Below are 272,665 nucleotides of genomic sequence, written 5' to 3'. Positions count from 1 at the left end.
AAAAAGTCTTTTTTTTGCCTCTCTCAACTTTGGCCTGAATATGATTTTCCTCCTTGGACAACAAAGCCGTCCATCCAGCCTCCTCAGACTCACAAAACCGTTGGCATAACCTCCCTGAGCGGTTTGAGGGTGACGTGGTAGCGGTTTTTCTCTTTTTCATTTTTTATTTTGACTAAATCTTTGAAAAAACACAGTAAATCACAAAAAATTATAAAAGGGAAAATTCAATTTTATTGAACTCCACGTAAGTAGATCTACGCATTGAATATATTATATGATATACTTTAGTATAGATTTTTTTTGTAGTTTGAGATATATGCTTTTCTGTAATTAATTTATATCTACAATTTTTGTTGTCCAATTATGGTGAAATTTTTCTGATGATATAATCATTATATAATTGATCTATAGTAAAAATTCTATAATTATTGGATCATGTTTGGCTGAGCTATAGATTTATCTATATAAACCTAGATAAATTTAGACCAATCTATAGATAAACATAGATAAATCAATAACTCAATCATACATGATCCGATAATCATAAAATTTTCACTACATCTCAATCATACAATGATTAGACCACCATAAAAATTTCATCATAATTGGACGACGGAGACTATAACTATAAATTAATTATAGAAAAATATATATATAAATCTACGGCAAAACATTTGTACTAAATTATACCATATAATATGTTCAATGTGTAGATCTGCTTATGTTGAGTTTAAAAAAATTGGATTTTCCATTTTATAATTTTTTATGATTTATTGTGATTTTTCAAAGATTTAGTCAAAATAAAAAATAAAAGAAAAGGAGGAAAACTGCTGTCACGTCATCCTCAAACGGCTCAGGGATGTTATGTGAACGGTTTTGTGAGTCCGAAAAGGCTGGACTTACGGTTTTATTGTCCAAGGAGGAAAAGCAAATTTGGCTCAAAGTTGAGGAAGGCAAAAAGAACTTTTTCCTTCTGATTTCAGTCGCCGCCTCCTGCCTCATTCCGTGGCCCAATCTCTCATCAGCTCGCCGGCTCTCTCCACCCCTTCTCCCTCTCGCCACTCCCGGCTGGTGCCTCACGCCACCTAGGGGTGGAGCTCGCCGGTGGCACGATCGGTTACGGCCGCTTCCCCACACCGGCCCACGGAGGAGCTCTGAGTGGCGTCCATGGTGGGCAACAGGTAGGTTTTGGTGCATGTTCCGAATGTATGTTCAACGTCTTTAAGATGTTTCATAAAAATGTTACAAGTGTTTCATGTGGATGTTGCATTTTTATTGAGATTTGGATTTTACATGTTGCATGAAACATGAAATAGATGTTGCTGTGGGTTTTTTTTCTCACCATGAACGGATGGCTAATAATAAATTTTCAACATTTTTTGATGTTGCGAAAATTGATTTCCGATGTTACAAATATTAATTTATATGTTGCGGATGCTATTTTCAAATGTTATGATGGACTATCGGAGCGTCCGTTGGAAAACATTCTCATCGGGCGTCCGGAAGCTAGCAACTCCGAATATAATTAGCCATACCTACCTGGAAAATCGGCTCGGCCGTGTCGTAAGAACAACTCTAACAGTTTAGCTAAATATATTTAGTTAGGTAAAAATAAAAAAAGCAGCAAAAAAACTCCATCCAACATACTACTCTCCATCTAGCTCGGTTAGCTATCCACTTCTTGATGCGAAATCCCGGATCTCCCGCTAGCCATGTTTCTCGAGCTGCTACGCTAGCCATTCGTGGCCCCGCCAAGGTTAACAAAACCGGTGGGAACCGGTCCAGTTTGACCGGTTACCGGTCAAACCGGTCCGGCCCGGTTACGGTTTGGGCCGGTATCAAACCGGCCCCAATTCAAAATTTAAATTTAAATTCAAAAAAATAAAAATTCCCAAACCGGTCATACCGGCCGGTAAACCGGTCAAACCGGTCTACCGGCCCCAATTCAAAATTCAAATTTGAATTCAAAAAAATAAAAAAAATTCCCAAACTGGTCATACCAGACGATAAATGTAACACCCTAATTTAAATTTCAGTATTTATTAATAAATTTAATTGGCCTTATTTAATTTCCTAAGGTTTATTGTGTTTAGTTGGCATTTAATCTAATTTTTGTTCCTTAATTAATTAAAAATTTATCATAGGTTTAAATTTTTGTTGCATTCATGCTGGTGCATAATTTTATTTGAGTGTGGTTTGAATTCAAATTCAAATTTGAATTCAAACTTTGTTTGAATTAGATTAAGAAATGAGAAGAATAGGAAATAGGAAAGGAAAATAGAAAGCCCAAAACCCAGCCCAACTCCAAGGTCTGGCCCAACCCACTCCCCTCCTTTCCCCCCCCGCTCGGCCCAGTCCGGCCCGCGGCCCATCCCTCCGCAAGCCTGCTTCCCGCGGCCTGCCTCCGCTCCACGCGCCTCGCGCCCGGCCCGCCCGCGCTCCCCGCTCCGCTGCCCCTGCCACCGGGCCCCGCTCGCAGCAGACCAGCGCTCCGCTCGCCCGACCCCGTCTCGCTGCAGCCCGGGCCCGCCTGCCAGCTCCCTCTCCCCCGTTCCTTCCTCCCCGCCGCGAAACAGAGCCCGAGATCACCGGCGAGGACGCCGGGATCCTTATCCCGCTGCGCCCCGCCGCGATCTCCGCCCGGCCCCTCTTTTTAGCCCGCAGCCGCACCCCTGCGACCTGCCTCCAACCCTAGCCGCCGCCTCCGCGCCGCTCTGCCCCGTCTCGCCAAGCTCCGCCGCGCAGAGCTCTGCGCCGCCGTAAATCCATCACCCCGCTGCATCCCAGCCACAGCCAACCCCCCCGCAGGAGCTCCGCCCCGTGCTCAAGATCCGCCCCGACCTCGCTTGCCCCGGTCCGAGCCACGTCCGCGCCAGATTTTCAACCCGCGACCGCCGCCGGTGAGTTGCTCCGCCGTGGCAATTTCACGCCGTCGGAGCACCCCGGACCACCCTGACCGTCGTGGCTTCCTTGTAGGCACCCCTGGAGCCGAACCGAGGAGCCTAGGAGCCCGGAGACGCCCCCCTTCGACCCATCCGCGCGCTCCGCCCGAGCGCCGCCCGCGACCCTCGCCGCCGTCGCCCCGCCGACGCGACCTCGACCACCCCGCGCCCTCGGTGAGCCCCCAGCGCCTCCCTTGTTGTTTTCACTAGATATCTTGGCCCGTAGACCGCTTTAGCGCCTAGGACGCCGCACGCCGGCGATGCGCCGCCGCGCCTTCCGCCCCTCGCCGTGGCGAGCCCCGCTCAAGCCCGGCCGAGCCATGCTTTCGCCTCCAGTGGCTTGCGCATGCCACGTGGATGCCAACCGACCCAAGCCCGGGTCAGATTGACCCCCGGAGCGCCGGTTTGGGCGTCTCCGGCGAGCCCTCCGCCGCGGGAGCCCCCTCGCCGGCGACCAATCGCCGCCGCACCACGCCCAACCTCCCTGGGCCGCTCGATCCCAGAAGCACGGCTCAGATTAGATCGGCGCCGCATTAGATCTCGGCCGCCAGATCCAGATCCAGCGGTCTGGATCCACGCGTACCGGTCAACGTCAGTAGGTTTTGCAAAAGAGACCCTGGATTTCCTAGAAATAAACCCGCCGTCCTTGGTAGTTGAAAAATAATTCCAAAACCACCCCTGTTTTTTACGTTTTAGACCCTGAACTTCTTTTAAATGGAACCCGCAGTCCACCCGGCCATTGCCCTTGGTCTTTTTGCACGCTACCCCCCCTGTGTTTAATGTTATTTACGTTTTAGTCCTCGGTTTTAGCAGAAAAGACCCTGGAATCCTGTTTTTCTTACAAATCAGCCCCTGAACCTTGTTTTTAGCCTAGAAAATGCGTTTTAGCTCCGTTTTTAGCGTTCTTTATATCCACGCGATCGTTGTAACGCGTAGAACAGTATCAGAGTAGTTTAGTGTGCTGTTTTTATGTATTGATGTATTGTTTCTTAGTTTTTGTTAGTGTTTGCTTGTATGCTTATTCCTGTGCATTGTTTTGGCCATGTGTTCGTGAGTAGACGCTGATCCAGTTGAGGAGCCCCAGTACCAGTACCAGGAGCAGCCTTCTTCCGAGCAGTTCGAGCAGCAGCAGGAGCAGTACGAGGAAGGCAAGTATAACATGAACAACCTATCACTTTAAATACAATTTCATACTGCATTTTAATACTGTATGCCTATAAGGATTTCCTAGCCACTTTATATCCTTTATATATACCTTTGGGTTGCATTTTGGTTAGTTGTGCTAGGTTGCTGCGCTATAACACACTCTGGTCCTTTTTAATTAATTTGATTAATGTTTTACTTGAACTTAATTCTGAGAGTGGCACTCTGTGTGGCTTGAGTGGCTCACTTCTCGCTAAAAGATGTTTTTTTTAGAAACATGGTTTAGGGTGCCAGCACGGTGCTTAGTGCTTGTTTGGCCACTCTCCATAAGGACCGGTTCATAGAGCGACAACCTGGGACAACAGCGCTACCACAAGACTGGAATGGGACGGTCTTGGCTTACTAATTAGGCCATTTTGGTTCGGGAGTAACTTACCGACGGGGCATGGGGGGTGGTGAGCTTCAATGGTGGCCAGGCTACGAGGCTGGTCTGTGTGTCTTGTACCCCCTCGAGGTGGTTACCATCGTTGCGGAGCCTGATTCCTTAGCGGTTACACCTTACCAACGTGTCCTTTGTAACGGCCTCGTAGTGAGTCGCTAGTCATCTCACCTAAGGAAGTGTGATGAACAACTGGCGTAGCTCATGACTTGTGGGTAAAGTTGTGCAACCTCTGCAGAGTGTAAAACTGGTATACTAGCCGTGCTCACGGTTATGAGCGGCCCAGATCCTCCTTTTGATTAGTGAAGTTATCTCCTTCCGACGAGGGAGGTGCTTCTCGGGGTTTTCCTTGGTGGCTTGGTCTTGGTTTTGGTTCTCAGTAGTAACATGAATAAACTTGATTAATTACTATGTAACTGGGTTAATGGTAATTCATCAACTCGTAGTAAATAGCTTTAATAAAACTTTGCCAACATTTAAAAGCTAATGCAGTTGAGTCAGCCAGCCTAGAGCCTCATAGTTTGTGTTATACTTGTTGAGTACAAGTTGTGTACTCACCCTTGCCTCTTCTCTACTTTTTCCTCTTGGCTACGCTACTGCTGCTCAGTTCCTGCCGACGCGAGGGAGTTCGCTCAGCGCTTCCAGGACTACGAGGACTTCTAGGTGCTTCGTCTCCCAGTCGACGTCCCTGTGGCGCCCTGCTTCAGCTTCGGAGAGCTTTTACCGTATTTTGTACTTCGCTTCCGCTGTATCAGACATTTTGTCATTAATGTAATAAATAACATTCGTATTCGCTTTATTATATCTTTTTACGTGATATGTGCTATGATATACTGTTCATTCTGTTGTATATACGTGTGACCTGATCCTGGCACGTATATGATTGCTCGGTTTATGTTCTTTTATAAACCGGGTGTTACAGAGTGGTATCAGAGCCATATCGACTGTAGGACGAAGCCTAGATAGAACTGGTCAAGTTTTAGGACTCTTTCTCTCCAATCCTTGACTGCTGAAACTATTTTACTATTATACCCCTTGACTTCTTTGACTTTTTACCCTTCTTGCCTTGATTTCTCTCTCTGAGGAATAGTTTCGTAGATTTTGGCCTGAATCAGTCATCTGACCACCATGAGCATAGCTAGGTGACCTTTTTAATAATAATACGATAGCACGTTCTGCGACGCGTTGTGTTAGTCGAGTCTTTTGCTAAACTCGGCTAAGTTGTGAAAATTGTCTGCTTGTTATTATGCTACATGTTTGATTTGGATTTTTGACTGATTGCATAGCTTAGTAGTTTAAATTTGTTTAAAGAAAATCACTCAGATGTTAAAGTTAACTAATTAATAAAATGAGTTAGATCGTTGGGGGTAAAACAGTCAACTCTATCCTGTCTACTTTATCATGGCTGAGTCTTTTTCCGCAAAGAGTTATCATATCCATCTGAGTTTATTCCTGCAATATCCTTACTCGTGAAATCTTTTGTTCAAATCAGATGGTGAACACTAGGAGCACCGGTTCAGGTTCTGGCCAGCAGCAGGGTCAGAACAACCAGGGTACTGGGATCCCGATGCCTCCACCCTTGACTCCGGAGCAGTACTTCCAGCTCCAGATGCAGATGATGGCTACCCTGAACAACACTGTTCAGGCTCTTCAGCACGCTCACACTCAGCCTCCGCCTCCTCCACCGCCGCAGCCTCGCGACAGGCGTGCTGAGTTCCTGAGGGGTCACCCGCCGACGTTCTCTCACACGTCCGACCCTCTTCAGGCTGACGACTGGCTCCGTGCAGTGGAGCGTCAGCTGGACATCGCCCAGTGCGATGATCGTGAGCGCGTCTTGTACGCAGCAGGACAGCTGCGAGGGGCAGCTCTGGACTGGTGGGAGTCCCACCCAGTTCACGACCGCGAGTCTCTCACCTGGCTCCAGTTCAGGGAGCGCTTCCGCAGCCACAACGTCCCCGCGGGCGTTATGAAGATGAAACAGAAGGAGTTCCTTGCACTGAAGCAGGTAATCTTAAATATAATCATTCCGCGGTTTCTTTTGAGCTAATGCCCCTTGTTCTATCCTTATGAGTCTTGAGTTAATCTTCCGATATCTATCTGTCTTTGTGAATTCAGGGGACTATGTCGGTCACGGAGTATCGTGATCGCTTTCTTCAGCTGGCACGCTACGCCCCTGCCGAGGTTGCGGATGACCGCAAGAAGCAGGAGCACTTCATGGAGGGTCTTGAGGACTACCTCCAGTACGCGCTGCTCAACCTCCGCTTCGACGACTTCAACCATCTGGTTGACAGTGCGCTCAACACTGAGCGTAAGCACTTGGAGATGGAGGACAAGAAGAGGAAGGTTGTCCCCGTTGCTTCCGGCAGCAACACTCGTCCTCGACTCCAGCCGCCCCAGCATTACCAGCAGCAGTACCGGCCTCCTCAGCAGTACCAGCAGAGGCCACCGCAGCAGTACCCGCCTCGACAGCAGCAGGCAGGTCAGGGCCCGAGGTTACCGGCACCTCCAGCTCGTGCTGCTCTACCAGCTCCACCGGCACCGCAGGCTCCACGTCCGACAGCTCCTACCGGACAGCAGGCTCCAGCACCTCGCGTCTGCTATCACTGCGGCCAGCCGGGGCACTACGCCAACACTTGCCCCCGGAAGGCGCAGGCGGGACAGCAGGGGCGCCCAGCTCAGCCCAGGGCGCCAGCACAGGGCAGGGTGAACCACGTGACGGCCGAGTCAGCGGCCGAGGCTCCCAACGTGGTTATTGGTACGTTCATGGTCAACTCCCATCCAGCTTCAGTGCTTTTCGATACTGGTGCTACTCATTCTTTCATCACCAAGTCATTTGTTGAGGAGCATAGTTTCTTTACCACTGCATTAAAGAACTGTCTGCTAGTTTCTTCACCGGGAGGGGAGTTGAGATCCCATATTGTTTGCCCCCGAGTCAGTGTAGCCATAAGGGGGGCAATGTTCAGTGCTGATCTGAGGGTGCTGGACACCAAGGGTATCGATGTGATTCTGGGAATGGATACTCTTGCCAAGTGGGGAGTCAGAATTGATTGTGCTCATCGAGCAGTTCACCTGACAGCATCTGATGGCCAAGAGGTGACAGTTAGTGCTTCAGAGCCTTCTGGATTTCTTCACCATCTGGAGGCTAGACCCACGGACGGTATTCGCGTGGTGTCTGAATTCCCGGATGTCTTTCCGGATGATCTGCCAGGTATGCCGCCCGAACGCGCCATTGAGTTTTGTATTGATCTCTTGCCTGGCACAGCTCCTATTGCAAAGCGGCCCTACCGCATGGCACCTATAGAGCATGAAGAGGTCAAGAAAACTATTGATGAGTTGCTAGCCAAGGGCTATATCCGTCGCAGCTTCTCTCCTTGGGCTTTTCCATTGTTGCTGGTAGATAAGAAGGATGGCTCGAAGAGGATGTGTGTGGATTATCGTGAGCTGAATGCAGTCACTATCAAGAACAAGCATCCACTGCCCCGTATTGAGGATCTCTTCGATCTGCTTCGAGGTGCTCGTATATTCTCGAAGATTGATCTTCGTTCGGGATATTTTCAGCTGAGGATCCGTCCTGGGGATATTCCGAAGACGGCATTCACCTGCAAGTACGGGCTATATGAGTATACAGTCATGTCCTTCGGCCTGACTAATGCCCCGGCTTTCTTCATGCATCTGATGAACATGGTCTTCATGGATTATCTGGATGTCTTTGTGGTGATTTTCATTGATGATATTCTGATCTTCTCCAAGACAGAAGAAGAGCATGAGGAGCATTTGAGGCTCGTATTGCAGAGATTGAGGGAGCATCAGTTGTATGCCAAGTTCAGCAAGTGCGAGTTCTGGATTGACGAGGTTCCATTCCTCGGTCATGTTATCTCTCAGGGAGGCATTGCTGTTGATCCGAGTAAGGTGAAGGATGTGCTCGAGTGGGAGACACCGCAGACAGTGAAGGAAGTCAGATCTTTCTTGGGCTTAGCTGGATATTATCGGAGGTTCATCGAGAATTTCTCCAAGATCGCGAAGCCTTTGACTTCTTTGCTGGAGAAGAATGTGGCTTTTGTGTGGACTGATGAGCGTCAGATGGCCTTTGATGAGCTGAAGAAAAGGTTGACTACGGTGCCAGTCCTGACTCTGCCAGACCAGACGAAGAGGTTCACGGTATATTGTGATGCTTCGAAGGATGGTCTTGGGTGTGTTCTGATGCAGGAGGGCAGAGTGATTGCTTATGCTTCACGGCAGCTACGCCGGCATGAGCTGAATTATCCTACTCATGATCTCGAGTTAGCCGCAGTTGTGCATGCTCTGAAGATTTGGAGGCATTACTTGTATGGGCAGCGGTGTGATATCTACACTGATCACAAGAGCCTCAAGTATATTTTCACGCAGAATGAGCTGAACATGCGGCAGAGAAGATGGCTAGAGTTGGTCAAGGACTATGATCTGGAGATTCACTATCATCCGGGCAAGGCCAATGTTGTAGCAGATGCTTTGAGCAGAAGAAGTTATGTCAACATGGCTGTGGCTTTCCAGATGCCTCCAGAGTTATGCGAGGAGTTCGAGCAGTTGAGTCTGGGCTTCTTGCATCATACCTCCAGTGCGGCATTTGAGGCAGTACCGACTCTAGAGGCAGAGATCCGGCAGCATCAGAAAGATGATGAGAAGCTGCAGGAGATTCGTGAGTTGCTTAAGAAGGGCAAGGCTCCTCATTTCAGAGAGGATGATCAGGGTACCTTGTGGTACAAGAACCGGATCTGCGTGCCTGATGTGCATAATCTCCGGAAGTTGATTCTGAGTGAGGCCCATGATACAGCATACTCTATTCATCCGGGCAGCACGAAGATGTACTATGATCTGAAGGAACGTTTCTGGTGGTATGGAATGAAGCGTTCAGTGGCAGAGTACGTGGCTATTTGTGACACCTGTCAGCGTGTCAAGGCTGAGCATCAGAGGCCAGCAGGTCTATTGCAGCCTTTGAAGATTCCAGAGTGGAAATGGGAAGAAATCACTATGGACTTCATTGTTGGATTGCCTCGTACTCAGAAAGGGTACAACTCTATTTGGGTAGTAGTGGATCGTCTGACGAAGGTTGCTCACTTCATTCCAGTGAACACTACTTACTCCGGAGCTAGACTTGCCGAGTTGTACATCTCTCGGATTGTCTGTTTGCATGGTGTGCCGAAGAAGATCATATCTGACAGAGGGTCTCAGTTCACTTCTCGGTTCTGGGAGCAGCTCCATGATTCTCTGGATACGAAGCTGCGTTTCAGTACGGCTTATCACCCTCAGACAGATGGGCAGACAGAGAGAACCAACCAGGTGTTGGAGGATATGCTGAGAGCTTGTGCTATTCAGTACGGTACCAGCTGGGATAAGTGCCTGTCATTTGCTGAGTTCTCATATAACAACAGCTATCAGGCCAGTCTGAAGAAGTCTCCCTTTGAGGCATTGTATGGCAGAAAGTGCAGGACTCCTCTCTATTGGGATCAGATCGGTGAGAAGCAGCTCTTTGGCCCTGAGATCATAGATGATGCAGAGCAGATGGTTCAGGCTGTGCGAGAAAATCTGAGGATTGCACAGAGCAGGCAGAAGAGCTATGCTGATGGCAAACGGAGAGACCTGACTTTCAGTGTCGGTGATTATGTGTACCTGAAGGTGTCTCCGATGAGAGGGATCCGCAGATTTAATGTCAAAGGGAAGCTAGCACCTCGGTATGTGGGGCCATTCAAGGTGCTAGAGCGGAAAGGCGAAGTTGCTTATCGCCTGGAGTTACCTCTCAGTCTCTCAGGAGTTCATGATGTTTTCCATATATCTCAGCTGAAGAGATGTCTGCGAGTACCCGAGGAGCAGGCACCCCTGGATGGAGTCGATGTCCAGGAAGATCTGACTTATACTGAGCATCCGGTGAAGATTCTGGAGACATCAGAGAGGGTTACTCGGAACAAGCGCATCAAGATGTGCAGAGTTCAGTGGAGTCATCACAGTGAAGCTGAGGCTACTTGGGAGCGAGAAGATGAGTTGAAGAAGACATATCCAGATCTCTTTGCTAGCCAGCCCAGCTAAATCTCGGGGACGAGATTTCTTTAAGGGGGTAGGGTATGTAACACCCTAATTTAAATTTCAGTATTTATTAATAAATTTAATTGGCCTTATTTAATTTCCTAAGGTTTATTGTGTTTAGTTGGCATTTAATCTAATTTTTGTTCCTTAATTAATTAAAAATTTATCATAGGTTTAAATTTTTGTTGCATTCATGCTGGTGCATAATTTTATTTGAGTGTGGTTTGAATTCAAATTCAAATTTGAATTCAAACTTTGTTTGAATTAGATTAAGAAATGAGAAGAATAGGAAATAGGAAAGGAAAATAGAAAGCCCAAAACCCAGCCCAACTCCAAGGTCTGGCCCAACCCACTCCCCTCCTTTCCCCCCCCCCCCGCTCGGCCCAGTCCGGCCCGCGGCCCATCCCTCCGCAAGCCTGCTTCCCGCGGCCTGCCTCCGCTCCACGCGCCTCGCGCCCGGCCCGCCCGCGCTCCCCGCTCCGCTGCCCCTGCCACCGGGCCCCGCTCGCAGCAGACCAGCGCTCCGCTCGCCCGACCCCGTCTCGCTGCAGCCCGGGCCCGCCTGCCAGCTCCCTCTCCCCCGTTCCTTCCTCCCCGCCGCGAAACAGAGCCCGAGATCACCGGCGAGGACGCCGGGATCCTTATCCCGCTGCGCCCCGCCGCGATCTCCGCCCGGCCCCTCTTTTTAGCCCGCAGCCGCACCCCTGCGACCTGCCTCCAACCCTAGCCGCCGCCTCCGCGCCGCTCTGCCCCGTCTCGCCAAGCTCCGCCGCGCAGAGCTCTGCGCCGCCGTAAATCCATCACCCCGCTGCATCCCAGCCACAGCCAACCCCCCCGCAGGAGCTCCGCCCCGTGCTCAAGATCCGCCCCGACCTCGCTTGCCCCGGTCCGAGCCACGTCCGCGCCAGATTTTCAACCCGCGACCGCCGCCGGTGAGTTGCTCCGCCGTGGCAATTTCACGCCGTCGGAGCACCCCGGACCACCCTGACCGTCGTGGCTTCCTTGTAGGCACCCCTGGAGCCGAACCGAGGAGCCTAGGAGCCCGGAGACGCCCCCCTTCGACCCATCCGCGCGCTCCGCCCGAGCGCCGCCCGCGACCCTCGCCGCCGTCGCCCCGCCGACGCGACCTCGACCACCCCGCGCCCTCGGTGAGCCCCCAGCGCCTCCCTTGTTGTTTTCACTAGATATCTTGGCCCGTAGACCGCTTTAGCGCCTAGGACGCCGCACGCCGGCGATGCGCCGCCGCGCCTTCCGCCCCTCGCCGTGGCGAGCCCCGCTCAAGCCCGGCCGAGCCATGCTTTCGCCTCCAGTGGCTTGCGCATGCCACGTGGATGCCAACCGACCCAAGCCCGGGTCAGATTGACCCCCGGAGCGCCGGTTTGGGCGTCTCCGGCGAGCCCTCCGCCGCGGGAGCCCCCTCGCCGGCGACCAATCGCCGCCGCACCACGCCCAACCTCCCTGGGCCGCTCGATCCCAGAAGCACGGCTCAGATTAGATCGGCGCCGCATTAGATCTCGGCCGCCAGATCCAGATCCAGCGGTCTGGATCCACGCGTACCGGTCAACGTCAGTAGGTTTTGCAAAAGAGACCCTGGATTTCCTAGAAATAAACCCGCCGTCCTTGGTAGTTGAAAAATAATTCCAAAACCACCCCTGTTTTTTACGTTTTAGACCCTGAACTTCTTTTAAATGGAACCCGCAGTCCACCCGGCCATTGCCCTTGGTCTTTTTGCACGCTACCCCCCCTGTGTTTAATGTTATTTACGTTTTAGTCCTCGGTTTTAGCAGAAAAGACCCTGGAATCCTGTTTTTCTTACAAATCAGCCCCTGAACCTTGTTTTTAGCCTAGAAAATGCGTTTTAGCTCCGTTTTTAGCGTTCTTTATATCCACGCGATCGTTGTAACGCGTAGAACAGTATCAGAGTAGTTTAGTGTGCTGTTTTTATGTATTGATGTATTGTTTCTTAGTTTTTGTTAGTGTTTGCTTGTATGCTTATTCCTGTGCATTGTTTTGGCCATGTGTTCGTGAGTAGACGCTGATCCAGTTGAGGAGCCCCAGTACCAGTACCAGGAGCAGCCTTCTTCCGAGCAGTTCGAGCAGCAGCAGGAGCAGTACGAGGAAGGCAAGTATAACATGAACAACCTATCACTTTAAATACAATTTCATACTGCATTTTAATACTGTATGCCTATAAGGATTTCCTAGCCACTTTATATCCTTTATATATACCTTTGGGTTGCATTTTGGTTAGTTGTGCTAGGTTGCTGCGCTATAACACACTCTGGTCCTTTTTAATTAATTTGATTAATGTTTTACTTGAACTTAATTCTGAGAGTGGCACTCTGTGTGGCTTGAGTGGCTCACTTCTCGCTAAAAGATGTTTTTTTAGAAACATGGTTTAGGGTGCCAGCACGGTGCTTAGTGCTTGTTTGGCCACTCTCCATAAGGACCGGTTCATAGAGCGACAACCTGGGACAACAGCGCTACCACAAGACTGGAATGGGACGGTCTTGGCTTACTAATTAGGCCATTTTGGTTCGGGAGTAACTTACCGACGGGGCATGGGGGGTGGTGAGCTTCAATGGTGGCCAGGCTACGAGGCTGGTCTGTGTGTCTTGTACCCCCTCGAGGTGGTTACCATCGTTGCGGAGCCTGATTCCTTAGCGGTTACACCTTACCAACGTGTCCTTTGTAACGGCCTCGTAGTGAGTCGCTAGTCATCTCACCTAAGGAAGTGTGATGAACAACTGGCGTAGCTCACGACTTGTGGGTAAAGTTGTGCAACCTCTGCAGAGTGTAAAACTGGTATACTAGCCGTGCTCACGGTTATGAGCGGCCCAGATCCTCCTTTTGATTAGTGAAGTTATCTCCTTCCGACGAGGGAGGTGCTTCTCGGGGTTTTCCTTGGTGGCTTGGTCTTGGTTTTGGTTCTCAGTAGTAACATGAATAAACTTGATTAATTACTATGTAACTGGGTTAATGGTAATTCATCAACTCGTAGTAAATAGCTTTAATAAAACTTTGCCAACATTTAAAAGCTAATGCAGTTGAGTCAGCCAGCCTAGAGCCTCATAGTTTGTGTTATACTTGTTGAGTACAAGTTGTGTACTCACCCTTGCCTCTTCTCTACTTTTTCCTCTTGGCTACGCTACTGCTGCTCAGTTCCTGCCGACGCGAGGGAGTTCGCTCAGCGCTTCCAGGACTACGAGGACTTCTAGGTGCTTCGTCTCCCAGTCGACGTCCCTGTGGCGCCCTGCTTCAGCTTCGGAGAGCTTTTACCGTATTTTGTACTTCGCTTCCGCTGTATCAGACATTTTGTCATTAATGTAATAAATAACATTCGTATTCGCTTTATTATATCTTTTTACGTGATATGTGCTATGATATACTGTTCATTCTGTTGTATATACGTGTGACCTGATCCTGGCACGTATATGATTGCTCGGTTTATGTTCTTTTATAAACCGGGTGTTACAATAAATCGGTCATCCCGGCCGGTAAACCAGTCAAACCGGCCGGTAAACCGGTCGGAACCGGTTGCACATGCAATTTTGAATTTGGATTTGAATTCAACCGATTTCTGCCGGTTTCCGGTCAAACCAGTCCGGTAAACCGCTACCGGAGGGCGGCGGTTTGACCGGACCGGTCGGATTTGGAAACCCTGGGCCCCACGCGCCCACCTCCCGCCTTGCTGTCGCCCCCTCGCGCTCCCACCGTCCCCGCCCCCGCCGTCGTCTTCGTCCGCGGCGGAGGACGGCGTGAGCTCCCGGTCTCAGTCTGCGCTGCCTCGCCCAGTCGCCGTTGGCCGCCCGACACGATGTGCTTTCGGATCCGGAAAGAGAGCGATGGGGGAGGGAGAAGCGCCCGGTGGCCGGTGCTGATGGGGATCCGCATCCTCGTCGACGATGGCTCCGGGCTGTAGGCCACGGAGGCCAACATCCGGCAGGAGCTCCAGCGCCTCGTCAGGGATGCGGGGCCCTGGGACCTACTCTTCTTCCACTACAGCGGGCACTGCACACTGCTAGAAAAAGAGTCATTCGTCCACCTCCAATTAGTACCGTTTGCTTTAAATCCGGTACTAATGCCAATTTAGTACCGGTTCTATAACACAGTGCCTTCCGGAACCATTTAGTACCGGGCCATAACACCACCCGGTACTAAATGCTATCATTTAGTACCGGTTGCTGTTATGACCCGGTATTAAATGGCTCCCGGGGCCTCCCAACCATTTAGTACCGGGATGTAACACCACCCAGTACAAAATGCCACCATTTTAGTACCGGGTGGTGTTACGCCCCGGTACTAAATGGTCATGGCCCGGTACTAAATGGTTCGTCCTAGTTACATCAAAAGGATAGCATCTTCTATCCACTCACATGTGCTGTGTGGGTGGGATGGTAGAGGAGACTACACGCGAGACCACATATCACAAGTTCGAACCCCGGTGCACGCACAGTTATCCCGATGTATTTTTTCTAAAGATTGGTACATTTAGTACCGGACGCTGCAACCGGTACTAAACGGTTGTCCATTTAGTACCGGCCAGCCGGTACTAACGGCGGCATGCGCCCGGTACTAATGGAGCTTTTTCTTGTAGTGGCAGTATGCAGATACAGCTGCCCGCCAAGACCGGCCAGGACGACGACACCGAGGCCGTGTTTGGTTGTAGGGTGAAAAAAATTTCACCCTACTTTGACCACTGATTACGAGTATTAAATAAAGTCTAATTACAAAACCACCTCCACAACCCCCCGTGTAAATCGCGAGACGAATCTAATGAGGCCTTTGACCGCGTGATTAGAGGATGATTACTGTAGTATCAATGTAGCAAATCATCAATTAATTACCGTCATTAGATTCATCGCGAAAAGTTACACCCATCCCTGAAAAGGTTTTGCAAATAGACTTTATTTAGTACTCCATGCATACGAGATTCTCTTCTCGAAAAACGTGCGCGAATTTAACCAAACACGAGTACGACAAGCGCACCTGCCCTGCGCGAACCTTATCACAGGTGAACTCGGGAGGAGGCCGGGTAAAAGGAAAAAAAATGAAAAGTGAGATTTGACTAGTTTATTATCATAAAATTTTTACTACAGCTCAATCATATAATGATTAGCTCACCATAAAAATTTCACCATAATAGGACGACGAAAACTGTAGCTATAAATTAATTACAGAAAAGTATATATCTAAAGCTACAGTAAAAAAATTGTACTAAAGTATACCATATAATATATTCACTGCGTATATCTACTCATGTGGAGTCCAACAAAATTGGATTTTCTATTTTATGATTTTTTTTGATTTACTATGATTTTTCAAAGATTCAACTGAAATTTTTTTAAAAAAGAAAAAGATAAAACTACGGTTACTGTAGCAAACAGTCTTCAAAACCGCTCGAGGGAGGTAAAATGGACGGTTTAAAAAGTTGAGGGAGGTGAAATACCCGGTTTTATAGTTGTAGGAGGAAAACCAAACTTTGGTGATAGTTGGAGGAGGTAAAATAAACTTTTGCCTTTATTATTAGGGTGTAGTGAAATATGAAGAGGGAATCTTAATCAAATAGATAGCTAAATAGAGATATAAAGTGAGATTTAGCTAGCTTTTAGAGATACTCTAATATGCTCACAACTTTTCACATTATTCTGTCCTCCATATTTGCGTGTTAAGATTACGTCTTGTTTTGTTTAGTTCGTGAAAATGTTTGGGATTCGGTACTGTAGCACTTTCATTGTTATTTGACGAGTAATATCTAATTATGAACTAATTAAATTTAAAAGATTCGTCTTGTTGTTTATAGTTAAATTGTGTAATTAGTTAAAAGATTGATCTTTTGTATATGTGTCCAAAGATTCGATGTGATGGATATTGTACCTTGCCTGCCTCTACTTTCATTTTCTGTACACGTGACCGGACAGTAACTTATATTAGGCGTTCGTTGTTAGCAAGTGGCCTGGCCCGGATCACTGTGTCAAGGTTTGGCCCGAATCAAAACCTTATGAGAGATAAGTGAGTCATAATTAATGATGAAGGACTATTGGCTAAGAGATAGCTAGTCTGCAAGGATTCTTACAGCTAGCCAGTTGTATTATTAATCTTGTTCTGAACGAACTCTGTATTAATGCCCACTGGCGGCGATCAGCTGCCGCCACCGATCGATGATCGATCCATCTGCCGCGCCATTTCAATTCGATCGTACTCGCCTTCCAATCCCCGATCGGCGATCGCCGTCTTTCTCGCCGCCGGCCTGCCTGGATTATAACCGTCCATCCATGATGGTGCTGGGAGCCTAGCAGCTAGCCATGCCTCTTGCCCTGCCTCGCCTGCGCCCAGTGCATGCATGCATGCGTTTCCGTTGCAGCTGCTGCGGCACGCAGGCGGCGACACCGTACCGCGCGCTGCGCACTCAAAGGCCGCCCCGACCACTTCTCGCTCATTCATTTCCCCCACTGCTCGCCTCTGCCTGCCTGCAAGAACGCTAGTGCCCAGCTGCTCTGCGCTAGCTATCTCGCTTGGCTGCCTGCCTACCCTGTGCCTGCCTCCATATATATCCCTGATCATCCCCCTCCCAAAACACTGGACCACCTGCATGCCTCCCCTCCCCTCTCTCATTTTTCAGCTCAGCTCTCTGAGGCATGCAGCGGTGGCCACCCGGCATTGCAGCGCGTCATGGCGGCGTGGAGCATGCATGCGAATTACTGGGCGCGCGGTCACCGACGATACTAGTCCCACCGTCCCAGAAAATGCAGCTTTAGCTCCCCAAGTAGTGAAACAATTTTATATTTGATCAATTTTTTTACAAAATAGCATTATTGTTTATTATATTACAAAATAAATAATATTAAATTAATTATGTCAATATATTTTATACTAAGTCTATTTGCAGATGTGAATACTAGTAATATTTATATAAATTTAGTCAAATTTGAAATTGTTTGACTTATTGAAATACTTGAGTTTAGGGGTGCAAATAGAATGGAAACAGGAAAATGCCAAAGTATCCAAATCCATTTCTGTACGAATCCGGTCTATTTCTATCCTAGAAATGGAAACAGGATGAAAACAAGAAAACAATAAATATCCGAAATATCTAAATCTATTTCCATACAAAACAATCTGCTTTCATCCTTAGAGAGTTGGTTTCTTTTTGGGACGGAGGGATTAGTTTGGACAGCCTCAAAAGGAAAGGCCCGGGCGCCGGCCGTGAAATCATGGAACTGGGGACGAGAAGCGAGGCGGGGACAACCACTACCGGCTGGATCTGACTGCCGTGCATGCATGCTGAATTGCTGATGCCCACATGCGCCGCAGCGCTCTGCCCCTGGCCTCTGCTCCCATGTCTCGTATAGCCGGTCTGTCTCCGTGGATCAGCAGATGATGGCGACCTGGTGAGCGAGGGAAATGTTACTTGGGAGAGAGAAATATCCTAGAAATGGGTGGGGACGACGACCGGCCAGCGGCCACCACCGGCCGGCTCCAACATGTCTAAATTATATGATCCTGCAGGAAAAAGTTTGTGTGCATGCATGCCCGGCTCCAGCTGAATAGCTGATGATATGAATGGTATGGCATCCTGCCGCAGGCACAAGTATTTCCGACCGCTTACTGCAGGTCAATAATCCATGTCCAATTGATGCTTTGCCTACATTTACAGCAGGTGTGCACACATGTGTCCGCCCTTTGCCGGTCTGCTGCCGTCTTGGGGGACCTCTGATGACTGATGAGTTGTCCCAAAGGAAACCAGCCCATCATGCTGCTCTGATGACCAATGGGAGCTGTGTCAGTCACTTGATGTGTCTGTCTGTCTCTCTCACTCTACTACCACTAGCAGTATAGATTAGATGGAACATTATACTATCCATCTACAGTAGCTTGCAACAACCTTAGCTAGACGCTGCAATCTCTGCATGAAAAGGTGAGAGTGCTTATTAGCTAGTAGTTTCGCCGGTCACGGGCGAAATAGGATGCCAAGTCACTTCGAGCCTTCTAAAAAGTCGGCGTATATAATGGAGCTGGCGTAGACATTGACTAGGAGAATAAATACATGCATGTCCAGTGAGCCAATGGGAGAGGAGGGACGTCCTGGTTGAGTCACATGCAATGGGGGTGAGAGTGAGCTCTGTCTCGGTTCTGATGCTTGCGGCGCGAATAAACCATTTTGTACCGCACCACTGCGGTCCGTTCTATGCTATGGTGCACGCTGATTGTGTACCGAGATTTATGAAAGATTTGTGAAACTTTGTCCTTAGTGGATGTATTCACATGTATTGATTTTTTTTCCACTAGTATATCTGCTCTTTGCCTGGCGCATGTCAGATGCTGTCTTATCCACACATTCAAATTTTAAATGTTTTGATATTTAACATTTTTTTCAAATGTTCTGATATTTAACGCTTTTTTCATTTGACTGTATGAGGCATACGAGGCATGCGTCAGTTATTAAACGTTCTGATATTTCAAATGGGTACCATATATATTTCCCAGCCGTTGAGTCTGAACATCTAATAAGTATTAATACCATATTTAATTGCATATGCCTAGTACAATCTGTTACATGATCTCACATGTAATATGGAGAGAATCCCCTACAGAACCAACTCTATTTTAAAATGTTTTAATTAATATTTAAATTATACTAGTTTGTACAAGCATAAAATTTGTTACATATTCTCGTTTGTACATCCTTGTACAGACAAACTCTTTAAGAATCGAGTTTATAATACTTCAATTAATATCTAAATTATTTACTACATACATTCCTCTTCCGCCGTACTAATACTCCATACAACCTCCTACCCAGTACACCCTAGTACCCCTTCACCACCGAGTCTTGTAAGTGGCGCGAACCGGGTAACTGGTACCAGGAGATACCGCCTTAAGCTGAAGTTCTAGGTGCTGAACCTTGAGCATTTGAGCATTTTACCTTGTACCATCTAACACTAGGTGGATGATGGAGAAAAAATTTTAAATACTTTTGGTGCCTCCAGTCCAGCGGTACATTCTGGCACCACATCCACATAGGTAACCCTGGTAGTACCGTCTCATCCCTCGTAGCACACCTAAGCAGCGATATAAACATTAAATTACTAACAAAATAATAAAATTTCATCTCAAGTGAGCAGATTAACTAGTTAAACAAGGACATGCCTTAATCATAGTACCACGTCAGTTAGGAATGCAAAAAAAACCATGTGACAATCATATGTTTAGTCTTTCAAAAAAAGATAATGGACTGCTAAATTCTTTTTTTTTTGCAGTTGATTGACATGTATTCAACTTGAATTAGAAAATTATATCATTTTCTTATTGTTGTAGACATATACATGAAGCAATGCGTTAATGAAAGAGATGTTCAATAGTTAGAGGAGTGCATTTAGACAATATACACAGGAAGAGATGTTGAATATGAAGCAAAGAACTGAATTAGCAGCTACACTTATGCATCCAATTAACCAACCAAAACAGTAGGACAGTCAAGCATAAACATCATCCATAAATGAAGCGCATACCTGCTACCACCAAGTATTGGAAAACTGACGTGTTTTTTATATTGATTAATCTACACGATCCAGAATTTCACACATGTTTCTTCATACATGCAAATACACATTTTCTCATTGATTACACTACACAATCCAGAACTTTATACATACCAATACAAGCACACTCAATTTGGACACAACCACACTCCGACAGTGCTGCATTGCTACACCAGAGAAGAAATCGCAGCTTAACCTATCATAAGTCATGAGACCTAATTTTTAATATCAGATGCGCAACACATACATGGAGAGAGAGAGAGAGATCTCACTGACTCACCGTGGCTGGATGTGGCAGTCATGAGGTTGCTGTCGGGATGGGGCAAGCTTGAGCTTGCTGTTGTGGCTGAGGCTGGAGCTTGTCAGCGGCATCTTCAGACATAAAGAACAATTACATTTCTTGTTCAGTTATTTTATCAGTACCAGTAGCAGAAGGAACAAAGTTTGCATACCTCATTGCATCTGGTACAGTCGAGCTCTGATGAGACCTAGGAGTTTCACAGTTCTGAACCTTCAGGGCTTCCATAAAATGCACATCATCAGAAATGGCAGGAAGAAATCCTGAATGTGTTTCCATCTGATGGACTGAATCTTCATTCTTGGGCATCCTTTGGATTTCATTTGTTGTTTCCAGCAATGCATCATTGTGTTCTTGGATAATAGCCTGTTATCATGGTGATAAGTTAGTATGCAGCTAAGAACCCAAGATGTATGTGCTAATAAAAGATAACTGATAGAATTCATCATTATGAAGCTGCTATTCTTTAACAACATCACACATGACAATATATGAGATAAAGTAGCATAAATAGGTTATCTACAATAAACAACTGGATTAAATAAAAGAAGTGTATTATGTCTATACAACCTAATTGGCTGCTGCGTTGTCATGAACACATTACCAATTACCAGCTTGATACTATCCCTAGCTTGATACAAGAAGAGTGCTCGTAACTACAAGGAGTAATCTTGATATCAAATAAATGAAGGCAATCAGGAATTCACGTTACTATAGTAAAAAAGAAACATTTCCTGGAATCCATGATATGAACAATCACAACCATGCGCTCTACCACTAGCCATAAGAGAAAAACAGAACATGATGCATTTGTTTCTGTGAAGTTTATAGCTATTAATGACAGCACAAGCGCATCAAGTCATCAACACAGAACTTGCTACTCTAGGCAATCATCAAACCTCTCAGGTCTCTCGAGATAATGATTATGCCGACATGCAACTCATTTAAAAGCAAAATGCGAACACTTGATTTGAAAGTAAAAATGCAGACCCGCACAGCCAAACACACTGGCGGATACCAAATTATGCAAACAAGCGAATCTGAAGCAAATATATGAGAACCCACGCGCACTTAGGAACAGATAAATAAATCACCTTCAAAAGGGCGACGTGGATGCGAGCTAGGTTGCGGTTGTTCGACGCGAGCGCCATCTCGATCTCCTCCGCTGAGAGCCCCAGGTCCGCCTTGATCACCGGCTCAAACACCTGCAACCCACGAAAGAGAACCCGAATCCCATGAATTGCGCACGGAAAAGCCGAAACGCCCCACGCAATCCGCGGATCGCGAGTGCGGGAAGAAACCCTAGGCTCACCCTGAGGAAGTGGAGCACGGAGGCGAGCTCCCAGCGGCGGCGGCGGAGGACGATGGGGTCCTCGGAGGCGGCGGAGGCCTCGTCGGGAACCGGTGCCCTCGGCGGCTTCGCGCGGCGACGGAACGGGACGAGCGGCGACCACGCGTCGGGATGGGCGGCCGAGGTGCCTCCTCTGTCGCCACGCGCTGGGAAGGGGGTGGACGGCACAGCCTCCGGCCTGCTCCGCAACCGCGTGCGTGGAGGAGGGACCGCGCGCAGGGGGGCAGCACCAGCTCCTGCCCGCCTGGTAGCGGGAGGGGCGGCCGCGACCACCGGCCCGACCGGCACCGGCAAGGGCCTCCTTCGTCGCCGGCGGGGAGGGGCAGCCGCGATGCGTCTATGTCGGCGCAGGAGAGCCCTACGTATACTGGATCTGGGAGAACACCGTGCAGACCGGATTTGGCCTCCTCAAAGACCGCCGTCGGCATCCGTCCCCCACCCGACGCAGCGGCGAGGGCGATGGCATCGGGGGGTGGGTTGCGTGCGGGTGGCGGAGGTGGCGGGCGAGGAGCTGGCGAATCTGGAGGCGGCGCACCCGGGCGTCTCGTCGCGGACCTCGGCCTGGACGCGGCCGCCTTCTCTTCGCTCGTCCCGCCGCCGCGGTCACCACCGCCGGTCGTGGTCCCTCCTGGCCGCCGCGCGCAGCACCGCTAGCCGCGATCGCGACCCCCCCTGTCGCGTGCTTCCTCGCGGACCCCATGCAGCACCGCCGGATCTGAGCCCGCCAACGCCGGATCGGGACACACCATCGCCGGATCCGGGCGCGCCGCCGCCGGTGTCGCTCGGTGGCCTCGGGAGCACCGACCGTGAGTTTAGACGGAGAGGATGAGAGAGAAAGCAAATGGTTATTTTGAAATGTGGCGACGGAGAGGGTATCTTTTTATTCTATATAACAGCTGTACATATACGCGTATAAAGTACACAATTTGATGTAAATCTGTTCCGTTCTGACGCCGCTCGGATCTCGAGGTGCAAATAGAGGTACAGGATAACACCTACCGGGGTACTCGGGTACTAGAAATCTTCATTCCCTTGCGGCGAGCGAGTAGCGAGTCGCCCGCTTGCGTCTCTCTCCTGTTTTCTCTCTCGTCCACATGTCCACGTGTTGATTTATTTCGCCTGCTGACTGGGACTTAGTATACTTGCTCTTAGACACATGATGATTATATTCCATGGATACCGAGGAGGATATATGCATCCTAATAACAGGCCGGGGATCAGGGCCGGGTGTGTGCTAGCTAGCTAGACAGACGGGCAGCCTCCTGAAAGCTAGGCATCAAGATATGGTAAAAAGATGCTCTCGCTGCAACATTTGCTTGTTATCATGCATGCATGTAAAGCTAAGCAAGTGTGATGTCAGAGAGATCGAGGCATGCATTGCTTCTGGGTATTATGTTGCAGTGACCCAGTGATGCAGCCTGAATGTCCCAGCAGTGAACGAAAAAAGCAAGATAGAGATTGCTGCAGAGCATGCACTCTTGCATGGTCGTCGTCTCTCGACATATATGTAATCAAAAGAAAGCTGGCATGCAGCTCCTTGTTGGGAAGGAAAAGCCAAATCACAATGCATGCAGTGTGTGGCAATCATCACCCTCTTGGCGAGAACGCGAGAGATGTTGCAAAAATGAGCGGCCACTACTGGCCAGCTAGCTAGCTTATGAAAAAGTGTGTGCTGAACTGCCGGTGCACGGAAGAGTTTATGTGAACTTGATACGTATGATCAACTCTTCAACCCCTATTTATATGCTGATTCAAGCGGGCAGCAGGTATTAGTGGGTGCTTGCTGACTGTACAGAGCACATTATTATATATCTTCAGACCATAAAAGCAGCAGTGGCACTATTGTGATTTGATACACGCATGCATGCATATGGAACACTAGCTAGACCTATATAGGTTGAGCCCTATACGTACCTTGCACTTCATATAACATTCATTCATATCCACATCGGAAAAAACGATAAAACCAAAGGAAAATAATAGGGCACGACAAACAGAAGCAATAATGTAGCTAAGATACATATATACTCCCTCCGTATTGGTAAAGGAAGTCGTTTTGGATAAGATTTAGGTCAAACATTAAATAGATTTGTCGTGAGTTTACAAATGTGAAAATTATATGAATAGATTTGTCTTGAAAAATACTTTCATAAAAATTTATGTATATCACTTTTCTATAAATATTTTTTAAAAAACAAGAGGTCAAAGTTGTGTTTTGAAGACCGTGTCGCTGTCCTAAACGACTTCCTTTACCAATACGGAGGGAGTACAGTAGTTGAGTGTGGAAAGTGCAAGATATTTGTCATATTCGCATTTTTTTGATATTGTATCTATAAAGAAAGTTGAGGCAATGGCCATTTTTAGTGTATTTATATGTATACTTTTATACGTTTATTTATATCTTTATTGACGTAACTGCATATTTTGATTAACTATCTATTACATTTTTTTAGTATGGGGAAACGGTAATGGGATATGATCCAGATTATTTTCACTTTTGGACGAAAATGATTACTTCCAAATTAGTGTCTTTTACTGACATGAGGATTTATAAAATTTTAGAGAGTGGTCCTGCAAGTTGGTGCCTGAAAGAAGGATGGTCCCAAGGCTAAACTAGCCTCCTAGATTTTTATGTTGAAAGATTTGTAAAAGTTACGTATTTGGGTCCAATATGGAATGAGCACATTATGTAAAGAACTCAACGTTGCCCAGATTTTTTTTTATCTCATCACAATTCTGCAAACTATAATATTAATGTGCCAACAAAAAACCTTTGAAAATAAATAGCTTAGTTCAATTAACTTTCTTTTATGGAAGCTTAATTAACCAAAACTTTGAAATTGCAACAAGTTCTCATCAGGTCAGTTAATTACTTTTTTTCAAAATAGGAAAGTCTCAAATTTAAAAAAATATGCATCCACTACATGCACATACCAGAAATTAGTGTCATTTTGTTGAGCATTTAAAGAAGTATACACATAATATGTACATATATCTTTATCTATTCATTTGTATATGTCGTCGGTCACAAATAAAAGTAGTTTTAAGTTTGTTCTAAGTCAAACCTTTTGTAGCTTTAACTATCAATTAGCTACGTATATATTACAAATAGTTTTGTAACATAAGCTTCGGTGCCACTAGGTTTATTATTAAAAAATGACAATATATAATTTTTATTTTTGCGATTATATATCTCCTAGAAATTATTGTTGACAATAGTTTAACCTTGTAGTTCGTGTCAATATCCTAAAAGCAGGCTTATATTTGTGATCAGGGTGCATAATACACTAATAATATACATATCTTAAGCTTTATTTCTGCCAAAGGTAAAAGTTAGGTATGAAGCATGCATATTTTATGTTATGCGTAAGACCCTGCAAAAATTCTCTGCGTACTTCCTAGTCCCTACAAACGTGCATACGTACTACGCATAGATACTCCTCTCTGTGCGCCTACTCTTCTAGCTACTTGTACATGACTTTTATTTATGCCTTGGAGGCTTGGAGCTTAGCTTTTATTATCAGCTCGGCTGCAGGGTCCAGGTCAGCGTCAGCCGCTGCCACTACCGCGACGGAGAGTGAAGGGAGCCGGGGAGCAGCAGCAGCAGCGCATGGTGGTGGTGGTAAAAGGACGTGGGGATTGGACAGCGACGCTGATCATTTATGCCGCCGTGTAAATACCCACCACAAGCAGCTAGCTTCGCAGGTCGTCTTCCACATCCTTCTCATTCATCTCTCCCCACTCCTAGCTTCTGCAGCTCTCAAGCTGTGGCTGCTAGCTAGGGTTTACACCGGTCGGGATCCGGGAGCTGGCGGCCGGGGGAGGGCAGTCCAGTTCGGCGGCGGCGAGATCTGCTTGCTGGTGGTCGCCGGCACAGAGGAAATTCAGTTGATTTAGAGGGATTATTATATTGCAGGCCATTTCTTGAGATCCTGTAAGTCCTCCGTCCTAATTTTCAGTCGGTCTTGTTGCTCTTGATTTCTTAATTCTTGATGGTTTCTCTTCTGCGGATTTGAAGATTGCAAAAGTTTTAGGCCTTTTGTCTTGGAGTTCTTAATTTTTGAAACCTTTTGATGGTCATCTATTAGAATATCCCAGATCCAAGCGCAGATTTGTTCACTCTTCTTTCTTGCTGCGTACTTATCAGTTATCTGGAATTTTTAACTGCTACTTGAAATTCTTTCATGCTCCCAGAGCTAAAAAAAGCTTTCCGGCCGTAAAACAAGTTGCAGATGATCATCGTTGTTTCTCTTTTCTCTTCTTTTTGGAACAACCTGCGACGGTCTGGATCTGACCGAACCTTATGATTTCAAGAAGCCAGCTAGCTAGTATGCTTTGTGTTTGCTACCCATGATTATTGCGAAAATACATACCCAAACCATAATACTAAATTAGCCATCATGTCCAGCGGTTTCTTCCTCATCCAAAACTATGTTCTTCCTTTGTATAATTCCACAAATAAATCAGTATTTTCTCGGCCTCTCCATCGATCTTAACTACCATCTTCTCATTTCCAAGAGCAAAAGAAACAATCCATGTGCGAGTACGATGTATTCATAGTCTTTGCCTGCAAAAGCTAGCAAAGATGTGGAGGCAGCAGGCCGTTCAATCATGGAATCATCCCCTTGCCCAGCGCATCATGTGTGCATATAGTGCCGCTGCCACTGCCGCGCACCGATCCACGGCTCATCACCTGCACTGTTTCATATACCGCTATCTTGCTGTTCCTTGGAGCGAATAAAGCTGCAGCGCTTTCCCCATTCCCCAATGGAACAGTAGTGGCACACATGAGCCTGTAGACGACCCTGCCGTGCATGCACAGTGCTCAATCATGGCGCGCCATTTCATGCTGATTTGTTGCTTGCATACGGCGAGCTGTTTGAGACTAGCTAACGCCGGTTGCGTGTGTGGTGGATGCATGATACATACATCGACACTGCAGGGAGATTATTCCGGTGTCTGGCGCCGCGCGCGACGATGATGACGACGAGCGCCGCCGCGCAAAGATGATACGCGGCAGCAACCTGCAGCAGGCGGCGGACGAGGAGCTAGCCCGGAAGAACGCCGCCGTGGCGACGTCGCGGCAATGGTCGGCGCAGACGGAGTCGCGCATCGTGCGCGTCTCCCGGGTCTTCGGCGGGAAGGACCGCCACAGCAAGGTGAAGACCGTCAAGGGGCTGCGCGACCGGCGGGTGCGCCTCTCCGTGCCGACGGCGATCCAGCTCTACGACTTGCAGGACCGCCTCGGCCTTAACCAGCCCAGCAAGGTCGTCGACTGGCTCCTCAACGCCGCGCGCCACGAGGTCGACAAGCTGCCGCCGCTCCAGTTCCCGCCGCAGGACCTCATGGTACGCCACCTGGCGCCCCCCATGCCGCTGGTGCACGAGGAGAAGCTCGCCCACATCGCCGCGGCCGCGGCGCTCGCGAGCGACGGCGCCAAGGACGGCCAGGGCGACGTCGACATGGACGGGAGCGGAGCCGGCGGCCACCACTTGGTGGGGAGGTTCCCCGGCGGCTACCACCGGTTCATGGGGCTGAACAACGCGTTCGGCATGGTAAGTAGCGCAATGGCGCCGTATAACAGCTACACCGGAGAGGCATGGAATAACAGCAGCGTGCATGACAGCGGCGCCGGCTCGCCGCAGATGGCAGCCGCTGCGGCGGCTCACCACTCGCCGTTCCCGTCGTTGCTCTCCCTGGCTCCAGGGCCGCATCAGCTGGTATTCTACTCCTCGGAAGCTGATCAGCAGTTCCAGGTGGATAACAACCTTGGCTCGCAAAGCCTGTCCCTGAGCTCGGCAAGGGCTTACCATGATCAGGCTAGCTAGACAACCGACGAAGCTTCGATCAAGATTAAGGTAGGAATGATCCCCAAAGTCCCCAAGTACAATCTAGCTTCTGATATAAGTGTGACATTGGTTTCTAAGTGCCTTTTACGCCGCAATTATATAAGCTTGTAATCATTTCGTAATTAGTAAGATGCTAGACATGAAACAGAATAAATTAAATCTGAGGAGCTTGCTGCGTACGTGTGTGTGCGAATTGCGATACGAATTTGTTACTTCTTTTAATACAGACAAAGGAGTAATAATATAGTAGATGTTTGCTGGCTTGTACAATAACAATATGGATTTTTTTTATATTGTGTTTTTAATTAGAACTTTGTTTGGCTATATGTTGGTTTTAGTTGCTATTTTTTTTGTTTCATGTTGTTAAATTATATTCGCGTGCCATACTTCATATAGTAGTCCCATTTATGGCGCTAATAATGCGCATGCATAGCGGATAGGATTTTTCTAAAAAAAGAATAGTGGACAAGATATTTGGGGTTTAAGGACATGTTTGGGTGAGGAGACCCCACCTCCCTTGAAGTCTTAGAAGTTCTGAAAATATAGTTTCCACTTGATTCATCCATATTCAGTTTGAGCTTAAAAGGTCAAAGTTGATCTATCATGTATTTATCCCATACTCCAATTACCATATGTAAATTTTAGCTGCAAATTCTAAATCTACTGAGTGTGACATTTGTCAAGGTCAAGGAAAATAGTGGAAAATATATAAACTATCAACAATAAAATTTGTTAACATGCGAACTCTTCTTTCATGGCTCACATTTTATACATATACTTTAAGTGGGAATATTGGTGGATATATATATATCTCACGCACCATCCCATTCTTCATTAACAAAACAAAGATATTTGCCCTCTCTATTATCACAAGTTTTAAAGTTTCCTCTTTGTTTCTTGTCCTAATCATATATGCAAAGATGTTCCAAATAAATGTGTCAGATTTCTTAAAAAAAGTGTGTCAGATGATGTACCATCCCTTTGAGAGCACTAATCACCCAGGGTTGGTGTATTAAGGCAGATTTGTATTTTGAAGCGGAATCATGATAAAGTTTTTTTTTAAATCATTGATGATAGGGTGATCTTTCCTATGCATCCATGGCATATAAAAATCATTTCAAATATATAAAAAACAATTGACTTATGTTTCATATTTCTTCACATGATTGATCAAGGGAGAGTTACCGTCATGAAATGAAATCGTTACATCTACCACGAACCAATGGTGAACATTAGCACGTTATGTAGTACTAATAAACCTCTTTAATTAGAGCACCAATAGCCAATTCTATGCTAGTTTGTAGGCAAGTATTCTAGCAATTAAAACGTTTACATTCAGCCAGGATAATATATATGATAAAAGTGTGCTAAATCATACATACATCAGCAACTTGACCAATTTAACCTGTTAAGGGGGCAGTGAAGAAATAGGGTACTGATATTAATGTCACGCGCATAGTGTATTTGATTTGTTCATCTAAAATCATTTCACAACTATTTTATCTTCACATCAATAACTGATCAAAATGTTAACATAGAGATATTAAACTCAGCCTTTTATTTAATTATATCAGCAACAAAATAATATCACCAACTTTGTGCTTTTCTCCGTGTGCAGGCCATATTGTGATCATGCGAGACATTGACTGTTTGGGATCCGGTTGATTTATTTGAGTTTCGTTTGTGATTCTGATTGATTTGTCTAGGTTCCAATTAGGATTCTGATTGATGAAAGGCTAGTCCGACTCGCATATGAGATGGATTAAGGCCCACATGTCAATAATACAAGATGGACCAAACCAAAAATTTAAGTGGAAACCTTACTTGCTTTAGATATAGATATAGATATAGATATAGATATAGATATAGATATAGATATAGATATAGATATAGATATAGATATAGATATAGATATAGATATAGATATAGATATAGATTTGTGCGTCCTGTGGCAAGTATATGTCACATATGTATATGCTCTGACACAATGTATAGATTAATTTCTTAAGTCTAGTCGTTTACTCTCATTCATGTTTTGCAGCGATTCATATATGTTATTAGGGGGATAGCCGGGCCTTCCATTATAATATATTGCTCGTAGAGATCACTATAAAGGGTCAAGACAACCATACCATTATTGTCAGACGTGTGTGATGCATGTATCAAGTTTAATTTTTGGATTTTTCGATCATTTGGCAAAAGAAACAGCATCTCTATTACTCTATAAACACCTAGCTATCTAGTCCCTGAATTAATCATGAAGACTTCACACATGAATCGCCGAAAATATGGCAAAAAAATGGCAATTAGGCCAATATTGATAATTTCATTACAGCCCAAAATGGTAAAATGATACGAAATCAATAATATTCTGTGAGAGAATAAATCGGAATAAACCGAAATCACACAAACACAATGGAGGGATGCGATCTAGTATCATCCTGCGTCAGCTCGGCCACCAGCAGCACTGGCACCGCCAAATAAAACAAGAGGATGCGACATGATGGCTCATTTGTTGGCGCAGACCCACCAACTAATGCGCATACAACTAGCTGCCTAGCTAGGTAGCTACTCGTACCTAGCATGGCTCTAGCTCGACAGCATGCGTTCATGCCCTTTTGCGAAATGCACGGTACATGCTCCTACTACTCGCACATGAGACCGATAGGCCTGTCTGTGATTTAAGCATGGTGCCCCGTACGGCCGGTTTAATCACTCGTCGTTCATTTAGTCCTGAACCCAATGCAAATCTATCATACCATCAACAGCACAATCAGTGCTGGGATAGATCAGGAGGTACTGTGCCCCATCCTGTTTGTTTTGACCCGGAGGAAGGAAAGAAGGGGGAAAGCCTAACGGGAGTCGCTATCCCTCGTCTTTTTTCCATCACCTTTGCTAAAGCTGGACCTACTAAATCTCAAAGCTAGCGGCCTTTCTTTTTCCGCGCTCGATCTGGCATGCGCACACACTAGCGATCCAGTAGTGCTAGCTACCCTCTACCAGCAAAAGATACCAGCCAGCATGCAGTACATGCTAGATGCTCACAAGATGGGGAGATGATGGCGGATCGGAGGAAAAAACGTTTCCTGCAAAGAGATCGATCGAGACGATGGGCTTTAGCTAGCTAAGAAACCTTAGCTTCCAAACATTTGCCCCTGCTGTCTCCATGGACAAGACAGTCAGGCCAGGCATGCATGGGCATCTATCTGATCTGCAAAGACAAAGCATACGCATGGAGGGAGCCACCCGGACAGGGAGTGCCTTGGCCTGGACCATCGCATTGGGGGCCGGATTAACCATGGCCCCGGCCCACGGGGTACAGGAGATCCGGGCGATCGAGGGGTGGGTGTGGGTGGTGAGGCGAGAGGACGTACGTGGGGTTGATGAGTAGTAAAAGACCAGGCCTGCCGGCCGGCCGGGGAGCTGCGGTGGGGCTGGGCGCTGGCGCGGGAAGGCCGCCCTTTGGTAAATAAGTGTAAAGCGACCCGTCATGCGTAGGTATGTAGCTAGGGTTTTGCATGCATGCAGAGCAGAGCTAGCGGAGCGGATCCATCCATCATATACTGACTGTGTGTGCCGTCCATATCTTTGGCCATGGACCAATATATATGCCCTCGTTCACGGAAGGGAGAATGGTCCCCGGCCGGTCTGCAGAGAGAGACATGCATGGTGATAGATGCCGATCGATGTTCCTGCTGGCTGCTGTGTGCAAGCCTCCAATTAAGCTCTATATGATCCATGCCTCTCGCCATCATTCCATCCCCTTTGCTTTTGCTTAAGTTAACAGCAGCAGCTTGGCGTAGCGGCTACTAGCTAGCTGCTAGCAAGTAGCAGCAATTTGTCGATCACTAGGCCCCGGCTTGCTACGACCTCTCTTGCACAGTCTTACTCGTGCTGCGAAAAGCTGTGTCTAAACTCATGCATGCATGATACCACACTTTGCTCAAGCGTAGCAGCAGCTAGCTGGCGTGCCCGATAATTGCATCGCATGCTACTCCTAGTATGTAGTAGATGGTTATGAGGAGCTGTAGCGCCTAGGTTAGGTTGTTTATGCCGGCGCAGACAGCGAATAGTGTGGCGTTTGGCCGTGTCTTTGGGCGGCCGCCGGCTGGTAGGTTAGGTAGGTACTGATACAAGGGACCAACGCCTTGTTTGGATTTTAGGGGTAAAGATTTACCCAAAGGTTACACCTCACATTTGACTCTAACTAATTTACCCCATGGGATGTTTGGATTTAGGGGTAAAATGAGGATAAAAGTAGTTGAAAATAGCAATTAATGCCTCTCATGTACCTAATTTTACCCCAATTTAACATCCTCTAAGGGGTAAAGGGGTAAAGAGGGGCAAATGAGTAAATGGGCATATTTACCCTACATGTTTGGATTTTTAGGGGTAAATGGAAGGCAAATTTATCCATTTTACTCTTTTACCCCACCATCCAAACATGGCCCAAAGTTGCATCGGCCGAGCAGGCTATCTTTCACGCGCTCGCTGGATTCCTTTTGGGCAGGGATAAGTGTAGGGAAGTGGCCTACACTGCAGATGGGCGCCTAGGTAGGTTGTACTGTACTGTGTATATACCATGTATGTGCTGCTTCGTCGTGCAATAGATTTGCGTCGCCTTGCATCATTCTTCATTTAATTTACTGTGCCCTGTGCTGCAATGCTGTGCCCTGTGCATGGCAACGTCTAGGCCGCATGTGCATGCACTACTGTAGGCTCTCTAGCTCGCCTGTACCGCGGAAGGCGGTACTCCTCGGTAGGAGTACTGAGGTCTGAGGGTGGCAAAAATATCTGTAGCAGGGACAACGAACGTCGTATATCTACAAGATACGTATGTCGTACAACATTCTGCATGCGTGCCGGCGGCGGCGGCGCCGGCCATTGTCCGGACTGATCAGTTGTGTCCATTGGCAGGGGCGGGCCCCTCTCTTGCACTACAACGTTAGGTTACCCAGGCAAAGAGCCAAAGACACAGCCCTTGGCCCCCTCTATTGGAATTCCGCCCGAACTCCGATCGCCGCCGCTCTGCTCGAACAGAGCTCCGCCGCGGGGGTCGATGGTGAAGTAACCCCTTCGGCCACCGCCGGCTTTGGTTCTTGCGCGTAACGGACGCGCCTCACGACCATCAAGCTCACCGCACAGCTCACTCCACGAAACAGCGCACGGACGCGACGGAATTCGAGCGGCGGGAGGTTGAAGATGAACAGTAACGCGAGGAGAGTTTGCGCCCAAACGCACGATGACGCACACCGCTCTTCAATTCACCTCGCAGGAGTACAATTGGAGTTACAGCGGAGCTTTATAGCCCGTTAGTCGCACCCACGACGCACCCACTGCCCTGGAACTCCGCCATGCACCCGCCAGCTTCGCCGTGCCGCGTACGACGCGCTTCAACGCACAGCTTCCACGGATCGAAGATGCCGCGCCAAATGCGGCTTGTTCAACAGCTTTAACGGCCACCATCCCCCGCTTGATCAGCTCCACTTCCTCCCTCCTGATCGCCCGCATGACCAGGTCTTTAACGATCGCCCGACGATCATTTCTGCGTGCACGGACACACTCGGCTGGACCACGCCATGTCCTCGCGCGCACACACACACACGCTTGGCTCTTGCTGGCGCACCCAGTTCACGCGCGCATCACGGTCTGGCTCGTGCACAGCCCTCCATGCTCGACGCACACACACGCAGCGCACACACACTGAACACGACACGACGCCTGCGCGCACAATCCACGCGCTCGGCGCACACACACCACGCCCTGGCGCGCACACACGCTGCCAGGCACGAACACACGCACACCCCCGTCGCCATGATCAAGTCACGGCGATGGGTTTATTCCCAACATTCACCCCCTAAACCCAGCGATGTCTACGCCGGGCACTTTAGAGCAGAGTCGGCTCGTCATCGACGTCCGCCGTGGCCACCATGACTTGCTCCTTCTTCGGTTTGCGGCAGTCGCGCGCGAAGTGGCCACGGACGCCGCAGTTGAAGCATTTTCCAATGCTGGACTTCGCCTTGCGCCGCGCCCGCCATTCCTCCTCCGTGAGCAGGAGCCGCCCGCCGTCGATTTGGCCGCCCGATGTCGCCTGACCGCTCGTCAGCTGAGCCCACCGCTGCGATCGCTCGTCGAACGCCTTGAGCCGCCCGAGTGCCTCCTCGAACGGCATGGACGCCACGTCGCAAAACTGCTCGATGCCAGCCACCGCCGGATACAACCGGTCGGGCACGGTGTCGACCAGCTTCTTGACCAGCGCTGCGTCATCGAGCGTCGATCCGAGGCTCGCGAAGCTCGCCTTCATCCCGCTGATCTTGCCGGCGTAGACGTCCAGCGCGTCGCCGTCCGCCATAATCAGGGAGTCGAATTCCCCTCTCAACGTAGCAAGGCGCGCCGTCCGCACATGATCCGCGCCCACGAATCGCGTCTTCAATGCCTCCCACACCTCCTGCGCCGTGGGCTTGGTCGATACCTGCATCAAGATATCCTCGGGCAACGCTTGAAGAAGATTAGCCCGAGCCATCTTGTTCTTCCACCCGTCGACCTCCGCGTCTGCCGTCGGCGCCACTGCCTCCCACAGACCTTGAGCGTCGAGGATGGCTTCCATCTTGATCGACCATGCCTTGTAGCCCTCCGGCGTTAGCACCGGATAGCTCACGGATCCGGACATCGCCACCCGCTCGACCACCTGCTCGACGATGACCTCGCGCGTTCGCCTCCTCGGTGGAGATCAACCTCGCGAACATTGACGTGGTGGAGTCGCCGAGCGCGCCGGGGGTGATGACATCGCTGCAGAACCTCACCGGCTCTGATACCAATTGTTGGAATTCTGCCCGAACTCCAATCGCCGCCGCTCTGCTCGAACAGAGCTCCGCGGCCGGGGGTCGACGGTGAAGTCACCCCTCCGGCTCTGGTTCTTGCGCGTAGCGGACTAGCCTCACGACCCTCAAGCTCACCGTGCAGCTCACTCCACGAAACAGCGCACGGACGCGACGGAATTCGAGCGGCGGGAGGTTGAAGATGAACAGTAACACGAGGAGAGTTTGCGCCCAAACGCACGGTGACGCACACCGCTCTTCAATTCACCTCGCAGGAGTACAATTGGAGTCACAGCGGAGCTTTATAGCCCGTTAGTCGCACCCACGACGCACCCACTACCCTGGAACTCCGCCATGCACCCGCCAGCTTCGCCATGCCACGTACGACGCGCTCCGACGTGAAGCTTCCACGGATCGAAGATGTCGCGCCCAATGCGGCTTGTTCAACAGCTTCAACGGCCACCATCCTCCGCTTGATCAGCTCCACTTCCTCCCTCCTGATCGCCCGCACGACCAGGTCTTCAACGATCGCCCGACGATCATTTCTACGTGCACGGACACGCTCGGCTCGACCACGCCATGTCCTCGCGCGCGCGCACACACACACACGCTTGGCTCTTGCTGGCGCACTGTAAGGATCACCGGGGTGTCCGACCCTAGAGGGGGAGGGGGTGAATAGGGTCGCTAATCGCTTTTTAACCTAGGGCTCAATCTAATTGCATAAGATAAACCTAACACGCCCTACACATGCTAGTTATGACTAAGGTTTATCTATACTACCCTCTACTTACCCCAAAAGACTTGCAACCTATAGCCAATCCTAATCAAACTAACTAGGAAAGTAAAGGTAAGCAAGAAAGAGTAAATGCGGAAATGTAATGCGGTAAGTAAAGCGGTAAGGGAGAGGATATGCAAACTCCCATGAAGACACCAATACACACGATTTAACGTGGTTCGGTTAGGACACCAAAGTCCCTCCCTACGTCCACGGCCACTTGTCCAACACGAACAAGTGTGATGCCGAGTCTCTTCACTCGATCACTGTCTTGCCACGCCTCCAAGGCTCCCGACAAGTAAAGGCTAAGTGACGCCAAGTCACAAAGACGAGGTCACCGCCACCGTCTATCTCGAAGCGTCACCACGGCACCGTCTTCACTATCGGAGCTTCTCACCAAGAGGGGTCTCCTTCCCCGCACAAAGTGTCGTTGCCTCTCCACACCAAGTAGGAGGGTCACACGACGAGTACAAGTGTTTGCTTGCCGCAGCAAGACTTCTCTCAAGGGAGCTCTCGCAAGAACTAATCCCTAATCAAGCACTAAGCACTCTAACAAGTGTGCTTAAGCCTATATGATGTACAATGAAGCTCTATGGTGGTTGGAGATGATCTTTAGCTCTTGTATACTTCCTTGAACTCCAGCACTCTCAAATGACCCGGCCTTGGGGGTATATATAGGCACCATAAGCAAATATAGCCGTTGGAGAAAAGCTGCCAGAAAACTGCGTAATGCCGGTTAATCCGACGTACCCCAAAAGCCATCATCGGTTCAACCAATGTATGTAAACTGCTAATTGAAAAACTAGCCGTTAGCAATCAACCGGTGTATCGCCGGTTTAACCGATGTAATCAACCGGTGTATGTAATATTAGCGTCGGTTTAACCGGTGAGTGTAACTTCTTCACGTTCCTCCAAAAACCACCTCTCTGGACAACTGAACCGATGCAATTGACCGATGCATCGTCGGTTCAACCGGTGTAGGTATTTTCCTCGGTCTTCATCTGCCAATGCACCGACGTATATAACTTCTGTAGCGTCAGTTCATCCGGTGTAAAACCCTAGCCCGCAGACCTTCTCTGTGATTGCACCGGTGAGTTCATTTTGCCCTACGTCGGTTTAACCGATGATAGCAAAATGCCTCAATTCTTGTCCCTTGGACCGAAGAGCTTTCAGGGCGCTGCCCTGAGACCCGCGAGGGGCGGCTCCCCCTCGACCCCCGTCCGCGGAACCCCCGTAGGGGTGGCCCTTCGGGCCTTGCTACGCCTCTCTTCTCTTTGTCATCACTTGAACCTAAAAGCCTGAGAATAGTCATCTTTACAATCACATTAGTCCAAAGTGTTGTGTGTGTCATCAATTGCCAAAATATTATATTGAAATATGGCATGAGAGGCCATTTTCGCTACACGCACCCAGTTCACGCGCGCATCACGGTCTGGCTCGTGCACAGCCCTCCGTGCTCGACGCACGCACACACAGCGCACACACGCTGAACACGACACGACGCCTGCGCGCACAATCCACATGCTCGGTGCACACACACCACGCCCTGGCGCCCACACACGCTGCCAGGCACGAACACACGCACACCCCGTCGCCATGATCAAGTCACGGCGATGGGTTTATTCCCAACTGTAAGGATCTTAAGATGCCTAGAGGGGGGTGAATAGGCAATCTGTAATTTAAAACACTCAATAATAATGTCAGACACAGACTAGCCCGGATACTCCGGGTATGAGCCCGGATACTCCGAGTATGAACCCGGATACTCCGGGTTTGGTGGTCCAGAGTATCCGGACTTATATCCGGAGTCTCCGGGTAAGAACAACCTGAAAAGAAACTGCAGAAATCTGAGTAAGAAAAGTAGATCGAGCTAAAGTAAGAGTACCAGGGGTTCCTTAAGGTTGATATCCAACAAAAAGAATTCACTAGAAACTCGTGAGTGAGTAGATCGAGCTCAAACCCTAGAAATGAAGTCTCCCAAGCAAATAGCAATGAAATCAAGTAAACTAACACAAAGGAGACAAGGATTTGTTTCCCAAAGTTCACACCCGAAGGTGCACGTCTCCGTTGAGGAAGGATTCAAGAGACGGTGCTCAAGAACCTCTATGCTCCTCTTCCAAGGGCGAGATCACCTCTCAAGCCCAAGGTTACTTACTATGGATTCCTCGGCGAGGAATGGAGCTTACAAACTTCTTGTGCAGCTCACAATCTTGATTGAGCAATCACAAGCACGCCTAGCCGCCTAGGAGCACGTGGCTCTAAGAGTAACAAACTTGAATCCGCGGGCTTGACCAAAACCAAGTGCTCAAGAGATGGAAATGAGGCTCACTAGCACTAATCCTTGCTCTTGCTTGCTTCTCACTCAAATCCCTCAAGGGAATCACTCAAGAATGGAGAAAGGGGAGTGAGAGAGCTCTTTCTTGGCTTAGGTTTGAGTTCAGTTCGTCAAAATGGCAAGAGAGGGGGCTGAAAGGGGTATGGAGGGGGTATTTATAGTCTTCAGCCCAAAAACAGTCGTTGGGCGAAAGGGTACCCGGAGACTCCGGGTATATGCCCGGAGACTCTGGGAAACCCTGACTTTTCAGCCCGGAAACAGCACCCGGACACTCCGGGCAATGGGGTCCGGAGTATCCGGCCCTATACCCGGAGTATCCGGGTAAGGCAGGGAAAAACTTCGGTTTTTGCTCTTTTGAGTTGTTTTGTGGCTCACAAGTGTTTGTATAGGTTCTCTTGAGCACAAGATTTAAATCGAAGCCCTTGAACCAGGTCCCTCTTGATAGTACGGCGTTCCTATACTCAAATTTCAAATTTAAAATCTAATTTCTTGAGTAAACTTGAACTCCGCTTTTTCATTTTCTGTTTGAGGGTCGTATATCATCACTTGATCCATTTATACTAATTCACCTCCTGCACACATGCTCAATTACACGATTAAATGCACATGTGTTTTGTCATTAACCATCAAAACCCACTTAGGGGCCTAGATCACTTTCACCAACACCCTCTTGGCCCTTGCACGTTGCACTGCAACGTGACTGCATGGGTAGGCTCCAACCGCTTGCAGCCTTGGGCTAGCCAAGCCAAGCAACGCATTTCTGCTTCCTGTTATATTGTGATCCATATTTTGTACAAGAAAAAAGACCAACTTCCGATGGAACAGAGCGGAGGCCCGTCGCCGGGAGGCTTGGGCCAGAGCGCAGTGGATTAGGGTTTGCTCCATAGTTCATTATTCCTTTTGTAAGCTGCCGCTAGCCGTCGTACACAAACACCTGATATAGTGAAGTTCTTGCTGGCTTGCGCCCGTGGTTTTTACCCTTCGCATTGGAGGGGTTTTCCACATTAAATCCTCGTGTCTCCTGTGGTTTGATCTTTCTGTTCTTCGTTGTTTGTCTCACCGTCGCTTCCAACAAGTGGTACCAGAGCTGTGGTTTCAGTTAGGGTTTCTTGATGGCGTCGATGAAGTATGATCTACTGTTGTTGGATTACAAGACGAGGTTCTCGCTGTGGCAAGTCAAGATGAGAGCTATTCTGGTGCAAACCAATGATCTCGATGAGGCGCTGGAAGATTTTGGGAAGAAGAAGAAGGATGAGTGGACCGATGAGGAAAAGCACAAAGAACCGTAAGGCTCTATCTCTTATTCAGTTTCATCTATCTAATAATATTCTGTAAGAAGTGCTGCAGGAAAAGACTGCTGTAGAATTATGGCTGAAACTGGAATCAATCTGCATGTCGAAGGATCTTACCAGTAAGTTGCATATGAAGTTGAAACTGTACACGCTTAAAATGCAGGAGGGTGATTCGGTGTTGGGTCACCTATCTGTCTTCAAGGAGATCGTTGCTTACCTAGGGTCGATGGAGATTAACTATGAAGATGAGGACTTAGATCTTCTCTTATTATGCTCTTTGCCAAGTTCTTATGCAAGTTTTCATGACACCATACTATTAAGCCGTGATGAACTAACCCTTGCGGAAGTTTGTGAGGCACTCCAGTCTAAGGAGAAGATGAAAGGCATGGTGCAGAATGATGGATCGTCCTCAAGGGGAGATACTTTGCATGTGAGAGGCAGATCAGAGCAAAGATCATCCAGCGACAACAACGATCGTAACAAGAGCAATGACGGTAGAGGTCGCTCCCAGTCCAAAGGTCCCAAGAAGAAATTTTATAAGTACTGCAAGAAGAAATCTCATATGATTGAAGATTGTTGGAAATTACAGAATAAGGAGAAGAAGAAAAATAAATCTGATGGTAAGGCTAGTGTTGCTTCCGCTGGTGATAACTCTGAGTAAGATTGTCTGGTTGTGTTTGCTGGTTGTGTTGCTGGTCATGATGAGTGGATAATTGATTATGCATGTTCCTTTCATATCTGCACTAACAGAGATTGGTTCAGTTCCTATGAGTCTTTGCAGAACGGTGATTTTGTGCGCATGGGAGATGATAACCCGTGTGAGATTGTTGGCATCGGCTCTGTTCAGATCAAGACCCATGATGGCATGATTCGCACACTGAAGAACGTGAGGCACATACGAGGGATGAAAAGCAATCTGATCTCGTTGAGCACACTTGATAAAGAAGGACTCAAATACACCGGTTCAGGTGGAGTTGTGAAGGTATCTAAATGTTCTCTTGTATGTTTGCTGGGTGATCTCAATCCTTCAAATTTATATGTTCTCAGAGGTTGTACTTTACATGGTTCTGTTTCTACTGCTACTGCTGTTACTAATGCTGAACCTAGTAAGACTGACATTTGGCATATGCGTCTTGGACATATGAGTGAACTCGGTATGGCAGAATTGATGAAGAGAAACCTGCTAGATGGCTGCATTCTGAGTGGCAAGAAGTTATGTGAGCATTGTGTATTTGGTAAGCACAAAAAGGTCAAATTCAATACCTCTGTTCATACCACAAAAGGTACACTTGATTATGTTCATGCTGATTTATGGGGTCCTTCTCGTAAGCCTTCATATGGCGGTGCTCGTTATATGCTTACCATTATTGATGATTACTCTAGAAGAGTCTGGCCTTATTTTCTGAAAAACAAATATGATACTTTTGTTACTTTTACAGAGTGAAAAGTCATGATAGAAAGGCAAACTGAGAAGAAGGTCGAAGTGCTTCGGACTGATAATGATGGAGAGTTCTGTTCGGATGCTTTTGATGATTATTGCAGAAAAGAAGGTATTGTTAAGCATCACACCATCCCATACACTCCGCAGCAGAATGGTGTGGCCGAGCGCATGAACAGGACTATCATCTCGAAGGCTTGTTGCATGCTGTCCAATGCCCATATGAACAAGCGTTTTTGGGCTGAGACTGCTAATACAACATGTTATTTGATCAACAGATCGCCTTCTATTCCACACAACAAGAGGATTCCTATTGAGATATGGTCTGGTACACCTGCAGATTATTCACACTTGAGAGTTTTTGGCTGCACTGCTTATGCTCCTGTTGATAATGGAAAATTAGAGCCTAGAGCTATTAAATATCTGTTTATTGGTTATGGTTCGGGAGTCAAAGGATATAAATTGTGGAATCCTGAAACTAGAAAAACTTTCATGAGCAGAAGTATTGTTTTCAATGAGTCTATGATGTTTACTGACAGTCTGTCCACAGATGATGCTTTAGTTGAGAAATTGCAGATACAAGTTAGTGTGCAGGTGGAGTTTATGGATGACCAGGAAAATGAAGTTGTTGGTAATGATGTCCCAGATAATGTTTCTGATATTGTTCAGCACTCACCTCCAGTTTCGCAGTCTGTTTTGCAGTAAGAAGAGGATCTAGATTTACCTATTGCTCTTCGCAGATCAAAAAGGAGTTGTGGACCTCCAAACCGTTTAATTGAGGAGTGTAATATGACTTATTATGCTTTGAGTTATACTGAACAGGTGGAGGATGCTAGTGAGCCAGCAACATATTCTGAAGCCATTGATTCTGTTGATAAGGAGAAGTGGATCTCAGCTATGCAGGAGGAGATGCAGTCTCTTGAGAAGAATGGCACATGGGAAATTGTGAGCTTGCCTGAGAAAAAGAAGCTTGTTCGCTGCAAATGGGTCTTCAAAAGAAAGGAGAGTTTATGTCCTAGTGAGCCTCCAAGATTTAAGGCAAGGTTAGTTGCTAAAGGCTTCAGTCAAATTTCTGGCATTGATTATAATGATGTGTTCTCTCCAATTGTGAAGCATAGTTCAATTCGGACATTCTTTAGTATTGTTGCTATGCATGATCTTGAGCTTGAGCAGTTAGATGTGAAGACTGCATTTTTACATGGAGAGCTTGAGGAGGAAATATACATGGATTAGCCAGAAGGATTCATAGTGCCAGGCAAGGAGAATTATGTTTGCACATTGAAGAAGTCCTTGTATGGTTTGAAACAGTCTCCTCATCAGTAGTATAAAAGGTTTGATTCATTTATGTTGTTACATGGCTTTAAAAGATCTGAATATGATAGCTGTGTTTATATTAAGATTGTTGATGGACCACTTATATACTTGCTGTTATATGTTGATGGCATGCTTATTGCTGCCAAGAGCAGAGTAGAAATCACTACATTGAAGAAATTGTTGAGTAGTGAATTTGATATGAAGGATCTTGGTGCTGCTAGGAAAATTCTAGGTATGGAGATTACTAAAGACAGAAAATCTGGTTTATTATTTCTTAGTCAGCATAATTATATTAAAAAGGTTCTTCATCGTTTCAATATGCATGATTCAAATCCTGTTAGTACTCCTATTGCACCTCATTTTAAATTGTCAGCCGCTCAGTGTTGATGAGGATGATGAATACATGTCAAAATTCCCATATTCTAGTGTTGTTGGTTCTTTGATGTATGTCATAGTTTGCTCTCGTCCAGATTTATCGTATGCTATGAGTTTGGTTAGCAGATACATGTCTAATCCTGGTAAAGAACATTGGAAGGCAGTTCAGTGGATTTTTAGGTACCTAGAGGGACAACAGATTCTTGTTTGAAGTTTGGGAGAACTGATCAGGGACTCATTGGTTATGTGGATTCAGATTATGCTGCTCATTTGGATAGGCGTAGGTCACTCACAGGATGTATGTTCACTGTTGGCAGTTGTGCTGTGAGTTGGAAGGCTACTTTGCAGCCTGTCGTTGCTATGTCTACCGCAGAAGCAGAATATATGGTTATTGCTGAAGCGTGCAAGGAATCAGTTTGGCTGGAAGGTTTGTTTGATGAGCCGTGTGGAGTTGATTCTTGCATTGATCTATTCTGAGACAGTCAAAGTGCTATTTGCCTCACCAAAGATCAGATGTTCAATGAGAGAACAAAGCATATTGATGTCAAGTACCATTCTGTGCATGATGTGATTTCACAAGGCAAATTGCAGGTATGCAAGATTAGTACTCATGATAATCCAGCTGATATGATGACTAAACCAGTTTCTGTAGCTAAGTTTGAGCTTTGCTCAAGCTTAGTTTGTTTTGAGAGCTTAGCCCAAGAGGCCATTTGGCGCCAGAAGTTTTGTTCTTTGTTGTGTTTAGGTGATGATTTGATATATGCTACAAGAAGAAATTTGTCTCAAGATGGAGTATGTTGTATTGTGATCCGCCTGGGGGTGCGGAGAGGTGGGGGAGCCCCCCGTGGTAAGCCGCTGCTAGACGTTGTACACAAACACCCGATATAATGAAGTTCTTGCTGGCTAGCGTCCGTGGTTTTTACCCTTCGCATTGGAGGAGTTTTCCACATTAAAATCTCATGTCTCCTACAATTTTATCTTTGTGTTCTTCATCATTTTTCTCATCGTCGCTTCCAACACTTCCGCCACCACCACTCCTGACCCTGAGTTGACTAATCCACGGCTGCTCCGTCAGCGGCCACCCGATTCCTTTTTACCGCACCGGCGTCATGTATTGTAGCATTACTGTAGCCAATCATCGATTAATTACTGTCATTAGATTCGTAAAAGTTACACCCATCCTGTTATCACCATAAATTAATAGGATTAATTTATGGGCCGAAAGCAAGATGGGCTTAAAGCAGAAGATTGAAGAGGACTTGTAAATCGACTCCTGCGTGAGCATCTGGGCCACATGGGCCATGTATCTTAGATTTAGTTTAAGATTAGAGATAGAGTCCAATCGGGACAAGGTTAGTTTAGATTGTTTCCCAAGTCTCCGGACTATAAATATGTACCCTTTGTTATTCATGAAGGAGAGCGTCATCACATCTCGCAAACAACAATCTCGGCGCATCGCCACCCCTAAACCTAGGGTTTCATCCAAGTAAGCGCCATGCTGCCTTGATCGCAAGAAGCGATCAGGGCAGCGTTGTTCTTACTTTTATCTTGGTATTACTCGTACTGAAGCATTTTTGATGGCGAGTAATGCTAGTTATCTTGATGTTCGTAGCATGGCTTTTAGTAGATCCGTTGTGCTTCGTTGCTTATCATCTACGAATATCATGTTGCCTCTGTGCTATCACGTTTCAATCTCATACTAGTTCTTGTCGCATAGAATTAGTTGCACAGAGGCAACACCCTGCTTCTTTTAAGTTTAGTAGATCCGATCTGTTACGGTTTGCTCTTGTTCTTAAGAGTTGGCGTAATATCTGCTAGGTTAGGCCTTGCAAACGGGTTGGACGATCCGGTGGCGTATTAGATGCTTTGCTTTAGTCTTAACAGGGAATTGATCCGGGAATCGGCTCTTCCTAGTTCTTAGGCCTCTGTTTTGGTTATGGTTTAGTTATCTGTTACGTTTATTAGGCCTAGTCACGTGTAGGATGTTCCGATCAAGCAGTGAAGCCTTTACCGTCGTGGATTAGATTAATTAGATTTAATTGAAGCAGTCTTTTAATTATTTGCTTTAATCATCAATATCCGGATGCAAACAGATCCCATCTGACACCGGGACTCGATCGGCTCTTTAAAGCCAATGCAAGAGTCGTCCCGGGGAGCCGACCACGACTCGGACTTACGTTTCCACGTGTTTGTGTGTGCAGGTCAATCATCGCAAGCACGTCCGCACCTTCCTGATCGGGTATAGGTCAGGTGGCATGCCCTGCGTCTTCACGAGCCGCGGCGCGTTGCTGGAATTGCGGGCCGTCGACGAGGGAGCAGTGCCTACCAGCGCCCCGGCGACCTCCCGGCTCTTCGTGTTGCCTGTCGCTGCTCGCCGGTGGGTTTCGACCGACAACACATTCTGGCACGCCTGGAGGGACCCTTCTCGGCAACAACGTCCACTGCAACGATGACTGGAGCTCAAGATCAAGAACCCGCTCTCAAGCCCGTCACGTATGAAGAGCTCCCTCCTGAACACAAGAAGAAGTATGATGAGATCAAAGCTCTGCTGGAAGCCGATCTCATCGGCTCTTTTGAGAAGACCCACAACCATGGCATCAGGTGGAAGGGGTTCTCACCAGAAGGCGCTCTTGACAATGTAGATCTGTCTGTACCATCTGAAGAGCGCACCAGAGCCCTGCGTCAGGAGATGAACTACATGGTGGCACATGCGCTTCATCGGCACTCTCAGAGCCTGATGAACGAACTCGAGCGCATGGCGCATCGCGTCATCCAGGAGATAATCAAGAACCAGTACTCTCCATCGGGGCCAACTCTGGGGAGTCACACAGAGGAAGCTGCATTGCATTCTAGACCAGTATTGCCGTTCTCATTTGCAGCTCCAAGACCACAAAATTCGCCGATCTACGTCGTCCACAAGATCGGTGGCGATCCTGGAGAAGTCCAGTTCCTCACCGAGCCACCCAAGGAGATTCCGCACGGCTACACGTGCGCTTACATCCCTGACAGCATCAATCCAACACGCGCGGTGCAGATGGTAAACCCAGGAGCTTCTGGAGCAGACGCAGAAAAACAAGCGTGGCTGGCAAAGTACGCTACTGGGCCGAGTGCTGAGCCATCGGCCCCAGGAGTTCTCAGTGTGGAGCAGGTCAGTGCAATACTGAGAGACCAGTTCGGCATCCTGCCCAAGAGAAAAGCGAACGGCTATTCCAAGCCGTATCCAAGTGACTATGACTTGATCCCACTGCTACCCAAGTATCGGCTTCCTGAGTTCACCAAGTTCAACGGGTCAGAAGGAGCCAGCTCCATCGAGCATGTGAGCCGATACTTAACGCAGCTTGGGATGATCTCAGTGTCGGATCCGTTGAGGGTCCGGTTCTTCGGCCAATCCCTTACAGGCCCAGCTTTTGGATGGTATGCATCACTGGCTCCGGATTCGATTCGAACTTGGAGGCAGCTTGAAGACCAATTCCATACCCAGTACCATTCGGAGGCTGCTGAAGCTGGAATTGCCGACCTCGCCCAAGTCAGGCAGAAGTGAGGAGAGACTGTGTCAGAATACATACAGTGCTTCAGGGAGGTCAAGAACCGATGCTACTCGTCGCGCATCACAAAGAAGGAGGCAGTCGATTTGGCTGTCCTGGGACTCGCTAAGCCGATCAAGGATGCAGCTTATCAGTTGGAGTTCACATCTCTGGCGCACCTGGTGCAGAAGCTTACAATATGCGAACATTACCATCCGTTTTTGGAGATTCAAAGCTGGTGATTTCTCAGCTCACGGAAGAATATAGATGTGAGAGCGAGGCTCTATTTCCAATATGGATGCAGTGCCGTGAGTTGATGTCACAATTCAGGTACATCAATTTTCACTGGATACGCAGGACTCTGAATAATGAAGCCAATGATTTGGCACAGATGGCTTCCGGGTATAGGGAAACAGCCGATGGAGTTGACGTGGAGGTTCAGTTTCTAGAACCCGGAGATTGGAGAGCCGATATCTTCAATTACTTGAAGGATTCGGCTCGGGGGGCACCCAGAAGGATAAGACTCAAGGCCATGAAGTATGTTCTGATAGGGGATGACATATTCTACAGGACCTTGGAAGGACTACTTCTTAAATGTCTGGGACCTTCAGAGTCAAATCGGCTCTTGCATGAGGATCATGAAGGAGCTTGCGGTACTCACCAATCGACTCATAAGATGAAGTGGCTGATTAGGCGATCGGGATATTATTGGCCTACCATGCTTGAAGATTGTTTCAAATATTATAAAGGATGTCAGGCATGTCAGAGGTTTGGCAAAATTCAGATAGTGCCAGCATCAGTAATAAATCCTATCATCAAACCGTGGCCATTCAGAGATTGGGCCATGGACATGATTGGTCAGATCAACCCGTTGTCTAGCAAGGGTCACCAATGGGTCTTAGCTGCCACAGATTATTTCACAAAGTGGGTGGAGGCAGTACCTATGAGGTCAGTAGCATCGAAAGATGTGATCGGCTTTGTCAAAGAGCATATCATTCACAGATTTGGTATTCCTCAAACCATTACGACCGATGGAGGGTCGGTTTTTATATCAGAGGAATTCAGGAAGTTTGCCGATGACATGGGAATTAAGCTGACCAGATCATCTCCATATTATACCCAAGCTAATGGACAGGCTGAAGCATCCAACCAGAGCCTCATCAAGCTCATAAAGAGAAAGATCGATGAATATCCTAGGCGCTGGCATGAGGTGTTATCAGAAGCTTTGTGGGCATATCGTATTTCATGTCATGGATCCACCAAGACGTCGCCGTACCATCTAGTCTATGGCTAAGACGCTGTGTTACCATGGGAGATCACGGCCAGATCAAGGCGTGTCGAGTTTCAGAATGATTTATCCGCTGAACAGTATGTAGCCTTGATAAACGATAATGTGGAGGACCTGACAGAACTAAGGCTTTGGTCGCTGGAGAAGATCAAAGAAAATAAGGCTAAAGTTGCTCGTGCGTACAACAAGAAGGTCAGGCCTAAGGATTTCCAGGTTGGAGACTTGGTTTGGGAGGCAGTATTGCCATTGGGAACTAAAGATAAAAAGTTTGGTAAATGGTCTCCAACTTGGCATGGGTCGTATAAGATTGATCAGGTCTTGCCTGGGAATGCATACATGCTCGAGGAATTGGACGGTGTCAAGTTTCCTGTTGCTGTCAATGGCCAATATCTCAAGAAGTATTTCCCGAGCATGTGGGAAGGCGAGTAACGAAAAGCCGATGAGATCCATCTGGCTACAGTGTAATAGGCCAACACGTTGAGTTGGCCAGAGAAAAAAAATCATGACAGGCCAACACGCTGAGTTGGCCAATAAAAAAAATCATGACAGGCCAACACGTTGAGTTGGCCAGTAAAAAAAAGAGAAAAGAAAAGAGATAGGCCAACACGTTGAGTTGGCCGGTAAAAAAGGGGAAAATAGTAAAATACATATGAGGAACGAAACAGCCGATGTGTAACCATCGACTTAAGATGTTTTTAAACAAGTACAAGTTTCAGGTTAACAGGCAGTACTAATTGTCTCTCGAGCCTATCTACTGGTTCAGGAATTCTTCTATGGCGTGGATGGCTTCTGTGCGGACGGTGTCTGCTCGTGCTATGATTACTTCGTCATCCTTGTCATCGTCTGTTACTATCTGCCGACTCAAGGTGCTTATCTCTGTAAACTCTGCTTGTATCTGCTCGGTTATTTCCTGGGTCTCTTGTTCGGAGTTTGCAATGGAAGTTTCTTCAGCCTGGATGAGCTTCTTGGTGGTACGGACCTTTTCTTCGAGTTCTTCCAGTTCTTTCTTCAGGAGGTCGAGTCGCTTCTTGTTGGCAGACACGTCAGTTTTGGTATCTAGAGTTGCCTTCTTCTGGTTGAGGGCCTTGCACTTTTGGGTAATGTCAGCTTTCAGAGAAGTTTGAGAGCGACGTGCTTCCATCCGTTGTTGTGCTTTATTCACTTCTATCCGAAAGAATGGAAGGTTGCTGGCTGGCCAGAGCTTGATTTGCAAAGGCTCCGGAAGTTGGGTTTCTATTTGCTCGAAGATGTTCTTTATCTTGCTGGAATCATCAACCAGAGCAGTGATCGGAGCAGATAGTAGATCCTTGATGAGTTGAAGCTGATGTGCCAAGTTAGCCGATTGCTGCAAAGATGATGTCTCTGCTCCAGGGACAGTCAGACCCATTGATGCCGGGTCAAAGGAAAGCAAAGCTGAAATGTCAAAGCCCTATGGACATATATGGAGTTAGGGCAAGATGCATTTATAAAGCTATCGGCTGATTCAGAATTGGTTTTGTAATGTTACCTGTTCTGAAGAGGTGTTGGGCGATTCAGGAGCAATCGTCCTGTTAGAGCTTGTGTTGACATCGAGAACATCGACCGTATCGGTTTGTTCTTCGTTTGCATCCATCAATGCATCAGGAGTTGCAGCCATCTCATGTTGATCCATGTTTTCTGCATTGGGGATTTCTTCAGCTGCGTCCTAAAAATAGAATTACAGTCAACCAGAGTACACATGTATGAGATAAAGAAGAAGTTTCAGAAAAATGAGTTACCTGGTTGGTGTTAGACTCTGATGGATTTGGGGAAGCTGGTGCTGGTTTCTTGATCACTCGCCTCGTGATCATCTTCCTTTTCTTGGTCAAGACTCGGGGGGGCAACGCTTGCAGAAGTTTGTCTTCGCTTGGAAGCCGACTGAAGTAAGTCTGGCTGAACAGACATTATCACTTTCTTCATTGGTGGTGATTCTTTGCAGAAGAGTACATCAGGAGCAGTTGGAAGAAAGTGGAATGGTTCCTCAGTGCTGGTTGTAGGTTCTGGACCGTCTTGTTGCTGCTAACAGGGTGAGCAGGATTAGCCAAGAGAAAGGGATAGAGGACTTAGAAGGAATAAAGTGCATAAATTCAGTACCTCTTCCTCGGGGATTACATATTCAAGATCGATTTGCTACAGTCGATGACCTAAAGCTTTTCTGAAGACATGAGTTTTCCACATGTTCCACCAAGTATCAAAGCCGATTGATGAAGAGGAAGGAGAGGAATCTCTAAAGGAGTTGGAGCCGGAGGAAGAAGAGATGGCCATGGCTAGTGAAGGATTGGGGTTTCTGCGCTACTGGCTCTGGGAGGAAGAAGGAGTTTGCTGTGGAGAAGAGCCGATTCGGGTGAGATTAAATAGTGAAAAGATGGAAAACGGATCGACAATTTTCACATTCTACGAGGAGCCAGTTGCAGAGACATTGCGTCTTCCTTGGTGGTGCAGTGTGTTTAATGAGTATTAACGGGAAGATGAAGCGACGGATTGGTTTTGGAACTATCATTGCTAAAACCAGGGGGGCATGTGTTATCGCCATAAATTAACAAGATTAATTTATGGGCCGAAAGCAAGATGGGCTTAAAACAGAAGACTGAAGAGGACTTGTAAATCGGCTCCTGCGTGAGCATCTGGGCCACATGGGCCATGTATCTTAGATTTAGTTTAAGATTAGAGATAGAGTCCAATCGGGACAAAGTTAGTTTAGATTGTTTCCCAAGTCTCCGGACTATAAATATGTACCCTTTGTTATTCATGAAGGAGAGCGCCATCACGTCTCGCAAACAACAATCTTGGCGCATCGCCACCCCTAAACCTAGGGTTTCATCCAAGTAAGCGCCATGCTGCCCTGATCGCAAGAAGTGATCAGGGCAGCGTTGTTCTTACTTTTATCTTGGTATTACTCGTACTGAAGCGTTTTTTATGGCGAGTAATGCTAGTTATCTTGATGTTCGTAGCATGGCTTTTAGTAGATCCGTTGTGCTTCGTTGCTTATCATCTACGAATATCATGTTGCCTCTGTGCTATCACGTTTCAATCTCATACTAGTTCTTGTCGCATAGAATTAGTTGCACAGAGGCAACACCCTACTTCTTTTAAGTTTAGTAGATCCGATCTGTTACGGTTTGCTCTTGTTCTTAAGAGTTGGCGTAATATCTGCTAGGTTAGGCCTTGCAAACGGGTTGGACGATCCGGTGGCGTATTAGATGCTTTGCTTTAGTCTTAACAGGGAATTGATCCGGGAATCGGCTCTTCCTAGTTCTTAGGCCTCTGTTTTGGTTATGGTTTAGTTATCTGTTACGTTTATTAGGCCTAGTCACGTGTAGGATGTTCCGATCTAGCAGTGAAGCCTTTACCGTCGTGGATTAGATTAATTAGATTTAATTGAAGCAGTCTTTTAATTATTTGCTTTAATCATCAATATCCGGATGCAAACAGATCCCATCTGACACCGGGACTCGATCGGCTCTTTAAAGCCAATGCAAGAGTCGTCCCGGGGAGCCGACCACGGCTCGGACTTACGTTTCCACGTGTTTGTGTGTGCAGGTCAATCATCGCAAGCACGTCCGCACCTTCCTAATCGGGTATAGGTCAGGTGGCATGCCCTGCGTCTTCACGAGCCGCGGCGCGTTGCTGGAATTGCGGGCCGTCGACGAGGGAGCAGTGCCTACCAGCGCCCCGGCGACCTCCTGGCTCTTCGTGTTGCCTGTCACTGCTCGCCGGTGGGTTTCGACCGACAACACATTCTGGCACGCCTGGAGGGACCCTTCTCGGCAACAACGTCCACTGCAACGATGACTGGAGCTCAAGATCAAGAACCCGCTCTCAAGCCCGTCACGTATGAAGAGCTCCCTCCTGAACACAAGAAGAAGTATGATGAGATCAAAGCTCTGCTGGAAGCCGATCTCATCGGCTCTTTTGAGAAGACCCACAACCATGGCATCAGGTGGAAGGGGTTCTCACCAGAAGGCGCTCTTGACAATGTAGATCTGTCTGTACCATCTGAAGAGCGCACCAGAGCCCTGCGTCAGGAGATGAACTACATGGTGGCACATGCGCTTCATCGGCACTCTCAGAGCCTGATGAACGAACTCGAGCGCATGGCGCATCGCGTCATCCAGGAGATAATCAAGAACCAGTACTCTCCATCGGGGCCAACTCTGGGGAGTCACACAGAGGAAGCTGCATTGCATTCTAGACCAGTATTGCCGTTCTCATTTGCAGCTCCAAGACCACAAAATTCGCCGATCTACGTCGTCCACAAGATCGGTGGCGATCCTGGAGAAGTCCAGTTCCTCACCGAGCCACCCAAGGAGATTCCGCACGGCTACACGTGCGCTTACATCCCTGACAGCATCAATCCAACACGCGCGGTGCAGATGGTAAACCCAGGAGCTTCTGGAGCAGACGCAGAAAAACAAGCGTGGCTGGCAAAGTACGCTACTGGGCCGAGTGCTGAGCCATCGGCCCCAGGAGTTCTCAGTGTGGAGCAGGTCAGTGCAATACTGAGAGACCAGTTCGGCATCCTGCCCAAGAGAAAAGCGAACGGCTATTCCAAGCCGTATCCAAGTGACTATGACTTGATCCCACTGCTACCCAAGTATCGGCTTCCTGAGTTCACCAAGTTCAACGGGTCAGAAGGAGCCAGCTCCATCGAGCATGTGAGCCGATACTTAACGCAGCTTGGGATGATCTCAGTGTCGGATCCGTTGAGGGTCTGGTTCTTCGGCCAATCCCTTACAGGCCCAGCTTTTGGATGGTATGCATCACTGGCTCCGGATTCGATTCGAACTTGGAGGCAGCTTGAAGACCAATTCCATACCCAGTACCATTCGGAGGCTGCTGAAGCTGGAATTGCCGACCTCGCCCAAGTCAGGCAGAAGCGAGGAGAGACTGTGTCAGAATACATACAGTGCTTCAAGGAGGTCAAGAACCGATGCTACTCGTCGCGCATCACAAAGAAGGAGGCAGTCGATTTGGCTGTCCTGGGACTCGCTAAGCCGATCAAGGATGCAGCTTATCAGTTGGAGTTCACATCTCTGGCGCACCTGGTGCAGAAGCTTACAATATGCGAACATTACCATCCTGAGCTGTACCAGGACAAGTTCAAGCGCCATGTAAACATGGCCCAGGCGGAAGAATCTGATGAATCTGGCGAGGAGCAAGAAGTAGCAGTGGCAGAGTGGACTCGGGGGGGCAAACCCTGTCCCGTGCAAGTGGGTCAAACAGCAGGGGCTTCTGAAGGGCTTCGACTTCGACGTGACCAAGGCGGAGCAGATATTTGATCTGCTCCTCAAAGAAAAACAGCTGAAGCTCCTAGAGAATCACAAGTTGCCGACGGCACAAGAGCTGCAGGGAAGACTGTACTGCAAATGGCACCACTCGTTCACTCATTCCACGGGTGGATGCAAGGAGCTACGTCGTCAGATACAATCGGCTATCGAGCAAGGCCGATTAATCCTGGCTCAACACACGATGAAGGTTGACACAAAGCCTTTCCCGCAAGCTAACATGGTGGAGCTGTCAGATCTCGGGTCCAAGGGCTAGGATTTGGCATTCCAGATCAACATGGTGGGGCCCGTGCGCCGCCATGACAGGCAGAGGAGATAGGCCGCTTTTGGTAAACGGCCGCAGGATAGACGCGAACTGGAACAACAGTATGTGACCGAAGAGCAGGTGCGTCACATCTGCAATCAGCTTCCAGCTTCTAATCGGCTTCTGGAAAAATACCAGTACCAGTACAAGTTGCGCCGCCGATACGAATCGGAAGAAGACGAGTACGAGCACCGCTCAGGAAGGACACTGGGGAGACGCCAGGCTGTACGCGACCACTGGCATTGCCCGTTCTTCAGGTACTGTTGGAACTCCGGCATGAGCCGATTGACTACCATAGATGATTGCTTGGAGTGCAGGCCTCGAGGACACCAGTAGGACGAGACATCAGTGTTCCGGCGCTTAGGGCCCGGAACACGTCATGATGACTATGTGAGAAGGCCGACCAGGGGTAATTCCGAGCAAGAAGAAGAAGAAGACAGGTACCATCGTCCACGGTGGTGTCCTGACGGGCTTAATCAGTCGCAGAAGCGCAGAGTACAGCGCTTGCGCAATCTGGAAGAGGCAGAAGCAAAGTACCTCGACGTGCTGAGGAAAGCGTGTCCGGATCTCGCGGAGCAAATCAGGCGACCGCGAAGTGAGGAGGGACGCCTTCCGAGTAAAGAGTGGCGCCCCAAGCAGACAAAAGCCGATGAGAAGCCATCGGCTGATGTGAACATGGTATTCGTGCTCCCATCGGAGTTTCGGGCACCCCAACTGGAAGAATCGGCTGTCGCACAGCTGGATCTGGGTCCACAGCCGATCATCTTCGAGAAGCCCAAGGAGAAAAGCTACAAGCACCTGAAGGGATTGTATCTCAAGGGCTTCATCAATGGCAAGCATGTGAACAGGATGTTGGTCGACACTGGTGCCGCAGTCAACCTGATGCCATACTCTGTGCTGCGCCGATTGGGTCGTTCTTCTACCGATCTGATCAAGACCAATGTGATGCTTAATGACTTCAATGGACAGCCATCAGAGGCGATGGGGGTCCTAAACGTGGAGCTGAAAGTGGGTCGCAAGACTGTGCCAACATCGTTCTTCATCGTCAACAGTAAGAGTACATACACAGTACTGCTTGGGAGGGATTGGATTCATGCCAACTGTTGCATCCCTTCCACAATGCATCAGTATCTGGTCCAATGGGATGGCGATGAAGTAGAAGTGGTCCCTGCAGACGATTCCAGCGAAGTCTCGCTTGCAGATATGAATGCCTGGGACGTAGATGGACAAGAGCAGATCTCAGGGATCGCCCTGGAAGACTGTGATCGGATCGAGGCGACAAAAAATGGGCTGAGGCTGGTCTTATCCACTGGCCTCACAGAGTAGACGCATCCTGGCATGCCACGGGATGTAATAGAGATAGAGAGGCCGGTCCCAGCGACCGGCCCCAAAAAATAGAAAAATCTTGTTTGGGTTCGGAATTGTCACATCATGTACACACGATGGCCTGCTCTAGCAGTTGGCCACTCATCGACTATTTGGTTTCGAATGATAATGGAAGTGTAGAAGTGGCCAGCCCATGCGGTTGGCCAAATAATTTTTCTTGTCATATCCCTGTGTTTGCCGCTGATCTTGTGGATAACAAGGACTCGCTTGCGTTCGCAGCTGGTTTCTCAGATGACGGCAACCTCGGATACGGGTTCACGTCAGCTGATGATTTGGAAGAGGTTGACATCGGTCCTGGGGATAAGCCACGGCCAACATTTATCAGCAAGAAGTTGGATCCGGCCTTGCGAGAGGAGATGATTGCACTACTGAAAGAGTACCAGGACTGTTTTGCATGGGATTACACTGAGATGCCCGGTCTGGATAGAAGCATCGTCGAGCATCGGCTCCCGCTTAAGAAAGGGTTTCGGCCGTTTCAGCAACGAGCACGTCAGATGAAGGCCGAAGTCCTAGAAGAAGTCAAGAAAGAGGTGGAGAAGATGTTGGATGCTAGGTTCATCAGGCCGTGCCGGTATGCAGAATGGATCTCTAGCGTGGTACCGGTACAAAAGAAGGATGGCCGATGGCGTGTCTGCGTCGATTTTAGAGATCTCAATAGAGCGACGCCAAAAGACGAATACCCGATGCCTGTTGCAGAGACATTGATCAACGCAGCTGCCGGCCACAAGATGATGAGTTTTATGGACGGTAATGCCGGCTACAACCAGATCTTCATGGCCCCAGAAGACGTGAACAAGACTGCATTCAGAGTACCAGGCGCAGTCGGTTTGTTCGAATATTTGGTTATGACCTTTGGACTGAAAAATACCGGTGCAACGTACCAACGTGCCATAAATTATATTTTTCATGATCTCATCGGCAAACTGGTAGAAATTTATATTGGTGATGTTGTGGTCAAGTCCAAATCAGCTGGGGGGCATCTAGAAGATCTACGTCAAGTTCTGGAGCGAACTCGGAGATTTGGGCTCAAAATGAACCCAAAGAAGTGCGCTTTTGGAGTATCGGCCGGTCAATTTTTGGGATTCCTGGTGCATGAACGGGGAATTGAGATCGGCCTGAAGAGTCAAGAAGCTGTGAAGATGATGAAGCCACCGACTACGAAGAAAGAGTTGCAGAAGCTCATCGGTAAAATTAACTTTGTCAGGCGATTTATTTCTAATCTGTCTGGATGCATTGAGCCGTTCATGGGTTTAGTGCAGATCAAATCCGATGATGAGTTTCGCTGGGGGGCAGAACAGCAGCAAGCTTTCGATGAAATCAAGGAATATTTGTCAAAGCCTCCAGTGTTGGTTCCTCCTCAGCAAGATAGGTCGTTCTACGTGTACCTATCTGTGGGTGACACTTCCATTGCTTCGGTGTTAGTCCAGAAGCACGACGGCCAGGAGAGGGTGGTTTTCTACCTCAGCAGGCGCATGTTAGATGCCGAGACCAGGTATCCTGAAATTGAGAAGCTTTGTCTTTGCTTATACTTTACATGTACAAAGCTTCGCCATATTTTGCTCTCGGCGAAAACAATTGTCATATGCAAATCGGATGTCATAAAGCACATGCTGTCGGCTCCTGTCCTGAAAGGCCGGCTGGGAAAATGAATGTTTGCATTGTCAGAGTTCGATATTCGGTATCAGCCTGCAAAAGCAGTCAAAGGACAGGCACTGGCGGATCTTGTTGCAGACAGGATCAGCACGGATATTGCTGCACTATTTATTCGTGCTTGGGCTATGTTCTTCGACGGATTGGCTTGTGATGATGGATGCGGTGTGGGAATTCTGTTGGTGTCGCCTCGAGGGGCGACTTACTCCTTTTCCATCAGGATGACTGCCCCGTGCACTAATAATTTGGTGGAATATGAAGCCGTTCGCAAGGGGATGGAACTGCTCCTTGAAGCTGGTGCAGAAGCGGTGGAAATTTTTGGAGATTCAAAGCTGGTGATTTCTTAGCTCACGGAAGAATATAGATGTGAGAGCGAGGCTCTATTTCCAATATGGATGCAGTGCCGTGAGTTGATGTCACAATTCAGGTACATCAATTTTCACTGGATACGCAGGACTCTGAATAATGAAGCCAATGATTTGGCACAGATGGCTTCCGGGTATAGGGAAACAGCCGATGGAGTTGACGTGGAGGTTCAGTTTCTAGAACCCGGAGATTGGAGAGCCGATATCTTCAATTACTTGAAGGATTCGGCTCGGGGGGCACCCAGAAGGATAAGACTCAAGGCCATGAAGTATGTTCTGATAGGGGATGACATATTCTACAGGACCTTGGAAGGACTACTTCTTAAATGTCTGGGACCTTCAGAGTCAAATCGGCTCTTGCATGAGGATCATGAAGGAGCTTGCGGTACTCACCAATCGACTCATAAGATGAAGTGGCTGATTAGGCGATCGGGATATTATTGGCCTACCATGCTTGAAGATTGTTTCAAATATTATAAAGGATGTCAGGCATGTCAGAGGTTTGGCAAAATTCAGATAGTGCCAGCATCAGTAATAAATCCTATCATCAAACCGTGGCCATTCAGAGATTGGGCCATGGACATGATTGGTCAGATCAACCCGTTGTCTAGCAAGGGTCACCAATGGGTCTTAGCTGCCACAGATTATTTCACAAAGTGGGTGGAGGCAGTACCTATGAGGTCAGTAGCATCGAAAGATGTGATCGGCTTTGTCAAAGAGCATATCATTCACAGATTTGGTATTCCTCAAACCATTACGACCGATGGAGGGTCGGTTTTTATATCAGAGGAATTCAGGAAGTTTGCCGATGACATGGGAATTAAGCTGACCAGATCATCTCCATATTATACCCAAGCTAATGGACAGGCTGAAGCATCCAACCAGAGCCTCATCAAGCTCATAAAGAGAAAGATCGATGAATATCCTAGGCGCTGGCATGAGGTGTTATCAGAAGCTTTGTGGGCATATCGTATTTCATGTCATGGATCCACCAAGACGTCGCCGTACCATCTAGTCTATGGCTAAGACGCTGTGTTACCATGGGAGATCACGGCCAGATCAAGGCGTGTCGAGTTTCAGAATGATTTATCCGCTGAACAGTATGTAGCCTTGATAAACGATAATGTGGAGGACCTGACAGAACTAAGGCTTTGGTCGCTGGAGAAGATCAAAGAAAATAAGGCTAAAGTTGCTCGTGCGTACAACAAGAAGGTCAGGCCTAAGGATTTCCAGGTTGGAGACTTGGTTTGGGAGGCAGTATTGCCATTGGGAACTAAAGATAAAAAGTTTGGTAAATGGTCTCCAACTTGGCATGGGTCGTATAAGATTGATCAGGTCTTGCCTGGGAATGCATACATGCTCGAGGAATTGGACGGTGTCAAGTTTCCTGTTGCTGTCAATGGCCAATATCTCAAGAAGTATTTCCCGAGCATGTGGGAAGGCGAGTAACGAAAAGCCGATGAGATCCATCTGGCTGCAGTGTAATAGGCCAACACGTTGAGTTGGCCAGAGAAAAAAAAATCATGACAGGCCAACACGCTGAGTTGGCCAATAAAAAAAATCATGACAGGCCAACACGTTGAGTTGGCCAGTAAAAAAAAGAGAAAAGAAAAGAGATAGGCCAACACGTTGAGTTGGCCGGTAAAAAAGGGGAAAATAGTAAAATACATATGAGGAACGAAACAGCCGATGTGTAACCATCGACTTAAGATGTTTTTAAACAAGTACAAGTTTCAGGTTAACAGGCAGTACTAATTGTCTCTCGAGCCTATCTACTGGTTCAGGAATTCTTCTATGGCGTGGATGGCTTCTGTGCGGACGGTGTCTGCTCGTGCTATGATTACTTCGTCATCCTTGTCATCGCCTGTTACTATCTGCCGACTCAAGGTGCTTATCTCTGCAAACTCTGCTTGTATCTGCTCGGTTATTTCCTGGGTCTCTTGTTCGGAGTTTGCAATGGAAGTTTCTTCAGCCTGGATGAGCTTCTTGGTGGTACGGACCTTTTCTTCGAGTTCTTCCAGTTCTTTCTTCAGGAGGTCGAGTCGCTTCTTGTTGGCAGACACGTCAGTTTTGGTATCTAGAGTTGCCTTCTTCTGGTTGAGGGCCTTGCACTTTTGGGTAATGTCAGCTTTCAGAGAAGTTTGAGAGCGACGTGCTTCCATCCGTTGTTGTGCTTTATTCACTTCTATCCGAAAGAATGGAAGGTTGCTGGCTGGCCAGAGCTTGATTTGCAAAGGCTCCGGAAGTTGGGTTTCTATTTGCTCGAAGATGTTCTTTATCTTGCTGGAATCATCAACCAGAGCAGTGATCGGAGCAGATAGTAGATCCTTGATGAGTTGAAGCTGATGTGCCAAGTTAGCCGATTGCTGCAAAGATGATGTCTCTGCTCCAGGGACAGTCAGACCCATTGATGCCGGGTCAAAGGAAAGCAAAGCTGAAATGTCAAAGCCCTATGGACATATATGGAGTTAGAGCAAGATGCATTTATAAAGCTATCGGCTGATTCAGAATTGGTTTTGTAATGTTACCTGTTCTGAAGAGGTGTTGGGCGATTCAGGAGCAATCGTCCTGTTAGAGCTTGTGTTGACATCGAGAACATCGACCGTATCGGTTTGTTCTTCGTTTGCATCCATCAATGCATCAGGAGTTGCAGCCATCTCATGTTGATCCATGTTTTCTGCATTGGGGATTTCTTCAGCTGCGTCCTGAAAATAGAATTACAGTCAACCAGAGTACACATGTATGAGATAAAGAAGAAGTTTCAGAAAAATGAGTTACCTGGTTGGTGTTAGACTCTGATGGATTTGGGGAAGCTGGTGCTGGTTTCTTGATCACTCGCCTCGTGATCATCTTCCTTTTCTTGGTCAAGACTCGGGGGGGCAACGCTTGCAGAAGTTTGTCTTCGCTTGGAAGCCGACTGAAGTAAGTCTGGCTGAACAGACATTATCACTTTCTTCATTGGTGGTGATTCTTTGCAGAAGAGTACATCAGGAGCAGTTGGAAGAAAGTGGAATGGTTCCTCAGTGCTGGTTGTAGGTTCTGGACCGTCTTGTTGCTGCTAACAGGGTGAGCAGGATTAGCCAAGAGAAAGGGATAGAGGACTTAGAAGGAATAAAGTGCATAAATTCAGTACCTCTTCCTCGGGGATTACATATTCAAGATCGATTTTCTACAGTCGATGACCTAAAGCTTTTCTGAAGACATGAGTTTTCCACATGTTCCACCAAGTATCAAAGCCGATTGATGAAGAGGAAGGAGAGGAATCTCTAAAGGAGTTGGAGCCGGAGGAAGAAGAGATGGCCATGGCTAGTGAAGGATTGGGGTTTCTGCGCTACTGGCTCTGGGAGGAAGAAGGAGTTTGCTGTGGAGAAGAGCCGATTCGGGTGAGATTAAATAGTGAAAAGATGGAAAACGGATCGACAATTTTCACATTCTACGAGGAGCCAGTTGCAGAGACATTGCGTCTTCCTTGGTGGTGCAGTGTGTTTAATGAGTATTAACGGGAAGATGAAGCGACGGATTGGTTTTGGAACTATCATTGCTAAAACCAGGGGGGCATGTGTTATCGCCATAAATTAACAAGATTAATTTATGGGCCGAAAGCAAGATGGGCTTAAAGCAGAAGACTGAAGAGGACTTGTAAATCGGCTCCTGCGTGAGCATCTGGGCCACATGGGCCATGTATCTTAGATTTAGTTTAAGATTAGAGATAGAGTCCAATCGGGACAAGGTTAGTTTAGATTGTTTCCCAAGTCTCCGGACTATAAATATGTACCCTTTGTTATTCATGAAGGAGAGCGCCATCACGTCTCGCAAACAACAATCTCGGCGCATCGCCACCCCTAAACCTAGGGTTTCATCCAAGTAAGCGCCATGCTGCCCTGATCGCAAGAAGTGATCAGGGCAGCGTTGTTCTTACTTTTATCTTGGTATTACTCGTACTGAAGCGTTTTTTATGGCGAGTAATGCTAGTTATCTTGATGTTCGTAGCATGGCTTTTAGTAGATCCGTTGTGCTTCGTTGCTTATCATCTACGAATATCATGTTGCCTCTGTGCTATCACGTTTCAATCTCATACTAGTTCTTGTCGCATAGAATTAGTTGCACAGAGGCAACACACTGCTTCTTTTAAGTTTAGTAGATCCGATCTGTTATGGTTTGCTCTTGTTCTTAAGAGTTGGCGTAATATCTGCTAGGTTAGGCCTTGCAAACGGGTTGGACGATCCGGTGGCGTATTAGATGCTTTGCTTTAGACTTAACAGGGAATTGATCCGGGAATCGGCTCTTCCTAGTTCTTAGGCCTCTGTTTTGGTTATGGTTTAGTTATCTGTTACGTTTATTAGGCCTAGTCACGTGTAGGATGTTCCGATCTAGCAGTGAAGCCTTTACCATCGTGGATTAGATTAATTAGATTTAATTGAAGCAGTCTTTTAATTATTTGCTTTAATCATCAATATCCGGATGCAAACAGATCCCATCTGACACCGGGACTCGATCGGCTCTTTTAAAGCTGATGCAAGAGTCGTCCCGGGGAGCCGACCACGGCTCGGACTTACGTTTCCACGTGTTTGTGTGTGTGCAGGTCAATCATCGCAAGCACGTCCGCACCTTCCTGATCGGGTATAGGTCAGGTGGCACGCCCTGCGTCTTCACGAGCCGCGGCGCGTTGCTGGAATTGTGGGCCGTCGACGAGGGAGCAGTGCCTGCCAGCGCCCCGGCGACCTCCCGGCTCTTCGTGTTGCCTGTCGCTGCTCGCCGGTGGGTTTCGACCGACAACACATCCGTGAAAAGGTTTAGCAAATAAACTTCGTTTAGTACTCCATGCATGTGAGATTCTTTTCTCGAGAATTGTGTGTTATGCTATGATAGGGAAAATCAAACAGGGCCGAGGCAAGCCTGCCAGGCCCCCCTCTCCCTCTCCTGCTTGCTGGCACTGCACTATCGTCACGTTCCATCCGCGCCGGCTCCCTCCGGCGCGCCCGCGCTCGCGGCCGCCGGAGGCAGGACTGCACCACCACGGCTCCGTTTGGTTTGAAGTAGAACAAGTAGTACAAAAATTTTGACCAATAATTAGGGGTACTAAACAAAGTCAATTTACAAAACTAACTCCATAACCCTGCGCTATTTCGCGAGACGAACCTAATGAGGTCTTTGACCGCACGTTTGGAGGATGGTTACTGTAGCATCACTGTAGCCAATCATAGATTAATTACTGCCATTAGATTCATCGTGAAAAATTACCCCATCCGTGAAAAAATTTTATAAATAAATTTCGTTTAGTACTTCATACATGTAAAATTCTTTTCTCGAAAATTGTGTGTGATAGTTGTGATACAGAACCAAACAGGGCTCGCCTCTGGCCCCTCCGGACCGGGGCCAGGGCGGGCGCCGGACGGCAGGGCCACCCTAGCACGCTCTGACTCCGAGGAAGGCTAGAAGCTTCAGCAGGCGAACGTACGGGCCGACGTGTCGCCCGAGGCGCGGCGGGCGCCGTGCCGTACGCACGCGGGCGCGCCATCTCGTCAGATGATGGCGACTAGACACGGCTCGTGCCGCGGAATCATTTGAGCACGCAGCGTACGGACCTGTACGGACCTTATGCGACAAGTGGATCCCACGAACACGGGCGCGCGCGCGCGGTTCACGAACAACGGACGCTAGAAGCGAGGGAGAAACAAGTAACATCACCGCTCCTGCTCCGAGGTCGCTCTCGAACCTCATCATTTCAGGAACTCATTTGACATCGGCACATCACATACAGTTTGCGGCCGCGCGTGGCCTCATGCTTAGATGATCTTCGAACATCAGTTATGACTTATGACAAGTAGCATGGACAAGAGAGGGAAGCTTTTGCCTACAGTAGCAGTTGCGGTTGCAGAGATAAGTACCTAGTACATGAATCTTTCAACACGCTTTCTTGAACCATTCATACAGGTCTTTGCCATTCTCTTCCCACTTTCTATCAGCAAGACAGCAACCATAGGCCAGCCGTAGCCTCTTGTACTCGAATTCGAAACATGCCAACTGGGATCGGATTCTTCCGTTTTAGGGGCAGTCATTGCCAGAAAAATCAGTCAATGTTGACGATACTCGCTATCGCTACCACATTATCCGGGGCATAAGTAGCATGCATGTTCTAGGAGCCATCCCTCAATGTCAGTGACTCAGCAGAGCCCACCCAAGAGCAGCAACAAGGGCACCACCTAAATGAGCTGAACCTGATATACGGCCCCGCCCCTGAAAAATGAATGAGGTCAGTTAGCCCCACTTTGGAACAGAAAATGGTGACCAACATATAATTCATGAATGCTAGATAATCAATTATTGTATAAATAAATAGTATGGCCCAAGTCGACCTTTTTTTTAAAAAAAAGAGAGATGCAGATTATTTAAGGTTACAAGAAATGTATCAGACATACATAAGTTGATTGCATAGCAGATCACACTAGTGACAATCAAAAGTATACAGAGTGAAGAAAGGTATACATATTCATTTCAAAATCCAGTTGAGCAGAAAGGTGCAAAAGATGTACACCAAAAAGGAAACATAAATATTATATACCTATATGTGAAGAATAGTATTTTTCTAAAGATCAGAACATTCCCACGCCTAATGTTGTATGGCCAACCACACAAAACAAGCACCTCACAAACAATCCCTGCACTCGAAGCCTTATCCCACACCAAAATTAACAAACGGGTGAAGGGGAGGCCCTCCCACAAACAAGCCCCCACGAGGATCCTCCATGATGAGGAAAATGTTGGGATTACTTCTCTTCCCAAATAAAGTAAATGCGATTTTTCACTAATCTTCAGTTCTGCACATGTTTATTTTTTTTTCCAATGCTTCAATTCTAATGTGTATGCAGGTATTAATCCAAATGTATAAAGATAATTCATACTTCTACTAAAAGCTGTATAACATGTGTTTTAAATTTTGGTGGGACAAAGCCCCAGGATACTTGGAAGACGCTTTGTGAGGTAAAATTGACACCCCTGAGTTTGTCAAAACGCTAAAAAAACAAGACGGGAAGGAGGCCCACCTGCTTTGGGTTAAGCAGAGCTAAAAGCCAGCTCTATCAATACTCTTGAATGATGTGCACAAGCAACAAAGGCACAGGCAACATAGTGGCACCCAAAACATTCACTTACTAGACAAGAAAACCAACTGAAAGGCATAGAGCCATAACACATACCTTCTTGACCCTATACAAATCAGAAGCGATCAAAGCAGCCCCCTGAAATGGAAAAGAAATTTTGTTCTGAGCAAATAAATGCTTAGCATATTTTTTTAAAAAAATGAAAAGAACCTCACCAAAAATGCAGCTGGGACAGGAATTAGGAAGTAAAGATAGACCAGTCCTTTGGGATTCAGAAAAATCTGAAGGAGGATAATTGCATTGACTGCAGCACTGGCACCCTGAGTAACATGACATGAACAAAATAGAGCAAATCAGAGTTAGAACACAGTGATTTATGTGCAATGCCACCAATAACGCCCAACAGTCGTCAAACACAAAACTGGATTAAACTGCTGTATCGTATTACATGGGCCCACTTACTCCTAGGTAAATGACGAATAATCTTATTCCTATTTACTTTACAGGTATATTGGGCAAAACTTGTTGACTAAAAAGTTCCATTATCCATATAAAGTTTAAGACAGTGTGTCTTGCTTTGGAGTACGAACTGATAAATGATGCTTATTCCTACTACCTCCGGTTCACAGTACTTGTTGATTTAGGTTTGGGCATAGGAATTGACAAACATAAAATGACCCTCTTACCATCAATTGTAAATACATTATTTAATGGCGCAATTAAAGATGGGTAATACTAGAAAAAGTAGGCCAAATTTGCTTAGAAGTTGTAGCGCAACAAGTATTTTGAAGATTGAAATGAAGCTAAAGTACCGTGAATGGGAGGGAGTACCTACATTCCTATATATTTGGCAAATTTTGTAGCTTAAAAAACCCATTGTCCATGTAAAATTTTAGATAATTAAGCTTGGTGTATGAACTAAAATAAGATTATATCGTTGGAAAGGAAACCACATACAAGTGCAGGAGCTCTTGAAGTATCCGGCCCAACAGAAACCTGCAGGATGACCAACACATATATCAAAAGAGCTCATGAATTTTCAAATCGCTAGCAAGGAACTTCCTAGTTTACTTCAGAGGTGATTATCAAAATGGATAGCTTGTGAGCCTGACCTAATCATTTTATAGGAATTTAATTCAGTATTGACTGTAAATGCACGATTTGGAACCGTATTGCTTGATTTATATATACACTATGTATTCTTACCTGTTTCCGTTGAGCTAGAAAAGTCATCTCTAGCAAGAAGAATGCTGATCCAGTAAGTGCTCCAGCTACATACAATTCCAACAGAAAAGCCGGACCAAACGTCCTCGCAATCTGATGCAGAAAAATAAATAACGAAAAGGCGATTCAACATTTGAAGTAAAAGGCAACGAATCATTAAAACAAATACCAGAGTACGAGATGGATAAGTCTGTGTTATTGGAAGGAAACTAAACAATACATATCCAACTGCACAGTACACAACATATCCAATTCCACGATTTAGATGCTTAATATACTATATTTAGTTTTTAAAGCACATCTCTTCTGATATAGATGTTGAGAAAATGTAAGACATAAATACCACGAAAAATTGTTGCTGCACAACTCAAAAGGGAATATTGAATACAGGTGAACTGCTACACAGGAGTACAAGTACAGGATCTGCATCCGCCTGCATCTGTAAATGTTCCTGCATTGAGCCCTAACTGGCACACATAACCCTGGATCGGTGGTAAGGACATAAAGGCCCTTCAAATATTGAAGCTAAGTTATTATGCATAACAACAGGATACATTTGAATATTTGATGGAAGACTCTCAATTCAAACCAATCAAACAGTTATTTTGAATGATGAACTGCTAGCTTAGTTGTTAGGTATATTTGCCCTTCATAACATAAGCATATCCTCCTAATTTCAATTCATGGAAGGCTAGTCCTGTCTCCTAACAGAGTAAAGGACCTAGCTAAAGTTGGAAAGGGCAAGCTAGCTGGGGTATCCTTTAAGCCAGCATCACTACAGAAGGCCAAGTTTCCTGCTTCCATGCAAGAAACTTGATCTTTGATTTCCTGGAGAAAAGAGGCTGAAAGAATAAAACAAGGCCAAATGCAATGCTATTTGTACTTGGGAACATATCTGGTACAGAAGGCCAAGTTTCCTGCTTCCATGCAAGAAACTTGATCTTTGATTTCCTGGAGAAAAGAGGCTGAAAGAATAAAACAAGGCCAAATGCAATGCTATTTGTACTTGGGAACATATCTGGTGGAAACCGCAACCTTCGTGAAAACCTGTGCAAACCACGGCAAAAAAGTCATCTAAATTCACCAAAAAATCACACATGTAGATGATATGATGATACACAACCTTGTAAAATATCTTGTCCAAACTCGACTTCGTTTGTGAGATATAAAAATAACAAATTTCTAACAAATGAAGTCGAGTTTGGACAAGATATTTTATAAGGTTGTGTATCATCATATCATCTACATGTGTGATTTTTTTTGTGAATTTAGACGACTTTTTTGCCGTGGTTTGCACGGGTTTTCACAAAAGTTGTGGTTTCCACCAGATATGTTCCCTTTGTATTTTCATATGACAACATCCATCCATCATTTCCTTTGAAAATAGGAGGCCTGGACATACCTTAAAGTTTAAATTAGGATAATATAACGCAAGAGAAATAGCATGAATCCATGGTGAATTGTATTATTGCGATTGGTCCTAAATCATGTTCTAGATTCTGCATTCTTATATTTGGTACCTATTTTCTGCATTGCACATTCATATATGAGTAATATATTTTCACAACCCATGACTGACAATATTCCATCAAACAGTGCTGCACACAAGTGAAGCTAGGCTCCTGGGATTGAAGAGTCTTAGCATGCCATCTTATACTTTCCGTTTTCTCTTCTAGGGTTTAAGAACGTCAAAAGTAGCATGTTCTAAACAACTAAACCTCAGGTTATGCACACGAGTCGCGCATTGATTTCCAATTCACTGCATACTCTTTTCACATTGATTCCCCTTTGGGGCCTCCCAACCGAATTATATATATCTACCAGTAACATAAAGGAAGAGTGTGTAACTTACACTTGTCCCAAAGAAGTAGAGGCCAATCATATTGGAAATCAGGTGACCAGAGTCGAAGTGGCTGAAAGCATTCGTGAGCAAGGTGTGGAACCGTCTGCTTTCGAAATTGTCCAGCGAAATCTGCTCCATTGCAACAACGATCAAGTAACCACTATTATAATCTAAGAACAAGTCCTTATTGATCACTTCACTAACCATGAAATGCCTCCACATGAACCCCAGATCAGCCACACGCCAGAGCATGAAGACGCCCACATTCACGCTGACGAGTGTCAACACCATCCCTTCGGGGGACTGCGTCCAGTACGCCCTTCGGTAGACACCAGAACCCCAAAATCACGAAACAACCAAAACAATTCCCGAGTAACATCACGCCAACCTTAACCTCACCAGGGCGCGACTTGGAGAAAGGTGGTCGACGCGAATTGCCACCCCGATCCCTGGTCCTCCTGTCGCCGCTGCAGCGAGAAGAGGTCGAGGGAGCCGGCGCTGCGGGCGGCGGCCAACCACCGGGAAGCGGCGGTCCGCGCTGACGCATCGACGGCGGCCGCGCTCCTCGGGAGGAGGGAGGAAGCGGTGCCCCCGGAGAGGCGATTCCATAGGAGGTGAGCCGACGGGGAGGGGGGTGCGAGTGACGGAGCCGAGGAGGAGTGGAGGATGCGGTGGTGGTGGGGTTGGAGTTGGGGTCTGGGTTTTGGGTTTTGGGATCCCGCGGAGGGCGTGCTGCGCGAGAAGGGACTGGAACTGCAGCAGCTTCCTCCTCATGGCGAACTCGGCTGGCTACGCGACGCCTACAAGGCTCTCTTCGGCGGGGCGTCTATTCATCGCGATTCGCCGCGATTGACTCGCAGAAGCTTCTAAGGCGTCGCTCTCCCGCCAACCCCCACCTCCCTCTCCCTCGACTCCGGCGTCGCCTCGTCACCTCCGCCCTCCGCCGCCGCCAACCCTAATCAAGCTCGCCGTTGTGCCGCCGCCGCCTTCTCACCCCGCCGCCACCACCGCCCACCAGGGCTCTAGCCCTGCCCGACCGGCGGCACTCCCGCGCCGCCTCGCCTTCCGCCGGCCGAACCATCGCCGCCGCTGGTCCTCCGCCGCCCCCGGCCCCCTCTTCTACGGCCGTCGGCCATTGGAAGCCCCGGCAACCCGAAACCCTAAAGGTTCGCCCCCGCGCCTCCACCACCCTGGCCGCCGGCGACCTCGCCGGCGGCCGTTCCCCCCACCTCCCACCCTCGGCCGACCTCCCCCACCTCCCACCCCTCACCGGCGTGCTCGTCTCCGCGAGGAAGATGAATAGTGGCAGCGCTTCTTCTCCCTCATCCTCTTTCTACGACGGCATCGCTCGCACTCGCGCGCGCGATGAATAGATTCCCCTCCCCCGCCACCACCGCCCACCGGGGCTCCTGCCCTGCCCGGCCGGCGGCACTCCGCGCCGCCTCGCCTTCCGCCGGCCGAACCATCGCCGGCCATTGGAAGCCCCGACAACCCGAAACCCTAAAGGTTCGCCCCCGCCCTCCACCACCCCGGCCGCCGCGCCGCTCCCCCCCCACCTCCCACCCTTCACCGGCGTGCTCGTCTCCGCGAGGAAGATGAATAGTAGCGGCGTTTCTTCTTCCTTATCTTCCTTCTACGACGGCATCGCTCGCACTCGCGCGCGATGAATAGATTCCCCCCTCTTCGGCTGCTCCGGCCGCCGTCTCCTCCTCGTTTCCTTTCCGACCTCCAAGTGCCAACTCCGGGATGGGGAAGTTTCGAACTGAACTTTCGATCGGGAAATGCCGGATTCGCCACTTGTTTCCGGAAGAAGGTTAGAACTGGGCCCCCTAGGTATGCTTCAGTGGGCCGGTTAGGGTTGCTGCTGGGTTCTACTAAGAAGCCCAGCCAATGGGGAATTTGGGGGCCATGACCTTGTGGGCCTCGGCCTGTTGTAAGTCGAATACATGTTTCCTGATCCAACGGGTGAGATAGAGCCACGTCGTGCGGCTGCAGCGAGGGAGGTTGCAATAAGGGCAGGGGGGACTCGGGGCGGGACTGGGGGAAGAAGAGAAACCCCCGGCGGCGCGAAGCGGCGGAGGGAGAGTTCATCGGAATTCAGCGATGTCGAAGCGGCAGGGACCCCCCAAGCACCAGAACCGCTACGCGTGGAAGCCGAACCTCAACCAGAAGATCAACGAGACCGTAAGCCCACTGCCTCCCCTCGTCCCCCGCCCTTCCCCGAACTTGTCGATCGCCTAAATCTCACCGTTAGAAACCCTCGCCGCTGCAGGAGCCTGGGGGCAGGTTCCGTCCTTTGTCGGAGATCACCGGCGTCTGCCAGCGCTGCCGGGACCAAATCGACTGGAAGCGCAGGTGGGCCTCATCGGTTCTATGGACTCGTTGGTGTAGTTTCGACTTTTTTTTTTTTGCTTCTAGGTCCGATTCGTTCATCTCCTTTTGCAGATACGGCAAGTACAAGCCAATTGTTGAGCCTGCAAAGTGGTAACTCTCTTTCCCTCTGATTGTTTACTGTTTGGCACGTATACTGAGCATTAGCAGAGGTGGAACTGATGGTTTTTCTTTTGGTTTGGCAGCCAGAAGTGCGGGAAGCGAGCCGTTCGTCAGGCTTACCATAATGTCTGCAGAGGTGAATTTCGACTTCTCGACCTGTCATGTTATTACTAATTAGGTCTGGTTGTGAACTAGTGATATGTTGGATTGTTACTGATTTTAGTTGCCTCTGTTCAATGCAGATTGCTCCAAGGACCTCGGCATATGTGCCAAGTGCTGCACTCGTGTGAACGAGCTTGTTGGAAGGTGATCCCTGCTGTTAATTATATTGTATTGGCATATCCGCATGATCTATGTAGTTTGATTAATTTGCAATTTGCAATTGTAATTTAGAGATGCGAATGAAGAGGATAGTGAACGCAAGGCACTAGAAGAGGTTTGATTCTGTTATATTTGAATCTGGCTTGCTGTGAACCTAGAGGAATATTGATTTGTGCTGATGACACAGTTATTTTTCAGGCTATCAGAGGTGCTAGGGAAAGAGAAAGACGCACCCTTCTTCGCATTGTGAGTACTTCTGTTCAACTCTTCACACAGTATAATTTTTTTGTACTTATGCGTTTGCCTCTACTATTAGTAAATTAATTAACACTGGATTAGGGAGCCATGAATCTGTAAAGGGGATTCCTGTTCTTGTATTGTTATTATTTGACAATGTTAGGATCCTTATCCTTAAGCCTGTCTTAGTAGAAAAAAGAACTCTGGTTCCTTTATTTATATGCTTGTGTCTTTTATTTCATAGATATGATTTACTTACAATTTGTGTCTTCCCATTCTTCATCTCTATGTTATCCTATTTGAACATTCTGCAAGCATTTTCGTTCTGTGGAAGGTTCGAACAAGAAAATCAGTCATCTTGGTTCTACAAAATACAAACCAGCTTTCCAGAGCTACCCCTTTGAACCAAGGGGGCTGTTTTGGCAAGGTTCCATTCAATAAATATTAAGTTACAACTAAAATCCAATGCAGCATTTCTAGGATTGGCATGGAGCCGAGGACGCATTCATATTGGATGTTGATGCTAGTCTCTTGATGGAAAATTAAATAGCTATTCTGTTTGATGATTTCATCTATGAGTTGTTAGTCTGTTACTCATTTCTCCCTTTGCATAGTACCAGTTAAAATTTCAAATCTTTGTCTCATCGTGTTTTTTTCAAATTAATCATTTTTCTTAAAGTGTGTGATGTGCAATCCATTTCGTTATTGGGAAAATTAGTCTATACTATTCTTAGTGGAATCTGTATGTTGTACGGGGTGTTGCTGGATAGATACTACCAAATTCTACCTTACATTACATTGAAAAGTAGTATGCATATCTTTATAAAGAAGCATTGAAACGGCAGAGAAATACCTTTTGTGGTTGAAAACAATGGGACTTATTATATATAACACTATACATGGGATCTGTACAGTTGCTTTGAAACAAATGCTTAAGCAAGCTGCTCATACATGTAAATGCAAGACACCAACATTTCTACTAGAGGTTATTGAGATGCAGGTGGATTACGATTATTGTTCCCTATTGTATACTGATGAAACTCTAGTTCCGATTATTGGAGTCGACTTGAAGCTTGAGACATTTTTTGTTTTAAACAATGTCAGTTGTTTATCTATGTATTTATTTTAGCAAAAACCCTCTCTGATATTATTAACATTTCCCATGGCAGATGAACAAAGGCAAGGGTGGGGACAGTGGCTCGTCAGTCCCAAAGATTGCTGACAGAAGTCGAGAAGGTGACATTTTTCCTGCCGCGTCACTTGATGCATACGCAGAACAAGCTAGAGAGCAAGACGATTCTGATGAAGAGGCCGGGGACTTCGTAGAAGATTAGGTTCTGAATGCTATATTTTGTAGAAGTACTTCCTTTGTGTAATGAGGTGATGCTTTTCCGGTCCATGTTAGGCGCTGATGAAATACTATCGTGCTTTGTCAGAGATTTGATGTTCGTTTGATGGGGGTAGCTACTAGCTGTTGTTTTCTTCCAAAGCTTCGGATTGGAAGATGTTTAAAATTTCTGAGTTACTGCTCTACTGCATCATTTTAAAAATGTTGGAACTGCAAGTCTCTTCTATAGTTTTGCGCATGCTATCAGGTGATCGACCATTTTTGTTTTCGTTTTCAAATTGTTCTGTCGGGATCGGCGCTCTGGAGGGGTCGTGGGCGGCCCACGGGCCACGGGTGAAACTGTTGTCAAAGCGGTTGCCTGGCACGTGAGCAAGGAGCGCACCACTGGATGTAGCCACGTATACACTGTTGTACCACGTTGCGTTGCGACTTTGTACAGTTGTACTGCTATGCGGGCCACAAAAGCCATGGAGCTCAGAAAAACCTTCCCGAAGTGCCCTTTATACAATTGAACTATGAAATCTGGTAATTGATAATGTTGAATATTTATACTAAAGCTAGTCTTCTCATAAATAGAGTTTAAATTCAGAATAAGCTTAAAGATCTTCAAAATGTGTACATCAAAAACTAACGACAAAGGGAACTATACTATAAAAAAACGACAAAGAGACAGGTGAGGCTAGATGAAGAAAGAGAGAGCTAAAGTAAAACAAAAAGTGCGTGCGACAAAATTATTTGCGATTGATTTACACATTGCAAAATCTTAATATTCTCATGCATGCAAGTCGTAACGCTTGGACACGCCTATTCTCATGCAGTCAAGTCATAACTCTTAGATACACATATTCTCATGCATGTAACACTTAAACAAGATTCACATGCACGGAAAAAGCTCATATGAAATTCTACCTAGTTACATTGAAGATTTATCTATACAGATCAGCATGTTATAAATTTTTGCCGCATAAAGTACATAGACATATTGTCCCTGCCTACAAATTACCAAAACAGCCAATTTTACCCGGGAACCAAAACCCGGCCACAAATGCCAGAGCAGCCGGCGGGGCATTTTGGTAAATGAACCTAAAGAAACGGTAGTCCCTCCGGCCACGGTCCGCACTTCGCACGGCACCACCGCCGGTGCTGCAAGGAAAAACATCCCCCCAATCCCAAGCCCAACGAACGAGCACACAACGGCTGTGTTCACTTTCAAAATTTCTCAATTCAAATTTCACTATTTACCTATCACATCAAATCTTTTACCTCATGTATAGAGCATTAAATGTAGATAAATAAAAAATTAATTACATAGTTTTGATGTACATGACGAGACGAATCTTTTAAGCCTTATTAGGTGATAGTAAGACAACAATTAACATAAACAAACGAAAAAAATAACAATTAATATAAACAAACGAAAAGTACTACCGTGTGTCTCATTGTCCGATGTAACTTTTTTTTAACCACTATTTTACTAATCTAAACACAACCTTATTTTACTAATCTAAACACAACCTTGGCTGGAGGCGGCGGCAGGGCGAATCTCCGCAGTCTGAGATAACTCCACGCTTCCCACCATCCCTTTCTCCACTCGCCGTCCTACCTCGCCTCCCATTTTCCTCCCCCCAGCGAATCCAACCCCCCACCCTGTCTCTCCCCTGTTACGCCAGGAGCCAAACCCCTAGCTAGCCACTACCCCCGCTCCAGAAGCTCCCTCCCCTAGATCTCCCATTCCCCCTCCCGGCCGCGCCGCCGATCCGGCGATGGCGTCCAAGGCGAAGCTCGGCGAGCTAATGTGGGAGCACCGGGTCCAGACCGCGGCCCTGGTGGCGCTCGTGGCCGCGACCGCCGTCTCGATCTCTGCGCTCGGGCCGAGGCTGGGCGCCGTGCTGTCCTTCTTCTGGCCGCTGCTCGTCTCCACGGGGTTCTTCCTCGTGGCCGTCGCCGTGCTGCTCCGGATCTCGCCCCCGCCCGCGGGCGCCGACGAGTCCGGCAAGGAGCTCATCGATTTCGTCGCCGGGTGCCGCCCGGAGCACGTCGTCCCGGACGCCGCCGCCGTGGAGGCGCCGCCGGAGCCGGAGATCTAACGCCCGCCCGCCCGGCTGGAGGAGGAGGAGGAGCTGACGAGGAGGCTGGCTGGGGGTTGGCGCCATTCGAGCTTGCGGTGCGCGGCGTGCTCCGTCGCCGGAGCGACTCCAGCAGTTGCACGGTGGCTTGCCCCGCGGCCGTGGCTCGGTACTCGGTAGCGTAGGACTTCTCCATGTCTCCCTGCTGGTCCGGTGTAACATACTCCCGGGGAATTCAATAATGAATCATGGCATAAAAATAAGAACCGCCCTCGCCGGAGCGATTTGTGTGTGGTGTGCGGTCTGCGGTCTGCGGCGCGCCTTCCCTACCGTCTTTCGCTGTCAAGGTGGCACCCCCTTCGTTATCCCCGGCCAGGCGGCCACGGTACGCGAGGCTTTAGCTCAGCATTATGAGTGATGATTCGTGCCGGGGAAAGCGAAAGGTGAAGGAGACCGGCTTTTCTTTATGGTCATGATCTAGTTCTATTAAGTCTAGTCTAGTTTAGTCTAACAAAATTCCCTATCCGCATCTGCCATCTAGCTTTCCAAGGCCTTGCGGTGACAGCGGAAAGCGAGGTTCAGCTGGAGGTCAGGTCTTGGATTCCATTCTCGCAGTCCTTCACTAGCCGTAGATCTCATCCCAGTTCGTCGAATCCGAGCACCACTACTTTGCATCCTTTCGGCGTCAGCCGTTGTTGGGACATGGGAGTCAAATTGCAGGTGGGGACTTGGGAGCCGTTTGTACCGTGTTCTGCTGCAGGCTGGTGCTTCTACAGTATTCTTCTCTCACATTCCTCCAGCACTAGTTTCTAGCCACCAATCAAATAACAGTGTTTCAGCTCCAGCCTGCTGAACACGGTGGCATGCGTATCCCCAAGTTGGGACGCAGGGAGCCTGCGGCCATCCATAGTTTCTCCTCCTCCGCCAGGTCACGCGTCACCAGATGACCACTTGTCCAGAACTAGTTTGAACGACGCCTCCCGTCGCTGTCCTCGGGAGGCCCCACCAGTCATACTAAACTCGGTACTCGGGTCTGTTCAGGAAGGGCCGTCAGGGTCGTCACTGGCCTCATACTAAATTTCGATATACGGAGTATGTTTTTCAATCTGAAGGAACGGCGCTAGCTTGATACGGTCACCCCGCAGTGGTCAATGAACGTGAGATAAAAAAATGAGGTCATGGTGATCCATGCGTGTATTTGATTGGCATCCACACAGGGGCGGAGTCAGAAATTTGTTTTTTCATTATTATGGGAGTCAACTATACTAATTTATATAAAAATTTAATCAAAATTCAAATTTTCAATGTAAATTTGGGAGCCAGGGGGGCCAGGCCTCTGACCGTCCCCCCTGCCTACGCCCCTGCATCCACATCAATGTATCTGACGTAGGACATATTTGATAAAAAGACAAGCAATAGTACGCTTTTTTAGCAGTGTCGCCAAAATTTGCAGATTAAAAACGATATAGAGCCCGTTTACTTCAAAAAATTTTGGGGATTTTTACAACACTAATTAGGAGTATTAGACATAAACTGATTATAAAACTAATTACATGGATGGACGGGAAATAGAGAGGCCAATCTATGTCTAATTAGTCCGTCATTAGAGATTGTTTACTATAGCACGACATTGTCTAATCATTGCATAATTAGGTTTATTATATTCGTCTCGCGATTTTACCCGGGGGTTATGGAATGAGTTTTGTCAGTAATCCACATTTAACACTTCTAATTAGTGGTCAAACGTTTGAAGTTACTGTAGCATGTGAAATTTTTGGGAACTAAACAGGGCCATAATCATGGGATACCAATACAAGATTACGCATGGAACTACAAGACTAGGTTTATAGCTCTTTCGAACGAAACAGTAAGTAGTTTCTCTGGATGGACCAAAGTCTTGTGCTATCAGCCTAAAATAGTTTTTCACGTGAAACGTGAATATATAGAAATTTGTTTTGCTAGCCGGCCCGAAAAGCATTCTATTTGTAATTTTGTATAGGGTTTGTTTGGATTGCAACTGCGACTCACCGTGCAAAATTATTGCCGTCTGCACGCATGCACAATTGTATGATCCAACGCGAATATGATTTTTTTTGGCGTCTTAAAACTAAACCCAGTCGCACTATTCATAAAATCACACCACTTTCGTGTACAAAAGATATGATGTTTTGTCGCCACTTATTTGAGTGGACGGTGGACTAACCTACTGATCGTCCAAATAACGATTCCTAAATTTCTTTTTAGCATAGGTTAATATCAACCGTGCAATTCTATACATTTAAAAGATTGTATACAACATTTAGGGCAGGCATTTCACTTTCAAGTTTATTGGGCTGGATAATTACTTGTTTATATGGACTAATTACTTGCAATGGCTGATTTAGGGGAAGGGACCCCCTACCTACCTAAGATCAATGAATACCACTAAGTTCCCCTCTATTTTTAGGAAGAAAGAATGAAGAAGGGTAAGAAGAAGCGAATGAGAGGAAGAAAAAAGAAAGGGAGATGAGACTTATCTTCATATGTTGGCTAGATTTGTCCCTAATTATTTGATGTACTACTTCTACGGGTTAAATTTGTTCTAAGCCAGATTTGTTCATATTTGTATTTGACATGGCTATAACCCCCTTTGGGCATCTGCTCAAAACGCACCCATCCAAAAGCATATGCCAGCCCGTCTGACGACTTGACGAGTGCGGCCGCACGGGACTCTTCCAGGCTTCCAGCCCAGCCGCCCTCTCCTGTCTTCCACTCTCCACTCGGCCTTCTTCTCCATCGGCCAGCTCGAAATCGTCCGCCCGTCCTCCGGCTATCCGCCTCACCATTCTCGGCCGCCTCGTAAACCCTCCGCTCTCCGCCCCGCACGAACCGGGGCGGAACCAATCCAAAACCCTACCTACGTGACCCCGCATCCCGTACCCCTCGCGCAAGCCGCGCCATGTTCCGCGTCGCGAGGTCGCGCCTCCTCCCCAGGATCTCCGCGCTCTCCTTCTGCACTGCCTCCCCTGCAGCCGCCGCCGCCTCCTCCTCCTCCACTCCTCCGGTGGCTGCTGCTGCCGCCGCCGCCGCCTCCGCCTCCGAGGCTTCGTCCACCTCTGGAGACCCATCATCCCAGCAGCCCCCGGTGGCCCGAAAGCCATGGGGCACGCTCAAGGTCGCAGCCTTCGCGGCCGTGTTCGCCGCGGTCGGTGCCACAGGCTACGCCAGCTACGGTACGGCTCCCGTCCCGATCCCTGCGCCGCGCTGCGTCTGGCGGTTCAGATTCTCAGCTTCGCGGTTTCGCTCCCCCCTTGTAGATTCAATGCGTCTTGGGTTCTGTTTAGCGTCCTGTGTCTGTGTGTCTGCGTGTGATTCGTTGTCTCTTTTTTATTGTGCGTTTTCTGTGTAGCTTATTCTCTAGAGGAATTGGATCAGATGACACGGGAGTTCCGGAAGAAATCGAAGCATCCCATTCCTGAAGACTCGTCCGGCTTCGAGGTAAATCCGCAACATGTCAAGTTTGGGTACCTGTCGCTAGAGATATTTCGTTAGTCGTACAAAGTCACAAGCAGCAGTGCCTTATGAAATTATTTAGAGGGAATTAGGAAATGTGATCTCTGATTATGGGAGATCTCATTAGCCGTGTATAAAGGACTTTCCAATATCATGGTACTATTCAGGTTGTTGAGGTGACTATTTAGTAGCAAGCTTTGCATTTTTGTGCTAGAAATTGCATATGGAGCGCTTTGGTTTAGTGCATTTCCTGCTTCACCGCCTGAGATATCACCTGCCATTTTGTCCCACTTATTGTTCCTTCCAAAACTAGTATTACATGATTCCTCCCTTTCGACGACTTGAACATATAAATATATAATTGGATGATAAAATGTTTGAAGGATGCTCTATGGTATGCTTGCTTTCCGGGTATATAGAACACCTGAACTGGAGTAGTGCGGGACCAATAGTTTTCACTGTATTTCAACCATATAATGAATGAATTATTTTTCTTCTCTGCAGAAGTTTCAGGCTGTGGCTTATTCAGCAGCTATGAAAGGTAGGGACTACTATATACTTCTTTACTGCCTCTGGATTCCAAGTTGCTCCTGACCTGCCACTAGTTAGACCTTCAATTTAACTGCCTGTTTAGATTGTGTACTGGATGCCTTAGATCTTTTTCCCTGGCCCCTTAGTACTCAGAATTGTATGCTTTGTTCTTGTAGCTCCTGTTGCCGCTATTGAGCTATACCTGGATGTCAGGAGCCAAATTGAAGATCAAATTCGGGTCAGTAATAAATGGTATAACTTTTTTTCCCTCAGTGGATCCATGTTGAATATCATGAAGAAATGTCCATAATCATACTGATATATATTTACCATAGGGCTTTAGTGAACCAGTATCAGACAAACTCCTTCCAGATCGTCCTCCTCAAGAACAGCATGTATTGACCCTAGTTCTGGATCTCAACGAGACTCTTGTATACTCAGATTGGAAGGTGAATTTTTGTGTTTCGTACAAACTTTTTTAGTTTTGCTACATGACCTCTTGTATATGCAATATGAGACAATCTATTTTTGTTCTTTTTGAAAAAAAACATATGGTTAATTTTTCCTATGGTTTTCTATCGTGTTCATTTCATATGTTTGCCCGCCTGATTGGGAGGCTTGGAGACTGCTTGATCGAACTTTTTCTTAAAAAACATGCATACAGCGTGAGAGAGGATGGAGGACTTTTAAGAGGCCAGGAGTGGACGCCTTTTTGGAACATCTTGGGAAGTTTTATGAAATTGTTGTGTATTCTGATCAGCTTAGTATGGTAAGTTTATTAGAAATTTCAGTTGTTCTCTTGTATCAAATGTGACCTGGATGAAACTTTGTTACATGTGCAGTATGTTGATCCTGTCGTTGATAGGCTGGATCCGAAGGGAAATATTCGGCACAGGCTATCAAGAGTTGCAACTAAATACGAAAATGGAAAACATTATCGGGTATGTGGGATCTTACCTGCTATTCTGGTAGCAAAGTAAATTGCTGTATATTGATCCTTTTGCAGTACTTAAATATTTTATATCCTTTTGCATGGATTTTAGGATGCCAAGTAAAAGAAAATGGAGGGAATAGTAACATCACAAGTTCCAAAATCTTTGAATCTTCTTGTATATATAACTACTTCAAGTCCTATGTTGATAGTTGAATCTTTTCCATGTGCAATACTGCCGTCATGCTTAAGATTTGACTGTTTTTCGAACACATTCCGTTGCAAGCCATGAAATTATTTCCAACTAAGATGCTATGTCCTGTTTCAGTGGCTAAAACTTATTTTAATTATGTTGCTTAAACTTATGCAAGTGTGTGTGCCCAAAGGGTAAACGAAGAGCTTCCATTTCTGGAAGGGATAGGGTTGTCAGAACTCAGAATTCCTGTGTGCTTTTATAATGGCTATTTAAAGTAAAAGTCTGATAATCATAGGTGGTCAAGTAATTTCATTAATTATGATACGATCTCCAATCCCATTTTCATTAGTTGCTCGTTGTTGATAATCCCCCATTGAGTGCTCTTTCCAGTGGTTATTCTTGTTCTTAGTCGATAAATTTTTCTCCAGAAAACTGGTAGTTATTGTACTTACTACATTGTATGAGGCACTATGTACTCTGCCATGATTCAAGACCAAACCTTACTTTATGGTGTAACTACTAGGATTTATCGAAGCTGAACAGAAATCCTGCTCAAGTTATTTATGTCAGTGCTCATGCTTTGGAGTCAAGTCTGCAGCCTGAAAATTCTGTGCAAATTAAACCTTGGAAGCTTGAAAATGATGACACTCAACTGCTTGATCTCATTCCATTTCTAGAATGTAAGCCTTGTAAACTTTGACCTTTTGATCCTGTGAGGCTTGGTGTTTCCATCTTTTTAGTTTGCTAACCTCTCTCTTTCTCTCCAATCTTTATAAACCTATGAAATTCTGTAGATGTTGCTATGGCAAGACCTCCTGACATCAGGGCTGTTCTTGCATCCTATCAAGGTAGTGACATTGCTGCTGAGTTTATTGAGCGCTCTAAGGAACACCAAAGGTAAGTGATTATTTACCTATATGAGTTCTATCCCCTTTTTTATATTTAACGGATGACATTATGAGTATTTGTACCGAGCAGTTGCAGCTCCTGTGAAAATAAATTGTTGTCATGAGTCATGACTATGACTATCGTCAGTTGATCCCAGTTCCTATGGAAGTAGTTTGTGGAAAATATGCCATTGTATTGGGTCTCGTGCTTTTCTTACCTTTGTGCAAACTTTTCCCGATGGAGTATAGAATCACCTGATTTCCTTATTTGAATATAATCACCTCATTCAGTTTTGAGATAACTGTTCAGCAAACATGTTTGCTGATGCATGAGACTAAAAATTGCTGTATTGTCATTTGTGTCTTCAGAAACCATGTTAGATCTACCAATTTCATAAGACCATCGATAATATTGAGATACAAATTTCATAAGCTCGCTCATTCTGGTTTTAGGTTTGAGGGCACCTTTTTGTTACACATTTTAATTGACCAATCATTCTGGTTTTAGTTTCAAGGCACCTTTTTGTCATCTCCCAACATGGCAGGGGCCTATTTCTGGTTGATATTTGTAGTCTTTATTTTACAATAAGTACGGGGCAAATTGCAACTTAGCGTGGTTGGTTGTTTGACTGTTCATTTCTGCTAAGCTTTCCTTTTTGAAAAGCTTACTAGATGGGTCATGGGTGTAAGAGCAATACAGCTTTTTTTACTTTTGTGGGTCGTGTGCTGATTTTTAAGGTATTTTAACATAGTTATACAACATATGTTCCCCACAAGGATTGTAACATGCTGGGTAAATGATATACAAATAGATCATACCGTGAAGTTTGAACTGTGAGGTGGTGATATAGAAAAAAATTTGCTGTAACAGGATTGCCATATTTTCTAATTCACTTAGTAGTTACATGGTTCCTTTAGTTCATTTAGAACTTGTATTAAGCTTTTAACAAGTACTGACAATGTAATTTTGCAGGCGCATGCAAGAACAAAAGCATTCAGGACGCATATGGCGGCGATGATGACTAAATAGTCTACATACTTCTATAGACACATCAAACTTTTGGCGCTTCAATCCAAATGAAGAGAATGAATCCATCGTCCATGGATTAATATTTGTCAACTTTTGGAGATATCACCCTTGAACATTTTTAATAAATGTTTACATTTTGATGGGTGTCTTACAGAGATCAAACGTTACCTTTTCAGTTTTTTTTTTGGCTAGAACCTTTCCAGAATTCTTGGCCAACGTTTTGAAAGTATCTTTATGGCAGATTCACTTGAATTAGTTTTAGATTAGTAGAAGCTAGTATTATCTGTTCAACAAATCTACTGCACGCATTCTATGCTGGCCTTCTTTGACTGGTGAGATTGCAAATATTCCTGTGGATTGTTGCAATCTTGTGAAACGTACTAGCTGAACTGCAAAAATAATGACTGGTGGATGAGTTGAAACCGTTTTGTGGGTAATTACTTGTTCTTTCTGGGCCTTATTACATGGTAAATGTGGGTCAGATCCCTTATTGCAAACTTTTCGTAAGTCGACAGGTTCTGTTTTCTAGCTTCGTAGGTTCTAGGTTGGCACGCAATCAAGATTTAAGTTGCTCTATTTCGACAGGGTAGCTACTATCTAGTTACTGTTTTCAGCTGAACTCGCATTATTTATGCGAAATGTTTCATAACTTGGTCTGCACTAGGTTGAATGATTTCTGACAGACAAGTAGGCAAGACATAACCAAGCCTTTGTTGTGTATTTTGAAAATGACGTATTTCATGCTATGCTAGAATTTCTAGAAATTCGGACAAAATTCGAAACTTGGTGTTGTGTTGGTTCATTCCTTCCTATATAGAGTATATTCAGTTATTGCTAAACACCTCCGGTTGTTGTGTGTGGAATAGGTATGATATCTGATAGTATTCTGCGCCCATCTTTTGGTCAAAACTGAGGATGAATTTTTCAGGAAACAAGCACTAGGCTAGGAAAGCACATCAGATCCGAATTCCGTTTTCTATGGACATCCATCTTTTTCTCACTTGATAATACATTTACGTTGATCCAGGACAGAAGTGGTTGGCGCTTGGGTGGGGTGGTGAGCACATCAACTGAAGCAATGCTGTTGCTTGTAAACAAAGACACAAAGTTAACAAGCAGGAGTGAGTAAAGTAGACCAATCGCGAATTACAACCCGGATGAAATTGATAAGTGTCACAGATGCTTGTTGACGCAGTGCCCGGTCTGGAACCGGGGACGGAAACGGTGACGAGTTAAACCTTGGTATTTATCGTGGACGTGAGCGCGTCGCGTGGCAGACTCCGCGTCGCTCGTCCGCCGCAAAATCCCGGTGGGAAATGGCAATGGACGTTCGCGCGACCCACCATCTCACACAGGTTGTGGCGTAGCGTACCAGAGGGTGGCGCTCGCGGCCGACCGTGCGGCGCAGCACGGCAGCAGCACCAGCTAAGCTCGTGGCGATGCAGGCGCGCCCTTACCCCGCGTGCCTGCCGGGTCTGGCGGTGGCGGGCGCCGCCGGGTGCGGGAGCAGGCGCAGCGGCCTTCCCCCCTCGACAGGCCGCATCAGCAGGCGGACTCCCGTCGGCCGAGGGGTTGCCACCAGCGTTCGCGCCGTCGACGGGGCTTCCGCCGCGGCCGCTGTCGCCGCGGCCGCCGACGCCCCGCTCCCGCCCCCGCAGGTCACCTGGCAGATCGTCGTCGGCGCCGTAGGTGAGTCCACGCACATGTTGCCTCGCTTCCCTTATCGAGTTAGTCGCCTGTTAGCAGTTAGCTCCTCCAGTTCGTGTCTGATGACCCTGACGCAACCTGCTCTCGGCTGCCCTCTTTTGCAGCTGGAGTGACGCCTTTCGTCGTTGCAGGGATCGAGTTCAGCAAAAGAATCGTATGCGCTGGGCCTGTTTTACCTTGATCACAAACTGAATTTCTGCCAATCTATCGCTGATTATGTATGAGCGGATCATTTTGATTACCGTCCTTCATTTGACGATTGTTTTTTTTTTCCTTTTCCTTTCCGGATCATTCAGTTCGCGCAAAAGAAGTGTGAGGTCTGTGGAGGTTCTGGCCTGGTAATGAAGAAAGACTATTACGTTCGGTGCCAGGGGTGTGGTGCGTACAATGCTTCAGTGCCACTTTATTAGCTTCAGTGTCGAAGAAAATGTGACTAAGATGGTTGCGCTGTTTCTTCCGCAGGTGGTTTTCTTCCATGGCAGTCTTGGAGAAGATTCTTCACGGGCTGAACGCGGTCATCTAGCCCCCTGATCATCAGTACTTTTACTAGCGCTGTTGCTAAAGATGGATATGGGGATATAGGGAAATTTGTGAGATACAAGTTGAGCTACTTTGTGTTTCAAGTGTCTTGTCGCTAAACCAAGAAGCAGTACAGGCATGGAATTGCTCGTATATCCTCTTGTTAGTTGCAAAATTTAAAATTCTAAAACTATCACGTCGAAGAGGAATTTTACATACATGGAGTATCAAATATAAATGAAATAAAAAACTAATTTTATAGTTTGCTTGTAAATTACGAGACGAATATAATGAGACTAATTATGTCATAATTAGACACTAAATTGCTACAGTAATCATGTACTAATAATAGATTAATTAGGCTTATTAGATTCGTCTCGTAGTTTACAGACGAGTTTTGTAAATAGTTTTATAATTAATCTAGATTTAACATTTAAAATATAAAAAAATTCCATTTCAAAAACTTTACATGTGCAACTAAAGGAGGCCTATACCTTCGACTTGCGCACAGCCAAATCGGTGCCGTTTGGGATATCTCACTCACATCCGAGTGGTGCTTAATTTTGCGTTCCGTGCCCGGTCAAAGCTTCACCGCGTGTATGTGATTTTTTTTTTTGTCTTCTTGAGTGGTTGTTCACCAAGCCTGCCACGTGTGTATGCAATCACACTTACTTCCTCCGTCCCGTAAAAACCGTTCATTTAGCTCTAAATTTTGTTCCATAAAAACTATTTATTTAGATTGTAATGAGATTCACCTAATCCAAAAAATATCAAGTACCAAGAAACTATTATCAGCCTATTCATTGGTGAGAAATGGCTGGGCTGGGCTGCTTCTGGTGGAGGAAGGGCAGGCGTTGGCGGAGCCCGCCGAGTGCTGCCGCTAGCTGCTGGAGGAGGGGCAACGCGCTGGGGCTGGGTGGAGCTGGCCAGCGCAGCCAGCCGAACAGACTATGGGCGCCTTTGGGAGGGCTTCACGCGGACGGTTCCGGCTCCGTGCTACAGTGCCGCAGCACTGTGCGGCACTGTAGCACGGAGCTGAAACGAAGCAGATTTGCCTGTGGGAGGAGTGAAGCCGCTGAAGCTGCGGGAGGGTGGCTTCACCGGCTCCGTGCTACAGTGCGCTACAGTGGACGAAGCTGGAGCCGGTGAAGCCGTGCCAAAGAGGCCCTATATATAGAGAAAGGTACGGAGCAATCAAATATTTAATTTGAAGTTTTTAGGATAAATTTAGCTTTGTGAAGACTCTTTTATTTCTAATTATTAAGCCTTGGAACTAAAGTCAAACTTCGCGAGACACTGCCCATTGCACGTGTGGTCCCTTGCTCGGCTTCCCAGATCGGCGAGTCTCGTGCGGGCCCGCCCGCCGTCTCCCTCATACGGAGAGGGATTATTGAAAGGATTACTGGTTCATTTGTACTCCCTCCATATTGGTAAAGGAAGTCGTTTAGGACAGCGACATGGTCTCCAAAACACAATTTTGACCTCTTATTTTTTTTAAAAAAATATTTATAAAAAAGTGATATACGTAAACTTTTTTGAAAGTATTTTTCAAGACAAATCTATTCATATAATTTTTACATTTATAAACTCAACAACTTAAAAGTTGTTGATGATTTGTATTCCCAATGTTTGATCCAAATCTTGTCCAAAACGACTTTCTTTACCAATACGGAGGGAGTATATGGGCCAAAGGGCCAGCCGTGCAAAAGGGAGCCTGGTTTTTATCGTGGTTTTATACCCTTTTCAAGTTTTGCTCCCTTGAAGATGATGGAGATCCCATCTATCAAGAACTGAAGCCAAGTAGACAAAGCCCTAGCCGACTCGTCCTTATCCCCTCTCTACAGTGAATAGAGGGAAAAAGGGCGACTCCGAGGCGGACGCCGCTTCCGGCGGGGATTCCGCCGGTCTTTTTCCTCTCCGATGGCCGGCCGGCCGGCGGCGAGGGGGAAGGACTGCGGGATCACCGTCCGGCTGTAGATAGGTTAGATATTTACTTATCTAGGCCTAGTTGTTGCTCGTCGCCGTCGGGCAAAAGAGCTAGGGTTTGCCGGCGGCCTCAATTCGTCCATTCCTTTTGCAACGGGTTGGAAGGGATGGAGTTTGAGCCGCTGCGGCTTGTCTTCCTCTTGCTGATGGTTGGAGTCGCCGCTTCGGCAAGGTGGATTTTGCTTCTCCAGGGATTTTCTGGTGAGATTTCTCGCTTGAAATCTTCTGAGAGATTGGGTCGGGTCTTTTCGCTTCCGTGCGATTGGATCTCGTCTTTGGGGATGGCCTCCATGGCGGTGCAAGTGCGGGTTGTTCTTTGCGTTCTTCTGCGGTGCTCCGGAGCTTCTCGGGTTGAGGCGGAAGATGGCGGATGGAGGGTCAAATCGATGAGGTCGACAGCTAATGTCCTCTTCTCGCGGATCTCTTGCAGTTTACCTCTAGGTGTCCACCTCTCGATTTGCTTCAGTTTGATCGGTGGTTTCAAGCTCTTGGGCGACGCTTGGAGTCCGCGGAGGCGGTCACGCTTCCCTGCCTGGTGGTGGAAGACGATGTGCAGGGACCTGGTTGTAATTTGTGCTTTCCTTAGGGTTGTCTTTGCAAAACTAGGATGTACTGTGTTTCTCACTGTTTTAATATAATCTACATCTTGGTTCGCAAAAAAAAAAAAGCCAAGTAGACAACCCTGCTATTGTTTGAAACGAGGCGCGATCAAGTCAACTCGACTTGGGTGTGCCTTGGATTCCGGGACAACAGCCCACCTTCGTGCCTATATAAAAGCAAGACTTATGGTTGCGGCGGCAGCGGGCGAAATGGAAGCTGGCGTGGCCCGTAGTTAATGCTGCAGCGGCAGCCGCGGCAAGTGGTGCATGGCCAGCAGCCAATAAATGGCGAGCGCGTGACCAGTGTAGCCAATAGGAGATCGTTGCGCCCGTTCCTAGCCGGCGTACCGCGAAACGCCCGTTTCTGTCTCTCTCATGATTTCTCTCTCTCCCACGTCGGATTCAGCCGGCTCCATGTCATTCATAATACTTGCTCTAATATATGCATAGGCAGAGGCACAAGCATAAACACGCTCATCACAAATCATATGCATACACACACGCATCGATTAATCTTGATCAACCCAGCCAACCAAGAGAGTGCCATGGCTGCATCTTCCCGCTCGGCGGCCCCTGTCATGGTGATGGCTCTCCTCGCCGCATGCTGCCTCTCAGCCGTCGACATGGTCCCTGTCGCAGCTATTTACAGCAATGAGGACGCCGTTTTCTCAGCTGATACTGGTGGTGCTGAGGTTACAGTTACAGCCAATCCTGATGCCATTGTCTTTTCGGAGACATCCGAACCCTGATGCCATTACTAGTATCGTGTATCGAACCTGCATGCTCCTTCTGCAGGTAGGCGTTAGCCTCTTCTGCCCATGAGAAGTGAATCCTTCGCCCACATCTATATTCAACGGTGGTGCTCCCCTCCATGTTCCTATGTTCCTGCATCTTTGTTCCTTCTGCATGTGGTTTATCGCCCCCCCCCCCCCCCCCCCCAATCCAGTACCATGTAATCTTTTGTTTCTTTCCAAGGCGCGTGTTCTATCTCTGCACTGTTGTCAAAGTTATCTCGCTAATTGTAGCTCTGCCTTCTTGTATGGATGATATCCTTATTGTGCGAATAAATTGGTCAGAGTTTGTGAGCTAATACTATTTGCATGAACTTCAGGTATACTGCCAATATAATATGTGCAAGTCCAAGATTGATCTTTAAAAATGAATATATGATCAACAACATATAAAAACCACAGCCTACGTACTATCCGAATATATCATCTAGCACCTCGTTTCCAATCATCTCAAGTACTCCAAACTTTCCAAATCAAATTTTCAAAATTAGGGTATCAAATCTTCGACTGGAACACGATCACACATAAACAAAATTAATCAGAAAACTTGAGAACAAAACCAACTCAGCTGGACAAGTTCTCATGTATTCAGCAATCAGCATACCTTCCCGAGTAAGATCAGCGAAAGGGGAGTCCCTTTGGCAGGAGGACTAATTAAAGCATGCAGATCATTGACAAACTGTAAATAAGGACAGGCTGAGTCATAAAATCATACCATGATGATGATGCAAATGTGAAGCCGCCCTTCGATATGAGATCAGTACTGTCGGCGTTCCGTATCACCAACGAGTAAATTTGTATGCACGTCGGGCTCGAATGGTAATGCAAATATGCGACACAAGATTTATACTGGTTCGGACGGAATGTCCCTACGTCCAGTTCGAGCTCTCGTGCTCTTGCACTCAATTTGTAGTAGAGGTTACAAATGGCCGGTTACAAATTGTGGTCTTGTCCTTCGTCTGGATGGTCATCACGTTCTCGACGTTGACTTTCCGACGGAGTGGTTGAGCAGTGCTCTCCCCCAGAGCAGTCCTGTCGCGTCACCGCTCATCCCGTTTCGTACCGAGGTATGGGCAAATGGTCACGATCATGCGCGTGGGTCTCCCTTTGACCCGTTGGTCGTCTCCCGTACTATGGAGTTGGTAGGCCGCCATGTGGCGGTACGGGTCCGTCCCGCGAGGGTCGGGCGAGGCGGAGCCCCCCCCTCCCCCACCCGTCGCGAGGGTCGGGCGAGACGATACTCTCTCGCGAGGGTCGGACGAGGCAGAGCCTTAAGCGGGTCATGGGCTGCTCCCGGCAGTGTGGGCTGGCCATCAGGACGTGTGCCAGTGCTCGTTGATCCGTGACGCATGAACGACTAACCTCCGGTGGTTTAGTTTTGACGGGCAATTAGGGGTACCTGTTATTTTTACCTCCATTAAATACCAAATAAAACGACAGTAATATATCTATCTATAAAAAGTTGAAACAATTGAAATCTTTTCTCACCAAGATTAGGCCCACTGTATCAATCACGAAGGCCCCATGTCAGGCCAAAAGGTTTGACAAAAGGGAGGGGAAATTTGGTTTCCTTAATATTTTCCACCAAAATCTAATACTTTTTACACCAGCAATTTTATATACCCACCTCTTGTACCCGCGATTACTTTCCTTCAGCACACACTTTATTTTTCTTTGCACATACATTCATTCATAATTCACATTATTATTTATTTTGGAAGGATAACAATTGATATTATTATTTACTCCATTCGACCCAAATTATTAATTATTTTGGTTTGTTTAGATACTTTGATTTTACTATGCATCTAGACATGACATATATCTAGATGCATTGAAAAAATTATGCATCTAGAAAATCCAAAATGACTACTAATCTGGGACGGAGGGGGTACTTAATTAGATGCTATTTTTTTTATTTCCAATGTATTTGCATTTATTAAGATTTCCATCATAAATAGCGCGGTTTTCAATTGATTAATTAGAGGTAACAAGATCATTTTTCACTGTCACTACTACTATTATGTTTGAAATTTTCTAAACGGTGCACGTCTATTGCGTCACCTGATCTTTCATCGAGTTTTGATCGGACGGTACACAAGACGCTCCAATGTCCAAGCCGTGACTCGACCAAAGTCAACATCGCGAGCCACCGCCCATGGCACGTGTGGACGTGTGGTCCTTGCTCGGCTTCCCAGATCGGCGCGTCTCGCGCGGCCGTTCTCCCCATGCTCCCCGCCGTCTCCCTACGGCGGCCGGCCCCGGCCCGGAGATAACGCGACGCAATCGAGGCCGCGCGCGGCGCGGCGCCCATCCTTGAAATCGCGGAGCGGAGCTGGGGATCTGCAACAGTTCGGGCCGGGGGCGGTGTGCCGTGGCCGCGGGTAGGGTAAGCTGTTGTTGTTCGTTACGTCGCGCAACCTCTCCCGCTCCACCTTATCTGCTCGCCCGTTTCTCTGACTCGGACGCCGACGCCGGCCTTCCCCCCTTGCCCCCCACGCGTGACGCGCCCACGACGCCTCGTCGTCCTCTTGTGATCCCCCATCTCGCTGGTCGCTGCCGCCTTGCCAAACTCCAACACGCCATGCGCCCATGCCCCCCGTGCGTAGATAGCTGTTAGCCAAGCAACCGTCGCCCTCCCCGACCTTCCAGCTCCAGCGCCGATCCGAGATTCCGAGCCGATTCTGCGATCCAGAGCGCGGGGCCTCCGCGGGCGGGGTGACCGGGCGACTCTCGGCGTGCCTGTGCCGTTGCCCGGCAGGCATGGATGACATCGCCAGCGAGGCGCCGGTGGGGGCGTTCGCCATCGGCCCGTCCACGGCGCTGGGCCGCGCCGTCGCGCTGCGCGTGCTGCTCTGCGGCTCCGCGGCGCGCCTGCGGCACCGCCTGGCAGCGGCGCTGCGCGCCGCGCTGCACCTGGCGGCGGCGTGGCTGCACCCGCGGGACAACACGCGCGGGATCCTGCTCGCCGTCTGCGCCGTCGCGCTCCTGCTGCGGGGGCGGCGCGGCAGGGCCGGGCTCAGGGCGCGGGTGCAGTCCGCCTACCGCCGCAAGTTCTGGCGGAACATGATGCGCGCCGCGCTCACCTACGAGGAGTGGGCGCACGCCGCGCGGATGCTGGAGCGCGAGGCCGCGCCGCGACGCGCCACCGACGCCGACCTCTACGACGAGGAGCTCGTCCGCAACAAGCTCCGCGAGCTCAGGCACAGGCGCCAGGAGGGATCGCTCAGGGACATCGTCTTCTGCATGCGCGCAGACCTGCTCAGGAACCTCGGCAATATGTGCAATCCCGAACTGCACAAAGGGAGGCTGCAGGTACGTAATGCTCTGCCATCACGTGGATCGAACCAAACTCCTCTGAGACAATTTACATCTGTTTATCAAGGTTATAGCAGTTTATTTATCTGAACAAACCACAATCCGAATTTAACTAGAGGAAGCGGCACATTGATTTAGCTAATTTTAGTGTAGTTTGAATATTGGACTGCTCATTTTGGCATATCGGAACAGATCTGTGACTGTAATTTTGGGATGGACAGTTCCCATTTGTACATGTGAAATATGATCACTGGACTTGACTAATCAGATTCTGCTCCTAACCATATGAAGGGAGATGCTTCGTTGCTGAATAGGTAACTGGCTCAAAAGGTTGAATAAGTAGTAGTTATCTATCCTGTTCCTCTGAGTTTCAAAAGCTAATCAAATGCTACCTCCATCCTTAAATATACGACTTTAAGGACAAGCTAATTAGTTAAAAAATGAACTAATTTGCTTGTCCTAAATGTCAAATATGTAAGAACTGAGGGATTGTGGCATTAAGGTGTGCAAATGATTCAGCCTATAGTTATCACTATCAATCTACAAGTGACAATGAAATTGCAATATAAACATATTGCGTCTTTTGGACATTTTTGGTCACCAAGTTGTGTTTGTACTTTGTAGTTGCTTGTTTACCCATTCGAACTTGGTCATTAATGTGTTTTAATTGTAATGTTCTTACTGGGTAGGTGCCTAGGCTTATAAAGGAGTACATAGAGGAGGTATCGACTCAACTGAAAATGGTCTGTGATTCGGATTCAGATGAGTTGCCGCTCGAAGAGAAGCTCGCATTTATGCATGAGACAAGACATGCCTTTGGTAGAACAGCCTTGCTGCTAAGCGGAGGTGCTTCATTAGGATCATTTCACGTGGGTGTTGTCAAAACCCTGGTAGAACATAAACTTCTGCCTAGGATAATTTCAGGATCAAGTGTTGGCTCAATAATGTGTTCTATTGTAGCAACGAGGTCGTGGCCTGAGCTAGAGAGCTTTTTTGAGGAGTGGCATTCCCTGAAATTTTTTGACCAGATGGGTGGGATCTTTCCTGTGGTTAAAAGAATTTTGACACATGGAGCTGTTCATGACATTAGGCACTTGCAGGTGCTTTTGAGAAATCTTACCAGCAATTTGACATTTCAAGAAGCTTATGACATGACTGGCAGGATTCTTGTTGTCACTGTGTGTTCTCCAAGGAAGCATGAGCCGCCTCGATGCTTGAACTATTTAACATCACCTCATGTTCTTATCTGGAGTGCAGTAACTGCTTCATGTGCTTTTCCTGGACTTTTTGAGGCCCAAGAATTGATGGCAAAGGATAGATTCGGTCAAACTATTCCTTTCCATGCTCCGTTCTTATTGGGGATAGAGGAACGTAATGGTGCTACAACCAGGCGCTGGAGAGATGGGAGTTTAGAAAGTGATTTGCCCATCAAGCAGTTGAAGGAACTATTCAATGTAAATCATTTCATAGTAAGCCAAGCTAATCCTCACATAGCTCCACTGTTGAGACTAAAGGAAATCGTCAGGGCTTATGGAGGCAGCTTTGCTGCCAAGGTATGTCAATTGTCAAATAGTTACTCCATATTACACTATGTTTTATTTATTTATTTATTACTGTCTTATTTTCCGTTGCAGTGCAGAGATAACCCTTTTTTACAGCCTTTTAGCTCATCTTATAATTAAAGATGATTCTTCTTTTCCCTTTGATTGCTGTATGGCATTTATTCACATTAGAAACGGCAATATGTAAATGGCTCAGTAGCATAAGATACCACTAGACCCAGTAAGGGGAAGCTAGAACTATTTGCTTCAAATATGAGATGGATTGTAGTTCATTATACTAAAGTAGCTGTCAGGATGCTATGATGTACTAATATGCGCGTTTATTGTTTTCTTGTATTTAGCTTGCTGAACTTGCTGAGATGGAAGTTAAGCATAGGTGTAATCAAGTTCTGGAACTTGGATTTCCACTAGGAGGATTAGCCAAATTATTTGCTCAAGATTGGGAAGGTGATGTGACAGTCGTTATGCCAGCCACTCTTGCACAGGTCTGCAATGTTTCTATTCCCTCTCTCCTTTCATGTAAATTTTCTTTCAATATTACATGCAAATGTCAATTTTTGACATAATATTTAATAAACTTACACATGATTCCTTTCGCTCTGTCACCAGTATTCCAAGATGATACAGAACCCATCTTATGCTGAGCTTCAGAAGGCTGCAAACCAAGGTAGGAGATGCACTTGGGAAAAGCTATCGGCCATCAGGGCGAATTGTGCTATTGAGCTTGCATTGGATGAATGTGTTGCCCTCCTGAACCATTTGCGTAGGCTAAAGAGGAGTGCAGAAAGAGCATCTGCCTCACAAGGACATGGTCCTACAATCAGGCTCTGCCCATCTAGGAGGATTCCATCCTGGAATCTCATAGCAAGAGAAAATTCAACTGGTTCTCTTGAAGAAGAAATTCTTACATCTCCTACACGTACAAATCATCAAGGACCTGGAGGAGTTGCTGCGTTATCTAACAGAAACCAGTATCTCCAGAGAATTGCACATGACAGTAGCGACAGTGAGTCTGAGAGTATAGATTTACACTCTTGGACGAGAAGTGGTGGCCCTCTCATGAGGACAGCCTCAGCCAATAAGTTCATCAGCTTTGTTCAGAATCTTGAGATTGACACAGAATTCAGAACAGTTCCATCAAGGGAAGACGAGCCTGAGCTTGTGACACCAAATGCTAGTAGCTTGGCAGCTCAGGCAGTCAGTAGAGAAGCAAATGACAGGAATTTGGAAAACTCAGGTTTAGATTTTCATGATACTATTACTCCTAGAGCGGCATTTGGCCCTTCAACGAGTATTGTGGTTTCTGAAGGCGACTTGTTGCAGCCTGAAAAGGTTGAGAATGGTATTTTGTTTAATGTTGTAAGGAGGGATACTCTCCTAGGGTCTAGTAGTGGTGCTGAGTCTCAAGGATCTCCTCGGGAACCAGATGTTGAAACAGTACAGACGGAGTGTCTTGATGGTGTATCAGCTTCTGATGATGATGACATGGAACTAAATGTGGTTAATGATGAAGCAACTGATCCTAAGAGAAGAAGTAATCTACAGCATCCGGGGTCCTCACTGGAAGAAAATGTATTTCGTCCCTCTTCCTTAAGTTGTGAAGATGAAACAAACACCAACAAACCAGAAGCTGCATCAATTTTTGATATATGTACAGAGATCCATCCGGCCACCGCCAGCACAGGAAATAGCCAGCGGGAAGGGTCTTCAGAGAACACAGAACTGGAAGAAGCAAAAGAAGAAATGTCCTGATGGCAATTCAGCTGGTAGGAAGGGTGGAGTTGTCCAAGGTGCTGCTAATTAGGAGACTTCCTCTCATTCTAAGACATTAGATGCCGTTTTGTGTTTGGTAACTTCCTAGCTATCATGAAGTGGATGCAGAAGCTGTATGCTTTTCAAGTTCTAGAATAGGGAAGATCCAATGGCTTTGGTCGATTAAGGAACCAAATATATTACTTGAACATCTAGGAGTAATGATACTAAGACTGGAAAAAATACATACAATTAGTACAATCTGGGCATCAAATTTAAATTCGGCGAAAAACTAATTTCGGTGGCAGCAATTGTCATCTCAATTGGTATTGCAGATGTCCTGATAACCAATTGTTAGCTCAGAACCGTTAAGCAGGGGAGACAACAGACAAGAGGTACCAGGACCTTCAATGTATATTGATGCTGATACAAAAAGGTTAAGCATCTAATCAATGCCCTGCTGGCAGTTTGTTTCATGAACTCACTGAATTTTGTGCAAATAAGTAGCTAACAGGCACCACCCTAGGGCACTATGTGATTGCCAGTTTTCATCCGCTCTGTTCGTTCCTTCACTTCAAGAACTGCATCAACAATCTTTTTTTTTTGCTCCATTACTTATTTGTCCCCTCTGGATTGTAATGGTGAATTTTCAGCTGCTCTGTCCGTATGATTTCTGAAGATGCATTGTCATTTGTTTTTTGAAAGAACACTGTCATTTGTTAAATATGTTTTTTAATCATCTATAGTAGCATTTCTGTCCTTGCACAACCCAGAGATAGCTTTTCCCCACAAGAATGAGTTGCAGGCCAACAAGTGTCCTTGTGCAGCATTTCAGTAGCAGTAGCAGTCTTCTTTTTTCCTGATGAGTAGTGTTCGTGTCATCACTGCATGCCTAGCTCGGTTTCAAGTGTGCATTCCCGTAGATCTTGGTATTCAAATTCTGACTTCAATGCAATCAAGGCCACTCAGCTTCCATCTACGATTGCAACGGGATCTGCGTTCTTGGCTGAACTGCTTGGAACAATTCATTGAGGAGATGCAGATCAGAGAGGACGAAAAGGCAATCCGGAGAAACCGTTTCATCTAAACAAAGAAGTTTATGGCTCCATACTGAAGTTAATCGACGTCCTTCTGCAGCTGATGGATTTGTGTGCCTGAATAGTACACACAGAATAAACTCGGTAACTCGAAACCTCGCCCTGTTGACCTGGTCGCACATTGCAAGCTTATGTAGTTATGTAGTACATGTGAATCTGGCAGGGCAACCGGTTTGTCAGTTTCCAGCTCCTGTCACTTTTATAGATTTTTACTGGGTGTATGTTGGCTGACTGACTACAGTCCTGTGTTTCCTGAGTGCAACTTACATGATGGTGCTTGATAGAAGTCTTGATCAATGACAGAGGGCTTTGCCGCTTTGGCACAGGTAAGAAAGAAGTATGGTGGCCTGCAGTGAGAAACTGACGGTGGCTGATGTTTTGGTGGGTGGCTGAAGGAGAATTATATCTAGTGGAACTCCATTATTAGATGAGAATCTGCAGGCCTTGGAAGCTTTGCAACAGGATTGTGCAACTGCAACGAATTCTCTAACCACTATGAGAATTTCCAGTACAGTTTATGCGGACTGGACTCAGTGCCTACATACAGGGACATGGTCTAATCAGTGACTAAATCATAAACCCTAAACCCTATATATATTTTGTGATAGAATATGTTGGTCGTATCCCTCCCGTCTTTTGTTGAACCTAGTTTGAAACTTACATAACGTTCTATTGCCTTACGTTTGATTTGATATCGTGTTCTAGTTGCTTCATTCATTATGCAGGTGCATGTTTGATTCCGCCGTGACCGGTTGTTCAGGAGGGCTGGTGTGGGGCTGGTCGAGATCCTCCTATCATGCGAGACATGGTCTTAGGGTTTAGGGTTTCGGGGATGAGACTCCTCTACAGTAGTTCAGAGTAGGTTCATCAAGCATTACCAATTAAACTTGCCTCTGTTCTGGACAACCATGTTCCATAGTCCATACAACCGGCTTCTGCAAGATGCTTCCTCATCTTCCCGAGATATCTCTCTAAAAGGCATATCTCGTGCAACCTGGATGAGTTTATTTCAGGAATATTTGGGCTGGGTTTGCTCTGCTCAAGTGATCCACTGAATGTAGATGAGAGATTATAGTGGACTGGACCGAGGGCACTGTATTCTTGGATCGCCAAAGCCCACTAGTGATCACTTAATGAGAAGTTAAATTTATTTTCGGCCCATTTAGGAAAGAAGACGGCACTGACCGAGCGCGGTTCTGGATGAGGGCACGGCGTGAAGCTGCTGCCACGCGCCAGCCGCGAGCAGCTAGCTCCAGGGTCGTCGGACCGGTCTGTCCATACAAGCCCTCCCCTGTGGCGACCGACGGACCGAGCCATCGGAAAACCGGCCGTTCCGTGCTGCGCGACCGCCCCCCCCGGCCGGCAACACGACGCGCGTTCGGATCGCACGGCGGCCTCGATATCTCTTGCTACGCGAGCGGATCTTTCTTCAGGTTCATCAGAGCCTGCGTGGCATGGCTCATGGGAGAGATTTTTTGTTCCCTTTCACACGTCCGTCCGCGCCTTCACCATACGTCCATACCATACCTCTGCTGCGTGCCTTTTCAGCTTTGTGTCGTTGTGCGCTAGCTGATCGGTCGGTGGATCGTAAGACGACGGCCCCGGTCGCTGCCTGATTTTGACCCGGCTCGGCTGGAGACAAACCATGCTTTTCCAGTGGGTCTCGTCCCTTTGGGGGCTACGCGCCTCCTCCGTGGAATCCACCGCGGGGCGCCAAAGCGAGATGCTCTCACGTACCTTGTCTTTCCTCCTTCCTGTACAGCAACGTCGTCCGGCGAAAAGAAAGAGTACGAGGCCGAGAAGGGGCCGGGACTCGGAATGAATGTAGGCTAGCTAGCCACGTGGCGCTCTGCCGGTATGTGGCCCCGGATGGCTCTCTGCGTGTGACAACCAGACGTACAATGATGGACATGCCTTGAAAGCGAAATTAGCCATGTAGAGATATCTCATCGTAGCAGCTACTCGACTACTCGAACTCGATGGCTAGTTCGTGAAATTTGGTGACGCCAAATGCACACCGAGAATACTCCTAGCTAGTTCTCCTACCCAAACTACTCCTACGCGTAGAGAAGAAAACAGCAACCTCTGATAGGCATGGCAGCTTGGCAGGTATGTATCGATCGGACGGAGCGTTATTCATATGCACCCGTGGCGTCTGTACCAGTCTATTCATATCCATAGTTGGTACTGGTCGTCTGGTCGTACCAACTACCAAGAAGGTTTTGGGCTGGGCTGGGCTCTGAGTGGGGCCTCGGGCTAGGTTTTGGGCTGAACCCTGGGGGACCCAATCAGAACCAGACCCTGATGAGGCTCGGCTGTGCTCCGGGGATCTCGTGGCCGCCGCCCGATCCGATATGCGCGCGACCACGCCCGGCAAACGGCAGCAACAATATACTGCGGCGCCCGCGCGGTTGTGCTCCACTTCACGCGCGTCACCCTGGCTAGCTCGACGGCATCCATGACGCGTGCGTGTCGAACTACCCCGCCAGCATGCCTACGTACACGCCCAGGGGTTCGGTTCCGCGAGCTGATGCCAACGGAGGCGTCGCCTATCCCCAGAAGCTCGCGGCACGCGCCCCGCCCGCCCGGTCACCGCTCACGCCTTTGGCGCGGGAGCTCGCGCGCGGGCGTGGTGGCCTGGTGGGTACGTGGATGCCGCGTCGTCGGCCAACAAACTTTGGCCGCGACGAGGACGCAGCGCGCCACGTCGATCGATCGGCCGGGGACTGCGATGGCTGCTGGTCATGAGGAGGGCTCGATCCCCCCGGATACCTATCGGATCGAGACCGCCAATGTTCTGCTGTCCTATCATCATGCATGTCGCAACTGCCACGGCGCGGCGGGCGTGGCGGGCGTGGCATTATGGGGCCGTGACGCCGCCGCCGGGCGCGGGGGACGTGTCCCCTTGCCTGGCGCGACCCAGTCCAATCCAAGGAGTACGTCGTCGTCACCGCCGTCGGCCGCCGCAGCAATCATACGCCTGCCGAACTTCGGCCCGCTTCCGGGGTTCGATATGCACGGCTGCGCGCTGGTGATGATTTCGATCGATCTCTGCGTGCCGATCGTGAACGGCCTGATCGGAGCTGGGGATCGACAAACGCGCTTTCGACGGTGTCCCTTCGCTTTTGGGCTACGCCGGTCCTCGGCGTGCCTCGGTGGAATCCACCGCCGGCCGGGGCGCCAAAGCGAGAGATGCTCTCGACCTCTCGCTCATGGCGCCAGCATACATGCCTCTCACATCTTTCCTGTACAGCAACGTGCTGCAGCCTGCGAGATTAAAGAAGCTACTGCTAGCTACTCTACCTCTGAATGAAAGGAGGGGTCTCGGGCTGCAAGGATCGGTGACCCGCCTCGTGGCGCCCTTTCGGCGACCGGCCGGACCCGCGCGATCGATGCGTCCAATCAAAAACGGTCGACGCGACATCGATGCACCCAATGCTGCGACGCCTCCCGCGCGCATGTGACAGAACCGCCAAGTTAAACGGCTTAATTAAGCGTAATGGCCATCATTTGAACGCATCAGGCGCATTAGCTTAATTAAGTGTAACCTGACAGCCTGTTTCCAACCCACAGGCCGATCGAAACACACCAGAAGTCTCGCGCGACGGCGAGCACAGACGGTACCAGCATAATATAATTTCACAAAAATAGAAATAGCATAAATATTTACAAAACAGCTTTAAATTTGGAATTTATATAAAATAAATGACAGCAGCGGAAGAGAATATGACCTGAGGAAGATTTTCATTAGAAATCAGCTGAAATAAATTGATAAAAAAAACGATAACTACGGAGACGTGAGGACGTCACATCGAGCCCACCGATGTTAATCCTGGTTAGCTTTTATACCTGAAACAGGGTAAACAACAAACCCTGAGTATACTAATACTCAGCAAGACTTACCCGACCAGTGGGTATAACTTAGCCCACATATCTAGACATGCAAGGCATTTGGCTGGTGGTTATTTTGCAGAAAAAGCTTCTAAAAGTGGATCCTTAATTTCAATATTTTAGCTCCAAGTTTCCATATGCTTAAACCATCAACTAGCATTTGCACCTTCTAAGCAACCATAGCAAACATTGAAATATTAAAACAAGATAATTAATTCCTAACCATCATTTAAATTCCATATAGCATCACTACGATGTGGTGCTGTGATCAAGGTGCTCATATCCGAGATGCGACGTACGGCGGATCGATCCGATTTAACCTTGCAAGGTGGACCTAACCAACACGGCACGTATTTGCCCCGTCGGACTATACATGCCAACCATTCCCCTCCCCGCCTCGAACTACAGGAACCAGCCCAACGACATATGGTCAGCCGAGCTCAACGTGAGACCACCAAAAGTAAACATCTGCATCCCAATTCTCCGCGACTACTCGACTCGCCCCAGGAGTTGGGTGCGGGTTCCTGTACTTTCGAAGCAAGGCAGTACTCGGCTTACCGGTTTCGACTACCTCCTACTCCCGGCATGCAGTTAGTACAATTCAAACTCGATCACAGGGCCAGGCAACGAACGGTCCTTAACCGACACAGGCGGGCTAGCCTTTCCCCGCCCGGTCTCCATTTTCTTTTCCTTATCCAATCTATTCCAATATTCCATATACTCAAAATAACGAGAAATCCTATATCTCGCGAGTGACCCGAAATCACTCGTCTTCTACCGAGTTGTATTAAGCATAGCATTTCTATCGTCCTCTACATACTAATATAACTCGAGGAGACCTAGGGATCATGCAACTAGGGTTTCAAATAATTCCTGAACCTAATGCACAAATAATAGAAATATGATATAGGTGTCATAGTTTGAATTAAAAGGATGTGCACCGGGGCTTGCCTGGGATGAACACTGAGTCAGTGTTAGTTAGATGATACTCGCTTGGCGAGCACCTGCCTTCGGTCATGCACATCGGAATCCATCCATCCATCTTCTAGATGGGTCCACCATTCACCGTCTTCTGGCTCGGCTTCAATGTCACATCCCTCACGAGGTTCATCTATCGTACCTAAATGAAATGCAGCAATGCATATGTATGAATGCACAGTTCTGAGTTGCTCAACAATATAGATGCTATTATTTTTCCTTCACGATAAAGTTGTAGTCTAACAAGTAGCAAACAATCATATCACATGGGCAATCATTTATAGAGTAGTTAACTACATTTCTAACTACCCATGGCATTATGATCAACGGCACAAAAGAAGTTCACTAACTGCACAAACAAGCAGTAGTTGATTTCTATAACATGCAGGTCATGGCTTATTAATAATTAACTAACTCAGTACATAAACAACCAAAAATTTCAGAAAAAATTATTATAAACAGAAGGTACAAAGACCAATCTACTCTGTAAAAATCATGTCATTTCATGCATCCATTTAATCCGAACAATTCATTCATTCAGACAACTCCTAGAACAAGATTGAATTATATAGGTCAGACCAGAGCAAAACAGAAGCTGAAAATTTAACAGGAGGTCGACACAGGGATAAATTAGCTACTGTGAATTTTTCATAATTTTATCTACACATAATTAATTCTGAGAAAATAAACAAAATAGACATCAATCTAAAAAGATTCATTTTTAACTTCTGTTCTAGTCATGAACTGATGCTCAAACTTCATGTACAAGCTAAGATATTCAAAAAGAACACTCAGAAATATTTTCATGATTTAAAAACAACATAAATTATTTCTCATAATTAAAGCCTACTAAACAAGGATTAAATAAAAGAAATAGCTAAACAAATCTATAATTAACGAGATTTGGATAGTGGTGTTCATTTAGTATTGGAAATACACAGAAAAAGTTTCATCAATATATCTAAATAATAACATCCAGAAATAAAAGAATACATTATTCTACTAGATCTAGCCTAGACTAGAGTTTCACCTAGTTAAAAGTATTAACTGGTACTCAAATTTTTACACAAATCTAAGCATAGCATGAAGTAGCTACCCACCAAAAATAACCCATAGATAGTGAGTAGAACTCCTAGAATAATTATAACCTATGTAATCTAATCTTTTTCCTAGATTAAAATAGAAGCATAATATGAACAGGTGGCTGTAACAAAAGTTGTAGGTTTTGATCTAAGGATTCCAAAACATTTTAGTTTGCATTTTTCAGATTTTTCTACGATTTTATATGGAATTTACAAGTTTGCTGTTTTTGAAAACAAAAGAAAAAGGAAAGGAAATCTTGCATCTAGACCCCTGAACTTCTATTTCTTCTCACCGTGGGTCCCTGGTCGGGGTTTGAAACAGGGGAGGCAGTGGTGGCCGGATTCCGGCACCTACGGCGGCCGGCGGCGAGGGGGAATAGGGGGAGGAGCAAGAGGACGTCGAGAGGGACCTGTAGATGGTCTTGGACGGGGTTGGGGAGGCCGGCTTGGGGTTTCCCCGCGGAGCAGGACTCCGGCGGCGGCTGTAGGCGGCGGCGGCGGCGGTGCAGCAGGCCTGGGCGGCGGCGAGCGGGTCGGGGAGCACCAACAGATGTCAAGGAAGCTCTTTGCGGGGTTTGTTGGGCGCGAGGAAGGGTGGAGGAGAGAGCTCCACGGGAGACCGGCGAGCGGCGGCGCTAATGGCGGGCGGCGCTGACTGTTCTCGGCAAAGGGGCGCGCGGGGCTCGGCTCTCGGGCTCAGGAGCGACGAAGAGAAGGTCAAGGACGGCTCTGAGCTTGCGGGAATGGTCTAGGCGGTCAAGAACGCGAGAACGGGCGAGGTGCAGTCGTTCGGGTCGTCACGGCATCGCCGTGGCGGTTCGGCGGCCATCCTCGTCGAGCGTGCAGGGGATGACGACGCGTGGCGGCACTGGCGCGGACGCGTGGCGCGCGCGCGCGGCGCCGTGGTCAATTTGGCCTTGGCGACCCCGGCAAATATCGGGGTGTTACAGCGCATGTGCGCCGCCGCAGCGCCCTCCGTGCAAAAATGTCCAGTAGTTCGTACGTCGTGAGCACTCGAGCTGTGATTATGCGCGAATATTCTTCCATGGCCCATGGGTACCCAAATCCATAGATACGCCCTAGCTAGCGGTTTCCTCCTCCCGGCCGGCAGGCGCGGCAGCTCTGTATTCTCATTATCTCACGGCGAAATACGTGAGAAAACACGGCAAATAGTGATAGGTCGGTCGGTACTTGGTGCACATCAATCAGCCGGGGGCCGGGGACATGATGCCCTCCATGGCTCTCACCTAAATATGGGAAATGGTGCTGTCCATCCATTGTTGCCACTTGCTATGTTCTAGGGTATGGGTATCCCTGTCACGCTCTCCATCTAAGAGAGGGTACGCTGACTCATCCAAACCACCCAACTTACTATTCAACTACCTAGTTTATAGAAAGCTACATGCTCACTTCCTAGCTACCCGTAATAAGTTAGGAGGATCCAAACCGGACCTACTGTTTGGATACAACGGAATGCCCCTAATCAGCTCTTAGCTTTGGTCGCATCTATCTATTATACTAGGTGATTCCCCATTTCCCCGCGTGTTGCTGCGGGACTTAAAACATAGAAGGAATATTTTTAGTTAAATAAAAGATTAACGACAAAATAGCACTCATAAAGTATAAGACAATTTTTTCTTTTTATTTCTTTATACTTTTCTCTTTTTCTCTCTCATTTTATTTTTTCCTATTTATTTTCTCTACCTTTTCCTTTTATCCTTTCTTTTCTTCTTCTTCTTCTTTTTCTCCCTTTAATCCATATCCTTGTATTCTTATTATTATATTATTCTTTGCCCACCTCTTCCCCCCATCATAAAACCATAAAAAAGGAGATTGAAAACCAAACACCTTGAAGATGAGCGTAAACACCACCAAAGACCTTTCATCTTCTTTTTTTCTAGATGTTGCTCTGGTTGGGGAGCGGACTGCGGGCATGAAGGTTGCAGCCCTATAGCACGGCGGCGGCGTTACCGAAGATGAAGTCGACAGTGCCCTTAGCTACAGCCGTGCCGAGTAGGGCAGGGCATGTCGGAGGTGGAGTGGAGTTATTTAAACTCGATTGCAGGGACGATTTTTGGGTTTCTTCGTATTGCAGTGACAGCCTTTGGTTTTCTTCAGCTCCTTTCAGGTGTGATTGTTATGGTGGAGGAATTATTTGCACTAGAATTGATGTCTTACAATAGTGACTTGTGGTTGTGCACAGAAAACCGCTAGAAGATATAAATAGAAAGTCCTAGTGGATGATGACGTGGATAGCTTGCATGTTGAGAGAAATAGAATTAATGACTCTTGGTCCTAGTGGATGATGACGTGGATAGCTTGCATGTTGAAAGAAATAGAGTTAATGACTTTTAGTGGGGACTAACTTAATAGGTATTATAGATTAACTAGGCTATGATACCCTGCGTTACTACAGATAAAGTTGGTATAAGTATTAGATACATATAGTTGCCCGTGTATTAATTTGTCGAGATCTATGTGATGAAGTCGTGGATGGTGTGACTCGCATACGGGATGGACTAATGCCCACATGTCAATAACACAAGAAATACCAAATAAAAGACTTAGGTAAAAATCTTACTCGCTTTAGAAATAATTATAGACAAGGGAGTGTTAAACAAAGCCACAATGTGTGGAGTGTTAAACAAAGCCACAATGTGTGCCGAGAGGACCTAGAAATTTCTTCACTAATCGAAGAAAGAGAAGGATTTGCACATGGATTTTATGAAGATATAACGATCTAATCTAACTCAAGAGTCCATGTGAAATATGATCATTAAACAACTAATTTCGAAACTAAAAAATTAAGAAAAAACAGGATATGAACAGAGTTTATGCCGAATATGATTAGTAAATAGATAAATTTAGAATTAGAAATAATAAAACTCAATCAAGAGTCCATATCAAATAAGATTAATAAATAGTTAATTTTAGAATTGATTTTTCTAAATAGAATAGGACATGACCCAAAGTGTCCGAGCCGAATATGATTAGTAAATAGATAAATTTGAAATTAATAAAATGAGAAAATTAGGATTTAGTCAAAGTGTCTATGTTGAATATGATTAGTAAATAGCTAAATTCAGGATTTTGAAAATAAGAAAAGTAGCATTTGTTAAAAAAAGTTACTATTAGTAGATAGCTAATTAAATTCAAAACCAAAAATATAAAACAATTAGTAATTGACCAAAAAATCCATATCGAATATGAGTAATAAATAGATAAGTTTAACAAAATAGCGATTAAAAACAAATTATGAAGAAAAGTAACTAAATAAATAGTATAGGACAAATATAAATAACATATAACCAAACATATTAGAAAGAAGCATGCTTTTGTTTTCGGTTGAGTTACAAATAAATAAAGATTAAATGTTACATATCAATCATAATTGATCGAAAGATAAGTATTGGCTTGACTGTGACATTTGTTTAGTCTTGACATGCGGTCTATCATATTATCAATATCTCAAACACCAGTTGTTCGACAATGATATCCGTCCCTATTTGAGTTCTGATTCATTTAGAGGGGTAAATATTTGTTGATATCTAACTCTGAATATTCAGCGTCTAACACCATATCTGAATCTGAATATCAAAACTCGGATTTTTATGATGTCAACATCTATTTTTATCTTATCCGACGCATTCCATCTGTACCCGACCTGGATCCTAGTAGAAAAAATAACGATCAATATGCTTATCCGTAGATATCGGACTGTATTCAATTCGTTTACATCCATATTTGGTGATGCGGTTTTTAAAATTAAAAATGTGAGAATAACAAATAAACTAGCAACCCGCCCTATTTGCGCAGATCATCTTGCTAGTTTGTAATGTACTAGTGCCCAAACTAGATGCTAAGCTAGCTAAGACTCATCTAGTACACAAGAATAACAGCTTTTGCTTGAGTTGTCGTCCCCACCTCTCCTAGGTCCAGAAAACGTACCTAATGGCTCCATAAATAGCAAACTGGGGAAAGAGCCATGTCTTTATGCTGACATGTTTTAAGCCCTAAATTAAAATAGGATAAAGCTATAGTTTGCTCGAGTGTTTCTAGTGCCTCTGTCACTCGATTTTGCCACCGTCAGATATCTGATGTGGTTGCCTATGCTCGTCGGATCTGCCTAGTGGGCGATTTATTTTGGTCGGCTGCCATGTTTGTGGGCCTAGTTTGGCAGCATCTTTATTTGATTTTGGGAACCGAGCCCATTTTCTTTTTGAGCCTGTTCGGCTGATCTGATGAATAGTGTTCGGCTGGTAGAATAAATAGTATTATGTGAGAGAAAATAACCCGAACCAAGTCGAGACAACCCGAGACCGATCAGCCGAACAGGCTTACACTGGGTTGGGCGGCGTCGGGAGTTGAGTTCGTTCAGACCCAGCTCATTTCACTTTCCCCATTTCTTCTTCTCGTCTGCTCCACGCGGAGGCGATTCAAATCGACCTGGCGAGGTGCATCGATTTCCCTCTCGCGTTTGGTTTGCTTGTTGCTTCTTCGCGTTACTTGCCTGTGTTGTGCTTTTGGTTGGGGATCAGAGTTGTTTCGGGGAGGGGGTTGTTTTGGACGCTGATTTGTCGATGTTTTTGAGGATTTTTTTCTGCCTTGCTTTGATCCCCCGCGTCGCCTCCCCATTCAGCATATGCTCCGGTCGCGTAGCTGTGTCCTAGTGTTGATTCCGGTCTTGTTTAGGTGGGTATCAGTGTTGTTGGCGGCTTACAGGGTTCCGGGTTTCTCTACCCGGATAATCCGGTTAGGCTTCCTCTTAATGAAAAAACGGTGGGGCCGTTTCACACGGCCGGTAGAGTTTTTTATTTATTTTCGGCGCTTATTTTTGTTGGTGGTTTCTGAGAATTTTTTTTGACCTTGTTTTGATTCGCGTGCGTCGCCCTCCTTTACTAATCTGACATGTTGGCCAATCTCATGTTCTAGTATTTGGTTTCCGCGCTTCTTCATGTTTCCGCGCTCCATTTTACTTATAGATTTGTATGTATATTTTTCAGGTCTGCTAGATCATTCCACTTTTTTTTTGCTCATTTTCATTTCTAATTTTTTTGCATAATTCATTTAGTCACCTATATGTTGTGCTGTAGATGGCAACAAGAAGACGAAGAGGATTTCTAGATTATCGTAGATCCAAAATAGAAGTTGAAGATAATGACATCATTCATTCTTCACCTCAGTCTGCTGTACATGGTCACCTTCATTTCCAATAATTCATTCGGTTAGTATTATTTGTTTTTTAATTAAAATAATTTATTTTATCTATACTAACCTCATGTTCTTCATGTGCTGAATCAGTTAGTCCACATCCAGCACCATAGTTTTATGTAGGATTGCAGTGTTCAGCAAAAATTTCTTGCAACAAATATTTCAAAACATTACCTTCTTTTTATTGGACGAAAGCTTCAAGTAGTTTTTGCATTATGGTTTTCTGTGGACCTCATAACCATATGCTGTAGTCACTAGTCACCATGTCCATGAAACCTGCAGGATGTCCTTGCTGAAGTCTTTTTGTGTTGTCCTGTTCTTGCGAATTTCTTATTTGCTTCTTCATAAGGCCTATGTATGTACCCTGCATAGAGTTCTTGTTCTGTGTTTATATTTTTATGTTAGCTAATCACTTTTGTTCATATTTTATAGAAATGGATAAAGCACGTACTGGTTGACTGCTGGGAAAAACTGAATTTAGATAATCATTCAACTCTGATAGCGCAACTGTTTGTTGCCCTTCATAAGTCATCATCTGCATATTTGACCTCAACTATTGAGCATTTGCGCACCAAAGTATTAATAAATATTGTACACAAACTTTTTTACCTGTATATTTTGGTTTCCAAGTGGTTGTACATCAGTATGTGTCTCCAAGTTTTTTAGCTGAAAGGGTACTTTATCTGTATGTTGTGTCAAGCCCTTCTGTAAAATTATATTTTTAGAAATCACCACAGTCATGTCAGGAGCTCATTTGTGTATGAATCATTCAGTAAATAAAATGTATGACTAGAGTACTATATTGAGCTGTACTAAAATGTTGTGTCCTGCCCCCTATGTCTTTTTATTTATAGCTTTTTTGTACTATATTTATATGCCTATGGAAACTGTAATTTGTACAATATTGAGCTGTAATTTCTATATAATTGAACTGTAAAGTATGCCATTTTCAAGATGGTTTTTGTGCAATCTATAAACTACCCATCCTATGATATGTGCATCTCCTAGAATTAATATATAGTCTCTCTCTCTCACTCACTCCAAAATTTTGTTTTCAATGTATCTGAATCAGCACTAGGTTTTTTGTGCAGTTTCAGATGATACAAGGATTTCAAGTTTTAGTTCGGGCAGCTAGGGGGGTGTCTACTTATCACCCAATTATTCTTTCAGATGATCCAATCATTTCTGCTCGGTAATGTGAGTAAGTGTTTACTGAAAGTCAGCAAATCAGCATCCTCAAAACATCATTTTTTGTTGTGTGCCCTGCAAATTTGCCGATGCATATCAATCTTGTTCATTATTGGTGTGCAAGTTCATGTATGTTTAACTAAACTGTAATTATAGTTTCTTTGTATTATATTTTACACGTCTGCTCAACTGTAATTTGTGCTAAAGTGAACTATAATTTCAATATATTTGTACTGTAAAGTATGCAATTTAAACACTTCCACCAATCTAACAAATTGTCCATCCTATGATGCGTGGTTCTAGCCCAATTAATAGGCTATCTCTCTCTCACTCTAGAATTTGTTTTCACAATATATGAATTAGTACTAGTTCTTTTTTCTGTGTCTTTTAGATGACCCAAGGATTCCAAGTTTTTTATTCATGTAGCTAGGTGTGTCTACTGATTCAATCATTTTGCACACTAATCTGAATAACTATTTTTACTGCTAGTGAGGAAATCAGCATCTCAAAACACCAATTTTTGCTTGCTGGCCTGCATTTTTGGTGATGCATGCCAAATCCTGTTGATCGTTGGTGTGGAAGTTAATGCAAGTTTAATTGAACTGTAATTACAGTGTATTTCTACTATATTTACATGATCTGATCAATCGTAATTTGTGCTAGACTCAACTATAATTTTAGTATAATTGTATTGTAAAGTATACAATTTGTAAGTTGGTATTTTGTGCACTAATCTGCAGTGATCCTTGCAGGACATCCAGAAATCACCATCTCAAAACGAGCAAATTAGTGACCCACCTGGAAATATGTTGATGCACATTGATACTGTTGATTATTGGTACGTACCCCCTCTCAGCCATCTATCATTCGAGTTTTCTCCATGGATTTTGTTCTGCCGCCTCCTTTTTGCTGAGGTTTAGTTCCCGATCCATTCCATTGGGTTGGAATGTCTTCAATCTGACCTGAGCTTCTTGGATGCAAGTATAGTATTTTTCACTCTGTTTTGTTAAATATATTCAATACCCCAAGAAGTAGTTTTTTTTGTACATTTTGATCTAACTGATTATATTTGCATATGTAGGGTTTTAGTACGCTGACTATAGAAAATTTTTGCTATATCTGTTTTCTTCTATCTGGTTGGTTATATTTGCATATGTAGGGTTTATGTAGAGTCGAAAGGAAAATTTGCTATTTGACTGACTATAGTAAATATCTGTTTATTTTTATATGCTTTTTCTTCTTTTGAACCTGTTGGTTATATGTTTGTCAGTTTTTTGCAGTCTAGAACCCTTCTAGTTAGTGGGATGAACTATTCTTGGTAATTTCATTTTTCTTTTGGTTATTATAGTTGCTTCATGATAAATTTACATGGGATTGCAACTGTAATTTGATTGTAGGTGAAGTGTAATTTTAGATTGTTTATATTGTAATTTTCTTCTCTTCTATTTTTTGGAATAAGTTAAGCCTGTGTAGAGACCTGTAGGAAGTTTATAGTTCACTGAAATGACTAGTATATATGGGATTCTGCATTTTTTTTTGTAAAAGATGATTCTTCAATTTTTGTGTTTTTGATTACGTATGATCTTAGTCTGATCTAGTTTTAACTGTGTAGGTTTTCTGCAATTAGTACATAGATGCCCTATTTTGTTTTTTTTTGTCAAATCATTTTTTGTCTATCTACGCTAATGTCTCGTAACCTTTCAGAAACTGCTTTCAAAAGAGATTTTGTGTTGTTGCCCTGAGATATTTTCATCTATCTTGGAATCAAAGAAGGCCCCCAAGATTTGCCTTATTCTTGCTTGGTCTGTTTCGAGTCAAGAGAGTAATTGTTTCATGTTGACTGTTAGAGCTTTGGAGAGTCCTGTTGGTCAAAATGAGATTGCATTGTATCGTATTGCTGTTGATCCTTCAAGGGATTTTGGATTCATTCTATGACCAGATGCAGAGAAAGCAAATTTTTGTCGTGCTCATTATGTCGGAGTTGGATCTGAGAAGATTTTCTTTGACCAGGTATGCAGTGTAGGATATTTGCCGTTTTGTGATGATGTTAACCAATAACCATCACCCCAGGGTTATGAGAATGATATGACAAAATCTGCTCAGAAGAAATGACCAGTGTGTTTTGAGCATCCTTTTTCTGAACATATCATCTTTTTGGGCAAACGAGAATATGAGGTGGTCCAAATATGCTAGTTATCATTGTTTGCTTATAATACTTTTTATGTGTTTTGTTCAAGTTGAATGTACCCTTTTCTAAATATGTATGAACCAGGAGATTATAAAGTCGTCATCTCTCTATTTTTCTTTTTGTATTTGTGTGGTACTTTATGTTCAGTTATTTGTTATTTTATTTTTTCTCCAACCGTTGATAAGTATTCCTGTGGTTACTATATTCGAGTGACAGATTCTGCCGCAACACTCGATTATCAGAATCGGGTGTTGTGCCAAGCCAAATCACTCGAGCAATTGCAGATGCTAAAATGCACGAGTCACAGGTAGACAGATCCTTAAAATAACACAGTACTAAATGTACTTTACACAAGATTTTTTTTATGGAAACTTTACGCAAGATTTTAATAGGTGTTGTGATGATGTTTGGACTTTGGAGTATCCAACTATCAGGCAACCTGCACACGCGGACAAAAAGACCCATCTCCCTACGCTCCATGTTGGAAAGTTCCTTGTATCTACACCTCCCAACGTCTGGTGATAATCTTTGCGCGGCCTCCAAATTGAACCCCCCGTCCATCAGGTTGTCCGGCACGGGCGCCGAAAGCCACGCCCGCGCCGAGCCCAGTGCAACCTCCGCTGGAATCCGGGCAAGCAACGACCAGCCCACACACCAACTACTGCAAGCCTCAGCGCAGTTACTGCCGCGGTGGAGCCAGCAGTTCCCGTGTCCGTCTCTGTCCATGCCCATCATCCATTGCGTCTGCTTCATCCCTAGCACGAATCGAACTACTGGAACGCAGGAACTTGCCAGGAGTTGATCACCAATTTATTTGTCGTCGACGGCAGCCGTCAGGGATTAGATTAGGAGACCCTGTCAGGCGCTGGGGAGAAGGCCGGGTTTGATTTGGGGAACTGGCCGGGAGTGAGCACTGAGCACCGAGAGATCAGACTGAGATCACAAGTGACGGCCGCCTGCAGTGGACACGGCTTGCGTATAAATAGTCGACAGCCCGTCTTGTTGGTTGCGCAGTGTTGTAGCCCGCCTCGCTCCCTCCGTCCTCAGCGAGCATGGAGGTCTCAGCCATGGAGGAAGCCCTCCCCAAGGCGAGGAGGAAGGGAGGCCTCAGAACCATCCCCTTCATCATCTGTAAGAGCATGCATCGAGCGGCCATGCCTGGTGCAGGCGCTTAATTGTGTTTTTAACATCTGATGGGGATTTTGATTTCCGTTGGCGGCAGCGAACGAGATCTTCGAGAAGGTGGCCACGTTCGGGCTGACGGCCAACATGGTCCTCTACCTCACCGAGCGGTACCTCATGTCGAGCGCCTTCGCCGCCGTCGTGATCTACAACTGGCACGCCGTCTCCAATTTCCTCCCCATCTTCGGCGCCGTGCTCGCCGACGCCTGCATCGGCCGCTTCCGGGTCATCGCCCTCGGCTCCTTCGTCAGCCTCTCTGTAAGCGCCGGCGACGGTGAACTCATCAGAACCACCCCCGCGTCTCGTTCCCGCACAATCATACATGCTGATGATCCTTGCATGCTCTTGGTGCGGCGTGTCGGCGCGGCTCATCATCGATCAGGGGATGTGTCTGCTGTGGCTGACGGCTATCCTGCCGGTGTACCAGAGGACCCCGGAGTGCGCGGCGCGGCTGGCGGACTGCGTGGTGGTGCCGTGGCAGGTGCCGCTGCTGTTCACGTCGTTCGCGCTCATGTCCCTCGGCTCAGGCGGCATCCGGCCGTGCGCGCTGGCGTTCGGGGCGGACCAGCTGGACAAGCGGGACAACAGCACCAGGAACGTGCGGACGCTGCAGACCTTCTTCAACTGGTACTACACGGTGCTGGGCCTCTCGATCGTGTTCGCGGCCACCGTCGTCGTCTACATCCAGCAGGCCAGGGGCTGGGTCGTCGGCTTCTCCGTGCCCATGGTGCTCATGGTCACCGCGCTCGCGCTGTTCCTCCTCGGCTCGCCCTTCTACCTCAAGGCGGCGGCCGACAGGAGCGCCATCGTCGGATTCGTGCAGGTGCTCGTCGCCAGCTACAAGAACCGCCACGAGCCCATGCCGCCGGAGGCGGCCGACGCCTCGAGCTTCTACAACAAAGCCGGCTCCAAGCCCAGGACTCCCACCGACAAGCTAAGGTACTTGAACCAGGCCTGCGTGCTTAGGAACCCCGGCAAGGAGCTGAGCGCCGACGGGGCGGCGTGCGACCCGTGGAGGCTGTGCACGGTGCAGCAGGTGGAGGACACCAAGGCCGTCATCCGCGTGCTGCCGATATGGTCGACGGGGATCTTGCCCGGCTTGATCGTCGGGCAGCAGATGTTCCCGACGCTTCAGGCGAAGACGATGCAGCGGAAGGTGGGCGGCCTGGAGATCCCCGCGGCCACCTTCGGCGTCTTCAGCATCCTGACGCTCACCGTCTGGGTGGCCGTGTACGACCGCGCGCTGGTGCGGCCCCTGTCCCGGCTCACGGGCCACGCGCGCGGGCTCAGCCTGCGGCAGCGGATGGGCGCCGGCCTGGTGCTCTTCGCCGTGGCCATGGCCATGGCCGCGCGCACCGAGAGCGTCCGCCGCGCCGCCGCGATCACCGAGGGGCTCCGCGACTCCGACCCGCGCACGGGGCCCCCGATGCACATGTCGGCCATGCGGCTGGTGCCGCAGCACTGCCTGACGGGGCTCGCCGAGGCGCTGAACCTGATCGGGCAGATCGAGTTCTACTACTCCGAGTTCCCCAAGACCATGTCCAGCATCGGGATGTCGCTGCTGGCGCTCGGCCTCGGGTTCGGCGCCCTGCTGGGCAGCGCCGTCGTCGCGATCATCGGCGCCGCGACCCGGAGCGGCGGCCACGACGGGTGGCTGCCGAGCAACCTGAACAGGGGCCGCTACGACTACTACTACCTGGTCCTGGCGGTGCTGGGCACGGCCAACGTGGTGTACTTCGTGGTGTGCGCCTGGGCGTACGGCGAGGAGAGCCAGAACCGGGTGGCGGCGGCCGACGCCGCTGCGGTGGAGGAGGACGGCAAAGGAGGAGAGGAGCAGCACAAGGCGGTGATCATTTAGGCTTTTGAGCTAGTATGAACAAGCGTTGATCTGGGATGGTATCGTTCAGCGGTGTAAATCGACGTGGTAATATGCGAACATATATATGCTAATGTTTAAGATTAACTAATCCTCAAATGTTAATATGGTAACGGCTGTTGCAAGTCTGCAATGTCGCATGCATTTTACGTGCATTCTTCAGAGTTCAGAGATAGAACTTTTCAGTGTTCAGGTTCCCTTACCTACCTGCGCCACCCACTTTCCCCTTCCCCACATCACGGTCTCCTTTTCCGTAGCTGCCGGTGCCACTACCAACACCTCTAATGTGTCATGTGTGATGGTCCCTGGAGTCTCAAGGGGACCAAACTCATCTGATGGAGTTTGATATCAAGCAGATGATTCCAGTTCAAGTTCACAAATTGTGCAACTCTTTTGTTCCAACAGTTAAGTTCTATTTGGTGAAATTGGCGGAGGAGGAGGCAGGATAGGCGCGGAGGAGGAGGAGGAGGAGCAAGGGCGGAAGTAGAGGCGAGGAGGAGGCAGGGACGACGGCGTCGGGAAGGAGAGGAGAGGCAGGGGCATCGGGAAGGGGAACGAAGGAGAGGAGGGAGGAGACATGGTGGTTGTTGGGCTATTGGGCTGCTTTGATGAGCATATTTTTCAACTCAGGGTTTAGTGGGCCTCTATTTTCCTTTTCTTTTAGAAGTATATGATGTATATGACAAGGTATACATATGTATATGGCACCGCCTAGCAAATCACCTTGAAACGCCTAGGCTCTAGGCGGTGGATCACCACTTAGAACCGCCTAGCGCCTTTTTGAACATTGTTAGGTGAACACTCTAGAAAAATAGAAAACTTTTGGAAATTCTCAAAAAATCAGAAACATCTGACCATCAATTTGACCACTCCAATCGTAATACTAATTAGATATGTTATATATTTTCCAATAAATTAGCCACCTCTACCATTATAAAAAATATTCTAAAAGTAACCTCCTAATCTTCGTGTAAATAGACATATGCCATTATAAAAATAATACAAATAACCCTCTAAATTTGTATATAAATTATCTAATTATATTATTATTAAATTTAAAGTAATCCATAAATCTGAATCTAAATTATGTAATTATAACAAATATTAAAGTATACCAATATACAATTAATTATAACAAATATTAAAGTATACCAATATACAATTATAAATTAACATTTCTATTATTATTAATATATATTTATGCTATTATAAATATAAAAATACTATTGTGCGCATGTATTCATGTATGATTAAAGAAATAAAAAACCCTGTAAAGGGATCTCTTATGGTCAAATGAGGAACGGGTATGCAAAGATCGGTCTAGTAGGGCTGCTAGGTTTAGGGCTAGGAAGGTATAGGGGTGGGATGAAAAAGAACATAAGATTGATAATTATAATTATTAGTTGTAAGTTTTATTTTATATTATTAATTCTAATTAATATAAAATAATGGTAGGCTCGTAGTTCAAAGTACCATGGATCATGAATGATGAACCAGAAAATGTTTATATCCTTGAACTATCTCAAAAGTTTGATTTCAATTTTCAACAACAAAACCGGATAACGAGGAACATCCGACTATCGAAAGCGGACAAGTTTTAGCCCTTAGAGTGGTTTCAAAGGTAGCTTTGTATTTAAAAAAAATAAAAGAAATCTAATTAGATCTGAAAAACATAAGTAATTCATTTTAAATAAAAAATGAAACTGCTAGCCCACTTGATAATAAATGTATCTAGTCTGTCTTTGTGACACGCATCTTAAAACAAAATTGAAAGACATAAACATGAAGAAAGGTTGAATTTAAAGAAGAAAAGATACTAGAACCGATCATACATAATCCCTCCGTCCCAAAATAAGTGTTGTTAAGAAATAACTTTGGTACCCCTAATTACTTCTAAAATTTATGATTGAAAATTATTTATTTGATTTTTTGGATCCTTAATGAATACCTATGCATTGGAAATAGAAAAGTAACATGTGCTAAATATTTGATTGGCTCTATATGTTTTTTTTTGTACAATGTTTTTTTGGTACTTGGTATTGCTTTAATTAGATAGATCTCATTACAAGCTAAAATAATATTTTTTGTGGGACAAAATTTGAATGCTAAAACAACATTTGTTTCAGGATGGAGGGAAGAATATGTCATATTTACATTGATACGTTTATCCCAATGTTCATGAAGAGATACTTCTGGATTTATTATGCAGAAGTACTCGTCACATCGAATCTTCGAACACATGCATGAAGCATTAAATGTAATTAAAAAAATAACTAATTATACAATCTAACTGATTAGCACGAGCTGGATCTTTTAAGTCTAATTAGTCCATAATTGAATATTATTTGTCAAATAACAACGAAATGTGCTACAGTATCAAAATTCAAACTTTTTCACCAACTAAACACACCCTTAGTATGACCGCGCATGTCAGAGGGCGCCCATAAACCCAACTGCATCTAGGAAACTTGAACTGGATCTCTTCCAATTAAATGGAAAAGAGAGCACCTGATATTTGTCCTCACAAAGTCTCTTCCAATCAATGCGTGAACATCTCACAAAAAGAAAACAACCACAACAAGAAGAAAAACCCGATACGCACAACATTCACCGTAATCTTCAATTACTCCAGTACTGCATTTGCACACATGTGACCTCACGGCGTGAGCTCATGCTCAATGCAGAAATGGCTCCTTCTGTTGACGGCCAAACAACAGACAAATTGGCCCGCGTTGCCGGTGGCACCTGCAGTAATGGAGTTGCTTGAGGTTACAGCTGCCCAAAAAAAAAACACTGGCTTCGTGGTCAACACAAACACACTGCAGTCCATGTGCTGTCGTCGTATTGCCGTTACCAGTCCCAACAGTCAGCTGCCACTTACCACACATTGAAGTCTTACTGGACCTCTCTGCATGGCGCCTTGTCATCACTCCTGATGATTTCCCGTCTTGTAGCATCCTTTTTTTTTTTGAAAGGTAAAGGCAGGAGTGCTGCCATATCATTTATAAGAGAAGCCAAGTCAGGAGATTGGAGCATCACAGAGAGGACTGAGGACATACATCTCAAATGTCCATCCATGTGCAGCTGCAACTCACTTCTCCCATGTCGTGAGCTCTCAGAAAACTGGCAAGAAGAAACACGCAGGAGCGTCTGACAGTGGGATCACCAACAAAGCAAAGGTATCTGATGCCTGCTCTATCTCTCTTGTTTTCTGCTTCTCTATCCATCCCCCGAAGGACAAGCCCCCGGTGATCCGGGCGTTCTCCGGGGGGCCCTTTGCGCCGGTTTCCTGGCGAAACCGCGCGCCCCCCACGAAACGGCCGTCCGTTCCCGCGCTGATCTCAGAGCGACCGGCCGGCGTCGCCGCGGCGCACGCAAGCGTAGCCGCCGGGCCAAAGCCAAACGGTGGCGAGGGGAAAGGGCACGGAACCGAGTGCAAATCCACATCACCGTGGCCGTGGGCGACGCATGCGTGTGTGTCTGTCAGTGCGTGCCAGTGTCGGCGTGTGGGAACAGTTAACGCCAGGCACTTTCACTGCTGAAACTTTTGCCTTGCAGTTGCAGGTATGCAGGAGCCGGAGGAGATTCGGATGGAGTTGGAGGCCCAGGACGGCGACGGAGATGATGGGACGAACGGGGTCAAAGGAGGGCGAGGTGGGATCAGAGCGTTGCCGTGCATCTTCGGTATGTTTTGTTTTTTTGTTTTTGCTTTTTTTTAGAGAGGACGGTATGTGGTTTGTTGGGTGTTCAGTCTCTTCTCGTGTCGAATTTGGATGGGCCTGGACCAGACAGGGCCCCCCGGCCCAATTTTCGTTGCTTTGTTCTTGTGCTGTTGATGCTGAACGCGTGACACTGACACCGCTTTAGTATGCCAATCATCCCCCCCCCCCCCCCCTCTCTCTCTCTACAAAAGTAGAGTGGGCGAACTGAACTTGGCCAAATGGTGATGCAAGTACATCAGCAGCAGCTTGTTCACTTTGCTGCCTCTGCATCACTCATCCAGCCAGAGAAGAGACTGGATGCAGCTTGTACACGGTTGCACTTGCAAAAAGGAGTAGTGGGGGTACACAGCTACACATACCTTTCTCTTAGGTGCGGCACTGCTGTATCATCAGGTAGGGTGCAAAACTGAGATGCTATCTTTTCAAAAAAAAAAGAAGAAAAAAAGAGAGAAGAGGATGCTCACTCATCAGTGACGAAACAGGGACGAATAATGAGGCGCGTATGCAAATGGCGCGATAGAGAAATGTAACTTCCTCTCGCAAAACCCGCAAAAAGCTCGCGGATGAGCTCCACCGTTACTCCGCTATCATTCACAAAATAGCAGCCTGCTTTGTTGAATTTCGGCAGAACTTGTCAATCTCAGAATCCAAAGGGGAAAAAGTTCAGAGGAGCCACCGCCGTCTTAGATGTGCAAGCAAACGGAAACGATGGCGAAGTGCGTGCACATGCCGCTGCGTTCGTTCCAGACGAAAAGAAAAACTCGCATGCGAGGGTTTCCTTCCTAGCTAGCTATTCACCTACACGGGAGCTACTAGTAGCTGTCGGCCTTGTGACCTACCTACCGTCTACCGATGAAGCTATTTAGCGCCTGATCCCGGCGCCCTGCTGCCAAGATCATATCCAGCGGCGCTCCTCCGGCCAAATCTTTCAGTGGCATTGGCCGGCTTGCGTTTAATTTGGTCTCGCCATGGAGCCCTCTCTTGCTGCTGAGACTGAGCCAGCAGCAGGAGGGTGCTTCAAAGGGAAGAAGGGCGGGTACAGAGCCCTCCCGTTCATCTTCTGTGAGTTCCTCTTCCGAAACTGACTGCAAGTGAATTTCAGAAGAAAACTGATGCTGAGGCAATAGTGTTCTTCCTTCGATTTTTTTTTCTTTTTTCTTTTTGGGTTTTCTGCAACCCTTTACTTGCCCTCAAGTTTGCACTGAATCTTGTCATCTTACCATCTTTACTTCCATTAGCCCCCTTCGGTTTTGATGGTGAATTTCTTTCGTGTTTTTGGATGCCTAGTGAATGAGATGCTGGAGAAAGTTGCTGGATTCGGGCTCAACACCAACATGATCACGTACCTGACCAACAAGTACCACCTGAGCACCGTCGCCTCCCAAACGATGCTGTTCGTGTGGAGCGCGATATCGAACTTCGCGCCCATCCCCGGCGCCGTCGTCGCCGACATGTACCTCGGCCGGTTCGTGGCCGTCGCGCTTGGCTCCGTCGCCTGCCTGATTGTAAGTGCGCAGCAGAGATCGAAGGTTCACCGCCTTTCTTCTTCACTCGAAAGAAGCAAGGGAGTTTCTTAACGCCATGAAGCGATCGGTTCCGTTTCTGCGCTCGCTTCGCAGGGGATGGTCTTCCTGTGGCTGAGCGCCACGATCCCCGGAGCGCATCCGCCCCCGTGCAGCGACGGCGAGCAGTGCGCGCCGCCGGGGGCGAGGCACCTCGCGTGGCTGCTCTCCGGCTTCGCGTTCCTGTCGCTGGGCGCCGGCGGCGTCCGGCCGTGCTCCATGGCGTTCGGCGCGGACCAGTTCTCGAGGCACCCCAAGGAGCAGCGGTCCAGGATCCTGCAGGCCTACTTCAACGCCTACTACGCGTCGATCGGCGTGGCCTTCACCATCGCCGTCACGGCCATCGTCTACCTGCAGGACAACGTCGGGTGGAGCGTCGGGTTCGCCGTCTCCATGGGCCTCATGCTGCTCTCCACGGCGAGCTTCTTGCTGGGATCGGGCCTCTACATCAAGGAAAAGGGCAAGAGGCAGATGTTCTCCGGGATAGGCGCCGCCGTCGGCGCGGCGATCAGGAACCACAGGGCGCGCTTGCCGGCCAAGACCGGCGACGGCGTGTACCACCACCTCAAGGACTCCAAGCTCACTGTCCCCACAGACCAGCTGAGGTACGTACGTCACGTGCTGAAGAATCGATGCGTCATGCTGGTTTCACTGATTTGACTCTCACGCTGGACGTTCAGGTTCTTGAACAAGGCGTGCATGGTCTGCGCCACCAAGGAGGACACGGACTCGCCCAGCAACAGCGCGGCCTCCGCTGCCGCCCCGGAGCGGCGCGGCCGCAGCGGGAAGAGGCTGTGCACGGTGGACCAGGTGGAGCAGCTCAAGTCGGCGATCCGCGTCCTGCCCATCTGGTCGTCCACCATCTTCCTCGCCCTGGCCATGAACCAGAGCTTCGCGGTGAAGCAGGCCGACACCATGGACCGGCGCGTCGGCAGGGGCCGGTACTTCGAGGTGCCCAGCGGCTCCCTGGCCCTGTTCAACATGGCCACCATGTCGCTGTGGTCGGCCAGCTACGACAGGTGGGTGGCGCCGGCGCTGCGGCGGCACACGGGCAACCCGCGCGGGCTCACCATGAAGCAGCGCATCGGCGGGGGCCTGCTCCTCGCCACTGCGTCGACGGCCGTGTCCGCCGCCGTGGAGGGCGCGCGGCGGCGGCGGGCGCTGCGCGGGGCCACCATCTCGGCGTTCTGGCTGGTGCCGCAGTTCGCGCTCGTGGGGCTCGCCGAGGCGTTCGGCGTGATCGGGGAGATCGAGTTCTTCTACACCGAGCTGCCCAAGAGCATGGCCAGCTTCAGCATGTCGCTGCTGTACATGGCCTTCGGCGTGGGCAACCTGGCCGGCGCCCTTATCGTGAAGGTGGTCCAGGCGGCGAGCAGGCGCGGGGGGAAAACGAGCTGGCTCGTCGACGACCTCAACGCCGGGCACTACGACTACTACTACTGGCTGCTCACGGGCTACGGCGTGGTGAACTTCGTCTACTTCGCCTGGTGCTGCTGGGTGTATGGCGAGGAGGGGAAGAACGTGGAGTGGGAAGAGGACGACGACAGGGAGCAGCCTATGCTCTAGTCTTGTCATCTTTTGCCGAAGCCTTAGCTCGGACGCCTCTGTGTTACTACCATGTATAAGAAGCAGCTTGTAAGGTTAAGCATTGAACTGGAACCTGACGCCTCTGTGGTCTTACCATGTAAGAAGTTGCAGGGATGGGCATTGAACTTCTGGAACCTGAATGTGCGGTGGTTCTCTTCATATAAGTCACTACTGTCCGCTGCACAGTGGTTAGAAACTTTTCTGACAAAGAAAGAATTGAAGAAATGTGTGTGCAGTGCAGCTCAGGCCGTTTGCGAATTTCCTAGAGTTGGTGTTTTTTCCCGACAGATTATCGTTGGCTATACATATACTGAAGAAAAAATACAATAAAATATGAATGGGGGAAAGTTTTGGAAAATTATTGTTACATTGTGAGGTAATAACTTATTTGCTAATCGCTATGACGAGTCCACCTTACTAAACTTTAATGAAACGAATAAATAAATACCTATAAACTCAGTAGCTAAGCTCCTAACAATTTCTTCAGCTCCTTCTTGTTAACCTGAAATAAGCAACGGCTAATTCAGCTGCAAGCTTAATACGAGAGTATAATCCAAAAGAGATCATATCCGCACCTTTCCCATGGCATTGCGAGGAAGAGAATCCCACAAGTACAATCTTGTTGGAATCTGGCATCCACAGGAAAAAAAAAAGAAAAGAATCAGCTCCGATGTCAAATGAGACTAGTATTTGAACTTGGGAGTGATAAGATAGTACGGCACTGTCTATGTAAATGTATGTCTAACAAGATCATAATTGTCGTAAATGGTTTATGAACATCTTTCTGTTAATATAACACTTTCTGTTGACAAGTTGAAAATTTTATAATGTCAGGCAACAGAGAGCACTTTGGGAAAAGGCACCAGGCGAAGGAAAAATTCTGTGAAGAGTGTGAGAGACCCTAAAAAGCAGCTAGGAAAAGGGGGAAATGGTTTAAACTGCAAACCTTGTATGGAGCAAGCTTATCTTTCGACCAACTTGTCAATGTTTCCAAGGTTAGTGCTGGCTTTGAGTCCTGCTCCGCCATTTTCTTCGCATCCTCCTTAGGCACAATTATTGCACATACAACCTCCCCATAGGCTTCATCAGGCAAGCCAAGGACAGCGCATTCCAATACAGCGTCATGCTGAAGCCAAAAATAGACCAGATGAGGTAACATACGTAAGATATGCAAGTTAACATCGTCTAGTGACTACACTTCAAAAGTAGTTTCCAGCGTATGTAAGTTACCTCTAGCAGCACGGCCTCAATTTCTAGTGCTGACAACTTATAGCCACCAACTTTCATAATGTCAGCATTTGTGCCTGCATAAGTTAGTACAAAACTATAAATGAGGCTGGAAGCAATCCAAAACTCACCCCAGGCAGTGGCCAGTAACACCATCACCTGATGAAAATAGCAAGCAGAAAAAAATAAGTGTGCATGCGAGTAAAGTGGTACTTACGTCCTAAAATTATGAAGTATCCTTCCTCATCTAAAGTTACTGTATCACCTGTCTTGAAGAATCCACCATCGATGAAGGATTCTGATGTCACCTGAAAACAAAAGTTCACCAATTTCAATGATGAATTCACTTATATTAATATCTCAGAATGCATCCTTCACTAGTTTCATTATGGGTAAAATATTCTAGTAATTTTTTCACTTATGTAGTACGCTTGGCAAATCATAGCATTGCATTTATATAAAATACACATCACTGCGTTTAAATAACAAGATGTATACTTTATAGCCATGGTTAGTAAGAAACAGGAACTTCCTAAGTCGTATGGACTGTTCCCTCCAAAACTGTACAATCATACCTCTGGTCTTTTCCAGTACTCCTTGAAAAGGGATGGACTTCTAATGCAGAGCTCACCAACTCCAGTTGTAGTTTCAGTCCCATCATCCATAATAATCTTAGCCTGATTCAGAGTTCAGAAAGATGCCTTATAATGCATAATACACAGAATAAATGTTATATTAATGATGTTTCTAACTCCTGTGAATTGTTCGTCATACCTCAACACGTGGAAGAGGTTTACCAACTGTACCTTCTTTCCGGATACCATGCAATGGATTAGACAGTGCCATGACAAACTGTAACCAATAAGTCTGTCAAGAGCCATAACATATACAGACTAGATGAGGAAAAGTTGATGTTTTTCTTTTAAAAGATTTACCTCAGTCATGCCATAACGTTCCAAAAGACGGTGACCTGTCACTTCCTCCCACCGCTTCATAAGTGGGGAAGGGAGAGCTGATGACCCACACATCTGCAGTGATTCAATGAGTATTAAAAAAACCTTTTATAATTCATTTGCATCAGTCCAGTGGTCTACAGGAAAACCCACCAGTAAGCATCTATTACCCACAGATGTGAGAGTCGTAACAAACCAGGAATCATTTTGCTATAATGCACGGCAAGAAGACATAAAAAATGTAAAAAAAGGGAAACACAAGCATATCTGGGCTCACACACGCACGCAAAAACTTTTAGGTTCTTGCGGTATTAGAGTCCTCGAAACATATTTAAGATCCCTTCGTCCTTGAATTTATTGAGTGTAGTATATACCTCAAGGCTCAAGGTCCTTAATTAAGTGTTTCTACACTACAGTTGATTGAAAAAGCATAGCCACAGAGACCATTCGACCTTGCAGATTCAATAACAGGATCCAAGGGTCCATGCCCATCGGTCTTTCTTTAAATCATACAGCATACATTGAGCTTTTAAGCAATTTTGTACATAGCAGGTAACTGTGAGGCTTTAAGAACAAAGGGAGATACAGCCGAACTGAAGACTCAATTTCAATGAACATGAAGAACTTACCATTAACCTCAACTGCTTTGCAGCATAAGAACAGGCGGATTGTTGATCAGGATCCATATTATCATACCCTTGCAGCAGACGTGTATACATGGTTGGAACCTGCCACAGCAGAAGTATCGAAATACCTTTACTTATCAAACAATACGAAGACACATAGGTATATCTCAGTTTGGCATGAATCTGGAGATAGATTGCTATATTATCATAGAGAATCATACTCCAGTAAATACTGTAATGGCATCATCATTTTTACTGGCATCACTGGGATATGATTCCCTCCATCTCTGCCATATCCCGCTTACGCTAAATTTCGGAATAAACTCAACCTGCAATCACAAAGAATATATATTACCATGAAAGGAACTTTGCAGATGTGCTGCTGAAATAAGTTTCATTGTTTACATCTCCTAGATCAAATGTAAATGTATCTATTAGTTGCACATAAAAAAAATGTATCGAAGACTAGTTCACCTAAACTAAAATTTGATCAAATAGCATTATCTTTTAAATAGATCACTTAGAGATTAAATAAAAGTTAGGGAGGGCAATTACCACCGATCCGGAATAGAGGGGTGCAAATAGAGCATTGAAAAGGCCATGCACATGTACACTTGAAGTTAAGGACTTCAACAATAAAGACAAACGAAATGGATACCCCAAAAGCAATCATAAGAAGGGCGCTATCAATGTTCAAATTAAAAACTGCAACAGACCAAACTCTACTTCTAACTCCTATCCTGGTACATGAGTTCAATTTCGTTTTTGAATTGAGGGGAGTGGTACATGTATTTTATATTTCAAACCTGAAGGATCATATAACAAGTAACAGTATGTGCAAGAAGAGTAAAGAACTAATGGTACCAAACATTTTCCTATGGAGAGAGAGAAGATGCCATGTACTACACTGCACCTAAAACCACTCTATGCCGACCCAAGTGGAGCTGGCGAATGCATGCATAGCACTCAGCTAACACTTTCTTCTTCTCTTCAAGTACAAGCATTAATATAGAGGTGCTATGTTAGGAACATTCGGATTCATATTTCATGTGCTGTTCTAACCCATCACAACTCTTCATGCAGGAACAATGCCAAGGCATTACTATGCCTAGACAGCTACTAACCAGTGTTGCTAAATAGTGAATTCTTCAAACAAATTAAAGGTGTGGGCTTGAAAAAAATGCAATTTGAAATATTAGTATATGATGGACTGCTAAATATTTAAATAGCAATAGCATTAATTGTGGATATGATGCAGCGGGAGACAGTGCAGAAATTGATCTTCACTTCGATATCCCCATGCTTCTGATAGAATTTGGACCTGCCAAATCAGGTAGAATAAATGTTATGTGCACCATATCATCAATTTATCATGCCAGCTAAAATGGTCATACAGCAACTAAAAATGTCACACAAACCATAAAAACTCTTAGATAAATCAATTGCGATAACAAAACCATGGAGATGTGGCAAATATACAGAAATAGAATCAGCAAGGTAAGCAAAAATATTAGCTTATCTTCATTGTTCAACAGTTTCTAGAGCCATGTATATATACATTTAAAGATGAAAATTGCACCTGAGAAAGGATGCCCTTGTGGGTGTGAACGACTCCTTTTGGTTTCCCAGTTGTGCCACTTGTGTAAAGGATAAGAGCAGGATCATCTCCTGTGCAATCAAACTCCAGGAAAATTAGGTTAATAGGTGCTATCAGAAGAATATTTGGAATTATTAGTGAATAGTGAGTAAATGCTCATAGTGGAAACAGAAAAGGAGAGTATCGAATTGATACTGTAAACACAAAAGGAGACTACAAAAACAGAAAGAAATACCAGCCACTAAGTTCAAGTTTCAATAAGAAAAAGGAATGAGCAATTCACCTTTGATTTTGTTTGAACTGTTGGCCTCAGTGATTAAACTAGAGACTGATGAAGTCACCTCATTGCTTGAAGGTTCTTGGGGATTTATTTCTGAAGGTATGCTAGTGATAGATGGAAGGAGAGAACAATAAGCAGAACATTTGATAGAAAGGTTCTCCATCATTTCATGATGTTCCTTGGTGCTTAAAATCATTGAAATATCCTATAAATCACAGCAATTAGAAACCAAATAACGAATTTATTTCGCTGGTTTTTACACTTCAAAAATCCATAGATTGCAGTACATGTTAGGACATGTGTAACACTTGCAAAAGAATGTAAAACGTTATGATCATGTGCGACTGCAGACAAAAAGTTTTACCAACATCTTTTGTAATTAAGTTCATTTCTTTTTCTTTTTTGCACAGTACAGTTACCATCGTATTTTTGCACAAATTTGTGCAGCACGCATCTTCTGCGTCTTTGTATGTTACTTTCTTTGTGAATATTTTAAGTGAACAAGTGTACAGACCAAAATAGGTGCAGAAATCCACTTTAACTGCAAAATGCATTGATTTGTACACAATGTTAATGCATATGTGTAAGCTAGAAGATGTCCAATTATCCTATGTGACCAACTTAAGAGTTAATAAACACTGCTAGCTACATCTGTGGTGCTTTTGCAGTTCTTTTTTAAATAAAATTCTACTTGCAACACAAAGATGAAAAGGAACCATAGTATGGCAGCAAAAAATGGAGGCATTTCATTTTCATGTTGATATGTTGCAAAATGCCAAAATGAAATGATGCTATAAGCTTGGAACAAACCGAATCATTCATGACGTGAAGAAGCTCAGCTTCTGGATAGCTAAGTGCAAGGGGAACTGCAACTCCACCGGAAAGCCAGGTTCCAAATACCCCAGCAACAAATTCAGGAGAGGGTTTAGCCACAATGCCAACACGAGCTCCATGAAGGAATCCTTTTCCATTTATTCCTTCCAAAGAAGAACTTTGTATTCCATTCCGAGTCATCTAAAAGAACAGAAGTAAGGTTTTGCTTGTGTATTATCAACCGCCATTAAAACAGATGAACTGAAAACAGTAAAATTTATGTTTAACAGAAATCTGTAAGGTAGACTTATGCATTGACCATTTGGTCGTAATAGAAGTGACTACAGAAGCAAACTCCTGCAGATATGTTTAACAAGTTCCTTGCAGTTAACATATGCATTGAGCTACTAAGCCAAAACGAAAATGTCTAGGGAAGCAAAGTACAAAGTGCGGAGGATCCAGTAGATGAGCGTATTATCAGAAGGTAACTTGGAGCATGAAGAGGATATGACTGCATATGCTCATCATTATGTAACTTGAGAGGAGAGCAATGAACTTTGTAAACAGATTAGGAGACATGCTTACTGGTTTTTTGTGCAATTAAGACATTGATGAGGCCTTGTAGCAAACATGCATGGACAATGACAGGACAGACTAACTGCCTGAATGCAAATATCTGATTCCCCTAATCAAGATGTTCCAATCAATTTGGAGAGAATCCCTGGGAACCACACACACCAAAAGTACCCTCCCAGGAACTAATTAATACATTTTGTCAATCGGACTTTGGTTACAACATTTATGAGTGGAAGTTATGTCATATTGCACAGAGTCCCAGACAAAGGAAAACAAAAGCTAAGAGGAAAATCATATGAGAACATGGAAGGAAGTCAGGAATCAACATTCTAACCAGTGACTGAGTGAGCAATCTAAAATGAATATGCAGAACATAAAAGGAGCTGTGGTACATTTTTGCTGCACAAAATTTTGTGGACATCCAGGGAAGCTGCAATAAGCTGGACAAGGCTGTAACTCTTTTTGTCAGCTCTTATAGCTGCACGGACGCCATTTGCTGAGCCATGCTTAAGGACTTCTTGAACCACCTCCATGAATGTATGGGTGTTCTGTCTGGCGATGTATGCTAAAGAACAAACAAAGAAAAGGAAACATTAGAGAACAAAAATGAAATAGATTGCACAGTAATCTAATCAGATTCTTCAAACCATAGCATGCGAAATTGACGACTAACAAAGTAACAAACTAAGAGTCATGTTCTGAGAAAACAGACAGAGGCATTCCTCTATGATACCAATCAGATGACCATTAACCTAGAACCCTGCTTCTTGGATAACAAAATAACCCACGAAGCTCATTCTCAGTCATGCAAGAGTTGTGGTAATTGAGATTTTTTTTAAAAAAAAGGTTGTGAATGTGATTGGAGGCAGTGCAGCAAATCAACGATAATTACTTCACAAACAAATAACAGAAACGGGGTCAATCCTGCCCGAGCACCATGATCGTGTAACACTCTTGAGACACAAAAAGGGCGATCCAAACCCACTAGGAGCATAGGACAACTGCTCCTTGGTAAAATCGCTAGTGCTCCACGGGTCCACAATTAGGCCGATATCATGATCCGTTGAACCGTTTATGCATGAAAAATCCGCTCATGGGCTTCGTTGATCCGCAACCACTACCACACCTAAAACCTTCTACGCAGGGCATCCGCTGAGCGTCTGTGGCAAAACGGCGAACACCTTCCATTCTGCCAAGCCGAGACATCATAATTGAGTCCCGCGTGGTCCAGCTTCGGCGAGGAGTTACCGAAACTTGCCAGCTCAAGCTGGTGATGCCGTTGTGGCAAAACGACGATCACCTGGCGCTGAACCGAAACCAAAGCTAACAAAAAGAAAAAACAGAGGGAGGGGAGGAGGTGGAGGTGCTGACCTGGGGAGGAGGAAGAGGCGAAGTGGCGTCGGAGGCGAAGGAGGACGGTGGAATAAGGGGAGCAGCAGCAGTGGCGGAGCAGGTGGGAGGAGGAGGCGTGGGCCGCGCGGCGATTGAATGGCGTCATCAAGCGCGCCACCGCCCCGAGCCCCCACCCCTGCGTCCGCATTTACGGGCGGTTCCGGGCTGGTAGGTGGGTGTGCGGCTGCGGCGCGCCTGCCTCGCGGTCTCGTGTGTCAAGATGTCAACGGGCAGAAAAAATCCGCGTACCCGCGGGCACGATACCCGATGGCCGCGGATACGGACATGAACCTGTGCCCTGCGGGTATGAAGTTGTACCCAACGGGTAAAAGTAAACGGGTAAGAAAATAACATGCACGTACCCGCAAACCCGCCAAACCCGCACTGACACGTGGGACCATCGCAGGAGAGGTATATTTCATATCCTAGAGTTTCGTCCATCCCAAATTCCCAATCCCACCAGCCGAGCGGCGGCCGCCCACGACCCACGCGAACCCCGTCTCCGCATGTGACTCACGCTTCCCCCCGTCACCCAGCAGTCGCGACCCCGCCTCCCCCGTCATCCAGCGGACGCCTGCGGCTCCTGCTCCTCCACTCGCGGCGGCGACGGCGGCGGCGCGCCTCCCGCAACTCGCGGCGTCGTGCGTTCGGCCTCCCCCACTCGGTGGCGCGTGGACCTCCCCGGCTGCCGTCGGCCTACAGCAAGAAGAGCGGTCATAGCTGCTTATCCTCGTCCTCATCGAGCCACCCCACCCCGCTGTCGTCCATCGAGCCAGCCCACCCCGCTGCCGTCCGTCAAGCCGCCTGGCAGCCGCCGTCGCCACGCGTTGTCCTTCTCCAGATCTGGCGGGCACACGGGCATGCCCGCGGGCAAGGGATGCCCGCGGATAACGGGCGCGGGCAGAGGATGCCGCCCGTGGCGGGCGGCGGGCGCGGGCACGGGCACGGAATTTTGGTCGCTGGTGCGGGCACGAGACACTGGTATCCGCGGGCATTCTACCCGTTGCCATCTTGACTCGTGTGGCGCGGGGTGTCTCCCGCGATTTTTTTATTTTAATCATTTTTAATCTAATATTTTAATAATAGCCCGTTCATATTTAAATTTTTAAGAACTAGCCTTTTTGGTCGTATCGAGTCCCGTGGCGTGACTCTCTGAAGGGTCACGTCATATGCTTCGGCGCAATCGAGCTGCCACGCTGGCACACGCGTGCCAGTGGGTCTGACATGGCAAGACTGAGTCGCGTCACATGCTTTGGCGGGACTGAGTCGCGCCATGCGGCGTGGCGCGACTCAGTCTAATACAGGCCCACCCGGCCAGCCTCCTCTTCCTTCTCGTCCCATTCTCTTTTCCTCCACTCCCCACTCGACCCGACCTCCATGGCGCCGCCCCTCCCTCTCCCCTAGATCCACTCCATCCTCCACCCGATTCGAAGGGGAAACGAAGGGAAACCGATCCTTGAAGGTAATTCCTTCATTCTAACTAATTGGTTTTCCTTCATTTCGCGGATTTTTTTAGGATTTGAGTTGGTTAGAATTTTTTGTAGAGTTTGAGTTGAAATCCCCGGCGGTGCGCTTCGACTCGCTCTCGGCCTCTCGCCGGCCGCGCTGCTGGACGGGTGCTGCATCTACCTAGGCGACTTCCACGGCGGCCGCTCAAGTGGTTAATCGTGCGGCTGGAGCTCACGCGCTGCGGCTACCCAGTCTGCTGCACCGAGCTCGCCGTCGACCCCGCGTGCCTCCGCCGGTACCTCCTGCCCGCCGCCGTGGCACCGCTCGTGCCGGTCTCGCTGCCGCTGGTCTTCCAGGCCCTGGAGGTATGCGCGCACGCCTCTCGTTCCTACCGCCCCGTGCTTCATGCTTTCTCCTCCCCGCATTTGCACTTGCTATCACGTCCAAATAAAATCGGTAATCTTAGATTGTTGGTCTGTAGCCTTCGCACTGCTAATTTTATGGTAGTCCGTGTAAATTGTGCTACTCTGTGGAAAATCAAAAACGTAGGAGCAGCTCCTGCGTTTATGCTGCTCAGAAATTGGGCGAAGAAATGCACAAATCAACCTAGCCTGCTATCTCCTGTTGAGATACTAGGGGCGTAGGGGAATGTAGTATCACCAATAGTCAAAGTTTTTTTTTAAGGTACTTTGCATTTCGTAATAAGAACCTTAGAGTGTCTCAGAGGCGCAATCGGTCATTTTCTGGAGATGCAATTAGCAATGAGTAACGGTAAGTAACATTTATTAGGAGCATTTCAGCTGGACTTGTTTTTTTTACTATTTCTAATACAATGACCTAAGATAGTAAGGCTGCATGCTTTTTTATTCTTGAGGTGACAAAATAATATCTGATAAATTTGAGTAGGTCTACGACATATTTATGAAAATTACCTGCTGTTAAACGTTGCTTAACATCTATAATCAGTATAGCTGCAATGTTACTCTCTAATACTACTTTTTTTATTTTGTCTTTGGCAGTGACGATGAGTCTCTTCTCTTGAAGATGCACAAGGCAGTGCTTACACTTCTTTTGGCTTCTCGACTTCTGGATCAAACTATATGATGGTCCCGTAATTAGTATTCGCCAGCATGGCTCAAAGTGACAAGTCGAGATTTAGTTCTCATAGAATGCCATTAGGATCACCTTATGTACTAGTTCAGATGGGTGGCTTTAGGAAAAGCTAAAAATAAGGTAGAAGATTAGAGGAGCCACTGTAATGTATGTATGAGCATAGATGTATGAACATATGTATATGTGATTAGAGGAGGAACTATGATGCATATATGGCCCTTTTTTTTGTCAATTTTGGTCACCTATTTTTCTTTTTTTTGTTGTTTTTTCATTTCTAATACTTAATGGCTAATTGTTTTATTCTGTCTACATTTAAATTATAGAATTATGTAACTCAGTGCCCATGTACACTTGTTGTATGTCTGTGTGTATCTATTCAAGATTATCAGTGTGGTGTTATTTCAAAATTATCACTTGTTTTACTCTGTCTACTACTAACTATGTTTGCTTTTCAAGTTGTTGTTATGTTTTATTTTAATACTCTTTTCAGTTATCTGGAGTCGCACCATTTATATTGGCGTGACCAGTTAGCAAAAATTTGACCTGAGCCAAATCTGGTCGGGGTCAAAGGTTGGCGCGACTCCTCACTGAGCCGCGCCGCTAGAAATGGCGTGACTCTTTGAAGAGTCGCGCCAAGCCACTCGGCGCGACTCGTAAAGGAGTCACGCCACGCGATAGCACTGACCAGATACTTTGGTGCCAAGAGAAATGGCCCGACTCCTTGCAAGACAAGATACTTGATTGCCTATCACAAAATTGTAGATATCACATTACCCGTTTGATAGGACATTACAATATACTCAATTGCACAAAGTGTTGTCCATCACACGTCTAATAATAGTAGTAACAATACATGACCACAAAATGCACATTACAAGTCCACTACAAGAATAATTCAATTTACAGTTGTGCATGATAGATAAACAAGATCCATGTGCACCAAAAGACGCTCTCTTCTACCACTTCCTGACGCCGTTGGGGGCTTGGAGCTGCTTTGTCCACCGCTGGTGTTGTCCGAGGATGTGTTCGTCGCGAGAGGGCTATGCGACGGACCTCCACCACCTGCGTCAAGAACAGATCAAGGCACAAGCTTTCAGATTCAATTCAACTGAGATAAAACCTGCATTGTCTGTGACGACCGACGAGAAGAACTCTGACATGTGCCAGTGTTTGAATATATACGAATGTGATGCTCCATCATACTGAACTTTACTGTATTCCAATGGACAATGCATAAAGGTAGTAGTAGGTAGTAGATCATACACACCAGCCCAGACAATGATTAACCCCATAATCTCACTTTTGGCTACCTAATGACTCTACTTGCCTAACATTGCAGATGCTGATTAACTGTATGTGGTCTAGCGTCTAGCCATAGTGTAGCACCTCTTTAAAACTACCGTGCACATCAGAGAATTCTGTAAAAGACAGCAATCGAAGCAAACTCTAGCTACCAGCCGAAAACATGAGAGCTGATGTCTCAAGGCATGAGAGTAAACGTCAACAATCTTCCCAAACCGATGAAACCAGATAACTTGGACATGACATGGAAAAATCCTACGACCTAAAGCTCATGCCATCCATCCCTGACACCACTTCTTTCAGTCACGCTACGCGTGTCCGTATCACAAATTCAGCATCAATAACAAAATGTCTACTCCTAAATAGGGGGGAGACGACCTGCTGAGAGAGAAGGGGGCGTCGGGGAGGGGCGGGCCGCACGACCGTCGGAGAGGCCTGGCGTCGGCGGCGGGGCGTGACCGGACTAGAGGTCGGTGTTGGAGGCGGGGCGGCATCGGCAGGAGGGGCGCGGTCGGCGCACGCCCAGCAGGGCCACGACACCCAGCGCCGGCGGGAGGGGCGCTCTCCGCGCACGCACAGCAGGACAGCGGCACCTGGCGCAGGCGGGAGAGGTGGCCTTAGCGAATTGTTGGGCCCATTTCAACTCAAGCCCTACAAAAACCCTAACCAACTCAAACCCTAAAAAATCCGCGAAATGGAGGAAAACCAATTGGTTAGAATGGAAGAGTTACCTTCAAGGATCAGTTTCCCTTCGTTTCCCCTTCGAATCGGGTGGAGGATGGAGTGGATCTAGAGGGGGAGAGGGAAGGGCGGTGCCATAGAGGCCGGGTCGAGTGGGGAGTGGAGGAAAAAAGAATGGGAGGAGAAGGAAGAGGAGGCTGGCCGGGTGGGCCTGTATTAGGCTGAGTCGCGCCACGCCGCATGGCGCGACTCAGTCGTGCCAAAGCATGTGGCGCGACTCAGTCTTGCCACGTCAAGCCCACTGGTACGCGTGTGCCAGCCTGGCAGCTCAGTCGCGCCGAAGCATATGGCATGACCTTTCAGGGAGTTGCACCACGGGACTTGGCACGATTAAAAGGGCTAGTTCTTAGAAATTTAGATCTGGACGGGCTATTATTAAAATATTAGATTAAAAAGGATTAAAATAAAAAAATCGTCTCCCGCCAGTCACTGCTACTGCTGTCTCGGGCTCGTAGTACGAGTACGTGTCCCCCGCCCCAAGGTTGGTTGGCCAGCGATGGAACCGGGGCGGGCGGGCGCCGGGGCTGACCCGCGGCGGAATGGGGGTTCCTGACTTCCTGTTGTCTTTTGCTACTACTCCGTTGTTCGCATCCTCTTCCAGCGACTGCACTGGCGCGGCCGTGTTCACTTGTTCCTCCTCCGTAAGCCATCATGCCGAGCCATGAGCTGCTCAATCGACACCTTGCGGTATGCTAGTGAGGTGTGTGTATGGCTCGTCGAGATTATTTACTTTATATGTGTTTGGAAGCACTCCACTCTAAAAAAATTTTGTTCCACTCCACAAACTTCACTCCACTTACTAGCTCCACTCCACCAAAAATATTTGGCTATTATATAGCTCCACTCCATTAGCTGTAGTAGACCAGCCCAATACACAAGCCAACGCCCCAGCTCCTCCACCCCGCAAGCCCATGTGCAAGATATAAGCCCAACTCAGTCCATCTTTCATCAGGGCACTTCCATACGGGGCCCACCTATAAGGGGAGTCTTCTACCATGGTGATACTGGCGGCGCCGGTCTCTTCATCCCATTCTTCATCATCGTGCGGGAGCGGCGACGGCCTCGGCCTGCTGGAGCTGCGGTGGCGGCGGCGGTTCGAAGGAGCGGCGGCAGGGGCCTGCGACGGCGACCAGGCAGCGGCGGCGGCGTCCTACGATGGCGGTCGGCAAGAGCGGCGACGGCTTCCCGCAGGAACGACAGCGGACCGCAAGAGTGGCTTGTGGCGGCCTGGGGAAGCGGCGGCGGCAGATGCGGCCTGTGCTGGCTGCAGCAGCATGCGGCAGCGGCATGCGATGGCAGCCCGCGGCAGCAACCAACGGCGGTGGCATTCGGCTGCAGCATGCAGAGCTAGCGTGCGCTGGGCGGCGGTCTGCGATGGCGGCGGAGGCGGCCTGTGCAGGCTGCGGCGCCATGCGGCAGCGGCTTGCGACGGCGGCCCGCGGCAGCGGCCAACGGCGGCGGCATGCGGCTGCAGCCTGCAAAGCTAGCGCGCGATGGGCGGCGCTGCGGCGGCGGCCTGCGGGAGCGGCGGCGGCGGCTCGCCGTTGTGGCGGCGGTGGCGGTCGGCAGGAGCCACGGGAGGTGGGAGGAAAGAGAAGAAAGATCGAACCATTATGTGTGTAACCAGTGGCATGGTGGGTAATTTTGCCTAGCTCCATCAGCTCCAAAAATAGGTGGAGCACCTCTTGAGGAACCCCATAAAAAATAGGTGGAGTGGATCTGTTTTTGCTGGAGTGGAGTGGAGCACCTTGATATGTTTGGACATTTTTTCTTAGAGTGGAGCTATTTTTGGTGGAGTGGAGCGCTCCCAAACAGACCCTTAGGGCGTGTTTGGCAGAGCTCAACTCCAGAAACTCCAGCAACTCCATCAATTTTTCGTGCCAAACGTGTCCAGCTCCAGAAACTCCAACTCCGGAAAAAAACGTGGAGTTGGAGGCTAACTCCATGCCGTTTCCTGTAGCTCCTAAAGGGGTGCTCCAAAAACACTTGTTATGTATATCCTAATGGAGTTGGGGTGAAATTACCCATCTTTGCCACTGGTTACACATAACGGTTCACAGGGAAAAAAAAGAATTGATAGTTTCTCCCCCACTGCGCCTGTCGCCCCCCCCCCCCCACCCTACGCCTAGCTCTTCTTTTCCCCTGCCACCTAGGGGCGGAAACCCTAGCGCCGCCCACCCCTCCCCTCCCCGCAGACCTCGCCGGCGGCCATCGATTTGGAGCGGAATGGAACACACTGAAGATGAGCTCCATCCCCACATAGGTATTGATGTCTAATCCCTCGTGAATTCTCTGTAATTTGTCTCTCTTGTCACTCAATTTTTCTTCTCTATCCATAGCGTCATGGTTCTTCTTCAGGGGGGTCGAACCCCTTTCATCCCGCCAAGCATGGCTGATCCTAGCGCCACCATGGGCAGCGACCTTACCGAGCTCAGCTGTGGCCATGCCACATCGGTTGGCCGTGGAACCAGCCAGGGCCGGGGCGCTAGCGCTGGCCAGCCAGCCTGGGCGCTGGCGCAACCGGCAGGGGCCGTGGCGCGGCGGGCAGGGGTGCAGGCGCGGCCGGAAGGTGGGCTGGTCGGGGAACTGCCCAAAAAAACCATGGAGTGTCATCTGCCGGTGAAGGTTTCGTTCAGGCAAACAAAGCTGCGGGAAAGAAAGCAAGAGATGTGGTATGTACAAAATTTTTGGTTTTACCTTGTTTCAATGTCTTGCAAATTGAGAATGCTTGCAATTTCATTACCATTGTTTCAATGATACAAAACTGAAAAATAATGTTGTGAATGTTTAAAATGTATTGTACTATCATGATCAGGGTGATGCAGTAGAGTGGAATGACACGAATACTTCAATATACTATAATCATACTTATTATATTTTATATCTCAGACAATATATTCTAATCATCAATATTTTCTACTCAAATATATTACGATAAAGAAGTAGTAACAATGAACCAATTTGATCCCTCATCTTGTGATGGCCATTGAGGAAAACATCCACCAACAGATATACAACAGAATAGTAAGAATCACATACACAAGAGACACATCGATTTACATAAAAAACCTCCTCGAGTTGAGGAGTAAAATCCCACGGGACTAATCAGTCCACTCCAAGCTTCCACTATAATCAATAAATGATTAAAAGGAGTCTTCTTTACGACCTTTAGAGGATACACCAGTAACAACACATTCACCATGATGCACTTGGCACAAGAATGGCAACAACCACAACTATCTAAAAAGAGGTATGATCCCTGTCAAACGGAGAAGCCATAGATTTTGTCAACTTCGGTAATCAATTCATATCTCACAAATCATAGCTCCACTATGCACAAATTTTGGTAGGCAACTATATCTACGATTCCTCTGACTACTGACAAAATTTCAGCTCAATCGGACACCGTTTCACCACCCAAACTGCTCATCTACCAAAATTGCTCTATGCTGAAACTGCAGCCACCCTAATAGACAAAATTCCTATCAAATATGATGCTCTGCTCAACCAATGCTCAAACCAACTGACCAAACTGAAGTAATCTAAGTGTAGAACGAGCTCACCAAGTTTGGCGCAAATCCAAGCACGTTTGATCCTCCAATCATTGACTTGAAGTAGATCGGTTCACAACCACCAAATCTGGGCAAACCTCCTTCTCCTTCTTCTTCCTCGCTTCTCTCTAGTTGTGTTGTGCGTGTTCTGCTCCTCCCCCGCTCACAAGTGACGGTTAGCACCTGGGAAAGATGATGCATAGGGTTTTTTTGCTTGCCACTCCCTTTCAAGGAGAAATCTCAACAATTGATTCAAACACCAAATCAACGGTGCACAAAGCACTCGACTTTGTGGGCTGTCTTGATGATTTTTGCTGGGCTTCATCAAATCATCCTCCATATAGAGGAATAGCCCAACAAAATATACTCTGCCCACTCCTCCTATGTGGCCTGATGAGTAGGACTCACTCCAATCTTATCTCTCACCTTATCCACTCTTCATCCATGTTGCCTTTCTCCACCCTCTCCATTTCCTCACCTCCAAGCCGGCGAGTCGCGGGGCGCGGGCCCCTCCCCTTTCTTTCCTTCGACGGCGAGTCGTGGGGGCGTGCAGCCTCTCCCCTTTCTCTCCTCCTCTGGCGAGTCGTGGGGGCACGTGCCCCTCCCCTGTCTCTCCTTCGCTGGCGAGCCACGAGGCACGCAGCCCTGGCCGGCTCCGGCCAACAGACGTCCATCCTCGTGGCGTCAAAGGAGAGCTCAGCTTGGCTAGTGGTGATGCGGACACAATGAAGGCGAGGCGAGGCAGAACGAGTGGGCTAGCAGCATCGTAAGGCGGGCCTCATACGACGTCAGCGGATAACGAACGCCCGCTCCACTCCGAATACTAGACTGGTAGCCATCCGTTTCCTTAGAGCAGCTCCAGCTTGCGGTTTTGGGGGGCTGCTAAGTGCTGTCAGAGAAAGATTTCCTACTGCCACACGCTGGGGGAGGCGGCGCTCCGCAGCACCACCCTAGCACCACCACTCTATTTTGCACCCGGTGCTAAGGGTTGTTAGAGAGAGATGGGGATGACTTTTTTATTGGATAGAGCTCCACCGCTTGGACTAAACACTGGACTGCATATGACTCTGGAGCTCCTACGTGACGTGTCCATGCGCTTAGATTTTTTTCCTCACCATACGCTGGCCCTGCTCTTAGAGGAAGAGATAGCATCCCGTTCCATACTATTTTACGCTATCTGCGGACAGTCTGATGCTGATGCACTCTGATGCAGTGGGGTTGAGAGTTGTTGCCAAACGCGCAACGATGGGATACGTTGGAATTCGAAACGGTGTGCGTGTTCTTTATCACGAAAAGAATGGTGTTATGTTTTTTCCCGACCAACTTGAATGGCATTGTCCGGAACGTATGTACAAATCCTAAACTCGGCGCATGTATGGTACTATTTTCTTAGTTGACAATATTACACACACATAATAAAAAAAATTAAAACTTATTATATATGTTTTGTAAAAAAAACATTTAGTGACCTCTTAGCGTGTGTTTGGTTCTCCGCCTTCATTCGCCAAGCCTAACTTGCGCCCTTGCCGCAAAATAACTGATATATTTTGACAGCTGACATAACTATATGCAATTCAATTTATCGCCACGTGTAGCGTTAAATTTTTGGAGGCATTGTAGCCTCGCCGGTAGGTGCCCGAACAGACTTTAATATTATCGGTTCTAAATAAAAAAACTAGTGTGATGAGCGACACTGATATAAAATCAATTCTTTGTAGACAACTTAAATTGTAGCTGTTTTAGCATAGCAAATATTTTTTTTAAAACATTATTTTGCATTGTCAATCTTGGGCAGGTTTTAGAATTTAGATTTATTTTCTTCGTAATTTTACTGTAAACATAGGAGGGTTGAAATGCACCAACAAAATTAGGAGTAGCGGAGACAAATATGCCACGAGTAGTCTTTTCAATGTTAGAAACCCACATATAATTTTTTGTTTAAAAATATTAAAATCACTTACAAGTTACATATGCAGTACTACGTTGACCGTCCAAATGGCTCAAGATTTCCGAAAAGATACTTTCTTTCTGTATTTGAAATGGCAAAAAGCACATGCCACTTACCTTTAATTTTCCAAGTATTGGAACAACCGAATTGTGACATGAAATTCGTATGATTAGATCTAATTTGAATGCAATTCAGAGAACCTCGAAAGAAATCCACCGAAAACCGTTTCGTCTCAGAAGAATTTTGCGCGCTTCAAACCCGGACACGTAGAAATGGGGCGGACCTCGAGCCCGCCAAAAGAAAATGGCGAATTCATCTATCCAATTGGAGCCCTCCAGTCCCAGTATGAACCCCCACCACCGCTCGCCGGAGTATAATGCCCTCCTCCTTGCCGGTCCGCGCCTCGGCCCTCTGAAGCAAGCCCATGCGCGCCTCGTCGTCGCCGGCCACGGGAGCTCCCTACCCCTCACCACCAAGCTAGCCACCCTCGCAGTCGCGGCCGGCGCCGCCTCCTACGCCCACCTCCTCGCCATCTCCCACCCCGCACCGGACTCCTTCCTCTTCTGCACCCTCACGCGTGCCGCTGCGCACCGCGGTTTCCCCGCCGCCGCTCTCACCTTCTACCGCAGCCTCCTCACCGCTGCCCTCCCCTTCTCCAGCTTCGCCTTCACCGCCGTTGCCAAGGCGTGCGCCGATCTGTCTGCGCTCCGCGTCGGCATGGCCGTCCACGCTCACGCTATCCTCCTCGGGTTTGGCTCCGATCGGTTCGTGCAGACGGCGCTTGTTGTGCTGTACTCCAAGTGCGGCCAACTGCCCGTTGCACGCAAGTTGTTCGATGCAATTCGTGACAGAAGCGTGGTCGCTTGGAACGCTATGATTTCTGGGTATGAGCAGAACGGTCTTGCTGAGCGGGCGATTGAGGTGTATAAGAAGATGCAGATGGCTGGGGAGGTGCCTGATTCTGCGACATTTGTAGCCACACTATCTGCTTGTGCACAGGCTGGTGCTCTGGACTTGGGACGTGAAGTGGAGAGACGCATTGGTTCTGAAAGGATGGACATGAGTGTGTTTCTTGGTGCCGCCCTTGTGAACATGTATGTAAGGTGTGGGCTTGTGAACAAGGCTCGCGAGTGGTTTGACAAGCTCCAGGAACGAAATGTGGTTACATGGACTTCCATGATCGCAGGATATGGCATGCACGGACATGGCCATGAGGCGATCAAACTATTCCATCTCATGAGGCGCGAAGGGCCACCACCCAACGATGTCACTTTTGTTGCAGTCCTATCTGCTTGTGCGCATGCTGGTTTGGTTAGTGAGGGCCGTGGTGCTTTTGCTACAATGAAGAGTGTCTATGGATTGGTCCCTCGTGCTGAGCACTATTGTTGTATGGTTGATATGTATGGAAGGGCAGGACTTCTTGATGATGCCATGCAATTTATACACGACTCTATACCTGGAGAACCCGGACCTGAAGTTTGGACAGCTATGCTTGGTGCATGTAAGATGCACAAGAATTTCAACCTTGGAGTGGAGGTGGCTGAGCGATTGATTGCTCTTGAGCCTGAGAATCCATCTCATCATGTGCTGCTTTCTAACATTTATGCTTTATCTGGTAAAATGAACCATGTTGAGAAGGTAAGGAATACCATAATCAAGAGAAGATTGAAGAAGCAAATAGGTTACAGCTTGATTGAGATTGGGGGTATTGCCCATTTGTTTCGCATGGGTGAGAAGTCTCATCCGCAAACTCGAGATATTTACCAATATTTGGAGGAACTAATCCATAGGATTACTGACGCTGGTTATGTGCCTGAAACTGACTCGGTGCTGCATGAATTGGAAGAAGAGGAAAGGGAGTTTGCACTAAGATATCATGGTGAAAAACTGGCTGTAGCCTTTGGACTCATGATGAGCGCTGGGAGCACAGCTCCAATCAGGATAATTAAAAACCTGCGAATATGCGGGGATTGCCATCTAGCTATTAAATATATGTCGGCTGTGGAGAATCGAGAGATAATGGTCAGAGATAAGCATCGGTTTCATCATTTCAAAGATGGAAAGTGTTCTTGTCAGGAATATTGGTGACAAGGCTTCCTGTTGTAAGCTAAAATGTGCAAGATGTTAGATTGTCGACCATACATGATTCCAGGTAACTGCAATGTTGCAGCTTTGTAACCTAAGCATCAAGATAGTACTATTAGGTTGCAGAGCGAGCTCTGATTATCTGGGAACGAGCTACTCTGCACACATCCAAGAGCCTAACGTTTCTAATGGAGCTTGGGCTTGTAGCAAAGTTGATTATATCCTTAGTTCTCAATGATGCTCTGAATCAATAGTATAACCAACCTGACTCAGTTGTCTGAATTTCGTATGATCATCCCTGAGCTGTTGCCAATCAATCTAGCATGCTACTTGCTGAAGATCAGTTTGTCATGCTTGAGGTCAGTCCTTTTTCCTGCCCATAACTGAATTCTAGCAGCTTCTCATGCAAAAGCCACACCGCTCTTTTTCTGCTGTCAGTTAATTGATAAGCAACCACGTTTCAATCCTTGTTCCGCAAATTGCCCTTGCATACATCACCTTCCTTCTGGTCGCCTTACCTAAGCATCAGTGATGTCCAGTAGGATATATTTATCCAATGTTCCAAATATTAGACTAAAGGCTGGTAGTGAGCACGCCACCGGTTAGGGTTCCTATGAACCTGGAGGATAATCCAGCCTCTGTCCTCCAAAAAGGCTGGTAGCATGCTTGTATCTTTTAGATTGCTTAAGATCACTCTGCTTTGCTATGTCCTTACTATGTACTACTCATACATAATATCCTATCTAGGTCCTACCATCAATCAGATGAGTCATGAAACTGGCGAACCAATAACCAATAATCTGAACAATCAATACCAATTATCTAAATGTATTATATGTTACAGGAAATCTATAAAGAAACACATATATTAAATCAATCAAATCCTTTTTCACAGTATAAGGTCATTTTTTTGGAACCACAGTTCAATAGTGCAAGTTTTTTTATCAAGTCAAACCTTATAATTATTAAAGAATGGGCTCTGGCAAAATGGGAAGGGGCTGACTGGCTGAGCATAGCATGCCATTTTAATAGGTGTATGCATCTTTCAGTGTCATGGAATATCAATTTGGTGCGTCTTGAGCACATGCTGTTTCGGAATGGGAACACATACTGTTTTGAAATGGGGTCGTTATTTTGCCTTGTCAGCAGGATGCCGTGGTGCTCCAAGGGCTGGCTCTTGTTTGCGCTTTTTGGTTCCTGGCTTCCTGCCTAGGAAGTTGCGAGCTTCACCGTTGATGCAAGGAAGCGTGGCTGCGGAAGGCTCTGATGTGCTCGTGTTCTTTCTTCTGTTGGCGGGTGGAGTGGAGCTGCGCAGAACGTAAGTTCAAGTGATGCACCAGCCTCCAGTCACACGGCAGCTTTTTACGTTCCTGCCATTCGCCTTGGCGTCGATCGCGAGCTCGCTTAGCTTGATTAGTGGGTTTGTTTGGTAAGGCTCCAGTTTCGACTTCTCTGATGGAGCGGTTTCTCTGGTGTGAAGCTGAAGTCATTTTAAAAAACATTTGGCAGAACAACTTCATCTGAATAGATTGAGGGGGTGTTTAGTTGATGAAAATTTTTGATATAAAAGTCACATCAAATATTTGACTAGATGTCGAGAGAGATTTTCGGACACTAATTAAAAAACTAATTTCAGAACTTGCTTGGAAATCGCGAGACGAATCTTTTTGAGGCCTCTGACCGCATCATTAGCACATGCGGGTTACTGTAGCACTTATGGCTAATCATACACTAATTAGGCTCAAAAGATTCGTCTCGTCATGTACATCTAAACTGTGCAATTAGTTTTATTTTTAAACTATATTTAATACTCTATACATGTGTCTAAAGGTGAGGTAAAAATTTTGGTAACTAAACAGGGCTCTGAAGAGAGGGAATGTTCAATATACCCTTAGCTATTTAACGTGCTTTTGCAGCTGAATCTTATATTTTCACTGACAGCCTTTTCTATTTTTATGAACTAATGAAAAAATTGAACAAGGAATATAATTATAGATTAAAGTAATATTTTATATTTATTTTTCTTTCAGTCCTTTCTTTCATGTTTCTCTCTCCATTTTACCTCTTCCTATCCGTTCGTCAGACCTTGCCTTATCCGTTCCTCATCCTATGTTTCCTGCTACCGCTGCTGCCTTTCTGTTGATGTCTGATCAACACATGAAAGTGCTAGATCGCGCGGCGAGAGATCTAGCTTAGACTGGTTAGATCGGTATCACGGACCGATCAGATCGGTTTGCCGGGGTAAACCAGCGATAGTTTGACGAACGCTCACCTAGGAGGGATCCTGTCGGGGCAAGCACATATAGGGTTGCCCTAGTCTCGGCATACCAGTTAGGACGTCCTCAAACGCCAAGAAGACGAAGGAAGAATATCACGTCGAGGTTGGAAGAGCTAAAGTTTAGAAGAAAAAAAAGTAAAGATGATACAAAGTAATAGATTGTTTTGTATTTTGATCTATTGAATGCCTCAATCGGCAGTTTTCCTTTATATTTATAGAATGAGGAGTTCTTGCCTCACAAGAAATTTTTTTACAGATCTAAATCTATGAAAAATTCTTAATTGCACTCGGACTCTGTATGGGTTGGTCAGACCGGTTGGCCACAAACGTGCCTGATAACATCGGGTGGTCTATGCCTTTGCTGGAACCAGATCATAACGTTCGGATGTCTGAATATTTGTCTGCCGATTGTCCGCCTATATGTACCGGACAGTCCGTATGTTCGGACGTATGAACATGAACTCCATTGTACACCTTCATATTCTGCTGGAACCAGGTTTGGATGTCCGAACATCTAACTGGCAGAGTCTGCCTAATAATACCATACGGTCCGCGCCTTCGTATTCTGTTGTGATTAGGTTCGAACGTCTGAACATCTAAAAGGCTGTTAGTCCGCTTGTGGATACCGGACGGCCTGCTCTGTGACCGATCAAACCGCCTGGTAGTACCCGTCAGTCCGGCTTGTTCAGCCTAATCTGGCTTTGTGCCAATTTTGGTCGTCAATATATGTTCTCCTGTTTTTTTAGCAATGCTTGCACGCAAAAAAAAAATCCTCTGGACCAAAATTATCTAAGGATGATGATCAACAAAGCATCAACCATTATTTGTGCTAAAGGCGATAAAAAATTATCAGCCATGACTTGCCTTATTCAAGCTAATGTTGAAGTAACGCCGTCATAATTTCTTCGTGATTGCTGACTTCATTGGCATAGCTCCTGCTTGTTGCTCCATTGACTCCATACGCAGCCATTGTAACTTTCTCTTTTGAGTGTGAGATAAGTCTGAGGGACACCACCTCGGTCGTAAATACTTCGAATCAAGTTTGTTATTCTCACACTATTTAGCATTAGTACATGTATTACCTTTAACCAGATTACTATTGCAAGCAATCAGTTGTTGTAGTGCACCATAATTTGGATATGAAATATTTGAATTGAAGCTCAAAATTAGAATTGAAGCACGCGGCCCTTTTCGAAAGAAAACCACTGGAGCCCATAGAAGGAGCCCAAGTAGCCCACGAACAAAATGGCGCTCATCTCCACGGGCTCAACAGTGGCCTACTTTTTTTTTTGATCAGGTGCCATCTGGCTATTTATTCATTGAAAACAAGCGAGACATCGTCTGCCAGGGCAGCTACAATGAAACTTGGGGGGTCATCCGCCCATGTACATGAAGCTTTCTCAGCTAAAGAAGTTCTAGCTAGCAAATGGGCTACTTCATTTGTCTCCCTATTACAATATTCTATAGCACAAGAGACAAAATCACTCCTTAAAACTTGACATTCATCAAAAATTGGCGCCGCACTTGTTGCCGAAAACCCCCCATCTTTCATCGTGTCAAAGACCATAAGACAATCAGACTGAATTATAATATTATTGCTTCCAATTTGCTGTGCCATCCGCAAACCATTTCTCAATGCCAAAACTTCCGCCATAGGTGCATCCCCGACATGATCCAGGAACCTGTTAGCTGCTGCGATACAACTACCAGTATGGTCTCTAATAATCATGCTCGTTGCACCCGTTCCCGACTCCATTGAAAAAGCTGCATCAACATTTATCGCAATCCTTCCTTGGGGCGGTCGCTTCCATCATTTGTTTTGCACTTGCATCTTCTTTGGTGCTCGTGAATAATTCAGAGCCAATGCCGCTATTGCCATCGCCACCTTGGCTACAGTTTGTACTTGTTCTCCATGAACTAGCTGCCTTCGCTCCCACCATAAATATCATCCACCAATAAGTACCAGCTCCGGCAAGCCAATATTCTCCAACAACTGAACTTGATCACCTCGTCTAATCAATTCTTCCAGAATAATAGAACCCGACCGATCAACATGAAAAGATTCCAGAATTTGCTCCCAAACTCCAAGAATTTTCCATACACCCTTCGCCTTGTCACAAGAGAATAGAATGTGTTTAATATCTTCGCATCCGGCATTGCATACTGGGCAACCGCTAGTATTTCCAATATGTCTGTTAGCTAGCACCCCTCGGTATGGGATAAAACCTTGGAGTGCACGCCATCCGAATATATGGACCTTTGCTGGCACTTTAAGTTTCCAGAGACCCTTCCAAATTGATCTCGTTCCAGCATCTCCTACCCCCTACTCCCCCAATCTTCTTGTATATTTATTCTCCCATTGAAGATGGTATGCCGACCGGACCGAGAACAACCCGTTTCGGTTATAATGCCAGGCCACTAAACCCTCTCTTCCATGATACAATGGTATTTCCAGAATCCTTTCCGCATCGACTGGCCGGAAAATAGATCGAATAAGAGCTTCATCCCACTCACCATTTAATGGATCAATTAGTTCGGAAACCTTCGTTAACAGGGTACGTCCCCCTAGGAGTTTGTATCTTCAAGTTGTGACTTCCTGGTATCCATGACTCCCCCCATATATTGATCTGGCTACTATCACCAACTCGCCATATATATCCTTGTTTGAAACACTCCAGACCTGCTAATATACTCTGCCATGTGTAAGAAGCTCCCCTCTTCAGTTTTGCTTCTAATAATTTTCCATTTGGATAATATTTCGCTCTCAAGACTCTAGCACATAGCGAATCAAAATCACTCAACAGACGCCAAACTTGTTTGGCCAATAAAGCAAGATTGAAGCTTTGTAAGTCCCAAAACTCCGTACCTCCGCGGTTCTTAGGAACACACATTTTCCACCAAACCCTCCAATGAGTCATCTTCTTCTCGTCGTCATCACCCCACCAGTATTGCGAGATAGGGTTTGATATTTCTTTGCATATATTTTGAGAAATTTTAAACATCATCATTGCATATATAGTCTGAGCGATCGATTTGATGAACAGTGGCCTACTTGCCTCCACTGAAACCGAAGACTAGTCGCGCCTTTTAAAAACCCTCGCGCGAGAGCTCCCTGCAAAGCGAACCTTCCCGCGAGAGGCGAGACGAGTAAATATGCTGGCATGTGGGCCTCACCTTAGCTGGCCCCATAGGTCATGAGGCGGGCAAGCATACAGCAGGTCCGGGAGCTTCTCCCAGAAAAAGGAACTCCACAAGGGACAGGACGGATCACATCCCGCGATCGAGACCCCGCCGCCTCTCCGCCTCGCCGCCCCCTCATACTGACTGCGCGGCCCCACCGAGTCCCTCGTTCCCCGTGGTCCACGCGTCAGTGGCAGACGCCGCGTGCGCGTCGCCCCCGCGGCGAGCTGAGCGATTCCGAACCCGTCGAATCGAACGGCGAGAGGCCCAACAACCCCACATCTATGAATTCAAGCCGCAGGATGCGCCCCGGCCGCGCCTCCGCCGCCGGATGGCGGGTGGCCTCGCGGATCCGGCCGTAGAATATGAATTTGAGAAAGCGAAGAGTGGGAGAGAAAGAAAGGCGAGAGAGAGAAGGGGGCAGTCGAGAGCTGCAGCGAGAGGGAAAATCCACTAATCCCCCACCCCAGCTCTCTCAAAATCCGCCATTCCCCTCCGCCGCAAACACGCGCCGAAGCTCGCGGCGAGCGCCGCCACCCCGCACTCGGCCGCGGGGCCTCCACCCGCTTCGATCTGGAGCCGTCTGCCGCGATCTCGCCGCGGGTCCCCGCGGCCGCCGTGAATTGGGTTGGCGTTGGCGTTACTGGCGGGCGGGGGCGTTTTGATCCAGTAGCTTCCGAGTCGAGTGGATGGCGGGGAAGGAGCAGGGGGGCGGGGAGCCGCCGCAGCGGCCTCCCGTGCCCGCTGCGTCCACGCAGCCGCCGATTAAGAAGCTGGTGAGGCAGCTCGACTTCAACACGGCAGCGTTGGCGGGGAACCCCACGATGGCGGCGGCGGCCGCCGCCGTGTCCAGGGCGCTGCAGCCGAGGACGTTGCCGGTGGGGTTGCAGCACCCCCCGCAGCACGCTAGGGCTGCCGTGCCGATGGGGGTGCCGCAGCAGCTGCACCAGCTGGTGCTGCCGGTGATGCGCTCGCATCAGGTGGTGGGGCATGTGCCGCTGCCGCGGCACGCGGTGCCGTTGGCAGTCCCCGTCCCGCAGCTTCGCCCGGTGCCACCGCAGCCAGTGCAGCGGCCCCCGGTAGCCGTTCCCTTGTGAGTGTTCCCGTTCTGAGTTATATATGTAGTGTCGCAGTTTCGAAATTTCCGCCTCTCTGTTTGGTATGGGGCTCATTTCTCTTGATGAGTGAGTCCGTTGGCGTCTCCATTCATATGCTGAACTTGGGATCGTTTCTGATTTTCTGAGCGTCGCCAAATTTCCAAATTTTGACTTGCCATTCCTTGGAAATGAAGACACGCATTTGCGTTAGATGATCTTATTTGTTTTAGCATAGCATATTATCCCTGTTATGGTTCCAAATATCTCTAGCTTTTCCCTTTGAAATTTGCACCATGCTCCTGCAATGTTCTAATTAGCTTTGCCCTTGTACTGTAGGAAGCCAGAGTCACCAAAACCACGGTCAAGACTCTATGAAGGAAAAGATAGCACTCCCACGAAGAAAAAGTGCTGTAACTGCAGGAACTCCAGATGTTTGAAGTTGTAAGTCGGATTCTGTCCGTAGCTTCAGAAGAACTCAATGTTGCAAAGGGTGTTTTCTCAGGAGGATTGTGTTCTCCTTTTATCAATATGAATTCTTTAACATGCCGCAAATGAGGCATGTGGATTGTTTGGATAATCAAAATATTTATGTCATTTAGATGCAGAATCTGCTTGAGCAATGGTCTTTACTGAACTCTCTTCATGATTTCAAAAGAAGCTAAAGTTCTTACAAATGGTGCTTAGACTATGAGTTATAAGCTATGTAACACGCTAAAAGACGAATATCACAAACCGCTTGTGTCGTCTGCTTGTTTATTATGTGTAGTACATGCATAGATGTAGGTTAGATGAGTAACACCGATTATAATTTATAGTACAAATAATTTGGGAAATATTTCCAGCACCACTTCAATCCTTCTATCACCTCCAAATGCCTCATTTCCACCGTCCACAGACAGGCAAACTATACCAGTGTGTCATTGTTTTGACCTTCATATTGAAAAACATCCCTTTCTGAAATGAGAAGAATGTACTGCTGTTTTGATACTCTTTTTAGCTTTGTGTGTTGTGTGTACTGATGCTATCCATCTGAAATCTTTTAATGGTTTCTTACAGGTACTGTGAATGCTTTGCTTCTGGTTCTCACTGTGATGGGTGCAACTGCACCAACTGTTTTAACAATCCTGAGAATGAAGTTGCCAGGCGTGAAGCTATTGATGCTACATTGGAGCGTAATCCAGATGCATTCAGGCCCAAGATTGGGGGCAGCCCACATGCAAATAGGAATGTATGTTCTGTGGTCCAAGTATTGTTTACATAGTTACTCTCGTGGGGGACATAATTTCTATTTGTTAATTGTTATGCCTTTGAGTTTAATTTAGTTATAGCAGTGTCCATGCTCGTTTTAGATATCATAGTTTATTCTAATTAAGAGTAGTTGAATTGAAACACTATCCTACCTGGAGGGGGGAGGGGGGGGGGTTCAACATTACATGACTAGATAAGAAGTTACCTGTGAACTTGACTACTGAGAATTTTCATTTGACAGGACTTCATCATGCTTCATGCCTGCAATTCATTCGCTCCGTCTACTTACTCATAAACATAAAACCTCTTAGAAAATGTGTATCAGTGTAGCTACATTTGTTCGTGGCAATGCGGCATTTTTGAAAATCCATATTTTAGTAACTACGAATTTTAATCCTCAAAAGTAAAAAATCAACATACCAATATTCCATATTTGGTAGTTCGGGATGGAAACTTTCCATTCTTTAGCTTCATTCAAGCTCTTGTTTATTTATTAAACTACTGCATTATCGATTGGCTTCCTGTCAAAACTATATCCCAACAAAGTAGGAAAAAGTTATGGCTGCAAGGTATCACAATGTGATAGCTGAGGCCGGTTTCCCCTTATCTAAAAAAAATGTAGGAAAAGGACAAAGCTGGTGAGGCAAAATGTTTGTCACCTCTGCCCCAAGTAAAGAAGTGTGTGTTTTGTTTCCTTCCACTTATTATATGAAGTACTACCTCTAGCCAAAAAAATAATAATACACTGTTCTATAATACCTGCAGTCAATCTTTCATAAATTTGACCATTTCTGCATAGATCTTCTTATATTGTTGAAAAAAATAATATTAAGAGAACAAGGAAATTGACCAGCAAAAGTACTTCAGTGCCACTATAATCTAATTGGTTTTTTATAGCATATCTTAGAAAAATCGATGTTAAAAGATGTGCATCTGAAGCTGTATTGGTACCCTAAAGAACAAGGAAATTGTACAACAGGTACTATTTTTAGTTAAAAAGGAATAATGTTTTCATTAGGAGCCCCATGTGCATATTTTTTCTTGTTATTCATATTCAACAATAACAAGTAAGAACTATAGTTAAGTTCATAACCAAATATGTTATTCCAGTATTCCACTAACCTTAGACTCTAATCATATTCATATGTTTACTTACCCAATACAAATACAGACCTTCTTTTCGTTATCGCATTTTTCATTTAGGCCATGTTAATTGTGCTGTCATGCCATGCATCATTAATTATAGTCCATGGATTTGCCAGGAGGTGTCTAGCGATCTCCCTTTAGTAGGGAAGCATAATAAAGGGTGCCATTGCAAGAAGTCAGGATGCCTCAAGAAGTACTGCGAGTGCTTCCAAGCTAATATACTATGCTCTGAAAATTGCAAGTGTATGGATTGCAAGAATTTCGATGGGAGTGAAGAAAGAAGATCTCTTTACCAAGGGGATCACAAAAATTCTGTTAACATGCAGCAAGCGACAAACGCAGCTGTAAATGGTGCTATTGGAGCTACAGGATTTTCTTCTCCTTCCACATCAAGGAAGAGGAAACACATTGATCCGTCACTTGACCATTCAAATAAGGAACATGTAGCGCAAAGAAATGGTCACCTACCTCAGGTAATGGTCATATCTAAGACTTCAGCATGCATTGTTTTTGCCTCATTTCTTCATCTTGGCATAGCTTTGTCTTCTTCAGTTGTTGACATTCAGAAGCAAGCTGAAGTACTTGATTTTGTCACTAGGAGTGTGGATTTTATAATATGTCATTCAGACCATGAACTTGAGTTGATGAATATTGTTTTTTGATACTAATCATCAACATATATTTGCACGTAACCTTTCTTTTTACATGATAAAGCAGCGTGGCAGTGTTAGCTCCTTATTATGAAACTACAAGTAGTTTTATTATTTTCGGAAGAACTCGAAATTATTCTAGAACAGAATTACAAATAAAAATTGACTTTCAGCAAGAAGATAAGATGAAGCTACCCATAGCTGCAGTTATTATGAGACTCCAATAAACTAGCGCACATGCTTCATTTTTTAATGATTCTATTTTATCAGAAGAATGCAGTACCCGATGGTTCAATTCCAATAAGCCAATCTGTGCATCCTCCCACTCTGGGGCCCTTTAAAGTTACCTACAGGTAACTACTAACTGCCAACTATACAACATTTTCATAGAATGTCTACTCTATCTGTTTTTCATTGATGGGTTTATGCCATCACACTTCAGGCCCCTTTTAGCAGACATTGTCCAAGAACAGGACATAAAGCAGCTCTGTAAACTTTTGGTGGTGGTGTCAGGAGAGGCTGCAAAGGCATATGCTGGTATTGCTCTTGCCATTATGCTAGTTTTACCTTCAGCAGTTTTATCACTTTCGTATGACAAAATACCCTGGTGAAACCTGCAGTCCTGCTTGCATGCATGAGTTATCTAGGTGATATTCAGTGAAGCAACCCACATAGATCAGCACCCCTTTCATCCAGTACTGATTTTTTCACAGTTACATTGGTTCAAAGTAGGATCCTATCCTATCAAAAAATTTAGCATCCTGTTTACGTCATTTCTTGAGCCTGGAATTTGGATACTGATGATGTGCTTTACTGAAGTTTGGATGAGATATAGGGGATATAAATGTTACTGCTTCATCTTTCCACACATCCTGTTCACGTCATTTCTTGAGCCTGGAATTTGGATACTGATGATGTGCTTTACTGAAGTTTGGATGAGATATAAGGGATATAAATGTTAATGCTTCATCTCTCCACACAGAAAAAAATGTAAGATATCTATTGAGTTATTAGGGCTTTGCTTGGATGTGCAGGTATTACCTTACATATAATGGTTAAAAACTCAAGGTTACCATTTTTTCCTTTTGAAATTGAACAAGAGCGGGCAAGTAGGGGCAGCTGTAATGACATTTCGTGTTTGTCAGATCACCTACAGGTGTTTTTACTGTGTGTTTACCTTCTTATCCTTCAACGTGCTATTTTTTATATTTATAACTGTATGTATGGCCACATTACATGTTGCACTAGTTCATTCAACCTGAGAACCTGCAAGCATGCACTCCTTTATGTTAAGAGAATGCAACCAAGAACAACATATAGAGTGATTTACATGGTCCACAAAAGGGGCATTATTTTGATGGTTATGTGCTGCTCATTGTGTAATTAAAAAAAAAAACAGGCAGGAAGACACAGGAAGAGAGGGATGCAGAAAAGGAAGATGAAAGCGGGGGACAGAAGGAAGATGATAAGGCAGGTTCCCGAGGGTCGACAAACCATGATAGAGAAGGAAATAATCAAGATCCGGATCACAAAGCATCAATCAATGACAATTCAAGCAGAGGAACTCATACGGGCAAAGCTGTTCTAGAAGAATCCTGGCCTAATTGTGCCGATGATCAGAAGTCCAATAGGCCTATGTCTCCTGGAACGCTAGCACTGATGTGTGACGAGCAATGTACAATGTTTACAACTTCTCAAAATGCTGATCCTCAGCAGACAGTAGCTGACAACCAGAACCAATCCGAACTGTATGCAGAACAAGAAAGAGTTGTGCTGACAGAATTCCGTGATTGTCTCCATAAGCTTGTGTCGTGTGGAAGAAGGAAAGGTACACCAAAAGTTCCCTTTCAGCATGCTAACTACTAACATAAATCCTTACACGTGTTAATGCTTCATCATGATCAGTTCCAAGTCATAGTGATATCTGTCTGCATTGATTAATTTGGATCCGTCTGACTGAATGAATTTATATGGTCTTGTGTTGCCTCATTGTCTGACTTAAGAATTTTGGTGTCTTGCTATCTAATTTGTACGCCCTGCTTTACAAGCGTTTTCTTCTGTGGTGTCTGAGATTGAGAATCTTTTGGCTAAAATGTATATTGTGCCAAATATATCTTTTGGCTTTTACTATTTTTTTGAAGGAAGTTGGCTTTTTCTATTTGCTCTATAAGACTTGGATGAGTTTAATCCTTACTTTTCTCCCCTGCAGAGGAAAGGTACTCCATGGCGATCAAATCTGAAACATCTGGCCATCCCGGACAGGTAAATGGTGTTTCTCGAGTACCATATCCAAGAGTAGATGTACCTGCTGTTGTAAAAACATTTCCACAGGGTTCCAGCAGTCATCCTGTTGCTGGAAAACCTGTTACTGGGCATTTTGACAAAAACTGAAGCCTGAGAACACACGTGTCCCAGGTTTGTATTTTAGGGGCGCAGCAATGATCAAGAGCATCATGTTTACACCCTCTTAACAGGTTGATCAGATACATGTTTCAGTCTTGATCGATAATTTAGAAGCTTAGAGGATCTGATTTATTCTCATTGGTTAGAATAAGTGTAATGGTGGCGTCTGGTTTGTTTAGTCATAAATGCACTTGACTGTTTCGTGTCTACATTTTATATCTCATCCTTTTTCTATTTACCTCTTGAAATTTTTTTTACTAGACCTCTTGAAATTCTTTGGGAGGGAGGGAGGGGGGGGGGGGGGTCCTATCTACCTGGAGTCCTGGGCTGGATTCGAGCCAAACTGTTGTAGGTTGGGTTCTTATTCAAAAAAAGAAAAAGTTAACATTGCAAAGATGTGCCCATTTGTGTCGGAGCCACTGGTGAATTCCATAAGCACCAGGAGGCGTACTGGAGGAACCCTTGCGAATTCATTTCGTTAGCAGGTGAAACAACTGTGCCGGTATCCATGAATGTTCATAGTTGGCCGTACTGAATCTTTATTTCCCTTTATGTTCTTGCACTGTTCTGCAGGTTTTGGATGTAAATTTCCCGTTCATCCTTGAATATGAAATCAACCGTCGGGCACAGGTTGAAGAATGAAATGGGTTCTGACGTTGCGTGTCTATTTGGCTCGTAAACCAAGAGGTCCAAGTTTCGCTACTAGGAGAATGGTTTTAATCACACTAACCTGTACCGAAAATCGTTATTTTGCCTCTAGGGTGAAAAATGGTAACACTCGTTTGTCGCATTATATGCACACAGTTAAACATTGCATCTCGCCAGGCCTACAGAGAGCCCATATGTCCATAACACAGTGCTGTTGTCCACTGTTGCGTTCAAAGGTTACTGGCCCAAGATTCGAGATACTGTGCTTTTGATGTTCTCCAGAAGCTCTTGCCTGCAGGTAGTATGAACTAATCAATCCAAAACGTTCAAGTTTAGCTGATGACAATGTGTAAACTTGTCGCCTCAAATACTCAAACAAAACGCAAACCCCTGGGAAGCGAAGTTAGTACCTCTTTGGCTTGAATAGGAGATTGTTGTAGATGAACAGCTGTAATGTCAAAGGGAGTTGACAATGAGGGATCAGAAAAAAAAATGTATTGATACTAAGAAAATCATTTAAAAGCTGTACCCTAAGCCCTCAAGGGTCTGGACCATAACTTACCCAGGCAACTACAATCCCGATTAATTCAAAGAAAAGAGGAAGAACCGGGAGCTTATCAATGACCTGAAGGTGAATGAAACGTGAAGAAGATTAGTCTTATCTGACTTGCAGCAAAATACTTTCTTTGGTTCGGAATTGAAAGCTACAGATGTGGAGACATGTCAGCGGTAACTTACCTCAACGAGATTTATTGAAGCCCATAATGCAGCCACGGCTCCAAAACTTATTCCAGCTAGTGCAAAGATGTCTTCAGCAGTGCTGAACTGTTTCGTTAAAAAAATAAAATCAAAGACAGTTTTAGTTAGTTTCCTTAATTCCTATAAAACGCCTCATCCTCATGGAAGCACCAATGTCACTAAACAAAAGCATAAAACCAAGGCACTGCAGAAAAAAGTATAACAACAAAGTAGCAGGACATCGGGCATCGGAAGTGAGCCATAATATTGTAATCTGCAAACATTGAATTTTCTTTTCCTGTATTGTCAGTGTGGTGTTCCCGAGCAACATTTAGGTTAATAGTATCCAATGTTGAAAGGCTGAATTTGCTTAGCCAAGAAGCATCATAGTTTACACAGTACACTGAAGACCATGAGGCAAGTGGCATCACATTCAATTTCTCTTACAACTTAAAATATTGAAAGTACTAGTAGCAACAAACCAGATAAACTATCGCACCATATCTTGGCATTTTGAAGCTCAAGTTTTGAGGTTGATGTGGCTGAGCAGCTACAGTAAGCCATGAATCAAGGGTAAGAAACTCACAGAACTCTTGACGTATCTCACGACGCTCCCGGACGATTCCGAGCTGTCCTTGGCGACCTTGGCAACGACGCTGCGGCTGATCCTGATCCTACCTGCAACACCGCATTGCGCACAGATTACATCATGCATAGAGAAACCAAAAGGCAGAGCACGCTGCACGGCTACTAATTTACCTGAAAGTCTGGGAGACGGCAGCCGTCGGAGATGGCCGGAGAGGCTCCTCCTGCCGCATGGCGCTAGAGCCGCTGCAGGCTGGACGGCGGCGAGGGCACAAGCCACCATGGCTGCCCACCGCTGAGAGTCGTCGCAGAATGAGATGGAACTGTGAGGTTATTCCAGGCGACGGATGATGTGTGTGTGTGTGTCGTTGAACTGAACCGAAGAACCGTCTTCTGCACCGGATGTGAACACTGGAAGCTCTCTAGACCACTAACGCGATATCGGATGTCCGGTTTGCAGATTGCCCCCTGGCTTTCTCGGATATTTTGACTAGCTTCCCCGCCAGATGGAAGGTGGGGAACTGTCAAGACAAAAGGCATTACAGAGACACTCCGGTCGGTGATGGGGATCGAACCGATAAACAAACACCAGAATACCAGATTCCTTAATCAGGATGGGCACGTCCTGCCTGCCTGACACCAAACAAAACGCTACGCGCAAGAATTCAACCGGCACCACTGCTGCGGCGACCTCGCGCGTACCGGCGCGCCCGTGACGAGCCCTGCGCACGCCGCCGCGCCGCCCAGGCGTCCCAGCCTCTCGGTCCTCGGAGTCGGAGCGGCGCGCTCCCCTGCGGGGAAAGCCCATCGTGACGTCGTGACGGGTTCGCGTGTGCCTGTGCACCCCTTCCCTTCACCACGTTCCCATCCCTGCGCGGGGCCGCCCCGCGCCAAGGGGAGATCACGCGACCGCCTGGCCGCCTTGTCTCCTTGCTCCCGCTCGTTTCGTCCCCGGACGCTCGCTTCGCGCTCGTCTGCGCGTGCCCGTTTCCGTGCTAGCGCTCGCTCGCTGTGCAGCCGAAGCACAGGGAGCGACGCGTTGCCACCTGCAGCCCTGCTGCTACAGTGCTCCCGTCCTGGTCTCACCGTCTCAGGCGTTTCTTGGCGCCTCGCGCGGGAAAGGCGGGGGAGGGAGATGGACGCGGCGGAGGCAGGCAAGGCGGGGACGCAGCAGCAGCAGCAGCAACCGGGGGCGGCGTCGACGAGCGGCGCCGGCGCGGCGGTGCCGTTTGGAAGGTCGGCGTCGCGGCTCGGCGCGCCCGGCGCCGAGAGCTTCGACGGCGCGCTCAGAGTACGTCGAGCGCGGCTCGTCAGTTCTGCTCGGTCCTGCAACGTGCTAGTAGTGAAACTGACGGGTTCGGCAAGTCTTGGTCGTGCAGGAGCTAAAGGATCTGCGGGCACAGCTGCACGAGGCCGCGGACTGCTGCGAGAAGGCGTTCCTCAAGACCGACAAGAAGAAACTGTAAGCCCGCCGCAGAGCTTATCTCATTGGTCCTTGAGATGTCTCCCTCTGCTACTGGAACGAAACGAGCACGCTGTTTTCGTCTTCCTTTGAATTTAAGTGCGTGCTTTCTTTTCCCGGTGAATTGAAGGATTCTGGACGGTACAAAGAGTTACATCTGCGACGCAGTTGTAGCTGTGATTGATCACTTGGGGACTGTTTCGTCCAAGCTTGAGCACAAGCTGCAGGAGAAGACTGACGTCACGCAGGCAGAACGAAAGATCAACTTCTTGAAACAGGTCGGAATTCTCTTTCCTTGCAAACTGGATAATGATTAACGTACTATAATCTCCAATTGGACTACTCATTACTTCAGTGATCATCAGATTAGAGACTTAATTTGTTCTCTGTCACTACAATTTGGGAAGTCCCTGCTGGCCCAGCTGATAAAGTTTCCTGTTCTATGTAACAAACCCTTCTCTATACAATGTGTCAAGCACAATCTCATGCCGATTCGTTCAAAACAAAAGATTTATGAAGTCAATACCAGCATCTGCATGCTGCATCGTGTTTCTCTCGTAGTTCATGAAAGTTCTCTCATAGTTTGCTATGACTTCCAATGAACAACGACCAAATGAGATGTCAACGATTCACTGAATTTTTCTGTGCTCTGTCCATGGCACCAGAGACTTTTGACATGCGAACAGTATGCCATTCCGCTGAAGCTTTTGACTGTACGAGGAGACCCTGATGGCATTCAATATCATCGTCGCTACATCTCACAATGTAAAGCTTTTTTTATTTTGATTGCAAGCTATTTATATCTCACTTTTTTATTAGAGAGTCATTGGTATACATAATTGCAACTACAGCATGAATTACTTACAGCAAACAGAAATTGAGTTGAGTTTTGCACATATTCATGTGCAGTTTATCCATGTATTTATGTAGTCCTTTGGTCAGATATCATTCCTGTCTGAAATATTGCTATGAACCATTGAAATAGTAAAGAAGGATTGCACAATTTTACGTTTGAATGGTGTTAACTTTTATTTGGTGTCATTTGGCTAAATTCTTTCAAAATTAACTGATTTGATTGTGTCATTATTGATTTAATTGACGCTATTTTTTCAACAGCTATTCAAACGACTAAACAGGAGAATGGTGCTAGCTCGAGGTCTGTTCTCACTACTTGTTATTTTTTATTATTCCGTTCTCTATTTCTGTGTAAAGCACGCATCACTTACTAGTTTTGGCGATATTCATTTGCAGTAAAAATGATCCGGAAGTCCTAAAAGTTACTGGCCCAACACTTACTGGAGCTGGCCTCACTATCAAGCCTTATGATGTTCGACCATCCATCGGTAAATAATAATAAAATATAGTATTGGTGGTGATGTTTACATGAAAAAAATATGATTCTTAGTATATAGTGTTGTTCCTCTTCTGTAATCCCATATGTCCTTATCGTTTTCTTCATTCTTTTAAAGCATTAACTTGGCAAAAGTCTGATAGTTTGTATCTGAATAGTTATTCTGCAGTGACAGCTTGACCATAAATGCATCAACAGAGGGGGCAATACTGTTTTTTTATTTTTCAAATTGTGATAGCCTTTATCATGCCTTCAAATTTCTGTCATATAGGGGTGCATAAGTTAAGCTTTGTTTGTTATCATTTCAGTAATCATAATCATTATAGGTCTGCTCTATATCTATTGATCTGGTGCTCTGCTAGTACTCAGTTGACCTATCAAAATTGTTGTTAGGGAAAGAAGATACCGTGGCATCTGCAAGTTTTGATGACAGCCCAAGGAACCTAAGAAGGTCATTTTCTTTTAGAGCAGAGGTATATTTCACATCTATGTACAGAAAGCCGGTATCTGTTCGATAAGTGAAATATATTTCTATATAATATGTTTTGTGGGCATAACATTGTATATAGACAGCACCAAATCAATCAAATTCTTTCTGAAAGTGTGTAAAGATTTATTTTTTTACAGCTTATATTGATCAGAAGAATAATTTTCTTTTAACTTTTTTCAGGATGTTCACATTATTCTAAGTGATGATCACAAGAAGAAGGCCAATACTGGGAGTAACGTCTTGTCATTTCTCAAGAAAACTAGGCGGCATGCATAACCTGACAAGCCTCGAATGCGGCAACGGGATATACCATCTCTCTTTTTCCGGATTGTGTGACAGTAGTGTAGTACTGAAAGCATTTGCTCGATGGACTTGCTACTAGGTCCTCTGAATTCTGTGGATCATGTGTCAAAATTCCTTTTTTTGTCATATAAATAGGAAAAGGGACGACTAGCAACGGGAAGATTGGCCACTGACCGTTAAATCCTTTCAAGTTCTGTACAAGAGCAGCCAAAGGGCACGAGCACGTCCACATTGTCAACTAGTTAAGTCATGCAGCTAACCTTGTTGTTGCCGTGGCGGAGAGCAGAGCAGATGGGGTTCTTCGTCGAGGTAGCTGGTGGGCAATGCCCAGAGCCACGACGGCACGACACCGAGCAGTAGGTTGCTTGCATGAACAATCAAGCAGAGGCACACTCAAATGATTGAGGTCACGGCATCGTCATCCCATTCAAGATGAGTGCCGTCGCCGGGTGCCCTGCACGCCCCGCGCGCACAACTACCATTCAATCGCTAACTGCCTGTCCGCCGGCACGCAGACACCGTGCGTCTGAGGCTTTAGAGCTTTATTAGTTAGTAAAGCACCCTGCAGATCTCTCACGTAATTGGTAATTCTTCCTTGTTCCCTTCCCCTTCATGCCAGCCCTCGAGCCTGCAAAAACAAGGGGCGCTCTAGCCAGCCAGGCCCTAGCAGCAGAGGCTTCCCCTGCAGGCTCCAGGTTCAGGGCCGCCGGGCAAAATAATATGGGATCCAGAAGCCGACCGACACCGCGCACCCAAGACTTCTTCCCGGCTCCGGCGCTCTCCCTCTCGCTTGTCCGTCGCAGCCGATCGACTTGTTTAATTTCGTGCGTGCGTGCGTCCATGGGAGGACCTAAGGAAACACGCGTGATCTTGTGTAGCTTTTTGACACGCCGTTTTATTCGTTCGCGGTGCCTGTGTGCAGGCGGGTGGGTTTGGCCGGGATGAGCCGGCGGCGTCTGGTGGGGAGGAAGTGGATGCAGACGATGAGGGCGGGATCAGACTGAGACCAGGCGAGGCGGCGGAGATGAGCAGCGAGAACACGGCGGCGGGAAGCCAGTCCGGCGGGGAGGATGCAGCGGGCCATGGAGACGATGGGCGGCGCGATAACAAGAGGAGGAAGAGCTACCACAGGCACACCGCCGAGCAGATCAAGGCCATGGAAGCGTGAGTTCACGTTCACCTCCCTCCCTCCATAACCTAACGGACGTTCAAAGTTCTTGGTCACGTTGCTCGTGTTGAAATTGCCCCACGGGTGGTGTGTGTGCGTGCATACAAAACACGAGAATTTCCAAAACGCATAATTGTTTCTTGGGCCGGCCCAACAAGACCATGATGGGCTAGAACCCAAGACATGCGAGCCCAGAAGTAGTAGTATAGTTCACTCATCTTGGTAGCAGACTATTATTTCTGTGGCCCTCGAACAGAGCAAAATTGAAATCCTGCAGGATTAGTGCTAAGCTGAGGGATTGTTTTGAATGATCGAATGACTAGGGTATTCAAAGAGTCCCCGCATCCAGACGAGAAGCAGCGGCAGCAGCTGAGCCAGGAGCTCGGCCTCTCCGCACGCCAAGTCAAGTTCTGGTTCCAGAACCGGCGAACTCAGATCAAGGTAACATGCATGCTGTTCTACAAGCAGACCGATCCTCCCACAGATCCCTAAAGACGCTTGGCTGACTTGCGGCTCGATCACCTGTTCAGGCAACCCAGGAGCGGCACGAGAACGCGCTGCTCAAGTCCGAGCTGGAGAAGCTCCAGGGGGAGAACCGCGCCATGCGGGAGCTCGCCAAGAAATCGCCACGCTGTTCAGGCTGCGGCGCCGGCCGCCGCCGCCGCGAGCACGGAAGAGCAGCAGCTCCGGCTGGAGAACACCGTGCTCAAAGCCGAGGTTCGCTCACGTGCGCCACCATGTCGCCAGCTCTTTTCTAGCCCTCTGCGCGTGGTTGCAAACACTGACACGCACGTGGAATACACCGTGCGTGCCATTCAGGTAGAGAGGCTGCGCGGGACCCTGGGAACCCCCGCTGCTGACGACCCCGCCGTCGCCGCTCCCGCCTCGCCGTCGCGCTCGGCTCGCGCCATCCGGACCGGCTGCAGTGGCGGCGGCGGCGGCCTTTCGGGACACGACAGAACGAGGATCCTGGAGCTGGCCGGCCGCGCGCTGCGCGAGCTGACGACGATGTGCTCCGCCGGGGAGCCGCTCTGGGTGCGCAGCGTCGAGACCGGACGCGACGTCCTGAACTACGACGAGTACGCGCGGCGGTTCCAGCGCGGCGATGATCCCGCCGTCGACCAGCGGACCGGGTGGTCGGTTGAGGCGTCGAGGGAAACCGGGGTTGCTTACCTCGACACGACGCAGCTCGTGAATGCTTTCATGGATGTGGTATAGTATATAGCACCAGTCTTCGCATAGCCCTTTCGGCACTTGAGTGTGTTGAGACCGTGACTTGTACACGGTACACTGAAGAACCTCTGAAATTTCGTCTCTGAATTCTTGTGCAGAACCAATGGAAGGAGCTACTTCCTACCATGATCTCGAAGGCCGCGACGCTGGCTGTGATCCGTGCCGGCGAGAACGACGACAAAGACGGCGTCGTGCAACTGGTAATCCGAGACGTGTTCTGACGTCCTGATCCAGGAATGGTCTCTGCCTAAGTTCTGACCGCTTGCTGGCTCCAGATGTTCGCGGAGGTTCAGACGCTGACACCGCTGGTACCCACAAGGGAGTTCCACTTCCTTCGCCACTGCAAGAAGCTTACCGCCGACAAATGGGCCGTCGTCGATGTCTCCGTCGACAACGTTGAGCCGGACGCACGGACGTCGTCGACGGCTTGCGAGTGCTTGAAGAAGCCCTCAGGGTGCGTCATCGAAGAGCAGACCAACGGCCGCTGCAAGGTAACGCGACCCCACGAACACGACATGGTCCTCACAGAGTCGAATCTTTGGCCGTTCCAATTCCAACCGAACGGCACCGTGGAAGTGCCAACTGCTAAGGATTCATCTGCTCGTGTGCGAACCCAGCAGGTGACCTGGGTGGAGCACGCCGCAACGCCGCGGTTCCGTCGATGTACCGGCCGGCGGCCGCGAGTGGCCTGGCGTTCGGCGCGAGGCGCTGGGTGGCGGCGCTCCGGCTCCAGTGCGAGCGACGGTCTTCTCGATGGCGACCAACATTCCGACAAGGGACTCGGCTGGTAACAGCTACTTACTATTGCTGGACATGGAACGTGCAGCGGCATGGGCGATGGCCGATGGCAAACTTGAAATTATACGGATCGCTTGTTTCGCTCGTGCGTGAAGGTGTCGGCACACTGGCCGGCAGGCGGAGCGTCCTGAAGCTGGCCGAACGTGATCGGGTGCTCTAACCTAAGAGCGGGAGGGGGTGAATTAGACATTAATAAAAATTTAGACCTATGGCTCCAACTAGTTTGTACAAAACTTAAACTAAAACATGCTATCTAGATGTGCAACTAAGTTGTTCTAGTGTGAAACCCTTATCTCAAAAGAGTTTAGCAATCTATAGTCTTTCCTATCAAAAAACTACTCTATGAAAGTAAAGGCATACAAATTGCTAGTATGAAATGCGGAAGCTTAAAGAGAGGGATAGAAGATAGCAAACTCTTGACGCAGGTGTTTATTCCGTGGTTCGGTTAGCCACAAAGGCACACCTACATCCACGTTGTTGTAGTACTCACTAAGAGTATTGCTACTCGGCCACCAAGTCTCTTCCATGAACACAATCACAGTCACCTTGGCCCTGGGTTCCACTAAGGAGCTTCTCCACAAAGGATGGGGGTTTCCACGTCCACCGCACAAAGATGTCGTCGCCGCTCCACACCAAGCCGGAGGGTCGATGACGTTGCCGGCGAGCTTCACGCTCCAAGGTGCCGGCGCACCAAACTCTTGTTTTGGTTCACTAATGAACCACAGCACAAAGGCTTGAAGCCTTGCAATCTCACTCACTAAGAGCTAATCCTATACACAACACTCTCAAAGTGTGCTAAGAGCTAAGGATATGATCTTGATGCTTTTGTATGGCTTGGAGATGTTCTTGAGTGTGTGTGGGATGTCCAGCAACTCCAGCAATCTTCAAATGGCCGGGGTGAGGCGTATATATAGGCCACCAAGTCTTGTAGCCGTTGCTCCAACGGTCAGCAAAATTATGCGTATCACCGGTTGAACCGATGCCTCTGGCAGGGGTAGCATCGGTTCATCCGGTCACTCACAATCCGAAGTAGCCGTTGAACTTCTGACAGCTGACGCGTGATCACCGGTTGAACCGATGCTTTGTACCGATGCATCACCGGTTCATCCGGTGCTTAAGAATCTTCTCCTGGGCGCTGACGTCATTGCACCGACGCAATACTCCGATGCACCGTCGGTTAAACCGGTGCTGAAGAAACTTCTCCTGTGCACTTGACATCGTCTCTGGAACATAGGACGCCCAATGCACCGATGCCTCCTTTTTGACCCGTCGGTTCAACCGGTGCCTATAGGCTGACTTGGCTTCGACTCCCTTCTGCACCAAAGTACCATGTCATCGGTTCTTCCGACTACCATCGGATGCTCCGATGCCCATGGCGTCGGTTCTTCCGGTGCTACTAATAGCGGAACCTCCGTAGGGGCCCTTCGGGTCTTGCTACGCCTATCTTTTCTTTCTCTTTGTCATCACTGGAACCTAAAAATCTGAGAATGGTCATATTAACAATCATATTAGTCCAAGTGTTGTGTTGTCATTCGATCACCAAAATCACTCGAAATGACATAAATGGTGCTATTTTCGTTACACTGGCGCACCGGATGGCGTCGAGCCTGTGCCGCGTCCTCGGCGGATCGCGGGACCTGGCATGGAGCGGGCAGGCGTCGAACCGTGGCGGCGTCCGCGTGACGTCCCGGAGGAACGCCGGCGACGACCCTGGCGAGCCGCAGGGGCTGATCGCCTGCGGCGTGCTGTCGGCGTGGCTGCCGGTGAGCCCGGCGGCTCTCTTCGACTTCCTCAGGGACGAGTCTCGGCGGCACGAGTGGGACGTGATGCTGCTGCCCGGACGGCCCGTCCGGAGCTGCCTGCGCGTGGCCAAGGGGAACGACCGCGGCAACTGCGTCACGGCATACGTAGGGGTCCGCTCGTTCGTCCCTGGCGGAACGGGACCAGCCAATCATGTCATGTCAGTACTCCTACGTCTCACTGCTGCCCCTCCGGATGTCAGGCCGCGACATCACCCGCGGGAGAGCAGGACGGCGAGTGGATCCTCCAGGACAGCAGCACCAACCCCTGCGAGGCGACCGTGGCGTACGCGCCGGTCGGCGCCGCGGCCCTGCGGCCGGTGATCGACGGGCACGACTCGAGCGGCGCGGCCGTCCTGCCGTGCGGCTTCGCGGTGATGCCGGACGGGCTGGAGTCCAGGCCCGCGGTGATCACGTCGTGCCGGAACAAGGAGGACGGGGAGGGCAGGGCCGCGGCGGCAGAGGCGGGCGGGTCGCTGGTCACCGTGGCGTTCCAGGCGCTTGCCAGCTCGTCGCCGGCGGACGCCGCGGAGACCGTGGCGGGCCTGGCGTCGTGCGCGCTGGGCAACATCAAGAGGGCCCTGCGGTGCGAGTGGGAGGGTCGTTGATCTACCGGAGGCGTGGCGCGGGAACACGGTGTCACCATCCGAACGGACTGGAAATCTTCCTGAACGTATATGTGTATAATAGCTGCTTGCAAAAAGCCAAAATATGTTCTTACAATATAAACTTGTCTCACCAGGGGAAGAAGGATCCCCCCTTAAAAAGTATTTTTAACCATAGATCTCGACAAAACAAGCCGGTGATGGTTGTGGCGCAGAGCGCAGGCTAACCCCGGATTCGGACAAAACAAGCTGGTGATGATGGTTTTGGTGCCGAGCGAGGCGTCGCTGCAGGGCAGCTAGAAGAGAACAAGATAAGGCCGCGATTACGTGGAGAATTTTTAACGCCATTCATTCCTACATACTGAGGGATGATGCACTGCGATCACCCGTTTCTTCCCCAGATCCGGCCGCCGGCATCGCCGTCGCCGTCGAGCTCCCCCAACCGTGTGAACCACTTGCGCGGCGACGATAGGGTCGCCGAAGATATGCGGCGGCACACACCACGATTACGAGCCGCATATCATGGGGCGTCGCCCTTGCCGGCACGTTATCCTTTCCAGAAAAGAATGGTGCAAAAATGTCATCCTGCCACGCCTACCCCACGCCCCCACGGCAGCAGACGGCGGCGCCGAGCAAGGACCAGCCCGGACGCACACGGCGCGGCCACGAGCCCGCCCAAACCAACCATCCACGTCGCTCCCCGCCCGCGCCCGCCGTTTTATAGCGACCCGGCGGCCGCACCCGGATTTTGTCCCGGATCGCGCCGACGCAGACGCGCACGCCCTTCCCCGCCGCTGCCAGCCTCTCGGTTCCCCGGCCCCGCGCCACGCACGCGCACGCGCCGCGCACCCCGGATGGCCCCCGCTAGCAGCGTGCGCGCGGCGCAGGAGCCCAGCCCAAGCCCCAGCCCCAGCGCCGACCGCAGGTTAAGTACGCTGGCGCGGCACCTGCTGCCTTCCTCCCCACGAAGAACAGCGGCAGCAGAGGACACCTCCGCCACCCTCGAATCCTTCCCCACCATGGCGTCGCAGGTAGCCTCCGTCTTCGCCGGCATCGCGCAGGCTCCGGAGGACCCCATCCTGGGGGTAAGGCCGTCCCCCTCTCCCCCCTCTGCCCCGCCCCGCCGCCTCCTCCCCCTCTCTCTCCCCGTCCCGCCCGGCTGTCGCCGCGCGGCCCTCGTGGGTTTGCGCCGCCTGATCGGTGCTTGTTTGGTGCCTGGCGCAGGTGACGGTTGCGTTCAACAAGGATCCCAGCCCCGTGAAGGTCAACCTCGGTGTCGGCGCCTACCGGACCGAGGTGAGAGGAGCTTGGGGATGTGGTTTCAATCTTCTATGCCCCCCTTTTGTTGTTTGGATTGGAGATGGGTTTGACGCCCCTCTTCGTGTTCTGATCCGTGCAGGAAGGGAAGCCCCTCGTGCTGAATGTGGTCCGGTGCGCCGAGCAGATGCTTATCAATGACCCGTAAGTCTTCAGTCAAATCCAGATGATCCGCGTGATTTCGTGATCGTGCCCCTGGGCTTATTCAAATTTCAGGCTTCAAGTTCCTACCTCCTCCCAAGTTGAAACAAAAATGTTTTTAATTACTCACTGGATCTAACATCTGGATGTTGTATAATACGCACCTTAGTTCGACTGATACTTCCTTTAAAACCACAATAATTTTTGACTCATGTCTAGTGCTCTGTAATTGTAGGTGGCCTTTTTTTTAAAAGGAATTGTATTAGGTGATCTTTCTGTTCTATGATGCCGTTTTTGTTTCAACTATTTGAGCTACTATCTTTTTCTCTATATTAATCTTAACACTGAGTCCGCGCTCTGTTGTACTTACGTGTAAGATTATTATACCTCTGTCGACCTTGCAATTGCGTGTATGGCTTTCTCTCTACTCTTTTTTATTACTTGACACACTATATATCTCTATAGATGATCTAGGTATATTTTTTGGGTGTGCTTTGTCAACACTGCAATGTGTCCTGTCGTGTGTCTACACTTCTGCGTGTGGAGAACTGTCAGCGTGGAAATTTATGATATCTTGGAGCTGTATCTTAAATATGTTTTTTTTTCTCCCTATGTCTAGGTCTCGTTATAAGGAGTACCTACCAATCACTGGTTTGGCTGAATTCAATAAGCTGAGCGCTAAGCTTATCTTTGGTGCTGACAGGTATTGTTCTGTGGGACTTATCTACCCATTTCCTCCCGTAGGTGATTTTTATGGGTCAACTGCTCCCATTTGTGATATTTATGTGTCGGACTATCAACTGTGAATTCTTAGTATTGAAGACTAACTACATAAAATATCTACCTACTTGGCTACCTGTTGTGTTTATCTCTGTTTTATGTACTTCAGAAAACTGATTATGTTTTTCCCCCTCAAAATGAACAGCCCTGCTATTCAGGAGAATAGGGTTGTTACAGTGCAGTGCCTATCAGGAACTGGTTCTTTAAGAGTGGGAGGTGAATTTCTTGCAAAGCACTACCATGAGGTAAAGGAACTCTCCTGTCTCCTTTCAGTTTCGCTGCTTCACTTGATTGAAGTGCATGATCGCTAAATCATACAAATTTCTTCCAGCACACTATTTACATCCCAACACCAACCTGGGGAAACCACCCAAAAATCTTCACCCTAGCTGGATTGACTGCCAGGACCTACCGCTACTATGATCCTGCAACCCGTGGTCTTGATTTCAACGGTATAACTTTAATTTTCATGCTGCTATAATCCTGCAACCTGCTACTATGCTTTAATAATGCGAGTATGCTACAAGATCGGGGCACTTTCACATATATTGTATATTTCATATTTGCAGATTGTGTCATGGCTCTGTCATTGATCCAGGATCTGTTTTTTTTAACAGGACTCGTAGAAGACCTCAGTTCTGCTCCTTTAGGATCAATTGTACTGCTGCATGCTTGCGCCCATAACCCTACTGGGGTAGATCCTACCGTTGATCAGTGGGAAAAGATTAGGCAGCTGATGAGATCAAAATCATTGCTTCCGTTCTTTGACAGTGCTTATCAAGTATGTAGACGTACCCAATCTGAAATTGATTTGACATAGCAAAAACACGTCTGGTTGTCTGATGTCACTCATCAGTAACATAATTTGTTGATTTTTTGTTCACGTCACAGGGCTTTGCCAGTGGAAGTCTTGACAAAGATGCCCAGCCAGTGCGCATGTTTGTTGCTGATGGTGGTGAATTGCTCATGGCTCAGAGCTACGCTAAGAACATGGGATTGTATGGAGAGCGTGTTGGTGCTTTGAGCATTGTAAGAGATCTTCACTCTAACTCTTATTGATTTCACTCAGTTCTATGTCATAAACTCAAGTTGTTGGCATTGTTCTCTTGTGTTCAAAGATTACTAGACAACTTGTAACCCAGAGCTATCTTTGTCTCGTTTTTTGAGATGACTGTTGTAACTTCGACTCAAGTAAATCTGAGCAATGCTATAGGATTGATTAGTGCGTGGAAAATTTTCTCGCAAATGTTCAAATTTGCCTCCATCTTTTATTTGTCATTTTAGATATGTCAGTTCATATAGTTCTTATCTGTTTTGTTATGGGAGATAAACATTAATATATTTTTGTGGGCATTTTTTAGTTTGTCAGTCACCTGTAGCCATTGATGATTGCAATGTTGGCCTTTAGTTAAGGTTAAATTCTCACATCTTTAGAGTATTACATGGATGTGGAAATTTTGTAGTCGTCAATGTTACAGACGATAGTTATTTCTTTCCAACGTTCTAAAAATTATTTGTCTGTTTGTCTGTACACCTTAATTTATTGAAAGAGGATAGTTTTTCTACATTATGCCCATCTGAACAATCTTTTTATGCCTCAGAAGGTCATCATACTCATATTCATTGCAATTCATGTTTCAGGTATGTGGAAGTGCTGATGTAGCTGTTAGGGTTGAAAGTCAACTCAAGCTTGTGATTAGGCCTATGTATTCAAGCCCTCCTCTTCATGGTCCCTCTGTCGTGGCAACCATACTCAGGGACAGGTAACATTCTAGCTATTGCAATGCCGTGTTTATGGGTGGATCCAGTGAATACTATGAAGCGATTAGTTCCTTATTGATTTCATACATTTACATTTTAGTGAGATGTTCAACGAATGGACTGTGGAACTGAAGGCCATGGCTGATAGAATAATTAGCATGAGGCAACAGCTATTTGATGCGCTAAAATCCAGAGGTAATAGTTCCTTGCCTGCAATATGGTTAAATGTTCTATGTGAAGTAAATTGGCAGTCTCTTTCCCCTAGTATTTCTTTCATGATCTTGTATTGAAATTATGCAACTTGGCATGCCTTTCTTTGTCCTGAATCAGTGCTATTGATTATTTGGCAACTATGTAGTTGAATCTGCAGCAAAGATCCTCTTGGGTTGTCAGCAACTATTGTGCAAAATAACAGTTTAATTGAATCTGACATTAAAATGTTGAATCAATCTAGGTGTGAAGTATTCGGGGCGCACTGTTAATCTGTGCCGAGAATACTATATTAGATTATGAATTGAAAGGTTTTATGTTACATTTGCTCTGCACTAGTCCAGAAACTATTATTATTCAATGTACTGTTCCTTTCTGTTGTCTTTTCTTTGAATAAAAAAGTTTTCTGGTCCTATCAATCTACCATAAAGTTGCTGAGTCTTGTTGACAACGGGCAGGGACTCCTGGAGATTGGAGCCACATCATTAAGCAAATTGGGATGTTTACTTTCACTGGGCTTAATAGCGAGCAAGTGGCCTTCATGAGGCAAGAATACCACATTTACATGACATCGGATGGGTAAATGTCTAATTCATTTTTTTTACACTAGTTTATATATGTAAATGTACTCTTGTATTGGTGTAATTACTACTTAATACTACTAATTGTGGATGGGAGTTCCCTAATTTAATAGTTTATAGAGAAGTATAGCTATAAATCACCTGAACACTTTGGTATTAATGTTTAAGGACTTTTAAGGACATAGTATAAGTCAGCGATCTTGATCTGCACTCTTGAACATTTATCTACTGGCTAAGATTAGTTTTCTTGCCACCTTATTAGGGAAGTCCCAACTGACACTGCCATATTGACAACGAGTAAATTCTTCTTGCAGGAGGATCAGTATGGCTGGTTTGAACATGAAGAATTTGCCCCATCTTGCAGATGCCATACACGCTGCAGTTACTAAACTGAAGTGAATGACAGCATCTCGCGGTCTTCCTCCATGGATAAAATCCAAATCACCTACAGCAGTGTCCTGAGGACTCAGCTAGTGGTATTTACTGGCAGAACTCCTGTAATTTGCCTTTTTAAAGACATGTTTGACTCTGTTATCGGAGAAGTTTTCTACTGACGGATTCAAACACCATGGTGCTTTCAGACACCAAATATAAAAGACACACATGCATATGTTTTTTGCACCTTCAGTGCGAAGTATTTATCCTACAGCATCAGCAGCCTGTAACAGTTTTGTGAAGCTGCTATTTGCCTGTTGTAAGCTTCCTCTGCTGCATATGTTGTAACATGTATTGCTGCTTGCTCGAGTAGTCGAGTGATAACTAAGGGGGGAAAATGATGCTAGAATTTACTTCGTGCTTGCAGTGCTCCGTTGCTGTAGTCGTGGTATTCCGTACTTGTGTTCCTTTGCAAGGTGCCCCAGGGCTCCGTTTATGGCTTGAGAATGGGCACAGGGCACGGCAGTTTTTACTGTATATTTGTGTCGGGCCTGGTTCATGAAGAGTTTTATGACATTAAATATTTTTGCTGACATGGCAAGGAGAGAGAAAAATGGAGTTTCATGGGATCTGAGGAGAGTTTCATCACCATAAAACCCATCTGGCACGGTTATCTAGTTTTCAGTCTAGGTAACTGTGTCCATGAAACTCCCACTGAGTGACTGGCCTTATTCTTCATCTCACTGGATGTAGTTCTAAATTTCTAGATTTATTGATGGCTCTGATACAGTGGTCAGTCCCTTAAAAAAGTTAAAACCATACATGGGAGAGGGAGTCGCATGTTTGCAACATCAGGAAGACAGCACGACGGGCGAGAGCCCAGTGTTTTAATCCAGAATATATACTATGTACACTACTACCACACACACGATACATGCAAAATCTCGTGCCGTGCCGTCTCTAATGGCGACCTGAGGGGCTTCTGTTCCCGCTGAGGAAGTCGAGCTTGTCCATGTACGTCTGTTTGAGGTTGGTCATGATGTTGGGCAGCTTCATGAGCCTGCCGTCGTCCTGCGCCGGCAGCTCCGGCGGGGGCGGCGGCGGCGGCGGCGAGCAGTCATCGTTCCTCCCCTCCGAGTCCCCGGTCCAGCCCATGAAGTCCAGCAGGGTCGTCCCGCTCCGGTCGTCATCCTCTCCCCCGCTCTGGGGATCACGGCGCCCGGCGCCCTCCGCCGGCGCGTCCCGCTTGGCCTTCTCCCTCGCGACGTTGTCGGCCTGGATGACGTCCTCTATCCGGGACATGACGTTGAACGCCAGGCTCTCCAGCACCCTGGAGTAGCTCTCCAGCAGCGCGAACCCGACGTCCTAGAAGTAGTGGCCGCCGTGGCGATCGGCGTGTGTGCTTGTTAGTTAAGTACACAAGACAGAGCCATTTCTTTTTCGAAATAAATAAAGTAGTCAGCTGCATGCAAGCTCACCCTGTTCTCTTGGATCTTGGCGATGTCGAGCGTGGACTGGGGGATGCCGGGGAACCTGTGCTTGATGATGAGCAGCAGCGTCTGCGCGCGCTCCTCGAACTGCTCCCTCTTCTCCTGGCTGACGGCGGAGCCCCAGGCGGACTTGCCGTCCTTGTTGTGCACCTTCCGGTTCCAGATGATGACCGACGCCTCGATCCGGTCCTTGAGGTCCAGGATCTTGTGCTCCGACGTCAGGTCCACCGTCGACAGGAAGTCGTCCGGGTCGAACTCCACGTCCGTGATGATCCGGTACAGCGCGTCCCCGAGGCTGGCTCTCCCGTTCTGCAGGCCAACCACGCACCACCCAAGCCGCCATGAGAAGAAGAAGAAAGGTTTCAGAGAACTGTTTTGATTTATTTGCGCATCGTCGTCGATCATGCGGCGGAGACCTTGGGGAGCGTGTCGATGTACGTGTCCGGGATGTTCATCTCCATGAGGCAGTTGGCGTTGATGGCCATGGCCGCCTTGAGCACCTGGTTCACCAGCTCCTTCTGGTGCAGCAGCCAGCCCCTGGAGGCCTTGGACAGCCCGGCGGGGGGCACCTTCACGATGGGGATCCACCACTTCTCGTCGGACCTCTGCGACCCCTCGTTCTCGCTCTCCGAGCACGAGTCGCGCTTCACGTACCAGAACTCGGTCCGCTCCTTGAAGTTGTCCAGGTAATCCTGCGGCCGCCCCATGGTGAACAAACAACTCGTCGCATCAGGCTTTCAGTAACGCGTGTTCAACTGAGCGAGCGGTTGAAACATGGCATGCGCTTACGAGGAGCATCGTGTCGAGTTTGCGCAGCGCCGGAATGTTCGCCTGGAGGTCCCGTCTCTGCTGCGTCCCCATCACCTGCGACGAGCAAGAGCAGAGTGTTAGAACCGGAGGATCGATCTGGGAATGACAATGGCAATGGCATTGGCAATGCAGGTGTGGCCGCCGAACCTCCATTTCAGTGCCGTTGTCCAGGACTTGTTTCTTGGCGACGAACTCGACGATGTGGTCGGCGACGGAGAGGAGCCAGCCGACCTCCCTCTTCCACCTCGCCTTCCTGTCCGCTGCCATGGGCTCCAGCTTCCGTTGCTCGCCGAACACAGAGGCTGCAGGTGAATGGAAGGAGGACCGTGCGTGCTCTTTGCGGTGAGTAAAGATTTCCGGTTTCAGCACGAGGATTCTAGCAAGTCATCACCTGCGAGGTTGGTGACGGCGTTGGAGAGGGCGAGCGCGGAGGGCACCCCTTTCCCGGACCCGGACATGTCCTCCCCGAGCAGCAGCTTGGCGAACTTCTCCTTCATCAGGTCCATCTCTGCACGCAACGCCACCGCCTGGCGTCTCGTCAAAACGCGGCGCCGCGACCGGCTCGGCGGCGCACCCATGTATCCAAGCGATCTCACTCAGACTTACCGGAAGGTCCCGCGCTCTGCTCCAGCGACTTGGGCGCGGCGCCGTCCTTGTCGAGCGCGGCGCCGACGATCTTGGCCGACCCGCCCGCCGGCTCGGTGCTGTCCCCCTGGCTCCGCAGCATGAGCTCCTCGTCGGCCGTGTGGCCCCGCTCCTCCTCCTGCGCCATGCCCTGCGTCCGCCGCACCGAGCTCCGCCGCTCCAGCTGCGCCCCGGCGCTCGCGGCCATGCACCGTCGACCTGCCGCGTTCACGTCACAGCCGGCACCCCATCATACACCCGGCCGAGCCGCAACCCCGTGACAACGGCAACGGAAAAGGACTCGATCGATGGCGGGGCCCTAAGAAAGGGAGGCAGAGAGGAAGATGACCATGATGCCGGCATACCTGCAAGGGGTGCGGCTTTCGGGACCTCGAGCGGAGCGCGAGTGTCGCCGGGAAGGATGAGCTGCTAGCCCAAGATGGTGCGCTGGAATGATTAGCTCCGAATAATGGATGATTCCTGTGGGTCTCTGCTGGCATCCATGGATCGGTTTCGATGGATCGTCATCTGTCCTGTCCGGAAAGGGGAGGCCCCGGGCCGGTGGCGAAGGGGGAGAGGGGAGTATAATTAGGGAGTGGCACTCGCTTTATTATTAGAAAGCGCCTGCCATTCTTAGCCTCTGCCCCCTCCCTCCCTGCTAGTGCTTCTCCTATTGAACGGCCCGGGAGCTGGTGGGAATGTGGGATGGATGGAGCTAGACGAAGAAGCGCCCTCTCACTCGCTCCTCCCGCCGGATCGATGCGCCTGGCCGCTGCTGGCACTGGCACACCATGCAGACAAAATTACAAAATGAATGAAACTGCACTGGCTGAATGCCTGAGGGGGCGTTTCGTTTTCAAAAAAGTTTGCGCAGGACTCGTCAGATCAAATTTTTGGACACATGCATAAAGCATTAAATGCAATTGAAAAAATAATTAATTACATAATCTAAGTGATTCATACGAGATGAATCTAATGAGATTAACTAATTTATAATTAAACATTAATTGTTAAATAACAATGAAATGTGCTATAGTAGCCAAATTCAAACTTTTTCACCAACTAAACACCCGCCCACATGTTTGTTTGTACGTGTTCTGCAATCAAATGCCGCACACTTTTATGCCACCGGATGAAGCTACTGTTTGTGACGAGAAACTTAGGTACCATGGCAGAGAGAGAGAGTGAGAGAGAGAGAGAGGCAATCTGGTCAACCTTGCCTTCTGGAATGTGTGATCTCTTCACGTAACGTGTCCCTCGCTTACAGTGGCTGCAACAGAAGCCACAGTTTAGCAAGATCGTACGCCATTGAATAGAGCCTCAGTTGCAGGTACCGATAACACCGTCTAGCTGCAATCCGTGGATCAACTCCAGACCGTAGCGGAGGAGCGGGGCGGCCCGGGCGTAGCGGCACGCCATGGCGTTGGCCGTGTCGGCCGCAGGCACAACGGAGGAGGTGGTCCGCGGCGCCATGGCGTTGGTCTGAATTTTTTGAAAGAAGCTATGTCTGAATGCGGATGGCCATTCAGTTTCGTCAGAGCTGGCACAAATAGGAATCCGGTTCAGGTCGTTCAATCGTACATTCACTTTTAGCAGCTGACCACCTATAGCCAGTGGCGGATGCAGGATTGGAGGCAAGGAGGGGCTGAAACAATAGAGATATTGATTTGTGTGAAAATTTAATGGTGATTTGGAGGTCTTGCTACAGTGTTTTACGTGTAATTAGGGGAGCTTAGGGGGGCTTGAGCCCCCCTAGCCCCCCTCCTGTATCCGCCCCTGCCTGTAGCCTTAACATGCACTCCGGAAGGGTTCGAGAACTATAGAGTATCATCCACATTTAGGAAAACTAGTCTATCAACCCGTGCTCCCGCACGGACTAATTAAAATTAATATAAGAATAAGGTTAATAATTATAATTATCTATCTCACGCTCTTTTCATCTATTAAATATTCTAACACATACTTTAAAATATATATTTTTATTATTTAGTTACAATAGATTCCATTTTGTGCACCTTCATATGTATTCAATATATGTTTAGTTGAACTATTTGTTTGTGAATTGGTATTATTATCTCTTCCATCATACATAAATATATGGTGACATATATCGTGAGTAGTATTTTTATTTAAATAATAATATTAATAATGATAGAAATAGAAATTTTAGAATTTCATATTGGTGCACTTTAATATATTATTACAATTATATAATTTAGATTCAGATTTATAAGTAATTTAACTTGTAATAATAATGACATAATTGGATAATTTATATGCAAATTTAGGGGGTATTTGTATTATTTTTATAATGGCATAGGTGGGTAATTTAAACAAAAATTAGGGGGTTACCTTAGAATTTTTTGTAATGTCAGAGGTGGGTAATTTAGATACAGGTTTAGGGGTTACATTAGTCTATTTTCATAATGGCAGAAGTGGATAATTTATTAAAAAAGATAACAGATCCGATGGTTATTATAATTAGAGTTGTTGGATTGATGGCTGGATGTTTCTGATTTTTGTGAGAATTTATAGGATTTCTCTATTTTTTCAGAGTGTACACCTATGATCTTAGGTGGCTTCACGTGAAGGCTCCAAAGGAGCCTCCAATTAGTAATAGTAAGATAGTTCAGGAAATAACTTTCTGTATGAATAACTGTTCATTTCCTTTTTGCTGTGCAGAGAAATGATGTTTGTAACCACCCTTGTAAAATAGAAGACTAAAGCTGAATGTTGAATTTGACTATACTATCCTAAAACCCTATGTCCTATCCTTCCTGGAACACCAGCATGAAAACCCTCCATTTCGACTATTCCTGCCTGTGTCAGTCACTCGGAAATTTCCAACTTCTGTAATTTGTACAATTGCTCATGAAAAACCACACCATGATGAAGACCCAATATTTCTGAACTCCTCACAAGCTGCAGGGAAAGCTCCATGTTGGAGTTGTGCCTGTAACCCTTTGGATGACAACGTTTTTACTCCGTTTGCCAACAGAAATCCGATACTGATCCCAGCCACTCTTGAGTCTTGACAGCACCAAGATCGTCTCCACTTTCAATATAGCAGTCTTCAACACAAACTTCTGGGCTCGAATCTGTCATTTTTCATCAACAGAGATTGGCAAGGTTATTTATACTGCAAATGCTGAATGATCACTTGATGCTACCGCAAAGCAAGCGTGGATCTAGCGAGCGCGATGACATTGTGAAATACCGTAGCAGATACAATGGACATGCTGTGGCTATTGACAGATAAGTAAAATTTTGTAAGCTCGAAAGGAAAGCACCCGACCTTAGCTCAGTTGGTAGAGCGGAGGACTGTAGTGTTCGCAGATAAATCCTTAGGTCGCTGGTTCGAATCCGGCAGGTCGGACATTTTTAACGCGCACTTTTTTGCTTCCCTTCTTTTTTATTTTTGCGTTTCCTGAAGACAAGCTACAAAGGGCTGCAACTCTGATCCTACCGGACGCGCTTCGCTGCTAAGAACGGATTTGAATTATCCCCTATATTTTCAAATTTCCATTTATACATCACCAAATTCATCCACATGGATTTCATTTCATACACAAAAAAGCAATTCGACCAGCGATGAAATCCACCGTTTTGCAATCTTGCCAATGTTCACATCTACCCTCATGTACATCGAGCCGATTTCACACAGAGAAAGCACACGCCATCCGCCGCGGCGCCCCCTAGTCTTGCTCGATCAACAGAAGCCGGAGGAAAAGAAGGTGTGAGGTGTGAGTAGCCTGCTGCTACGCTGCCGCCCCTTTGAAGATGAGGAACCTGAGCAACTCGAGCCGGAAGTAGATGAAGCTCCCCTTGCTGTGCGTGAAGTAGCAGCCGAAGCTGGAGCCCACCACGCATTGCCACCCGGGGCCGTGTATCGTGTCGAACTCTAGAACGTTCCTCGAAACAGCAACACGCATGTGCTTCCCTTGTTTTTGTTTTTTTTTGTTTAAGGTTAGGGTCAGCGGTCAGCCTTCCCAAGCCCAGGACAGCGGCCCATTCGACCTCGCGCTACCGGGCCGACACGGCGACACCACCAGTCCCGCCGGCGGCCGCCACCGCCGCGTGTGCTCGGCAACCAAAGCAACGTCCGCGCCCGTCCCCTCCCCTACCGGCGCGCGCCGTCCGTCCCCGACGAGCCAGCGGCGCGTGAGCTTGCTCATGACACGGCGCGTTTGTCGTGGCCAGGCGCACGCCCCCGGCTCATGCGCTCGGCGGCCAGGCTAGCCGTCCGCGCCCGCGCCCGCGCGTGCGTCCCCCGGCCCCGCCCCACCCACACCCCCCGTGTCTGCCCGTGCGGGGGCGTGCGCATCGTCCACCACGGTATGTTTCTCTCCTCTCTTTGAGACGTCGCCGTCCGCACCATAGGATTCCCCTTTTCGTGCGCCATCTTCCTCACCACCGGTTGGGGACAAGAAAAATGTATGGATGCATCGCAGCAAAACGGTAGGAGAGCATTTCTACTGGGTTGGGTTGGGGACAGTATACTAAGCTAAGCGACCTCCCCAACAACGATCTACAGACATGAACAGCTACAAGATCAACGAATCAAACAATGGCCTAGCTACAACACACACACAGCTAGTAAGTTCTACTATGCCTCCGGCTCAGCAGTCCGAGTTCTTCCAGTGAGAGGCCGCCGCTTTTATCTCTCGGTTGATGGTAGTGGTAGGAAGATCGCCCGGGGTTCAGGCCGGAGGGAAGAAGCGGTTGAGGTTGAAGGGCAGGCTGTAGAACTCCTCGTTCCTGCTGTCCCCCTTGAACGACCGGAACCGCACCCACCACGGCAGGCCCCGGTCTTTGCCCGCGTCCTTGGTCTCCAGCGTGTTGTCCAGGAACACGGCCACCATCAGCCCCACCGTCGGCGGCGACGAGAAGATGGTGTTGATGTAGTCGTTGAACTGCCCAGGACATAAGAGAAAGAACAAGTTAGTGACAATCTTCACTGTCCAAACCTGGATTCTCAATGCTATGCCGATCTTCGGTACTGTTTGACTTCGGGCCACGAGTACGACAAGGGGTAAGGTAAAAGAGAGACGACGAACCCATCCAGCTTTGGTGTGCGCAGGACCACGCTGAGCAGCCATGGTGTACCGGAAAAAGTACTCCGGCACGGAAAGGCCAAGGAAGATGGAGACGCCGACGATAAAGAGGTTGCGCATGGAGTTCATGTTAGTGAACTGCAAGAAGGACAGCCCCACCGCGGCTGAAAGTCAGATAAAAGGTGAAGCGTCAGTCTCGGCGTAACCAAAGCGCAGACTGGGCACATTACTGTGTTTCAGGAATCAGGATGACTGACTAACCGACGAGCCCGAACAAGACGCAGTACACGGCTGCGAATATGGTGAACGGGATGGAGGCAAACAGCGCCCCGAATTTTCCTGCAGCAGATAAGTGAACAGTCAGGAACACTGTTTCTCGCATTCAGCAGAGACATGATCTGCAAGCAATTCAATTGCTAGATGGTAGAACAGTGGCTCACCCAGCATGGAGAAGAAGATCATGAAACCGGCACAGATCTGGATAACCCGTCGGCTCCCGATCCTCGTCGATCCAAGCAAACCAACGTTCTCCCTGCATTGCATTGGTGTTCCAAGTAGTATCAGGGCTTGAGGAAATATCCGTGAAGGCACAGTGATGAAAGTTTTGGTATTGGCACTCACACTGAGACGGTGGAGCCAGTCCCCGTTCCAAAAAGGCCGTCAAGGAGGATGCCGATTCCCTGGTGTTTCCACAGAGCATCTTTTCAGTTTTCGTGCAGCTGGCAGAACATGAAAAGAAGAACAATCATGGGCGTGAGAAAGCATTTACCTGCCATCCAATGCCTCTACTCAGGATATGAGCTGGAGGTGGAGTTGCACTTGCGAGACGAGCAGCAGCTTTGTAAGAGGCTGTGGACTGTCCAAGGGAGACATCGTTGAGGTCAATTTGTCGTTACTGAGTTGCAAAGAAAGGATCCAAGGCTGCACTGTGTAACTAGGGGAATCACCTCTATTAGTGAGACCAAAACAGCAGACACCATACCAAACGATTGGCCAGCGTTGAAGGTTGGTGCTCCCCATTGTAGTGGGTAAGGAATCTTAAGCCTGAGTCAAGTCAATGTATCAATGGACTGAACAAAAAACCACCAACAATTCTCTTGTCTCATAATAGGGAAGCAACTTAAGATCTATCTTGGGACAAATGTCCGTAAGTTGTTGGTTGTGGGACCAAATTTGTCACTCTTTGTTACACCTCAATTGCAAAATCAGGGTCCAAAATCAGACCTCTGTTACTTTAAACAGTACTCTATATTGATAGGCTCAAACAAATCTAAGGCTCATATCACTGAAATTGATTCAGATTTGCAAAATCCGACTATCCACAGTAAATTTTTACCATACACCAAGCGCCTAATGCTAGATTGAACATAGAACATCTTTACATTTACACGGCACACCGACAACAGATTGGCAAGAAGGGGACTAACCATGGGGCAGAGGAGATCAGATTGGCTCGGTCAGTGCGGCAGTTGATCTGAGTGACCTCAGTGCTGTTCTTATAGGCACCACCAGAAGTGAGGATTTGAGCATATGCCCATACCAAAGCAATGCAGATGAAAAGGGAGAACCTTTCCAGTATGGGAATATCTTTTATTTGCACATTCTTCAGATACTGAGAAAGAATAACAGGCACACATTAGATATGCTTAACTTCCCAAGCTGATTTTGGTGGGTAAAAGACTGAATTAATTGGAGTAGTTTGTCAAACCTGAGAGAGTACAACAAAGAGAATCAGCATTGGCAAGCCGACCTCAACGCATCTCCCAACCTGATGCAGTACCAGACATCAATTTGGATGAACGAAAGATTCTTATCAAGATATACACGTTCGCGTGGTCATGCGGACAGACTGAGATTATGAAATGAAGATGGGGACAAAGCAAGCGGTACCACAGGGAATCCTCTTTCGAAAAGGCCAAACCCGAGCAGCGCGACCACTGGCGCCATCCCCACTGGGCTGAAGAATCTGAAAGAGGATATGCATTGCCGCACCAATCAGTAAAAGGCAAGGCACTGTCAAAACCGAACTGAGATGCATATGCATTTTGTGCATCGATCTGTTCTAATGCAAGAGCACTAGAATGCTTGAATACTGTGAACTGTGAAGAAGAGCACCTGGAGAAAATACCCCAGAGTTGGCTGTAGCCCAGAATAATCTGAATACTGGAGGACACTATCAGTGCCCCCTGTATCGCCCTCATGGTCTCGAGGAACCTCTGCGCAATCACCAGATGAACAGACAGCAGATTAGACCACCGCCTCGTCAGAAACAGCAGAACAGGCACACCCAATTGCTCACCTCGTGTCCATCGGGTATCGCCGCGAGCGACGAGTCCTGGATGATGGCTACAATCGGGATCACGAACGCGTAGGAGCCGCCGATCACCGTCGGCAGCCGCGTCCCGAAGAGGGACTGCAGCAGCGTGTTTATCCCCGTCACGAACAGCAGCGTCTGCACCACCCGCACCCTGTCCCCCTGCGAGCAGCAACACCATTCCCCAAGCGGAAGGACGCACCAAAACTATCACATCACCGAACTGATGCTAGTACCAAGCAAGAACCGACACGAAGGAGGCAGGGGGAGAACTCACATCGTCGCCACCCATCATGGGAACCAACACCGCCGGGATCATCACCGCCGTGCCAAGAGCCAGTATGTAGTGCTGGAAGGCCAGTATGATCGCCTCGCCTGGACATCCAAAAAAAAGAAGAAAAAGAACAAGATTCAGAGAGCGGAATCCCAACCGGAATGTGAAGCATTTTCAGCTCCTAGCTTGGGTACGCACCCCAGGGAGGGTTGGAGTCTATGCAGTACTCGAACCCCTGGAGCTGCTCCATGGGCGGATGGCTGATCTCCTCCGGCTTCGCCTCCGCCATTTCCCCCGACGAGCTTCGCCTCTTCGACCCAAAGAAGCCGACGGGAAGAGCTCTGTCTCTCGGTCCCCCGAGCACACGGTCTCCTCGCTTGAAATCACCCCTCCGCCGCACGCCTATTCGGTTAGTGATCCCTGCGCGCTGGCTTTCCTCTGCCGGGCGCCTCTCTCGGGAAAGCGAGAAGAAGCAGTCAAGCAGGGAGATAGAGATGAAACGTCTCCACTGGGAACCGCCGCCCGTTGCTGGCGAGCACCAGGACGAAATCTGTTAGCTAGCCGGAGAAAAAGTTTCGAGAGGGGGCGGGGAGGGACACTAGCGGCGGCGGCGACCGGGAGCGATTCCGCACGCTGGGCAGCGGCGTCTAGCAGCGGCGAGTACAGGGTGGAGTACTGGTCGCCGGCCGGCCTCTTTTATCTCGTGCTGGTGCTGCCACCCTTTTTCTTTCCTGGCTGGCCTTTTTATCGCTTGGCTGGGTTTTGGCTAGTGACGGGGTTTAATGCTTGCTCGGCTGGACGGCTGCTCGCCTTTGAAGCCTTTCTTCCCTCCTCTCGGGGAACTGGCCGTTGGTTTTTTGGCTGTGACCGAATTGCCCCTCCTGTGCTGTAGGGTTTCCCCTGTTTTCCACCTCGTGCTCGGCTAGACAGCCGCTGCTAGACTACTGTTCTCCACGTACTGTTTGACTGCTGCTGTAGGGTTTTCCTTTCCTTCTTCAACATTTGGGAATCTTCTGATTAAAGCTCTTTTGTTTTCAGATTTTATTTGTCCCAAATCTCAGACTTTAGAAGAGTATCTACCATATTAACATATACTCCATCCTTCCTAATACATAAGACGTACCTCTATAGAGACACGTACATCGATATAGTAATACTAGTATTGATAGGGAGAATTCAATACGTTTCTAGGTCTTTAAAGTTTAAACCAAAGTATATGAGTATACGTATATCAATTCAAGTTACAGCAAATTTATTCTCATAAAAGACAAGTTTATTCTCACAAAACCTAGCTAGGCTTTCAACTTCACCCGTTCTTTCCCTTGAGAATAACCACGTCGACGTCGACGGCAAAATCTCCGCTCCACACTGTGCAAGCTGTTACATGTAAAAAGAATGGAATCGAGAGGAAGAGCACCTGCCCGTACATTTTTCCTGATTCCGGCCAACCGATGGGACAATTGCCCCAATTAGATATCCACAGCGTCACCTGACGGTCCTGGCCCAAGACCAGAGGATAGCTGTTCTTTTCCCACTCGTCCCTCCTCAAATCAAGCGGTGCACGTCAGCGCGTGTCCCCATAGCCGGACAGGGCAGCAACCGGGCAAGGCAAAGTTACCGTTGGGCGCCGCCTCGCCGTGCGGGTGGTCGGACCGATGCTTTTGATCGCATTGCGGAGGCAGCGCGGCGGAAGACGCTGCCCCGCCCGGCCCGTCGATGGAAAGAGGGAGGAGCAAGACGACGCCTTCCCCGGCGGGGCCCGCGCGGGACAGCGATCTGTCTAAGAGATGCCTGCCTGACCGCACGGAGACCCACGCACGCAGACGCAGCGCCCGCCGCGACGCCGCTGCCCGTAAAACACCTGCCGGCCGTGCCATGGTCTTCAGCACCAGAAGTGATGTGAAAGGCTCCCCGCATTTCTTTCTTTCCTTTTTTTTTACTGCTCGCTCGCGGGGCACTGTGCTTCTGCCGCCGCGGCGCGGGGCCACCGGCGATCCACCGGTGGTGGTAATTTAAGTGCGGTTACTGCGGCGAGAGGCCAACGGGAAAGTCCCCTTGCTTTGCAAATTGCAACTGCTCTGCTCTGCCTGCCAGATCTACGGCGGCGTGCCGCGCTGTGGTGAATTCATGGACGCTCGTCGGGCCGGTCGATAGTAGTAATGAGCTCCAGGCCGCCAGAGGCGGTGGTCTCCTTGCCGGTGGGTGGTGACTGCTGACGGTGGCCGCTTCAGCTCCGGTAGCTCGGCCGTGGCGCTGGTCGCCGGAGACATGCTGTGAATCTCTGGCTGAGGTGAGAGACGTGCACGGTGAGCCTGTAGTGTTACCCCCTACGTGCATCCACCGCACTGTTCCAATGAGTGCTGCCCGTCAGTAGCAACATGCGGAACAGTACATCCGCGCCGCGCCCGCTGCGTGTTGCCCGTCAGTAGTACTCAGTTACTGCATGCAGAACTGCAGACTGCGCGATGACAGCAGCCCTGGAACACCACATGGAGATGATGATTGAAGCGCCACCTACGAAGGTGAGATTGATACGATCATACGAGCAGACTCAGAGCAATGAACACTTGAGCCATGGCACCAGCTATTGCACGGCCCAGACTGCAGCAACAGACATGAAATGTCACGTGGTGCTGGCGAGTGAAGAGCCACACCGATTTCAGCCGTAGTGCAGGCAATTTGATTATCAGTCTTGATAAAGCGTTTAACTCTGGGTTGCAGATAATAACTAGCTAACAATTGAGAAATCCAAACATAAGAGTAACCACCGGCTGTAATAGGGGGCTCACATTGCATTCAGTTTTCTTTCTTTTTCTTCGCTTAAAATATTTAGTTTCTGGCAGGTGTATACAAGTAGCCGGGGAACCTGCTCTGGAATACAACTCTGGATCGATGTTGATTTCCTCACCCACATTACAAAACTATGTCAAAAATCTCAATGGCACACTGATGGCTCAGATGTAAAAGAAACGACAACACTACGATCTTCTGTCCGACTTGTAATCATTTCTCTTCTCTTCGGCTTCTTTTCTCTTTTGTTGCCTGGAAAATAAAAATGGGATGTTATAGTGGAACAATTGTAATAGAACAATACAGTTCCTGTAAAAGATCTTGTGCATTGCTATCATGTCAATTTGCACGGTGATACAATTAGATCCACCAAATATATCGCTATCCCTTCAGTGTTTGTCATCATTATATAGTACCATTACAGGTTAGGAAAAAAAATTCTTCTGCTGCTAAGCAGACCATTAGTTTTGATTCTACCATCTATTTTTATCAGGCTTTCTTTTTGTGATCCCTTTCTCATTTGCTAGTTTGTTTTTACCAGTTTCTATGCTAATTTTTTTGTCTAATGCTGTCAGGCATATTCGACTTTCCAAATATGGCTTCAATGGCTGCGGATAGCAATCATATATACTTCTAGCTGTGGTAATTTTGCCACTTAGGGTTTCTCGGTTGTAACATCAAATTCAAAGATTGTTTTATTCATTCAAACATGGTCACTTAATCGCAAGCAGGCACTTTGGAATCATAGCAAAAAAGAATAGGTGACAAAAAATGGATGTTAGCCAATGTAGTGCTGGTATAATAGCAACATATTTTCCGAGCAAATAATAAAAGTCCAAAGATCAGTCATGTTGAAACAACAGAACTTACGCAAAAGCAGCATATCCAGCACCAACATTAGCAGCAGAATTCAAAAGTGCTGCAGAAACTGTTGCTGATAAACTGTCATGTCCACTAGGAACTGCAGGGTTCTTAACATCCCCATCAACCTAACAAATAGCAGCAAAACACAAGTCAACCTTGAAGATCAACATTCAAAACAAGGATAAATGCCTTGAGTGGCTGATTAAACACCTTATCCCATTTCGACTTTTTGTTTGGCCTAGTCTCCTTTTTTACACCTTCTGCGGGTACCGGAAGTGTCGCAACACCAGCTAAAGCTGAGTATATAACAAACGTCAATATTATCAAATAAATATTTGTGGGGCAAGTGATGATAATCTGCCAAAACATAAGATGCAACTGCTTCATGTTCATTATACCTGGAATCTTTGGCATTGATGCACCAATCGAAGGTTGTACTCCTCCAGGAATAAATTCAACTTTTGGGCTTTTTTTCCTTTCCTGTTCCTTCCTCTCAAGTTCTCGCTTCATGTCAGCTTCTGCACTCAAATAGAACACATAAGATCAACATTGGAATACCATTATATATCAACAAAGCAGACAGAACTGTACATTCAGTATTACCATATTAGTGATAATATTATTTTGGCTGGTGGTGGTTGGGGGTGGGGGTGAGCAGTATGCAACAGAACAAGCACAAATCCAATAGATTATACAATTTCGAATTCGTTTCAGAAAAGAAGAACATTGTTCAGCAGACCTTTCCATACTCTGCCCACCCATCTAATTTGGTGCTTATAATTGCTGGTGGCATGGTGGATATGGAGACATAGGAATGGTTGTGTGTTTGAAGGGGCATCGCCTAACTTTAATATCACCATGCAAAATATTAGGGATGAAGCCATGTTATGAAGCATACCTGGTGCCAAGGAGCTTACCAGCCTTTGGATGTCAGGTTTTGGACTAGTTGGCCATGGACCCGTGGGCCATGTTTTCTTGGTCCATGCAAGTTGGGTTGGGTTGGGTCGGGGGTGAGAGGGTATATATATGAGTCTTCTTTTTTAAAATGCACAGTTCTCCAGCGAGCTGGAGAGAAGGTTAGTGCATACAATAAAGACCTGAATAGGTAGTTGGGCTTCAATAGTGCATTTTATTCAAAAGTTTGAGGCAAGCATGCACCCTTGACCCTTCAGTTAACAAGTTTCTCAAAACGACATTCTGGATAGGTAGAACAAAGGGATATTTAATAATCTTATTTCCTTAATTGACAATGTGTCACTATTTAGCCATTAAAGGAAAGATTTTTTTTTTAACACAGAATTATCTAGCAATCAGCAATACATAACCCAAGAGGACAGTATATTGAATAAAAACACATACCTATCTCATCATAGTAGTCAGCTTTGTCATACCCGTAAGGATCAAAGACATCCTTACTGAAACAGGTCCCTATCTGATCAATTTCTTGATACCGCACAGCATGCTGCAAGAAGTCAGGATTTCTGTAATCCTTCCTGTTGCGCACTTCAGCATTAAAGCTCTTTCCAGCCCTTTTGTATGCAAGGAACCTGTTAATTTTTTGCTGCACAAAAGAGAAGTACAACAGTAGAATGAGTTTCTAAGTAGATACTTGCGGTAAGAACCAACCCAAGAATAAGTATCAAGGTGCATAACAACATAATGATGCATTCCTAGCACAAATCTTACATGAGAAGAAACAATACGAACAGTTCATAAAACTTGGAAAGAGAGCAGCTGACAGAAGAAAAAAGAATAGGAGGGCCTTCAAGAATTAGAATAGATGAAACGATGAAGTAGAACTATCACATAGGACATAGCCTTTCCTCGATAAAGTCCTGATAGAAGATACAGGTGTATAAATGTCTGATAGAGATGTTCAGCTTTGCCTTCTTATCAGATGCCAGCAGATAGTTTCATCCATTTTAAAGTAGAATATGGAGTTCATCTAACACAGTAATAAGAAAGATGATCTGTGTGAAAATATGACTAAGCAGTTTATGATAATATGATGAAAAAAAGGTGTTATAATAGTTTGATCAAAGGATAACCTGTAATGCTGCAGAGCATTTTCTAGTCACGGGTGGAGGAAGGAAACGACTCAATGGATCATCAGTTTCACCATTAGTGGAAACATCAGTAGTTTCCTCCATCTGGGCATCTTCAATTTCTGCTCTAGTTACATCTACTGCCATGTCCGTCCCTACTTGGTTCTGCTCAAGCGCATCAGGATGCTGAGACATTTCTGCTTGAGTATTTGACGTCATAATATGAACTGTACCTGAGGGAGTTCGTTCTTCAAGATTCCCTAGAAAAGAGAAGGCATTATGTTAGGTAATCTGATGGATGTCTGACAATTGACAATAAAATGACAAAATTGCTCCGGTCAAGAATAGAAAGCTGCTCCACGCATTTTTTTCTGCAGAGGTCAGGACTACACACATCAAGGATCAAGCATCAGATATAGTTAAAGAAACAAAAATATCAAGAACTCCAGCTATGTGGTCAGTGGCATAGCATTACAATAAATGATGTATCAAAAAGAATGGGAATGCACATATTTTTGCTTCACAAAAATCAAACATTGTACAAAGTACTAAAAACAAATGCAAATTTTTGAAAGCATATGGCATGTGCTTGCCTCTGGAATGACATTAATTCAATTTCACAGCTTCCTGAGATTGACAGTGCACTTCCAGCAGTTAAAAGCAATCACAGCTTTACAAAATTGACTAAACCATGGTACTCAGGCCAAGGCTAAAGAACCTACATTATTGGTTCGTGTTTTGAAAGAATGCTCTTCAGAGCTCTCAACAAATGCACCAAAATGTCAAAAATTCACTCATTGTACAAGATGCACAACAAATTTCCTAGCAAAATTTAAACATCCGGAAAACAGATCAAGGTGTCTCATCTAACTAAAAGGTTGCGATAAGATTTAATCGAAACAGTAATACTAAATCTAGGAATTATCACAAAACCTAGCATTTCTTTCATTAATCGAAACAGTAATACTAAATCTAGTAATTATCACAAAACCTAGCATTTCTTTCATTACAATGCCACACTACTACCCAACAGTACACTATATCTAGTTGGCTACCAGAGAATTTTATTTTCTTCCATTGTATGCCCACTACTGATGCCACACAAGAGATTGCAACCCTTCCTACATTAAATTGATCACATCTTTGTGTAACATTAGAAACCGTCAAGATCAAGCATACCAAAGCGTAAGAAGCCAAGGATACTAAATCTAATTGCACAATACCCGTATCAAGGCATGGCATAGATAGTCAAACATTTTATCAACTGGTTTCACCTAATGATTTCAAAATAACTACCAAGTATATGACCAGTTGCATCCTATCCTATTGAATTGATTGGTTCCGCTATGAAAATTCCACTCCTGGAATAACAGACAATTACGGCATATAAGGTGACATAATCATACATTCGAGCCATTTGAATAACTATAGCAATAGTCTCATTACTAGGCCATGTGCCATGGCAAGCATGCCCACTATGCATGATATTCACATGGAAGTAAAAATTGGTACTATAAACATAAGGAGAAATGCAGAAAGAACATAAGAACATGTCAGATATAAATCCTTAGTTCTGCATAACAAAATTTGTGTGGGGATTGGGCCAAATTTATTTTATTTGCATTATAATTTAGCAATGTATGGTCACAGTCACCACAATTACACAATGCATGAAAAGTAATGAACATAACTAGTTAGAACTTACCCTCAGCTGCCTGTGCATCTGAGCCAGATCTGTGTGCGCCGCTCATGATCTCCCCATCCTGCAACCAATCCACACTAACAACATCAATTCAGAAAATCAGCAGAGGTCGCGAGCAGCAGTACTGAACACATACTTCACCGGCTCTACCTCCTGCTCGGGCGACATGGCCATCTCGTCGTGCGCATAGTCCACGATTGCAAGCGCCCCTCGCCGCGGAGGACGCGGCAGGTCGGGCGGCAGCGCGGAGGATGGGGCCCGCAGAGGGGAGGGGGACGAGACCGCAAAGGGCGACGAAGAGAGCCGCGAAGGCAGCGGCGGAAGCTGCCCCCGCGCCGGGGAAGGGTGGGGGCTCGCTAGGGTTTTGCGGCCTGCCGACTCCTCGGGGAGGGAAGGCAACGGAGGGCCCAGGGAAGGGGTGGGATCCTCGCCCCCGGCTTGGGAAGGCAGCGGCGACGAGGGAGTGACGGGGGGCGCCGCGGCGGCGGCGGGCGGTGGCGGGGAAGGGGGGTTGGGCTCGTCGGCGTCCTCCTCCTCTTCCTCGTCGTCGTTGTACATGGAGAAGAGGGCGGCGATGCCCTCGGTGTCGGACGCCATGCCGATGGGGGAGATTGAGGGAGGAGGGAAGGGTTGGATTGGGGGAGGAGGATGCGAGGCGAGGGCCGCGACGGCGAGGAAGCAGACGGAGGATTTCGGCACAGCGGCAAAGTAGCGTTGGGAAAATTATTTGGCGAGCCTTGCGAATGTGCGCTGAGTTGGGTGTGGACGTGTGGTGTTCGAGTCGGCTGTAGACGATGACGACACGGGCCAACACTCGGGCCGTAGACCGTAGTCTAGATTACAGGCCCATGTTTTTTTTTCAGGGAAAAGTGCTTTGCTTAACATAATTAACTGTGCGGCTAGCTAATCGAGCTAATTCACGAAGCACTCTATTGGGCGCTCTTTCACACACCCACTATTGAGATCTTAGACAACTTTAAACTTAGGCATCATAGTGGATAGCACTTTTCTTATGGTGGTTCTTTGATTGTAACTACTCTCAGCTAATTCGGACATCAAGTTTCAGCGAGCAACAGATAATTTGTACATCATGTTTCTAAGCAGACGAGAGATATGATGGATTGATGTCGTGTGAATACATGGCAAGGTCGAAGCGGGAACAAAGAAAAATATTGAAGCTTAGTCTTCTAGTTTTGTCTTTGTTTATAACTTTCTTTCTTGTATTTATGAATTTCCTCATTTGAGATTTAGAATCTAAAAACTCTTGTAACTCTTATGGCTGTAGTCATTCGTATATAAATGGTCATGGCCAGAACCTTTTCCATAATCTAAAAAAAATACTCCAGCTTATGTACCCAAGGGGTACGAAAACATGTCATTGAAAAATAATCTCCCGTGCTTCATGCTAAGGGTGAGATGCTGGGAATCATCATCTAGTTTGAGGTTTCATTTTATACCCAATGCTTCCAATAAATAGTGTGCTTTTTGCATCCATCGTCTCACAGGAATAGAATGGTATAGTGTTGAGGAAATTTAATAGGCATATTTTTTTATGGGATATGAGTAGGCTTGTTTAGCTATAGTATGTAACATTTTGTTCTAGATTAGATTGTACCTCGATGATGTATCCACCTCTACAGATTTTAAGAGGACTACTCCATCTGTCCCAAAAAAACAAATCATCCTAAAAAAATTAAGATAAATTAAAAAAAGGTAAAATGATAATATTTACCCCTATTTATTATCTATATTTAGCACTAATTGATTCTTACATGCACTTGCACTATTCAAATAGTGTAACATGACTTGTTTTTTGGGAGAAATTTTGAATGCTAAGGTGACTTTCTTTTTGGACGGAGGGAGTATACACTAGAACTGCTATAAGGTCATAAGTACAAAGATCGTGCCTACAATGTGGTAATGGGGAATGTTGGCAACATATGACTACGATAAAAAGCTAACCCGGCTGTTGCATTGATTTGAATCTTGTCCTCAAAAGAAGCAAGCAATGATAACCAGTTGGTTCTGTTGCCATGCCATGGTGCCATACCTTAGGCGCAACACAATTTCATAAACAAAAATGTAGGTTAAATATAAGAGAATATATCAGATGTAAATTAATCTTTTCATGCAAACCGTGCAAAAATCAATCTTGACCACCGGATCAACATCCAAAAAGTCTGCACGGGAGTGAGAGAGAGAATTTATAAAAGTACGATTAGAGATAGACGATTAATTGTAAAATTACCAAATCCCCATGTCTTTTGAATACAATCCAAGCAATCCCGAATGGTGCGCTCAGATCCATACACATGAATCATGATGCTTACTAAAGGCACCCACTCACTGTTTGTTAAGTATTCTCGAAGAACCCGGACTTTTTTTTTATGGAATCAGACCTAGCACTTCGCTGCTGAACCTTATTATACACGGGCCTACTAGTTCCTCCAATCTTCTTTGCGTATTTTGTGGCTGCGAGCTACTCCCTCCGTTCTAAATTATAAGTCATTTTAAGAATTTTGGAGAGTCAAACCATCTCAAAGTTTAATCAAAATTATAAAAAGAAACACAAAAATTTATGACATCAAATAGATATACTATAAAAATATAGCTAATAAAGAATCTAATGATACTTAATTAGTATAATAAATGTTATTATCTTATTATATAAATTTAGTCAAATTTGAAAAACTTTAAATCTCCAAGATTTTTAAAATGATTTATAATTTGGAACGGAGGAGGGAGTAGGGAGTATGGAATAAGCAAGATGGCACCACCACCATTTCCTAATAGGCAACCTGTCCATCACCCGTCATCACAGCATGGTTCGGTTTTGTTTGCTCCTACCGATTGCATCAGCACGATCGGAATCCGGTACGGGCTCGCAAGAGGTGGGCTTCCCTAGCGCGGGCATCCTCGCCAAGAGCCATGTGGGCTTCCCATAACAGGCCGGCCCCAACGCCCAAACTTTTCTACCACGTCGGCTCGAAATCAAGTGCCCGTTCGATCGTCATCCGATGGTTGTGATTCTACCTCACCGCGTACTTGCCGCCCGCCCCACAGACGTTCGGCGCGGAGGCCATGGCCACGAGCGCCCCCCCTCCCCAGTCTCTCTCTCCCTGAGCTCCGGCGGCGGCGCCTGGCCGGCACGCCAGATCCGGCGGCCTCGAGGTCGGCTCATGGCGGCGGCGGCCCGACGGCTGGCGCGGAGGCCATGGCCACGAGCCGCTCAACCCCCCCCCCCCTCCCCCCGCGGTCTCCCTCCCTGAGCTCGGCGGCGGCGCCTGCGCAGCGCGCCAGATCCGGCGGCTTCGATCTCGGCCCATGGCGGCGGCGGCCCGATCCGCGTGGGGCTACGGCGGTGTTGGAGACCCGTGGAGCTCGGCGTGGGGAGGCGGTATGCGGCGCTTCGTGTCGCACATGTCGCCGTCGGAGTCGGCCTGTGCTCGCTCGTCGGCACACCGGCCTTCTCCGCGCCACGGCGGCAGCGTCTCCCTCGAGCTCGGCGGGGGCGGTGGCGTCTCCCCGGCCTCGTCGACCTGCAGAGGGAGGTGATCAAGACCCACGACGCCGTCGTCTCCGACCGACCCTTCTACGTCACCGCGAACATCCTCTCCTACGGCGGAGGAGGAGAGCATGGCTGGCCGCGGATGGGAGCAAGCGCCGGGGAGGCCTTCTTCCTGCTTCACAGACCGGGAGGCCTTCTTCGTGCTCCACAGGCCTTCCTGGCAAACGTTCTTCGTCTTCTGCAACGACGGCAGATCTCAGCCGCACTGGTGTGTTCTTCCGCGTTTCTTTACCTCCTTCTGGGTCTCCTTCACTTTGTCCCTCTTCCCAAGCAGGGAAGTTGCTCTTTCCCACTACCAGATTCTACATCGACTGCTGGATCTAACAGGCTGCTCATATGGTCCTGCGTGTTCTTGTTCATCTGCTTTGTTCTACGCGGTCAGGTATTTTCCCATAAGCAATTTCCTTCCTTTTTGTTGCCTCGTTCCCGGTTAATGCAGATTTGATTTCTTAACTTTTCAGTTTCATTGGAACCTGCGGAAATAGCAGCAAGCAGGATGCCGCTTGGATTATCTACAGCTCTGATTTTGGTATACCCCAGATTCCGTCTCTGAATTTGGCTCCGGGCAGTTAACTGACACATTTTTTAACTGGGCAAAGTTTTCCATACCAGATACCTGTAATTTTCACGTACTACCAGGTCCCCCAAACCTCGAGCCCTCCCCCTTCCCCTAAGCCAGCCAAATGTGTATTTCTCCCCTATAATTCAATGCATTCATAGGTTGCTCTAGCATAGACAGTACATCCTATCATCACCGAATAAAACCAGATTCTTGCTTCGTGTTTCAGAGCCAAAGTTGTTACATTTTCCTCGGCAAATTTTTATCTCTTCAGAGGTTCCCCATCTTCCATTTCGCCGACCTTTTATTTTCTCAATGCTTTAATCTCAGATCTGTATTTCCTTTTACGATAGATGAAGCAGGGTAACAACTGCGTTTTCAGTGAACTAATACTAGCAGGTTTTACCTATTATATGGATAAGAGCAAACATATATGGATGGTGGCTTCCCGTAGGTGGGGTTTGCAAAGCCTGGTTCACCAACGCTCTTTGACTGATTCTACAGGCAGGGTGGATCATCACCAAGCAGATAAATTCTATTTCGGATTCTTATCTATTGGCAGGGCTCTAGAAAATACAGTAACAATGAGGTCATTTTTCTTGTGTAGAATTTTGGAAAGCTGAACTAAGCAATTGGGAGGCGCAGCAATAATGATAGGCTCGATCAATAGGTAAACTAGACAAAACATTGTTCAGTAGTTCTCAAACATGCTCGAAAAATGAGCTCACAACTATATTTCATACAGTTGCTGCTCTGAATCTATGTTTCGAAAAATGAGCTCACAACATAAGGGCGGAGGTTTTTCTAAAACTATTATGCAAAAAAGTAAATATGAATTGTTTGATCTAAGTAAACATGTAATGTTATGCCTGATTTCAATCTGACTTTTGTTCTTAAGGCACTAGAGTAATAAAGTTAATCAGTTGGTTTTTTTTTGTCAGGTCTGTTGAGGGTTGATTGAACCATAGTTTCTGTCAATAGTTTAGTTGTTTATTGATAAAATCAGTATGCATTGATTCTTGCCTCGTCATTAGTATATTCTGTTCTTGTCCAGCATCTCAAATTTTTTATCCCAAATTGATATGCAGTGTATTTATAATGCTCTGTTCCATCATCTACTTTGGATAATTCAGAAAACAATCCCCTATTCTTGCAGATTCATGATAAATCTCTATGTTTAGTGTGATTTGGAGCTACTTTTTTATGCTACATACCATGTAGTGCCTTGTATCCTATGGATGTGCTATTGTGTTTTGCTATCTGGAGGTGATGCGACTTTGCTTCCTAGATTGGACAATTTTGCTATCCTCTTATGATTTTGTGGTCTCTTTTGGCAGGTGGTGAACATGCTCCAAGCTCATGTGCAGGTTTACATATTTTCTAATTTTGAAATTGGAGATTGTAATTTGTAAGTACGTTCTGACGAGCTCATGTGCAGCTTTACCTATTTTATATGCATGGACTGATGAGCTTCTTATTGTTGCTATCTGATGAAATTCTATTGTGCCTTGTTCAGGAAAGTGGCTTCTTCGCCCTGTTGGAGCAGATTTTACTCTTTATTATTCAACCAGAATAGGTAAGTTAGAATGATCGCTAGCTGATGGCAGCTCTTCCCAAAAATGGTTATGCTGCTCCCGCTATTGATTTATGTATTATTGCTCAGTGGGACCTGTTTCCTTGGTGCCACGGGTGATGCTTGTTGGCATGTGATGCAGATTACTTTCATAACGTTTTTTTTTTTTTGGGTTTAGCCAGTGTACATGTCCGAACAATTCTCTTGTCTTGTGGATTGTATGTATGTTCTGCCATGGAAGCCTTCTTGTCCCCATGATGACCTTGCACATATCTTGCAGTTATGTTTGCCCTGTCGATGATCTGGACTAAATAAATGATATTCCAATGCATGCTGTATTAACTACCGCACCAATCCAGTGAACTAGCTGATTAGTACTGTTATTTTGTTATCTTTGTGTCCCGCTTTTGCGCGGCCGCAATCCAGATTTCATTGAAGTCGTAAAGAACAGAGAACAGGTGGCTATCACTCTTATCTGATATGCATTCTCGTGTGTGGAGTTTTTAAGTAAAAATATTCAGTTTGTTATCTTTTTATTGCTCTTGATTTCCTCTTACAAGATTCATCCCTTTGTTCATATTTAGGGAAGAGGAGGATCGCCAGTTTTGGCCCCCGTGTGTATAAGAACTACGATCCTTGTGCTAAAGTCATCCGGAATTAGGCAGAGGAGGTTTCCCCAATTGTGGGTCGGGATCCACTTTTTGAGGTTAGTTTCATCTGTTTTAACCATAGTTCTTATCTCAATTTTAATTTGTTATTTTTTGGTTTACATTCCTTGCAATGTGGACCAATGAAGTCATTTTTCCCTGACCGTAAAAGAGGTGCTAAATGATTGTTTCCTTTTTTTTCATAATATAAAGTTAACCCTGCAAAGCTGAGCACGATGGAGTGAAATTTGCTTGCATCTGGATCTCAGTGGTCTAATATCTTCAGATTTTGTTACCTGTACCCCTCTAAGTTCCTTCATTTGGTGGTGGTGTTGCTAGCCCATATGGTGATGGTTTCAAATTGAATAGCCAATTCAAAACAGTTTGTTGTTCGCAACTGATATTTGGTGTGCTCTCTTATGCAGTCGTCTGTCATGCCTTGCACTCCCATGCATACCCGCTATGGTGGCTATGTGCCTACACTCATCAAGAACACGAAGCTCTGCCTGACAACGGGCACGCTGATCTGGACCATTACGTTCCTATGCACTCTGCCCAACAATGCAAATTCCATCAGAAGACTAGCCACAAACAACGTCCTGTACCAGCTCCTTCCTCCGGCTATGCTCACCCTTGCCGGCGCAATCAAACTCACCCTTCGCTAAGCGCCATGTGGTGGCTGCCTGCTCCTACATCAGACGTTGTGCCCTCAAGAACTAGACCAGCGGTAATAGGCCCGCATGGTCGTCCTTGTCATCACAGGTTCGTTCTCTTTGCCTTCTTTTACTTTTGATCGCTGAAAGTGGCTAACACATTCTGCTCATTTCAATTTTGGTGCCTGTTTCCTAATCGATGCAGATTCCGATTCATGCGCGGCAAAGAGGCCTCCTCCTCAGGCTTCGGCAACAAGAAGGCTGCAGCTTTTGAAGCCATGCCCTGCAACGCAATGCAGGCTAAATAGCTTATCGTTTCTACAGCTGTGTGCGCTCGCCTGTCAGCCGTTTCCATTGACTATTTCCTGTGTATTTCGGCAGTTCTTAGCGTTGTTTCCAAAATTTATGTAACGGACAAGTCTATCCCTTCCAATTAAAACCACCGCCGAATCCGCCGCATCCCTTTCTTTTGCAAGATTTCAATCCAGTGTTATTCGCCGCGCGCCAATGGCGCGCCTCATACACTAGTTCCTTTCATACGAGGAAGCTGCTCCACGTCACACGGATCAGCTCTGAACTGGCAACCCCAGCGGCTCCGGCTCCGCCAGCCTCCTCTCTGCTGCCGCCACAAGCAGCTCGCTAGTTGTTGACTTGTTGGGCGCTTGGAGCTCCCTCTTTTTTTCCCGTTTCGCGAGGCCTGCCCGTCCCCGCCAACACGTCATGGAGAGAGGAGGATCCGATCGGCCGCGCCGGAGGCCGGCGGATTCGGCCGCGTATCTTTCCCGAACCGCGATGCCTTGTTCCGCCGTGGGCATGGCGGCGACACGCTCGGCGTGCGCCCGACTCGTTGCGTGGACGGGCGGGAGACATCGCTGTTCTCCTGCAGCCTGCTGCCTGCAGGGCATCATGCGCTGCGGCGGGATGCTGCGCGCGTCACCAGCGCGAGGAGGAGGCCCTGGCGGAGCTCGGAAGGTGGCGGCGCTTGCCGGTGGGAGGAGGGGTGGGCTGCTGTGGAGGAGGCACGAGGCCGCCGTGGAGGAGGAGGAGGAGGCGCGAGACCGCCGCGGAGGAGGAGGCATGAGCGGAGCTCGGGAGGTAGCGGCGCTGGCCGGTGGGAGGAGGAGGGGCGGACCGCTGCGGAGGAGGCGGCGGCGTGAGGAAAGCGATGGGGAAAGGGTGCGTGGGCGATGGGATAAGAGGAGAGGAGGAAAAAAGAAAAGAGAGAGAAAAAGAAATAGTAGGAGAAAAAAAAGGAAAAGATAAAAAGAAGAAAAATATAGAGAAGGACAATTTAGACATTTTATAATTTCAATCCAACAAGTGAAGCTGTTTTGCCAAACATTTTGCAAAACGGCTCCAGCTCCACCAGAGAAGCCAGTGCCAGAGCTGTTTTTGGAGGAGCCGGAGCCCTACCAAACAGGCCCTGAACTGGCAACCCCACCCCAGCGGCTCCGGCTCCGCCAGCCTCCCCCTCTGCTGCCGCCACAAGCAACTACTCGCTCCGTCCCGTAAAGAATGTAAATCTCGCTTCCCGAAGAGTCAAATAATTATAAATTTGACCAAATTTATACAAAACAGTATTAATATTTGTGTTACAATATAAGTATCTTTAAATTAATTATGTAATATATTTTTATACGACATCTATTCAGAGATACAAATGTTAGTAATTTTTTAAATAAATTTGGTCAAAATTAAAATAGTTTGACTTCTTAGAAAACGAGATTCACATTCTTTTTTAGACTGAGGGAGTAGCTAGTTGTTGGGCGCTTGGAGCTCCCTCTTTTTTCCCGTTTCGCGAGGCCTGCCCGTCCCCGCCAACACGTCATGGGAGATAGAGGATCCGATCGGCCGCGCCGGAGACCGGCTCACCGGCGGATTCGGCCGCGTATCTTTCCCGAACCGCGATGCCTTGCTCAGCCGTGGGCATGGCGGCGACACGCTCGGCGTGCGCCCGATCGACTCGTTGCGTGGACGGGCGGGAGACATCCCTGTTCTCCTGCAGCCTGCTGCCTGCAGGGCATCATGCGCTGCGGCGGGATGCTGCGCGCGTCACCAGGCCGGTAGCGAAGCGAGTGTTCGTCGGAAGATTTTTTTTTTTTCTGGCTGGTTGCTTGCTCGTCCGGAGCGGTCACGCGCCCGTAACGGAGAGCTGGTTCGCTGAAGTGCTGACGTCGTCAAAACGTCCTCGCGCGCCTGTCTGTCGTGAGCTGTAGGCCTGTCACCGTAACGCTCGCTCGCTCGCCGGCGGATTCCAGGGCGCGTTTCCGTTTTCCGTTGCCAGTTGCCGCCAGGCTCGCGCTTCTTCTTCTCCTCTCAGGCGCCGGGCCCCCCCACGCGAACCCCACGAGCTCAGTCACGACTTCACCACGCGATCCCCGCGCCTCCCGTGGTCGGGTCGCGCGGGCGCCGCCCCCAAAGTCCCCCGGGTCCCCAGTGCGGCGCCGCGCCGCGCGGCGCGACACGACGCGACGCCCCCATTTGTTTACGCAGTTGCGCGGCGCGACGCGACGCCCCGATTTGTTTACGCGCTAGTAGCACGCGAGCTCGGTCCGGCACGGCAGGAAGGAGATAAATCAACGGCCCCACCGGCCTGCCTGGGCGGGTGGGCGACCTGACCTTCCCTCCCTCCCGCGGCGTCCGTCGAGACGCCCCGGCCGGAGCCCGCGTGGCGCGACACCTGCCCGCCGGCCTCGCCAGCTCCGCGCCCGCGCGCGCTCCACGTACGCCGGCACGCCGCGGCTTCGCCACCTCGCCCGCTGCAGGCTGCAGCCTCGCGCCGCCCTGTCTCTTTCTTTATTTCTTCCTGGAATGGAAAGCAACCCTATTATTGCTTGCCGAAAATTGTGGAGGTGGCGCAATTCTCCATTGCTTCAGAAAAAAAGAACGGGCGGGAAGGGAAGAAGAAGGGAGAGAGGCCGCCGGATTAGCAGCACGCTCACGGCTTGCACCTGACGCGTGCGCCATGCTAAGAACGGAGCTGGAGCGCGTGAGCACCACCCGGGATACGGCTGGCAGGCTGTGAAGGCATCTTGTAGCGTAGGCGTAGCACGCCGTTGAGAGATGGAGTAATCGCGAGAAAGGGGCCGGGCTCTCGAAACAACGGCACGTCGGCACCGGCTTTCGCTTGCTCGGAAACGTGAGTGAGAAATGGAGTGTTGGCGTAGACGAAGAGATGCGCCGACTGTTGCTCGCCGAACTTTGATACGGAGGGAGAGACACAGGGAAAAAAAAAGAAAACAAATATGATAGCAAGAATTGTCGAATATTGTGTTGTGATTTTTCCCCCCCGAGTAGTGCATTTGCTTTAGGCAAAAGCCACTGTGCTCAACTACCCTTCATATTCGGTCGGAAAGGGTAGAGCTTGAAAAACATTTGGGCAGATGGGAAAGTTCCCATACGTTGATATGGGCAGCGTCTCTTCATATAACGTTGAAAAACATATCCCAGCGATTCTTTTTTAGTGATTGGTTTCACTTTGATATATTTTATATGGGCAGTCATGTTTCTGCGGATTTTGCTCATTGTCTAACACAAACAATCAACAAACCGTACGTTGAACCTTTTTGAATGAATGAACAAGGCTCCTAACACGGGGCTCCATGGCTATAACCAAATAATAAACTTTTATCTAATTCATCGTTGTGGTTTGACTCAAAGACTTGCCGAATCTTTTGGGACACAAATTTTCTATATATACAGATTGCAAAACTTGAAGGGTAAAGACCTAGTACATCTGAATCTGATAGCACAACTCAAAGGCATTGAAGTCAAGCAAAGGTACTCTCTCCATTCCAAGATATAATTCATTCGGCTCTTTTATTCTAAATTTGGCCTCTCGTCTTATTCAAAAAAAAATTTATACAAAATATAGTCAAATTTAAGTTAATTCTGAAGAACTTTTATCAACAAATCAAGCCACATCTAAAAGAAGTGATATTTTGCACAAATTTTTTAGTAAGACGAATGATCAAACTTAGGGTAAAAAAAGTAAAACGAATTATAATTTAGAACGGGCTGAGTAGAAGTTTAGTTTGCACATACAAAAAAACTTTTTACCTCATCCATAAGAGATAACGACTTGAAATACGAAAAAAGTGAAGTAAGCAACACACATATTTTTAATTTCAACACAAAACAATTTTTAACTCATCATATACGGTATACCAACTTATAGAAAAGAGATAACAGTGCCGAAGCATGATTCAAAGGAAGTGATAACCGTGCCGAACCATTACATCTTGGTTTTTTCGTGTTCTTACCTCTCCTTTGAAGTGCAATGGTGATTTTACTCTTATTTTTTTTAACTTTGTGATTTTGTCCTTTATTTTTCACAAGTCATTGCGATTTTGCCCTTAATCTTTGCATATTTACCTTTATTTTGACCTTTGACTAGGGGTAAAATCGCACTGAATTGTGAATACCAAATGTCAAAATCACAAAGTTAAAAAAATGAGGGCACGATCACAATTACACATCAAAGTAGAGGTAAGAACACAAATGCCCCTTACATCTTTTATCATTTCATTTTGTAAAAATAAATTTCCTGCTAACAAGCATCATAAAGTTGTTCTCTAGCCAACAAATTATGGAATTGAAGGCAAAGTAGCCAACTTTCCCTCACACGAACCTTCATCACTCCCCTAGAAAAGCATCAAAAAGTTGCTAGCAACTGTAGCGCTTTCTTGTCCTGCAACTGTAGAACTTTACCATTCTCCTAGTATCAACAAGTAATTAACTTTCCATAAAACTAGGGCAAATCAGAGAAAAGCTGTAAAACGCCATCCACGGCCGACGCGGACCCACCCCAGCAAAACACGGAAACGGCGAGGGCGTATAGCAAAAGCACCCACTCCACTCCCCCCAGCAAAATTACAAACGGGCCGACGAAAAATCTACCCTCCAATCTTTCAGCAGGACCATAAGAACGCGAACGCGACAGACTCTGGCCTGTGGGGGAAGAGAGAGAGAGAAGGGGGAGCAGCTGCGAGATATTGTTTTCGCAGGGAGGCGTTTGTGAGCTGCCGGCCGCAGCACCTAATCGCCGCCGCGCTTGTTTTCCCACCGCCCGATGGCGGCCGCCACGCCGCCGCCGCAGTTGGAGGCGCCGCCGTCGCCGCAGGCGGCGCGCCCGGCCCCGTCCGCCGCCGCCGCGGCCAAGCGAGGAGCGGGCGGCGCCGGGGGGCTGCTGATGGGGAAGTACGAGCTGGGGCGCCTGCTGGGCCACGGCACCTTCGCCAAGGTGTACCACGCGCGGCACGTCGGGACGGGGGAGAGCGTTGCCATTAAGGTGCTCGACAAGGAGAAGGCCGTGAAGAGCGGGCTCGTCTCGCACATCAAGCGCGAGATCGCCGTGCTCCGCCGCGTGCGACACCCCAACATCGTGCACCTGTTCGAGGTCATGGCCACCAAGTCGAAGATCTACTTCGTCATGGAGCTCGTCCGCGGCGGCGAGCTCTTCTCCCGCGTCTCCAAGGGCCGCCTCAGGGAGGACACCGCCCGCCGCTACTTTCAGCAGCTCGTCTCCGCCGTGGCCTTCTGCCACGCCCGCGGCGTCTTCCACCGGGACCTCAAGCCCGAGAACCTCCTCGTCGACGAGCACGGCAACCTCAAGGTGTCGGACTTTGGGCTCTCGGCCGTCGCCGACCAGTTCCGCCCCGACGGCCTGCTCCACACCTTCTGCGGCACGCCGGCCTATGTCGCCCCCGAAGTGCTCGGCCGCCGTGGGTACGACGGCGCCAAGGCGGACGTCTGGTCCTGCGGCGTCATCCTCTTTGTGCTCATGGCCGGGTACCTCCCTTTCCATGACAAAAACCTCATGGCCATGTACAAGAAGATTTACAAGGGCGAGTTTCGCTGCGCGAGATGGTTCTCCAAGGACCTTGCCAGCTTGCTGATGCGTATTCTTGACACCAATCCAAACACTAGGATCACTTTGCCTGAGATAATGGAATCTCGCTGGTTCAAGAAAGGATTCAAGCCGGTCAAGTTCTACATCGAGGATGACAAGCTGCACAGCGTGATAGATGATGAGGATGGCCTGCTGGACATGGGACTTGCTGATCCAGTTCCTCCACCATTGCCGCCTCCACCACCACCTCTACCTCAGCAAAAGTTTGATGGTGATGATTCAGGGTCGGAATCGGACTCATCAATCTCATCCTGCCCTGCTTCGGTGTTATCTGATGAGAGCCAGAGGCCCCGTGGGTCCCTTCCACGCCCAGCAAGCCTTAATGCCTTTGATATCATATCATTCTCAAGGGGATTTAACTTATCAGGGCTATTCGAGGAGAAAGGAGATGAGGTGAGGTTCGTCTCGGCTGAGCCCATGTCGGATATCATAACGAAATTGGAGGACATTGCAAAATTGAAGAGTTTCAAGTTGCGGAGGAAGGACTGGCGGATGTGCCTGGAAGGTACTAGGGAGGGAATTAAGGGGCCGCTAACAATTGGCGCGGAGATATTTGAACTCACACCGCCCCTTGTAATGGTGGAGGTAAAAAAGAAGGCGGGGGATAATGAAGAGTACGAGGACTTTCTCAACAAGGAACTGAAGCCAGGGATGCAGCACCTAGTCCATCATATGGTTCGAACTCCAAGTATGCCTACTGATGCCGAGTAGGTCAAAAGGTAATAAGTTTCTCTCACTTCTGCTTATGTTAACATGAACAGTCAAGTAGAATATGGTATTAACTAATGCTGGACCTAATAGTATTTATTTGCAAGATCCAGTTTCTGTAGTTTAAAATCATATGTTCTACTCATGCTGATTCTGCCATGATGTTTGCATTGCTAATACCATGTGAGCATTAATGATTTTTCTGATCCAATTATTCTCTTTCCAACATGAGCAAGTTAGTTTCGGTAATTGCATGTTGCTTTTTTTTAAAAAAAAAACACATTACACATGTTAAGGATACACATGAGGTCTGAAATTGGCTGTTGATGGATTACTGAAAATGCATTAGCATGATCAAAAGAAAAGTTAGATTTCAAGAATTGTTCTAGTTAGTGGCTCTGCGGCTGATTATACTTGTTAAAACTACAGGTTGAGTCAATGACTTTAATCTCTGGTTTATTTATCTCTCTGTACAACTCCATGTTACATACTGTTGTTGAATGTAGCTGTGAGCAATTCACACTTTTTTCCTTTCATTGATGTTATCGCCACCCATGGTAATGTCAAATGTGGTGTAATGTGGAAAAAAAGAGGGTTTTCTTCCATTTTATTTTCATCGGAAAACTTTTCCCAGAAGCTTTTGAGCATATACTTAATCCAAGCTGGGAATCTTGGGATAAAATGACATCTCTCCGTAGACATATAATTTAGGTTTACATGATGTATGGCCCTTCCCCTCTGTCATAAACTATGAAAATGTTGTGATTTGTTCTCCCATTGAAGCTATTCAGGTTTACTTGTGTGATGATGACAGTAAGTTGTGTTCGCCATTTTTGTATGTTGCAAATTGACTTGTGGGGTTCATATATTGGTGGCTTTATGTTTAGTTTCCTTTGTGGTAACGTACTGCTCCATCTCTGATTGTTGCATTATTAATCCATAACCGTCATCTGTTTCCCATTAATGATAGCATCTACCTTATTGGATTTATGTTGATAACTTTAATTTGATAAACACATTAGTCATAATTGTAGTTGAAAATAGGGGCTCATTAACACTTACCCAGATCTCACTCACATAACGAGAGCCGCACAATCAGGAGTTGCTTCTTTATGGGTCATTGGTTGAATGAATGATTAGATTGCTTGTGATCCTGTCAGACATGCAAAAAAATGTTATTTAGGTACTTTTTTTGTTGCTTGCCTTTTTATAAACCTGAAGATATCAAGATACCTTCTTACATCGGTCTAGCTAATGTTCCTTCAAATGATAAAGTAGATCTTGTAGCTTCGATAGGACCATATACATCTTGGCAAGTTGGCACATGTGGAAATGTTTTTTATTGTTCACCTGTAGGTGTTTTCATAGTAGCAACAAAAAAATTAGAACTTCTTTGTGGCCACTAGGGCATGGATTTTAGAGCTCTGCATGGTGATGTGATGTGTTGAGACCTACAAATTGTCTGATATAGGTTGTAAATAATTTGGTTTAGTTCTCACCAATCAGAATGGGACTGATGTTTATTGCATTTGCTATATCTTGTGATAGTACTAGGAATAGATGAATGAACTGCTGAACCAATCTGACAATTCCCTTCACTCACTGCAGGCTTATCAAGGTAACAGCGGCACGTCACTTGGAGCTAATGGGCGCAGCAGAAGGCGACATTCAGGGCAGCAATGAGGCTAGAGACCGAGTTGAGCGCAGCTGACCAGAAGAGATCATTTAGTTGGACAAAGAAAGATTGACCAGTTTTCGCGCTACCGTAGTTCCGCCGCCGTTGATGAGCCCCTCACCCTCATGACTGAATTAGGGAGGGAGGGAGATTGTGGCTGTACATACTCGGGATGGTCGGTTGGTACCTGCTACCTGAGAATAGGCTGTTGTTGAATGCACTATCGCCGCAGCCCGCAGGTGATGCACACCTGCTATTGGTTTTAGGAGCAGTCGAATAATTTTGGGTAATCATATGCTATCCTGGTCCATCTGCTGCGTCTCTCCTGATTGCTGAATCGGGCGCATCCCTGGACTGCACATGCGCCGGTCGATCGGATTCCGGATCTTCCATTTTTGATGCCGCACAGTTGTATGGACGAGTCCGGATTTGGGCAGGTTGTGATGCTTCGGACTCTTGAGGGGTCGTCGAAGGACTGGGGGGCACGCCAGGAAGGTGCGGCCACGGTCGATTACGTGAGCCCCTCCGGCGGCGGTTGGCCTACCACCCACGGCGCGCGTGGGTCGCCGGGCCCGGGCACGAAAGCGCCGTGTGCGGCTGCGCGGGGCTCGGGGTTGGCGGCGCGTGTCAGCGGGTCGGACCCCCCATTGCTGTGCTGCTGCGCGCTCGCGGAGATAAAGATCGCATGTCAATGGGTCTCGTGTCGCCGTCGTCTCCGTGACCGTCTTCTTTTTTTTCTAGATTCGCCGGTGACCGCAGGCGGGGACCGGCGAGCGACGGCGATGGGCGCGGCGGTTGTGTTTGATTTGGCTGCTGCTAAATTTTGTCAAAAAGGTCTCGCCAATTGATACCTTCGGAGCTGTGAACGCTTAGGTTTTCTCCAACCATTCCCTCCATCCAACTCCCCCCAAACATGCTATTTACTATATTTTACTACCTCCCTCCAAAAGATACCTCCCCCTATAACTCCTTCTCTCCAACCATTCCCCTCATATCCATTCCCCTATACACTATACCTCACTCTTTAACTATTTATTTATCATTTTTAAATTCTGAAAAAATAGTACTGTATTTGTACTACTATAATACATATTGTTATCAAGTTACGAAATTCAAATAAATTTTTTATCATAAACAAATGACGTGATTAGAGTATAGAGGGAGTTGTAATCTCCCCCTATATGTGAGGGGAGATTCAACTCCACCCCTACGTAGGGGGAGCTTTAGGGGTGCCGTTGGAGGCACCCTCCCCTCTAAAGCTCCCCCCACACAGGGGGAGGGGGGTTTGGGGGGAGGCGTTGGAGAACGCCTTAGAGCAACTCCAGCTCAGTTTCTATTTGGACCTCTACTCCATTTTTTAGGAGTTTATGAGAAATTTCTACTCCAACAAGACATTAAAATTAACTCCCATTTTGAGTGGGCTCTCAAACAGTCTCAAACCTCTCGGAAAGGAGGCCCCCATCCTCCCATCCCATTGCCCCGACACCTCCCCGCCCCGCGCCGCCGGCGCGCCGGCCGCCACCCCGTCGCCCTCAGCCGGCCAGACACGCCTCCACCCCGCCGTCCTCGCCCTCGGCCCGGCAAGCCTCCACCCCGTCGCCCTCGCCCCATCGCCTGCTGCTCTGCTCCCTCGACCTCGCCGGCGTTGCTCTGCTCCGTCGACGCCCCCCTCCCCCTCCCGCGCCATGAGGCCGACGGCCTTCTCGTAGCTCTGGTTCCGCAGGGACTCCTCCTTGAGACGCTTCACCTTGAGCCGCTGCGTCTTGAGCTCCTGCCGGAGCGACTCCGCGCCGTGCGAGTCCCCGGCTTGCTGCTGCTGCTGCTGCGCCGCCGCCGCCGCCTGTGGGTGCTGCGGGATCGGCCCGCTGAGGCGGCTCCATCCCCGGACGTTCATCTTCTGCTCGGTGGACTCCATCTCGTCGAGCGCCTCCATTTCGGAGCAGAGCTTGGCCGTGGCCGCGACGAGGCGCTCCATCTTCTTGGCCTTCACCCTGAGCCCCTTCGCCAAGAGCAGGTCCAGCCGCGCGTCGTGCTGCCCGTCCTCGAGGGACCGGTACACCCCGCCGAAGTCGAGGCCGCACCGCAGGCCCAGCCACGCGACGGCGGCCGCCACGGCGTCCAGCGACACGACGAGCTCGGCGCAGGCCAGCCGGAGGAGGAACGCCTGGTCGGTGGAGGAGGATCCGCGCCGCCCCTCCTCCCTCCTGCCTCATCCCGCACCCTCTCTCCCTTTCCGGCCTCCACCGCGCCCTCCGTTCCGCTCCAGCCGGCGAGCAGGAGCGAGCGCGCGCGGCGGCCGCGGCTCCCTCCGCTCGCGCCGGCCGCGGCGGCATGCGGCCCGTGGCTTGCGCGACAGCCCTCCGCGGCGTGCAGCGGCGGCTCGTGGTCGGCGGAGGCGGCTCGGTGGCCGGCAACGGCGGAGACGGCTCGGTGGCGGCAGCCATGGCGAGCGCGGCGGCCTGGCGAGCGCGCGGCGGGCCTCGGCGAGCGCGGTGGCGCGGCCGGCGCGGCGAACGGCGAGCGCGGCGGGCCTCGGCGCGCCGCCCCCCCCTCGAGCTAGGCCACGGCCCCCCTCGTCGACGGCGACCATGGCGCGTGCGGGACGGCGGCCATAGCGCGCGGGTGCGCGGCGGGGTGGCCATGGTGGCGAGGCGGAGCTCCATGCGCGGGCACGCGAGTGGCCGTCTGTCCCCTCCCCGGCGGCGGAAGAGAAGCCAGAGGAAGAGGTGTTTCGCTGACAACGAGGCCCCACCAATCAGTACAAAAATAGGAGCCTTGTTCAACTAGTTCGTCTGGAGTTGGTGTCAAATTTTGCCCTCTGAAATTTGCAAGCCAGCTCCCAAAAACGAAAATTTTGCCCTCTGTTGAAGAAGGAAAGGTGGGAAAAGGATATGATGATCGAACAGGGCAAGTTAGACATTGAGGAGCGGCGTCTACAGTGGGAGCAAGAGAAGCAGATCATGTTCTGTGACACAAGCAACATGGACGAGAATCAAAAGGCTTACATGATGGCCAAGAGAGCTCAGTTCGCTAAGGCAGCGAGTGCTAGTGTAGGTGACACTGTTAGTGTTGCGACTTGCGAGTGATGCTACTAGTTCTCTGTGATGTTGCGAGTGCTCTTTTTCAGATTTATGTTATATTTTTGTTATGATGAAGCTATGTTGAACTGATATTAGCATTCAGATGCTACTAGCACTTCTTGTATTTGTTAAGCTATGTTCCTGAATGGTTTATGTGAACAGAGATTAATGTCATTGAGTTTCATTTATCCTCAATTCTTGGTGGGAATTCATTTAAGCACTTCTGCATATGGCATACATGGTTTTGTATATGCTCACAGGTGCTGCTTGGCTTATGAGCAATTCTTGGTGGGAATAAAAGTAAGGTGCTGCTTGGTTCTGCATATGGCATACATGGTTTTGTATATTTTCTGCTTGGTTCTGCTTGGTTTTGGTCATTGCAGTGTAGTTGACAGAATGGAACACTTCATTTGACCAAGCTGGCTTCTGTCATTGGAACAGATCTCTGAACCAGTTTCTAACAAAACTGAAATTTCTTCGTGTATCTTGAGGAAGTTATATTTTTGCAATGTCAGAAATATCTTAAGCATGGGCAGATCACAGCAGATCATGGCAGCCTGTCAAATGTTTGAAAAAGAATAGAGTTTGAAAAACAGGAAACAACTTGTCAAATGTTTCAAACTTTAGAATATCTCTTTTTTACATTGTGATACACACAAATTTTCTGTTAAATTTCCTTTTTTCAACTCAGACACAAATTTTCTATTAAATTCCCTGTACTTTGTGTGTTAACTGAGTCAAATGATTAAGATATGTTTGGTAACAAAAACCTTTGGAGGATCTGGTGGTCTCCTACAGTCAAGTTGTGAGTTCCTATAGCAGAACCTGCAAAACCCCCTTTTTCATTTCGGCTGTACATCATCAGGTAACTCTTGGAAAAATCAGGAATCCGTTTTTGTAATGCAGAGGAAGATGAATTCAGTTTCCAAGCTGAATTACAAAGATGCTCAAAGAATCCAAAGAAATGGCAAGATGTCCAGATTCGTTGCACAAAGAATAGATTTCCTTAGACAACTAGCATTGCTATGAATCTGGACTGAAAATGGACAGATTGCTTTCTGATAGCATTCGATAGCTTCAAGGTGTGCTTGTATGGATTCAGCCTGAAAATGGACCATTGTTGATACATTTTGTTTCTGTCCAGACTACCGACCATTTTGTTTCTCATCCTTTGAACCTCTGTACAGTCCTTGGAGTACAGGTTAATAGCACTTTGAAAAGAGGTTATACTCTAATCCCACGTTCATGATGAAATTTGAAAAGAATTCTGAGAAAATTTCTAAGACTTCTTGTTAATAGCACTTTGAAAAGATGTTACATCAAGAAGGCCTCCTTTTCATATAGCTCATAAATTATACACTCTAATCCCACGTTCATGATGAAATTTTATGGTCTTGGTCATTTTCAGAACTAGCATATTTTTGCTTTGCATCTCCACAAACAGACCTACCAGAGAGTATCTGTTGAAATTAGGTGAAATTAGCTGAATGTGAACACTATCCTGAACATTGTCCAGCACAAGCTTTTGGTCATATGAAATCTTTATTCAGTAATTAAATCTGTACAGCAGATGCTTTTGCTCATATGAAATCTGTCCAGAAACATTCTACTCAAGTCACATACATACATACCCAACAAATGCATGTGTTCTCTTTATCTGCGATGAAAACTGTACAGAGGTTCAAAGGATGAGAACTGTGAAACTGTTCACATTCGTTGGGGAAGAACACCTCGGCGAGGCGCTGCCGCAGCGCCTTGGCCATCGTCCGCCGCTCCGGCAGAAACAACTTGTGCAGCTCCAGTACCGACGCCGACGCGCGGCTACGCTCCGGCGTCACGGGCGTGTGCGCGGCTGGCGGCAGGCGGCGCCACGGCGTCGTACGACAGGCTGTCCACCTGTTGTCCACGACCATGCTGCCTACCTGTCGATGGTTGTGGGCTTGGTCCGTCGGTTGTCGCCGGCAAGTCGGGAACGACGGCAGCGGCCGATGCGCGCGTGGGCGGAGTTGGGAGCCAATGAGTCTAGGACTTCCACTGGAGTTGGGAACTAATTTGGGCTACTATTTTTTTTAGACCAGCATGCAAATGGGATTTTAAGGCCCCAATTTGCAGGCCTCCGCTTGAGATGCTCTTATAAAAGACACTAAAGTTGCTCTCGAGCAGGGGCGGGCCCAGTATTTGAATACCCATTATTTTGGACACAAAATTTTGTATGTGTAGTATATTGTATGTATATGTATTAAAAAAGAAAAAAAAGGGAGAACATATAGGTAGATTTCAAGTTTTGGCCCATCCTTCTGCTCCCTACCGACCCTCCCGCCTTCCCCCGTCTAGCCCAATTGGCCCATCTGCGGCCTCCGGCCCAATGGCCCGCTCGGCTCCCCTGTCCTCTCCCCGAGATCCCTATTCGCTTGGTGTCTCAACCCTAAGCGCCGCCACGGTGGGCGCGACGACTGGCGCCAAGGCGTCAGCGAGCCGCGGCAAGACAGGAGCGACGGCGGGCACCTGCGCGAGGACCGGCGCCCATGGCTTGGCGACGCAGCGGCGGCCATCCGGCGTGACACCCGACGCCCAGGCCCAGGCGGCACCACATCGCCTCCCCTCGCTTCACATCGCATCATGCCGCCTCCGACGCGAAGATCGCCATCACCGCACCACTCCACCAGGGATCGAGCTCCGTTACGGCAGCTCCCCATGCCCCAGGCAAGGTAACCCCCGCTCTCCCCTCCCCTCCCTTCCTCTCCTCGTGTTTCATCAGCTCCACCATGCACGAGTTGCGCTCCTCTAGTGATTCCATGCTGCTTTGTTTGCCTGATTGATTATTCCACCGAGGAACCAAACAAGTCATAGGTCCCGCTTTATTTGCCTTGCCTCCACCCGCCGCGCCGTTGATGCCCACCAATGGGGTCGACAGGACTCTCGGATTTGGCGTTTTAGTTCTCTCTTTTTTCCTTTTCTTTTTGGGTTCATTCATATAGCCATACTAATAAATAAAACCCTGCTTGTTTGTTTCTTAATTAGTTTCTTCATTCATGCATTCATGCAATATATGCCTAATTGGCTTCCTATCAATGCATAACAGTTATTGATTGCAATGTGTGTTAAGATTTGTGAAATTGTCACAAGAGGGTAGCGATGTAGTGGTCACAATATTTCTGAAACTCGAGTCAGTTCTTCTTGCAAGTTAAGAATGAGGATATTATCACTCATTTCTAAAGCATTAAGGATAGAAAAGTTAACTGATAAATTGTAGATTTTCTTATAATTTTACTGTTTTATCCTCTATTTACTGCCTATACATTGAACATTCAAAGCTATGAACAATTTTATGAATTATGTGATGTTGATACGCAATTATGTGTTAATAATCCTTAATTAAGGTTGTCAAAAAAAATTTACCTTTCAAATTTTGAATACCCATTCTAAAAATCCTGGGGCCGTCCCTGCTCTCGAGAGACTGACTCCCCCACGTAACATCTTCTGAGTGAAGGCAACTGTGTCAAATGTTGACTGGAGAAGCTCTCACTGGAACCAACTGTACATGCTATGACGATTGTCATCTGATGTTGGTCCTCATCCACAGACCACAGAGCTCTCTTATTGTAGTACCCAGCAGGATGGTGAACATCAGGTGTAGTATGCCACAAGATGGCTCCCCCCCCCCCCCCCCTCGAAAGAGGAGGAACAAGCTGGAGCTCTTATTACATGGGCAAATTCAGGATCACGCCCTACTCAGACACATCATGATTTTACAAGGAGGCGAGCCATCGCAGTACTCGTGAAACCCCATCTCATCTTTCACTTAGAAACAAAATTTGGTACTGTTTGTTACTTTTATAAACGTATCTGTACATGCTGCCTTCCTAAAATTTTCTTGTGGACGGTGAAAGCAAAAGAATTTCCCAAGGAACTTCCGAGTCCTAATTGAGTGTGTGAAAACTGACCGGATTTTCTAGCATTTTGGGTTACACTGTGACTAGCTCAACAAAATGTCAGTGCTATTTTGCTACATAATAAAACCTTATTAGTTAGATTCATGAAGCTTTTCGTTTTTGCTACGACTCTAACACGAATCACAGTATAGTATTTTTAACATTACATAATAATAATAAACGTTAAGAAATTATATGAAAATGGTTCGTGTACTTTGGATCATGATTATATGATTGTATGATTTGATGCATCACATTAGTAGGTCAACATGGTTTTGCGGTCAGCAGAATGAATACTGATATCCCAATAATTAGTCAACATTACATATAGCTCTAGATTTTTATCATCCCGCACAACTGATCAAATGACTAGCCTCAAAATGCCATAATTCTACAATTGACCAAACAAGAGCGGCGAAAAATTGTTAGGTTCTTAATCTAGTTCATGATGCTTTGTTCATGATGCTTTCATCAGTTAACTACTACTACTACTAACGAGTAACAGCTAGCCTTCCAAGATTAGAAAAACAGAACGAGAACGACTGCGTGTATGTGCTCTTCATTAAGAGATGGTATATAGTTCTCAAACGGGGACTGTAGCTGGATGAGAGACCTTTGCTCCCAACCATTGCATCCGACAGAGTTTCTCTCCTAAAGTTAGTGAAAAGAGGCTCCTGATTTCCTCCCCTCAACACCACTGGACAGTAATCACCTAGCTCCTAGCACCTCCTAGCCTCAGATCTCACCGAACCGAACACAACAAACCCGGCTCCAACCTCTCTTGCCAATGGTCACCCACCATCTCAACCGCTGCGCAGAAGGGTACTGTCTGTCTCGGTCCGGCCGGGCCTTCACCCATGATCACCTGGAGAACCTCCCTTGCTTCCCATGGCCATGGAGAAGAACCAAGACACCCAGCTGATCATGGGTCGTTACAGGCTCGGCCGCCTCCTCGGCTGCGGCAACTTCGCCAAGGTGTACAAGGCCCATAACGTGGCCACCGGCGAGGCCGTGGCCATCAAGGTGTTCAACAAGGACGCCGTGCGCCAGTCCGGCATGGCGGGGAAGGTGAAGACCGAAGTGGACGTGATGCGGCGCGTGCACCACCCGAACGTCGTCCGCCTCCACGAGGTGATGGCCACGCGGTCCCGGATCTACTTCGTCATGGAGTACGCCGCCGGCGGCGAGCTCTTCGCGCGCCTCGCCCAGAGCGCGCGGCTCCCGGAGCCCGTGGCGCGCCGCTACTTCCAGCAGCTGATCACGGCCGTCGAGTTCTGCCACAGCCGCGGCGTGTACCACCGCGACCTCAAGCCCGAGAACCTGCTCCTCGACGCGCGCGGCGACCTCAAGGTCTCCGACTTCGGGCTCAGCGCGCTCCAGGACGCTGGCGCCCGCGTGCGCGGCGACGCCCTGCTGCACACCGCGTGCGGCACGCCGGCGTACGTCGCCCCCGAGGTGCTCCTCAAGTGCGGCTACGACGGCGCCAAGGCGGACATCTGGTCGTGCGGCGTGATCCTCTTCGTGCTCTTGGCCGGCTACCTCCCGTTCAACGACACCAGCCTGGTGCTGCTGTACCGCAAGATCACGCAGAGCAACTACAAGTGCCCGCCGTGGTTCTCCATCGACGCGCGCAAGCTCCTCGCCAGGCTGCTCGACCCCAACCCCAGGACCAGGATCACCATGTCCAAGCTCACGGCCCATCCCTGGTTCCAGAAAGGGCCCTGCCCTCTCGTCGCGAGAGAGACCCCCGCGCTTCTCGGCAAGGAAGCCTGCAGGTGCCACCACCACCGCGGCGACGGCGAGGACGAGGAGGAGGACGCCCGGCGGAGGAAGCGGTCCAAGGTGACCGCGTCGTCGTCGTCGTCGCCGGCCGTTGCCGTGAGGCCGTTGAGCATGAACGCCTTCGACATCATCTCGCGGTCGAGCGGGCTGGACCTGTCCAAGATGTTCGACGAGGAGCACCGGCCGGAGGAGGCGCGGTTCGCGTCCAGGGAAAGCACGGCGGCGATCGTGTCGAGGCTGGAGGAGATCGCCGGGGCGCGGAACCTCAGCGTCAGGGTGAGGGACAAGGGCAGGGTCGAGATGGAGGGCGGCCGGAGGCCTGGCGCGCTCGCCATCGAGGCGGAGATCTTCGAGGTGGCGCCGTCGGTGCACGTGGTGGAGATGAGGAAGACCGGCGGCGACCCGCTCGAGTTCCGGGAGTTCTACAGGCAGGACCTGAAGCCGTCGATAGGCGACATCGTGTGGTCGTGGCAGGGCGGTGATTCGCCGCCGCCTGCTTCCGTAGCGCGGCGGCGGGACACCATGTAGCGTTCCTTCCTGGCTTGCCGATAGAATACGTGTCATCCGTTCGGCGTCCGGTGTTGTTGCTGCTACTGTAACATGTCAGGTCGGGCTGCCGGCCCGCATGCGGCCACACTCCACCATTGTGTGCCCCATTGTCTACCACCACCACGGACCAACCTCCCGTGTCCTCCATCAAAGATTATTTGTTGAGAAGTTCAGTCGGAGAAGCACCGCTGCGTGCGTCCGCATACCCATGGGCCATGGACTAGAAAATCTCGTTTCTAGTAGGGTGGGGAAAAAAAAGAAGAAGGCTGCAGACCGTAAGGGCATACTAAAAACGAAGTGCACGTCTCAAGGAAGACATCAAGGCATACTAAAAACAGAGGTTAGGTTGCAAATTTTCACCTAAAACTAAACTAGTCCCGGATCCGCAAGAGTTTCCTAAATCAAAATACCCCTTTGAACCACTAATTGTAATCCTATTTTTTTAGAGAAAGGGTTCACCTTGCTTTTATAGAAAACCCCATACAAATAATAATCCCCGGTTAACATTCCGCTTTCTATAAAAAGCTGGACTAGTCGCATTTTTCTCTCTCTAAAAATAGCAATCCCTTAAAATTTCGCATCTGAATCGGAGAACTAGCCGAAAAGAGGAACAGAGTGCCATGTGCACGAGTATTATAAAATTTTACAACAAAAAATGTCACATTGAATGTTTGGATACATGCATAGAGTATTAAATAAAATCTATTTATAAATTTTTTTTCACGGATGAGTTGTAAATCATGAGATGAATCTAATGAGACTACTTAATACATGATTTGCAACAGTAATGCTACAATAACCATTTGCTAATTATAAATTAATCATGAATTAATTAGACTCATTAAAATCGTCTCGCGATTTACAATCTATCTGTGCAAAAAAATTTGTAAATAGACTTTATTTAATACTTCAAATTAATAAGATTTTTTTTTCAAATTTTTTTGACAAAGTGATGTAAACAAACCTCTACCTCTAGTAACTCGCCTCCTCGTCAGTTTTTCTTTTCTTTTCCTTTTTCTGAAGGAATGCCTCGTGCTCTCGTCAGTCCTACTGGCACCACTCGACGATATAGGTGGCCAAACGGGTGGCCCGGCCAACACGGGCCTGATTAGGCACGGCCCGCGTAGGCACGAAATTATTTACGGGCCGTGCCGTGCCTGTCCATGGGCCTCACTATCGGCCCAGGCCCTACCCGAAAATGATTTAATCATGCCGGGCCGGCCCGTTTGGCCCGGTAGCCCGAAAACACTTAAATAGGATTTGATAATGGGATGAGCAGGTATTCAAACGGGCATATCATGCTACCCATCGGGCTCATCGGGCCGCCTATTTTCGGGCCGTGCCTGGACGTGTCCATGGACCGGCATTGAGGCCCAGGCACGGCCCAGCTATCGGTCCCGTGCCGCTCGGAGCCCAATAATAATCGGGCCCGAGCCGTGCTCGTGTCGGGCTATTATGGGCCTGGCCTCGGGCCCATGGGTATTGGGCCAAATGGCCAACTATACTCGACGATCATTTCCTCCCTGCTCTGACTCTCGCTGCTGCAAGTAAATTAGCCGGAGCACAAGAAGACACGACTAGATGAGTCACCGGGCACGATCCACGCGGCGCGCATGCAGGCACGCGGTAGAGAGAGGTGCCGGCTGCCCCGGCACTCTCGGCGCCGGCTGCTCCGTGCTCACGCCCCAGCGCCGCTGCCCGACCCCTTCCCCGTCCGTCCACCTCATGTCCGGTCGGTACAGTGAACTGAGAAGGTGAGAGCCGCTGGCCGCTGCGGCGCCTGAAAGGCCAACTCCGCGCACTCTTTCTGTTGCAAAGCCGGCCAGGCGGGCCAGCTAGACTGCCATTGATGGGGATACCATGCAGCCCAGGCGGCCATTAACAAAGATAAAAAACAAGGAGAAGACGAGACGTCCACGGCTTCTTCCCAAGGATTTTGCAACAAGAAAGGAATCACGCCGTGTATATAAGAGCGTGGTTCACCACAAAGGCATACTACACTCCAAAAGGAATGAAGAAGAAACGAGCCACAGTGCATGCAAGAGCTTTGTACCTACCACACACATTGGACAATAGCTTCTTATAGCACACAAGCATGCAAGAGCTTTGTACAGATCAATGGAGGATGATATGTACTACTAGCTAGCTATAAAAGAAGACAGGCGGTACTAGAGGTGGTTATTTCCGGGTATACACACACACACGCGGGGATGCTGAAAGAAGGGCAGCAAGCAAGGGTGAGAGGGAAGGCGAGCCTGTCATGGGGTCCGGCGGGCGGCGGCGGTGGCGCTGTTGGCCGTCACGGTGCGCGGCCCGTGTTGAGCCGCTGCTGGGCGCCGGCGCCTTCCGTGCGGCGGCTCCAGTCGCGGACGGCGAGGTGCAGCTGCTTGTCCGCCGCCAGCATCTCCACCGCCTGCCGTGGCGTCAGGATCTCCGTGGCCAACGCCCGCACCGTCTCCATCCGCAGCTCGTCGCCCTCCGCCACCAGCTGCGCCAGCCCAGCCCTGTAGCTGCTCAGCGCCGCGTCCACCTCGGCGTCCACGCCCCCCGGCCCGGCCACCCCGAGCCTCCCGACGGCGCCGTCGCAGCCGGTAACTGCCAGCTGCGCCGCCGTCGCCGCGGCGCGCTGGCGCACGATGGGGAAGAGCGGGCTGTCCGCGACCTCCTCGTGCAGGGTGGCGAGGCGACCCGAGAGGGCGTGCTCCTGGTGCAGCGTCCGGCAGTGGAGGTCGTTGACGAGCACCAGCTGCCCGGGCGTGATCCCCATCCTCCCCCTGGGAAGGGGCCCGCGGCCGTTGACGAACTCCTCGGCCTGCGCCTCCAGGCCCTCCCCGGAGAGGTTGTAGAACAGGCGGATGGAGAGCGAGGGGCGGCACCCCCCGAGCCAGAGCACGGACCTCTCGAAGGCGGTGCACCAGGGCGGGGCGACGAAGGCGGTGCCGTCGCCCGGCGACGCCGCGCGCCGGCCGGCGACGTAGTCCTGGTACCCGAGCATGCACCGCGCCACCACGGCGCGCAGCTCGGCGTCGGTGGCCCGGCCCGCGGCGGCATTGGCCGACGCGGCCTCCAGCTCGGCGAGGCCCGCCTCCTGTCCGGCGATCCACCGCCGGTATACCGCGAGGCTCCGCTCCGTGTCCATCCCCGCCGGGGTGCCGCCTGCCCGCACCGGTCCGTGCGTGGCACTGGACTGGACTGAGTGATGATGAATGGTGATGACGAGCGAGTAAGCACCTGGGCCCTCTCTGTTCCCACTATATGTACAGCACGCCTTCCTGTTCTGACCTTTCCCTCGTTTCGGTCTTCGGCTGGCCTTCAATCTGGTTCGTCAGATCTTGCTCATATGTTTCTCTGGACTCCGGTATAGGAGTAGGAGTATGTATGTAAGCAGGGACGGCGGGATGCATGCGGCTGAGGGTTTGGAGCCTATCTGATGACGGCGACGAAGCCTAGCAAGAGGACAGGGGCGATGACACTGGTCGTGGAACGGCGCGCTACCCTCCCGCTCGGGCCTTTACTTTTTTTTCCCGTCGACGGAGGAAGAGAACCGGAGCCCGGGGGGTGGCGGGCATGGGTGGGCGTTCGGGTAACCCGAAAATTTTGGGTCGGGTTTTTCGGGTTTTTTGAAATTCGGGTTTTAGAAACTGATACCCGAAAAACACTGAAAAATTATAAAACCCGACAATTCGGGTACCCGATAATTCGGGTTCGGGTTCGGGTAACTCCGATTTACCCGAAATAACAAGAAGAGAACACATGTTGCACAGGTAACAGGGGAAGAACTCGGTTTTGTATTGGCGAGGAGAAATACAAGAAGAAATCTTGAACATATGCACTTTCATTCCAAGCATACAACACTGTGGATCTTCGATTGATACCACAACAGCAATTATTGGAATAACAAACATGCTAATCAGTCATCCCAATCCACGCCAAGCCAAGAATGAATAGGAGCAACAAGCAAGAAATCCACGATGGACTTAGCTTCGTGGAAGATCCTTGTGCCCAGATGACCAGCAGGCAGCAGGATAGGATGCCAGTATCCCGAACGACGGAACGAGCTGCGAACTTGCGGCCAGCAACGGCGATGCGCTACCACCAGATGCCGATGGCGACAGGGAAGATCAGGCGCCGCTGGCCCGCAGCCTCGACCTGCAGCTCGACGACGAGGAGGTCGGCCGTCGCACAATCGAGCCACCGTGCTGCGGCGTCCCGCCGGAGACTCCAGATGCGCCGCCACGGGAGGTTGGGACTCGGGGAGGAGTTGCGACTGGACTGCTGGAGTCTGGGTGGGTGCTGCGTGGGAGGCTAGGTTTACTGCGTTAGTGGGCCGGCTTGAATTGGGCTGCTAGGTCTACTTAGAATTCGGGTTTCTTTTCAAATTCGGGTATCGGGATTCTAAACCCGATTTACCCGTAAAAATTTCGGGTACCGGAGTTTGCTACCCGAAATAGTGATCGGGTTTTTCGGACTCGGGTTTTTCGGGTACGGGTTCGGGTTTTTCGAGTTCGGGGATCGGGTTTCGGGTAATATGCCCAGCCATAGTGGCGGCGGTGCACGCCGAGACGTGCTCAGGCACGGTCCCAATAATCTTGCATTTCAAACCCTCAAAACCAAGCTCACCACTGCTCCGGTTCTCGCTCAATCGGATATTACCAAAGAATTTGATATATATTGTGATGCATCTAGAATCGGACTCGGTTGTGTTTTTATGCAAAAAGGCCGAGTCATCGCTTATGCTTCACGCCAATTGAAGCGTCATGAAGAAAACTATCCTACCCATGATCTTGAACTTGCGGCTGTTGTTCATGCTCTCAAATTATGGCGTCATTATCTTCTTGAAAATTCTTGCAATATCTACACCGATTATCAAAGCCTCAAGTATATCTTCACTCAAGCGGAGCTCAATATGAGAAAAAGAAGGTGGTTGGAATTGATCAAGGACTACAAACTAGAAGTTCACTATCATCCCGGCAAGACCAATGTAGTTGCCGATGCCTTGAGCCGAAAAGTCCAATGCCATTGCTTGCGCACTCGATCCGGAGTCAACACTCTTTGTGAAGAATTTCGGAGGCTAAATCTCTCTATGGTAGAGCATGGGTCACTCGCTTCTTTAGTTATCACTTCCAATCTCATTGATGAAATCAAGAAGGCTCAACTTGAAGACAAAGGCATGATGAAGCTTAGAGCTAGAATCAATGAGGACAAGCTCAAGTGTCTCGATGATCAAGGAATCTTTTGGTTTGGAAAATGTTTAGTAGTTCCCAAGAATTTTGAGCTTAGAAAGAAAATTCTGGATGAAGCTCATGAATCTCAATTTTCTATCAATCCCGGTAGCAACAAGATGTACCAAGATTTGAAGAAGAAATTTTGGTGGACTCACATGAAGAGAGAAATTGCAAGCTATGTAGCCGAATGTGACGTTTGACAAAGAGTGAAGGCCGAACATCTCAAGCAGGCCGGAACTCTCCAACCTCTTCCTATTCCTTCTTGGAAGTGGGAGAATATATCCATGGATTTTATTACCGGGCTTCCTCGTACTCTCCATGGATACAATGCTATTTGGGTCATTGTGGATCGACTCACAAAATCCGCTCACTTTCTTCCGGTGAAGGCTAACTACTCAGTTGAGAAATATGCAGAGCTTTATATCACCAAGATTGTGTGTTTTCATGGAGTTCCTAAATCCATAGTCTCCGATAGAGATCTTCAATTCACCGCTTGATTTTGGAAAAGTCTCCATGATACTATGGGCACCGATCTCACTTTTAGCACGGCTTATCATCCTCAAACCTGTGGACAAACCGAGCGAGTCAATCAAATTCTTGAAGATATGCTCAGATCGTGTGCAATCATTTATGGGAAAGGTTGGGATGAATGTTTGCCCTTTTTTGAGTTTTCATACAACAATAGTTACCAAGCAAGCATTGGGATGTCTCCATTTGAAACTTTATATGAGCAGAGTTGTAGAACTCCTCTCAATTGGTCGGAATCCGGAGAGCGAGTATACTTTGGCACGTACATTGTTATGGAGGCCGAGGAAAAAGTAAAAACCATTCAAGAGCGATTACAAGCAGCTCAATCTCGCCAAAAGCGATATGCAGACCGTGGAAGACGGGAGCTATATTTTAAAGTTGGTGATTATGCCTATCTAAAGGTTACACCTTTCAAGAGGACACAACGATTCCAAGAGAAGGGCAAGCTTGCTCCCCGCTATGTTGGTCCATTCCGGATTTTGGCAAGGCGTGGGGCTGTCGCCTACCAATTGGAGTTGCCACAATCCCTATCAACAATCCATAATGTATTTCATATTTCACAATTGAAGAAATGCCTAAGAGTCTCTATAGAAGCCACCAATTATGAAGATAGCGATATCCAACCAATTCTCTCTTACAAAGAGCATCCTATTCGAATTCTTGATCAAGCGGAGCGCAAAACTAGGAACAAGACCACCAAGTTCGTGAAAGTCCAATGGAGTCGCTAATCCACTGTTTTGGTAGTGGCGGACAGTCCGCCCCTATACGGCGGACGGTCCGCGACCTTGCCATGTGGCCGACCACGGTTCACCTCGGGCACATCGAATTCACTGCCACGTCACCCTACCCGCGGACAGTCCGCGCATCACTCGCGGACGGTCCGCTAGCGCATCTCCGATGCGTGTCACGCGCACAGAGTCTGGGCGCCACGTCTCACCCCCGACCCCACCCGTCAGCCCGACCCTCCATCCCCTGGGAGCCTTCTCCCAGCTCTCTCCCTCCCTCCAAGTCTCCCCAAACACCCTCTCTCTAGCAAAGCCATGGAGGAGCTCCCCTTCCTCCACTCTCACCATTGAAGCCCTACCTCGCTGGAGCATTGCCGGAGATCGACGCCGACGGGATACACCACCTCGACTTCATCTTCTTTCTTGGGGGAAGACCTTCCCCAACAAGCTTCTTCCTCTACTTCATCCTCTTCCTCAAGCCCAAGCAAGGAGGACGACCCCGAGCTACTCCAAGTCTTCCACGACAACTCGAAGCCCTTACCGGTGACCCACTCGACGCCGGTGAGTGTTTCCCCTCCCCGATCCATCCGCATTGCCCTAGGATTTGAAGCCAAGAGCACACCTAGAGCACAAATCACCATTGATGACCTAGAGCTTCGAAACCCTAATGCATGTGCGATTCAGTTACCAAAGTGAACTCCCTAGACTCCCAGGCATCTCTAGGAACAAACCCCACCCCAAACCATGTCCGGAATCGCCGGCGAGCCTCGGTCGTGTCGCGGACGGTCCGCCCGACATGGCCGGACGGTCCGCCAGCTCCTGACCAAAACCAATAGAGCCTCTGCACGAATTCTGGCCTTTCAAGAGTTGAAAGGCGGACAGTCCGCTCATCCCACACGGACGGTCCGCGATTTAGTCAGAGAGCATGTTGTCCACCCAGCACGGTCCACGACTGACCGGCGGACGGTCCGCCACTCGGTCCGCCGTTCAGACCGGACGGTCCGCTTAACTAAACCGGATGGTCCGCAATTACCTGTTCAGCACCCTTTCACTCATTCACGTACCACCCACCTTTGTACCTTATGTCCAGTCTCTATACCATAGTTTAGCCCTGTTAAAGCATGCATTCTCCTGTCACTAGCAATCATTGCACGCATTCATAGCATGCTCATTTCTCAAGCATCATTTGCACTCGTGTAGAGACCGTGACACCGGAACAAGAGGAGGGTGAGCCGAAACCCGTGGAAGACGACGCTTCTTTTGAGACTCAAGGCAGGCCACTAAGCATTTCTTACACCCTATTTTGGATCAATGAAGTATATGTATCTTGTTTGCGCATGAGTTACTATATATATATCATTGATTGCGTAGAACCTATTTGGTACATTATCAACCTTGATAAGGATATCATCTTTAGATGAGTATGCTTGAATAGGTGTCACGAACTATATGCTGAGCCATGCTTAGCTACGGTACAAGACGAAAGGTGGCAAGGTCACCACCACTCGTGAGCTATAGGATGTTTGATTAATTTACATGATTAGTCAAGAATGGATAAAAGTTGAGCAAATATGAAAGATGATTCGGACTTGGGCAAGTATGATAGGGCCATGTTGGGATGGAGCTCACATGGTTAGTCTTGTTTGAGTTGATTAAGGACCGATGCGTAATCGCTTTGATACTTGAGCACCTTTTCGTACAAACCACATACTAAATAATGGGACAGTAAGCCAACTAGCATAAGTCACACCTTGCCTTTATCGGATTCGGTGCGAGTTGTAATGGAGTGCGATCGGCGTTTCCGGTGCACTTGTCCTTCTCGACCGTTTGCTCATAGTCGGTTGTGTTTGTGCGAAAGATTGAGGCATGAATCAACACTTATCCTTGGTCGTGGGTATGGTCGTTGGTCTTGTTCTCGTGTGGGAAAAGTTGTACACCCCTACAGAGTTTTCGATCTATTGCAATAGCCGCGCTCTCGGACATTGAGCACGCTCTTGTACTTTGACTTTTACGTAGAATTACCGAGGAAGTTCATGGAAGATTGAGCTTATGATTTATGAACACCTTACTTATGCAATTGTTTGATGCATACTTAGAGATCATAGATGCTCTGTTTTTTGTTTATTACAACTTGATCAAAGTTAGATGCTTTTATGCAAAAGTTAAATACCGTACCCTATCCTTGTTATTAACCAAATGCATTCTCCTTGAGGTCGGGATATTATATACCCATATTGGATAAGCCCTGCGAGTACCTTTTGTACTCATGGTGCTATCGTTAAAGTTGTTGCAGGTGATGCGCAGCCGGAGGCCGTGTTCGGCTACTTCTACCCCGCGGACGGAGGTGCGGGTGAGGAGTAGATGGCCGGTGGCTATGTGAAGGGCACTATCGGCATATAGTGTTACCTTCTTATTTTGCGATATGTATGGAGTGCTAGTAGTAGAACTTTCTGCTGCAAAAACTCTGAGGACTTGCTGTATTAAAATTTGAACCGCTTTGTAATATAATCTCGTGTGTTGGACGTGCCTATGTAATGGTGTTACTGTTGTGCTCGTGGAGTGTGTTTAAATCCTGGGCGGTGCTCATGATACATTCTAAGGACTACCGGGGTTGGTTCCCTCTAATCAAGTTGATTAATGGACGATGACTCGATTAGGCGGGATCAACTTGGGCTGGTTCCTCACAGAAAGTCTACTGTTTAGTCGTTATGTGCCTGCTAGAAATAGTGTACATGCCATAACAGGCGATTGATAATGTGATGGCTTTCTGCATCCATGGAGCTGTACTGTTGTAGGATAAGAATATAGTTTTTTTCCTATTTAAAAACTGCTTTAGCTTTACTACTAGAATGGCCAGCCCATTAATAGTATGAAGGTAATTCAGTATTTCTTTTGCACAGCCCATTGATGATCAAAAGATCTAAAATTGTTTGTATTATAGAATTTTTGCAAATTTGTGTCCTAAGACTGGTTGTATGAAAAACAAATTGTTTCCCAATCAGGGTTATGAAAAAAAGACTACAGACGAGCGTGATCTTCATACTTTCTCCTGTATAATCACTGCCATTGTGCATGAACAGCGTCTAATAAATGGATCACCCTTGAACAACCGAGGCCAGCAAAAAAAAAAACATAAACAGCCATAGTAGCAATGCTTAAATACATTTCTCAGCAACCGTTTGTCGTCTTCTAAATTTGGAGAGTATTGGGAAGTCCCTATGAAGGTGAGAGAAGTACCTCGAAGGCTCGAAGCTATGCGCCATTATGTCACATCTATGGAAGAGGGCACATTGTTGGTATTTCTCCGCTTGCTATGTACAGTATGCTTCTCCATTATTCTTTTTTGCATTTTGATTTTTGATATATCTCTCCATTATGTCACAAAATTAACTACCTATGAAGAAATGCTATTTTTCCCAATTGTATTATATACGAGCCGCCGACAGACCTGTTACAACTCGTGTGGTTAATATTTTTCATAGTATAACTCGTGTTTTCCAAAAGTTTTAATCAAATCCGTAACAACATAATTCTTCCAACAGACCTGTTATCTATCATGGTATGTGTTTGTCTGAATATATTCAAAATTTTGTTGACTACCCTTAAAGGAACTTCAAGGAAATCTCAGTAATCTTATAGTAAAGGGGGATCATAAGGTTGATTTAGAATTAAACAACAACAGCCTACATGTTTTTTTAGGGGGGGGGGGTGTTTGATATGCTCGTACCGTACAGATCGAGTGTGGGTGATGGCACACACCCCTCGCCTTCTCTCCGCGCCGCGCTAGGCGCTAGCGTCCTAACATTCGAGTGCCGAGCATACCGCACCCCCGTGCGCCGTGGCCCGTGGCGGCCTCCCGCGCGGGGAGCGCGTCGACTAGGAGGCACTGGCCACCGCGCGCGCGGAGAGGGCAGAGCGCCCCGCCCCGGTCCAGCGCGCTCCGTTCTCCGGCGGCGACAACGCGACGGCACGTCGGCACCGCGCGCTGCCGTCGTGCCGAAACCCCGAGACGGCCGCCTTCCAAGTTGTCTTCTTCCAAAGGCCTCCCACGCCGTGCGTGCCCCGATGAGCTTGGCGCGCGTTTTGGCCTTTTTTGGGCGCTAGCTTCTTCCCTCATCGCGATTGGCGCCCGCGCGCGTCTCCTACAAAGGGCTGTGCGCCACCGCGGCTCCACTGCCGCAACCGCAAGGGGCTCGGCAAGGTGATCTGGCGGAGCGGGAGCTGGCCACATCGGCGGCTAGTGGGGGAAGAGCTGTCGCCTGCAGAGCTAGTGGCCAACCGTTGGTGCGGCGCGACGGCTGCTTCTGACTGTTTGGAAGAATGCGTCTAGTGCACGGACTCCTGGGGTTCTATAGGTGGTGCGCACTGGTTGGATCGGGCCTTTCTTTCTGGCGCGCCGTGGTTCCGGAAAAGAAGTTTTGTTTGTACCTAGAAACTCGATAAAAGGCAAGCGGCAGGCAGGCGCGTTCCTGGCTGCTTTGGTTGTGGGCCGAGGCCCAATACGGCTCCCCGGTTTCCGCGTACGGCCCAAGCAGTGTGTAAAGCGCGTCCAGAGCTTATAGCGGGGGAAATAAAGTAGAATATTTTGCCTTTCAAGGAAGAATATTTGTTTCCAGTGGAACATAGAAATAAGAAGTGATATTCGTATCACACTTTTGCCAGGAAGTATGCGAAGTTCTTAATAAAAACGTAGAGTCAAGAGTAACAGTAAAGATAGATAAAGATATACCTCAGTCCGAACAATGATGAACATCATCACAAGCTCGAACCTTTGGGCTTTGACTGCCTGTACATCAATCTAATACTAAGCTATCAATTTCAAACGTATCTTTTTTGGGCAAGTCTCGAGAGAGGGATTATAATTGCGGCTGATCGCTTCAGTTGAAAAGGTGACTAAGGACGATATAGGATTGCAAACAAATGTGCCGTTAAACTCGCCTCACGCCTTACACGGGAGAAGTGTCCTACGAATACAATCTTCTCAAATCAAGAGGACCCAGAAGAATACACTGCAGTGTCCAGTGCCCTGCCGATGATGGTACCATGACAGATCCAGAAGAGGCTAATCAACCCAGCACCCCTTTGGTATTGTACAATAAGCTTCCACGATGGCATGAGCATTTGCAGTGCTGGTGTTTGAACTTTCTTGGCCGGGTTCTGGTTGCCTCTGTGAAGAACTTCCAGCTTATTGCTCCTGCGGGCACCGGGGAGCCATGAGGTGTTCAGGATGATGAGACGGTAATACTTCAGTTTGGGAAAATTGAGGATGATGTTTTTACAATGGACTACAGGCAGCCTCTGTCGGCATTCCAGGCATTTGCGATTAGCCCTGCTAATGATTTGGGTTGAAATGGATTTAATGGATTGTGTTTTGATATGGATTGTGTTTGTGTGAGTTCAAATTGGTTATATTATCTAATGGGGTGGGGTGGAGTGGGTTCTATGTAAATATGGATTGGAGTGGATTGAGGTGGGTTGAAATGGATTCTTTATGCAAAGCAGTATGATTATATATAAGTCAGTCCCGTAAGAGCCGGACCTTAAAAATAAAACCTCGCGTTCACGTCATAAAATTTTATCGAAATTGATTGATATTTATTGAAGATGACTCAGTATGACTAGGAGCTACTATGTGCAAAGCAGCGTGGTCCAAATTAGTGTCTGTAAGGGACATGTTCCTCTATTTTGACGAGAGTGGTCCAATAATGAGGTTTGATTAGATCAGATGGCAGCTTTCGAGAGTCTCTTTGTGTATGTAGTTGTCTAGAATGGTATTCTCAGTTCTCATCCACTCTGCACTTTGCACTCTGTACTTTGCAGTCCATCCATGAGTTGGAACTAGCCAACTTCTGTAGTTAACCTTGATGGACCAGCTCACATTTTATTTTTCCGCTTTCCTATCTAGTCAACTTCTGTAATTAGGCTCGATGGACCGAGTGCAGCTCACAAATTATATTTTTCAGGCAATCTCATGTCACTTAGAATTTAAAACATGAAACAAAATGGGCACTGAACTCCTGACAATTCAAAAGGTCAATACCATTAGGAGGAAACTAGCAATCCATGATCACTGCGTTCGGCTGGTCTACAGCCCTCCAGCCGCTACAGTATTCCTCTCTCACATCACTCCAGCTCCAACCTTCAACCACCAGCCAGGTAATAGTATTTTTCTCTCACTGCACTCCAGCTCCAGGCTGCCGAACATGGTGGATGTAAGTGGAGAACTCGAGATATTCAACAATGTGATGATCACTGAGGTCGAGATGCTTGACTGTTTCCCTTTACCAAGGGGGTCAAGCTCTACGATCAGGACACCTCCATTTCTACGCTTTGAGAGTTGTCGACTTGATCACAAGCGCCATCGCTGTCGGAGCTTGCCTGCATTCAAAATAAATTAAAAAAAAACACCGAATCATTCAGCAATCAGGCAAGGTCAAGCCTCCAAGGGGACGGGACCCCGATAAAATGCTTACCGGCTGAGGCGCGGTCTGGCTTGCGCTCCATCCGAGCAGCCGGCCGACGGCGTCGGCGAACGCGCGGTGCGCCAGCCTCCTCTTGGTCCGGGCGATGGACCCGGCGTGCTGCACGAGCGCGGCGCAGCCCGCGAACCTCTTGCCCGCCCTGGCGCCTGTCCCCTCGCCCTCGCACACCAGGCACAGGAACTGCCCCTTCTCCCGCTCCGTCTCGTAGAATCCCCTCAGCGTCGCGTCGCCGCCCAACAGTTCGCCGAAGAACCGAGCCGCATTGCCTTCGTCCCCATCCTCCTCCTCGTCGTCGATCTGCGCTTCGAAGAACGCGCGGCAGGACCTCACGGCGGCGGCCTGCGGGTGCAACGGGACCGCCGCCGCCACTTCGACCGCGGGCTGGGGCGCGGGTACGGCGGGCGGGCCCCAGCTCCAGGAGTCGGCTTCCGCCGGGTCCGGAGGTGGCGGCGGGTCGCACGGCCACGGTATGTCGGGCTGCGGGCTGGTGGATCCGGTGGCGGCCGGACGGGGCGGCGGGGCGCCAAGAGGTTCCCACCGCGCGAGCTCGTCGGCGAGACGCTCCTGCCGCTTGCGCTCCTTGCGCTTGCGGCGCTCCTCGCGCTTGAACGCCGTGGACTTGGCTGGCCGGAGGGATTGCTGGTGGTGGCTGCTAGGGTTTGGGGCGGGGGAGAGAAGGGGAAGGTCTCGCTCGGTGTCGGACTCCATAGCCGTGGTGGCGTGGCGTCCGCGGGAGGGTGCGGTTCGGGCGTCAGACCCACCCAGTCTTTCCTCGTCAAGCCCCGTCAGTGCGATCGAACGGCCCGATTATCAATCATTCTTTTTTGAGAAAAAATGCTTAAAAATACTGCTTGTAATCCTTTTTATGATCACGGTTATGGATTAAAGGAGTCTTAAAGAAGAGGTGAAGAAGTTTGACAATTTGTACCTGTTTTCAAGGATACATTGAAGTGCAAGATGCCAAAAATAAAGAATCTCTCCAATGCGTGTAAAGTATCATTTTCTCCAAATGGGCCTATATCTGAAGAGGCACTTGAGAGAGTCCGTGCACTGTTAGGTGAGTCAAATTTAACTCGAAATCAGATACTAGTCATTTCTATTAACTCTAATTTTGGAAGTCTATATTAGCTGTGATGTCACTTTTTGGTGGTAAACTGTCTAGTTTTTGGATGGTGTAATTCTTGATCTCGTCCTTTGTATGTTTCTTTCTAAACAGTGTTGTTTCTGTAAACAGTGATATTTTCCACTTCTCCTGTTTTATATCAATAGCTTCCAGTTGCTGGCAATATTCACTTGATCTAGTTTGTTTTTTCGGTGGGTCAGCTTGATTATTACTCCATGAATATCTTGGCGATACTCCAACCCGCTAAAAATAAATGATAAAGCAACTGAATTCAACTATTGAACTTTAGCTACAAACAGGTGTGTGTGCTTGTGCGTGTGCGCGTGCGTGTGCGTGTGTGTTACCCTTTTGCTGGGTTAATTTACCCTTATAGTTCAGGAATTTTTTGTTTTGTCTGCATGTCTAATATAAAATTGCTGTTATAGACTTTATTTCAGTTCGACATAGAGCTCAGATTGGTTCTTATGACATAAAACCATCGGCACACATGAAGTATCACTCACGTTCCTTTTGCTAGGTTAATTTACCCTTATAGTTCAGGAATTTTTTGTTTTGCCTGCATGTCTGATATAAAATTGCTGTTATAGACTTTATTTCAGTTCGACATAGAGCTCAGATTGGTTCTTATGATATAAAACCATCGGCACACATGAAGTATCACTCACGTTCCTTTTCACAGATGAGATAAGGCCTTTAGATGTTGGCCTAGATAATGAAGCACAAAGGGTCTGTTTGGATGCAGCCCTGGCTAAAGTTGCCTGGACTGGACCTTGCCTGTAGGTTGCCTGGATGTTGTTTGGTTGGAACCCTGGGATGTACTTGCCTGGCGCGGTTGCCTGGCGCGGTTGCCGGGTGCCAGGCGTGGGAAATCGAACGCCTGGGAGGCCAGCTGACTTGCCTGGTATTAATGACTGTCGTAAACACCGATGGCTTATCCTCTCTCCTGACTTTTCCCCTTTCCTCTCCCCTCCCTCTCTCGTGGTGTTTCTTCAGAATCCCCTCCCTCCCTCTCTCTCTCTTTCTCTCTCGGTGTTTCTTCAAAATCCCTGTGGGGAAATCAAAGATTGGACTCCATGGAGATGAAGGACCCTGCAGGGTGATCTTCTAGGTTGTAGATCCGGTGATTTGCTCTATTATTTTCCCTCTTCATTGACTTCAAGAAGTATTGATCTGAGATCTGGTTTAGAAAGGTGAGAAAAATCAACTCCTATTTTCTTCATATGCTTGGTCTATCGTTCTTGTTTATGTCCAAATGATGGCTGCAGTTTTTTCTAGATTGATGTATACGGATGCATTTTCCCTATGCTAATCAGATTGATTTTTGTGTAGCACGTGAGACTCTATTTTTTAGCTGTGTACATAGATCCTTGTTCTTTTCTCCCAGTACATTCCTCCTTGATAAGCATATTGATTTTCTTATAGTGTTGGGGACTAGATTTTTAGCACGTGCGTACTGACATCCAATGGTGCAGCATTATGTGGAAGATTAGAAAGTGAGTGGTAAAATGTATTTCTATTAAAGTAGTAACTCTGTACAGGTTGCTTTACAAAATGACGATATGCAAGTACATCTAATCTGAACTACAAACTTGCTTGTTTCTTACTTTTCTCATGTGATGCTTAGATGGATAAAGACCACGTTTCTGAATATGTTGTCCAGCAAAGAGGTCGCATGTTAATTGCCCTATCTGTTGTCCTTGCCGTTGTCAAATGGCGGCGACGTCGGCGTCTTCGCTCTAGAAGATTGCCAATAAAATATGGGCCCTTGGTGACTAGAGATTTGGTGAGGCAAGCAAGGCTAGATGAACTATATAATGGAACAGATAGAAACTGCATTCATCAACTTCGGATGAGGAAAGATGTGTTCTGGAAGCTTGCCTCCCATTTGCGTGATTCTGGTCTACTAAGGGATACTATACACGTCTCGGTTGAAGAACAATTGGCTATGTTTCTGCATACAGTTGGCCACAATTTGAGAAATTGTGTGGTTGCTTTCTATTTCAAGAGATCCGGCGAGACCGTAAGCCGGTATTTCAGTGAGGTCTTGATGGCTTTATGTTCCCTTGCCAAAGATATGATAAAACTTAGGTCTGTAGAGACCCATTCAAAGATAACCAGTAGCCCTGGGCGGTGGCTTTGATTATGACACAAAGATGTTGACTCTCTCTAATTCTACTTTGACTGAACTCTCGGTAAGTATCTCTTGCCTAAATAGCCATGCATCGTACATACATTATCTTAAATAATTCTCGTTGTTTTTATGCAGGCAAATGACCGTGGGATTCTCTCTAAACCAATTCAGTTCTTTGACAAGTTGCAAGAATTATTTAGTGGCTGCACAGCTGATGGTTCTTTTATGCAAGATGCTTCCACTGCAGCTGATCCAGACCAAGATGATTCTGAGAGACTTGACATGCTAAATGACATGGCTAATTATGATGACACAGATGATCCACATGGGCAAGACTCAGACAAACTGCAGTCTGATAGTGATGACTGTCAAGAGGTGGCTGCCCTTGGTGCATCAGTTAGCACTCAAGTTTCATCATCTAGTGTCAAGTCCATCAAGCCTAACAAGAGAAATTTTAAAAGGTTTGGCAAGCATACAGTACCTGCTGCTGCACGGGTTGGTAGGGCCAATAAGTTCAACACAAAACCGTCTGCTGCCTGTGCTGATGATGATGCGAACGTGGAGATAACAAATACTTTGCGTGGTATCCAAGAGAACCTTGGAAAACCAGTGCAGGTTGCACCTCTTCCAGACCCTAATGGTCCTCTATGGGATATGCTCAAGAATATCGCATTAACACCAGATGACAGGCTTGCAGTAGGAATGCACCTTTGCAAGCCAGAATTTCAAGTTCAGCGCAGCTTCCTTATCAATATGGGTCAAGAATATCTTGAGCGTTGGGTGTTCAACCATTTATCTGGTGGCGACCTTGGTGGTAACTGAATATGGCTTATTGTAGTTGCATGATCTTTTGATTATGGCTGATGGGTCTGTTTCTAATGCACTCTTTTGGAATCAGTATGTACAGTATGACTATATGCTAATTAGGTACTAGCGAAGTGGATAGTCAGAGAGATGACAGACGGACAGCCTTGATGTGCTTTTGTATATTGTTGGACTACTATCTAATCTTCAGTTGTAATATTTGTTAGTATATAGCTTGAAAACTATGAATAGAGCTCATATGAGTTCATTACGTATGACTTGAACATGAGTTGCTGGTTTATTTCTTCCATGTGAAATGCGTCATGTATCAGCAATTACTTAATGTTGGGTGTAACTCAGGCAAAATGCACAGCCAAACAATGCCTGGCTTATCTACCAACCCATGCTGAATTTCAGGCCATCAACCAAACGACGCCTGGATTCCAGTTTTTGCCTGGCCAGGCAATGTTGCAATTGAGTACAGGCAGCTCCCAGGCAGGTAAATACCCCAGGCAACTTCTCAGGGTTCCATCCAAACAAGCCCAAATTGCACGCAACTGGAACAGCTCTACACGTCCATCCAATGGGAGACGGGGACGTAATGGGGCTAACCAGTTCACCGTGCCAATCAAATATTTGCACATTCATGAATGTGAAAGTTTCTCTGTAAGATCTCTTGTCCATTCATTATTTCATTTATCTTATGTTAACTATGTGCGGCTTTCAGGAGAATAGATAAATTGGTCCCTCTGCGGTGCTCACTGCATTCAGTATTTGCTAAATGTACTTTTGATTTTGCAGATGGGTATATTTTGTATGCCACCTTCTTCAGTTATTCCACTTCATAATCATCCTGGAATGACTGTACTTAGCAAGCTTCTTTATGGAAGACTGCATGCTGAATCTTATGATTGGATTAATGTACCTGATCATCCAAGTGATCAATTACAAGGTGTGTTCTGTCTTTTGAATTAGTTCCTTTGTTCTGCGTGCCATTGTCTTTTTTTTGTCAATGAGAATATGCTTAATGGAAGCACAAAGTTACTAGTTTTGATAAGATAATGAAAAGGCATACATTGCAGTTTAAAGGTGATACATTTGTCCCTAAAACTCACAATCTTTTGTTTCTTGCACACCTTGTGTTCATTGATTGAATAAAACAGCAATCCAAGGATGTTTCAAACAAATGTCAAGTGGAACGATGTTACAAAATTAAAATTGCAGTGCTTAAATTTATAGCTGCCAAGAACAGCAATGTGGTCAGCACCAAACTAGGAGAAACTTGGTGGTGGTGTTGCAAAAGAAATAGGCACCCAAATTTTAGCGAAGAGGATACAGATCGTACAGACCCACATCTCTGGCCACCTAAATATTAGGGTACGTTTGGTTTCCTGGAGATGCTTTGGCCAGGCTCCAGGGGATGCTGCAGCATGGTGTTTGGTTGACTGGGTGAAGGCACGAGCTCGTCTCTCAGCATGCTGAAGCAGCCAGCTAGCCTAGCTCCCAGGGAACGAGAATGAAAAACGTTTCTCTAGAGCCAGGCTCACGGGATGCAATATGTTAGCAAGTTAATGATGGTATTAGGAAATTATTAGCATATTTTGAGGCATATTAGTATATTTCGAGGTAGATTAAAGCTTAATATGTTAAAAATAAGTACTATACAACCTATTCGAACAAAATAATTATAACATTAGTAAAATTGTCTTTGTAATTATGCTAATCTAGCCAACCAAACTGCTGTTGTACTCATCTTGTGCAAATCGATCCAGTCAACCAAACATCAGGTTGTTGCATGTCCCTGTACGAGAAAGACTCCCCTTGACAGTGAATCAAGCATGCCCTTAGTAGGCCTAGGCTGTCTCATATGTTGCACTATAGGATGTCTAGCCAAAATGAGTTTCTCCATAGTTCAGGTCTTTCGTGTTTACAATGCATAAGCATTACTTTCGTTTTTCTTCAACTTTTCCATTTGAACCGGCATCACTAAGAATGTATTTCATTTGCTAAAAAACCAGTATCACCCACCGAAAACTATGTCGGCGGCTGTTCATTTCTACTGTACCACCTTATTTTTCCTTTACCCCTATTTTAGTCTGTTACCGGCAATTTTGAGTTTGTCCATTTGTTATACTGGTTAGTACAAGTGTTTCCCCCCCTCGTGTTCGGGAGCTAAACAAGTAGAGGTACACTCCCATGTGGGAACCTTAGAGGCTGCTGGGAAATTGCTAACCTCTAGACATGTTTTTTCTTTCTGTTGCACAGAAAATTATTATTTTCCGCTGGAGCTAGAGATATGGTTATTTTGATTTGACTAACCATGCCATCATTCTTTTCAGTAATTTTGGACCTACATGTTCCTTGATGCAAGCCTTGCCCATTGAAATTTGCAGCAAGACCAGCAAAGCTTGTCAGGGATTGTGAAATGACTGCACCAGAGACGACCATTCTTTACCCTAATAGAGGTGGTAACATCCACACTTTCAGAGCCATCACACCTTGTGCTCTCTTCGACGTCCTTTCTCCACCATACTCTGCTGAGGACAGACGGCATTGTTCTTACTTCCGAAAGTCTCTAGTGAATCAACAACCTAGTACATGGAGCCCTCGCAACTTGAGTTCACAAGTAGTCTGGTTGGAGGAGTTGGAGGACCATCAACCCCCAGAAGGCTTTGTGGTTGCGAGAGGTCTGTATAAAGGCTCTGTAATAAGGAGATAATTGGGTTGGAGCATGGAATCAAGCGAACTACAATCACCTGAAAGAGGATTCAGGCTTCTAGTATCTCATGCATGTGAGTTCTAGTATGGCAAACACCAAATGGTCACTGTGCAGTCCATGGTTTACTTTGTACATGTCAAAGTGATCTGTGATAATTTAACAGCAACTTTACAGAACAAGAATGGATGTTTATGGTTTGACTAGAACTTTAATTATGTGCCGCACTGCTGGAGTATCTCTGACCTAGCTATGGAGCTGTTACCAGATCAAGACCTTGGCGTACATACTTTTGAGCTTAGGCCCTGTTTAGATACATAAAGACAAAATGCAAAAATTTTGTAAATCGTTTGTATGGTGTACTAAATGTAGTCGAAAAATAAATCGCATTACACAAATGGACTGTAAATCGCGAGACGAATCTAATGAGCCTAATTAGGACGTAATTAGGCACTAAATTGCTACAGTATTGCTACAGTAAATATGTTATGATGATGGATTAGTTAGTCTCATTAAATTCGTCTTGTAGTTTACAGACGAGATCTGTAATTAGTTTTATGATTAGTCTACATTTAATACTTCAAATGTTGAAAATTCTCTTCTAAAAATGTAAAAATGCAAAATGCAAAGTAATCTAAACAAGCCCTTAGTCTAGCATATCAGTTGTCATGCTGTACTACGAGATCAATGGAACATGCTTTTTCACTTAATGGTGTAGGGGCCCCATTTTGTCCCCCGGTGGGATCTTGTCTATACAATCCGGGGAAAAAAACGTCACATGAGTTCTGTCCCTTATCCCCCATTTTTAAGTTCCGTTTTCGTCCATTGACAGCACTTTCATTGAAAATGTTGCCCATTAAGCACCCTCCAAGTCATGGCATTGCCCGTTAGCGATTGATGTTTGTTTGTGTCACCTGTAATTTATGCTGTGATGTTAAGTTATTGTGCATTGGTGCTTGATTCGTTCCCATTAATAATTAATAGAACCTCTTAGAAATCGCTCCTGTTTCAAATTCCCTGATCCCTGCCTTTGAGACATTTTGTGTAACAGCAATCTTGTTTGTTACAGACTTATAGTTATGTGCAGATTACCAAAACTTTGGTTAAAAAAGATTGTGGAGTTTGCATGCAAGATCCGCAAAACAATACTCCCTCAGTTCCACAAGGAGTGTTTGTTTAGAAAATTTCAGAAACATACAAAAGTGTTTGTCAGACACATAACTATTAGTGGGAAATGATCTTGTTACCTCTAATTAATTGTAGCAGTTGTAATTTAAAATCACGTTGTTTATTTGTTCCTAAGATCATTAATAAATGCAGATGTATTGGAACCAGAAAAATATCACCTACTTAAGTATTTGATTGGCTCCGTACGTTTCTCCGTATAATAGTTTCTTGGTACTTGGTATTGCTTAAATTAGATGAAATTCATTACAATCTAAATGAATACTACGAATACTCTTTGTAGGATAAAATTCAAATGCTAAACGAACACTATTTGTGGGATGGATGGAGTATGCAGCAAGAGTTCAGTCCTAGGAATCAGGAACAGTAGCAGTTTGGAAACCACACGATTCATATGATATTTGCAGAGCATAAGAAAATATCTTAGAAACCACAAATAAAAAGGCACATGAAACTTCCAGCCTTCGGGGACGACCGCTGCAGCTCGAGCTGGGTTCGCCAACGGAGGCAGGTCAGGCGGCGACTGGCGAGGGGCGGGGCCAGATAGGTCGGGTGCCGAGGTTGGCGAGGTGGAGGCGGGGGAACGGAACGTAGATGTTGTGGACGGCGGCGCACGAGTTGATCGCCACGACGTATGTAGTTGATCCGGATCTTGTCGGTTGATGAGCCAGCGCCGTGGGTGATGACGAGCTTCTGGTCCTCGCCGGCCAAGATGGGGAGCACGGTGCTGAGGTGGAGGCGGCACAGGAGGTCGCCGCGGGGGGATCGGTGGATGTGGGGCGGAGGCGCGTATGGCCAAATCGCCGGTGAGGAACGAACCCTAATGAGAATGATCATACGCCCTAACTATCCTCTTCAAAGCATTATTTTTGGTAATTGTGAATGTACCCTTTTACCTTTGATTAAAAAAATAACTACAGAAAAATAATTATCATGAATTTTTAAATCTCTTTAACTTTGGAGGCATTGAAAGGCGTTACGGGACCTATGGGCCTACCAACCATAGACACAACCAACGCCTTCTCATTGACGCCTCTCAACACCTTCCCTCATATGGGCCCACAAATCATAGACACATGAAATGCCTTCCAACACCTCTCCAAGCATTGTAAAATTTCTCTAATGATATTCTGTCAATTAAGGTCCTAACTCCTCAGGATCCAAATAATCGGATAACTCTAGCTTGGAGATAGCAAGATGGTAACAGTTTCACAAACAGACTACCACAAGGGACTAGAAATAAAGATGCCTAAGATGGCAGTGTCTTTCTTTTTCCAAATAAATTGTAGTAATAGCTGTTGAAGCTAAGAGGTTTAGGACTGCATAATAATAACATGAGTAAATTGCACCAATATTAATTTTAAAAAAATCGTTTGCTTTATCCATCAAGTGAAACAGTGGGTCATGAACTTTGAGAAGGCAGAAACGGTACTAATGGAGCCTGCTTACAGTACTATTATTTTGGAGTAGAGACTACTCAAGAAAACTCAAGTGGTCAGGTATTACAGTTACAGCAGCTGAGGCTATAAAAGGTAATATACCATTGCACTAACAGACTAACACATCCTATAGTCAGCCTACACATCCTATAGTCACTCTGGGAGGGACACGTGCCCATGTTAATCAGTGTATCCATTAACTTAACTGATGTGATCCATGCCGCTTTGCTGCTCCATCTTGCATATGCAGAACTTGAGTTCTTGGGAGTTTCTCGAGCATTACTAACGATGCTGAATCCTGAGAACTCTTTTTGTCAGTTCGTTGATCACCTTGAAGTGTAATGACTGTCACATCAGGTATGTGCAAGGTGATGGTTGAAACAAAGCTATTGAAGTTTGTAGTTGTAACCCCATCCAGAATAATAGGAGTCCTGTTCCAGAAAAAATAAATAGAATAAAATAAATATTTTCAAAATACCCTCAATACTGCTTAATTCATTGATCAGAAGTATGCGCAGCATAAAATAGCTGCTGCTCAGATGATTTGTATGGCATCATGAATACAAACACCTCTATCATGTATAAGCACTAAACCAGGCAACCAACCATACAATCTGATATAGTATTAGCAGCTTGCAATTTTTCTGCAGGAGTGCAGGTAGTCATGTAATTGTGATGCTTAAAAAGAAAACACAATGAAGAAAAACGAAAAGCATAAAATTTCTGCAAAGACCAAATGAATAAGCACTATCAAGGTTCCTGTGAATGAAAGTTTCATGTTCTTTTAGTAGAAAGTAATATGTTGGAATTTTATTATACATACCTAAACCTTTGTTCCACAAATTCAAATTTCGGCATTGGCCACTGCAAAATCTTGCATAGCCTAAAAAGTGCAGTCCGAGGTCCACCTTTATCCATTTTGAGAGGAAGAAAAACTGAGAGCATATGAAAAGGCATGGTATCTGAGTACTGTAAGTATTTTGTGGCAGATAGAAGTAGGTAAACAAATTTAATTTATAGTATTTCCTATTTGATAGCCTGCTAGCCAGTGAGTACCATATAACAACCAAAACAGAACACATCTGTTGCTCCCACTAAGACCTTCCAGGCTAAGACGGCCATCCACATCAGGATAACCATGTCGTGTTTCCAACTGCAGAGATGCAATAATGTTCATAACTCAGAAAGTCAGAATTAAATTCAATACTTTGAAGTGCCATTTTTTTGAGAACTCTCTAGTCTCTAGAAGCTTACACTTGTCAATTGAGATTGCAGTTCTGAAGAGAGCGTATCCAATTGCTTAGCCTTAGATAAACATTGTTTAAGTGAAAGACCCCTTTTCTGCTTAAAAAAATAAAATCAGTATCGAGCATGGTAGAATAAATATCCAACAAAACAAAACATCTATTAACAAAGCAGTAGAACACCATTTTTATGATACTTGCACATCCTAGGAAGAGTGTGCAAGAGATACGAATGTTCCCATTGCAAAAGGCAAGAAAAATATCATCTCAGTGCACGAAGTCAAGACCGAATACGACTGATTTGGGTGGCACTTCGCCACTTTGGTAAACAGATGCACACTATATACAGATAAATTCTAGTGCCACCAACTGGTGTCTGACATCAGTTTACCTCTTTCTTTTAAATAAGAATGTACTGTACGCACTTACTCGCTCTGGGGTTCATATGTCGAGGTCGTGCAAGCATCAATCCACCAAGGTGGTTTTGCTCATCGCATGACAACACCTTCTGGAGAACCTCTAAAACTTTCACAATTGGAAATCCAGATCATCAATCCACCAAGGTGGTTTTGCTCATCGCGTGACGAGGCCCGACACTGTTTCCATTGCAGTGACGGAATTTTGGTTTAGAAATAGAGATGAGAGAGAGAGAGAGCTATCTACCTTACGGCATCAGGCCACAGTCTCAGTGGAAATGTCATAACAGTATCATGAGCATTAAATTTGCTGACATGGTAAATTTTTTATGAAGAGAGAGGATGAAAAATGTCATGAAAAGCTGACATTACCTAGTTTATGGTCTTGGTAACTGTGTTGATGACACTTCCACGTCTTACGGAACCAAACCAAACAGGAGGCGGCAATACACACGCCAAGAAGGGATAACATGGAAAGGCTTGTTGCTGCTGTATTAGTACCTTCCATCTCAACGCCAACCAATGATAACAATGTATAGCAACTAGCAAATGCAACAACTAGATATGAAATAGGATGAACAAACTTACTGCCAGACAACCCTTACCGCACATGATAAGGCAATAGTAGATGCAGTTCTATGTTTGTATCAAGCACAACTACTGACATATCCAGAAGGAGAATGGCAAGACTGCTGGGAACACAGGATGTCAGGAGATACAGTTATGCATGGAAAAATGTTTCAGGATTGGAAGGCTGACCTGTTTTGACATTTTATTTATTCAATGGAGCATCTGATGCAATTACATTTTGCAAACAACTCGACCTTTTCTTTGGTTTGAGTACTATTACATGATTTCACTATGGACAGTAAAGAAGCAAGCAGAAGTCATCCTGTATAAATATAAGATTTACATCAAACCGAAACCACCACCAGACTTGCAGAGAAACATACAGAGCACAGTCTGCCAGACATGGCATGCGAATTCCAATTGCCAACAACATGGTAGCCAGCAGCTGCTTCAAGTGATCAGCAAAAAGAGGAGGCGCATCTTGGGAGCCGTTGAGTGCTGGTGAGGTATATGACCCTGATAGCCCTCAAGGCATCAATGTCATAAATGGATAAATACCTGGTCTTACGTGAATACATCATATCTCGGAATCCATTGAAATTGGCTTTTCTACCACCTAAACAAGAAATGCAGACAAACATATGAACAATGGCATCATGACGTGTGGACACATAAGCAAAACATAATGAAATAACACAAGACATGCAGAATAGAAGAAAATTAAGCCTTACATCTGCAAATCCTATTTGCCGTGGTCTGGAAGGTTTATGATCATTCTCCTTTGGATGCACTGTGGCCCAGGAAGCTTGTTTCTTCGAGTGTACTTGAATTCCAAGAAAAGAAGGTGGAGGTGGCTTATTCGTCACGGATGGCAAAGTGCGAGAAAGCCATGATTCTGAAGGTGATTTCGGGACAGGTAAAGGGAGCAGAGATTGCAATGGTATGATTTCCTTCCTAGCAACATTATTGTCTTCTAGATGTGATGGAACCTCCTGATTAGCATCACGCGACAAATCTTTTCCATCATCCGGTGGGAATGTGGGTTCTCTAACTTCAGAGATCTTTTCAGTCAACGGATCATTGACTTGATCTTTCATGATAGACTTCTTTCCAACTATCTGTTGCTCACCAGGCTGAGAATCACACATGTTTGCGTTCGGAGCTGCCCTTGTATCCACAAGCACACCCAAGTGGCATGTTTCTGAATCAGTATCTCCATGGTGATCCATTGAATCTTCACGCCCTGCTAAATCTGGTCCTGAGCTCATAGAGCTCGATCCCTTAAAACTACTATGATCTGATCCAACCAACGAGGTTCGGTCGTGGTCTCTACCAAGCGAACTAGAACCATTGCTCCTACTTGCCTTATCATCCCTATCTCCTATTCTAGATGACCCATTTGCTTTACTTGATGGTGACATCATGGCATAGTTCCGACATGACGACATGCCACCAGCTATGGGACGGTGATATGGTGAAGATCCATCCCCAGTCTGTGAATCGCTCCAGAAAGTCAGATGATTTGACTCACTTGTCACCTTGCTCCTACCATCCTCTCCTTGACCAAGATACTTCTGCTCCAACTTATACTTATACACGTCCTCCCAGGATTGCTGCTACAAAATAAAATTCAGAAGGTTAGAACAAATCGTTCCTAACACCAAGAACAAGAGACATAACTATAAAGCTGAATTCAACAGCATGCGATGTGCACTGGTATTAGTACCCCGTTGGAATCGCATCCAAGATGCTTGTTCTGCAAGCTCCGGGCAAGCGGACTCTGTGCCATTTGGGCCCTGCCTTTGGATGGAAACTGCCTGCCTCGCCCTCGTCCTAGGGCCTTGCCGCGCTTCATCGCCGGCATCGGATTCAGGAGCAACAAGGAGGTTTTCACACACAATCCAGGGAGCAACCCACATCCCTTGGCTGAAAACCCCCGGGTACTATGCACGTCATAGTCATCGTCATCCTCTTCATCCTCCTCTTCATGCTCCTCGCGTTTGGGATAGGCGCAGGACAAGTAATTGGGCGGCAGGTGCTGGTACGGCAGCTGGACTGGCGCTCTCCTCATCCGATCGTCGCCACTGCCCGCGCTTGCCTTCGCCGCGGCCGCACGCGCGTGGGCGTGGTCGCGGCAAGAGTTGCTCGTGCCACCGGCCTTCCGGAAGGTGTACTGAGGGGAGCCGACGGCCACGGCCTGCGCGGCCGGGAGGAAGCGGTCCATCATGAGGTCCCGCGCTTCTGGCCCGGCGCCCGGCGCGCCGCTGAGGCCGCTGACGCTGCAGTTCATGGCGAAGGACTCCGTGCGGGAGAGCGTGTCGAGCGCGTCGGAGAACCTCTCCTCTTCCTCCTCGCCGTCGCCGTGCGGCTTCCGCAGCACCGCAGCCACCGAGACCGCCTCCTGCTTCCTCGCCTCCTTCGTCGCCTCGATCGCCACCACCTCGCGCGACGCTGGGGCAGCCCGGGAGCCGCGGTCGGCGGCGCCGTGAAGCGCCTGGAGATCGAGGTCCGCCAGGGCGTCGTGGTACGGGCTGCCGCCGCCGCCTCCCGCCTCCCGCGGCGGCGTCGGCGGCGCCGCGCGGCGGGTGCGGACGCTCTTGGGCTGCCCCGGGCGCTGCTCCCAGACGAAGGGCACGGCGCCCGGGTGCCGCACGGGCCCGGACTTGAGGTCGGGCTTGCACCTCGGCGGCGCGTCCCCCCGTCGCGCCGAGCGGAGCGGCGCGCCCAGGTCGATCCGGCGCTGCTCGCCACCCCGCTCCCCCATCGCGCGGTCCGCCCTCATCGCCCGAGCGCTGGAGCGGGCCCGGAGATCAGGAAAAGGAACCGCCTCGCTTCGGCCGCCGGGAACGGGCGGGGAAGCTCCGCAGCTCGCGAGCGTTGGAAGCGAGAGGGATCTGCTTGCGTTGCGCCGTTGCGATGCGCTGGCCGCGCGCCGCCTTTGCCTTGCCGCGGCCGGTGGTTGGTATTAACAGGAGCGCCCCCCGGCCCGGCCGCGGGCGAGGCCCAGCCAGCCGCCTGCGCGGCTCCACTTCACTAGTGCCGTAGTGCGGGGTGGCACTGACACGGTGAGGGGGGTGGGGGTGGGGCGGCGCCCGGGCGGCTAATGCTGCGCGTGCGGCGCCGGGATGGCGACTCGGGCTGGCGCGTCGCGGGGGCAGACCGTCGAGCGCGACTCGGAAGTGCGCTAGGCTTTCCCCGGGTCGATCCGGATCCGCCTAAAAAGGTGGTTGCCCTTGCCCCGCGGCCTAGTATTCTATGGCCGCTCCGCACATGCACGGCACGGCGGTGGATCCCTTCTCTGACTTGCTACTACCACTAGCACTAGCGCCGCCGTGCTTCAGGGTTCACACGGACGAGGACGTGACCGGGCTGGTCGCGTCAGGGCCGAGTTAGGCAGGTGCCGGCCGCCGTCTCCGTCAACCGAAATTCGGTCGCCGGGGACACAGAAGGTATCATCATTTCCACAGTAGGGTGCATCACGGAGCACTGATTTTCTACCATCCATTTTGCATTAGGAGCAACTGCTCTCTTTGGATTCCTAACGAGCGAGCAGCTGATCTGCTTCTGCAGAGGAACAAGCAGAACAAAAAACAAGTGAGAGAACCCCTGCTCCACCGACCACCGTACGGCACGGGGAACGCGCGACAAGGACATGCGCCTCCGCTGCGCCGCTGCCAGCTGGACGGCCGAGAACCCATGGCATCGTTCCTCCTCGTTGCCGATCACCAGCGTCATGTGGGATTCGATTATCGGCCGCCCGCTGGGGATTGGCGTCCTCATCCTGGTCTCACACCATTACTGCGGAACCAGCAGCGGCGAAACTAGCTGGGCAGGTGCGTCGCTGTCGCTCTTCGTTGCAGCGGGCGCGTCGTCGGCTCGTCGCCTACGCGTCGTCACCCATGCAGATCATGTCCATTGTCCAGTCAGGTCGCTCTCTCCGACAGCCACCGCGAGGGCGACGGCCGATGGCCACCAAGAACTCTGCGGCGACCATTGCTGCAGCTGGGGACCGAATTCAAACAGCATATTGATCCGTTAACCTCATCAGGATTGGAAAAAATGAGTTTGTCTGTTTGTGGTTGTGCCTGCCTGCCTCAAGGAGAGGTTAACTTGCCTAGATTAAACTGCTAGTACTAGACCAGCACTAGTAGTAGCATTCTCTTTGACAAATGCTACTCCAGCGAGAGGCGTCGCGGGATCGCTTGCATGGCCAACAATTCCAGCGCTAGGCAGGGATGGCAACTCGGCCGTGTTTGGTTAAATTACATGAATACTGTAGCAATTTTGACCACTAATTTAGAGTATCAAATGAAGCTTAATTACAAAACCACCTCCACAACCCCCGTGTAAATCGCGAGACGAATCTAATGAGGCCTTTGACCGCGCGATTAGAGGTTGGTACTGTAGCATCACTGTAGCAAAATCATTAATTAATTATCGTCACTAGATTCATCGCGAAAAGTTACACCCGTCCCTGAAAAAGTTTTGCAAATAGACTTCATTTAGTACTCCATGCATACCAGATTCTCTTCTCGAAAAATTTTCTACCGTAACCAAACACGGCCGAGGTGATGGCGTGGTGCTGCCTTCGGTAGGCGTTGACCATGCATGCGTTCATGCTTGGCCTGGAAACTGATGAGAAGTCAAGAAAAAGGAAGCCACCCGCGCCTGATTCCGAACCAAGTAACTTAGCGCTTAGCGGTTTGACGCTTTAAGCTACTCCTAACATTAGCCCCACATGGCTCATGTGCTGTGCCGGCATTCAGCAAAGGCCTGAAGCCAAGGGGGACGGTACTAAGGGGGTGTTTTGGAACAGGGATTTAAAAAAAAGTCCCAGAGACTTTTTAGTATTTAGATGTATTAAATAAAAATTAATTATAAAACTAACTGCAGAACCCTATAGCTAAACTGCGAGACAAATCTAATGATGTATCTTAATCTATGATTAGCGAATGGTTACTGTAGCATCACTGTAGCAAATTATGAATTAATTAGGCTCATTAGATTCGTCTCGCGAAAAAGCACTCAGCTATCAAAAAAGGAAAAGCTATCTGTCACTCAGGTGATTTAAAGACTTTGCTCACTCGATTTGCTGTGCGGTCCGATCTCATTTTAATCCAATCTGCGCCCTTTGTTTGTTTTGGTGCCATTTATCTCAGTGATCTGCGGGCCCATGTTGTCAGCCTTATTTTTTTTATCCTTTCGTCTGCCGCCTGATATTTCTAGCTGCTCTATCCCCATTCTTCTTTTCAGTTCCATTTCGTTTTCTTCTCCCTTGTGAGCTCCGCTCCCTTCCTAGCTCAGCAAGGTGAGACGATTTCCAGGTTGTTGTCGTCTCCTCCCTGATTTCTTTTCGATTTGCTCCCTTGTTTGTGGTTTTTGTTGTTGATTTGATCTGCTGAGGCGTTGCTGCGGGATAGGAGAGATCCCAGCAGGCGGCCGGCGCATGCATCTGATCCGGCCCCTCCCCTTGGATTGGACCCTTCTCTCTCTCTGCAGGCATGGCGTGGGCGTGGGTTCCTCCCCAACTGTTGCTGCGTTTGGGGATTGGGATTCCATTGTGCTCGGCCACGGCCAGCTCTAGCTGTTGTCCTCTGAATAGCTAGCCTGCATCTCGCCCTCTCTCAATCGATTTCATTGGCGTCTAAGCTGCATGCGTGTGTTATGTGTTCTCTGCTCTCTCTCTCTCCGCTGGAGCGCGCATGGCGGCCCACGTCGGAGGCCGCGCGTCCAGCCACCGAGGCCGAGGACGAGGTGGCGCTTGGGAGGGAGCGGTGCCGGGGGGCGTGGTGGTGCTGCTGCTGCTCGCGTCGGCACCCGCGCCTCTCGTTACTATTTCGTCAGGCTCTATCGCCGCCGTTCTATTTGGTTGTATCTATGACATGTGGGCCAGCTCTCCATTTGGTGAATTCCCAGACCGCTTTTGATGTACCTATCGGGTATTCCTGTTTGTTGCTAATCTAATCTATATTAATATGTGACCATAGCACTAATATCAGTGCGTTGCTTTGCTGAATCTTCTTTAGCTACTATATGTACCTGATTCAAAGCATCCATGTTTTTCAGTTTATTTCATTTTAATGTGCATTCTGTCACTAACTAATTCAATTTCCTTCGGTACTAAAATATTTTTTAAGTTACTGACAGTGTTCCTAAGTCTTATTTACAGTGTTCATTACACTGTCATTTCAATGTTAGGTCATTGTAATTGTAGTGGTTGACTTGATTTTAGATGCAGTAACCTCTGCTTCCTGATTTGACTGATTCTATTGCATATATTTACTTTTGTACCTTTGAGAACCATATAAATTTGATTGGTTCCGGTGCATTGATTTACTTTTGTACTTTTGAGAACTATGGAATTATCTGAAATACCTTTTTCATGTTCAAGCAATTTGTTAGTCATATTGTATTAATCTAATTCATTTATTTCATCAGTTGATTCAAGCAAAAGGAGTTCGCTGTGACCAAACCAGGGCAAAATTTGAAGTATGGGAGGCCTCGAAAAGGTATTGTGATTTTGCCTTTCCATGCATGTTCTCTTATATTCCTAATAGTTAGCTTGATGTTTAGGTATATGTATTCATGTTGTATTATTAAATTAAATTCCTCTTGGGATGATTCCTGTATTGATGTTTATGTGTGCCCTCTCTGAACTGTAAGTTGCAAATTGTATTGACAGCTTTCTGTGAATGTTTACGTGTGTCTTGTATGAACTGTAAGTTACCATCACTTTTAATTATATTGACAGTGCTTTTCTTATAAAATTACAGTGGATATTATACTGTAAGTTACACATGTAGCGGGTGTAATTTTGTAGAATCTGACATTTGTATAATCTGAAAGTTTGCATTTGCATTTGTGGGATTATACAATGTGCCCCTTAATTTCTGAAATTATGTATTCCATAGAAATATTTTGAGAACTTTGTATAATCTGACAGTTTGCATTTGCATTTGTGGGATTACACAGTGTGCACCTAATTTCTGAAATTTTGTAATACATAAAAAATATTTGAGAATTTTGTAATTTGGCATCTTTGCATTTGCATATGTGGGATTACACTAGGTGCCCCATAATTTTTGGAATTTTATAATCCATAGAATTTTTTTGAGAATTTTGTAATCTGACATCTTTGCATTTACATCTGTGGGATTACACTGGGTGCCCCCTAATTTTTGAAATTTTGTAATCATATAGAAAATTTTGTACATTTTGTCTTCTTGTTATTTCTTTTTTTTGTTTAAGTCAAGGTGCCCCATAATATTTTTGTTTCAGCTCTGTTTGAATTTTGTAATTTGGCATCTTTGCATTTGCATATGTGGGATTACACTAGGTGCCCATAATATTTGAAATTTTGTAATTCGTAGATTTTTTTTTTTGAGAATTTTGTAATCTGACATCTTTGCATTTACATCTGTGGGATTACACTGGGTGCCCCCTGATTTTTGAAATTTTGTAATCATATAGAAAATTTTGTACATTTTGTCTTCTTGTTATTTCTTTTTTTGTTTAACTCAGGGTGCCCCATAATATTTTTGTTTCAGCTCTGTTCATTCTAGTTCAATGTGATTAGCTGATTGATTATGTTTTGTTTTTTCCAATTATTTGCACTTAAGCAGAATGCTTTTAGGAGGGATCTTGTTTCCTGTGTCGGCTACATGCCTTTTCATGAAGATGTGAACCAGCATCCAAGAGTTATGAAGATGATATGAAGTTTTTGCTATATCTTGAAGAAAGAAGCTAGGCCTTTTGCTGTGCAGTCTTTTGGGAGCAAGTTCTAGGTTATCAGATCAAGTTCTTTTGTCTTTTGTTTTACTCCTTGTTTAATATTGGTTTGTTATTCTTTTTAATACAACTTGTAAGGGATATTAACCTATTAAAACTCTAAATTATCTTATCTCAATGTTCTATTTATTTGTTCCTATAAAGTTTGATATTTCAACTTCTAAAGTATATTAAATTGAAGTATATTAAGTTGTTAAAACTCTAAATTTGTTCTTTTATGATTATTCAAACTTATTAATTTTTCATGGTTCCCGTTCTGTAAAATATAAATATTTTAGCTCTTTTTGTGCCTTCTATTGGATCAGACCCACATTTTCAAAATGTGGATTCTGGTGCAATTTTGTTGTAGGCTATATTTCTTATTTTGTTGTATTATTTATTTTTTATCAAAATCTTGTTTTTGAGTGTCATCTATACCAAGAATCACTCAGTTGTTGTTTGTCTGCTATATTCGAGTGATTTGATGGGCTTCCTCACTCGGGTGACAGAGTCTTCTGTTTCACTCAGTTTTCTTTTTGGTTTTGATTCGTGTGATTTGCTTTGTCTTTTCACTCGAGTGTAGATGCCCCCCAAATCACCCAAGCAGGCTATAGACAGACCCATCAAAAAACATTTATAAACAGATTTTATTTAATACTATAAATAGTAAGATTTCTTTTGATGTGATAAGGACTTCTGAAAAAAATTTGGAACCAAACAGAGCCTAAAAACACACAGGCCTGCAAAGTGATTGCAGCGCTGTAGACGGTAAAAGCCGCACCGCTCATGATCGACCACAGGCTTAACTGCACAGGACGGAGGAGCAATGCTGGATCGGATCTCATCTGAACACTGACCCAAGGCGGCACGGCAATCAATGCTCGCCACGGTGATTGTATACTCGGCAGATCTTGCCGCCTGTTGATGCATGGTACGGTGCTACTAGCACGGTCCACCACTGGCGCCTAGGAGTAGATGGGCAGGCGCCAGGCGGTGATGCTCAGTGCAGTGGAGGCGCGAGCCCTGCAGGCTGCAAAGGGACGGAATGATCGCGGTGGCGTGTGAGTGAAATCAAGATCGGGGCGGGGGCATGGATGGGGCACGGGCCGTGTGAAAGCGAGCGGGCGTTCCCCACCTCCAGGCGCCCGTTACTCCTGTCGGCCGGCCGGTCGCGGCACCGGCAGGGCATCAGCGCCATGTGGCGCCCGTGAGCGCCTGCGTCCCGACGACCCCAACCCGCCGCTGGCTTCGATCGGCTTTCCGGCGATCCGTGGTCTGAACTGGTGGTTGCTTTTATTCACTCTCGACCGTTTCCTCTCTACGGCTGTACGCGTAACTGCGCCCATCTCCTAGAACCCGTACGCCAGGTACGAGTGGTACCGGCCAGTGTCCGGTTGTTGAGGAGATGGATCACTTTAGCTACCGTGGGTGCCAGTCGTAGGTGTCCCGGCGTGCCCACTGCGCGCGCTCGTGTATATGCTGACACAAAGTGTTTACTCTGCTCCGTGGTGCTTCGCTACTGCTGATTATTGATTAGAAGAGTTTATTAGCTACAGTGTTAGAAGAGCACGGGCGCCAGACGCTTCGCTGAACGAACAACGAATCCACAGCCGGCCGGCCGGGCAAAAGGCTCAGGCTTCAGATCATCTAGTACATCATGCATGCGTTACGTGATTGCCCTTTTGCGAATGGTTCCGTCAAACTATCTCCATCAACGATCGTTGCCCGGACTGTACTTACTCGCTCTTTGTCTTCAGCTCGCTGCCTTTTCGCCTGATCGAGTCGGGTGACGAGGTGCGTGCTCCAATCATGCCGCCGCGCGCGGCGCCATGTTGAAGGCGTGCGTGCTTCTTTTTGTCAGCCTTGGATGAACCAGATTCCAGATGTCCCTCTCGATCGCTCTTGTTCTCCAGCAACCGTCGTCCCGGCAGCGTAGCGCTCCCCGGGCCCGAGGGGGTTCATGATACCTCATCACGTAACGTGGAAGCAAAGAGGAGACCCCATGTACTAGGACTGGTGCTCCAGGCTGTGAGGGAGCTGCATTATTAAAGGTTCTATTGGAGTACTCTTCATTCTCAACAAGATGGTTTCGTGGGGGCCACAGGGCATGTGGTATCGAAGAACTACCGCTGTTTGAAATTACACGTTTTTTTTTCGTCTTTCATTAAAACAAAACATTAATCAACAATTGCCCTATTAATATTTTTTAATGATGCATAGTAATTATTAGTCGAAAGATTTTCCTAACAAAATGAAATGACACCATGTTATTTTAAAATGGAAGGGGTATCAAACAAATCATGGGAACCAAGCATGAATCAGTGGCGACACATAGATACAGTATAGGCTTATAAATTGAACTAGGTTCGTGCCCGTGCGTTGCTTCGGGCAGGGAAACTTTCTTGTATTAGAATCAATCTTTATTGTATAAAATAAAAATACTTGTAGTTACATGTAACAATTGAGGATGTGCATGCACACATGAAAAATATATATTTTATAGCATACCAAATATGCATGGAAAACATCTAAAAAAACTCAAGGTTATCACATACAAGATATACAAAATCAACGCCCTTACAATCTAATATGGATGAATCTTCAGTTTCTGGACACAGCTCAACCAGAGATAGCAGGTCCCACAATCTGAAAGGTACAAAATGTTAGCTAGATTAAGTTATTTATACTGGGAAAAATCCTAGAAAATAATATACTTTGTGAAAATGATAAGAAAGAATATGAAAGATTTTCTTTATTATTGGTTAAACTTATATATGTATTAGTTTGAGTGAAGTGCAGAGCTCAACCGATGCTGGCAAAAAAAAAATACACCGTAAGTTCATATGCAATCACTAACATAGTCTAAAACGAAGCACAATATAAATGAGCAACCAAAATACATATTGTGCCACCGTGCATACATGAGTGAGGGTAATCATATGCCTTTAGTAGCCAGTAATCACAAAGAAGTGCACCAACATGACACCACAATTACCTTAAGTGAATATGGTTTCAGATGAAAGCAATAATCCAGGGATGATTGGTGGTGCACCAGAACCACCGCAATGCGAACTTCTAATCCTTATCATCCTTGATCAATCCCGGCCCTTTCTAACCTGAAACACATCCAAAATTTGTAAGTATCTTTTATTTAACCAATCTGAGAACCATTAGCCAAGAAAATATTTATAAATAGATGTGATGTTGAAAATAATACAATCTGTACCTTGACAACTTGGGCATGGCAATCTCGTGATTCTCGATGAGTCAAACTAACAATAGTCAAGGGGCTGGGCTCATGTTGCTGTCTGGGCTTGGAGCAAAGCATTGGTGTCACTGCGACCTAGACATTGGGCAATCAGCCACACCCCGGCTGCAATCAATACTTGTCTAATACCCAAGAAATCAAAAGATCATTGTAATTTTTCATTCTTGTGATTCATGGTTGTCGTGAGAACATGAAAAAGCAGGGACCAGGGAGATTAACATAGGCATAATAACAGAGGAAGTGTATCAAAGTTGCTTTAGTCAGGTACTCATGCTCATAAGGACGAGGAGTCCTGTCTCTCTATGTCGTCAGGACTGTTGATCCAAGCCCCTCGTTAATTCTGCTAGTAACGTGCCCTGAAAAAAAAAAGGAAACGATCAATAAAAGACAACTGGTTGCACATAACATATTTCTCCTACAAAATAAATCAGCAAGAAGCTATCATCTTCAGGTACATGTAAGAGTACTCCTAGAACTAATTTGAGGCTTTAACTCTTATTTACATTTTATATAATAAAACAATGAAACCAATACTATGCACCATCGGAAGTCAAAAAACATATGAATTAATCTGTTTGGAGGGCGCAGATAGGAAAAAAACTGAGCAACATTGCATACTCAGGAAGTAGTAGATAGTGATGTTCATTTCAATGCTAAGAGGGCTAAATGGTGACTACAGCTATGAGCAGAACATCAAGAGATGCAGAGGCCTAAAAAGATTCAGACTTTCAGAGACATAACAACAACATGTAACAGATCATGGGATATATCTCCATAGGCTAAGGATCCAACACAACAGTGGAGGCATCACAGTACCGTGGTCGAACTTGTAAATGTAGAGCATGGTGTGCAGTTGCTCAGCTTTACATGACATCCACCAGCCATCTGCTCGAGCATCGATTATGAGGGGAATGGAGCTCTGATGAGTAGAACCAAGATCTTGGGATATCTCATTTTCCGAATGGGAGGGTGATAGTTCTGAACCATTCAAATAAAAAGTGAAAATGGGTGCATATCCATTACGACTGGGTAAAAAAATTACACGATTGGCGATATCAACATAGCAGTAAAATTCTATATCTTGAGACCATATATAGACAAAATCTCTTCAAAGGTCGCAATACCCCACCGTGACAGTGAGCTTTTACTAATTTTAAATTTACTATCAAAGAAGTAAATGCTTGTGGCTAAAAAATTGAAGCAATGTGAATACCAGATGAGATGGGGCAGCATGCAACTGGTAGTTTTTCCGTACATGATGATGTATACCATCTTTAAATTCCCAGTATATATAGCACGACCAGCTAGTATCAAATTGACTATCGCATATGTGCCCTTTTTTTACTGCACAAACTTAAAAATCCCCTTTAGCATATAAGGGAAACACACTTTTTTAGCTTATGCTTGATCGCAAATTCAAAAAAGAAAGAACCAAGTAAAAGCATAAAGTGCATTTAGTCTTTTGAGTTCCATCTCGTACCTTCTATTTTTCCCAGCAATCCTAACTTGTGCACCATATGGAAAAATATTGCGAACACTTCCTTGTAGGAGAGTTCCTTCTCTAAGATAAGTCATTTCCTGACGATCAGAAATTCAATGTATCAGTAATTGTCATGATATCTTTGGCACTTGGCAGTGTTAATAGCTTGCAGATAAATGGGGACTTCTTTTGAGAAAGGAGTAAAACAGAAGTTAATTGGCTATGTCCAGTGTCATGCAATCACCTTATAACAGAAGTAACCAATATCACTGGGGGGAAGAAGGGGTATTAGCTTGGCCCACTGATTTTGTAGTATAAGCATGCAATGCCAAGAAGCTGACTTATTGATAATTAGGGTAAGTGTGATGGCATTCAGTACACAGCCTCAACAGATAAAGCCGCAGAAATAAATGACATAAACTCCATGTACACAATTCAGTGCGTCTCACCAATATATGATTGTGCTAAATTTCCTTTCTGCAATGAAAATATCCTGAGTATGAGAATGTGGCTAAACTGCATATTTTGAAATGCCTAATCTTCTCTCAGATTAAAACAAGATAGTAGACGCTAAGCTATATAAATTTGTACTGCTACTCCAAATACAACTTTCACCTAATAAATGTCTGATTATGACGTGTGCAGTCTGACAATTTTTGTTGACAATAATGTTAAGTTTGTTGACAATATTGGATGTAGACTTGAGGCTATAACATTCAGTTTTGGTTGACAATAATGTTAAGTTTGGTCAGGACATTCATTTTCAGCGCAAAATTTCAGACCAGCTGACAGTTTGCATACCAAAAATTAGGTGGTTCACAGTACCAAAAAGCTAATGATCGTATGTATATATAGGACAACATTGTTTAGCCTAGTCAGAGTGCTCCTAACAATGGTTAACTCAATATTTTTTTAATTTGAACCACTCCCATCCTGTTAATAGACAAACTAATCAGTGAGACACACATAATACATGTATCACAAGTCTACTTTATTCGAAGAAAGAAAAGAATCGGTGAGACACACATAATTAATGGTAGATAACAAGGCTCAAGCACTCTGTGCATCTGGCAATGGCAGCACTTCTTTTATCAACCATCATCATGATTCATTCCATCGTCTTGATGAATGCAGAGATTTTCTCACGCTAAGTTTTCACATTAATGATAAATTCGCCATATAAACTAAAGGTGCAGTATTATAACCAAGAACCTGATCTCACCTTTTTTTATTATTCCCCATCAACTCTATTATTAGAATTCTGAACTCATAATTAAGGACCCATATAAAAGATTCATGAATCTAAACGGAAGAGGATGACAATTGACAATGCAAAGAACTCACTTCTGGTCCCGTGGTCGTTGGTCACAGCTATGATGCCCTCGGAGGTGTCGTCGCCCCAGCTGCTGTTCGATCTCGACGGAAGGCGGCCGGGCGTGGTGGATCCGCGCCGGGTGGACGGCCGCGCGTGGTGGATCCGCGCCTGGTGGACGGCCGCGCGGCGAGGTCGTCGAGCGAGACGGAGACCGTGTCCGGCTGCAGGGGCGGAGGCGAGGGACGGCGGCCGCGCGGACCGCGCCTCGCTTGGTCCGCGCCGGGAGACCGAGGGGACGAGCGCGGGGGAGGGGGCTCGTTCCCGGTGAGCGGGATGGAGCGGAGAGGGCATAGCAGCGGCGCCGGCGAGCGAGATGGGGAGGCGAGGGCGGCGCGAGCGGGACGGCGGCCCGGCGTGGTCGTCGAGCGAGACGAGGAGGGCGAGGGCGGCGTCGGCAAGCGAGACAGGGAAGAGAGTGCGGCGGCGACGGCGAGGGAGAGGACCGCGCGAGAGGGCAGGTGGGAGGCACTCGGGCGAGGAAGAGGAGGCGGGGCGGGACGGGGCGGGGACGGCGTCGGGGCGAGGCGAGGCGGGGAAGCCGAGCAGAGCAGGAGGGCGCGCGGGGAGGAACCGTCGAGTCGTGGGGGCGAGCGCGTGACGAACGAATGAAAGGGTGGGAGACTGGGAGGACGATTGAAAGCGTAGGGCGGACCATTGAAAGCGTAAAGAGACAAAAAAAAATCTCTCTTAGAGTTTTTTTAAGTATTACTCCCTTCGTATGGGTAAACAAGTCGTTTTGGACATGTTTTAGATCAAACATTGGGAATATAAATCATCAATAATTTTTAAATTATTGAGTTTGCAAATGTGAAAATTATATAAATAGATTTGACTTGAAAAATACTTTCATAAAAGTATACATATCTCACTTTTCTATAAATATTTTTATAATAACAAGGGGTCAAAGTTATATTTTGGAGACCGTGTCATTGTCCTAAATGACTTCTTTTACCAGCACGGAGGGAGTACTTCTTCCGTTCCAAATTATAAGTCATTTTAAAAAATTTAAAAAATCAAACTATCTCAAAATTTGACCAAAATTATAGAGAGAAATATAAAAATTTATGACATCAAATAGGTACATTATGAAAATATAACTAACAAAGAATCTAATGATACTTAATTGGTATCATAAATATTAGTATCTTGTTATATAATTTTGATCAAACTTTAAAAATTTTGACTCTCCAAAATTCTTGAAATGACTTATAATTTGAAATGGAGGGAATGAATAGTAGAGAAGAGATAATCCCAGTTGAACCTTTCCGTTAGCCCATGGTCCTTTTTTTTGTTGAAACGAGCGACAAGAAATCAAGTTGAACCTTTCGTTGGCCCATAGTCTAATGACCCGTGGGTCACAAATAGGCAGGCCCAAGGAATCACATTTTCTGCATGGGCCGTTTAAATAGGCCCTTTAGTTAATCGTCGAAGGTTTCCCCAATGTTACTCGGGCCCAAATACTAAGCTAGAATGATATTCAAACATGCTGTCCCAGGTAATCACGCGAATGATATTCCAGACACTGCATCTTCAACCCTGATGGTATGAGTCAAAAAAAAAAACTGATGGTCACCATTTAGGTAATTATCAGAAATAAGAAAACTTTAAGGTCAGGATGCCACTTGTAGAATTTTGTGACTCTGGTCCCATGCGTTGATGCGTGGCTCATGCGCACTCTGCAAATCCAGAACTCTATGGCTCAACAACACCCACGCACAACGAAAGAGGAGGCTTCACTGTTTGGTGAATGAAAGCGGATCCAAAAGAAGGCCCGCCGGATCTAATCCTAAAAGGCCCGAGCAGATACGATGTTGTACAGCATTTTCCTTTGTGGCTTTGTCTTTAGGCCGACACCGATGTGTGCGTGCCTGAAGAAAGAAACGGAAGATGCAGATAGAGTGCACACTGAGAAGAAGTGCCGGAAAGAGAGATGACATTCTCCATTTAAAAGAATCAGATGTTTAGGAAGCAGCTCATGGCATCAAGGCATGCAGGTAGTAGAGTCAGGCTTTACAAAGCCACGGATATGTTCCTCCCGTCAGGGAAGTTATTCGGCACGGGTGGAGCAGGCACTCGCTGTGTGTTTCTACCGCTTTTAACCCGACCTGACAAAACTTATTTCTCCTGCGTGTTCGAGAAAACTCGAGCCCTTTTATCCACCTTGCAAAGGCGCAAACACACGGCAGCAGCCACTCGGGTAAGACGCAGGAGGAGGAGCCACAAAAATGGACTGCCAGTGTCTGGTCTTGGTTCCACAACACAAAGGCGGAAAGCCCACATGCCGGGTGTCACGGGGGTAGAGGGCCCGACGCCATGGAAACTGGAAAGCCGGAACTCGCGCTGCCAATGCGCAATTGAACCCCAGCGAGCGCCAGCGGGTGCGCAGGGGGGGTAGAAGCGCCTGTCTGTCTATCTCGTACACGCGCGGGGTAGTAGCCACGCCCACGCCCCCACCACGATCGCGAGTGGGAAAAAAACCACAGCAGCCTGCCTGCCTTTCGACGCCGGAGCACACGAACGAACGAGGAGGAGAAAGCCGACCGCCCTATCTAAATCTGGATACCGGAAAGATAAAAAAGCCTGTGACAGGCAGGCAATCAGGGCGTAGAGAGTCGATGAGTGAAAAGAAAGGAGGAATCATCATCGCCTACTCGATGCTTGCAGTCCACGTCCATCCCATGCCATCACTCTCGGCGAAAAGCAACACACTGTCGCCGTAAAAAGGAGATTCTGCCAGCGCCGGCACCACGCAGACCACATTGGCATGCATGCCCCACATATAGCAACAGCACGGCTCCTTCCATCACTAGCTCTCGGCGAGTCGTGCGTCCATCTCGGTGCCGAAGTGGACCTCGAGTTGATGTAAAGCAGCTCGTCTCGTTCGTCTGGCCTGCGATCTCTACTGGCAATTGACCGCGACACCGGAGCACTAACCCGGCTGTAAAGATAGAGAGCCCCGCCGGCGTTGCTCGGCCGTTTGACTTTTGCCGGTCCGGGGTACGTGGTGTGATCCACCGCGATCGAGAGTCCGGCCGGTCCCCCCACGCACACTCGCTCGCCGCGTATCTTTGTGCGTCTAGCGGATGAGGTGGAGTGGCGAGCTAGGTGGTATTTGGGGACAGCGACGGCGCAACCGGGGATCAGATCGAACCAGGAATCATTGGCGCCCTTGCGGCTTGCATTGTGTGCGCGCCTGTGCGTGCCTGGAGCCTGATGCCTGCCGGCCGGCTTCCGCTCTCCGCTCTGCGCTGACGCCCCCCTGGCCCGCGGGCGTGTCTAACGCTCGATCCGGTCAGGTCGGCACGGCCGTCTCGGGCTCTCGGCGCGTTGCAATTCGCACGCCGTTACTTATCTGGTTTGTGCGACCTGTTCTGTTCTGATTTGTGCGCAGCGACGCTGACATCAAAGAAGCAGCGTTTCAGCATCAGATGTTCTGTGATCCTCCCCACTGCACAACTGTTTGGAACGTAGCCTGCTGTCGGTACCCTGTAGCAGGGATACCCACTCTTACTGCAGCAAGGTAGGACCTGTGTAGTTATCTGTAACTGCGTGGAAGGGACAGAATAGCCAGGCCCCACGGGCCAGACTCTTCCCTCACTAGGCCAACGGCCCCGGACCCGCTCCCCGCCTGGGGACGGGTCTGGAGACGCCACGTGCCTCTAAGCAAGGGAAGACCCGAGCTGACGGCCGGGACCTCGGACCCCCATAGGGGTCCGGGACCTCCTGCGCCCGCCCGGACCCCCCTTTTCCCGCATAGGGGTCCGGGGCTGTCACGTGGCCCGAAGGCACGGGCTCGAGCGCGAGCCTTCCGCTGAAAGACTCGTGCGCCCAATGCATTTAATGCAAGTGGACAAGGTGTGCTCTGCCGCCGCGGTATGCGAGACAGCTTTTGTCAGGCCTCGCTGTGCACCGCGTATTACCAAGGTGCACAGTGCAGCCGCCTGTGCCGCGCCCGCGCAGAGCCCGTCTGCCGCATTAAATGGATACGACGGCACGACACTTTTCCATCATGCTGCCTACGCCGCAAGCTACACGGCCCGCTTAAGCTACGTGGCAGGCGACACCACTAGCTACGTCAGATTCCGTCCCGACAAGACAGCACCAGAACATGATGGACGAAGGGCTCCGGGAGCAGGCAAGGGAACCCAGAGAGAGATCTCCTCTGCCTGCGACGCCATAAAGTATGAACAGTACGTTATTTTATACTACACCGTTGGACCCACCTGTCGGGGACCCAACAACTGTGTACGCGCCCCCTTGAGATATAAAAGGGAGGCGCTCGCTGTGCACAAGACATCTTCAGACAGTCACAAGCTCTCCACACACACACACCAGCCCCGGTGAGCTCGCTCGCTCTCGTGGAAAGGCAATACAACACACAGTGGACGTAGGGTATTACGCTTCGGCGGCCCAAACCACTCTAAATCTTGCTGTGTTCATTGTGTTCTTGAGGGAGATCAATCTAGACTAGCTAACCCCCGAGTATACACCCTCTGGGCTAGGGCGGGTGCCTTCCGCCACCCGGCTGTGGTTTGCAGCACCACGACATTTGGCGCGCCAGGTAGGGGCACTTTAGCTGGTCCCAGTTCATCTCTTCTTCGTCCCCATGGTTCGCGTGGACGACGAGGAGATGACGGAGGGTGTGGCGTCCTCCACGCCACATGCCTCTCGCGTTCCTGCTCCAGGGGCAACTGTGCCTGCGGAGCAGCCACCGTCGGCGGCAGCGCGCGCTGCTCGCCGGCAAGAGTCAAGGCGCCCATCAAGGGCCCCCTCACAAGCTGCGAGTGGCGGAGCGCTGGCAGCGGCTAGGGAGTTGCTTCGCAACCCCCCGGCTGAGGCAGCCTCGCCAGACGCCCTGAAGCGGTGGCGGGACGACGTTGACCGTATCCTCCACCTGGTTCAGGCCTCCCCCAGTTCTGCAAGGACTGGGCAACGACCTCCGCCCGGCAACGCGGTGGTACCTTACCACCAGCGTCAGGGCGGTGCGTCGGCGTCCGTGCGCTCCCCTACCGTGAGGGGTGCACGAACAGAAGACCTGCGGGCGGAGCTCAACCGCCGGCGCGCGGGAGAGGATGCCCGCGTCTCCGTTGAGAGCTGGGTGAAGGGGATCAACCTAGCACCTCAAAGCCAGCGGTCCCGGCAGCACTCCACCTGTGGTGCCCAACCTGGGCCGTGTGCCCTGTTGAGGATCCTGGTGACCTCGCAGGGCCACACCCACCTACTCAGGGAGCTCCCGATGCATGGATCTCCGAGATCCGGGACTACCTGAAAGATAACATCCTCCCTGATGACGATGTGTCCGCTGAGCGCATAGTCCGATTGGCTAAACGCTACGCGGTGGTAGAAGGGGATCTCTACCGCCGTGGCGCCAACGGTGTCCTCATGCGGTGCATTTCCCAGGGAGAGGGCCGCGAGTTGCTCGCGGAGATCCATGGAGACGAGTGCGGAAGTCATTCCTCCTCTCGCACGCTTGTTGGCAAGGCCTTTCGGCATGGCTTCTACTGGCCAACAGCACTCCAGGATGCGGCTGAGCTGGTAAGGTCCTGCAAAGCATGCCAATTCCATGCAAAACAAATTCACACCCCGGCTCAAGCTCTGCAGATGATTCCGCCCTCATGGCCATTCGCTGTGTGGGGTGTGGATATCCTGGGGCCATTCCCCCGGGCTATTGGCGGGTACCGGTTCCTCTATGTCGCCATCGACAAGTTCACCAAGTGGCCGGAAGTTACCCCTGTGGTGAATATCATTAAGAAATCAGCAGTCGCCTTCCTCAGGTCCATTGTATGCAGATTTGGCGTCCCAAGCCGCATCATCGCAGATAACGGGACCCAATTCAAAAGCAGACTCTTCCAAGAGTACTGTGAGGACATTGGCATCCAGCTATGCTTCGCGTCCGTAGCACATCCTCGCAGCAATGGGCAAGTGGAGAGAGTGAATGCAGAGATCCTCAAGGGACTCAAGACCCGCACCTACAACTGCTTGAAGAAGCATGGTGCCAAATGGGTTGACGAGCTTCCATGCGTGCTATGGGGCAATCGGACCACACCCAGCCGAGCCACCGGGGAGACTCCGTTCTTCCTGGTCTACGGGGCTGAAGCATGCCTTCCCCCAGAAATTCACCTGGGCTCACCACGGGTCCAGGCCTTTGACGAATCCATGCAGGAACAACTGCGGCGCGACGATGTGGACTTCGTTGATGAGCGAAGGTGGCGAGCAGCAATCCGAAATGCACGCTACAACCAGGCGCTCCGGCGCTATCATCAACGGTTCGTGCACGGCAGGGAGCTCCGGGCTGGCGACCTCGTCCTCAGACGGATCCTGAGCCGAGCAGGGCTCCACAAACTTTCCCCCAGCTGGGAGGGGCCCTTCAAGGTTACAGAGGTATGCCGGCCCGGATGCGTTCGCCTCGCCACAGAAGATGGAGTGCCGCTGCCCAACCCATGGAACATAGAGCATCTGCGTAAGTTTTACACCTAGGCAAAGCCGGAAAATAATCCTTTCCTTTGTAATAAGATAGCGTTATCGTGCGGCCCAGAGCGGTTGGGGGCCACCCTCGTAAACCCGACCTCTGGCATCCATCGCACCATCGGCTAACGCGCGGCCCAGAACGGTAGAGGTCCGACCTCGTGAACCCGATCTCTGGCATCCATCGCGCAAGCCATGTACAACAAGATTGCAAAGGAAATAATTTCTCCCAGTTCTGTCTTTGTGTCAAAATTTAAATTCGCATGCCGATTCTCAAGTTTTTACATCTCTAACCCCCGCGGGGACCTCTGACTTTGTTGCTACAACTAAGATCTGAGCTGAGTTGCTGGACTGCCGTACAGATCCGGACCCTCTTGCTGCTGGAGAAGAGTCCAGACCCTTAGGGACCTACTCTGGAGAGCGGGTGCTTGTTTCCTGGTGTGGTCCGGAGTCCTGTGTAGCCGCTTAGCTGGTTCCGTACCCAAAAGCCTACACACTCCACCACCCTGTAACAAGTACTCTAGTACCTGGAGTCGGGTAATTAAGGGCCCGGACCCCGTTCCAGCTCAAGAGTTGGTTTCCTAAGTCCAGCACGGCATGTCCAGTCCTATATCTCAAAAGATCGAGTACAACAAAGTGACCTTGCCACTGCTGCGAGAGGCTTGGGATGATGAAGCCAGGTCCGGGAAGATCGTGCTGTTTCCTGGAATGGTCCGGAGCCTTGTGTAGCGCCTTAGCCTGGTCCCGTACCCTAAGCCTACACACTCCACCACTCTGTAACAAGCGCTGAGCAACCTGGACCTGCGCATCTAGAGCCCCGGACCTTGTACCAGCCTGGCACTGGTCACGGATGAGTCCCGCGGGCCTGTTACTAAGCTGTAAATTTGAAGTGGTACACAGGTTAAGCCCTGACTGGTGGTAGCCAGCCTCAAACCATTGAGCCTACCTACCAGGGGGTCCTAGCATCTGCTTCAAAGCCTTCATGCAGATCAAGGTACAGTCTCAATGGTAGACAGACTCAAAACAACTGAGTCTATCTCCCAGGGGGGCCCGGAGCATCCGTTTTGTTCCACACATCACGAACGGATTCAGCATGCGTCAAGCAGCTAAGTTGCAGTATCATTGCTACTGTATAAGTGAGCTTGATTCTTTTCTCTGTAGTCCTGTATACTACACAGGGAACAAGGCGCTTGCTCGTCTTACAGACTATGCAGCCATATGCCAAGGAGGTCCGGAGCATCTCCTACGCCTCACGTGGCAGACAGGTCCAATCAATTGAACCTATCCGCCAGGGGGCTAGGGCGCCGGGGTGCTGCATACCGCAACTCAACAGACAAACAGCTAAGTTGAAGTTTCTTCTACTTCAAAAATTTCAGCTAATACAAAGTTTGTTACATAATGCAAAAGGAAAAAGGTACAATGCCCCGCTCAAGGGTCCGCAGGTTCCCGCTTGAAGTAGGCGGCAACGAAGTCAACGACCTCTCGCACGCTGTCCCAAGCGGCGGCCTCCGTCTCCGCTACAGGGCCATTGACCACGGGCGCCAGCGACATGGCCGGGTCATGGCTCCGGAGGCAGGTCAGGATGTGCTCCGCCACCATCCGGATCAGCTCGCGGCCCTCGGTTTCGAGCTGCCCAGCAAGGACCGGCCCCAGGCGCTGGAGCCTATCCGAAGCAGAGCTCAGCACTGGGAGAGCGTCAGCTATCGAAGCTGGCGGCTCCGCCACCTGGATCGGGCTCATTCCAAATGGCACCAGTGCGAGGCTCGCTTCGGCCGCCCAGTCAGCGATCCGCTGGGCTCCCGCGCGCTGGTCCTCCTAGTGCTTCCGGACCGCCTCCTGGACCGCCTCTTGCACCCGGGTGTCCAGGGCCGCCTTGGCCACCTCCACCTCGCATGACCTCTCCTCGAGCTTGGCCTCCCTCTGCTCCGCCCACTCCTTCAGCTTCTTGAGCGAGTCTCGCTGGCGCCCAAGTTCCTTCTCTATGCCGGTGGCGTGAGCCTCCCGCTTGGCGAGGGACTTCCGGCCCTCCTCCAAATCCGCCTCGTCGGCAGTTAGCTGGCGGGCTCTCTCCTGCAGTTGTTCACGCCATCCCTGCAGAGTCGCAGAGAAGACGTCGAGCTCCTGCCTCCGGACCTCGAGGTCCTCGCTGCGAGTCTCCAGCTCGAACTGTTGAGCTGCGAGGTGAGCCTCGAGGTCGGACCGCTGAGCAGCGAAGCCAACAACCTCCAGGGTGAAGTCCTGCTCTCGCTGCGCCAAGGATTTCTCTCGGTTTGACACTGCGAACTCTCGGCCAAACACCTTCCTAAGGTTGGCTCGGTAGGCCTCTTGGTCCGCCTTGAGCTTTGACCGAGTTTCCGCAGCGCGGGAGGCTTCAGCCTTCGTGTGCGCTTCTAGGCGGGTGTGCCAGTCGGAGAGGCGCTGGCGCTCACTCTCCAGGGCAGACCACTCCCGCCGGAAGGCCAACTCGGCGGAGGAGGTTGCCTCCTCGATCGACCGCCGAACCTGCAACAGCACCTGAGGAAGGGGAGTCGCATCCTCCTCCGGGAGTTGGAGCTGCAGGAGCCGCTTGCCAAAAACCACCTCCAACTCCTCCTCTGCAACCGGACTGGAGCTGGAGGTGGGGGCTTCCGCTGCGGTACTTGTCTCCGGCGCCTCCGCTGCCACCGCGTCGGGTGCGGCTGTGCCCAGCTCCGGCGCCCCCGCTGCCGCCGTGGCGGACGCGGCCGTGCCCAGCTCCGGTGCCTCCGCCGCCGCCGCGTCGGGTGCGGCTGCGCCCAGCACCGGCATCTCCACCACCGTGTCGGGTGCGGCTGCGCCCAGCACTGGCGCCTCCACCGCCGCAGCGCCGGGGGCCGCGGCGTCCAGAGCCGGCATTTCAGCCGCCGCGGCATCGGGTGCGGCAGCACCCGGCACCGGCGTTTCCGCCGCCGTTGTGTCGGGTGCGGCTGCGTTCAGTATCGGCGCCTCCACCGTCGCCGCGTCGGGCGCGGCTGCACCCAGCACCGGCGCCCCCGTCGCCGCCGCCGCATTGTGCGCTGCAGAGTCTAAAAATGACACGCCAGTCGGCATCACGTCATGCGCCACGGAGCTAGTAGCAGGTCGCCGTACCTGAGGGTCCTGCATCTGCTGTCGCCGTCGCTGTCGACGCCGAGGCCGCCGCCGCTTGGGCACCTGCCGAAGTGCCGGCGAGGTTAGAAGAACCGCTGGGGCGAGGAGCCCTGGTAACAAAGCAGAAAAGCCTTAAAAAAAACAACAAAACATAGCACCGGCGCAAGGGAAGAGAGCAGGATGACACTAACCCAGAAGTACCGGGTACCCAGCGTCCCTGGAGCCCGGGCCTATTTTCTTGCGGCTGCTGCTGTTGCTGCTGCTGCCCTTGTAGCTGCGATGCAGGCGCAACCCGGGTTTGCTCCCGCTGCTGCTGTCCCTGTGGCTGCGGCATGGGCGCAACCCGGGGTCGCACCTGTTGCTGCTGTTGCCGCCCGCGTGCCTACTGCCGCTGCTCTTGCGGCTGCTGCTGCTCTTGCTGCCGGCGGGAGGAATTCCTCGGCGGCGATGGTGGTGGTCCAGTCGCCCCAGAGGGCCCGTGCGGGCCGGCAGCCCGGGAGCTACCCTGGCCTGCGCCCTCAGAAGACCTCTGGCGCTTCGCGGCAGGCTCCGAGACCAGGGTCCCGTCGCCCCGGAGTAGCCTGCGCCGGCCTGCGTCGCCCGACGATGTACCGAAGCTGCCCTGTGCACGGCTGGAGCCGGCTGCGGCCGCGCTGCTAGCCGCGGCCTGCTTCCCCTTCGTGGTGGCGCCGGATCCCGCAGCGCTCAGCGTAGCCTGATCCCCGGATGCACCAGGGATCCGGAGCCCGCGGTTCGCGTCGCCTCCGATCTGGCGTGGGGCCAGTCCCCCGTCGTCCAGAGTCGGCAGGGTTGCCAGCACCGCCACCCTCGCGGAGTCCTCGCAGAGGGGGACTATGCTCTGCGGGAGGATCAGGTTCTCCGGGATGAAGGCGTCCCCCGTCACGTTCCGCACCAGAACCTCCAAGGCCTCCTGGGTCAGGTCGCTCCCCTCTCCGCGTTGGGTCCTGCTGCAGTCGTTGAGGCCGGTGAAGTTCCACGCAGCACGCGGCCGCTGCTTCAGGGGAGCGATCCGGCGCTTCACGAAGTCCCCGAGCACGTGCCACGAGGTGAGGCCGCTCTCCGCCAGCGACCTGATCTTGTCCAGCACGGAGTCGAACTCCGGCTACAGCGACGGCTTGGCCCTCCAGGATGCCTTGTCGGAGGCGGGCCCCTCGGTCGGCAGGGTGAGGCGCTCGTTGGCCTCGGTGGTGGCGATCACCCAATCCCTGCGCCACTCCTCCCACTTCCCGCCAGCAAGGCCGGGAATGTAAGGAGTCGCCAAGTCACTCCTCACCTGGAAGTAGTACCCCCCACCTCGTCCTTGCTCCTTCCGGGCCTCACCAGAATGAAGAACTAGCGGAAGAGGATGACGCAGGGCCGAACTCCCACGAACATCTCGCATAAATGCACGAAGATGGACGTCAGGAGGAGGGAGTGCGGCGTCAGATGCTGAAGTTGGAGGCCGAAGTCTTCCAGCAGCAGCAGCAGGAACGAAGAAATCGGCAGTCCCACGCTGGTGGAGATGTGCGAGATAAATAGCACAAACTCCCCGGCGCGGAGGTTGCCAAGGGAAACCGAGCCTGCTCGCACCCCCCAGCCGGTCTCCTGAGCACTCCATCCCAGCAGACGGCGCACTGTGTTCAACTCTCCCTCGGTCTGGTAGCGGCGGGGATGAACAAGGGACGCCATCTCTCGGTGGAGTGAGAAGCAGCCTGTGCGGGAGAGAAAGGGGCGAGGAAAGCTCGAAGGCAAAGGGGCGCAAAGGTTGGAAGGAAGAAGGCGAATGCGGGAAAGTAACCGCGGAATGTGGTTCATCCCATTATAAAGCCCGACTCAACCAGCGCACCCCGGAACCGTCGCCGGAACCCAAGCGACGCCCGCGCCTGGTGTTAACCACCCAGTCCATGACATGGGAGCCCAGGCCCACCTTTCGGGGTGAGCGGGTAACCAACAAGGGTGCGAAAAGACGGGATCTGAACCGTCGCCCACACGCGCGGGGAGCGAGGCGGAAGCTGAGCTGACGTGCGCGCATTAAGCGCTGGCGTGGCCGGGCTTTTCGGCAACTGCGCCGGTGGTAAATGATCCGTTTACTCCAGCCGCAACAATGCCAAACGTCGCGCACGCGACTAGGTGAACCACTGTGCGTGGGGCCCATGGTCAGTAAGCCGTTGCGATGTGATGAGGCAGCAACCAACCCGATAGGTGGTCAAAGCCAGTCAAGGCCCCTGCAGGAACTGAATGGAGCCAAATTGCAAAAGTGGCCCCACCTGTGGGTTCGTACCTCCCCCAAGGTGAGCCCGGGGGCCACTGTCGGTACCCTGTAGCAGGGATACCCACTCTTACTGCAGCAAGGTAGGACCTGCGTAGTTATCCGTAACTGCGTGGAAGGGACAGAATAGCCAGGCCCCACGGGCCAGGCTCTTCCCTCACTAGGCCAACGGCCCCGGACCCGCTCCCCGCCTGGGGACGGGTCCGGAGACGCCACGTGCCTCTAAGCAAGGGAAGACCCGAGCTGACGGCCGGGACCTCGGACCCCCATAGGGGTCCGGGACCTCCTGCGCCCGCCCGGACCCCCCTTTTCCCGCATAGGGGTCCGGGGCTGTCACGTGGCCCGAAGGCACGGGCTCGAGCGCGAGCCTTCCGCTGAAAGACTCGCGCGCCCACTGCATTTAATGCAAGTGGACAAGGCGTGCTCTGCCGCCGCGGTATGCGAGACAGCTTTTGTCAGGTCTCGCTGTGCACCGCGTATTACCAAGGTGCACAGTGCAGCCACCTGTGCCGCGCCCGCGCAGAGCCCGTCTGCAGCATTAAATAGATACGACGGCACGACACTTTTCCATCATGCAGCCTACGCCGCAAGCTACACGGCCCGCTTAAGCTACGTGGCAGGCGACACCACTAGCTACGTCAGGTTCCGTCCCGACAAGACAGCACCAGGACATGATGGACGAAGGGCTCCGGGAGCAGGCAAGGGAACCCAGAGAGAGATCTCCTCTGCCTGCGACGCCATAAAGTATGAACAGTACGTTATTTTATACTACACCGTTGGACCCACCTGTCGGGGACCCAACAACTGTGTACGCGCCCCCTTGAGATATAAAAGGGAGGCGCTCGCTGTGCACAAGACATCTTGAGACAGTCACAAGCTCTCCACACACACACACCAGCCCCGGTGAGCTCGCTTGCTCTCGTGGAAAGGTAATACAACACACAGTGGACGTAGGGTATTACGCTCCGGCGGCCCGAACCACTCTAAATCTTGCTGTGTTCATTGTGTTCTTGAGGGAGATCGATCTAGACTAGCTAATCCCCGAGTATACACGCTCTGGGCTAGGGCGGGTGCCTTCCGCCACCCGGCTGTGGTTTGCAGCACCACGACACCTGCCATCAGATTCCAAGAAGAGGCAATATTACTCTTTTGTAAGTAGTACAAACTTAAACAGGGACGAGAAGATGCACAGCAAGCATACAAGTCCAGTTCGTTTTCACCAAAAAAAAGTTCAGCGCCATGACCAAGAGAGACGTTCCACCGCGCACCCAAGGCTCCAGCGAGTCTCTCTTCGTCCCCATTCCATGCATGGCCGCCGGAGATATTCCAAGAGTGATGATCCAGCACCAGCTCTGGTGCCCCGTTGCTTAGGCTGGTACTGGTTGCACATCGACGAGCCGACCGCCTGGCCATGCCAGTCTCGATCGATGGATCGATCGCGCGACGACGCACGACAGCTTATATTATCGCAGCCAATGCGATGCAATGCAATGCGAACTGAAGGCAGGCACCGGTCGATCGAATGAATGAACGGACGCATGCGACCAATCTGTCGTCGTTACAAGTTGATCGATGCCTTGATGGGTATCTCCCGCTCCTCTCGCCTCCTCCTGTCTGAGTGTGGCCACCGGCACCCCTAGCTATAGCCTATGTCTCGGTCCCCTTCCTAGGGCGGAGACAGACGGCACTGTGCCTCGAGACCCCGGCACAGTACGTATTGCTTTCTCGACGCGTAGTACGTGCACGCATTGACGCACGCGCGCCAAGATGCATGAAACAATCGACCCCGTCCGCAAGGTGGTCCGCTCTGTTGTTATGCCACGAGGATTGGTGCCCTAATTGTCGCACTGAAACTTGTCAGTTTGCGTAAGGTAAAGTCTCATGTAATAAAGCTTCAGGGATATACATACACATATATACATAGGAATATACTCCGTGCAAACAGGGCCGACTCATGGTTTTCAAAGGCCCCAGGCGAGCCAGACACTCTAGGCTCTGTAGGCTAATTATTTTTCATTTGGGATGGTAATTAAAATAAAGATAGAAATTTTTTTTGAATGGTCACCGGGGGGAGAGCATCCCCACCTAAATTGTATTCAAAAGTGTGGCAGACCACAGATCGAAGGCCTCATTTTTTAGAAAAATGAGACAAAACCCTACAACGCTCGGTTAATTTTGGAAAACCGGGCTAAAACCCTGAATCTAGCTAAACTAGGCCTACACACCCTAGCACAAGGGTAAATTGTGGCATATCCACAGATAACAACATCATGTCCTAGCATAAAGACGAAAATACGGCTTAACCGCGAATAATACAACAACGCAAGCTATAAGTTGTAGCAGCAATCACCATGCACAAGTTCGAGATGCCCACCTCCAAGACAATGCTTCCAACGAGAACTTACGTTAACACGCCAACATTGCTCGATCCGGCCGAGCTGGATCTTGGTTTTCACCTGGAGAAAGAAGGCTACCAAGCGAGTCCATGGTAGATGAGGTTCTTCGACGACGCCTCCACCGAGGGGTGTGACGCCAAAGGACGCCATCGTCGCCGGCCTAAGCATGAGCTAGGCAGAGCTTTCACCCAGGACCGCAGACGCGTACGGCCCTAGCCATGGCTGCCACCGAGCTTGAACGAGGAAGACCATACCTGCAGATCCACGAGGAGCAGCGGGACCGGTGGGGGAGCGCAGATCCATGGGCGGTTCAGCCCCCACGCAGGTTCACGCAGCAGCACGAAGTGAGGCACCGATGCGCCGGCTGCACGCAGCAGCCGCAAATCTGTGTCGGTGGACACCCGTGAGTGCTGGCACGCGCGCCGGGGCCGCCACCAGCGTGTAAGGTCGCAGCCGGCGTCAGCGGCGCCCACACGCGCGGCGGGCATGCCGCCCGCGGCACGAGCAGCGACGGCGACGGCGTGCGCAACGGGTGGATTGCGGTCGCCGTCAGCTTGGCGTCGTCGCTGGCGCACGACGTGGAAGGTGGCCTTTGCTTGCCGGTGGTTGTGGCTGTAGACCTCGTCGACGTAGCCGATGCCGACACGTCGTATACCGCGAGGGGGACGGATCCAGTCCGGCCGCCAGCGGATCCGCCCGCCTGGGCCTCGGATCCGGCCACTCCGGCCGCCACCGCGGTGCTCCCGCCGGCATACAACGCGCCTGCCTGGGATCCAGCTGTCGGAGCTCCCGCCGCCACCGAGGCACCCCGGAGGCGCCGGATCTGGCCTCCAGGAAGCCGGGCATGCAGCCCCAAGCCGCCGCCGCCGCCTCCAAGCGGGGCACCGGCGCGCCGAGCGGATGAGGGAGCCGAGAGAGGCCCCACCGCCGCCTTCCCAGCAGGCGCCCGGGCTTCCGGTGCCCTGCTCCGGCGGCGGCGAGGTGGAGGGGAGGCCGGGGAGGGGGGTGGCGTGGCTGCGAGGCTGGGTCGCCGCCCGAGTCGCCTCCGGGCGGAGACGACGCAGGGGGGGACTGGTGGTTCATTAAGATAGAAATTCTAATCTTTATCTTTATCTATTTCTAAAGAACAGACCGTTTCTGCGGTACTTTGACTTTTGGTCCGTCATTAGAGATTGACATGTGGACCCGTATCACGCTACCCGCACGGCAACTGTCTGGGTTTCTTTGACGAGAACTAAAGGATAACTACGGGGAAGGTTAACACGCGTCCGATGTCCGGTGACGCGAGGTTCGTTGCCGTGGAGTTCGACATCCACCAGGACCCGTGGGACTCTAGCAGCCGGCACATCGGCATCGGCATCGGCATCGATGAGAACCGCAGCGACTACAAGGTCTTGCCTGGCGGTAGAGACTGTAGGTAAATGGGTAGGCTACGCTAGCATCACTACCGCATATACCCAAGATGCTTGCGAGTAGAAGATCATAGATCGTTACCACTAGACGCGCAGCGCAGCGGAAGAAGTCGCGCGTCGATGTAGAGGAAGTAGTCGATCACGTCCCACGAACCGAGCTCCTCATACTTGATCCCAACAGCCGATCAGCGTAGCAGTCGCAGCAGCGCCTCCACGGAGTCCACACGTACGGGGATGAAACGCCGGGCATCGGTGTGCTAGCACCGCACGCACGGCAAGGGCGGCGACCGAGAGAGGGGGGCGGCGGCTAGGGAGGTGGTGCGGCTCACAGGGTTGTGTCGCCCCCTAGCCCCTCCCTCATATATATATAGGGCGTACTAATGGCCTTTTATCTCATAGGCCCATTAGTAACCCTAATCCCTCTTGGATCAATATCCTCTTGGACCTTTAAACCGTATTATGATGATGGGCTCTTGGGCATATCACCAACAATCTCCCACTTGCACTAGAGACAATCATACAGGCAAGCTTTCCAACATTCCAAACCCATTAAGTGTGTGACCCGTTAGGTTCATGTGTAGGTGGTCGTGATCGGAAATCATTTCCGAATCACAAGTCAATAGCGGCACCTAGCAGGGCATAGTGACTCACAAATACACATAAAGATCATATCGGCCGAACCTTAGATATACTCATACACCGATCCCTTTGCCACACGATACCAGTCAAGCTCAAGGCGAGATGCGTGCCACCTTTGTGATAGTGTAACACCTCGTGTGTTAATTATCTTAATTATGAGTAATCATGTGTTTAACATCGTCATTAACACTAACTGTGCATGCATAAAATATTTTTTTAATTAAAATTTTGCTAGCTTGTTAACACATGAAATGATGACTAGTTTTTAAATCCAATGAAAAGATGCTTTGAAAATAACTTTTAAATTCTTGCTTAAATAAACTTTTGCCTAAAAACAAAGTTGTAGAGTTTTAAACGATGAACAACTTTTATGTTGGTGGTTTTTCAAGTTGCCACGCAAAAACTTGAGGAAAAAAAAATTGAATTTTGAAAAGGGCTATATTTCGAATTTGCAGGAGTTTAAAAATTAACTTTTAAAGTAGGCTTCAAATGAAAAAGTGACTAAAATGAAAGTTGTAGATCTCGAAATTTTAAGCAAATTTGGTACTCAAAAGTTTTTCATTTGAGGCCATGAAAGTGGAGAAAAATTGAGTTTACAGAAGGAAATTTTGAACTTTGCTTTATTTACAAGCCTGCCCTCACTCCATCTCTTTCCTCTCTGTTTCTCGCCGTGACGGCGTTTGCCGCCGGCGTCGGCCATGTGCTGCACCCTCGACGCGCCCCCAGCCAACTCCACCTCACACGCCCCCGGTTTCGCCCGAAACCGCTCTCTTCTGGCACCTCGCGCGGCTGCCACGCGCCCGATGCCCCTCCGCACGACACGTCGCCGAACGCCGTCGCCGCTCTCGACGTCTGTGCCCACGCGTCGCGCGCCGACGACCACCACTGCCGCTTAACCCCGTCGTTGCCGTGGAGGTCGCCAAGTTCGTTTTCGCCTCTTCCCTCTCGCCCTCACTCCGAGCCGAGTTCCTCGGTCCCCTGCTCGCGCGCCCAGAGGCGCCGCCGGCCTCCATGAGCGCCGCCGCCCTCACCTCACCGCGGAGCGCCACCATCCGACCTCCGTCTGCCCAACCGACCACGGGAACAAGATCCCCGCCTCTCAGCGAAGCTCCCGAGCCCCGACGCCACCGCCCAGGGCCATCGGCCGGCCGCCGCCGCCATTGTTGGCCGCCGAAGCTCCGCCCCGCCGTCGATCCTCGTCTTCCGGCCCTTCTCCACCCGATTGAACCCCGCAGTGAGCTTGCTTGTGCTCTCCTCTCCCTCCCTAGCCTATCTCCCGCTCGATTCCGGCACCACCGCCGTCGGAACACCGCCGCGCCGCCGTGGTTGCCGGCTGTGCCGCCGGCGCACGCCGCGGGCTGCCTCTGCGCGGACCCGGGCGCCCCCGCCGCGCGCCTCGGGGCCGCAGGGCTCCCCTGGCCGCCGTGCTGCCCTGCCCCGCCGACGCCTTGGCCCGTCGCCGGCAAGCCAGGCACGCCACGCCGTCGGCCATGGCCACGGCGTGGCTGTGTCTGTGTGCTGCTACTGTAGTTTTGTCAAATGAATTTGTTTCATTTCATGTGAACTTTGAAAATTCGTAACAATTCATAGAAAAATCAGAAAAATACAAACTCAATTGTTTTGGATTCCTTGTAACAAAATCTACAAGTTTCATTGCATGCACTTTCTTATTTGAGCATTAGTTTTTGTTCTATTTTATATGCAAGTTTATTAGAGCTCTAATTAGATCTCTAGTTCTATACACTGCATGGCTGCCATTTTTGGTCAGTATGTTGCACGCTAGATTATTAGGCTTGCATAAAAGTTTCATGGACATTTGACATGCCTAGCTATCAGTTTCGTTAAAACTTGCTTTATGCCTCGTTTAATCAGTTTTGTTGGTACATGCTGCTTAACTTTGTTTCATGAGCTAAAACTGTTACAGTATCATAGTCTTTGCATGTGTAATCCACCATAAAAGTTTCATGATCAGAAGAGGTGTACATGTTGTAGATCTTTAATTGGTTAGTTTATCTTGCTATTGTGTTACTCCTGTGTAGATCTTGTTAACATTTGAGAACCAGTTTATTTGGTTAATTTTATTAGCTTGCTTATATTGGCTTGTTAATTTAAATGGTCTTGGTGTGCTCTCATGTTTTTTTTTACTTGCTAGTTAAATAAAGTTCTAATCTAACCCTTCTTGCTTTACATGTTGCTTGGCTTTTCTAAATGAATTTAGTAATGCTTTTCGGAAGGAAGCACTTCAGACTAAATAAGTTGAATGAACTCTCATGTGGTAGTTCCAAAATGTTTTCCTGGAATTTATTAGTTGTGTTTGCTCAATAAATGATTGTGCAGTCATATTACCTTTTTAATTGCATTTCATTGCACCGTGCTCATGCCCATGCAACCGTGGAATTGTGCCTGCCCTACCTGCCCTTTTTGATGCATTGTTTGTAACACTTCAATGCATTTATACCTCAGCATTATTCCCTATCATCTAGGTACGCTAAATGTGCGACACTTGGAACCAGAGGGCGATGTTGAAGCCGAGCCAGAAGATGGTGCACGGGTGGACCAATCCAGAAGACGGAAGGACCGACTGGAGTGCATGCTTGGACTGGGATGATGTCAAGCCGGTGCAAGACTACAAGCTAACTAACTGACTTTATGTCAAACCCAGGCAAGCCCCGGAGCATAACCATAATTTAAAATTATTCAATGTTTATTTAAGTATTGTGCATTTATGTTCTAGGAGTTGAATGGAACCATAGTATGCATGTTTTCCCTAGGTACCGTGGGCCTATACTAGTATGCAGGTGTCGATAGAAATGCTTTGCTAAATAGGATTTCGGTAGAAGTCGAGTGATTGCTGTCACTCGCGAGTTTAGGATCTTGATCCCTTAGCTTTGGCTTGGAAATGCGTTGATGAGTAAAAAGAATTGGAGACCGGGCGGGAGTGAGTTAGAATAGATGAGAAAATGAACTCCCGCCTGTGTCGATTGAGGACCGTACCGTTGTTGGCCCTGATGACCGAGTTTGAACAGTACTAACCACATACCGGAAGTAGGAGGTAGTCGAAACCGGTAAGCTGTGTACCACATTACAGCGGTGATTTGAATTCCGCCATGCTACGCTGGGCGTGGGAGTTGGCGGGTGTTGGATAGGATGCCGCCTCCGGGTTCTCCGGGAGTTCACCGCGAGGGGCCCATCACCTGGGTTTTAGCAGGCGTAGTTCAGATGCCGTGGTAATGTGGGAACAGTTGACGCGCATGGCCCGACGGGGCTTACATGTGTCGTGTGAGTTAGGTCCACCTTGCAAGGTTAAATCGGATCGATTCGCCGTCTCTCTCGGTTAAGAGAACCTTGGTCACTGCGTCACATCGTAGTAAGAAGTGAAATAAGTATTGAAAGGTAGCGATGGAATGTTGTATCTGTTGTTCTAAAAGATAATCTGTTCTACCATGTGTGTTTTAGATGAATAGGCGAACTTAGTAATATTTGGTATACTAAATGGAGCTAAAATATTGAAAGTAAGGATTCACTTCTAGCAGCTTTTCAGCAAAAGAACTTCAGAGCCAAAAAGCTTTGCATGTCTAGGTAATGGGCTAAGTATACCCATAGTCGGGTAAGCCTTGCTGAGTATTAGTATACTCAGGGTTGTTGTTGTAACCCCTTTGAGCAGGTTGTGTCCCGGCGGACTTCGAGGAGATCTGTGCGTCCTGGATTGGACAGCCGCTTCCTCCAGGTTGGACCGTCGAGTGGGCCCCGTCTTCCCCGTGAAGATTGGGCAGGTTGGCGTCACATCGGTGGGCAGGATGTGGAGCTCACCTTTTATCGTCGTCATAGCTATCGTATTGTATTTCGAACTCAGTTTTAAACTTCCGTTGTGCGTTTGAACTCTGTTGTTTGTATTTTAAGACTTTTATGTAAAACCGGTGTTGTAAATTAATTCGAAGACTTCTGTGTGCTGGTATCACCTGTGCTCGTCTTCGTACGGGTCTAAGTGCAATTGTGATCCTGGAGTACAGTAGTTTAATCGGGATTTTACCCGACAGCCTGTCAGGTTACACCGTTTTAAGTGCACAGTAACTAGATTAAGTATTAAGATGATGGTTAGTGCATTTAAGCCGGTTTAATTTGGACGGTGCTGCTACAGATAGCTCGACCATTCTCTCGATCTAATAGTGGATTCTATTCATAACTAACCTTTAGTCATCATGATTAACTCTTTAATCATTTTGGCATGGCCATGCACTTTCAAATCCAACTATCTCGAGGGGCCCAGAGATATCTCTCCCGTTATCTAGGAGGGGCAAATTCCATCTTGATCCGCTCACATCCCATTCATTGTTTCATGACACACCTGTAAGCTACTTTTGTAACTACCCAGTCACTGAGTAGCGTTTAGCAGCCCCAAGATGCACCACTACACACAGTGAGAAACAATGGCGATCTCAGGTCTAAGGATCCAGTAGGTATAACACTCAAGAACAATTGATGGCACATACAGAATAACAATCCCAACATTGTCTTGGAGTGGGTCAATCCAACACCATGTTCACCAACATGTGTCCACATCATTAATCCGATATCTCCATATCCATGATCCGTGAAACATGATCATCAATTAATGCATGTGCTAGTCTCAACGTCGTTGTTGTCCCACATAACGACATAAACTAGGGATAATTTAGAATCATATCATTGTCAACAAAGAGTTTCACGAACAAGTCACATACTTGATAATCAATGTAAAATAATCATCCATGGAACAAATAACAATTATTCATCATTACATAAACATACTCATGACACAAAAAATCTCCCACGCACACTAGAATTACTGATGTAAGTATCTAATACCCATAGATCTCATGTGCGCCTCATGCTTTGGTTGTGGGAGAGGCTTCGTCAACGGATCAGCAACGTTTGAATCCGTGTGCACCTTGCAAACCTTTACATCACCTCTCAACAAAGTTACGGATGAGGTGATACTTCCGCAGTATATGTTTGGACTTCTTAGTTGTTCTAGGCTACTTTGCTAGTGCAACGGCACCACTATTATCACAATAGAGGTCCACTGGACTGGATGCACTAGGAACAACACCCAAGTCAGAAACAAACTTTTTGATCCAAACAGCTTCTTTTGGAGCTTCGAAAGCTGCAATATACTCGGCCTCTGTCGTCGAATCAGCCACCGTATCTTGCTTGGAACTCTTCCAGCTCACTGCCCCACCATTGAGGCAGAAAACAAAACCGGATTGCGATTTGGAGTCATCTTTGTCTGTTTGAAAACTAGCATCGGTGTAACCCTTTACAAGGAGCTCATCTTCGCCTCCAAATATTAGGAACATATCCTTAGTTCTTCTAAAGTACTTAAGGATACTCTTTACAATTATCCAGTGAGCTTCACCGAAATCTGACTGATACATGCTCGTAACACTTAGAGCAAAGGAAACATCTGGACGCGTGCAAAGCATAGCATACATGATCGACCCTATGGCTGAAGCATAAGGAATCGTACTCATCCTCTTTTGCTCATCAGGTGTCGTAGCACACTGACTCTTGCTTAGAGTAATGACATGTGATATTGGCAAGAAACCTTTCTTGGAATCTTGCATATTGAATCGATTCAATATCTTGTCAATGTACGTGTCTTGGCTTAATCCAATTAGCCTTTTTGATCTATCTCTATAGATCCTAATACCCAGAATGTAAGCCGTCTTTCCTAAATCCTTCATCGAAAAACACTTTTTCAATGAGGTTTTAACGGCTTCAAGCATTGGAATATCATTTCCGATCAGTAATATGTCATCCACATATAGGACCAGAAACACAAGTGCGCACCCACTAGCATTTTTGTAAACATAAGGCTCATCTTCATTCTTGATGAAGCCAAACCCTTTGACTACTTCATCAAAACGAACATTCCAACTCCGAGATGATTGCTTCAATCCATAGATGGACCTATGAAGCTTACATATTTTCCCAGCATTTTTAGGATCGACAAAACCTTCAGGCTGTGTCATATACACATCCTCACTTAGATGTCCATTAAGGAAAGCGGTTTTGACATCCATTTGCCATATCTCATAGTCATAATATGCGGCAATTGCTAGGAGAATCCGAACAGACTTTAGCATTGCGACGGGCGAAAAGGTTTCCTCATAGTCAACACCTTGAATTTGTCGGAAATCTTTCGCCACCAATCGTGCCTTATAGATGTGAACATTTCCATCCATGTCTAATTTTTTCTTAAAAATCCACTTACAGTCGACAGGTCTTACACTGTCAATTTTATCGACCAAGTTCCAAACTTAATTATCATGCATGGATTTTAACTCGGATTCCATGGCTTCAAGCCATTTGTCGGAGTCGGGTCCCATCATTGCTTCTTTGTAGGTCAAGGGCTCCTCATTTTCCATCAATAATACGTGGCGCTCCTCCATAATAAGGAGGTTGAGCTTGTCAGTAGCGCGACGTGCCCTTATAGATCTTCGTGGGGCTGGTGCCTCAACTACGGGTTGTGCAACATCTTGCACATCCCGTGGATCTTCAGTGGGTGCTGAAACAGTTTCGGGTGTTTCCTGAATTTCTTCAAGTTGCACCTTGCTCCCACTAAATCCTTTTGAGAGAAACTCCTTTTCTAAGAAAACACCATTGCGAGCGATAAACACTTTGCCTTCCGCCTTATTGTAAAAATAATATCCTTTGGTTTCCCTAGGATACCCCACAAAGAAGCATTTGTCTGACTTTGGAGTGAGCTTATCTGACATCAAACGTTTGACATAAACCTCACATCCCCAAATTTGAGAAAAGATAATCCGGGACGTTTCCCAGTCCATATCTCATATGGTGTCTTCTCAACAGACTTACTTGGAACCCTATTTAGTGTGAACGCAGCAGTTTCAAGAGCATAACCCCAAAATGACAATGGAAGATCAGCTTGGCTCATCATGGACCTAACCATGTCCAACAAGGTTCGGTTCCTCCGTTCGGATACCCATTCCATTGAGGCGTTCCGGGCGGAGTTAGCTGCGGAATAATTCCACATTGCTTCAAATGATCACCAAATTCAAGGCTCAAATATTCTCCTCTAGGATCAGATCGTAGAAATTTAATTGTCTTGCCTAATTGATTTTGTACTATATTCTGAAATTCTTTGAACTTTTCAAATGATTCAGACTTGTGCCTCATTAAGTAGATATAGACATATCTACTAAAGTCATCAGTGAAAGTAATGAAGTACTGAAAACCACCTCTGGCTATTGAGCTCATTGGTCCACATACATCGGTATGTACAAGTCCCAACAAGTCACTCGCCCTCTCACTATGACCAGTGAAAGGCGCTTTAGTCATCTTTTCAAGCAAACAAGACTCACATGTGTCAAATGATTCAAAATCAAATGAGCTTAACAATCCATCTTTATGGAGTTGTTCAATGCGCTTCTCATTTATATGACCTAAGCGACAATGCCAAATAAAAGTGGGATTCACATCATTTGGTATAAGCCTCTTAGTATTAATGTTACAGACAGATTTATCCTCAAGATCAAGAACATATAATCCATTCACCAATGGACAATGAGCATAAAAAATACCATTGCAAAAAATAGAACAACGTTTGTTCTCTATTACAATCTTAAAATCATTAACTTTTTCCAAACATGAAGAAGAAATAATGTTCTTGCTCAAAGCAGGAATGCAATAACAATTATTTAATTCCAAAACTAATTCGGAGGGTAGAGACAAGTGGTAGGTGCCGACCGCCAACACCGCAACCTTTGCGCCATTGCCGACATGAACATCCAACTCGCCTCTTGCAAATCTTCTAGTCTCACTTAGACCCTGCAACGATTTGCAAGTGTGAATCATCGATCCAGTATCAAATACCCATGATTCACTGGAAGATAATGCAATATTAATTTCTATAACATTTATAGCTGAAGTGGAAGTCTCACTTCCCTTCTTCTTCTTCTTTTCTTCCAAGTACTTCTTGCAGTTCCTAGACCAATGTCCCTTTTCATGACAGTGGAAGCATTCATCCTCAGAAGTAGGGCCAGATTTGGCCTTAGGTGCTGGCTTTAGCTTAGAGCCCGAGGACTCACCACTAGAACTCTTTTCCTTGCCTTTACCTTTGGGATTAGGAGGCGTCCAACGCTTCCTCTTTTTGTTCCCCTTCTGAATCATCATCACATGATTGGGACTCTTCTTAATGCTCTTCTCCGCTGTCTTTAGCATCCCATGCAACTCACTCAATGTTTTATCCAAGCCATTCATCTGAAAAGTTCATGATAAAAGGCTCATAGCTCGCCGGGAGCGACTGGAGAATAACATCAGTAGCCAAGTCTTGGTGAAGTTCAGAACCAAGTCTGTCCAAAGTCTCAATGTAACCAATCATTTTGATCACATGAGGACTGACTGGGCTACCTTCTGGCAGCTTGCACGCAAACAAAGACTTTGAGATATTGAACCTCTCAGTCCTGGCTTGGTTCTAAAACATCCCACGCAGCCCCTCGATCATGGTGTGAGCATCCGCATGCTCATACTGCTTCTGCAGATCAGAGGACATGGTGGCGAGCATCAGACAGCTGACATCAAGTGAGTCATTGCAGTGCTTCTCATAAGCTCTGCGATCAGCAGCAGTTACATTGTCAGGGAGATCATCAGGATATGGCTGCTCAAGAACATACTCCTTTTTCTCTTGCCTGAGAACAATTCTCATGTTGCGGTACCAATCAATAAAGTTTGTTCCATTCAACTTTTCTTTCTCAAGAACAGAACGCAAATTGAAAGTGGAATTGTTACTGGCAGACATGATCTACAACATTAAAGTAAAGCAAGATTTCAGCACTAAGTTTATGTAAAAACTTTCATTATCTGATTTAACAAAAGACAACCTACTATATCAAAGTCATCTTCCCTCTAATGACATATAGTGGTTCAAGATCCATAATCACTAAAATCCTAGTGAGCTTTAGCATCACGGCTAGAAAAGTAGTGATACAGGTAAGCAGTAAATTGCTAATCACATCTCTATGCGACTCTTGTTTGTTGGGTGGCATCCAAAGCCCCAGCCCCAACCCTATGACTTAAAGCCCAAAACTGTTTTGATAGCTTTGCTGAGTAAACCAATACTATGCTTGTGAATGTCCGACATCCACCCTATACAAAAGTGATAGCTGAGAGTACTCTACTTTGGTAAACCTACCACACAACGATCAAAATTTATAGGTGCAATTATTGGTAAAAGGTATCAAAAAACTCAACCTTTTCTGAGGGAAGCTATTCTATCATGATTAAAGCATCCACCATATGTAAAAACATGAAATAATAGTATGACAGGAAAATAAACATCACAGGCATATAATCATATTATATTGTGAATAGTATGACCTCTTGCATCACAATGGGCTCCATCGCCATGGCTCCAAGGTGACCTCCATTGCCATCCGTCCTGTCTTGTGGTGATCATCATCGCCATCATGATTGAAGCCTCCATGAAAAGATATTAAGCTACTACATCTAATAGCTAGTGAAATAATTACATGAGGATTCAAACATCACAAGTCGACACGCAGGTCGTTATACAATAATGGTGCAACCTCAACCCGGTTGTGTTAACTTGCGACACGCAGGCCGCACAAATCATCACATACACCATCACATGACATTAAGGCCATACCATTCACATCACACCCTGCAAAAACAAGTTAGGTGTACGACGTGTTCTACCAAAGTAGCGCTTAGGAAGCCGCTATAACGAGAAAGCAACGGCGGTCATCACGGAATTACACATATCGCATCTATGGAATCCCTATGAAAATCTCATCAGAGTGATCGCATCACCTCAAATCCGAGCCATTCATAATGCCTCAATTTTCACTAGGTCAATCACATTGACCGTGCAAACTTTGCACTTGAGAAGACTGCATCTACACATGACTTCGATCTGTTGGTTCAATCTGCTGACTATGCACACAGTTAGTTCCTGATGGTGATTCCAGCCGGTAGGGACATGTCGTAT

At 47.7% G+C, this 272,665-nt stretch overlaps 24 protein-coding genes, 3 long non-coding RNA genes, 1 other non-coding gene and 2 pseudogenes across 70 annotated transcripts; 20 read left to right on the top strand and 10 right to left on the bottom strand.

Moving 5' to 3' along the window:
- The first annotated feature begins 25,284 nt into the window (after positions 1-25,284).
- On the top strand, positions 25,285-27,945 carry LOC120675824 (transcription factor PCF7-like). 2 transcript variants are annotated; one of them, XM_039957035.1, is made up of 3 exons: positions 25,285-25,444; positions 25,530-25,706; positions 26,715-27,945. In XM_039957035.1, exon 3 carries the CDS (start codon positions 26,779-26,781, stop codon positions 27,598-27,600), a length of 822 nt encoding a protein of 273 aa, XP_039812969.1. In that variant the 5' UTR covers positions 25,285-25,444; positions 25,530-25,706; positions 26,715-26,778; the 3' UTR covers positions 27,601-27,945. The 2 variants fall into 2 exon arrangements, with proteins under 2 accessions (XP_039812969.1, XP_039812967.1); XM_039957033.1 differs by lacking the exon at positions 25,285-25,444 and having other exon boundaries at positions 25,451-25,706.
- Positions 27,946-61,544: 33,599 nt separating this feature from the next.
- Positions 61,545-67,123, bottom strand: LOC120673807 (annotated as a pseudogene). The gene is made up of 8 exons (XR_005674853.1): positions 66,355-67,123; positions 66,160-66,274; positions 65,965-66,084; positions 64,095-64,205; positions 63,846-63,884; positions 63,104-63,208; positions 62,985-63,026; positions 61,545-62,025 (listed from the first exon to the last, which is right to left on the bottom strand). The product of XR_005674853.1 is annotated as an RHOMBOID-like protein 12, mitochondrial (transcript).
- An 828-nt stretch (positions 67,124-67,951) lies between these two features.
- On the top strand, positions 67,952-70,578 carry LOC120673808 (uncharacterized protein C9orf85 homolog). Its single transcript, XM_039954818.1, has 8 exons — positions 67,952-68,139; positions 68,228-68,310; positions 68,401-68,439; positions 68,532-68,584; positions 68,691-68,754; positions 68,842-68,884; positions 68,968-69,015; positions 70,176-70,578. Exons 1-8 carry the CDS (start codon positions 68,059-68,061, stop codon positions 70,338-70,340), a joined length of 576 nt encoding a protein of 191 aa, XP_039810752.1. The 5' UTR covers positions 67,952-68,058; the 3' UTR covers positions 70,341-70,578.
- Positions 70,579-71,888: 1,310 nt separating this feature from the next.
- Positions 71,889-72,713, top strand: LOC120676791. The gene has a single exon (XM_039958120.1). The coding sequence runs from the start codon at positions 72,118-72,120 to the stop codon at positions 72,439-72,441; it is 324 nt and encodes a 107-aa protein (XP_039814054.1). The 5' UTR covers positions 71,889-72,117; the 3' UTR covers positions 72,442-72,713.
- Positions 72,714-75,133: 2,420 nt separating this feature from the next.
- Positions 75,134-79,924, top strand: LOC120673605 (mitochondrial import inner membrane translocase subunit TIM50-like). The gene is made up of 10 exons (XM_039954535.1): positions 75,134-75,632; positions 75,809-75,897; positions 76,417-76,453; positions 76,620-76,681; positions 76,779-76,892; positions 77,108-77,212; positions 77,286-77,384; positions 78,094-78,250; positions 78,365-78,467; positions 79,431-79,924. Exons 1-10 carry the CDS (start codon positions 75,359-75,361, stop codon positions 79,474-79,476), a joined length of 1,086 nt encoding a protein of 361 aa, XP_039810469.1. The 5' UTR covers positions 75,134-75,358; the 3' UTR covers positions 79,477-79,924.
- Positions 79,925-80,755: 831 nt separating this feature from the next.
- On the top strand, positions 80,756-81,903 carry LOC120673607. Its single transcript, XM_039954536.1, has 4 exons — positions 80,756-81,176; positions 81,299-81,348; positions 81,491-81,572; positions 81,657-81,903. Exons 1-4 carry the CDS (start codon positions 80,927-80,929, stop codon positions 81,701-81,703), a joined length of 429 nt encoding a protein of 142 aa, XP_039810470.1. The 5' UTR covers positions 80,756-80,926; the 3' UTR covers positions 81,704-81,903.
- A 5,457-nt stretch (positions 81,904-87,360) lies between these two features.
- Positions 87,361-92,272, top strand: LOC120672837 (triacylglycerol lipase SDP1-like). The gene is given in 5 exon segments (XM_039953442.1): positions 87,361-88,404; positions 89,097-89,960; positions 90,311-90,454; positions 90,579-91,712; positions 91,714-92,272. Coding segments are annotated over 5 exon segments (2,754 nt in total). The 5' UTR covers positions 87,361-87,852; the 3' UTR covers positions 91,774-92,272.
- A 10,852-nt stretch (positions 92,273-103,124) lies between these two features.
- Positions 103,125-107,476, top strand: LOC120671867. 2 transcript variants are annotated; one of them, XR_005673894.1, is made up of 4 exons: positions 103,125-103,223; positions 103,863-103,993; positions 105,072-105,297; positions 105,921-107,476. It is a non-coding gene; the product is annotated as an uncharacterized LOC120671867 (long non-coding RNA). The 2 variants fall into 2 exon arrangements; XR_005673895.1 differs by having other exon boundaries at positions 105,059-105,297.
- Positions 107,477-108,089: 613 nt separating this feature from the next.
- LOC120676049 (protein NRT1/ PTR FAMILY 1.2-like) lies at positions 108,090-110,558 on the top strand. The gene is made up of 3 exons (XM_039957265.1): positions 108,090-108,487; positions 108,579-108,796; positions 108,921-110,558. Exons 1-3 carry the CDS (start codon positions 108,409-108,411, stop codon positions 110,394-110,396), a joined length of 1,773 nt encoding a protein of 590 aa, XP_039813199.1. The 5' UTR covers positions 108,090-108,408; the 3' UTR covers positions 110,397-110,558.
- A 4,146-nt stretch (positions 110,559-114,704) lies between these two features.
- On the top strand, positions 114,705-117,425 carry LOC120673088 (protein NRT1/ PTR FAMILY 1.2-like). The gene is made up of 4 exons (XM_039953777.1): positions 114,705-115,198; positions 115,424-115,641; positions 115,756-116,303; positions 116,379-117,425. The coding sequence occupies exons 1-4, from the start codon at positions 115,105-115,107 to the stop codon at positions 117,262-117,264; spliced, it is 1,746 nt and encodes a 581-aa protein (XP_039809711.1). The 5' UTR covers positions 114,705-115,104; the 3' UTR covers positions 117,265-117,425.
- An 87-nt stretch (positions 117,426-117,512) lies between these two features.
- On the bottom strand, positions 117,513-124,928 carry LOC120673087 (malonate--CoA ligase-like). Of its 4 annotated transcripts, none has more exons than XM_039953774.1 (17): positions 124,729-124,927; positions 123,750-123,922; positions 122,779-122,982; positions 121,972-122,173; positions 121,671-121,759; positions 121,343-121,412; positions 120,647-120,699; positions 120,313-120,420; positions 120,095-120,193; positions 119,448-119,540; positions 119,287-119,364; positions 119,088-119,189; positions 118,778-118,820; positions 118,516-118,589; positions 118,232-118,411; positions 117,861-117,914; positions 117,513-117,787 (listed from the first exon to the last, which is right to left on the bottom strand). In XM_039953774.1, exons 1-17 carry the CDS (start codon positions 124,895-124,897, stop codon positions 117,749-117,751), a joined length of 1,830 nt encoding a protein of 609 aa, XP_039809708.1. In that variant the 5' UTR covers positions 124,898-124,927; the 3' UTR covers positions 117,513-117,748. The 4 variants fall into 4 exon arrangements, 3 of the variants coding, with proteins under 3 accessions (XP_039809708.1, XP_039809707.1, XP_039809709.1); XM_039953773.1 differs by having other exon boundaries at positions 118,730-118,820; positions 124,729-124,925; XM_039953775.1 differs by lacking the exon at positions 124,729-124,927 and adding an exon at positions 124,539-124,562 and having other exon boundaries at positions 118,730-118,820.
- Positions 124,929-135,159: 10,231 nt separating this feature from the next.
- LOC120676681 (pentatricopeptide repeat-containing protein At2g33760-like) lies at positions 135,160-138,490 on the top strand. 2 transcript variants are annotated; one of them, XM_039958010.1, is made up of 2 exons: positions 135,160-137,005; positions 138,088-138,490. In XM_039958010.1, the coding sequence occupies exon 1, from the start codon at positions 135,199-135,201 to the stop codon at positions 136,939-136,941; it is 1,743 nt and encodes a 580-aa protein (XP_039813944.1). In that variant the 5' UTR covers positions 135,160-135,198; the 3' UTR covers positions 136,942-137,005; positions 138,088-138,490. The 2 variants fall into 2 exon arrangements, with proteins under 2 accessions (XP_039813944.1, XP_039813943.1); XM_039958009.1 differs by having other exon boundaries at positions 138,085-138,490.
- A 4,309-nt stretch (positions 138,491-142,799) lies between these two features.
- LOC120672967 (protein tesmin/TSO1-like CXC 5) lies at positions 142,800-149,188 on the top strand. Its single transcript, XM_039953612.1, has 8 exons — positions 142,800-143,489; positions 143,830-143,934; positions 144,550-144,721; positions 146,004-146,360; positions 146,808-146,890; positions 146,980-147,074; positions 147,937-148,365; positions 148,747-149,188. Exons 1-8 carry the CDS (start codon positions 143,086-143,088, stop codon positions 148,926-148,928), a joined length of 1,827 nt encoding a protein of 608 aa, XP_039809546.1. The 5' UTR covers positions 142,800-143,085; the 3' UTR covers positions 148,929-149,188.
- Positions 149,189-149,584: 396 nt separating this feature from the next.
- Positions 149,585-151,364, bottom strand: LOC120672966 (protein CURVATURE THYLAKOID 1C, chloroplastic-like). Its single transcript, XM_039953611.1, has 6 exons — positions 151,086-151,364; positions 150,913-151,004; positions 150,327-150,413; positions 150,151-150,213; positions 149,999-150,036; positions 149,585-149,880 (listed from the first exon to the last, which is right to left on the bottom strand). The coding sequence occupies exons 1-6, from the start codon at positions 151,192-151,194 to the stop codon at positions 149,826-149,828; spliced, it is 444 nt and encodes a 147-aa protein (XP_039809545.1). The 5' UTR covers positions 151,195-151,364; the 3' UTR covers positions 149,585-149,825.
- A 406-nt stretch (positions 151,365-151,770) lies between these two features.
- LOC120671885 (probable protein ABIL5) lies at positions 151,771-154,698 on the top strand. The gene is made up of 8 exons (XM_039952146.1): positions 151,771-152,202; positions 152,291-152,373; positions 152,504-152,651; positions 153,039-153,138; positions 153,490-153,529; positions 153,625-153,716; positions 154,118-154,197; positions 154,395-154,698. Exons 1-8 carry the CDS (start codon positions 152,047-152,049, stop codon positions 154,488-154,490), a joined length of 795 nt encoding a protein of 264 aa, XP_039808080.1. The 5' UTR covers positions 151,771-152,046; the 3' UTR covers positions 154,491-154,698.
- Positions 154,699-154,808: 110 nt separating this feature from the next.
- Positions 154,809-157,848, top strand: LOC120674983 (annotated as a pseudogene).
- A 1,457-nt stretch (positions 157,849-159,305) lies between these two features.
- LOC120672330 (homeobox-leucine zipper protein ROC9-like) lies at positions 159,306-159,950 on the top strand. The gene has a single exon (XM_039952665.1). It carries the CDS (start codon positions 159,312-159,314, stop codon positions 159,837-159,839), a length of 528 nt encoding a protein of 175 aa, XP_039808599.1. The 5' UTR covers positions 159,306-159,311; the 3' UTR covers positions 159,840-159,950.
- An 811-nt stretch (positions 159,951-160,761) lies between these two features.
- LOC120672328 (aspartate aminotransferase, cytoplasmic-like) lies at positions 160,762-165,698 on the top strand. The gene is made up of 12 exons (XM_039952663.1): positions 160,762-161,205; positions 161,345-161,416; positions 161,520-161,581; positions 162,198-162,281; positions 162,504-162,603; positions 162,690-162,810; positions 162,976-163,139; positions 163,250-163,387; positions 164,000-164,121; positions 164,220-164,314; positions 164,788-164,908; positions 165,225-165,698. The coding sequence occupies exons 1-12, from the start codon at positions 160,975-160,977 to the stop codon at positions 165,307-165,309; spliced, it is 1,395 nt and encodes a 464-aa protein (XP_039808597.1). The 5' UTR covers positions 160,762-160,974; the 3' UTR covers positions 165,310-165,698.
- A 337-nt stretch (positions 165,699-166,035) lies between these two features.
- LOC120672329 (rop guanine nucleotide exchange factor 9-like) lies at positions 166,036-168,870 on the bottom strand. Its single transcript, XM_039952664.1, has 8 exons — positions 168,575-168,870; positions 168,192-168,428; positions 167,977-168,093; positions 167,733-167,887; positions 167,565-167,639; positions 167,192-167,467; positions 166,764-167,084; positions 166,036-166,650 (listed from the first exon to the last, which is right to left on the bottom strand). The coding sequence occupies exons 2-8, from the start codon at positions 168,415-168,417 to the stop codon at positions 166,246-166,248; spliced, it is 1,575 nt and encodes a 524-aa protein (XP_039808598.1). The 5' UTR covers positions 168,418-168,428; positions 168,575-168,870; the 3' UTR covers positions 166,036-166,245.
- Positions 168,871-171,499: 2,629 nt separating this feature from the next.
- TRNAY-GUA lies at positions 171,500-171,585 on the top strand. The gene is given in 2 exon segments: positions 171,500-171,536; positions 171,550-171,585. It is a non-coding gene; the product is annotated as a tRNA-Tyr (tRNA).
- A 1,059-nt stretch (positions 171,586-172,644) lies between these two features.
- On the bottom strand, positions 172,645-176,635 carry LOC120675601 (nucleobase-ascorbate transporter 2-like). The gene is made up of 14 exons (XM_039956801.1): positions 176,050-176,635; positions 175,855-175,952; positions 175,563-175,739; positions 175,379-175,479; positions 175,154-175,229; positions 174,972-175,031; positions 174,691-174,875; positions 174,211-174,307; positions 174,033-174,119; positions 173,885-173,943; positions 173,704-173,795; positions 173,525-173,602; positions 173,267-173,427; positions 172,645-173,122 (listed from the first exon to the last, which is right to left on the bottom strand). Exons 1-14 carry the CDS (start codon positions 176,138-176,140, stop codon positions 172,910-172,912), a joined length of 1,575 nt encoding a protein of 524 aa, XP_039812735.1. The 5' UTR covers positions 176,141-176,635; the 3' UTR covers positions 172,645-172,909.
- Positions 176,636-178,606: 1,971 nt separating this feature from the next.
- LOC120673402 (reticulon-4-like) lies at positions 178,607-183,997 on the bottom strand. Of its 2 annotated transcripts, none has more exons than XM_039954219.1 (8): positions 183,389-183,997; positions 183,256-183,329; positions 181,554-181,810; positions 180,865-181,066; positions 179,904-180,023; positions 179,716-179,801; positions 179,512-179,630; positions 178,607-178,893 (listed from the first exon to the last, which is right to left on the bottom strand). In XM_039954219.1, the coding sequence occupies exons 1-8, from the start codon at positions 183,847-183,849 to the stop codon at positions 178,830-178,832; spliced, it is 1,383 nt and encodes a 460-aa protein (XP_039810153.1). In that variant the 5' UTR covers positions 183,850-183,997; the 3' UTR covers positions 178,607-178,829. The 2 variants fall into 2 exon arrangements, with proteins under 2 accessions (XP_039810153.1, XP_039810154.1); XM_039954220.1 differs by having other exon boundaries at positions 183,256-183,313; positions 183,403-183,996.
- Positions 183,998-186,315: 2,318 nt separating this feature from the next.
- On the top strand, positions 186,316-190,735 carry LOC120674783. Of its 20 annotated transcripts, none has more exons than XR_005675202.1 (9): positions 186,316-187,202; positions 187,282-187,349; positions 187,762-188,049; positions 188,717-188,787; positions 188,896-188,955; positions 189,131-189,442; positions 189,537-189,658; positions 190,025-190,361; positions 190,458-190,735. It is a non-coding gene; the product is annotated as an uncharacterized LOC120674783 (long non-coding RNA). The 20 variants fall into 20 exon arrangements; XR_005675199.1 differs by having other exon boundaries at positions 186,317-187,028; positions 187,095-187,202; positions 187,282-188,049; XR_005675201.1 differs by having other exon boundaries at positions 186,318-187,028; positions 187,148-187,202; positions 187,282-188,049.
- A 4,458-nt stretch (positions 190,736-195,193) lies between these two features.
- LOC120674782 (CBL-interacting protein kinase 19-like) lies at positions 195,194-198,856 on the top strand. The gene is made up of 2 exons (XM_039955904.1): positions 195,194-196,882; positions 198,480-198,856. The coding sequence occupies exon 1, from the start codon at positions 195,324-195,326 to the stop codon at positions 196,872-196,874; it is 1,551 nt and encodes a 516-aa protein (XP_039811838.1). The 5' UTR covers positions 195,194-195,323; the 3' UTR covers positions 196,875-196,882; positions 198,480-198,856.
- A 7,433-nt stretch (positions 198,857-206,289) lies between these two features.
- On the top strand, positions 206,290-208,025 carry LOC120676122 (CBL-interacting protein kinase 30-like). Its single transcript, XM_039957346.1, has one exon. The coding sequence runs from the start codon at positions 206,447-206,449 to the stop codon at positions 207,866-207,868; it is 1,422 nt and encodes a 473-aa protein (XP_039813280.1). The 5' UTR covers positions 206,290-206,446; the 3' UTR covers positions 207,869-208,025.
- Positions 208,026-209,911: 1,886 nt separating this feature from the next.
- On the bottom strand, positions 209,912-211,107 carry LOC120671996 (protein DOG1-like 3). Its single transcript, XM_039952277.1, has one exon. It carries the CDS (start codon positions 211,026-211,028, stop codon positions 210,189-210,191), a length of 840 nt encoding a protein of 279 aa, XP_039808211.1. The 5' UTR covers positions 211,029-211,107; the 3' UTR covers positions 209,912-210,188.
- A 9,200-nt stretch (positions 211,108-220,307) lies between these two features.
- Positions 220,308-221,663, bottom strand: LOC120674320 (translation initiation factor IF-2-like). 2 transcript variants are annotated; one of them, XR_005675051.1, is made up of 3 exons: positions 220,841-221,662; positions 220,582-220,745; positions 220,308-220,438 (listed from the first exon to the last, which is right to left on the bottom strand). XR_005675051.1 is itself a non-coding variant. In XM_039955492.1 (2 exons), the coding sequence occupies exons 1-2, from the start codon at positions 221,555-221,557 to the stop codon at positions 220,674-220,676; spliced, it is 789 nt and encodes a 262-aa protein (XP_039811426.1). In that variant the 5' UTR covers positions 221,558-221,663; the 3' UTR covers positions 220,577-220,673. The 2 variants fall into 2 exon arrangements, 1 of the variants encoding a protein (XP_039811426.1); XM_039955492.1 differs by lacking the exon at positions 220,308-220,438 and having other exon boundaries at positions 220,577-220,745; positions 220,841-221,663.
- Positions 221,664-221,718: 55 nt separating this feature from the next.
- On the top strand, positions 221,719-227,861 carry LOC120674321 (plant cysteine oxidase 5-like). Its single transcript, XM_039955493.1, has 5 exons — positions 221,719-221,906; positions 222,652-222,702; positions 225,449-225,573; positions 225,709-225,859; positions 227,301-227,861. Exons 1-5 carry the CDS (start codon positions 221,807-221,809, stop codon positions 227,624-227,626), a joined length of 753 nt encoding a protein of 250 aa, XP_039811427.1. The 5' UTR covers positions 221,719-221,806; the 3' UTR covers positions 227,627-227,861.
- Positions 227,862-230,172: 2,311 nt separating this feature from the next.
- Positions 230,173-235,550, bottom strand: LOC120672386. 10 transcript variants are annotated; one of them, XM_039952756.1, is made up of 7 exons: positions 234,204-235,550; positions 233,209-234,093; positions 231,921-233,093; positions 231,502-231,588; positions 231,304-231,400; positions 231,071-231,182; positions 230,173-230,678 (listed from the first exon to the last, which is right to left on the bottom strand). In XM_039952756.1, exons 1-3 carry the CDS (start codon positions 235,257-235,259, stop codon positions 233,055-233,057), a joined length of 1,980 nt encoding a protein of 659 aa, XP_039808690.1. In that variant the 5' UTR covers positions 235,260-235,550; the 3' UTR covers positions 230,173-230,678; positions 231,071-231,182; positions 231,304-231,400; positions 231,502-231,588; positions 231,921-233,054. The 10 variants fall into 10 exon arrangements, with proteins under 10 accessions (XP_039808690.1, XP_039808689.1, XP_039808688.1 ...); XM_039952755.1 differs by having other exon boundaries at positions 231,071-231,400; positions 231,921-232,087; positions 232,280-233,093; XM_039952754.1 differs by having other exon boundaries at positions 231,502-233,093.
- A 7,155-nt stretch (positions 235,551-242,705) lies between these two features.
- Positions 242,706-246,944, bottom strand: LOC120675648. 6 transcript variants are annotated; one of them, XR_005675422.1, is made up of 8 exons: positions 246,337-246,912; positions 245,237-245,469; positions 244,993-245,090; positions 244,726-244,877; positions 244,329-244,490; positions 243,471-243,868; positions 243,240-243,360; positions 242,706-242,890 (listed from the first exon to the last, which is right to left on the bottom strand). It is a non-coding gene; the product is annotated as an uncharacterized LOC120675648 (long non-coding RNA). The 6 variants fall into 6 exon arrangements; XR_005675421.1 differs by having other exon boundaries at positions 244,726-244,856; positions 246,337-246,911; XR_005675419.1 differs by lacking the exon at positions 245,237-245,469 and having other exon boundaries at positions 244,726-244,856; positions 246,337-246,944.
- Positions 246,945-272,665: the final 25,721 nt, after the last annotated feature.

Source organism: Panicum virgatum, chromosome 5N (genome assembly GCF_016808335.1).
Source record: "Panicum virgatum strain AP13 chromosome 5N, P.virgatum_v5, whole genome shotgun sequence".
Taxonomy (NCBI): Eukaryota; Viridiplantae; Streptophyta; class Magnoliopsida; order Poales; family Poaceae; genus Panicum; species Panicum virgatum.
The sequence above is the reverse complement of the archived record's forward strand: the minus strand, read 5'-3'. Positions and strand labels throughout refer to the sequence as shown.

Excerpts from the sequence above, each read along its gene's own strand:
- LOC120675824 (XM_039957035.1), top strand. The coding sequence starts at position 26,779 with ATGATACGCGGCAGCAACCTGCAGCAGGCGGCGGACGAGGAGCTAGCC.
- LOC120673808 (XM_039954818.1), top strand. The coding sequence starts at position 68,059 with ATGTCGAAGCGGCAGGGACCCCCCAAGCACCAGAACCGCTACGCGTGG. Across the intron at positions 68,440-68,531 it reads ATTGTTGAGCCTGCAAAGTG|CCAGAAGTGCGGGAAGCGAG; the intron begins GTAACTCTCTTT and ends TTGGTTTGGCAG. Across the intron at positions 68,585-68,690 it reads TTACCATAATGTCTGCAGAG|ATTGCTCCAAGGACCTCGGC; the intron begins GTGAATTTCGAC and ends TGTTCAATGCAG.
- LOC120673402 (XM_039954219.1), bottom strand. The coding sequence starts at position 183,849 with ATGGCGTCCGACACCGAGGGCATCGCCGCCCTCTTCTCCATGTACAAC. Across the intron at positions 181,067-181,553 it reads AATGCTCTGCAGCATTACAG|CAAAAAATTAACAGGTTCCT; the intron begins GTTATCCTTTGA and ends TCTTTTGTGCAG. Across the intron at positions 180,024-180,864 it reads TGACTACTATGATGAGATAG|AAGCTGACATGAAGCGAGAA; the intron begins GTATGTGTTTTT and ends ATTTGAGTGCAG.
- LOC120671996 (XM_039952277.1), bottom strand. The coding sequence starts at position 211,028 with ATGGACACGGAGCGGAGCCTCGCGGTATACCGGCGGTGGATCGCCGGA.
- LOC120673605 (XM_039954535.1), top strand. The coding sequence starts at position 75,359 with ATGTTCCGCGTCGCGAGGTCGCGCCTCCTCCCCAGGATCTCCGCGCTC. Across the intron at positions 76,893-77,107 it reads TTGTATACTCAGATTGGAAG|CGTGAGAGAGGATGGAGGAC; the intron begins GTGAATTTTTGT and ends ACATGCATACAG. Across the intron at positions 77,385-78,093 it reads AAAATGGAAAACATTATCGG|GATTTATCGAAGCTGAACAG; the intron begins GTATGTGGGATC and ends TGTAACTACTAG.
- LOC120673607 (XM_039954536.1), top strand. The coding sequence starts at position 80,927 with ATGCAGGCGCGCCCTTACCCCGCGTGCCTGCCGGGTCTGGCGGTGGCG. Across the intron at positions 81,177-81,298 it reads GATCGTCGTCGGCGCCGTAG|CTGGAGTGACGCCTTTCGTC; the intron begins GTGAGTCCACGC and ends CCTCTTTTGCAG. Across the intron at positions 81,573-81,656 it reads CGTTCGGTGCCAGGGGTGTG|GTGGTTTTCTTCCATGGCAG; the intron begins GTGCGTACAATG and ends TTTCTTCCGCAG.
- LOC120672329 (XM_039952664.1), bottom strand. The coding sequence starts at position 168,417 with ATGGCCGCGAGCGCCGGGGCGCAGCTGGAGCGGCGGAGCTCGGTGCGG. Across the intron at positions 168,094-168,191 it reads GCAGAGCGCGGGACCTTCCG|AGATGGACCTGATGAAGGAG; the intron begins GTAAGTCTGAGT and ends CGTTGCGTGCAG. Across the intron at positions 167,640-167,732 it reads ACAACGGCACTGAAATGGAG|GTGATGGGGACGCAGCAGAG; the intron begins GTTCGGCGGCCA and ends TGCTCGTCGCAG.
- LOC120674321 (XM_039955493.1), top strand. The coding sequence starts at position 221,807 with ATGCCAAAAATAAAGAATCTCTCCAATGCGTGTAAAGTATCATTTTCT. Across the intron at positions 221,907-222,651 it reads GAGAGTCCGTGCACTGTTAG|ATGAGATAAGGCCTTTAGAT; the intron begins GTGAGTCAAATT and ends TCCTTTTCACAG. Across the intron at positions 222,703-225,448 it reads TAATGAAGCACAAAGGGTCT|CCCAAATTGCACGCAACTGG; the intron begins GTTTGGATGCAG and ends CATCCAAACAAG.
- LOC120671885 (XM_039952146.1), top strand. The coding sequence starts at position 152,047 with ATGGACGCGGCGGAGGCAGGCAAGGCGGGGACGCAGCAGCAGCAGCAG. Across the intron at positions 152,652-153,038 it reads AGATCAACTTCTTGAAACAG|AGACTTTTGACATGCGAACA; the intron begins GTCGGAATTCTC and ends CCATGGCACCAG. Across the intron at positions 153,717-154,117 it reads TGATGTTCGACCATCCATCG|GGAAAGAAGATACCGTGGCA; the intron begins GTAAATAATAAT and ends AATTGTTGTTAG.
- LOC120672966 (XM_039953611.1), bottom strand. The coding sequence starts at position 151,194 with ATGGTGGCTTGTGCCCTCGCCGCCGTCCAGCCTGCAGCGGCTCTAGCG. Across the intron at positions 150,414-150,912 it reads TGAGATACGTCAAGAGTTCT|TTCAGCACTGCTGAAGACAT; the intron begins GTGAGTTTCTTA and ends TTAACGAAACAG. Across the intron at positions 149,881-149,998 it reads CTCCTATTCAAGCCAAAGAG|GCAAGAGCTTCTGGAGAACA; the intron begins GTACTAACTTCG and ends TACTACCTGCAG.
- LOC120672386 (XM_039952751.1), bottom strand. The coding sequence starts at position 235,259 with ATGAGGGCGGACCGCGCGATGGGGGAGCGGGGTGGCGAGCAGCGCCGG. Across the intron at positions 234,094-234,203 it reads TTGGATGCGATTCCAACGGG|CAGCAATCCTGGGAGGACGT; the intron begins GTACTAATACCA and ends TTTATTTTGTAG. Across the intron at positions 233,094-233,208 it reads GGCAAATAGGATTTGCAGAT|GTGGTAGAAAAGCCAATTTC; the intron begins GTAAGGCTTAAT and ends TTTCTTGTTTAG.
- LOC120674782 (XM_039955904.1), top strand. The coding sequence starts at position 195,324 with ATGGCGGCCGCCACGCCGCCGCCGCAGTTGGAGGCGCCGCCGTCGCCG.
- LOC120674320 (XM_039955492.1), bottom strand. The coding sequence starts at position 221,557 with ATGGAGTCCGACACCGAGCGAGACCTTCCCCTTCTCTCCCCCGCCCCA. Across the intron at positions 220,746-220,840 it reads GCCAGACCGCGCCTCAGCCG|GCAAGCTCCGACAGCGATGG; the intron begins GTAAGCATTTTA and ends TTTTGAATGCAG.
- LOC120676791 (XM_039958120.1), top strand. The coding sequence starts at position 72,118 with ATGGCGTCCAAGGCGAAGCTCGGCGAGCTAATGTGGGAGCACCGGGTC.
- LOC120676122 (XM_039957346.1), top strand. The coding sequence starts at position 206,447 with ATGGCCATGGAGAAGAACCAAGACACCCAGCTGATCATGGGTCGTTAC.
- LOC120676049 (XM_039957265.1), top strand. The coding sequence starts at position 108,409 with ATGGAGGTCTCAGCCATGGAGGAAGCCCTCCCCAAGGCGAGGAGGAAG. Across the intron at positions 108,488-108,578 it reads AACCATCCCCTTCATCATCT|CGAACGAGATCTTCGAGAAG; the intron begins GTAAGAGCATGC and ends CGTTGGCGGCAG. Across the intron at positions 108,797-108,920 it reads GCTCCTTCGTCAGCCTCTCT|GGGATGTGTCTGCTGTGGCT; the intron begins GTAAGCGCCGGC and ends ATCATCGATCAG.
- LOC120672967 (XM_039953612.1), top strand. The coding sequence starts at position 143,086 with ATGGCGGGGAAGGAGCAGGGGGGCGGGGAGCCGCCGCAGCGGCCTCCC. Across the intron at positions 144,722-146,003 it reads GCCCACATGCAAATAGGAAT|GAGGTGTCTAGCGATCTCCC; the intron begins GTATGTTCTGTG and ends TGGATTTGCCAG. Across the intron at positions 147,075-147,936 it reads GGCTGCAAAGGCATATGCTG|GCAGGAAGACACAGGAAGAG; the intron begins GTATTGCTCTTG and ends AAAAAAAAACAG.
- LOC120672330 (XM_039952665.1), top strand. The coding sequence starts at position 159,312 with ATGGCGTCGAGCCTGTGCCGCGTCCTCGGCGGATCGCGGGACCTGGCA.
- LOC120672328 (XM_039952663.1), top strand. The coding sequence starts at position 160,975 with ATGGCCCCCGCTAGCAGCGTGCGCGCGGCGCAGGAGCCCAGCCCAAGC. Across the intron at positions 162,811-162,975 it reads CCGTGGTCTTGATTTCAACG|GACTCGTAGAAGACCTCAGT; the intron begins GTATAACTTTAA and ends TTTTTTTAACAG. Across the intron at positions 164,122-164,219 it reads GCAACCATACTCAGGGACAG|TGAGATGTTCAACGAATGGA; the intron begins GTAACATTCTAG and ends TTTACATTTTAG.
- LOC120673088 (XM_039953777.1), top strand. The coding sequence starts at position 115,105 with ATGGAGCCCTCTCTTGCTGCTGAGACTGAGCCAGCAGCAGGAGGGTGC. Across the intron at positions 115,199-115,423 it reads AGCCCTCCCGTTCATCTTCT|TGAATGAGATGCTGGAGAAA; the intron begins GTGAGTTCCTCT and ends TTGGATGCCTAG. Across the intron at positions 116,304-116,378 it reads GTCCCCACAGACCAGCTGAG|GTTCTTGAACAAGGCGTGCA; the intron begins GTACGTACGTCA and ends CTGGACGTTCAG.
- LOC120673087 (XM_039953773.1), bottom strand. The coding sequence starts at position 124,897 with ATGCGGACGCAGGGGTGGGGGCTCGGGGCGGTGGCGCGCTTGATGACG. Across the intron at positions 121,413-121,670 it reads ACAAGGGCATCCTTTCTCAG|GTCCAAATTCTATCAGAAGC; the intron begins GTGCAATTTTCA and ends CTGATTTGGCAG. Across the intron at positions 117,915-118,231 it reads ATAAGCTTGCTCCATACAAG|ATTCCAACAAGATTGTACTT; the intron begins GTTTGCAGTTTA and ends TGTGGATGCCAG.
- LOC120675601 (XM_039956801.1), bottom strand. The coding sequence starts at position 176,140 with ATGGCGGAGGCGAAGCCGGAGGAGATCAGCCATCCGCCCATGGAGCAG. Across the intron at positions 174,308-174,690 it reads CTGATCTCCTCTGCCCCATG|GCTTAAGATTCCTTACCCAC; the intron begins GTTAGTCCCCTT and ends GACTTGACTCAG. Across the intron at positions 174,120-174,210 it reads TTTTGGTCTCACTAATAGAG|TCCACAGCCTCTTACAAAGC; the intron begins GTGATTCCCCTA and ends TCCCTTGGACAG.
- LOC120676681 (XM_039958010.1), top strand. The coding sequence starts at position 135,199 with ATGAACCCCCACCACCGCTCGCCGGAGTATAATGCCCTCCTCCTTGCC.